The 239,961-nt window shown below is 47.8% G+C and overlaps 1 protein-coding gene, 1 long non-coding RNA gene and 1 pseudogene across 2 annotated transcripts; 2 read left to right on the top strand and 1 right to left on the bottom strand.

The window, feature by feature from the left end:
* Positions 1-3,920: 3,920 nt before the first annotated feature.
* Positions 3,921-181,364, bottom strand: NFASC (neurofascin). The gene is given in 33 exon segments (XM_038586009.1): positions 3,921-5,981; positions 9,098-9,167; positions 11,150-11,281; positions 18,225-18,377; positions 19,669-19,785; positions 23,341-23,565; positions 28,900-28,914; positions 31,331-31,504; positions 32,550-32,672; positions 33,857-34,061; positions 35,760-35,875; positions 37,704-37,926; positions 39,220-39,290; positions 40,076-40,273; positions 40,575-40,676; positions 41,879-41,923; positions 42,825-42,949; positions 44,143-44,279; positions 44,281-44,291; positions 44,782-44,948; positions 45,250-45,361; positions 46,218-46,361; positions 48,533-48,664; positions 50,185-50,369; positions 50,775-50,886; positions 57,295-57,345; positions 61,616-61,786; positions 64,856-64,978; positions 65,421-65,617; positions 66,691-66,796; positions 73,530-73,710; positions 95,552-95,657; positions 181,294-181,364. Coding segments are annotated over 31 exon segments (4,065 nt in total). The 5' UTR covers positions 73,621-73,710; positions 95,552-95,657; positions 181,294-181,364; the 3' UTR covers positions 3,921-5,749.
* Positions 29,711-35,157, top strand: LOC111094590. The gene is made up of 3 exons (XR_005385581.1): positions 29,711-29,840; positions 31,376-31,518; positions 34,965-35,157. It is a non-coding gene; the product is annotated as an uncharacterized LOC111094590 (long non-coding RNA).
* A 10,782-nt stretch (positions 181,365-192,146) lies between the features above and the next one.
* On the top strand, positions 192,147-192,853 carry LOC100685187 (annotated as a pseudogene).
* The last annotated feature ends 47,108 nt before the right edge of the window (positions 192,854-239,961 follow it).

The raw sequence follows: 239,961 nt of genomic DNA, 5'->3' as shown, positions 1-239,961 counted from the left end.
CGGGTGTGCAGGTGTGCGAGGCGGCAGGTGTGCAGGTGTGTGGGTGTGCAGGTGTGCGGGTGTGCGGGTGTGCGAGGCGCCAGGTGTGTGGGTGTGCGGGGGGGGGGGCAGGAGGGCAGGAGGGCAGAGACGTTGGGAAAAAAAATCTCCCCTGGAAGGAACATTCGCACGCTGGCGGCGGGGTGGGCGGGCGGGTGCCGGCAGGGGGGACAAGAGGTCCCGGGGCCGGCGCGGGCTGCGGTGCCCCCGGGCGGAAGGCGGCCACATTTCTGGCCTCTGATGCTCAGCCCAGGAGCAGAGTGAGGTTGGCAAAGAGCTGGGGGCTGGGCAGGGGCAACACTGACCAAGGACAACCAACCGGGGGATGGGGAGCAGAGAAAAAGAACAGGGACGGGTCATCGATCGGCATCGTTTTTGAAAAACAAAACAAAACAAAACAAAACAAAACAAAAAACAGTGTAGGGCACAAAATTCTGGATTTCTTCTCCCAGATTTTTGTGTTTATTGCTTCACTGAACTCTTTATGTGTGCTGAACTCCAGCCCAGCGAACTCCTGGGGCTGACAGAGCGTCGGCGGCCCTGCTGCCCCGCTTGGCACCCCACGACCCCACGACCGAGGGCCCCAAGTGTCATGAAACAAGAGACGCCACTCTAGAGTACAGTCGAGACTTCACAGTGACAAACACCGGTCCGCTCCTCACTCTCCTGGCCCGGGGTCTGCCTGGCACCACTGGCTTCGCCACGGGCTGCAGCAGACTGGTCTCGGCCTCAGAAAAATCCTGTGTCTTTCATTTTGGGGAGGCAGATGGGGGTGGGGAGGGAGGAGTGATAGGAGGTACAGAGGGCGAACCAGCAGGACACATGTGAAGTCACACCTCCATTTCCAAGGAGGCACCTGCAGGGGGTGGAGAGCCGGGGCCCAGGAGTCCGAAGGCCCAGGTTCAGCCCTCCCCTCACCCTGATTTACCAGCCGCGCGACCCCTGCCTGGACGTCAGTGTCCTTGTGTGTATAAAGAGTCAGGTCCGGGAGATGAGCTCTGTCCCTCCGCAGGCTGCAATTTGAAGCTGCCCAGAGCGACACCCTGGTGCTGAGCTCACTTCCCCCAGTAGCATCCCAGGACTGCTGTTTAATACTACTGAGTCGATGGAGGTGCCCTGCCCTGGGGTGTGGCTCGAGACACTGCTTGGTGGGGTCTCGTGGCTTCCCTGGGTGGTTGTCCTCTCTGATCCTTCTCTGAACCTATCTCGGGAGGGCTGTTCCCAACAGGGGAGAGAAGGAAGGATGCTGCCCGGCGTGGGCAGGGTGGGCTGGCGACAACGGCAAGGTTGGTTTGAACTCCTGTGGACTGGCCCCTGCCTGGTTTAGGGGATGGGGCTGCCAGGAGTTGGGCTCTGCCTAGGACACTGTCACCTTCTGACATGTCAAGCTTTTTGTTTCATTCATGTGACTCCTCTGATTTTTTTTGATTTTTTTTTTTTTTAAATCAGGGACCTCCTACATGCTTCTTCTAAGCCACTGTGTGAAGTTCAACCAGGATCCCCCAGGGGCTTCTTCCTAGCAGACCAGTGTGTGTGTTTGGCAGGGGCTGCAGGAGTGGTGACCAAGGTGTCATGGATGGGGAGCATGCTCTGTGCCAGCATCCAAGGAACGTGCTGCCCTCCCATGACAGCCTGAGGAGCCCCCCCAATTCAGTGTTAGGTGATGCAGCCTAATAAGACTGAGGCAAAGTGTTAAATGCTTACTCCTTCCGTCCTACGGCTGTTCCTGGGGAAGGTTCCCTCTCTTTCAGATCAGACCCTCTCTCAGACCTGCCTGCACAAATCACCCAAATGGGGTCCAATCTGGGCAGCCTGTTTGCCCTCCAACCCCAAATGGCACACTGCACCCCATGCAGCCCTTCACATCTCATCTCAAGTGGGTCAGGGCATGAATTCATCCTAAGGCAATGTCATAATCTGTACTGTGCCCCCCTGAAAGCACCCTCCGTGCTGTGTGCGCGCTCGTGTGGATATGGCCATGCGTGGGTGCTGGGTGTGGGCAGGGGAGACAGCCCCTTCACTGGAGAGCCCACACATATCCTCAACCCTTTCCTAAGGCTGCGTTCGGGGAAACTATGAAAGCAGTATCTGGCCCAGGTTGCAGATACCCCTAGCAGGGTGAGCAGCGTTGGCACTGGCTGCCTCTCGGACAGGCGGGCACTTCTCCAGACCTTGGGACTTGCCAGGAAGGAGGTGGACCAGATGCCTCCCACCTCCCAGGGCAGAGGCAATGGACAAAGGAAAGACCTGGTTTGCCCTTAAACTGAACCTCAGGGAATGATGGGTTCCGTTCACCAAAAGCCAGGCAAGGTGGGAGGCAGCTGCCCCTGGGCCCTGCGGTGCTGTCCTCAGAGACTGGCCTCCCTGCTCCTTTGGGTGGGCTCTTGCCCCTCTGTGGGGAGAGGTAGTCAAAGGAGAGACTACATCAGGGAGGCAGAGGTACCAACACACAGACAGGTTAAGCAACTTGCCCCAAGGGGCAGAGCAAAGAGGCTCAGGAAGCAGGACTGGTCCTCAGCCCCAGCTGCAGGCTCTGACCACCCCGTCTCGCTCAGCTTTGTGGACCACACATGCTCCCTGAAGCCTCTCCCTTTGCGCCTGGAGCCACTGAGGGCTTAAGCACGCAGGGTGCTCCTAATCGATGTCCACTGTATCCCGACTCTCAGCTCCAGGACTGCCAGCCCTGGGAGGGCGGGGCTGCACCTGACTATGGCTCAGACTCGGTGTTCAAGAGTATCTCCTGGCCCAAGAATGGACAAACGGGAGCACAGGAAGCCACAGCTCTTGGGGCTGAGCATGGCAAGTGGGATGTCTAGGGTCACTCCAAGATGATCCACATTCCCTCCCCCCCACAAAGAGCCAGGCAGGCAGAAGCACCAACAGTGTCACCGTCTCCTGGCACCAGGGTTGGTGTGTTTTCCGGTGGCTGCTGAAGAGCCCCAGCTGGCAGGGAGTGCGGGACAATACTGCTTTCCTGCTAAGCTGTGTTGTGTGGGCTCTGGCAGGGCTCATGGGAAACGGGCTTCCTCTTCCTAGAAGGGCTGCTCCCTAACCCTGCAATCCACACAGCTCTCTAAGCCTCTCTGCTTGGGGGGAAACTGGTTCTCTAGGCTCCGTTGGCTCTTGCTTGCCGGGAGGGCTGTGATGCGGGGGCCGGGGGTTGGGGGGTGGTGCTCAGTGTTCTCAGCACCACAGCCTCTCCACGTGGCTGCTGGCACTGCCTTTTTACACGGAGCGGGGCGGCTCAGAGCTGGCAGGACACAAACGAGGAGCACACGGGCTGAGGAATCGCTTCCCCCAAGACCCCACAGTAGCAGAAGCCCCTTCTGCGGTCCTTGGTTGGGTGGCAGGGGCATGGGTACCATGACGGCACACAGTCCTCTCACCCTCTGAGCCCGTATGTGGTGCAAGGAGTTCACTAGTGTGCATGGTGTAGCATGGGGTGAGGGTGGGGTGAGGGCCTGGGACACTGACTGCTCTGCTTAGATGTGTTTCCTGGAACGTCCGGTCCTTTAATTCAGTCTACAGGCACACTTCCCTGACCTTTCCTTGAGGGATGCTGGGCATAGGCTGCAGGAATTCCCAGCTATATCCAAGCAGGTGTCAGAGGAGAGCCAGGGTGGGGGACCCCTGAGCTCTCTCCTAGCCCCCCGTTATTCACCCTGTCCCCTTTCACCATGAGAGAGCTGCCCCTCGGGCCTGCAGGCTGCCCGCCTGGCCTGGCCTGGGCCAAAGGACAGTTACCTGCTCTCAGGTTCAAACAACGTAATTGGCTCAGCTCTGGACTATGGGTTCTTACCTGCAGACCGAGCACACGTGTCTATGGGCTTGCCTTCAATTGACCGATTATTGAGTGGTGCAAGCATTGCTAATACCTTTGCGGCTTAAACGTGTGGCAAATGATGCTTTAATCGAGTCTCTGAAGGACACAGCCCTGTTCCTGCCCAGGCTCCCCGGCAAGTAGCTCGAGGCTCCAATCAGAGGCTGGGCCTGTGGCAGGCAGTCCGTTACCAGGGGTCAGCTTCACCCTCCCGAAACCGACTCTAGCCGTAGCAACAGTTATCGGGTTGCTCTTCGGCTCAAGATCTCTCTGAGGCTAGGTACCTTTGGTTTCAAAAACGGATTAGGTGGGGAGGATGAAGCCCGCGCCTTGGCTCTCAGAGCTGCAGTCTGTGAAGGTCTCCGTCTGGGACAATGGGTTGCAGGGCACGTGTCCAGTGGCTGCTCTGGTCCTGCAGGGACACTTGAGTGGGCCGCCTCCCTTTCCTTGAGACAGACGTCGCTGGAGGCTTCGAGGCTTGCAGGCAGGGGCTGGGAACCTGGGAAGCTGCAGGGCCAGATCAGAGCTGCATAAGGCATACGGAGGGCACGGGGTCCCCAGGCCAGGCTCCACAGCGCGGTCGGTGTGGTGTTCGCACGGGCTCTCCTGATATGTGAATACCCAGAGGAGGGGACACACTGGTTTAGTCCTGGGGGGGAGGGGTGGCAGAGCCCCGATCCACACACTGTGTAAAACACAAGTATCAGCGCCTTACAGAACTGCCCAAGGAGATGCTCTCTGCTAGAGATGAAAGGGGGAGCAGCACCTTACACCCCCAAACACACCAGCAGAGCTTCTGCATTGCATGGTTCCATCTCCACGAGGGTAGCTGTGCAGATCCCTGACCAGGTCGGGGGCACCCTCTACCCTGGAGGCAGCAGGCATGGTCCTTGCTCCCACATCCTGGGTTCACCGACGGGGACGGGGAGGAAGGAAGTCCAAACCCAACTCTTTCCTTCTCTTCTGAGGTGAGCACAGCTCCCCAGGGACCAGACGGCTGGTCTCCTTCTGCTGGAGGTACACAGCCACTGCGGGTGGGACACGGCCCTTCCCCATCAGCGCCCACACCTCTTCCTCACACTCCTTCTGCAGAGCCGGCGCAGCTCTTGTCTTGGGCACTCTGGAGGAAGTGGCAGGGTGAGGGCAAGGAGCAAGAGGTAGGCCCACCTCCCGACTGAACCAGGGCGAGGCAAGGGGGCCTGCCTGCTGTCTCCCTGCCAAAAATACTGTCATTTTCCCAGGAAGGAGCCAAGCCCAGCTCAGCAACGGACAAGGCCAAGGCGAAGGGGCTGGGGGCACGGGAGGCATCTGGCGAGAAAGGCATCCTTCGGAAATACACTGGCCCAGTGGCGGTTTGAATACTAACAGCTTTTCTAGGTAGTTCCTTTACAGGTCAATCCTTTGCCTCTCTGGGGGAGAATCCACCTATTTTTTCTTTGTCCAGGGACATTTCTTCAAAAGGAAAAGAAAATGGAGATGCTGGGTCTGGGTGGGGAGGACCCACAAAGCAAATATAAAGATAACGTGAAGGGCCATGACCAACAGAAACGGGTGAGTGTGTGTGCCGAGGTCAAGGGTGGGCAGTGGGGGTGGAAGGCTCAAGGTGGCTGTGAGGCTGAGCAAAGGGCTGGGCTCTCTCCGGCTGAGCTTAGCCAGGACTCTAGCTCTCCCACATGGTGGCACCTCGGAGGGTGCAGGGGGTCATCGGGAGGGGGCTTGCGGCTGGCTGGGTGGTCACTGGTCCTCACAGCTCGGCAGACCCCCGTGTTGTACCCTGGTCCCTGAAGGCGGTGGAGGCTGTGTGGTAGGTCTGCGGTGGCTTCGTCTCCCCCTCTCCCTTCCTCCCACTTGCAAAGTAGAGGCTGCGCCCTGGGCGGCAGGAGGGCTCCGTTAGGCCAGAGAATAGATGGCGTTGACAGGCGATGTGGCCTCTGAGCTTTCATTGCCCTCTGTCTCCTCTTTGTCCTTTTTGACCGTGTACTGGCCGATGAAGGACCCATCCTCATTGAACTGCCCCTCGCCACCCTCGCCATAGTCCACCAGGCTGTCGTCGCTCTCTTGCTGCTTGATGGTACCATCGAGGGACGTCTGGCTGCCCTGCAGGGGCTTGTTGTCCTCGTCACTGGCCAGAGAGAGACAGAGAATCAAGGGCCTGGCCCAGTCCAGTGTTGCTGAAACCCAGGTGGGACAGAACGGGGCCACTAGTCTCTTGCCAAGCATGGGTGCTACCCTGCTCAGAGAGGGAAGCTCTGAGGTCACTGGTCAGCTGCCCCACCCTGCCCTACTCCCTGACCTCCCCCGTCTGCTGGATGACAGAAGGAAACCCAAGGCCTGGAGAGGATCAGCATCTTCTCCCAGGTGAGGTGGCAAGGCGGCGCAGAGCCGGGCCTACGCTTCTGGGCTCCTGCTCTGGGGTCCCCTTCATGAGGCTGGGCTGTTCTCTGGGGTGGGAGTGGACAGAGGACAGCCACCCCACAGCAAGAAGAGTCAGCAGCCTGTGAGCCGGGCAGGCGGGATGGGCCAAGGAGCTGGGATGCTAGTCTCCCGTGTGTCACTGTGGGGTTCTGTGGTGTTGGGAAAGCCTTTCCAAGGTTTCACGGGGCCTTCATCTCTCTGTCAGGAGGGGCTGAACCAGCTTTGACTCTCCGTGATCTGTGTGGCCCTGTCTCAAAAGGCTCTGTCCTTGATGAAAAGCAACAGGTCCAGGTCATGGGGAAACAAACCTCACTCCTGCCTCTCCCCTTCTCACCTTGCTGTGGTTTCTGTTGCTCTCTGATTTATCAACCAACAGATGTTTGGGGCCTCAAGTGAGCGGCGGGGGGGGGGGGGGGGGGGGAGGGGAGGGGCATACATAGGACTGTGCAGGCCAGCAGCTTGAGACAAAGCCCAGCAAGGCTCCAAGGATTGTCCTCAGAGGCCCTCAGGCCCAGCCCTTCCACCCTTCCTGTGCAAGGAGAGCTGGCAGGCTGGTGGTCAAAGCGGCATCTACCTGCTGGGATGCCTGGAGCGCCCCCGAGAAGTGAGACCCCCCAGCAGCTGGTGTCTGCTCAGGCACCACATCCCTTCCCCTGGCTGCAAGACTCTTGGTCCTTTGACTCAGAAGGGGGTCCAGGTGCTGCTGGCTGCACTTCAGAGGGGAGGGAGCCCGAAGGCAGGAGGCAGCCGGGCCAGCAGTGTGAGTCTGGGTCCCAGCAGGTGAGGCCACTGCAGTGCACACAATGTCCCCTCCCTGGCCCCCAGGCCACACTGAGTCCTTCCTGGGTGTGTGTTTGTAAGGGGGTAGGACAAGTGGCTGAGTTGCCATTATAGTGGGCAGCGCATGTTGGCTTCTGACAGTAGTGCTGGGCAGAGACAGCTGTCAGGGGAGGACCTGGAGCCAGAGGCCGAGCTGGGCGTTAGTACAAGGACAGCTATTAGCTACTCCCTCTATGCCCCAGGAACGGGCCTGTGTCCTCTGCTGGCGGAGCTACGTGAGAAGCAGCAGGTCTAGAGGGCTCCTCTGAGTCCATATGGGGAGTGGGGACTCACGTTTTGAAAACTAGCAATTTCTTCCTGGTCCTTGCCCCACTCATGGGTCTTTTCTTACATGCCTCCCTCCCAGGAGCATGAGGTTTGTGTCTGTGTGATCCTAGGGGATTCCAGGTACCTAAGCCGCATGCAGCCACTGGACACTAATGGCCCAGCCTGGGTGGGGGGCAGAGGGAAGGGCTTTAGTGTGTCAGGTTCTTACAGGGAAAGAGAATCTAGATCTGGAAAGAACAGACCTCTTCTAAGGGAAGCTTGAAAGGAACCAGAATGACTAGGGGGACCTTGGTCTTACTCCCTGTCAGCCCATCTTCCCAAGAGACCTTGGAGAAACAGGTGGAGAGACGAGGGAGAGAGACCCACCAGCGAGGTGCTTGGCTGCGGAGCTCACACTGAGGCAGGCGTGTGTGTGCGCGTGTGTGTGTGCATGTGCGTGTGCATCCGCGGTGTGTGGGCTCATGGGTGCACCTGTGTATGTATATCCAGGCTCAGTGTGGGTGGCACAGGGGAGTGGGTGGGAAGAAGGCAGATATTTTTGCCCAACAGCTTCGGTGTCTAGGGGAGGAGAGGTGCCTGAGGAAGCAGCTTCTCTCAGCACAGGAGGGCCTCACCCCTTCTCTGTTGCACGGAGGGCTTATGGGAGGGAAACCCCGTGTTCTTTGGAACTGGTGGCTAGGGAGTAGGTCTCAGGCCGAGGGGAAGATGGGCCCTGCCAGGGATGCTGGGGACAGTCAGGGGAGGGGCCTCTCTCCTCATTGCCCTTTTAGGAGATACTGGGAGTGTAAGATATATGTGGTACGTAAGCCTCCAGATGGGCTCCTGGGTGGGCAGGGGCTCTGGGCAGCATCTGCCCACCAGGCTGCTGATGAGCAGAGTCAGGGGATAAGGGATAAGGAGAAGTCAGGGGAAGACAGGGTGGTCTTGCCCCAGAGAGTAACAGGGTAGAGGTAGGAAGTAGGGCTCTAATCAGAGCATTTCCTCCCATCCGCCTTGGTCTGGGAATGAGGCTTCCGTGACCCACTGTGCATCATTCCTTAACTCAGAATACACTTGCCATCAAAATGGGAGATGACCACTTTATGACACCAGCCTGCAAAGGCCCATCCAGATCTAAGAGGGATCATGATGTTGCAGGACCACAGAGCTGGAAGTCGGGCCTTGGCTTCTCCAGCTCTGCCATAAGCTCACTGGGCAGCAGGTGTGCAGGGGAATTATAACCAGGTCACTTCCTTGTCTGGGCCTCAGTCCTCTGATTTGTGATGGGCCCCAACCAGTTGCCTCTCTAAGAACTGTTCAAGTTCATGAGGAAAAGGTCTAGAACACCTCACCCTCATGGCCACCACCATCACTCATCCCTCACTGAGTTGAGGTTTCAAGACAATACAGCTTCTCCGGGTCACTGTCTTTAGGGTGAGGGTGGGGTGTGGGCACAGAGAGGAAGGCAACAGCTCATTTCACAGCAATAGCATTGCCAGTGTCTGCTTTCAGAGGAAAGAGGTGAAACACACATCCAAGGAACTCAATAAATTTGAGCTGTGCTGTTGAATGAGAGGAACCTGTCCCTCAAATCCATGTCAGTGTGCCAGGAACGTCCTTCCTGTGGGGATGCAGCCCTGTCTAGTACACTCAGGACAAGGAGGAGCTGTCAGAGAGGCAGAGGTGACAACTGGATGCATGGTGGGATGGGGACCATGGGCCAAACGGATCACCCACCTGTAGTCAAAGGAGCCATCCTCTTCCTTGGGGTCTTCGGGGCCAAGAGGAACGTCCTTCTTTTCTCGCACTTGGCCAAGGAGAGAAGCAAAGACACAGATATGGTGATTATGCTCCTGCTCCACAGGGCCCCGACCGTGGAGTCAGTGTCACTCTCCCTTTCAAGGAGGTACCATCGAGGCCTCCCTCCTTCTTGCTTCCCACATTTAACCAGCTGTCAAGTTGACACCTCATCCCCAGTGCTTCTGCACATCTCTGTTGACAACTGAAATCTCCTCCCCCCACCTCTCCATGGGGTCACCCCTAAACACTGAATGGATGTGACCCTCTCTGGCACCTGTCTTATTCTGCTCTGTAGGATAATTGTTTATGCACACTTTGTACAAGGCCCCCAGCAGAGTGCCCTGGGCAGAGAGGACGCTCCATCTCTGGAATGGAAAAGGCTCTCATTGTCTGTGATCTCACTAGCATGTGTGACTCTCTTTTCCCACACCTCCTCTGTGGCTTGCACACACCCACCCAAGGGCCTGTCTGGTTGGGTTGTGATCTTCCTGCTATGCCGGCTGCAGTGTCTTGATGGAGAGATCACCTTTCCTTCTAGTGCCCTTAGCACCCAGCACAGAGCCTGACACACAGGAATACGTACGCACACGACTACGTATCCTTTCTGAGGTACAGGGCGGGATCATCTCCCCCATTTTAGGAGAGGGAGACTGAGACCTTCAGAGGTGAAGAACATGTCACATAACTCATTAGTAACTGAATAAAGTCTAGCGTGAAGGCAAGAGCCTGGCCTCATGGTTTGCTCATCTTTCTAGCACACTAGCACGATAAGCTGTGAGAAGAACTTTCTGGAAAGGAACACTTTCTAAATGGGCAAAGGGAGGCTAGAAGGTTATCTGATGAGTTAGGGTGGGGATGAGCTCAGTAAGGATGCTCTTCTCCCTGACTGGCTTTCTCTTTTATATGAGAAAAACAATCCCAACACAGCACAACAAAGTGAAAAAAAAATGCTCTTTGCCAATGAAGAATGATAATTTCCTGCCCTCCCTCACTTAACGCAGAGGCAGAACTCTTTAGAATCCTAGGGTCTGAGGGTATGCGGGCAGGGGAAGGGAATAAAACAGAATCTTCTCTCTGAGTTGAGTTTTTTAGGGGGACCCTGGAGGAGGCCTTGTTTAGAGGTGGGGAGAGGCAGGCATTTGGGGAGCACAGGCTGTGCTTGTCGATGGAGCTTTGGGGAGCAGGGAGCAGTTTTATTCTGCAGCCCAGCAGGGTTTTCACTCACTGGGTCATCCATTAGCCTGTCTTCTGTCATTCTAGCCACCCCATCACAGATAGATGGCTTTGTTGCCCCTCTTTGAAAAACAATCAATATTTCCAGAAGCAAGAATGCCAGAGGTCCTTGTTCTTGACCTTGGTTTGTCTGGGCTCGTGGATCTTGGGGCCCCCAGAAGAGAAATGGCTCTTTGGGACTTTAGGGAAGCCCACAGCTCTTTACCGATGGGGTCTGTATCAACGCCAGCCTCCCCTCAGCCTCTGCATGCAAGGAGCTCCTGACCCTCTGTTGGGATATCTATCATTACAGCCCGGTCACCGAGAGCCTCTCTCATGGGTGCACTTCCTCCATCCAGACCCTCCCTCCCCTCTCTGTTCTCTCTCTCATGGTGAGAGAAAATGCCTTTCTTCCTTCCTCCTTCCTTGGGACACAGGATCCTAATGAGATTCAGGCTGAAAAAAGCCCATTTACTGAGCAGATGGATGGTGAGTCAAGGGGAGGGAAGGTCATTCTTAATAGGAGCCAGGGCTCCTTCTACCCCCTCTTTGGAGCTGCCTGGACCTCGCCATCCATCCACCTCAGGGGGACTTAACTCAGATGCTTTCTGGCAGCTCTAGGACGCATGGACACTCAACAAGAGGACTATATGTCCAAGTTGGGCCAGGATTGGGCTCACTGGGAGAACAGAGCCTCTGGATCTGGCTTGAGACCTGCTGGCTCCCAGAAAGCTTTCCGGCCCATTCCCCCAAGCCTACTCCTCCGATACATCTTACCTGGGTATTTGCCACCTCGACTCCTCTTGATGAAGCAGACGATGAGCAGGATCAGCACCAGGAGGGCGATGGCACACATGAGCCCAATGAACCAGCCCTGGGTGGCGATGTCTGCCTGGTTATTGGTGTAAGCTGGTGGGGGAGGGCCAGAAGCAAACACACGAGTGATTTCCCATGGGGGAGGTGAAGAGGGAGATGAGGGGGAAGGATGGCTATGTCATGTCGCTGTTCCTCCTGGAGCCTTATGCTACCACCTAGCAGCCCTCTGGCCCAAACCACCCTGCTACAGGTACAAAGAAAAAACAATTAAAGAGCCAAGGTCAAAAGGTCAGAAAAGAGGCACTGGTAAAGGGTACAGGGAGCAGAATAAGCAGCAGAAGTGTGAACAGGTCCTTGTAGGGGAAGTTTCCTAAGGATGGGGCATGGTATTCTTGCAAACTGGATGGCTGGTCACAGCCTGGTGGGGAATTGAGGGAAGGCCAGGGATTGGTTAAGGAGGTACGATTCCCCCATGAATGCACCTGGGGTGAGCAAATGGGACTCTGCTACCCACTGGGGAACGGAGGCCGTGGTTACCCTGCAAAACCTGTTATAAGAATAACTTTGGAGGGACTGTGTGGGCAAAGAATAGCAAGTTCCCCACCAATAAGGCCCCGAAGCCAACCAGGTTTCCTGGCAGTGGGTGCTGGGCAGGGTATAGTTTCAGGATGCCCGAGACTTTTTCACGTCCCCCCAACTGGATTGTGTGCTCCCTGACAGTGGAGACGATCCCTGCGCAGGTACTCCCAGGTGGGCTGGTGGTGAGGCTGGGGCTGGGGCCACACCTTCAGCACACCCCATGCCACTTCCAGACGTAGAGGACCCCCACACACACACCGCCCTGTGATGAGTCCCTCTCTATCCCTGCCTGGAGTGCATGAAGACATCTCAACCTGGGCAGACCCCTTCACAATTCAAAGGACACATGGGTAGGCGTAGAGGACAGGCGCTCAGGTGTCATGTGATAGTGTCCTGGATGACCCAATGGCTGGAATTAGGGTTTGGGAGGGGATCTAGAGTGGGCAGGACCCACTCGCTCTTCTTTCAATGGGCTAGAGAACAACCCCCTCGTGAAACCCAGCCTGCCATGGAAACCAAGACTTGGGAGGAGAGACAGGATCCAAGCGACCAAGCAGACCCAACGTAATCTGGAGCCAGCCGAGTGAGCCGAGGGGCATCTCAGAGCACAGTCAACAGCAGGGTCCCAGAGAGCCCACAGGCCCCAAGCCAAGCCCTGGGCCTCCTCCCGGGAGGAACATAAGGAACAGAGGGGGCTCCCGTGCCCCGGGGTCTTTACCACATGCTGCTTGGTGGGGCAGGTGCCTGGGTGCAGTCCTACCCTTTGCTCTTCTTGGACAGAGAAACCGTCTTTATAGCCTCCTCTGTGCCCAGACAAGGGCACTGTACCAGGAAGGGTCTGGACAAATGGGGAAGACTGATAAGCAAGCGCTTTCATGCTCGGGCTGCCCCGGGCTGTGATTACTCGATCTGTGTCTGTGAGGGTGAAGTCCCATCCCTCCCACTCCTGTTCCCGCAGGCCGTTCCTTGTGCGGGGCCACAGACATCCTCCCAGCACCCCACGTAGGAGCAACTCGCTTCCTTCCTTCAACCCTCTAATGCTTCCCATTGCTACTGGGGAGAAACCTACATTCCTACCCTGTCCTGGCCCCACGCAGGCTGGTCTCAGACACTGAGCACTCGTCCTATCTCCCACCCTCTCTCCTCCAGCCATACTGGCCACTTGATCTCCAACCTCAGGGCCTTTACATGTGCTGCTCTTTCTTCAGATGGCTGCCTCCGAAAGCGTCATTTCCTCTTAGAAAGCCCCTTCCAGACCTTCTCAGCTAATGCCAAAGCCCTCTCTCCCAACCAGCCACTCCCTGAGGGCTCTCATTCCTCTTTTTCCTAGCACTTGTTTCCATCTGAGGCGGTACTCATCACAGTGCACACTCGGAAGCACGTCCTGTGGGCTAGTCACTGCTCTGAGTACTTCTCCCCTCATCATCCAATTCAGTCTTCACAACCCCACCAGGTAGGCTTCATTATCCCTATTTTACAGATGAGAAAACTGAGGCACAGAGAGGGTCTTGAGGTTGTGATTTGCTCATAAGCTACGTGCACTTCAGCTGGACGTTTGTTGCTGCCTGGATCCCTCCACTCCCCTCTGCCTGTCCCCCCAAACTGCTTCTCCCTATCCCACTGCCCCACGCTATCCTCTTTCTGTGTTGGCAACATCACCCACTCTGCTCGGTTGACCACTGAAACCTCACAGCCTCCACAGCTGTCCCTTTCTCTGTGGCAATGGTAGCAGCTCTCCTTTCCCAGGGGGGCTCAGTCCTAGAAGGCTCTCAAATCTTCCAGCCCTCCACCCTCTTTGCTCTCTCCTTCCTTCTGCTGTTAAACACATTGAAGCTTCCTGTATCTTAAAGCAAAAACCCTAAAAGAACCGGCCAGACTTTTCAGCCCTGGCTCAGATAAACTCCTTCATCTTCCATGGTCTCCAGTTCCCATCAATTCCTTCCTCCAAACCTGTCAGGCCAACCTCAAGACCCTCTCTACTCAGTGTTTCTTTCTTTCTTTTTTTTTAAAGATTTTATTTATTCATAGAGACAAGGCGGGGGGCGGGGGGGCGGCGGCGGCGAGGCAGAGACACAGGCAGAGGGAGAAGCAGGCTCCATGCAGGGAGCATGACGTGGGACTCGATCCCAGGTCTCCAGGATCACACCCCGGGCTGCAGGCGGCGCTAAACCACTGTGCCACAGGGGCTGCCCACTACTCAGTGTTTCAGCTGGAGTGGGTCTTTACTAAACCTGCTCCTACATCCTTGGCTCCTACCTTCCTTTACTGACTTTCCAACCGGCAATCCCTTTATTCCTCTTGCATGGTCCGTCCAGCCAGCTCTGTGGCTGTCAGCCCTGTGTCCCGGGTGACATCCTCTGAACATCTCCTTGGATGGTCTGTCTGCTTGAAATGCAACCCATGTCTTCCTGCCCTCGCTGCTCCCCGCTCTCTCCAGCAGCTTCACCATTCCTGCCATCCCTAAGGGTTATCATTTCTCCTTCCAAGGTCTCTCATGTTTGCCTCATTGCTCCAGTCTAGAGGGTCCTCTCCTCACCCTAGGTCTATCAGATCCCAAGGATACAATGACACATCGTGTTGTTATGCTCCCGGGACACCTCCCATCATTCCTTGCTCTGCACTTCCCCTCCCTGCAACTTTCCCACCATGCTCGAGAGCCTTGCCTGCCACCCTTCTTGTTCTCCACCTTTCTACACTCCACCCCCTCTTTCCTGAATCTCCCACTCCTCCAGCTCACACTAATCTCAAAAGTCCGATTTCACCCCTGTTGACTCTGAGAAATGTAACATTCAATTGCTCTGTTTTCCTGGATCCAGATTTTTAATTATACTATCAAAGGCTTGAGAACAGGAGAGTCTTTGGGCCACCTAGTGCTTAGCAGGATGCTGGTCACATAGCAAGGAGGCAGTGACTCCTTAGTAAAGATCAGTTTAATCCTAATTTAATATGGTTAATTTGGGACACTTGCTGGGGTCACAGGGACATTGGCCTGGCCATGCACCATGCCTTGAATTTGGATGGTGGTTCCCACCTTCCGCAGAGCAGTTGGCTTGTAGGTCTGCAGTGACTTGTTTGCTCCACTACCATCTTCCTGATGCTTGTTCTGATAGGCCCTGACAAGCCATCTCCCTGGGACTCCCTTTCTCTTGGGAGAGAAAGTCACAATTCCAGGGAGAGTGGCCATATGGGCAATCTGGAAAGCAGATGTAGCTCCCCATTCCTGACAGCACCTGATGACACCTCAAGTTCCAATGTTACCTTCAGTCCTTACCAAAAAAGTTCAAAGAATGTTCTGAACCCAGAAAGCTGGACCCAAAATCCAAGTGGGTTTTGTACCTATGTGTGGTGCTGGATGTTAACTAAACTTATTGTGGCCGTCACTTGGCAATATATACACATATCAAATCATACATTGTTCGCCTGAAACTAATACAATGTTACGTGTCCACGATATGTCAATAAAAACCAGAACCAAAACCAAATGGGATCTGGGATGAGGTAGGCTCAACCAGACTCCATCAAAATGATTTAATTTCTCATGAACCAAAAGCAATTTAGGACAAGATGATCTCACTCACAACGTGACCCGACACGGTGGACTCTGAGACGGAAGGTATTGTAGTGAGGCTTCAGAGCATTACATTTGGCTGCCAACATCACTCTTAATCGATCTGTTCAATGTGTTTCAAGATTCCTAATGGACACAGTAATGACAACATTCAAAGACCAGGATGCATTTACGCTCCCCAACTTCCACTGGAACAGGAACCGGAAAAGCACCTGCTCCTCTGGTCCACAAAGCCTGGCAAACTCAGGTCCAAATGCCTCTTCCTCTAGACCAGAGGCCCTATTTTGTGTGCCTTCCACACACCGCTCTCTGTAACACGGCTCAAAAATGGGCCATTCATCTGCAAGGCAGGCAGTCACTCAAAGTCTGCAGAATTTCAGAAATAGGGATAGATGAACAAATATCACAGGGGTAGACTTCCTTCAGATGTATTTGGGCTTAGCTGCTCTTCCTTAAGCACCATCTGCCGCCTCCGCATCACCACCATGACCCATCCTGGGTTTCTTCCAAACAGCTGAAAGAAGCTGACTACAGTGACGTCCCCCGTGTCCCTCCTCCCACCGTCCCAAGGGCTGGCCCACTGGCCCACCATCAGCACCTGCCTGCTGTCACCTCGCCCCTTCCCACCCACTCCAGGACAGAAGAGCTGACGAGCGCTGCCCCCCACCCCCCTGGAGTCCAGAGTTACATGTTTGCGGCCCCTTGGGTGTCTTTGGCTTCAAAAGCTTCAAAGAGGTGATTAACTTTCCATGTGGGATCTTTCTGGTAAAGGTCAGGGAGGCGGTTAGCATTCCTAGTGGTTTTCTTCCATATCCTCCCTGAACCACTGCCGCATGTTTGAGTCTGTGGACTAAAGTGATGGCCTGTGGTCACCTAAATGACCAGTGGTTGGATCCAGAGATGCTCATAAACCCTTGCTTTGAGGAGACCCTGGGACCTAGAGGATCATGTGAATTTGGCTCCGGAGTCCACCCACAGGATACACAGTGTGCATTTTCCAAGAATCCAGAAACACACAGCCTTCAGAAAGCAAAAATATTTCCCTCCCCTATGTGGTTTGCACATAGTAATTTCTAGCCAGCCAGTGACGTAGTAAGTGAGCAATGTGTACTCGGCGCTAGGGTCGCAAACCTGCTCACCCCAACCTGAATGGAGAGGAATCTGGGAAAACTCACTCGCTCTGAAAGCAATTTATCAGGAAGAGTCTCTCCAGACCAAGCACAGGAAAAGAAAGAAGAAAATTGAGCCAATGTTGAGAAGTATACTATCAATCGTCTTTTTTTTTTTTTCTTCTGTACCACATGTTTGATATGTAGCAGACTGGGACATCCCTGAGGATGGGGACTGGTGCTTCCCTCTCTGGCCCTTTCTCCCCACCCCTCACTCACAGCCCCAGGACTTAGTGCTGAGAGAAGCCTCTGGAAGCAGGTGGCACCAGCTTTTGTAGCATTCCCTAGGAGGGGGCTCTAGCCTGGAACCTTATCTGTGCTTCCGGCCTCTGTGCTGGACTCAGGTTGATAATGAAGCAAAATCAAATGCACACACGGATGAGCAACAGCTTGGGATCCCGACTGGGTCAGACGGAGTCCATCCACCTGCTCTGCTCAGTCAGCGGTCCAGTTCCCTTGCCTGGCTCCCAAGCTGGTCTGGCCACTTGGTCAGGACATCTTGCCAGAGTTGGCTGGGCTGGCCTTAACAGACAGCTGGACTCACAGACTCCCTGAGTCTTGATGGCCTAGACATGGGCAGGATAGGCAGAGGCACGGGGCGTAGGACAGGATGTCCAGACCAGGAGGGACAAGGCCAGAGGGGTGGAATGAGACATTTATACAGATGGGTGGTGACTCTCAGGATGCAGGCTGCCAGGATGAGCCTGGCCAGGCTTAGGAAGAGTAATGAATATTTCAGTCAACAGTCAGAATGTCATATAAATCATTGTGTGTGATTGTGTTGTTTCTATGCTTGTGTCTACTAACCTGCAGCTGATTAGGACACCCTGGGGACAGGGACTGGTCCTCTTCTCTCTGTAGCTCATTCCCCAACCTTCACCCTTCGCCTCAGGGCTTAGCATGGCCACCCACCTAGCCGACTGTGAAGATACACCCAAGCACATGAGCAGGTGCCCTCAAGTCTCCAAACTGCCTGCCCACCCTGACCTTCTACCTTGTACTGAGCCCCTGCCAGCCCAGTCCTTTGGTGCACTGAGGTAGCTTCTGTAGCTATAGCTGAAGTCCCTTTTGAGCCAGAACTATTCTCCTACTAGAGAGCTTCTTCTTCTTCCCCGGCACAGCGGAAGATCAACTACTTTGAAGCCGTGGAAAGTTTGGGACAAAAATGAAGCCAAGATCAAGCCCCAAACAACGCGCATCGCACGCTTTGGAATTTTTTTTTTTTTTTTTTTTTTACAGATGACAGTAACAAGGCTGTGACATATGTGATGACCCTGGGAAGATTTTTGGGTCAAGACCCTTGGATGGCCCTATCTCTTAATTCTACATGCAGGGAGCAGGGTCTGTGCATATGGGGCAGGCTGCTCGGCATCTGCCAGCCCCCGGCCCCGTGCACAGGGCCCAAGCCCTTTGGTTCCACGCACAGTCAGGGGGGCCAGGCGGCCTCCTCCATCCTCATCCTACAGCCCTAGTTCCTTTGGACACCACACACTTGCCTCGGGGTGGGAAGGGCGCTTCCCCTGCACTGCGCATGCACTCTGGCTCCTCTTGGCTTCCTGGGAGCTGTGGACTGATACATACTAAGAGCCGAGACACGCCATGCAAGGTGGGGAATGGGTGGGATGAGTCTTCTTTCCAAGGAGAAGAGACAAGCAGGAAGCCGAAGATGGAATGAAATGCCCCATGCTTGCAGGGGTGGCTGAGCCGGACCCCCTCTCACCTGTACTGGTCATAAAGGTGATGACGGTACTGCTGATGCCCTCCTTGTCCCGGGAATAAACGCGCAACGTGTATGTCATCCCGGGATAGAGGTCTGTCAGCTGTACGGGCTGGACCTGGCTCTTAACAGGGACAGTTTTTTTCGTATGGTTGCCTGGGGAACAGAAACCTCAGTCAGCCTGGGGCCAGGCGCCAGGAGCTGGAGAGGCAGTGCTTAGGTTCCCGATCACCTGTCAAAGGCAGAAGCATGGGGCAAAGGACTGGGCCATGGCACAGGGCACAAGGTGACCAGGCAGCTCCGCCAGCCCTTCCACGCGATGCTGACTCTCCTACCCAGCAGCCCTTCCGCCAAGGGCCCTCTTCTTCCTCCTCAAGCTTTCCTTCCTTCCTCTCTACCGGCTCAGCACTAAACAGCATGACCTACGTCCTTACACTGGCAGCGTGTCAGCCAGTGTTGTCATCCTGGAGGTGACAAACTTCCTGGGGGTGGGGAGCTTCCCGGTGAGGGTCAGAGAGCCAGTTAGCATCCCTCTTGGTAAACAGAGGTGAGGCAGGATTCTACTTCTTGGCTCTCACTCCGGTCTCACCTCTCATTTCTCACCACGTGGAGAAGTCACACATCAGGAGAAGCGAGTGCACTTGCATGTGAAGTGGAGGGCGAATGGTGGGTGTAGGAAGCTGAAATGGCAGGGACCACCCTCAGGATGCCGATTCTATGGATGTGACCCCCTCCAGCCACAGACAACTAAGAGCTGGCTGTGCTCTTTCCCTAGGGGCCTTCGAGCAGCTAGCCCAGGTGGACCTCTGGCTGGGTGAGCTGGTTTAATTGCCAAGGATAAAAACATGGTGGGTCTGAGTCTTTGGGGGCAGGGGCCTTCACTCAAAGAAGGCGGATATCCTGACTACACTCTACAGTGTAATAATGATGTACCCTTGATCCCAAGAGCCAATAAAGAGTGAACAGCTAGCTCAAGCCACCTGCTCTCTGAGACAAGTCACCCTGGTCTGTGCCTCAGATGCTAGGCCGCTGGCATTCCTCGTGAGCACAACGCCGTTGTACCCAAACGTCTGAACTGGCCTAGCCCGTCTAGTGGAGACACCAGAAACATGGATTCTGAGTTAAGGAAATCCAAGCAGAAGTGAGCCTGGGCTCACGTGGGGCGCCATCCGGAACCCTCCTCCTGGGCAGGAAATAGGCGAAGGGCCCCCTCACCCAGGTCCTCCCCGGCACATGCGCCCTGAGACCTCTACTGATGGCTGCAGAAGCCTCTTCCTTCCCCTGCGGCTGCTCTTCCCGCCCCGCTGCCGCCTGGGCACGTATCGATTTCATTAAGTCATCACTCAGCTGGGATACCAGGCCCCTCGGAGCCCGGGGGAGCTCACAGGATCTCTTAATGGCATCCGCGCTACCCGCTGCCGCCGCCGCCCCGCTCAGCAATGCTTACTGTCGATGTACTCAACCACAAAGGCAGTTCCGGGCCCGAGATTGTGTCTCCAGGTGATGTTGGCCCATTTACTGTTGGGGAGCACCGTGACGTTCCATATGGACTGCCTGTCGGGGGCTGGTGGGTAGGTTAGAAGAGGGGTTAGTTCTGGGAGGGAGGCAGCTCTGGAGACACACATGCGTGCACACACACACACACACACGTGCGCGGCTCGGAGGGAAGACTCAGGAGAGGCTGTGCACAGGGCCCGACAGAGCTCCAAGCTGCAGCCTTGGTGGCCAGGCCGGAAGTCGCCATCCAGGTATGAGCGGTGCGGTCAGGAGGATCTGTGTGTCAGGGAGAGCTAGAAATGGTCTGTGTGTCCACACAGGGAGGGGCAGGAATGAAAGAGTGGGTTTCGATCCATGCCACTGGAGGCTCAAACCTGGGCTCTTTCCCTTTTTAGATCGTCATGGATTGGGATGGGGCGGCGGAAGGAACCTGGAGAAAGCCCCATTGGCCAGCGTATAGCCCGACAGGGGTTGTTCCTTTCAACCACAGGTACTCTACAGAAAGGAGAATGGGATCTTTCGAAGCCCCTTGAGAGTCATGATGTGTAGGAAGGACAGGACCAAACGTGGGAAAGCCTTCCAGCCTGAGACTGGAAGAGAACAGTAACCCAGATGGGTGACTCCAGACTCCGTGACCATGTTGGTCAGCAAGATGTCGGATTATGTGGAACAGGGCCTCAGATTGTCCAAGGGGACTGGCGGGGGGTGTCTATAACCCCAGAGGTCCCAGCTCACCATCTCCTGGGCTAGCTGGGACCCCAAGAAGACAACTCCTTCTTGACACCCAGTTCTCAGAGGTTCAGACACCAGAAGAATCCAGTTCTTTTGGTTTCTCAGCACACTAAATTGTCTCTGAGGCTTGATCTCCACACAATACGGAAGACATTAATTATCTAGTGCCTACGAGCGGGGAGCTACTTTATCAAAGCCACTGCACCATCTGAAACCATAGCCTGTGGACAGGCGAGTGGCACTAATCTTCAAACATAATCATTTTTCACGAGTCCCAGCAGTCTGATTACCCCATTTCCCAGCAAAGATTTAATAGTGGAGTACTAGCGTGAAGCCTTGTATTTCAAAGACTTTACAAGTGTGGCTCCTGTATATTTTATTAGCATGTAAGGGGGCACTGTCACCAACTCACTTGTCAAAAATAAATGAATAGAGCACGTTGGTGATGCATTTATTCATTATCTATTTGACATGTGACTGAGTCTGCAGGGCTGGGGAAGTGATAAAAGATCTCCTGGTCGTCACTTCAAAGAAGCGCCTTCCCTACGACAACCTTCTCAGTTGCCCAGTTGCCCCCAGGTGAATATGATTCGTGTGAGGTGAGGGGCCAAGAAAGAGACTCCACTGACGGCACCATGGGGCATTCTCCGTGGGGAGGGCAGAAGACAGGCTGCTTTACTTATCTGCCAGGTGTTTCCATTGTACTGGTGGCTTTAAGCCACCCCAAATCCCAGCTCCTTGGAATCTCATGGCTCTTGCTAGTGGGAATGAACTAGGAGAACTCATGATTTGGGAACTTGAGCTTCTTCCTCCTCAGCTCTGGGGCCTGGAAATAGCCAGAGAATTTGGGTTTAAACAGTTTGGCCACCAATACAGTATCGACCCAAATCTGACAGTCTCAAAGGTAGTGGAGATTAGGGCACCACTAGAAAAGATGAAGTGATGGGGAAAAGCAAAAACAACTTAGAGGCGGGAGGTGGGGGAAGGCAGGCCGTGCAGAGAGACCTGGATCTGACTGCTAAAGAAGACGTGCAAAGAGTAAGACCAGGAAGGACAGCTATCAGTTACTATAAAACCAGAAAGTGTGAGAGGAAGTACGTATCGGCAGACCGAGTCCTGGAATGGGAGAATTAGAGGGTATCCTTTGAAATCTGAAAGAGACAAGTTAAGGACAAATAGAAAGTCCCATTTCACCCTGAAAAAAGTAAACTCAGGAAACATTTGGTCCCAAGACATAAGACAGGATAAAGATGAAAGATCACTAAAAAAAAAAAAAAAAAAAAAAAAAAAAAAAAAAAAAAAAAAAAAAAAAGTGGATGGCAGAGCCACTCTGCTTCATTAGGGAAAAGAGAATATTTGAAGGGTGTCCCTGGTTTTAAGGATAAGTTCAGGGGCACAGGCAGGTCTTCTGCACAGTCTTGGGCAGTTAGGAGTCACATGTGAGAGTCCACTGGGCTAGTCCTACGGGGCAGCAAGGACAATCTTTCCAGAGGACAAGTAACTCTGCTGGGGAGCAAGATCCAGTCCCTTCATCCTTTGTGTATCTCCTCTGTGACCCCACAGCATTCATGGGGACACTGAGCCCTGCTATAAGGCAAAGATGCCTCCCTGTGGCCCCAAAGAACACCCATCACCAGACTATTGGTGGCAGCTTCTAAGAGCCTGCCAGTTTTTTTCCTCCACCGACATCTTCCTAAAGTCCATATTGTTTAAATTCTAGATATTGTACCTTTAAAGCAAATCGGTGTTTCCAAGGCCTGAAGAACATAATGTCAGTTATGTATCACTTGTCCCCTTATGGCTCACAAAAGTCCACATAATGGAGTTAAAGACAATACTCACACGTGCATTAAGCCACCATCCTCATTCAGGTGCTCAGAAGTGAGGACCCAGAAGGTAAAGGGACTTGCCTAGGACACAGGGGAGCCTACAATCCCATAGCTGCTGGTAGAAGAAGGTTCTGGGTGCTTCCTGCCTGCCCTGCCAGCTGCATCATGCTGACTTTACAGATGGCCTTTGGGCTCTGCAAGCTAGAGGCCCTCAAGAGTATTTGATGCTTGGTTCTCAGACATACGGCTGGATTCCTAGGGGCAGTGCTCTCCTCATGGTAGAAATACAGAGCTTCTGTGCCTGGCTGTATGACGGAGGAACAGCACATTTTCTGGGTTTAGCAGGCCAGCCCTGGAGTCATTTCTTACCAGGGGCCCCTAGAAAGGTTGTGATTGTCCCTCCATGTGTGCATCTGGGAGTGTGGGAATGTGAGTGGAAAGAGCAACACAGCACCCTCGGGCATTACGGGGCTCCCTAGCAATGCCCTTTCCTACAAGTTCTTCTTTTAAAAAAAAAAAAAAAAAAAAAGGCCGTAAATGTGGTTTGTTGGGAGAAGGGCAAGGGAAGAGCAGGGTTCTGGGAACAGAGCTGCCCAGCAGGGCCGGCCACTCCCCACTGCTCGGCCCTCTATGTTGCAGGTCTGGGTGTGACACGGCCCGGGCCGGAAGCCCTTTCCGGCCGACTTTCCAGTGTTAGGCCCTGGTCCTTGCTCACACTCTTTCCCTTCCAGGGTACTCAGCCCTGAGCTGCTGCTCAGCATGGAGGTAGAGGCAACTCTCCCATTCAGAACGCAGAGGTGGTGCCTGGGGAGGGTGACACTCCAGTAACAAGGATCTGAGGCCAGAATGGGGGCGTGAAGAGTGGAGAGCCACCCAAGGCCTGCACCGGGCGGGGGCGAGGGGGGGTGGTGCTCTGTGCCCCAGGGTACCAGACTGAGAATCCCCATGTGCTCTCCAGGTAGAAAACAAAGGGAGGTGTTGGCCGACGGCATCCCAGACCCGCCCTCCTACGCGGGGGGGCCTCTGGCAGAGGGATGGGGCGCAGGGACAGTGGGTAGTACCGGATTCGGGCATCTTAGTCTCGGAGGTGGTGGTGGGAGGCCTCTCCATGGTGGTGGCGGCAGTGGTTGTAGTTGTGGCGACGGTGGTGGTGGCCATGGTGGTAGGTGCGACACTTGGGATGGTGGGGACTGTTGTGGCTTCGGTGGTGGCAGCGGTGGCAGTAGCGTCTGTACTGCTCACAACGCCCGTCACACTCACCGTGGTCGGGGGCAACGTGGGAGGAGCTGAGAGGGAAATGTAAAACAGCTGCGTCTGGTTGGTCTGGGGGTCCCCAGCCTGGACTCGTGGCCCCGCGTGCAAGGCAGGCAGCCCCCGGGAGGAGATGGAGCTCAGGAACCAGAAGCCTCCCCCAGCGTGACGGACCAGGTCGGACGGATCACAGTGAGAGAACACAGCCATGGGCCAGGAAGAGAATGAAGCCCCGCGTGCATTTCATTTTCTTCTCATGGTCTGTGTGGCTCGAAGCACCCAGCATGCACCCGGCTGAGAGTGAGGATGAGGATAGCAAAGGACCCACACCGAATCGCTCAGGCCCCAGAGATGGCATGGGGTCCCTGGCCAGCGCCACCCAGACACAGGCCTGTTAGCAGCACTTGGGTCCAGCCCTGGAGCTCCGGCCTTGGAGGGGGGCAGGTGGCTGGCTGTGTCCCGTAGGAGCACTGGGAAGACTCCCATTCCAGCCATTCACTCCAAAGGTGCCCCTTCTCACGGCTGCTTGAGTTCTAACACCCCCAAACCCAACGACAGAGAGAGAACAATCCCCACTCTGCGGGTCAGCCTCCCAGCGTGGTCTCACTGCCCGCCTGTCCCCAGGCTCTGGCTCTTGTCCATAGCCCTGCCTCTCCTCCCTTCTTCTCTGCCCAGTGACGGTCCTTCCTGCAATGACCCTGCTCCACCTTGCAGTAACTTGTAGTGACTCCTCTCTTCCAAGGACATTCGGGCTCCAGGTGCCACAAGTCCTTTCCTTTTACATTAGGATGTGGGATGGGTGCTATTGGGGTCACCGTATAGTCTGTGCTCAGTAGATGGAGAAATCCCAGGATGCAAGTGAGATACATTTGTGGGCTTCTTTTTTACATATATTTTCAGGGGGACTGGTTCAAATCTGTGCCTACTTTCACAATCTTATCTCCCGTCCAAAGCTATGCTTGACATCAGTCAGCCCTGGGCAGGGGGGTGGGGGGGCTGTCTACCAATATGACAATATGACATCATTTCCGTAGGCCCTCTTTCCTTCTGCAGAGGGGTCGTGGAAGCTAACTGAGGACTGCCCTACAACTCTCTAGTTCCAATATTACGAAAGCCGAGAGTATGAGAATGGTGGGGGCAAATCAGAGAGAGGCAGGGCCAACTCTCCCCCTTGCCATCTCTTGTAATCTGATCACAGTCCACTTATGGGGCACAAGGCAGGGCGTTAAGACATAAGAAGATACTTGTAACCCCTGAGGAATAGCCACATCCCAGCCCTATCTCAGAGCTCCAGAAGTTTAGGAAGATAATATCCCCACTGCCCAGAAGGGGAGCCAGGACAGGGAGGGAACCAGAGAGACAACTGCCTGAGAACTTTTCTCAGGGGAGAATGAAGAGACCCCAGACCTTTTCAACAAGAGCCTGACCAACAAAAGCCCTTTCATTCCCCTAGGTCTCTGATGGTACAAGTCCCCACAGAGAAAGAAGGGCTGTTCTGGGATCCCAGCCACTCCCCTATGTGTAAGATCAGAAGTCACACTGGGTGGCCAACTATGTCCCATGCATTCCAAAGATTCCTGGGCAGGGTCAAAGCAGACTGCTAGATTCCCTGGACTCCAGTCAACTCCGAGGTCAGGAAGGTGTGAGGAGGGGATAGCCCTTCCCTGTCAAAGTCACTGTTCAAAGATCTATTAGTTCAAGGTGGCTCCAGGCCTGGAGAGCTCAGTGCTCTATGGCTCAGCATGAGAGAATTCACCTATCCCACTCACCAAGACAGACAGATGGACAGACAGACAAAAGCACGGAGAAGCCCGAGAGCCCCACAAGCTAAAGGTCGGCTCTCTCCCAGGCCCGGCTCCTTGCAGCTCCTGTGGCCACGGACACACATGGGCTTTTCCGGCCACTCTGCGCCGCGGGGAGGAATCTGGAGAGACTATCTTGCCCATCTGGGCAGGATCTGCTCTGACTTGGTTCCCTGTATCGGTATGTATTTTCTAATAATTTCTGGCAAGTACAATGTTCACAGAGCCCTCCTTTTCTAGAACTATTTAAAAGGCATCATCAAAAAACTTTGGGGAGAAATTCCTTTTGAGTTAAGACCATCCCACTCTGCGTAGCGCAGACCTGAGCAGTGTTGTACGTTTCCCGGGCCCCCAGAATCAGTGTCATTTCCCCCCAAAAGCTATACATACTCTCACATGCCCCTTGGTTCTCATAAAGCAGAAACACACGCTACACTCCCACAGGCCCACAGTTAGGCTTGCACCTGCTTCCCTGGGCGCTCCAGTAATTAGCCCTAGAAACAGATGCTAAGAGAGGCTAGGTTGGGGCGAGATTTTTCCCCTGGTCCTGCTGTTCAGAAATAAGAATGGGAAATGACTCTGAGGATGCTTCAAGGTCTAGTCCCTCCCCTGCAAAGGTCCCTCTGCCAAGTGCGACAAGAAGGAAGCCCTTCTGATGACAGCCACCTAATTGCCTTTCTTTCAGCTCAGTGGTAACAGTCTCAGGGTATCAGTTAGAGGGGAACAAGAGGCAAGGAGTGGCTTCCCAAATGTCCTCCCCGAGGACTCCTCATTGGAGTCACCATGGAGGAGGCAGCCTCGGCTGGCTGAGGTCCCAGCTGGCAAATCAGTGTTCTCTTTGACCCACTTATTAGCTGCGTCTATTGTCCCATGGTTGGACAGGGCCAGATGGACAGGGAGACCAGGAGAGCAGAGGCAAGAAGGAAAACCTCGGGCTGAGTTGGAGGCTTATAGAGGTGAGTGGGGAAGGCAAGTTTTCACACGGAAACGGTCCAGGGCTCAGGTCCAAGGGGATTCAGAGGACTCCATCCCCTGGGGTGGAGAGAGAGAGAACAGAACGGGATAAGGGGCTTGGAGATGGAGTGGCCCATAGGCTGGCCAGGCATGTTGTTGAGCCAGGATGTCATCTCCAGTGAAAGCAGGAATTATGGGCTGGAGAACCACCACCCTTGTCAATGATGGGTGGAGACCACCAGCCTGGCAATGGAGGATGAGGTGTGTGTGTGTGGGTGTCCAGGGTGGGCCTAGAACTGGAAATACGGCACCCCTCCCCCAGGGCCACGTCAGCCTAATGGGTGACCTCATGCACATTGGAAGACACCGAATGCCACGGCTGAGGGTTTTCCACCAGAGTTTTGGGGAACACCACATTTTTTGGAGAAAACTGAGAGGGGACTCTTTCTGACCCCTCCACTTTCAGAACCTGCCATGGAGCTGCCCACCAAACATGTGCAGATCTGAGTTACAGTGGAGGACATTCCCCAGACACTCCAAGGTGGAAGGTCCATCCAAAAATGTCCACCTGGCACACGGACTACCCTGGCCAAACCACAGATGTCCAGGACAGATGGGCAGCAACCCTGAGAGGCTACAGACACGGGAGCATGAGAGGGATTATTTTCACTGGGTAAGATAGGAACAGATCAGTGTGGCAGGGGGAGGGGGACATCCAGGTTCAGGGAAGACGACAGGGAAGGGAGCCCTGGGCTGGACAACAGACCGATATAAAAAATGTCGAACCTGGGTTCCACAGCTTGGCCCCTGCAAATTGCAAAGGAGGTTCTTGGGCATTGACAGCTGAGAACAGCAAATGCCACCAGCACATCTCATTTCCAAAGATGTGCAGTGTCATGGCCTCTACTGCCGTGTCATAGGGAAGCTGAAGCCTAGGAGGCACATTTGATTGAGGCTCAGAGACCTGCACTCATTGTGCATACGTGATGGGCTTGGATGTTCTCTAAATGGGGAGCAGACAGTGGGGAGTTTGGAATGGTCACTCATGAGAGGGGCAGCCAGGCCTGGCACGGATGCTCCCTGAGCAGGGCAGGCTCCCTGCTGCCAGGTGGAGCTGCCTTGGGCCCCAGAAAGGGGGAGGCGGGCTGGGACCTGCCTGACCAATGAACATCAAGCTGATTCACTTGAGGTCTTGTGTCTCCCCTTCTATGTTCACTAAGTCTGCTTAGGCTACCCTGAGCACCTGCTAGAATAGTTCCAGAAGAGACTTTTGTGCAAAGTTGAGTCAGAAAGTTAGGGCAGCCCCCAGGGTACAAGGATGGCTTTCTCCATGGTCCCTAGGCCCAGGACACCTCTCTATTCTACCTCATATCCCAGTGGAGGTGTTTAGGCCCTGTGGGGACGCACTGGGACCCACCAGCCTGGGTGATGATGTGGAGGGGGAAGGGGTTGGGGGGGAGGGAAGGATGATAGCTGCGCACCACCCACAGATCTGGCAAAACAAACAAACTGAAGGAAGCAGGGTGTGCAACGGAAATAGAATCAACCTAAAAAGGGGGAGGGAGGAACCCAGATCATAAGCTAACCCTCGGCTTTCTCACCTGCTTCTCAGTCCTCTCCACTGCCTAGAGCTTCAGGAGGCTCTAGTGATCCCCTGCCCCCCACCTCTGCCAGGGTGAGCCTTGTTGTCAGCTTCAGAGGAAGACAGGGGGAGGAACCCCGGGATCCCCTGCCTAAGCATCTCCAGCTTGAGGATAGGCCTTCTATGGCGACACGCCCTTTGGTGCCTTTGAACCCACAACATGAGGGCTTGAGAGGAGGACTGTGGTCAGCAGGTCATTGCCTAAGCCGGGCCTGCTTGCCCACTCCTCGTGTCTGCTATCCATTCCCAGACCCTGAGAGTGGAGGCTGTTCTTAATGCTGAAGATTCTGAGAAGCCGGGTTTCTAAGGAGCGAGGGAACAATCAGCCCACGGTGCCCACTAAGAGTCCAAGTCCTGGAGCCCCTGGCCCTATCCAAGGACAAGCTCACTCATTGTCACTGACCAGAACCCACGGTAGATGGCAGAGCTGGCGCCAGGGCCCCATGCAGCATGCATGGTCAGCATGCACAGCGTGCTCACCCGTTGGTCACCCTTCCAGGAGATGGCAGCCTGACCAGAAGCCAGGAGCCAGCTGCCTGCATTCATGGTAGAGCATTCCTTTAAGGGGCACAGCTGGCCACCCAAGGGCTACGGACCCTCTCTCTGTGCTCTGAGACGTCAAAACCAGGCAAGGGCCCAGGTCAGTCAGGGGAAGTAATCACTCAGCTTCTAAGAAAGCTGCAGGTGCAGAGACTAGGTCTGGAGCCCCTGTGCATGTGGGGTGGCCACTCCTAAGCCATCCTAGGGGGCCAAGAGTAAGGGAAGGGAAGAGGGGAGGGGTTTGACCTCCTCTGATCCCATCCTCCACACACACACATCCTTCTTGACAGTCCGGCTTCCCAACCCCTGAAAGAGTGAGTCTGGAGCATGCTTTTGTCCCGAGCCTCTCCCTCCTTCTCCACCCTGGCTGGGCTGGGCTCCACCTGCATTGTCCCATGCCATGTCCATTACCTCTGCTGCTGGTACGGTACCTGCTGTTGGAGTAGCTTCAGAACACAGCGCCCAAGATGGCCAGAGAGAGGGAGAAAGGATGAGAGAGGGAAGACAAAAGAGAGCACAGGTGAAACCACAGGACAAGCAAGTAGAGGACCGTCTGGCTCAAACCTGACCCAGACAGTGTGGCCAGGTGCTGGCTACTGCCCTGAGGATGCCAACTGGTGTCCATGTTCAACTCCATGGGGGTCTGGTATGTTCCTACAGAAAACTGTCCACCAGGATCTTGGAGACCTTTCCGATTCTACTTCCACTCAAGGACTATCATCTAAGGGGTGCTAGTAGGGACAGTCTACCTAGAGTGCTCTGTTTCCAGGTCTTTCCCCAAGGGTGTGTCCTTTCCTTGGCCGGGGCTGATCTTTATGAAGAAGGCTGGGTAACCACCCACGATGCCAAGAATTGAGGGCATAAGGTGTAGGTGGCATAGGAGGACATCTACCCCAGTCAAAAGGATGGCTCCTGTATCTTTGTGGGGAGATGGTAGAGTGTTGCAGTGGATGGAGGAGGGGTGAGCATATTTCATGAATCCTCTCCCATACCATCTCAGCCCTGGAAGGCCCAGGAACTGCCACAGACTGCAGCCCTGAGGCCCCTGTCCCGAGGGTCTGCTGCCCCAGTTCTTTCCCACCAGCTGTACTTTATGAAATAAGAAACCCAACTGTGGATTGGGAGCCCTAAAAGAAATTCCTGAATTTACTGCAACCCTAAGTTGAGAAGAAAGTCTCCCTTTGTGTTCTTGTCCTCTGGGGCCCCAGAACGTATCCCAGGGTGGTCACTAAGGCTGGACAATGGGGCTTTGTTGATCTGATATTCTGTATTGGGCCGGAGATGGGGAGGGACAAGGGGCTCTCTTTATGTCTCTCCGTATAGAATTGAGTCATCAGGAAAGTGCACTATCCCCTGTCTGGCCAGGCTTTTGGTAAGAGGCATATTATTAGCCACAAAGTCCCCCCCCTCCCCCCGCCATAATAAATTGCCCAAGTGCCGGGGGTTGATGAGCAAACTAGGAGGAGAGCTTATTGCGTGGCTCAGGCCTGGCTTACAAGACCAGAGAATGACCCAGTCGGCCTTTCTCCAGCTTCTGCCTATCTCCTCTCCAGCTTGTCCCAGCACTGGTGTGCTGGCCGGATAAGGGGGGGTTGCAGATTGGGGAGGGAGGCAGGGCTGCTATGAGGCTGACCTGGGAGCCCTGGCAGCAGGCCTGGCAGCCCCAGTGAAGGAGCACCGAGGCTCTCCTGGGGTGGGGAGGCGGTGTTCGGGAGGGCCAATCTGGGCCAGGGGCAGGGCGTCGCCCCTCAGCCTTCTTGGGCAAGCACTGCACAGAGTACCCTGTCATCTCCTGTAAAAATCCCTGTCCACACTGTCTCTTCCTTTGTAGAACCGAGCCCTCCTCTGCACAGCCTCTGCTCAATGTAACGTTCCTCATGTTGAACAGCAATTAGATATTCCTGTGGATGTCTCCCCTTCTAGACTGTGTTCCTTGCTTTTGGCACAGGGTCTGGCACCTCATGTTGGGGGTACTCAGGAAATGGCTGTGGAATACACCACTGTACCTCTGGAGAGGCAGGGAGTCCCCTCCTTCTGGAGGGGGGCTGCCAATATCCGGGCTTCTGTAAACCTGACCTCCCGCCTTCGCTGCAGGTTCTGAGCACCAGCCTGGGTACAAGTGAGCCTGGAGTCCCCTCTAGTGGCCTTCACAGGCAGGTGCATTCTGGGGGATGCTCCGCGGGCGGAAGATGCCAGGAGCCAAGAGCTGAGCGCATTCGCTCTGGGGAAGCTGGCTTGGCCAGTGGCTGTTTCCCAACACCCCCTCCCCATGGCCTGACACCCCACCCAGCTCAGACTACACCTCCTGTTCAGCTCATTATCCTGGCAAATAGCCTCAATCAAGGCCTCCCTCCCTCCTTGGCCCACGTGCCTTTGGGAGAAGGGGTGTCCCAGAGCCCTCCCCAGGCAACCTTAGTAACGGTGCTGCCGCTCTCGATAGGCGAACACTTCCACAGTTCTCTGAAGTTCATCAGCAGGTTTACTTTCCATGTGCTTTCCCTCATGTCACGTCCACTGTGGACTCAGGCTTGCTTCCTTATACCTACACAATCACCACCCCCGTCCCCGCCCCAGGAGGACAGATGATAGATGTTAGGAGCCAGAGCAAGTCAAGACAAAGTGGGGATCAGGTCTGACTGCAGCCATCGAAGAAGATCTGAGTTTTCCGGATACATCACCAGCATCTACCTCTCAGCATAGGAGATGGGTTCTCTTGTATTCTATTGGGGGCTGGAGGACCTGCAGCCTTGTCTTCTCTCCATCCCAGAAGGCCGGCCAGCCAGAAGGCCAGGCCAGGGTGTTTCTCTAGGCATCTGGATTAGCCGGGATCTTTCACCCCCAAAACTGCTGCAATGCACTTACCTTCATTTGGGGGTGCTGGTGACTCCTCTGTGACTGCTTCCCCAGAGCCCACCTGCGTCCTGGCACTGAGGGTAAAGCGGTAGCGCGACACGGGGTCTGCTCTTTGCATCGTGAACTTGGTCTGATTGGGAGAGAAGTTTTCCACTATCTGCTTTCCTAATTTGGTTCCATTAACTGGGGAGAGAGAGGTAAGTGAATTCAACTTCAGTAACATTGGCCGTGGTGGGTTATATAATCTGCAGCTGGAAGGAGAAAGCCTTCCTGACTCTGTGGCAAGGGGAACAAGTGGGGCCTGATCCCCGACCCTGGGGATGGGAGATTTGGGTTCAAGGGCAGACTGCTGGGCAAGAACTTTCTGGCTCTTCAATGACAAACCAGGGGTTAAGACTTTTTCACTGATCTCATTATCTCCAGCTCACTATAAAGTTATGTGGCTGATTCTGAAAGATTTAGTTTATAATCCCCAGGCCTTTTTAACGAGGACAAAACTTTTGAGTTCCTTTCTTCCTTTCAAACAGAACTAGGGCAGAACCACTAGAGCTTTTGATCATTAATGCCTCCTTTGTAAAAGGCCTATTCAGTATAGCTCAAAGGGGAATGGTCAGGTCCAGAGGTGGATTCAGAGCAGCGTACAGGCACACAGTCGGCTATTAAAATCGTCAACAACACAACAGCTGGCCCTTTGAGCTTCCCAATGAGGTACGACATCACCTACTTTAGAGGTTTTTCAAATATAATGACCCTCCTGTCCTCCAGCGGTGACACTAAGCTCTTTTGGTGAGGTCTTCCCTGCCCACGTTCCTGACTGAGTCACTCAAGATACAGCTGCCTTACCATACGTGACACTTTGTTTACTGTCCCCGAGTATTGTGTGGATTCTCTTGTATGCAATCTCCCCATCGGATGAAGTGCACAACTTGTAGGTGTTGGAGACTCTAACTAAGATCCCTGAGGGGCCGAGGTTGAGTTCCTCATTAGATCAGAAGTTCCCTTTTTCTCCCTGGCCAACTAGAAGATTCCTGCAAAAGGAGCTGTGTCAGGCGAGCAGAGGGCTGGCTCTCACCTGCCTCACCTAACACCCCGGGGAACTTTCTCCTTGGCGCTTCCATCCCTTTGCACTGTTCTCTGCACCCATAGGCTTTCTACTTCGATTCCTTAGTGAAATGGTGAGAATGGGGTTTCTGAATCCCAGATGAAGAGAAAGAAGGATGGAACGTACAAGCCACATATTTGAGAGTGTATCCGATCAGGATCCCATTGGGGTGTTCCGGATGATCCCATTCCAGGTTGATTGTCTCCAGGTTGGGCTGCCGGACTCGGAAACGTCTGGGGGCACTGGGTACTTGGGGAAGGAGGAGAGGGCAGGGGAAGAGAAGGGGTGGGTAGAGGCAGGATGAGGAAACACAAAAAAAACAAAGCACAAGTATGAAGGCATGGACCTCTGGGCAACCCCCACGCTGGTTGGCTGCCACGTCAGAACCCAGGAGGACCATGGGGGTGAGGGGGCACAGCCCTCAGCCCCAGCCAGGACGCTGTATCCCTCCCGTTTACGACACACACGGCTCAGACTCTGTTTAAAATGGGGAAGAAGTCAGGTTTTCCTTTAGCAAAGACGGTGGATTGGGCACACGTTAGGCTGTTCCCTTGCAAAGATGCCTTCGAGCTGTTCAGGGACCCAACCACAGCTGTGTGTGCAGAGGCCGCAGTCCCCAGTCCTCAGACGAGGATTCTCAGTCCCCGAGCTGAGAATGTGGGTTCAGGGGCGAGGAGAAAGAAACCCAGGATGGGACTCAGGGACAGGGCACCAGGAGCGGGGGCGATGGGGAGAGGCTGGAGATGGAAAGCAAAATGGGGGGGGGTAGGCAGGAAAGAGAGGAATAAAGAAAGCAAGAGGGAAGAACAGAGAAGGAGGAAGAGAAGAAGAATATGGGGGAAGCCATTAAGGAAGGAGGGAGGAGAAAGAGAAGAGAAATCGGCAAATGTCGAGCTGATAAACGAGAGCTGATAAACAGGACGTAGTGAGCTTTGCAGGAATCTGCCTCCCAGGACCAGGGGGACCTGGAACCAGCAGCAGGCAGGGCCCCCCCTGCAGGGCCACCTGTCCAGACAGAAGCTTCTGGATCACAGTGCTGAGTGAACTCTGAAGGTCCTGAGTGCTGGGGAATAAGCCGGGTGCTTCTGGTGGTCAGGGAGACTGTGCTTCGACCTCCGGAGTCAGGGGGTAGCCAGGGCTCCCGCAGCACCCTTGTAGGGGGGAAGGTCAGTCCGCTAGCCCTTCTGGAATTCTGTCAGCAGGCAATAGAGGTCTTCTCCTGAGATACACAGTCCTGTCAGGGCAGGCCAGCCGGTCATGCAGCACTCGGGGGATGGCAGGAGCGGCTCAGCTTGCAGGACGTAGGTGCCTTGGGGGTCGCAGCAGAGGTCACCTTGTGCTGTCTGGCCAATGTATGCTGGGGCTGCTCGAGGCCCACCTGGACGTGCTGCCCTTGTCCTGCCCCACCCTGCAGAGTCTCAGGGCAGACCTACCTCCTTCCGGGGTGGTGAACTCCTTGGTTTCACTGCGAGGCCCATCGCCTCTCCCATTGACCACGACCATCTCCAGCTTGTAGTTACTGTAGGGGAAGAGGCGGGACACCACGCCGCGGGGGCGGTCACCAGGGAAGCTGGCTTGCTGTCTCTTCTGAGACACCCACAGGTTCTTCAGCAAGCTGCTCTCCCTCCAGTAGTAGGCCTTCAGGACAGAGGCAGGCCAGTGAGGGGGTGGTCAGGTGGAGCCGGGTTAGTAGTTAGTGCCAGCGGTAGTGACAGTTTGCCCTCTGCTTGCCACAGGCTCCGCATCCCGAATGCCCTGGGTAGTCCCGCCTGGGCTGGGGCAGTGGCCTTAGAGGCCCCATTCATTAGTCCCTAGTGAGTGTGAACTGATGTCAAACAGGACATGGGGGCTTGGGGTTCAATCATTTTCTGAGCCACACTGCCTCTCTCGGAAGTAGGCAAGTTGGCCAAAGTTACTGATGGAGCTGGTGCTTATTTCCATCATGGCACTTAATTCCAGGCCCGGGAACAAGATGCTCATGGAGTTCATGCTGGAACCACAAAGGATAAGCCCAGGGTGCAGGCACGGAGAGCTCTCTTCTGTGCTCAAAGGCCACATCCCCTTGAGTTGGATTAGTATGGTTTAGGTTGGCAGGAAGCAGGAGTTGAAAAGTAACAGGTTACCCCCACAAGTCTGAATATGAGAGTTGATTTAATCCTTTGAAGTCAAGCGGTTTCTTTTAATATTGTTTGAAGACCTTTAGAATGCGATAGACACAAGTCCAAGTCAGTGGACACCAGGCTGCCTGGTGGCAAGATCCTGGATGGGATGGCCTTGAGAAGGTGGTAGTGTTATGGATAGAGTCAAGAGGTCTGGGACATAAGGTACGGTTAGCACTAGGTACGAAGGCCCAGGTCGGGCTACCGTGTCACCATTACCTGGGCCTCCGATGGCAAAGGAAGAGGAGGAGATCCACACTTGAGAAGGGGACCCAAGGGGAGCTTTAGCTGGAATGATCTCCAGGCAAGTAGGTTAAGGGTGTGAGTCGAGTGCTGGGGAAGAGCTCATTAAGTGTACACATTCTCTTGTCTTCCTTATTAGTGTCCTACCGAATTGATGTCCTAAAAAGAGACCGATCCCTTCCATTCTGTCCCCAGTTGTCCATCAGCCAACTCTCAATGACCTGTGAGTCACAGAACCTGCAGCATCCCATGCCTACAGCCTCTGTCACTTCCCAGGCAACTTTTAAATAAAGCTATGTGTAAGGGAGAGCCTGGCATAACCTGTTTTTCTTCTTCTTTTCCCCGCCTCAGCCCACCTTTGCAAAGAGGAGAGACACGTGAGCAGAAACTGCCCATAGGCAGGGAGATCAGGAGAAGCCAAGGGCCCTGATAATCCACGTGCTGGAGAATCCGGAGTTGGCTGCGACAACAGGGAAAGTGCTTACAATGTCTTGGTGGCTCTGCCTTGTTAGTGAGGGCTTCATGAAACCAGACTGGGTGAGGCAAGCAGCCCAGCAGGGGCCATTAGGAGAGGGGTGTAGCTCAGTGCTGCCTCAACACTGCTCCTAAGATACATGTGTGTCTGCTCACACATGTATTATGAGCATGATGAGCGATATGCAGCATCAACCCAAACCCACCACCCTTCATGTGATCTTCTGCTGAGCAGAATCTCAGCATATCTGTTGCAGGACACACCTGGGTATATGTATATATATATAAAATTTTTTCCAGGTGTATTTTTGAACAGCCAACACCATCTTCTTGAATTAACTCTGGATCCAACAACTACCCCTAGGACCCCTTCCAGGTATCTCATGGCCTGCATCTGCTACGCCCTTGCCCTGGTTAGCAAGCTGGGTAGTTAGGAGGGGCTGAGAGCTGGTGTCCTCACTCGGTACTCTCTGAGCTGGCCCTGGACTGTGTCAGGGTAAACGCGGTTCCACTGGAGACTGATGGCTGTGCTGTTCAGGACTCGGATTTTAACGTCAGTGGGTGCAGCCCTGGGATCTGCAATGTTTTGGGATAGAGAACTGGTTATGCGAGCGGGGCTGGCCCCTGGACTCTAGGGTCCTCTCGGACTTATTCTCTGCTGGGGCCTCCACCTCCTCTGGACACTGGGTACTCCATGCAGGCAAGGGCTATGACTGTTCCACAAGATTGCGCTTGGGGGAGTGGGGGAAAGCCAGCGCAAAAGGGCGGCCATCGGGTGGGACGGATCTGCCTACATGTTTGGAGGGCAATTATTTGCTATCCTCCCATGCTGGGTAGCCTCCGTTTGCCCCTGCATCCCATGCACTACCTTTCTCCACCTGCTCTGTGTCCCAGCAGGCTGCCCTTCTTTGGACTGTGTCAGTGGGTCCTGCTATTCACAGGCTACCAGATGGGTTTGCTCAATAGGAAAGGTCAACAGGAGACCCCAGGGCAGGAGGAGAGGGAGGGTCCCCTGGCCCTTTGAGGCTCAGAATGTCATAGCAGGGTCCTGCTGTCGCTACCCTCTCTGGGTCGTTTCTGATACCTTGCTAGTTTCCCTCAAACCCTGTCCTCACATTAGAGGTAGCCCCCTTTGAATGACACTCATTTTCCACCAGCACCCTGCAGGAAACATCAGCCACATACTGAAGATGTCCCAACCTCCTTCAGGAGGGGATTCTGATCCTGACTACGTGGAGAGACAGACCCCTTCCCTCTGCTGGAGCTGATTTGTACCTCCTTTTTCTGCACTCTGCCCAACAGAGCACAGGCTGAGGGGGTGGGCAGGTGCCATGGAAGCTGGGGGCAGGTTCACAAAGTCCACTAGACACTGCCCATTCTGTACTCACCAGCCAGTAGTGCCTGCCAGTCCCCTGTCTGGAAGTGCCTGCACCACGAGACAAGGAGCAGGATGGACAGAGTCGGCTGGTACTACCCACTTATTACAGACTGGGTCCAATCCATAATCACCTCCAGAAACGTGATGCCTGGGGCCCACTTCTTCCCACCTGACTGTCATGCTCAACACAGACCCTACTCTTAATCCCTAGCACTGGCCCTTGCAATTCCCCCAATGGGGATGTTCCTCCTCCCTTCCTTCTGGTCACCGTATCCATCTACATGATCTTTCCTTGGATCACCTTGACCAGGAGGGGCTGCTCAGCAGCCTACTCCACTGATGTGCTTGGGAGAGGGAGACCACTGCCATCTTCAAAGCCAGGTGCATACTTCCACATATATGCCCAGAATCATGTACAAAGGCTAGCTTCCCAAAAACTTTACTTTGCATGCCCAATTCCAAAGGTTAAGAGCAACACTGGGATGCCAGCTGGTAGCTGATCTGGATCATTCCAGTCTGGGGCTCTGGAGGCCTTTTCTATTTCTCGAGGTCTCCCCTGGGGAGCCAGGCAAGAATCTGGCCTGTGGCCCTGTTTCCTGTGGAGGAATCTAATTATGGCTCTTTGGGAGGGAGAATCTTGAAGTCTTGGCCCCAGCAAGGCTTGGCAGGAAGGTAGCTTAGAAGGCCCGGCTTCTATTTTCAAGCCTGACATTTGCCATTGTGTAGTACTGGCAAGAGTTTTCCCTCCTAGGGCCTGAGTTTTCACATCCATAAAATGGGAATATTGGAGCAGGTGACGATGTTCAGTAATTCCAACTAGAGTTCAGGTGATGACATTTCTGCTCCTGACATCAGGGGCCTGTTTGTCCCAGGTCACTCTAGGGAATTTCTCTTTCCTGGAAATCGACTGTCCTCCCAAGATGTTCTTGGAAGTCCTGTGACCCACCCTGAGGTCCCTGGTCTGTGAGGCTGGCTTTGTGCAGCCCAGCTGTGTGGGTCCTTGCTGGGGCAGGGGAGGGTACTCACAGTCTTCCCCGGAGTAACCGATGACAGTGTCTGGCTCAGGGCCCTTCCCAAAGTCATTTTCGGCCTGGACTCGGATCTCATAGGGCACGTAGACAGGGGTCTGGCCCACCACGTAGCGGGAGCCCCACACTGTGGCGTTGTTCCACGTCTCTCGAGTTTCTCTCCGCCGCCACTTGACGATGTAGCGCAGGTTGGGGCCAAAGGCAGAGGTGGCGTTCATGGGCTGAGCAGGGAGAGAGGGAGGGCAGGGGTGGAACCCAGGCCCACCCACAGCCTGCACCCTCCTTCTGTGCCAGCCATTCTGCCCCGATCTGCCCAGCATTGGAAGAGCGTGCCACCCTCACACTGAGTCCCCCAACGCCCAGAGTCTTATGAATTCAGCAGCATGTAGCTCTTCTGTGACACGAGCTTCACACTCAAGAACCTAGTCACTCTGACTCCCAGAGCCACCCACATTTGCAAGTCCATAGGGAGCCAAAGCTGCATGTCCAACAGGACTCTCCTGTGATGATGCATCAGTAGGAAGAACAAAACAAGAAAATAATAGAATATTCTCTGAAGTTGGAGAGGGATGAGTTTTGGGTTAGCCAGCCACAGCATGCCCACTACCAATGAACTCAGAATTCCAGAACTGACTTGGGTTCTACCGAATCCATGTGTGACTGTCCTGTCCTTCCCAGCACCTAAGGGGTGTGTGTGACTCTGTTCTTTCTTCCCTAAGGGCCTGGTCCAGGAAGCTGTCCCATGGGAGCCCACCCTACAGAGCTGTAGACCAAGAGCTGGTCCTTGCAAGGTCCTAAAGACGAGCCCCAGTGTCTTGAACCTGGGCTCAGCCCAGCTGCCCAGGCTGCTGTGAGATCAAGCCCTCAGAAGGATGAGGATAGACACGATCCCACATGCTGTCTCTCCCTGCTTCTTACCCATGGTGACAGCACAGAAATGTTAATATTTCAGTGGCTAAATGTGCATTTCTCAGACTTGGAAGTGGTTTGGAAAAAAGTCATTTTGAGACCACATATCCCAATTTTGGTTTGGAAAATATAGTCAGTGAGCCAAGATAGAGATTTTTTTTTTTTTTTTTTTTTCCCAATCTTGGCCTGTAGGGAAGCTTTTGCATCATCTTCATTCCTGGACTAAAAGAAAGCCTGCAGGGAAAGCAGCTCGGGTCTGGTCTCCCCTCTACCCCCAGCCATCTCCAGTGGGAGGACCCCAGAACACACCCAAACTAGGTCTAGATGTTTAGGCCAAATCTTTCCTAGAGGCCCCCCTAAACCCCTCCCTCTCCGAGAGAAGACCATTTTAGTTTGCTTGTACTCTCTCTGGTTTTGCCAAACTAGCTACGTTCTTTGGTCACCTCTGCTCCCATCTCCTGTCTTAACTCTTGCTCTTAGACATGCTCTAGTTTAGTCTCTGGAGGTCCAGGAGCCTTGGGGTCTCAGGGGCATAAAGAGCAAGGGCTCCCAGGTACTCAAGGCCAAGACAGCGGGCCCATCAAGGGGGACAGAGGGACCCTTACCGTCCAAGTGATCTCCATGTTGTTCTTTCTGGTCCCTTCTCCCTTTACGTCGGCGGGATTGGACTCAGGGGCTAGAACCCAAGTGGATGCAAAGGTCAAGTCCAATTTGTGCCACCAGGGGCAGGGAGCAAGCTCTCTCCCTCCCAGCCGACCAGCCCCATCTTTCCCCAGCATCTCTCTGCGCCCTCAGTCCCACAGGCAACCAAACTTGCTCTGCTGTTTTCTCAGGTGTATGATATGCTTCCCTAAGACTTCACCCCCAAGAAATTAGACCTCCCCCAAGGAGGGCTAATTTCTTTTGAATTTTAATCCCTCACCAGACAGCATTTATCATAAGGCTTCCCATACTTTGGATGGTCCCGACAGCCAATTCAATATGGATTATCCCCTCCATGGATTATCCACTAAATCAATTTAATATCAGACTGGTTTATCCCTGGCATTTAACATTTTGGGGAAGCAGCTCCACTCTCAATGAGCGGGCATATTTTCAGAAATCTAAACATTACCCAAGCATGATAGGAAAAAGAAATCTGACATAACACCAGATTATATTTTTCTCCTGCCGATCTTTGCCATAGCACTTCCCTTTAAAGCAGATCGTCAAGAATTATTAAGGATATTAATAATAATAATCACAGTTAGCATTCACTGTGCACTTAGCTACACACCAGGCATCAGGGTAGGTACCCAACCCGCATTTTCAGACAAAAGCCTCCCCACAGCCCCGTGATGGAGGCGGTGTTGTCATTATTCCCTGTTTCACAGCTGAGAAAGTCCAACCTTGGAGAAGTTAGGTGACCCACCCACGTTCCATGGGCAGGAACTGGGGGCCATTCGGCCCTCAGGTACTCACGCGCCCCGCTGGTCCTGTAGCGCTCAGAGGGGAGGCTGGGATGGCTGCTGCCCACCTCGTTGATGGCGATGACCCGGAACTGGTAGTTGACATATGGGGACAACTGGAGGATGGCAGAGTTGACGCTGCCTGGGAACTTGGAATGGTCATGCCAGACCCCTGGCTGGAACTGGTCCTCTTCAAACTGGACGACGTAGTCTGAGTGGGCAAGGAAGACAGTGCTGGTTGGGAGCTGAGTTGACGGAGTTCTGTGAGGTTCTCCCTCGCGGTTGCCGCTAGTCTTAACGTTCTGCCTTGGGTAGACGAAGACCCAGGGACAATTCCTCCCGAGACACTGAGGGGACCCGAGGCCTCTGTGCGCTGTGTGAACAGCCCAGGGCACGCGCCAAGGGAGGCAGAAGCGGGACCAGAAACCAGGGCAAGGCCCCTGGCTGCTCCCAGAAACCAGGCCGCCATCCATCCCTCTTTCCTGGATTGGAGCACGGGGCCCCTGGCTGACCTGTGATGGGGCTGTTGTTATCATCCCCTGGGATCCAGGTCAGCCTCACACTCCTCTCAGCCAGGTCAGTGAGCTCCAAGTCCCGGGGTCGGTCTGGCCGTCCTGGCAGCAGAGGAAGAAGACACCACACGGGACTCCCGAATTAGAGCCAGCTTGCCCTGCGCTGGCCCCAGCCCTGGACTCTGGCCTGTGATGGGCCCCTGAGGGGCTGAGGTCACCACCAGTGGAAAACAGCCCTGGCCTGCCTGGAAAGGTCAGCACAGGGACTACCCCCTTCCCTCAGGGGGCTGAGGAAGAACAAAGGGGAGACTTAAAATTTCAGCACCCCAAAAGAGCATCAAAGGATGTAGGGTGTAGGGAGAACTGGGACCGACCCACCCCATTTCTTAGGGGTGGGTATTCTTAGGGTGTGAGCATTTGGAAAATGATGCCCTTTTCATGAGACCCGTGCTTGCAACCTTTAGGGAAGCTGGCAAGGAAGTGTGGGATTTGGTCTCATTTTCTGGGGATAATTACCTTCTACTCTGTGTGCCGAGGCTTTGAGGTTACAGGAGCTCAGCGGGTGTTTGGAGAGCTGAACAAGGCAGCTGGGTTAGGAGTGTGGGAGGGACAAAGGCTGAGCACCAGGCCAGGGAGGAAATAGGGACTTAATCCAGAGTTTCAGTGATGGACAGGAGGACAGAAGAGCATCAGCAAGCGTCCAAACAGGACTGGGGGCTCCTCTCTCACTGGATTTCCTTGGTGGGTGTAAGGGCCATCTTGGCCTGGGGGTAAAGCTACCTCACTACTGACTGATGGGGTATGTGTGATGTTTCCCCATCCTGGCTGCTTGAGCCAGTTATTTCTGAACTCTGGCTGGTAACTGGGAGGATTTGGAAGGTGGGTCACATGAGCCCACATTCGTGTATGTGTGCACACGTGTGAATACAGATTGTGAACGGGTGTGCAGCAGCAGAGGTGGGGAGGCTGCAAACGAGATGGGCCTACAGGTATTTGGAGCACGTGGGCTTTCCTGAGAAGTGTGCAGGGAGAGAGACAGCTGGCAGGGAGAGAACAGGTTACCACAAGGAAGGGATGGGTGAGCAGCCAAGGACTTCCGAGGAAGCTGGGAGCAGGGCTGTGGCAGGGCTGGGAGGTAAGGGGCAGGACCTTTGAAAGGAATCAGATTTGGCAGCGAGTGGAGAGTGTGACCCACTTGCCTACATGTGGTACCTCCTGTCCGGTAGCACCTTCCTCCTCGGACTCCACCCTCCCAGCTACCTAGAGAGGGCTTTGGAAGGGGTCCTGTGATTAGTACAAATTACCTTTGGGCAGGGCAGCCAAACGGTTAGTTGGAGTGGCCTGATCAGCTGCAAAGGTAAGACGGGTTATTCAGGTTAGCACATTATCCAGGATTACAGGTGTTCTAGTAGGATGGGAATAGGTGGCTGAGGTTTGAATGGCTGCCCTGGGCTGAGGTGTTCTAGGCACACCCTCACCTTTGCTTCCATGGAGACACCCCTGTGCTTCCTCCATGGCTGACAGTGTGGAGGGGACTGTGTGTTTCCCATCCCAATGCCACTATGTGCCTGGGACCACCATCCTCAGCGACTGCATTGCCGCCACAGAGGGGACAGAGTGAACCAACAGTAATGGCAATAGGATGCCCAGAGAGAGGACAGAGGTGATGAGGGGACACCAGGGGATGTTCTTCCCTGGATGGGAAAGGCTGTCTTCCCCTGGGGTTGGGACGGTTTAGTATTTACAGTCTGACTTGGACACAGGGCAAGAAAAGATGAAATCGGTTTGCTAAGTGCAGAGTGCCCTATAAAATCCCATTAAGGAAACAGGAGCAGGGTGGGAGGGGGAGGGAGGCTAGTAGAGGGTGTTGGCAGGACAGACTCAAAATTCAGTCTTGCTTCAATGATGAATTGTTTTAACTGACGTAGTGGTACGGAGGTAGCTGTAAAGTCGGTATGGATTATCACAAGAAGAATCCCTCATCTACCTTCCCCCTCTCGTTCAGGCACCCATCAGTTGAGGATTTGGGGGAGTTAATGATTCTACTCAGGAGGCAAGGTGTCCAGCACAGCTTGTTCTGAAAGGAGCAGCTTCCTAACTCTTAGATCAAAGGGCAGGAGATCACCACCCCTGACCAGCCGGCTGACCACAGGCAATGTCCTGGGACCTGTGTGGGGCTCACTGCTTCTCTGACCTTGGGAAGGGGTGGGATGGGAGGCGGTCAGAGCATGTACGAGCAGTGGCAGTTACCTAGCACGGTGAGGTAGGCCTTGGCCAGGTCCTGGTCCAGCTCAGTGCTGGCAACACATGTGTAACTGCCCTGGTCCCGCTCAGCCACACCAAAGATGGTCAGGGAGTCGTCTTCCTTCTTCATCCTGCAGGGGCACCAGGGAGTGGTTGGGAGGAGGGCGAATGGGTAGACAGTGAGCGGTGCAGGGGAGCTCTGGGCACTGCCTGCTTTCTCCCTGGAGTGGGGATGGTGAGTGAGAGGGAAGCATCACAGGCTGGGCAGGGTAGCCACAGCCCCTCGCAGGGGACATGATTTGAGAGGGCCATGGTCTTCACCACTACCTGGAGCACTTAGGTGCTTGATGGAAGGGAAAAGGAAAGTGGGTGAAGCAGAAGTGGCCCTGATCACATTCAGACTCACATTCACTGTCCTCAGATTGCCTATTATCTATTCCTTGCTGCCTTTCTTATGCTGTGCTCTTCCCCCCCAAATCAGGGCACGGTTAGGTCCACCCCCCAAAAGGCAGGCTGGCAGCCCTCCTCCTCCCCTACTTCCAGCTCTCCCTTCAGCCCACGCCAGCCTGTGCACCCAGGCTCAGGCCAGCTGTCCTGCGCTCCTCTGAACTGTCTCCTGAGGAGGGAGGTGGACACCACAGAGCAGGGTGGGCCGGGAAAGCTGGGAGTGCACAAGGCCTGTGCCTGCCTGCAGAGCACACCCTGGGAAAAGCCAGATGATTGTGGAAACAGTCGTTCCCTATGCCCAACCTCAGGGCCCTGCACAACCACCCTCCGAGATGTGGGGGGAACAACAAAGAGCCCCGTGGAGGGCTCTCCATCCCCCTCCATCACTGACTGCACATCAGAGATATCTGCCGGGACTTTTGGACACTCTCAATGCCTCCCCTCCCACCACACCACTTAAATCTGGACATAGGAGGCCAGTGAGGTCTAGTAAAAGCACCCTGAGTGCCTGTGGGCTGAGGCGCCCCACTAACACCCTGGTGGCAGGCGGCTCGGGCCAGCCCTGCCCTCTGCTGGACACCAGGGGCACTGCGAGTAGGGCTGAGGATGGGGGTGCTCCCAGCAGAAGAGGGAGGCAGCGGGAGGCAAAGGGGTGAGGGGAGAGGAGGGAATAGAGAAAAGAGTGAGAAAGAGGAGAGGGGGAGAACTGGTGGGAGAGGGGGAGGTACTGATGCTGCCACCCCCTCCGTGGCAGTTCCTGGGGGACACGATGCCACAGGTTCTCCGTCCCTGGGTTCCTCCGTGTGTCACCGAGAGCGAGGAGGAAGAAGATGGCCCAGACTCACACCAGGAAGAGAGAAGGAAGGAGCAGAGAAACCTGTTTCCTATGTAGAGAGGCTCATCATCCTTCAGCCAGGAGACCGTGAGCTTCAGGGAGGGGTCGTGCTTCACCCGACACTCCAGCTGCACCGTCGTGCCCCTTTTGGCCACCTGGTCTTCAGGCATCCGGTAGATTCCTGGTGGGGTCTGTGCAGAAGCCAAGGGAGCTTGTCATCGGCAAGGCCTCTGCCCCCCACCCCGCGTGGCCACGCAGTGAAACACGTGTGGCCTCAAGATTAGAGGGACCGCGGGAGGAGGCAGAAAGAACCTTCCAGGTGTATGAATGGTGGTGGTGGGGCTAGTAGGGGCAATTCCAAGGAGGAAACAATCCCCATGTCCTTTCTCTCTGGCTGGGGAATCTACGATGCACTTCCTGGGGGGGTAGCAGAGTGCTGGTAGGGGTCTCCAGCTTCCCTTCCTAGTCCCACGGGGACTGAACTGAGCAGAACTCTGTGTTCCCGGCCCCCAGGCCGGCCAGAAGCCCTGTGAGGACACAGAAGCCCAGCGGGAGGGCCCCACGGGGGATCTGACGTGATGTGTGGTGTGTTTTCAAAGGGAATGGCTCACGGGAACCACTTGGAGGAGATGGCTTCCTTGCCTGCCCCACCCCGCCTCTACCTACCAACCTCTCCTTTACCTTTGACCTCCAGGCGGACCTGGTTCTCAGCTTTGCCCAGGATGTTGGTGGCGACACAGGTGTAGATGCCTTGGTCCTCTTTGCGGATCATCTTGATTTCCAGACTGCCATTCTCGTAGACGTGGTAGTTACCACCATCCAGGTTACTTCCCTGCCCGTTCTTAAACCTCACAACAGAACAGCGGGACACACAGCACACTGAGAGAGCAGTGTGCAGCCCCGAGCCCCCGATGCTCTGCCTCCCACTGCTGGGCCGCCCTGGCAAGTCTCTGGCCCTTTCTAGGCCTCGGTTTTCTTCTCTGCATAGGAATGGGGCTGACGTCGATGATTGATCAGCTTTCTCCCAGCTTCCACCCTACAAGGCTCACTGGTCTCACTGAATACCCTACTTTGGGCCAGGAGGGTAACGAGTGCTATAAACCAGAGGAATCCCCACCCCCCGGGGGTGAGGCCTGGTCTGGAACTTACCATCGGAGTGTGGGGATGGGAGACCCGAAGAATGGGCAGTCCAGCCGTGTCCGGTTGTACAGGATCACCCTAATGAGCTGGTTCCGGGGTGACAGCATCCGGGGTGGCACGTCTACAATTTCCAGAGAATGGACCTTGGCTGGGGGGCTGGTGGGGGTTAGCTCCTCCAGTTCCCCTCCCCCAGGGTCTTCCATGTGCTCTGGCAGCACAGCAGCTTTCCAAGCACCCCTGTTCCTCACCCCCCACCACAACCTCCCTCCTTTTTTTTTTAAGATTTATTTATTTATTTATGATAGAGAAAGAGAGAGAGGGGGGTAGAGACACAGGAAGAGGGAGAAGAAGGCTCCATGTCGGGAGCCCAACGCGGGACTCGATCCCGGGACTCCAGGATCACGCCCTGGGCCAAAGGCAGGTGCTAAACTGCTGAGCCACCCAGGGATCCCCTGCAACCTCCCAGGGTTGGGGAGGGAGGAGGGAGCTCATCTATCTGTCCTCAACCTACCTTCCACCCAATCCAGCTTTTGCAAAGGGTCTCCCAGATTATCCACCAGGTTCCAAACCCTCACAGTTTGGGTTGGGTGGTGCCGCTACAAACAGGAACCTGCCCCTTCACAACCCCAAGGTATCTCTGAGCTGCCCCTGCCTTCTCCTGGATCTAGAAGTGACACTAGTACTCAGAGGCCACCCTGAGGCCACCGAGAACACAGAGTTGGCGTGGATACGGGGAGGGGGTGAGACAGGCCCCACCCTCTCATCTGGAGATAGGAGCCTCATATGGAATTAACAGTCTGCACACCCAGATCCGAAGTCCTCCATCCTCCCCAGAAAATCCATCTTCAGTCTCCATGCTTCCTCCACCCCACTGCTCTCCTACCCCACCCAGCCTGGCTGACCTCTGGAGAAGAAAGTGGGCCCCACGACAGGAACAAGCCCCAGGGAGGCTCCACCAGGTGGAGGGGTGCACTCACCCAGCACGCTGACGAAGGCGTTGGCCAGTAGGTAGCCATGCTCGTTGGAGGTGTTGCACTGGTACACAGCTCTGCTGCTGATCTGGGTGTCCCGGAAGATGATGGTGTCCCCGGCCACCTCACGGTTTGGGTTGGGTGGTGCCGCTACAGACAGGAAAGATGCTCCTTGTGAGAAATGGGGCAGGGTGGAGGGCACTTGGGGCTCTGGCCAGGGCTCCCTAAGATGACTGGGTGCCCTGGAAGCAGCAGCCCGGGGTGGCTCCCAGAAGACCCAGCCTCCAGCTCCACTGCTCCTTAGCTTTGTGACTTTGGGTCCATCGTCAAACCTACTGGAGTCTGTTTCTCAGTCTGTTCAGTGGGACTGTGAATCCCTGCTGGACCTATGTCACAGCTGGGCAGATGTGGTTGACAGGTGTGGAAACAGAAAGGTGTTTGAATTCCAACCATATGACCTGTCAGCATCATTCAGCTCCTCTAAGTTCCAGCCTCCTGTGTGCAGAATGGAGATGACACATCACCTCAGGTTATGAGGATAACCTGAGATTTTAATGCATGTCTCAAGTCATTGGCAGAGGCCCGGCACGCACGCACTGATTATTGTTGCTGTTAATTATTTTAATCCATTGTGCATATACATAAATGTTTTGAAAAGGACAAAGAAATGTCAACTCGATGGAGTCTACCAACTTCCCATCCTCTGAACAGAGCATTGTGCAAACATTCAGAGTTCAACCAATAAGCCAATGCCTGTTGAAACCGAATGAGTCCTTAAATTTGCCAAAGCTACCCGATTGTCCCAAGAAATATATCCTAAACGGACAGAGGACCTTTCCCCCCGCAACTCTTCAAGTATGGCTGGCTTGGGGTGCGGAGAGCAGATGCTGGGGAGTGGCTGTGGGGTCTCAGTCCCACTCACATGTCTATCTGGGGCTGGGACAAATCAATAAATTCTAGGCCTCATTTCCCTTCTCTGTCAAGTAGGGGAGATTTACTCCCATCCTTCCTCACTCCGACGAGCGTTATTAAAAGAATGATAATAAGCTATACACATAAAGTTTTCTAGAAATGTAAAGAACCCCCACTTCTTTCATCTTTCACTAGAAGGTGACTTTCCTCTCTAAAGTTTCTGGACTAAGCCAGGTGACTTGGCTTGGATCGTCGTGAACTCACCCAAGATCACCCAGACCTATGGCAGCAGTGGGCAAAGAACCAACGTGGGGTCTGGCCCCCGAGGCGCCATGCCACAGATACCATGTCTGAGCCCGGAACTGGGGAGTCAGCAAGAAGGAAGTGAAGATGAAGTCAGCATCCTTATCGCCCGTCCCCAAGTCCCCAGTCAGCAAAAAAGGCACGAAGGAGTCCACCCCAGCAACTTCAATGCCTCCTCCCTCCGGCAATTCTCAGAGACCCAACTTTCTTCTCAGCCACCCCCCCCTTGACTGACAGGTGACCTTTCCAGGGCCACCACTTAGTTGCGGGATCCCAGGCTCTGCATTTATTCAATGGTGCCGTGAAGTTTGCTGCCTCAGTCTGCCTTGTTCTCAGAGTGCTGTCAGGACGGGGAGAACAGCAGAGGGCAGGCAATGTCCGGAGCTCTGCTTGTGCCCAGGGGAAGGACACTGGCTGGGAGGGAGCTTTGTGCTCAGTAGAGGGTGCAGTGTGCTGCATTCCTACAGAGACCCGCCAGGACACGTTAGAAAGTAAATGCAACTATACACGACACGATGGGAAAACCTGACCAAGAGCCCTGGCTGGAGGGGGCCCTGGAGGCACCTACTCTAGCCATTGGGTAGGACTCAGTTTCCCCAAATCTGGGCATAGCCCTTAACTGCATCCATTCACCTTTGTTCTCGTGGGGAAGTTCTTCCTCATATCTGACCTGGCTCTCATTTTGCCCTCCACAGAGAGTGAGGCCTGGGTCACTAACGGTAGTGGGTTACTGGGCTCTGCTCTGCCTTCCAAGCCCCATCGCCACTCAGAGGCTGGCTCTCCGCAGATGCAGACCCAGTCTCCAGACCTTCAACTGGGCTGTGCGGTTGTTTAGGGCAGAATGCAAGATTCAAGAAAAACCCAAGGGAGTTTTATGCTCCCTAAATACGGGAACATAACCACAGGTTTCCTGTTCTCTCACACACAGATGAGGCAGTTTCCTTGCCTCTTGATGTCCAAAGATCTGGGATGCTCCAGAAGCAGGAGCCAAGGGGTTATTCTTGAACCTCATTCTGGTACACCTGGGGCTGGCCCACAGGGATGGGGATCTGGAGCCTCTGATAGGAGACACAGCAGAGCCAGGTGAGACCATGACTGTTACTTACATTGCAGCGGTTCCCCATTTACCATCCACTGGACAGTGGGCTTGGGGTTCCCATTGGCTCGACACACCAGTCTCCCGTCCTCACCGGGAGCCAGGATAAGGTTCTTGGGTTCGTCCAGCCAGTAGGGAGCAGCTGGAAGGCAAGCAGAGCACAGGCAGTGGAGTTAGATGGCACGGGGCAGGCAGGAGACACCAGACCGGCTCCCACTAGGAAGGCAGGAGCCCCTGAGTGCCAGCTCCAAGGCCTCACCACCTGCCCAGGGCTCCTCCTCATGGGATGACTCAGCCCTGCCTGCCTGCGGCTGACGTGGCACCACATGCTGCCCGCTCTATTTTGAGTTCACAGAACAATAGTTTTAAACTAGGGCTGCTCGTTAGAATCCTCTGAAGAGCTTTTAACAAACATGGACACTGGGGCCTATCTTAGACCTACTAAATCAGAATTCTCAGGGGAGGCTTGGACAGAGGACGCTTTTAGAACCCCATGGGTATCCACGATGTGCACTCAAGGGCTCCAGCCACGCAGGTGGTAAAGTGCACCCGGGGTCGGCCTGTGTGGATTCTGCTGCTATTGCTGTGAGATCAGACCATTTAGAAAAGGCCTCATATGCATTCTTAGGCACTGGGCTTTGGGTAGAGTAGAGCTGGCTATCCCTTCCAATTGTGAATATGTGGATATGTGGATTTTTTCCCTGAGAAGTTCCTTTGGATCAGATTCTCAAACATCTTGACACCCCCAAAACGGTTAAGAACCCCTGGTTTGGCAGCCCCAGTGGCTCAGCGGTTTAGCGCCACCTTCAGCCCAGGGCCTGATCCTGGAGACCCGGGATCGGGTCCCACATCGGGCTCCCTGCATGGAGCCTGCTTCTCCCTCTGCCTGTGTCTCTGCCTCTCTCTCTGTCTGTCTCTCTCTCATGAATAAATAAATAAAATCGTAAAAAAAAAAAAAAAAAAAAAACCCTGGTTTGAGTGTAGTACTGAAACCAAAGTCATAAAATTAACTGAGCGTGTGTTTCAAAAGTTCTTGCACTGTTGGTATTAGACCTCATCTGTCCCAATCATCCTGTCAGCCCCAGGCTGAGGAGTGACTGGTGCATCCCACCACCTGTGGCTGGGACACGTAAAGGCACGTGCTCTACTGCCTGCAACAGCTCAGATGGGCCATCTATGCTTTGGAAGGGAGTGAGGTGATTTTTTAAAAAATAATTTGTGCCATGATAACCTCCCATTTTAAAGAAAGAACCATGCACAAGTACACAGCACAGGGCTAAGACGACACACCGTGAACTGGAATGCAAAATGAAAGAAAGGCATGGTGTGAAATACGAATGGCCCATTGGGGTAAATTCACCTGCGGAGGGAGCCCCAGGCACAGCAAAAAATTGGGGGATGGTCAGGATGGATCTCCTGCCCCTCATACCCAGTGAGCATGCGCGTGCGCACATACACACACACACACACACACACACACACACACACACACGGGGGGGGGGGACGCTATCCCTGGCAGATCACTATTGCCACTAACCAGTGTGTTATTGGGTCTCCCGTACTCACCCTGACCCCCCCCCCCACATCCCCCTGCAGAGTGAAAGGTGGTTGTGGTGTGTAGGGTTGGCAAAATCATCATAATGAGAAATACACACAACGTACCCTTTACTCTCACCGAGATCGTGTGCCGGATGCTGCCCATCTTGTTGGAGGCCAGGCAGAAATACTCCCCAGAGTCTTCCTCGGAGACGTTGGTGATACGCAGAGCCTTGTTAAAGTTCTCAAACTTGGCCTTGTCAGATGGGAGGTCCCCACCTTTCTTGTACCATGCGATGTCTGGCGTGGGGCTGGGAGGGGGGCCAAGTGGGAAATGGGGACATATCACCAGCTGCGACCCTGCTTTCTTCTACAGAGCTGGAGGCACCCAGGCATCCTTGAAGTGTACTTGGGGCCCAGAAGGATGCATGCCCTCTGACAGCAGATCTTTCCTGTACAGAGGGGATGCTAGGCCACACAGCACTGAGGGACTAATATAAAGTCACCCGGGGTTCTAGCACATGCCAGACACCTACCCACCTCCTTTCCTTGTTACCCATAAAAGAGACAGCCAGAACGGGAGGGAAATGATGATGTTTTGCAGAGGCCTTGCTCGGGCCTGTTTCTGACTCTGCCCCCCAAACTGTGGCAAGGAGCGAATTCCTACTCCCCTCCTCCTGGAGAGTGACTAGAGTGGGGGTGTGGGCTGTACATACACCCCAGAGGCGATGCACTCCAGCAGAAGATCCGTGCCACGCAGCACCATCTGACTGCTCGCTGTGCCCTGGGGATACATGAAGCTGGGTGTCCTTTCTGCAACTCCTCGTGCTGAAATAGGACAGAAGATGCTCTCATGAGCCTCCTGCCCAGGGCTGACCCAGCTAGGCCAAAGCGGTCAGGCTAGAAAGAAGTGTCATCATGCCCCTTACCCTTAGAGGCACCAAGCCCCAGACCCTCCCAGCTGAACCTCCCCCCAAAGGGCCGGGGCAACATTAAGAGAGGTGTGTTAGGAAGCGCGGGGCTCCCTGGCCCCACTGGCACATGTGTGTGAGCAGCTCTAAATTTTTTTTTTTTTTTTTGAGCAGCTCTAAATTCTGAAAGGATCTAATAGGAGTCCAGCTTCCTCCCCGGTTCAGTAAACCCTTCCTTCCTGGGAAAGGAGGAGGAGGTTGCCTGAGCAGCAAGTGGTTTACCCCCTGAGCATCCTGTGTTGGGACCCTAGAGACCAATGTGGTGGCCCCCCTGGAAGGCCGTCTCAGCAGCAGTGGATGAACGAGAAGGCACATACTGGGGCCACAGGACAGATAACCTGCTCTTTGGGACCCTGGAGGCAAGGAGCTGGGATGAAGCCACCGAGACCCAGATGAACAGTCAGAGATGCAAGCAGCATTATTAATGGTTTAGCAGAGACATGGAGAGAATGAATGAGCAGAGATGACAGGAAATCACTCTGGGGCCAAGACCATTCTGCTTCCTCACTAATGACTCTAGAATGGGGCTGGGAGGAGAGTGTTAATTGGATGTGAGAGACTGGGGGAGGGGGAAGGGAGGGGGAGCGGGAAGTGGCAGCCAAGACGGAGGAGGTGATCTACAATTCAACTAGGCTGGAGCAGCCACGTCAGCAATCAGTGACAAGCATGCAGGGTTTGATGGCCAGGTGGCTCACAGAGATCCACATGGCCAGGATGGCTGTTTGGCCGTGGACGGGGTCATGCAAGTCTGGGCACACCCCCAGTACGGTGGACCCCACCTTACCTGCGCCTCACCTCTCCCGGGGAGCTTTTTGCACAGTTCTATGGAAATGGGTAAGACGGAAGGGAGAAGAGCGAGGGTTTTTCCAACCAGGAACCCCAAAGCAAAGGGAAGCCAGAGGAGGCACCCCTGCCCCAAGGCATAGGGTCATAAACAAGAAGAGTTAAAGGTAGAAGCTGAGCCTACCCATGGGTGCAGTGGGTCTTAGACTTGGTTGGAGAAGTGAGAGGAGGAAGGCAGGCAGAGCTGCCAGGAGCTGGGAGTGGTCAGAGATGCCTGGAGTGGGAACAAAGGCATCTTCTTGGCTGGGGGCTGTTTAACGGGTCCTGGCAGTGAGGACAGAGTGGCAGGGGAACTCTTGTCTCTGTGACACCAGTGACTCCTAAAGGAGCTTGTTGGACAGGCTGGTGCCTGGCTGGATCAGCAAAGCTCCTGTCTTAGAGGCACTCAGCGTCTCTCCATTAGGTATTGGGGAGTTCATGTCACAGAGTTGGTGTCTACTTTATGCTTTTGTGAGGGGAAGAAATGACGAGACGTATACACAGTGAGGTGGCTGGCACAATATGTGGCACATAGCAAGCGTTCAGTAAGTGTTTGTGGGATGAATGAATTCAAGGGAAGACGGGAACAAAAAAGAAGGCAACAGTTTACCCCATGTGTTATTTCTCTTCCTGTAAGATGTCCTCATGTGTCCCACCAGCACACACATATACAACAGCGGCTACTGAACAGGTTAATCCATTATGTGGTTAATCGGTTACCATCTAGGACTCTTGAAGCAGCCAGCTCTCAGTACCAAGGAAGCTTGACACCAAAGCAGCAGCTTCGTCCCACCCATTATCATGGAATCACCAAAACAGTCAAGATAACACAAGGTCAAGGGAACTATGAGAAGGATATTTCAGGGCAGGAGACTCTGGTGTCAGGTTGGTGACTCTTTCGAGGGCTGGGAGCCCTGGGACCATGTGAAAGAGGACCCAGCCCAGTTGGCATACTCCTTCCACACAGGAACAGAATCTGCAGAAACCAATCTGCCACCCTGTGGACATTTAATTCACACCATAGCATGCAGCACCATAAGCACACTTGACCAGCAAAGCATGAAGTACGGGAAGGAGGAGAAGCGAGCTGAGTCTCGCTGTGAGTGCCTTGACGTGCTGTAGCTGTGACCATAAAAAGGTTACAGCAGCACTTCATTTGTAGGATGTGGGCTAGCAACCATAGAATTATCCCAAAGGAAGAGAAGCTACTGGGAAACAAGCCAAAGTTCAAAAATATAGGGAAGAACATCCTAAAAGTCAGAAATAATAATCAGGGCTACCACTTGGTGAGCATTCATAATGGGCTGGGCCCATGCTAACAGCTCTCTCTAGACATCATAGTCATGCTCAATCTTTACAACAAACCTGGTATGTGTGGGGGGTACTACCTCCATTTTCAGCAGAGAGAACTGAGGCTCAAAGAAATCCATAGACTTGGCAAGGTCATCAGCCTGCTATGTCGCTATGTTTTGGATTGTGGGCCATTTGGCACCAAAGTGTGTGCTCTGATAGCTATACTATATCGCCTCGTTAAAGATGAATACCCCATCTGTCCCTCCTGACAGCCAGCTCTGGGAGTATCAAACCAAAGAAAACCAAAATTCAAGGGCAAAAGAGGCAATAGAGAAAGACTTAGCGTCTTAGTGAGCTGCTCTGGTGAGCCTCTTCCACTCAGCTAAGATTCTATCCCTCCTTGATGGCTATCAAATAAACTCAGGCCCATGCTAGAGAAAGAAGCTGGGCTGGGAATTAAGAGATTCCCAAGGCATCCAAGAATCCATTTCCATGGATTCTTAAGGCCATGGAAAGCTTGAAGAGGAGTCAGGGTGACATGTGGTATCATTAAGGGATGAGAAGCTGGACCCAGATGGGGAGGTTGTGAAGAAATGTGGTCAGCTGCAGCACGAGGTATTTATATAAAAAATTTATGAAGGATAATCCAGCTGGCGGCTTTGGGGGCCACTGCTCCCAAGGGAAGGTGGCTAATTTCTTTCCCAGGAGGTGACCCAGAAAGAATCTCCAAGACAAAGGTGATTACTCTCTAGGGCTCTATATGGTGGAGGATGACAGTCTCCTAGGGTGTGATCTTACATACCCTCCTAAGAGGTGGGGACTCAGCCTGTCCAGCCTGATGATGCTTCTCTCATTCTCCCCGATCTCCAGGGCTAGGGCTAGACCTAATAGCTGATCAAACTCCAAACCCAGATGCCAAAGCATCGGTGTATTCAGGAAGAGCTTCCAACCATGGGCCCCTCTGATCTCAAACCCAAGGACAATCTGTCCTTTCTGGCTCTCCTAAGCTGTGGCTCAAGAGTGGGATCATGGATTTCTAGGGAATCTGATTAGTAGGGAGACATCGAGAGATGACACTGCCTCAACCACCCCAGCTTTAAAAGTGATGAGAAAACGTCTTGCTTGACTCCTGCAAGAGGAAAGGTCAAGGTTGCTGAAAACCCGAGTTGCTCCCATCTGTTAAGTACTCCGGGTTAGCAGAAGAGAGTCCAACGTATCAGGTATATCTGAGAACCTCTGCCAAAAACGGCTTTTAGGGGCAGGTGAATCCCCCATTTGCTGCTTTCAAGTCTCATAATTAAGAACTCATGGGGCTGGATCTGTGGCATCTCATCCACCTCTCTGGCTCCAGGAATGGCTGAGCAAACAATCCCAGAAGACGAGAAAAACTCTCTGTCTAGCAACATTTGATACCTTCCACTGCCAGGAAGTCTCTTCCATAAGTCTGACCCAAATCCCTTATCCAATAGTTGGAACTTTTTTTTCTGATCCAGTTCTCAGCAGAGCTGATGATCTGAATAGCTTTCATTTTTCTGGCCTGCCCTAAAATTTCTCCCTCCACAGTACTTCCTTCCTATAATTGTGCTTGCTAAACAAGCAAGCTTCTCTTCAAGTTCTCTGTGTCCATCTTAACTTCACTCAACACTAAAGTATTCCCTTCAATGCCAATAGTACCAATAATGTGTTAACACATACTAATCAGATGCGCGTTATCCTGGTTAATCTTCATGACAATACTTTGGGGTGGGTCATCTACCTATTTTACAGATGAGGAGATTAAAGTTTTCACACACTAAATGACTTGCCCAAGGCCACTCAGTGGCACCTCCTGTAGCCTGCATTTAATTCCAGGCTGTCTACCTCAGAATGCCCACTCTTCTCGTCCTTGTCTCCTTGCTGGGTGAATTCTACGTGGTAAGCTACAATCTCAGACCAGCTTCCCCCTGCCACTCGGCAGGTCAGGGGACATCTGGCATATGTTTAAAGGATGCCAAACCACTGTAGAAATCACTAGAATAAAATGTAGTTATGGGGTGGCCCTACCGCTATGAGACATGCCGTATTTCAAGGCCAAGCAGACAGATCACTGGGCGTTTTTCACTGTGTTACGCCTCTATGTCCAGCCCTTCACTTAGGAAGGACCTTCTCTTCCTTCCTTTCCACTTTCTCTTTCTTTCTAGAAGCATTCACCTTGGTGTGCTTTGTTCAGCATATGTCTCACTTTGACTTTATATCCTTTCCAGCTGGCTTCATGCTTAGGTCAGCTTCATTCATCCTACCCTGGATTGAGAACGGGTCGATCTCCACGTTAGTTCTTGCAAAGTTTGCTTGGTTTCACAGCCCTGGATGTTTCTTAGAACTCCCACTCCTTCACTTATAGTCACATCTATAACTGGTCACAAAGTTTAAGTGGCTGGAATCACTCAGACTTATCCCATTGATAAAACAATTCTACATGCATGTTCCCCTGAATGGTTTATCTGATACAAAGTGAGGTGCTTGGATCAGATGGTCTCTAAGGGACCTTCTGGCTCTGACATGCTCTAGCTTCAAGAATACTTCCATAATAGATTACCTGAAATCCAATTTAGAGAGAGGCACATTCCACACCAATATTCTGGCCGCTCTTGACACAATGGTGGTTGGGCCCCATTATTTTGAAAACAAACAATGCCCCAAATCCAACAAAGGTCCCCTGCTTCCTTGGGCAGTAAATCTCTCTGGCAGAGTCTCAGTGTGGCTCTAGCCGCCTGATGTCAAGTTAGAGCCTTTGCCTCTTTCCGGGGCTCTCACTCTCACTCTCTTCCCATCCCCCGCTCCAGACTACGATCATTGTTTATATTAGCACATCTCAGTGCAGACACTTCCTATCTATTTGAGTCCACAATGACACCCCTGGGGACCTGCAGCCTCAGCTTCTGAGGCATAAGTGATGATGGGGGCCAGCTGCCTCACCAAAGCCAGCAAATGACGTTCCCTCTGGCTGCTCAAGGAAAACAAGACATTCTCCAGCCATGGGAGGTTGGGGGGGGCGGGGGAGTGTGTGGGGGGCGGGGGTGGCTCAGGTGTGGAAATAGCTAATTACTCTACTACTCAGCCTGAGCAACCAGTTGTGTGATGAGTTAGAAATATGCCTCATGAGGGCGGGGGGTGGGAGTGAATGGGTGACGGGCACTGGGTGTTATTCTGTATGTTAGTAAATTGAACACCAATAAAAAAAAAAAAAAAAAAAAAAAAAAAAAAAAAAAAAAAAAAAAGAAATATGCCTCATGGGGGATCCCTGGGTGGCACAGCGGTTTAGTGCCTGCCTTTGGCCCAGGGCGCGATCCTGGAGACCCGGGATCGAATCCCACGTCGGGCTCCCGGTGCATGGAGCCTGCTTCTCCCTCTGCCTATGTCTCTGCCTCTCTCTCTCTCTGTGACTATCATAAATAAATAAAGAAATATGCCTCATGGAAACTGTTCCACAACTTGCAAGTGTGTGGACTGGTGGGCACTGGATTTGCACACACTGCCAGAGCAGAGAAGCAACTCAGGCCACAGAGGCCAGGCATGGCTCATCTTCATTTATACTTACCTCAAAAGAGAACTCAGGGCTGGACTCTTATTCATATTTTCCAAAGGGATTTTAAAGAGACATGGGGCTTGTGAAGGGGTGCCCCCCGGTAACTAAGGCAAGATTACAAGGCAGGCAGTTCACATCCAGACACTTAAGAGTTAACTAAATATATCACAAAGCTTCCTTCGTGTACTCTAAACCTCCTCCTTCCTTTTCCCCCCTCACTGTGCAGACTCATCTATCCTCAGATACTCTCCATCCATCCACCACTGGGTCCTATGATTCCTGTGTTTCTACTGAACTCGCCAAGAATCTCTTTTGAAGTCTTGCCCTGGTCTGACCAACCTGTCTAGATCTCAGTGACTAGAGGCTTGCACGTGCTGGGAAACCACTATGTGAGCTACCTCAAACTCCCAAACTGGCCACTGTCCTCCGGGAGAGCAGTGTCTGGAAGGGGCCACCTCAGCACCCTGGTCTGGGCAACGGTCAGTCCTGACACCCCGAGTGAGTTAATGACACGGTATCAGTCAGGTTAGGAGAACTGGGGTTAGGACAGGCAAGGTTACTCCCAAGGTTACCACGGCGACTCACCACTGTACATGTCAGGGTGGTTTCTTAAGGACGAGTCATTATAGGGGTTGTCTGCAATAAACAAAAGAGGGTGAGCAAACAGGAGGCCACAGAGCGCTTGTGGAGGCATAAACAGGGGGCAAACAACAGAAATGCAAAGCCACGAAAACAACTGGTGTTTTTGCAAAGAAAGACACGGCATATTTGGAAAGGAAATGTGCTTGGTGAAGAATAAGCAACATAAAACAACCCAAAAAAGGGAAGAAAAGGTTAAATCCTGCAAAAGAAGGCAATAATAAAAGAAATTTCTTTTTAATGAAAGAAATTAGGCTTGACCTTTAATGGCTTGATCCTACTGTGTTTCAAACAAATGAGATAAGGATTAGTGGCATCCCGTAGTAGTCTTTTGAACAACTTCCCATCAAAATCCTCAGTTCCCAGGACTCTGGATCAGGCCAGCTCCTGGGGTAGCTAAAGAGAAAGGAATGTGAGTGATCCCTGAGGAAAAGAGCAAAGCCCTCCTTGGGCAGGAACTAAGATGCAAAGGTGGGAGGCCAGGGAGAGAAGACAGTCCAAGAAATACAGTTCATAATTTGAGAGAGAAGGACAGAGGGACTCTTGGCCGTGCCCAGCGATCATGTGCTAACCAGCAGCAAGCAGCCCTCCCCCACCTGACCAATGGGCACCATCCTGGTCTCTGAGATGCCTCCAGTGGCAGAAAGGCCTTCTTCTGAGGAGGCCAGAATTTCTCGGGAGGCAGAGAGAACCAGGCTGCGGTTCAGATTTTTGGAAGAGAAAGGGAGCCTGGGCAGGACAGAGCGTATAATGGGCTAGAAGTCCAACACTTGGATGGGAAAGGCCCTCTGAGTAAGCTGGAGATTCAGAGCTCCTAGACTGGCTTGGGTTCTTCAGGAGCAGACTGGTGGCTTTGATTCCAGTGTTAGGTAATTAAGACCCCTGGGCATTTAATCCTTGGTGAAAGACAGTTTGGAATAAGGCACTTAAGCCTGCCAAGGCTAGGCTTTTCATTCTACCGCCATCCCTGTCTGGCTACTGGGTTCAAGTTTTGACGGTCCCCAAGGGGGTGAGGGGCGGGTACAGCCGACTGGAAGCCAAGCAGACAGCCCAGCGAAGCCAGGCTTGGTCCAAACGCTCGAGGGAGGAGACGCGCTGTGCAGGAATATTTGCATATTTGAAGACAGATCAACTGTTAGAATTGATTGCAGAGGCTGTGCGCACTCTTTGCTGGGACCCGTAGTGTCTGGGTTCCCAAAAGTGCTTAACGCCCAGTAGGGAGATCTGCATTATCCAGAACTACCCCCTTAAGATGCGGTCTGTGGAAAGATGGAGCCTGTTTGAGAAGTCAGCCTGGGTTCATCTGGAGCAATGGGTGGGAACCAACCTGCAGTGGAATAAAGAGGCAGGGTGGCAGAGGGGAGGGGGGAATGAGGATGCACTCGAGGAGGGGACATTCCTCTCTCTTGGGGGAGAACAAGGGCACACAGCTAAATGGGCCCTTTGGCTTCATACTCCGGAGCTCGCGTGCCACCAGGTGAAACAGAACTGCTCTCTTTGCAGAGAAGTGATCCAAGCTTAGAAGTGATCTCACAGCTTGTGGATCCTCCAGCACATCTGAGAAATTCAGGGAGACTTTCTGACTCCTAAGAGTGTCACTTAGACGGCAGACATTAGGAGGAAGCAGGGTTAGTGCTCCTGTGCCTGGCTCAGGAGAGAATCCTTCTCCCTCACCATGGTCACCTCTTATTGTGGCAGAAGGCACCCAAAGGGGCCTGTTCTGGTGTGGACAAAGTGGGACAAGTACATCTCTGTTGGCCTGACTCCACTGTTGTCTTTGCATCCCAGAACAAATTTTAAAAATGGTTTCAGATCGCCCAGTGTTTTGTATTAGATACCTTCCCCCCGCACCCCCCCCCCCCATCCTTCCTTAAATGTAGGTAATGCAAAATCAGCCATGATGAGATTGGTTTCTTCCCCCAAGGAGCAAACTGTGATGGAAACCCGCGGTGAGGAGAGACTTTGAAGCTGTCCCAGCATGGCTGTTTTGCCTCCCATCCCCAGACCTGGTTCTGAAGGTACAAGAAAGAGCCTGTGTCCTTTCCAGGCAGGAAAGCAGAGAGAGCACAACTGTGCTATTTTAAGCAACTGTGCCCAATTCTGGGCTGGCTCAGATGCCCAGAACTTGCTCCTGGCCAAAGCTGCCCCTGGGAGAACTCCAGGAAGCAGACAGGGCTCTGTTCCCATCACCTGGGAGGGGCTGGGGGGAGGTTCTTGGCATTTGGGGGAGTTTTCAGTGGAGTAAGGGGACCCAGAAATAAAGAAGAAACAAACAGCCCTTACCTCCTCTGGTAGAGAAAAAGGCGTTTCTGGAAAGTCCAACTTCTAAATGTTGTTGATAATCTCTACTGCCTAGTTCCACAGAGGAAGGCTCTTTGCCACCTCCACCTCCCTGGCTCTAGCCTGTGTGACCTGGAGGGCCTTCGTCCAGGACTGTGGAAGGTCACCTGACTCAGTCCCCAAACAGGTGCCTGACTTGAAGCATCACACTAGGTAGGCAGAGAGGAATCCAGGTGACGACACTAAGGCTGTCTGGGGGATCAGCTCGGTGAGCATCTTGCTTGATGCTCCTGCCTCCCTCACTGCCCAACACTGCCAGCCCCGTCCAGGCCCCGCAGGCCACTCCGAGGTCCTAGGCAGACCACACTGTCCTCCCCAGCTCAGCCAGCTGGCAGGTTCCTGATGTGCACTAGACACTTCAGACAACCAACTTTCTCCTCCAGGGGTTCCTTCTGGGCCTGGGTCTGGAATAAGAAGGCCAGAAGGGGGTGGCAGAGACCAAAGCTGGGTCCACTGCCAGGAGCACATGGGGCTTACCCTGGGGTTTCTGGCTATCCCGCTGGTTAGCAAACTGCGGGCTGCCTGACCCCAACTCCAGACAGTGTGTGGGGGAGCTGCAGAGCTGCTGAGAGTGCTGGAGGCAAGTAGATAGGGTTCAAGGAGAGAGAAAATGAAAGGTGGAAAGAAGAAAGGAAGAAGGATGGAGGGAAATAGGAAGGAAGTGAGAAAGCAAAGGGAAGACAATGAAAAGAAGAGAAAAACTGTCACAGGGAGAAGAAATGAGAAGGAAATTGCTTCTTGTGGGTCTGCCTCGATGCTGGGTGGAAACAGAGTGGGGGCTGGGGTTCTCGGCACCACCAGCTTCCATCACTGGCAGGGGCTGCTGAGGAAAGAAGACCAGGCCACCAGCTGTCCTGAGGGAAAAGCCAGCTCCCTGTGCCTCTCCCCCATTCCCCCAGAGAGGCATGTGGGCTTGGGGAAGCCGGGGTTCAGGCTTTCTTCTCTAACTTGGGGCAGCTGCCAGTGTGGCCTTTGCATGGCCTCTCCCTTTGCGTGGCCTCTCCCACCACCACGGTCCCCTGTGTGGAATACAGCATTCACAGCTGAGTCAGACAGACTAAGGTCTTTGGGGCAGGGGAAGCGCTCTCTAGAAGGCCTCTTACAAATCCACGGTGCAAACTAACACAGCCACTCTGAATTCAGTGTCCTAGGCTGGCTAAGGATTTGCAGCCAGAGCTTCAAGCCAGCAGATCCCCAGCTGCGGGTCTGTGAACTGACAACTCAGTTCTCTCTTCTGCAGAGGGCCTGGTACCCATGCTATGCGGGGTCAGGAAATGCTGACTCCCTTTGGGACCAGCCAAACAGAATCAGGAAATAAAAAATGAAAACACATACAACTAGAACATAAATCTGCAGCTTGAAAATGTTGTTATTCCAAGGGGTCCGGCATCTACATATCACAGAATCAAACACAGTTCACATTGTGGGCGGGAGGGGTCCCTGCTGATTTGGACATTCTGTACTGTGGCATTTTGCTAGAAGTACAAACAACCAAATGGTGACTAGATAGAAAAGAAATCCTCCAGCTGTGTGCACGGAAGAGACGCCGGAAGACCACACTGAATGCTGCGCTTCTCCCGTGCTGGTGTGTGTCCGGAGCACCTGGTGAGCTACCGGAGGACACGGAGGCAGGACGGTGGAGGCAGGCTCGACAGGCCTGGGACAGCGGCCACGTGGGCCGGGTGGTTCAGCCTAACCCTGGAGCCTGAGAAGCACTGAGCAAGAGGAGGACCAATTCGAACTCAAGCCTTCAATATCAAGAGAGGTTGATTAAGAGCTGCTGAAGTAGCTCGGGGACAATAAGCTGGAAGGATTTCTGGGTCAGCCTTAGGGACAAGGCTTCTCTCAGCCCCAGGTTCCTGGGGCTCCTTGGGCTCAGCGGGCTTCTGCCCCTGGCTCCCAGGCCCGGGCAGGGACCCGCACTTACTGGTGAGGACCTTGAGGGTGAACGCGTTCTTCTGCTGGATGGTGTGGGTGAAGTGGAAGCGCGCGTTGCAGCTGTAGTCTGTCTGCATATCCTGAAGCATCACGTTGGAGAAATACAGGTCACCGTTGTGGCCCTGAGAGACACGCTTGTCCTGAGTGATGGGCTCCATGGCTGTAAGGAAGCAGAGGTTTGGAGAGGGGTGAGCAGTCATGGTAACAGAAGTGATCATCGTGATAGGTCAGGTGATGGAGCACCTACAGAGCCCCGGGGTGGGGTGGGGGCAGGGGTTCATTATTTGGTCTCCTCCTCTCAACTCTAAGGTAGGGCTTATTTCCATTTGACAAATAAGAAAGCAGTGAATTTAAAGTGTCCTGGGTTGCAAAAACAGTGTGGGAAGAGGAGGATTTAGATTTAGACCTGTCTACCCACCATGCCCGTACTTTTCTGGCTCCTGTTCATGTCACGAAAGCTCTGACCGGCCCTGAATGAGAGGGAGGGATCACAGCCCTTCAGATCTTTGACTCCTGATTTGGGATCATAGCTTTCCAAATCAGGAGTCAAATTCACTTGTTTTTCTTTTCTATTTTTTTTTTGGAAGATTTTATTTTTTTATTCATGAGAGATACAGAGAGAGGCAGAGACAGGCAGGAGAAGCAGGCTCCCTGTGGGGACCTTGATGTGGGACTCTATCCTGGGACCCCAGGATCACAACCTGAGTCAAAGGCAGATGCTCAACCACTGAGCCACTGAGGCGTCCCATGGATTACACTCGTTTTCCTTAAGCTCTCACTCCCACCAGGAAAGAGAAAAGCACTACCAATTATAATTGTAAGATACATACTAATCACTAATGCACACCATCAGTTTTAGGATGCTTTCTAATTTTAGGCATGTTAAAATATGAAAATGATGCTTTTCAGAATTAATGACATCACAGGAGTGGCTGAGGATAAGCACCTATGATTTTTGAAGCATCAGATGTCATTTCAAATGACCAGGTGCCCAGGTTATTTGGTTTGTAAAAGCATACTTGTCAGGTTGACTATTTGTAGCTAACTCTTTCCTATGCCCCACAACTGTTTATTAAGTCACCATTTCTTAAAGCACAGGTTAATGATGTCAACTTTCCAATGATGGGCTAGTCTTCAAATGGCTTATCAAAGATATACTGCAGGCCTACTGTGTGCCAGACACTGTGCCTAGTATTGGTGAAAGAGAGATGAGTAAGACAGTTCCTGCCCTCAAGGAGCCTGTGGCTTAGTAGAAGAGGTGGTGGGTAAAGAAATCATCACTATACACTATGGTGAGTGGGAAGCCTGGGTAAGAAGAGGATGAGCAGAGAGGAAGAGCACAGAGTTCCTGCCCTGAGTTCAGACTTGGAGGCTGCATGACATTAGGCAGAAGAGACAGGGGCCCTAAGAGGTTTCTAAGCAGCAGGAACAGTGGGTGCTAAAGGTAAGAGCACACAGCTGGGGTAGGGGGTAGGAGAGGGGCCGGGGAGGCAGAGGGAACCAGATCAGGAAGAGAAAGATGTCTGGACTTTGTCCGAGGTGATGGAGGAGCCAGTGAAGGGCCTGGAGCATATGAATGAAACTATCAGATATATGTTTTTAGAAAGATCAGGGAGGTGGTTACTGATGATTACTGCAGCCAGGGAAAAGCTGATGGTGGCCTGCACTGGGGAGATGCCAGTGATGATGGAAAAAGAAGGGTAATGAGATCTGCTCAGGAGGCAGCACAGACATAAGCTGGTGACAGGCGTGATGCAGGGGACAAGAGAGTCTGAATAGTTAGCGAACCAACCAACTCTCCAGCCTGTGGCCAGGCAGTCTTCCCCATGCATATGCACCAAAATGATGAAGAAAGAGACAATGGGTGAACACAAAGCCATACTCGCACTGCCAAACAGCTCACAACACTGCCTCCTTCAGGGATGGACGGTTGATGGATGCTAAGCAGGCAGGCAGGCAGATCTGTAGACTGATGGGTGGACAGATGGGGAGCAGGTATGGAGAAGGGGGAGGGGAAGCCAGGAAGACACAGCTGGCAATGCTCCAGGTACCTTTATAACACACCCCCACTTATTCTGATTGAACATGGGAAGAAACTGAGGTCCTGAGTGGTTAAATGAGTCTCCATCCAAAATGAAACAGGACAAGCTCTCAGTGATGATACTCTGTCCGCTGGCTGCAAACATCCTGTTTCTCCATCTCTTCTTTATCAAAGGTTTCATTCCTATAGCTCCCTCTGTCCTATGCGGGCAGCACTTAGCAAATTCACACTGATCAGAGATTGAAAGGAGGCTTGGTGTCAACCCGCCTTTTTTTTTTTTTAATAATAAATTTATTTTTTATTGGTGTTCAATTTGCCAACATACAGAATAACACCCAGTGCTCATCCCATCAAGTGCCCCCCTCAGTGCCCGTCAGCCAGTCACCCCCACCCCCCGCCCTCCTCCCCTTCCACCACCCCTAGTTCGTTTCCCAGAGTTAGGAGTCTTCCATGTTCTGTCTCCCTTTCTGATATTTCCCATTTATTTTTTCTCCTTTCCCCTTTATTCTCTTTCATTATTATTTATATTCCCCAAATGAATGAGACCATATAATGTTTGTCCTTCTCCGATTGACTTACTTCACTCAGCATAATACCCTCCAGGTCCATCCACGTTGAAGCAAATGGTGGGTATTTGTTGTTTCTAATGGCTGAGGAATATTCCATTGTATACATAGACCACATCTTCTTTATCCATTCATCTTTCAATGGACACCAAGGCTCCTTCCGCAGTTTGGCTATTGTGGACATTGCTGCTAGAAACATCGGGGTGCAGGTGTCCCGGTGTTTCATTGCATCTGTATCTTTGGGGTAAATCCCCAGCAGTGCAATTGCTGTCAACCCGCCTTTAATTGGCCTGTTGACAAACAGTTTCTCCTCTTCCTCCTCCTTTCCTTTTCTCTTGCTCTTCCTCTTCATCATCACAAATATTACTGAGCACTTACTGAGCATCTGGTTCTGTTATAAGAGCAAACTGAGGCCCCCGGAGATGTTAAGCAACTTGCTTTTGATCACTGGGTTGGGAAAGGAGCCCGAGCAGCCTCGATGTGTTCTCAGCCACGTGGCCCCTTACACCTGCTTCTCATGTGTCAAGGTCTTCCAACCTTGGGCAAACCCCTCCTATTTAACACACCCAACCGACTCCCTACGATGAAAGTAGAAACCAAACACCAGGCCCCCAAGACTTACAGCTGCTCATCCAGAAGATGACCGGGGATGGAAGTCCGGGTGGAGGGTTGCACTGGAGTGTCAAAGGAGCACCTTCTTGAACCACGACTGGGTCTAGGTTCTCCTTGGGCCACAGGGGAGACTCTGGGGAGAATCAGACAGAGGAGCATGAAATGAAGGTGATGGCTGGGGCCAGGGTAAGGAGCATGGTTCAAGGCAGGCATATAAGGAGGAAGCAGAAGGGCAAATGGGAGAACGAGGGAGAAGAGAGGGCCTAGGCGAGGTGCAGCAAGAGAGGAGAGGCATTCTGTCATAGAAGCTCTCTCTAAAAGCTCCTCTCTGTCTTCTCCTCTCGTGTCCAGAGTGCTGGTGAGGTTGAGACTCTGCTTTGGAAGCCTCCTTTCTAAGGAATCTTTCTGAGTAGTGAGAGGTGTGCTCCTGCTCAGAGGTAGAACAGCAAGTAGGACATGCAGGGTGCCAAGGCACCAATTGGCCAAGGGTGGCCCTTCTAGAATGATCCTTTATGCTCCCCACCCCACCATTCACTCGGGAGCAAGGCATACCAGTCCCACCCCATGCTACTCACTGGACACCTGCAGGCGGATCCTATTGGACAGGGCCGTGCCAAATTTGTTGCGGGCAAAGCACTGGTATTCCCCTTCATATTCTTCGGGCCGCCCACCACTACGGAAGTCGATCACCAGGGTCCCAGACTTTCTCCTCATTGACACCCGGGGGTCCTTGGCGATGTTGAAGAACCTGCTGTTTCGAGTCCAGTGGAAGCTGTGGACAGAGGGGGTGGAGAGAGCAGCAGGGGCAATGAAGAGGAAACGGGTGCTGGGCTCCAGGGAGAACCTCAGGGCCCTGGTCCCTGACCTGGTCCCGTAATCACACCTCCACACTAGTGCGTCCCCACCTTGGCTAAGTGGCAGAACGGGCTGGGAAGCCTGATAAAATGCAGAGTCCCAGGTAACAGCCAAGTGAATCTCTGGGGACAGGTTCCTGACATTAGTGCTTCGAACCAGCCAAGGCTGGGTAAGGCTGTCAGCGATAGATACCCAGGTCGCCACTCGGGGATTATGTTCTTTGCAAGAGTGGGCAGGGACTTTGATTTTTTTTTAAATCCAGAGTCAGCAGATGCTTCCACCCCAGGACATCCCAACCTCCGATTACGAATGCAAACCTGAATTCATATTTGACCCGAGCCAAGCACATTAGGTAGCTAACTCTGCTTCTCTTGTCTCCTTGTTTGATAACCGACTCTAAAACCAAAGCCCAATAATGGCCCTGGGCATCTGTGCCCTGCTCAGTTGGTGCAGAGTCTAAAGCAGGGCCACACATTATAGCCCAGGAGGGGCAGCTTTGAAGGGACCCGTAGCCTTCATAAAACTGATCCCAGAGGTGAAGACACTAGACTCTCCCTATGCTTCTGGGGGTGGGCATGTGCATCTGCAGCCACCCAGGATATAAGCTTAAAAGGTGACAAGGACAGTAGTGGCTGCTCAGGGTCATAGAATCATTGTCCCTGCAGAGAGATGATGGGAAGACCAAACTTCAGAAGGCCTCACCTCTCCGGGTGGCCCTGCTTCTTCCACTTTGGGTGAGAGAGGCCCTGTTTGTGCTCGGGCTCCTGCAAACCGGGCAGGGGATGTGGTGGAAGAAGGCTGCCATACACTCGAGGTCCTGCCCTCCCTGGTTTCTCCTGACAAACACCCTGCATGGGGTCCTGTCATCTCTGCTCTGAATTTTTCAGCTTCTTCAATCATCATCAGGGCCAAGGCAAGAGTGTGGTTTCACTTCCTCTTTGTGTGTGTGTGGGGGGGGGTGGGCTTGGATTGACCTGCCAGTGCACTCACCTGGGGGCAGGGTTCCCCTTTGCTTCACACTCAATCAGGATGTTATCACGGGGATCCACGATGTGGTCCTTCACTGACTGCTTGGTGATGGTTGGGGGCTGGGATACTGCAAGAGCACAGACAGGGGGTGGTCAGGGCTTTGGGGACCTGCCCGGGGTCCTGGCTTGGGGAATGGCTGAAAATAAGAGCTTCGAGAGCCACATGACAAGCAGGCAAGCAGGGGGTGGGCAGTGCCCCATTCCAGGGACCCAGCTCTTTAAACAGGACCGCAGGAAAGGGGGGTCACGCCAAGGACTGAGCATAAGAAAAATCCCTTTAAGACCTCACAGCATTCCTATGAGACACTTCTGTTTTACCCATTCTTATATCTCAACACTCAGTACAATGCTTTCTGCATGAGACTTCTTGACATATATTTGCTGAATGAATAAAGGAACATAAAGCAGCTAGCTTTCCAGAGCACAGTGGCCATGATGGTTCATGGCCAGACTGTGGTGAGGCTGGAGCTCAGAGGACTTGTCTGCTAGCTCCGCTCCTCTCACTCCTGGTGTCCAGCCCCAGTGCTCCTCATGGCGCTCCTATGCCAGCCAGCAGGGGATGGAGAGCAGCGGCTCTTTGTACCACCTACCCCTCTGCCTTTTCCAGCAATGGGATGCCTTGGGTGAGCCCCTTCCCTTCCTGTGTGGCAGGGGCTGCACCACAGGGACTCTGGTGTCAAAAAGCCCCAGCAGGCAGGGTGGAGTGATGGAGAAACACGCCCCCCCCCCCCCCCCCCAGCCAGCCCGCCCGCCCGCCGTTAACTCCTCACTTGGCCTTCTCCCCTGCTTCTTGCAGGCTTCCTACCTCCCAGAGGCTCAAGAGCAGAGAGGTGCTGGGCAGAGGGGACTTACGCTCATTCTGAATGCTTGCTGTTAGTTCCGATGGGTTAGCATTGTGAGGGGAGAGAAGAAGACATCGGTTATAGGTTATCGCATGTGACCACCTGCCGCGGGTTGCTCCAGCCCCAGCCTGCAGGGAGCACCGAGGTCGGCCTGGGCCGGGCGCAGCGCCTGAGCTCTCTGCTCCCGGCTGTAGAGCTCGGTGGGACAGACACACGGAGGCGTGGACAGGCCCAGGGAGCCCTGTGTGGAGAGCACCTCCACAGGGAGCGCAAACCATACAGCCTCTGACCAAATGTTGTCACCATGAAGTCCAAATATTGCAAGTGACAGAGCTGCTTAAAAGAGGCCGGGCTCTGAAGACACTGCCTATCCTGTCTAGATGCCATTGAGGAAAGCTGGCTTCCTGGCCCACGGCGTGTGGGGCTGAGAAGTCTGGGCAGCAGCTGATCTGAACAGGGCTCCAGGGCAAAGCCTCAAGGGCCCAGCATGGTCCACAGGCTTCATTCCTCCCTCTGTACCTTCTTCTCTGTCACACATGCAAGCACCTTCCTGCCTATCCATCAGATAATTCTAGAGATCGATGAATCACTGTCGCCCTGCCCATGGCAGAAGTACATTGCCCTATGGAAATCCTTCTTCCAAACAACTACAGGGATGAAGCGGAGTCCACCACTCTTTTCTGTGCTTTTTACGGAAGGGATAAAGAGGTAGGTAGCCCAAATCTTCCCTAGCCCTCGTCTGAGACGTGCTCATGCCTGTGTACAGGTATGTGCATGTTTGAGGTCGGGCTTCTCAAACTCTGACAAGAATATAAATCAGCTGGCGGGGGAGGGGAGGGGAGGGAAGCTGGGTCTGGTTAAAATGCACGTTCTGACTGAGCAGATCCTACATTTCGACAAGCAGCCAAGTGGTGTTGATCCTGGTGAACTGGGTACCACGCTTCAAACAGCAACACTTTCAACGGTGATATACTTCCTGGGGGAGAAGGTCCTGGTTAAAATTTGCAGAAAAGAGAACATGTGTTTCTGCCACTTTGTAAGAGGCCTTTTCTTTATGATTCTAGAATGAGGTAATACGCCCATCTTATTTCACACCAAGTGCAGATGTCAGATAAGTGTTGGTGTTGCGGGCTGATTTGTTCGGAGTGGCTGCTTTCTGGGGAAGCCGAGGCTGCTGGTGAGCCAAGGTGACCTCGACACTTTCTGACCCAGCCACAGCAAGAAGAGGGGTTTAGGGGCCCAGAGAGGGGACACCGTGGAGAAGGCAGAGTGAAGGCAGGACCCAAGTGCCACAAGAGTCACGAGAGAGAAGACAGACATTAAAGAGGAAAGCCTGACTGGGGCAGGAAGGAGTGCCCTGCTATACACACTGTCAGTAAGCGAAAGTCTTGAGAAAGATCCATGAAAGGGTTCAGAATAATTCTTTCACATGGGCCAGGGTTGTGTGGCCTGCTGGGGCATTGAAGTGAAATCTTATCTGCTTTACCATTTGCCTGGGTACAGCCATGGCAGGAAATAGAAAGAAATGACGAGTCCTGGGGAAAAGCAGAAACCTGTGGTTTTTTAACACATGCTCCCTGGAGCTCCCCATGATGGCATCTTCATCCATATAAGAGTTTCCTACCAGGGGCCCTAGAAAGGCAATTCTGGAAAGCCAGTATGGTGAGGCATGTAGGACAGGTGGGGAGAAGGGGCCATTTTCAGGTAAGTAGGGTGGACACTGGATCTACTCCTTTTGACCACCAGGCCAGCAGTTTCTTCATCTCAAGACACAGTTGATGTCTCTTCGGTCTCCACACACAGTGGAGGGCTCTGTCCTTGCCCTGGCAGAGGCTCTGCTTGGCCCACATGGCCTTCAAGCCTCTCTTTTATAAAATCAAGGGCTGGCTCAATGGAAAAAGCCCTAGGCATTATCCAGGGAATCTCAGATTCTTAGAAGGGAAGCCACTCGGTTAAGGTCACATAGGAAATTTGCTGCAGAACTGGAATGAGAAACCAGCTCTCCTGTAGTCTGATCCAAAGCTCTTTTTGCAAATCCATCCTTGGCCAGAGACGTGGGTTGGTCAGGTGGGGCCCCAGCGCTCTCTTCTCCTTGATATTCTGACAAAAGTCAGAGGCTGGATGCTGTCCCCAGGCCCGGGGCCTCTTGAGAGGTAATGACATCTGCAACCACCATATGCCACCAAGGAATTTATTACAGAGACAGAACCAACCCAGAAGACAAGCCAGCACAGGGAGAGGACAGGGAGGACCGGCTGCCTGGGGATAAGGACAACGTACATAGTCCTGTGATCCTCACCCCCCAGACCCCATGTCATGCCACCTGCCCTTCTCTCCATCTACAAAACTTATTGGTAACTGTCAAGTGGAAAATGAGTTTTTGCTCCTTTGGCTTACGAGGGGAAGGGGAAATCTCCCAACAAGCTCTGCAGGGGGTAAAGCAGAAGCCTGCTGGCCTGCAAGGTTTCTTTATCCTTGCACTTCTTCTCCTTCCCTGGCTGGTATCTACATGCCCTGGCATCAATTCCTGGAGGATGCAGTGTGTGTCAATGCGCGCGTGTGTGTGTGCACGTGCACATGTGCGCGTGTGTGATATGTGCTGAGGTCATCTTGCAGCACTATTTGGGATGACAGTAAGGAGAAAATGTTTCTCCCACCTCATTGTATCCTCTGTGAGTTCCTAGGAGAAATATGCCAAGTCCCTTGATGTGGGGAGAACGGAGGGGTGAGCTGCCAGCAGACTCACTTTTTGGCAAACCCCCTCTTGTTGATGAGGCGACCCTTTGCTTTCTTCAAAGGTCACGCTGTTCTCCTTGGGGCTGGTGAGGGGGGAGGTGGGTGCGTGTGACTCTGTTGGCAGAGCAGCAGGGGCTGGAGGCCGGTGCTTCAATGAGGGATTGTGTCGCAGCCCGGGGCTGTTCCAGGAAGCCTGCTGGGCCCAAATGCCCCAGAGTAGAAGCAATGTCGGGTCCTCACGGTACAGATACTGCCCCCCAAAGGGGCAAGCGAGCGGAAGGGCATACCTGACAGGGCCACCTCCTGTTTGAGCCCCCTCAGCCACTCCCAGGCAACACACAGAGAAAGTTCGGAGCCCTGATCTTCACTTGCCCCACATCTGGGCTATTGTGAATGATGCCACAGTAATCAGAGGCTGCAGGTATCTCCCTTGCCTTTTGTGACAACATGGATAGGCCTTGAGGACCTTAAGTCAGAGAAAGATCTGACATTTGTTCAGTATATGTAGAATCTAAAAAAAAGTCAAATTCAAAGAAACAGAGTAGAATGGTAGTTGTCAGGAGCCAAGGGTGGGAGAAGTGGAGAGATGCTGGTCAAGGGGTACAAATCTCCAGCTATAAGATGGATATGTTCCAGGGGCCGAGTGTACGTATTATGTACCTGGGAGTTGTTTCGAGAGTAGCTCTTCAAAGTTATCACTACACATGCACACAAAAGGTAATAAGGTGAGGAGATGGATGTATAAACTAACCCACGGGGCAATCATTTCATAATACATACACGTAGCAAATCATCAAGTTGTGTATCTTAAACTTACATATGTTGTATATCAATACATACTCTGGCGGGGGGAGGAGGAAAAAGAATGTGTGATCTTTCCCCAGCCCATCCCACTGGGCCTCAGCCCAGGATAAGAGGGAAGGATTGGGCTCAGGTATCTTGGGCTGGGGTGTCTGTCATGCTTGGCCCAGCAGGAGAGGAAAACCTGGCTAAACAGGAGCTCTTCCTGGGGCAACTGGGTCCCCTCTGAAGGGCTGGCTGGCCTTTTCTCACCTTGCATTCAGCTTTAGTAGACTCATTCTGGAGATGTCACCATAGCCGCTGTGCCTACAGCCACTGGGAGGTCCAGTGTGCAGGAGGCACACTTGCTCCCGGAAGGTATTGTGAGTTTCCTGCTGTGACACAGCTGGGGTACCAGGCATGGTGTTACAAAAGGATTCACATCCTCATTCAGAGAGGTGCTGGCCCTGCTATGTATGAGCTGGAGACAACGGCTCCTTAGTTTTCTAACCTATCCCCAAAGGATGAGCTGTGAGAATCCGAGAAGGGTCTTAGAAAGCACTTAGCTCTCAGCAGGGTGCATGGAAGCTACTACTCTGGTGAGATCCAAGAACTGAAAGAAGGTGGGATTACCAGAGGTAGGGGTGAGTTGTGCTGAATGCCAACCTCATGGGAGGGCAAGAGACCTGGGCTCTATTCATGAATCCAGCACCCATTCGCCGTGTGACTCAGAGCAAGGAAGATCTGTGCTTCCTTGAATACAATTCCAGAAGTGGGGACCCTCCTCATGGACACTGAGGAGACAGAGAGATGGATGTGGGGAGGTCAGGGCACTTGCAGCTCTCTGCCCCACACATGGTACTTTGGAGACATCCACTGCTGGGTCACCTGCCCACGGCTCCAGTAGAGCTCTAGAAATTCAGATTCCCAATATAGATGTCAAAGCCATCTGTTTATAAGTTCATCTTGGAGGAACCCCTCACCCACTAGCCCCAGGGATCAAAGTGGCAGGTGAATGAGTGAGGAGAAGCAGCAGAAATGAGCCTTCACCACTTCCTTGATAACTCAATCTCCTCTGCGCCCCTCTCCTCTCCAGGGACGTGGCCTTCTCTCTACCTTGAGTTAGCAGTACAGATGGTCTCCATGGGAACAGTTCCTTCCATGACACCCCCCACCCCGAATACATACACACATGCGCATGCGCGCATGCACACACACACACACACACACACACACACACACTTGGGGTTATTAGGAGGGCAGCAGGGGCCTTGCCCATTTTACTTCTGGGTCCAATTTATAGTTTCTGCTGGTCTTCTCTTACCCAGAAGTGCCCACTCCTCTGGGCAGCTATTATTGGTAGGATTGGGTGGGAGGGTACTGAAGTACGTGCAACTCTTCTCCAAGCTGTGCTAACTCCAGGCCCCAGGGCCTGGCTTTGGAGAGCTCAGTGGGCACTCCTTGGAGGCTGTATCACTCTCCCAACCCTCCCCAGACATCTGTCACCTGGACAGAGCCCAAGTCAGGGTTGGCATCATGTTGGTCCCATCTATTTCTGGAAGCAGAAAACAGGGGACAAGGTGGTATGCCCACATCAGAGCACTGGAATGCCAAGACATTCTGATGGAAGTGCCATAATTGTGGCACAGGTGGAACACATCTAAATGCGGGGCCAGGGAGCATAGCTGCCAGTCAATGGGCCACTTATGAATGTAACAATGGATATGGCTGCTAGAGACGTGGCTGTAGGATCAGCACCCTAAGCCCCTTACTTGACGATTCTGACAGCCAAATAATGCCGCCACCTTGGGAAACAGAATGCCATGGATTTTACTTTCCAACTTTGCCATGGGAGAGGTGAAAAGAGACAGAAGGAAGCAGCGCCTTCCGGTTTTCCCACGGGAGCATTATAACAGAGCTCTATTTTAATGTTTCATTTAGCCCCAGTCTTCTGCGAAATAATTCCTTTCCCAACCCTCCCTAGGCCATCTGCCCTGATTAGTCAGTCAGTCCAGCCAGGACGGCCTAAGGGTCCAGCTCGGATATTAGAAAGGCAAATAACTGTCCACTACACTTGGTCCTTGGAAGCTCCACTTTGATGGACAGGTCAAGACCACAGAAGGCCGTGGGAGTAGAGTGGAGACAAGAACTCCTGAGTGACACACAGACCTGAAAACTCTGCTCAGCAGGCTCCCGGCAGCCCAAGTATAGGCTCAGCCAGAGTCCTCAGAGATCGTGCTACACAATTAGACTCACATTCCCAAACACAAGCCTGCTTGCGTCAATTCTTTGGAGGGAAACCCAGCTCTGCATCCAGAATCCACTGCTTCTCCTCTCTCCACCTCTTCGAAAGCTGGTCTTAACTTCCCCCTGACCATCCCTTCCCTCCAGCTCCTCTGCCCCAAATCAGGAGAATCAAAGAAGGAGATGGAGCAGGACTCACGATCCATGGGAATCTCGATGGCCCCACTGAGGCTGAGGAGGCAGAGCAGGATGGCTGCATGGACCGAGGGCGGCGGCGGCTGCCTGGCCATCCTCAGCACTGGGCCCCGTTCCCCGCTCCCCGGCCTGCGGGGTCTTGCTGCCTCCAGCTGCTCCAACTGGGCCTCCTGGACAGAGCTCAGCTGTGGAAAGAAATATAATGCCGTGAGTTTTTCTTGAACTTGTGGTTTCTTCTAGCAATCCTACAGGGCCTGAAGAACTCAAGGGTTTGGTCACAGACTGGTGTTCTGAAATAGGGTTTCTTAACCTTGTACTATTGACATTTGGGACCCACAATACTTTGTTTGGGAAATGATCTCGGGTATTGCAGGATGCTTACCAGCATCCCTGGCCTCTATCCACTGGATGCCAGTAAAGCCCATTCCTGCCCCCAATCAAAAATATCTGTAGACATTGCCAACTGTCCCCTGGAGGACAAAACCATGCCCAGTTGAGAATCACTGTTGTAGAAGGAAGGGCAACTCTACATGTAGGAATCATGAAAACAAACACTGTCTCACGGGTCCAACACCTGCATGCACTGGGCAGTAAGAAATACACCAATCTCAGAGCTTCTCTGACCCCCTATGTGTTGGGTGGAGTTAGGTGAAATCTGGTTGCTCAGAGGACTTCTTTTTTAATGGATTTCTGCAGATATTTTTTTTTTTTTAAGATTGCAAACTATCTTTTTTTTTATTTTTTTTATTATTTATTTATGATAGTCACAGAGAGAGAGAGAGAGGGGCAGAGACATAGGCAGAGGGAGAAGCAGGCTCCATGTACCGGGAGCCTGACGTGGGATTCGATCCCGGGTCTCCAGGATTGCACCCTGGGCCAAAGGCAGGCACTAAACCGCTGCGCCATCCAGGGATCCCTCTGCAGATATTTTGTGCAGCAAAGATATGGCGGTCCCTGATGTTGTCCCTTTAGAGATAATGGCAATGCTGAGACTACGACCCAGAAGAAGGGGATTCCAGAGGATTGGTAGAATGAGGAATATTATGACAGCCCAATGTTCACATCTTCAAGCATAACAAGTCATTTCAGGCCCTACAAGGGGAAGGATTAAAAATGTCCAAGGGGCCTGGAATGAGTCTTTAAGAGATAAACCCCTTTCTCCTCCTCCTGAGACAGAATGGCCTAAGGAAGGTGGTGTGGGGTGAGTGAAATCGATTAATGAATTAAGAGTACACTTATCCCCATGAGCACTGAGTAATGTATAGAATTGCTGAATCACTATATCGTACACCTGAAATGAATACAACACTTGAAAACACTTTTCATTCTACTTGAAAAAGGAAGAGTGGCCCAGGGATGGTGTGAGGTATAGTGCTTTAAGAGTGCCATAGGGTCCGTCTTCAAACTGGGTGTAGTCTGCTGTTCCGCCATGGGGCCGTGTCAATGAGGATGGCAGCAGAAGGTTCTTCCAGAATTATTCTCTTACCTGTACCCCACCACCATCTCCCATCTATCCATTTCCTACTGGTGAAAGGAGCACGGCTCCAGCGCTGGCTCCTGGGAGACAAGGTTACTCCGCTTAAGACCTGGAAGATGAAGCACCTCCTCTGGGCCAGGACATGGGTCAAGCTAAAGGATTCAGATTCCGATTTCAGCAGTTTCCTTCCTGGAAGCTGGGCCCAACAGCAGCCTTCCCCACCTCCAGCCTCACGTATATTTCTGGACTCCATCCACTTACCTTCTTTCCCACTGCTTCTACCTTGGTTCTGGTCATCATTGTTTCACGAGTGACCACAACAGCTTCCTGAGTGCTCTCCTCATTTCTATTCGTTTTTTTTTTTCTTTTAAAAAGGATTTTATTTTTAAGTCATCTCTACACCCAATGTAGGGCTTGACCCCACAACCCCAAGATCAAGAATCGCACGTTCCACTGACCGAGACAGCCGGGCGCCCCTCCCCACTTCTACTCTTACCCCTCAGACTCATTCTCCACCATCACCAGACTTGCTCTTCTCTAAAGCACAGATACAAATACGCCACTCCCCAGTCAGATTCACTAGCTCACAGCTGCCAGAGAGCCAAATCTTTTGACGCGTTTCAGATGTCCTCCCCAGGGCAGCCCTCTCTGCATCTCCCCTCCCAGCACTGTCCCCCTGTGTTCTGTGTTCCAGCCAATATTGGTCACCTACCCCTTCTTGGGTCCTGCTCTGTGACTGCTGTACAGATTAGTTTCCGTCTAGAACATGCTTTGAATCTGCCTTCTCATGAGGATTTGCCAAGTATGATTCATGTGTACCCTGTCTGTACTCCTGAACACCATTTATGCCACCCTCCCATTATATAGCACCTATCACTTTTGTTTTAAAGCTTATTTATTTTGGACACAGAGAGGGAGTACATGAGCAGGGTGAGGGGCAGAAGGAGAGGGAGAGAGAATCTCAAGCAGACTCCCTGCTGAACTTGCAGCCTGACATGAGGCTCAATCTCACAACCCTGAGATCCTGACCTGAGCCGAAATCAAGAGTCAGATGCTTAACCGGCTGAGCCACCCAGGCACCCCAGCACTTGTCACTTTGTATTCATTCCAAAAGCTACATGTTCTATATCTCCTATTAAAAGAGGAAGGCTCCATAGGGCAGGTGCCTCATTTTTATTCCTAGAATTTAATATGCTGCCGAAAGCACAGCAAGCATTCAAAAATATGTGATGGGTGGATGAAAATGAGCAAATAAATAGCTGACTGAATGAAATAAACCACTTGGATCACATTTTTTTTTAAACTTTGTGTTTCCCCCAGAAAACCAGCAGGCAACTCAGGAGAACACATGCTTTGGACTTGGATGGCTGTGGAGGCTACCAATTAGCGGAGGAAAATCTCCCTCCCAATCTAGGCACTGCACTCGGGCCAGGAAATCAATCAGCTGAAAGAAGCTTAGAGGAGTAGAAATCCCCCAAGGAGGAAAATCTTCTGGCTGGACATTATCACAGGAGGTCCTTGGTTCTTTCTCCTAACCTTTTAAGATGGTCTTTACATGGACTCAGGAAGAGTCTGCTCACTCTTCTCCTTGGATTCGACATCTCCAAAAACTAGACTCAGTTTATCCAGCTGATACCTTAGTGCTGAGAGAGGTATGGGGTGAAGCTCAGCATTTCCCCATGGAGGACAGTGGGGATGGAATGGCTTCTTGGCTTCATGACTGCCATGTTTTGTTCAGGAGCTGCCAAATAGTAGGAAGTGATGGGCAAGAAAAGGATATCTTGCTCTGGGAATCTTGATGGAAATAGGAAGTCAGAAGCTATTTATTAACTAGAAAACACATAGGCAAGGGAAAAAAGCCCAATTATTTGGGGGTGCTTTCAACTCACAATTTAAAAACACAGTAGAGAAGGCATATAGAGATAATTACTTTTAGCTGTTTGACAATTCTCTCTCTTCTCTCTAGAACCCAATTTTTCCAACAAAATCTTAAAAGAGAATTGAAAGATCACTTAGCTTTATGCAATCCCCTTACTTTTCAAATGAGGAAACAAGAGCCCAGAAGGGGGACATAGTTTGCTCAAGGTCACTCAGATGATTAGTGGTAAAGCCAGGAAAAGAACCTAGATCTCCTACTCCTCACTCACCTTCCTTGTCTCTCCATATGCAGGAAAGTTACAGAGTAAAGTTGCTATTTAAAAAAAATAAATGTATAGCTTCCTTTAAAAATTATATACAATTATTTTATGACCCTATATTTCCATCTCTAGATATAGGTCCCCCCCAAATTAAAAACCAGTCATCAAACAAGTACACATGCACACATGTTCATTGGAGCATTATTCACAACAATCAGAAGGTGGAAGCAGCCTAAATGTCCATCAAGAGATGAATAAATAAGCAAAATGGTTGTATGTACATTCTGTGAAATATTATTCAGCCATAGAAGGTAATGAAGTGCTGACACATGCTATGATGTATATGAAGCCCATAAGGGTTATGAGAGAAGCAAGATACAAAAGTCACAAATAGAAGGATCTCACTTATATCAGAGATCCAAAACAGGTAAATCCATATAGACAGAACATAGATTGGTGCTTACCAGAGGCAGAGAGGAAGGCAGAATGGCTTAATGAGTAGGGGGTTTCCTTTTGGGATGATGATAATATTGGGGTGAGAAAGGGATTTCACTGGAGTGTAATAAGCAATACTTGATCAAGGTGATGGTTGCACACACTGAATGCACTGAATTGTCCACTAACATTGTTTAACTTTGTGGTATGTCAATTTTATCTCAGTAACAAAGAAATGTAAGCACTGGTGTCTACAATGTGCTTATAAGGATAAAACAGCCAAGGATGAGGAGGGCAGGTTATTCTACCTGGGGATACAGGCACCCTCAAATCTCTGAGCCCAGTCCACTCAGGAAGATAGGCACATGGCTTTCAATCCTTCCAGTACCTTCTGAAGAACTTTCCACCCATCTAAGGAAGGAGAATGTCAACTGGTGTCTTGGCATGGGAATTTTAGTGTTGTTCTCAAAGAACCCAACGTGGAGTGAGGAGGGAGAGGCCCTGCCTGAAGGTACCCCCACATCACCGAGGCTTACCGTTTCCCTATCCTGATAACCAGGTAGAAGAGGCCAAGAGCAGGGATGTCTAATTGAAAGCAGTTAAATGCACCCTTCTAACTAAATCTTACTTCTTACACTATCTTGCTGTATGGCCCAGGCACATAATATCTCAGGTTCCTCTCCCACTAGAAGTAGAGGAGTACATCATCCAGATGCAGGTGCAGGGGGTGGGTGGAGTAGTCATGACCCTTCAAGGGGAATGCCATCTAACCACAGAGCATCCTGGGGAGGAATGAGTAACATCCCATGTCCTGTAAGAAGGCATATGGGGGCTGCAGAGGAGAGGCAATGATGACTGTCTTGGAATGTGGGGGAGGGTGTGGAATTATTCTGTTTAGCTCCATGAGGGCAAAAGTAGAACCAAATGGGAGAGAGTTCTAGAGAGGCAACTGCTTCTCTGAGATGCAAGGAGGAGCAACCTAATAAATACAGCCATTCTACAACACCATCCATGATAGTAAATGCTCTACCCGCACACACGACCACTATGATGTGTTTGAAAGATCCTTTTGTATCAAATCAAACACGTAAGAGGTGGATTGTAAGAATGCGAAGGACATTAAAGGGAGGGCTATTGCAAGGGGGGCAAGTGAGGAAATGAACAAAAATAAATAAACCCGAAAGAGAAATATTGTGTGGACTGATGGTGTACTGTGAACTGGAGAAGAGGATTAATTCAATTCTTGGATATCTGAAGTCCCTCCTGCACTCCACAATCCCTGTGTGAAAAGAGAATGTGAGAGAGAGAGAGAGAGAGAGAGAGAGAGAGAGAGAACAGAGTCGCCCTCACATGAAATGTTCTGCTATGTGAAATACTGAGTTCACTGTTTCATAAAGAATCCAAATACCATTTGGTCAGGTGCTGTGATGATAATGTGCCCACACAGAAAGGAAACTGGATGCTCATCAGGATCTCTAGGCGCTATTTAAACACACGGGTCCCTGGACCCTCAAACCTCCAGGCAGGGGACAAGTCAGGCCTGCAGGTTTTTTTTAAAAAAACCAAACGTGTTTTGAATTCAAATGCCCTATGATCTTACACAGGGATGCTTCATTCACTTATGCAACCTCCCTGAACTGAAGCTTTCAAGTTTCAGTTGAACTTTAAATGTGCGAGCCTTGTGGGAGATTCAGACTCAGGATGTCTGAGACCACCCCATGGTGGGTATGTTTGTTGAGTGATGGTCAGCAGTGGGGACCACTGGGCGTGACGTGACAGCCTCCCTTGGTCAAGTTTGAAAGCATGGACTGTCTGGTCTGAAGCTGCTGCCCACTTATAAGGTGGGGATCATGGCTAAGTACTGAACCTTCAGAGCCTTGTCTTGTCATCTGAGAAATGCACACAATAACATTCCAAAGGGCTTCTGGGATGACTTAATGCACATCTCCTATATAAAGCACTTGGCAAAGTGTGGGGTGCAGCGCAAATCTCAGTAAGTGTTAGTTGCTGCCACCGAGCAGGTTCTGGCCTCAAAGGGATGAAGGAAGAAGCATCGTGGTTACATACAGGAAGTGACTAGGAATAGCGGCAAGTAGTAATAATTATCCACCCAGAATCAGTCTGCTTTCCTATTTTTTCTTTCTCTCTGGATCTCGGTTTGCTTTATTTCCCCAGACTGGGGGGCCCCTGGTGGTGGTACCACAAGCTGTCCCTGGCAGATGGAGGAGAGGCCCACGGCTCCAGCAAGCTGTCATCATCGGGAGCCCCCCACATTCCCGCAGCCCCGTTCTGGGCGGGCTGCACCAGTGGTCACAACACATCTGTGATGATGGGAGAAAAGACTGGCAGTGCTGAAACATGGCTCAGCTGGCAGCTCCGGGTCTCGGAGAGCAGAGCCCACCTGGGACTTGTGGGTGGCAGTCAGCAGGCCACTCATTCCTTTCATAGACCTGGCAGCAGGTATTGCTTTAGAGAATACATAAGCTCTAGAGGCAAGGTTTCTCTGCTCTTGTGGAGACTTCTTTCTAGTGGGGAGGACAGGAAATAAATGCTGAACAAAAATCGGGTAGCAATAACCACAATGAAGAAAACACAATCCAACCCGTACAGGGGTTTAGAGCTGTCTCATCTGTAATCGCCAGAACGCGGAGTGACCAAGATGCCCTCCGTCCTTCAGCGGGTGAAGAGATACATAGACTGTAGTTCATCCACACAATGGATCTTTATTCAGCACTAGAAAGAAATGAGCTATCAAGCCATGAAAAGGCATGGAGGAAACTTAAATGCCCATCACTAAGTGAAAGTCAGCCAGCTGAGTGACATTCTGGAAAAGGTAAGACCATAAAAAGATTAGAGATTGCCAGAGGTTGGTAGTGGGGTGGGATGGGGGGATGCATAGGTGGAACACAGAATTTTTGGGGCAGTGAAACTCTGTATGAGACTATAATGATGGACCCACGTCATTACCGTTTGTCCAAACCCACAGAATGGACACCACTAGGAGTGAGCCCTCATGTCAACCATGGACTGTGGGTGATGATGACGTGTCAGTGTTGGTTCATGGGCACCCCTCTGGTGGGGCTGGTGATAATGAGTGAGGCTGCATGTATGTTGGGGGGGGGAGGTAAGGGGTATATGGGAAATCTCTGTACCTCCCACTTAATTTTGCTATGAATCTACAAGTGTTCTAAAAAATAAAGCTTATTAATAAAAAAGAAAGGAAAAGAAACCACAATAGGTTGATGTGAGAAAGAGAAGTGAATGGTCAAGGAAGGCCTCCTCTGTGAGAAGGCGACATTTGATCAAGATCTAAATGGCAAGGAGGAACCAATTTTGTAAAGATGGGTCAGAAAAAAATCCCAGGCCAGGGGAACTGCTTGTGCAAAGACCCGGTGGCAAAAAGCAGATGGGTAGGTGCAAGAACTGAAAGAAACCAGTGTGGCCAGAGCCTGGAGGGCACATGGGGAAGACACCCAAGGGCACACGCATGGAGGGCTTATATTCGAAGCATGTCAGGAGGTTAGTACAGGGTTTTAAGTGGTAGGGTATCTGATGAAATTTGTTCACAAAGACCACTCTGGCTGCTCTGTGGGCAATAGTTGGAAGCACAGAGACCCTTTAGAAGGCTCTGCAGCCTCTGGGGACCTTTTCTAAGGTGGGAGGGCATTTGGGGAGGAGAAAAAGGTGTGGCTCAGCCCCCCACCCCCACTTCACTCTCACCAGGGCCGCTTCAGAGTCCCTGTTTTTTACACAGGGTTTTGCATAAGGTTATATTTGAAGAAAGGATTCTATTAGTAAAACAAAGAACTGAAAATCCTTGAACCTTCTAACTTTCCAAATGCCTCGCACCCAACAATAGCGCACCCAACAACAATAGTGTAGGGGCACAAGAGCCAGGCACACATACCAGGAAGAACATACCAGACTGGGGCTGCACTGCCAGACCCGGAAACTGTCTGGTTTCCCAGGACTAGCATTTTTGCCTTGAGGCCTGGGGTGCTCTCCGGGCCCAGAGGGCTTCTCCGGACAGCTTCACAACCCCCACCCGATACCACAGGTGGCTGGGAGTGGCGGAGTGTCTCCACGTGTAATGTGAGGATAATCAAACGCTGCAGAAGGCAGAAGGAAGATGTAGGAAGATATGATTCTTCATGCCACTGTTTGTGTTGCTGATGGAGCGTTTCCTGAAGCAAGTCCTAACTGTGGATTTTTAAATTGCAGATACGTTTACATTAAAAATTCCCTTTAATTTTTAAGCTAGCTGCAGGAGCGTTTTCTATCACTAGTAACTGACTGCGCTGCCAGAATCAGAAATGCCCCTGGAATGTTGGTTGAATGCATAAACTTCTCATGGCCTCCACTTTCTGTATAAAAAGTGTCCCTCCCTCCTCCTGCCTCTGCTGGACCCAGCCCCATTCTCCTGCAGAGACCTGCCCTTGACCATCAGCAATCCCCTTAGCATGCTCCTCAATTTCCAAACTCTTCTCAACTGGCTCCAGGCCTCAGCAGAGAAATACCTTCAACTTTCTCTCATAACAAAACCAAAGGAATCTTCTCTGGATCCCACAGCTTCCCTACATATACCTGAATTTTTTTCTCCCCAATATCTCTTCTCATGTGGCTTCTGCCTTTACTTACTGAGTTCTTTTTCACTCCTCCAATCAAACTCTGGAACTCTCTCTGCAGACCTCCTGTTGGCCTCTTGATGGCTGACTCCTCCAGAGTTCTCAGTCTTTATCTTGCTAGACCTCTTGGAGGCATCAGCAATCCTTAACTACTCCATCCATCCCTCCTCACATTCTTCTTCCTCTGAAACACCACTCCAGAGCTTCTCTTCTCTCTGGCCCTTCAAAGCTCCTTGGGGGCACTGATCACACTGCTGGATCCTCTCCTTCTGCCTGATGTTCTCTGTGTCTCCACTGGGGTCCTGTCCCTCTATCTCTATTCCCTGTCTGTGTTGCTGGCATCCACCCAAGTCACCCAAGCCAGACACCTGGGAATCACTCTGAAATCTCAGCTCCTCTCACACCTCACACCAAACACCAAGACTATTGGACTGTGCCCTCCTGGTGTCTCTTGCCCCCACTCCCTTCTCCATGTTCCCTCTTCCTTTGACACACATCATGTCTCATGGACAACTGCAATAACCTCCCAACTGGTCTCTGTCTAATCCATTTTTCATGTTGCTATTACAGTGATTTTTCTAAAGCCCTGTCTGATCCTGTCAGAGCTTCCCTGAAAACCCTTTCATATCACTCCAATCAGTATATATGATCAGATCCAAACTCCTGAGTATAGCAAGGCTCTGGGAGATCAGGCTCCTGCAAGGCTCTGGGACCCCACCCAAATGCTAAATGCTCCCTTGACTAAGTGACATGCCATCTTCTAACCATGCCACACCATTTACAACCCCCACACTTTATACCTGCCATCCTCTGTCCCCAGAAAGGCCTTCCCTGCTTGTCATGTGATTAATTCCTACTCAGTCCGCAACATCAGACATCCTCTCAGGCATCTTCTGCTTTGTGACTAATTCTTTGTGCCTCCCGCCCCCACCCCACTGCCTGCCCCAGCAGAGCTGGGGGTGTCCATCTCTATTCTACCTTACATCTGCCTCTCTGGGGCACTTAGCACACTGGTAAATCTATATATGTTTAAACTAAAGGATTGGAGACCTTTTCTGTAAAGGTCTAGATCATAAGTATTTTAGGCTTTGTGAGACATTCAGTCTCTGTCACAATTACTGAACTTTATTACTGCAGTGAGAGAGCCATCATGGACAGTAAGGGAGTGAATAGGCATAGCTATGGCCCAATAAAACTTTACTTACAAAAACAGGCAGTGGGCTGGAATTGACCTGATGGCTGCAGTTTTTTTTTTTTTTTTTTTTAATGATAGTCACACACAGAGAGAGAGAGAGAGAGAGAGGCAGAGACACAGGCAGAGGGAGAAGCAGGCTCCATGCACCGGGAGCCCGACGTGGGATTCGATCCCGGATCTCCAGGATCGCGCCCTGGGCCAAAGGCAGGCGCCAAACCGCTGCGCCACCCAGGGATCCCTGCAGTTTGCTTGTCACTGGCTCAACCTTTTTTCCCTCTCTGTGGAATTTTTTTTTTTTTTTTTTGAGTGAAGGAGATAGAGAGAGAGATCATGAGCCCCGATCATTCTGCGTCCCAGTGCCCGGGATGGTGCCTATTGGGGAATATTTATGGAATGGAAAATCCAAGTAAAAGGCTCAATTCTGCCACCTTTTTGTAAATTACTTATGTCCCAAGCCTTTTTAAAATTTTCAAAACTGGAAATAAATATTCCTGCTTCCAATGGTTGTTGTTGGAGAACCAAGTGGATAAAACATAGGAAAGTGAACAACACCAATTAAGCTGCTTTTATTATTCTTGTTGTGCTTCTTCCTAATGACCTCAAGTGACTCCACTCCACACAAGACTTTTCTTTGAATATTGGGTAAACCTAAGTCTAAGAGAGGGCCTGTGACCTGCCCATCATTCTGCCCATCATGTGGGCTTAGCTGCAGGCCATTGTCTGCCCTACAGCATTCTCCTGCTCTGGGAGAGAATCCCCAGGGTGAGGTTCCTCAGAGATCATCTCCTCTCCTTGTTACTCCACTCACCTTCTCCCGGATTCCAAGTGGCACAGGTGCCTCTGCACACAGTGTGAGAGAGTGTGCGTACAACAGGCGGATGGCTTATAGTATCCAAGGACCCCTGAGATGTGAGGATATTTTCTGAGTTAGAATCACCAGAAACGGATGATTGATTGGTAGTAGATAGTGAGAAAAAGGAATGGCATCAAGGTTTCTAGGTTAGAAAACTGGATTGGGAAGATGCTAATGATTGGTACCGAAAATACAGAAAGGTGAATGAATCTATTAGTGTTGGGATGCAGGGAGAGCATGAGCTTGGAACTGAGTATGTTCGGTTTGATGCCTCAGAGCCATGACAAAGCAGTTCTGCAGGTACTTGGAGGCTGCCTGTGCTTCTGAATTAATAATGCCTAGGGATATACTAACAGATTAGTGCCATGAGGCCACATGCCAGGAATTAGTTCTCAGAATAAATAATGAAATGACTAAAATAGTACTACAAAAACCAACTAAGGAATACATTCTCACACGTCACTGCCACAGGATATTGTGAGGGAACAGAAAGATAATAAAAGCCCAACGGAGCCTACATAAAACTCCACCATTCTGCATTAAATTAAAAAAAAAAAAACAGCAGGGCTTATTTTCTATAACCATCCGGAAGCAACCTGTTTAGAAATCAGAGAGGGGAGCTGAATGACAAGAGGAAACAAAGGGACCTCAAAACAAGAAAAGGGGCAGGGCCAGGTGTGTGGGAGCTGAAAGAGCTCAGAGGTGTCCCATCCTAGGCTGAAGGGTTTATGCCGACAGGCAGGTGCCTCTCTTAGTGGGAACCCAGGACTCGGAGCTAAGGTATTGCTCAGTTGATTCGTGCCCAATACAAACAAGTAACAGTTGAAAATGATTTTTACATAAATATAAATCAGTGGCTGTTGGGGGAGGCACCTGGGCAGCTCAGTCAGTTAAGTATCTGACTCTTGCTTGATATAGGCTCAGGTTATAATCTCAGCATCATCAAATAGAGCCCTGCTTCCAGGCTCTGCACTCAATGGGGAGTCTGCTTGAGATTCTTTATCTTCCTCTGCCCCTCCTTCCCCCCCTACCCTGAGCTTGCAAGTTCTCCCTCTCTCAAATAAATAAACAAACAAACAAACAAACAAACAAATAAATTCAATGGCTTGGGTTCCCACTATAATAACCACATTCTCACTCCCTGTTTTCTTTCTAGTAGAAGAGACAAAGAGCTAGTGTACGCCCTGCCTGTGGTCATCCTCTATCCTATCTGTCTGGGCAGAGAAAGTGGTCGTGGAGCCGGCCTAAGAGACAAAATCTACACTCTGTGGAAAGCACTCAAGTCCCTGTGATCTGGCTCCTGCCCCATGCAGCCTCTCTTCCGTTAGGAGCCGGTCCAGCGCTGGGGCCCATGCTGCTCCCCTAACAGGCCAAGTGTTTTCTGTACTTTCGGCCACCTTTGCTCCTGCTTTGCCTTGGCCAAAAATGCGATTTGCTTACTTCTCTCCAGTGCAGATTCCCTTCTTCACCAAACCCTGCTCTCCCCCTAAACGTAGACTACGTTTCCCTTGTATTCCCCTACATGTCATTTCTTCCTGCCCTTGGGATTCCCATGTCTGTCTCCTGCATCAAACTCTGAACTTCTTGAGCTCAGAGTCCATGTCTTGCTTCCCTCTGTAGTGACAATACAAAAAATATGTGTGGGGGGCACCTGGGTGGCTCGGTTGGTTAAGATTCTGCCTTTGGGGCAGCCCAGGTGGCTCAGCAGTTTAGCGCTGCCTTCGGCCCAGGGCGTGACTCTAGAGTCCCAGGATCGAGTCCCACATCGGGCTCCCTGCATGGAGCCTGCTTCTCCCTCTGCCTGTGTCTCTGCCTCTCTTTCTCTCTGTATCTCCCATGAATAAATAAATAAAATCTTAAAAAAAAAAAAAAAGATTCTGCCTTTGGCTCAGGTCATGATCCCAGTGTCCTCGTACTGAGCCCCATGTTGGGCTCCCTGATCAGCTGGAGTCTGCTTCTCCCTCCCCCTGCTCTTGTTCTCTCTCTCTCTCTCTCAATCTCTCTCTCTCAAATAAATAAATAAAACCTTTAAAAAATATATATATATATATGTGGGATGGGTGAACAGCTATCTGATCAGATAATTCCTATTACTGGGAGATATTTATCCCATTAGCGAATCAGTATATTGTAAATCCTTGGTTGATATCACATATGACAAAGCCATTGTTACAGTAGAAGCCTGAGTCATGAAAAGAACAACAATAACCTAATAGGAACATCTATCCAGTATCGTCTCAGCAGACACTCTCATCTCCTTTTTTCTGAAATCCTCTCCCCATCCCCTTTCTCGGAGCTTTCTGTACGCTCTCTCAGGGCTACCCTGTTTTCTCTGTCCCCCAGATAGGTCTCAGAACCTAGGGGCTCAGCTGTGTCAGGCACTAGTCCTGGAACTGCTATCCTCTCCATTCCCAGCCTGCCTGTTCCCGCATCCCGAGGGCTTCGGTGTAGCTGTCCTGGGTTCTGAAGTCCACCTGCAGCACAGGACTGCCCTGGGTGCTACAGAGGACTCTCTTCCCCATTCCTGCTCCTGCCCTCTGTTCCCCACCGCCACCTCCCTTCTATCTCTCTCATGCCAAGGAATAAACGATGCAACAGATGGTGACCTGAGCCTGCTCCGCTCCCTCTGCTCACAGGCATCTGAAGGGCAGGGGGTGGGTTTCCTAGGAAACTAGAAATGCCCCCTACTGACAATCATCAGCCTGTCCCAGAGAGACAGAGCGTCAAGCAAAGAGGAGAAAGACAGAAGGATCTCTGGAAGAAGACAAGAGTAGAAAGGGAAGCAGCAAGGAGGAGTCCTTGGCTTCCTCTTCTGGGAGCATTTGCCAAAAGATTACAGTATCTCCCCACATCCCCCTACTCACCCCCACGGAATGACCGCATGTCTCAGCATCTTTAAGAAAGTGTCTGCCCACACAATCCACACACCTCCCACTCTGAAGTGCTATCTGTAACTACAGCACACCCTCTGGGGGCACCAGGGCTTGAAAGCCTAAGAAATCACTCACCAGCCTGCTTCTAGACGCCGGCCTCTCCCCATGCCCAGGAGGAGAGAGACCCAGCTTCCTTGCCTGCGTGGGGTTGAACCAGTTGTCTCGTAGGATTTTTCCAATAGCCAAGGAAACCCAGTATATGGGATTCGACTCTCCCCTTCCCCCACCTCCCTTCTCAGGGTTGGAGGGGGGTGGTCTCCATCTGCTCAGTGGCTGTTACAGCCTTGGCTCCCTTTCATTGTCACGGGGAGAGATCTGGGAGGAGGAGTAAGGGGCTGTGTTTAACTGTTGATAGTGATCCACTTGGTGGCGGTGGCAGTGGCAGGGGCACCTAGCAGACCCAGCCTTTCCTCTTCCTGCCTCAGCTAAGTTCACGGAGACCACCGGGCTCAGCAGGAGTGGGGGGTGGGGAACAACAGTGTCAGGTGGCCCTTGCTGCCCACCTGGGGAGGGAGCTGAGGGGACACCTCGGTTTAAGATCAGGGATTTGGCTGAAAACAGCTGTCTCCTGCTCAACACCCAGAACTAATTATAGGTTGCAACCTGAACCACTTGACTATTTATTAAGTTGGGGGCAAGGGCGGGAAAGAATGGGAGAGAAGAAAGGGGGAAGAGGCTCTTTTCTCAAGGTGACCTCCATGAATATCTAGTGAGTATCCAGTTTTCACACCAGGTTCTATAGGAGCACAAAGCACTTATAGGGCACCTGGTACTCATAAGCCACCAGGCAGGCTGGGGCCCCACTAGAAGGCTGCATCCACCAAGAGAGAGCAGCCACTTCCAGGATTGGGGGCAGGGTGCTTGCCATGGCATAAGAGGTTGGGTCATCAAGCCATGGGGCTTGGACACGGAGGCCTGCCATGGCGTTCTCCTTCCTCACTGCATCGTGAGGCTCTACCACACAGCTTTGAACCAGCTATTTGTAGAAGACCTTTTAGATTGTTCTTTCTTATTTTTTCTTCATTACAACAATGCCACAATGAACATCGTGTACATATAGCTTGATGCGTGGAGTAAGTGGGGTTGCTGTATCATCTCACCTCTTTGACTCCAGGCCTGGGGGAGCCTGGCACATCTTAGCCTGGCCTGGCACGGAAGCCCAAAGTACACAGGTTGCCTGGTGCATAGCCCGGCCCTGCTGATAGTCCCATATGGGCCAGTGGTTGCCGGCCACACTGGGAAGGACTTGGCCGGTGCTATAATCCAGCTGACTTTCTGAAGTTCTTTGGGACTATGTCTCTTCTCTCCCTATCATTACTGCTTATTTGTTCATCCTCCAGGAGGCAGGACTAGGAAACACATGGAATGGGCCAGGCTCTCCAATGTCGTTAGTGGAGCTGAGGACTACTGGTCTGACCTGCAGCGCAGGGGCTGGCTTAAATAACGTTTGTGGCCATCTATGACTTTCCATGTTTCAGGCTCCACGCACTGGCCCTGCTTGTGCTTAAATGAGTTCTGACCTGTCTGCACCTGTATAAAGATTAGCAGGTAAAGCAGATGGTAAAGGAAACAGAAGTTAACATGTAGGGTGTATGGACAGCCCCCACCCCGGAGGTATCAGTATAAACCAAACTGACACCAGGCAAGGTGGTCTGCGAGGGCAGTGGGGCAACCCCCTGGGGAGGAATTCTGGCACCTCCAGGAAGGAGAAAGGAGCCCCCACCTCTCTAGAACTCAGCACTGTCTGGCTCCCGTCTTCTACCCTCGGGGAGAAAGTTTCACAGCAATTAGGCGCACATCTTTCTTCACAGCTGGAGAGAGAGGGTTGTGAGGCCCCCACCTCCTCTCCAAGGGGGTGGGGGAGACATCCAGGGTAGCAGCAGCTGTCTTCTCAGGCCTGTCATTAAAGGAAAGTGGCTCAGCAGAAGGCTGGAGAGGTCACAATCATAATCCTATGTAACAGGTCTCCAAGGGTGGGGCCCAAGATTTGGGTAGGGTAAGAAGGAGGGAACTAGGAGGAAGAAAAGATGGACATGGAAGGTAGAAGGCCAGAAAGAGAGGCTTGCATTTAGTATGAAAAGACCTAGGGCCCTTCAGAAGGTGGCAGAGAGTGACCATATGACCCAGCAATGCCATTCCTGGGTCTGTACCAAAGAGAAATGAAAATCTGCTCAGGAATGTTCACGGCAACATAACTGACAATTGCCGGAAAGTGGAGTGACTCAAATGTCCATCACCTGATGGATGGATAAATAAAACGTGGTACATTCATGTAATGCAATATCATTCAGCTATAAAAGGAATGAGGTACGGAGACATGGTACTACATGGATGTACCTTGAGAAGCCAGTTGTAGAAGACTACATGTTGTATAATCCCATTAATATTAAATGCAGAGTTGGTATATTGATAGAAGTAGCAAGTAGATCAGTGTTGTCTAGGGCTAGGAATACCAGAGTGGGAGAAAGGTAAGGAATCCCTGGTGGGTATAGGGTTTTGGGGGGTTGGAGGGTAAAGGCAATGAAAATGTTCTAAAATTAATTGTGGTGATGAATGCCCAACTCTGTGAATATGTTAGAAATCATTAAGCTGTATACTTTAAATAGTTGAATTGTATGTTATGGGAATTACATCTCAATAAAGTGATTACTTAAATAATCAATAAGAAAAAAAGAACTACATAAGGAATAGGAAGGCTTTGTTAGAAAACTGATGTTTCAAAAAGGAAAGTGAATGATAAAATTTACAAATATAGTTTCAAATGGTGAAAGGGATTTAATGGACTAGGTTTCTTTTTTAAAGATTTATTTATTTAAGGGGGGGGCACGCGAATGTCCAGCAGGCGGGAGGAGGGGTAGAAGGAGAGAATCTTCAAGCAGAGGACCCTGAGATCATGACCTGAGCTGAAACCAAGAGCTCAACTGACTGGGCCATCTAGGCACCCCACTGAACTAAGTTTCTCTCTCTCTCTCTTTTAGATTCATTTATTTATTTTTGAACTGTTTCTTAACGGAATCAAACAAACGCTTGTCAAAATTTATGAGATTTATGAAGAGAATTGTAAAATTGGTCTGTTGAAAAGTTTAAGGAAGAATTTGGTTTGGGGACTTAGAACTTTAATATACTGGATATTGATGAAAAACAAAAGATGGAGGGCTAAGTTCTTGTATGCTACCTTTGGGAAGTTACAGTTTTGTCCCTCACCCCATAGTAAATTGCAAAATGCTGTATAGAGGGCATGCTGCAGAGAGAACAGGTAGGAAATTCAATCCCTCTCAGAGGCTTCCCTAAAGGAAGACCACTGTACATCTAAGCCCTAGCCATCTTTCTTTCATATGCAGCTGCCTACCCTAGGCACTGACCAATGGGCTCCCAGGTTCCCTTAGTGGGGTGCCCCATTCGGAGTCCAGGCTACTGATCACTGAAGGACCTACCATCTGGATCCATCTCCTCACAATGTCACTCATGTTAAGCTGCTTACTCTGTCCTCTGTGCGGTTCTATGCCTGGTTTCAACAGACCAAGGTCCTGAAGCCATTTGAAAACCACAGAATGAGCTTAAGTAGAGAAAAAAGAGGGATAAGATGATAGTTTTGCTTGGAGTGCAGGAAAGAGAGAGGACTGTGAGCTTCCTGAGAGTGAGGGCAGTGGCTTCTACCTCTTTCCTGTGTCCTTCACAGGAACAAGGGTTTATTTGTTCAAAGCAGAACAGGGCTGGGCTTAAAATCAATAAAGGTGAACAGTGAACTAGCTAGGAAACCATACAGACCAGGGGAAACACATCAGACATGGATTCAGAGATGTGGCTTCAAGGGGAAGTGATATAGAATTGCTCTGGCATGTGGAAAAGGCATGGACTTGGAGCCACACATCTGGGCTTCAATGCCCCCTTGGCCATTTACCTGCTGTGTGGTCTTCAACAAGGTATTTATTCTCTCTTAGAGCCTCAGTTTTCTTGTCTCCAAAAGTGGGGTGAAGACACTTATTAAAAGGTTGTTGTGATGATTTTTAAAAAGATTTTATTTACTTGAGAGAGAGAGAATGAGAGAGAGAGAGAGAGAGAGAGAGAGAGAACATGAGTAGGGGCAGAGGCAGAGGGAGAAGCAGGCTCCCTGCCGAGCAGGAAGCCTGATGCAGGGCTTGACTCCAAGACTTCAGGATCAGGATCTGAGCTGAAGGCAGACACTTAACCGACTGAGCCACCCAGGCGCCCCTGTTGCAATGATTATTAATTAAATGATTGGTTTTAAATCAATTAATTTTAAGTTAATTAGTGTGCTAAAGTATATGTACAGCATCTGACCCAAGGCCTGGCGCAAACTTGGCATTCAAAAACCACTGGTCCTTTCTCCTATTCCCCAAGTTACAGCTGGTATACTGCAATGTTCCATGGCTTTGGACGAGCTGGGCTTTCGAATCTGCAAGTCTACTTTATAGATCTACAAAGTGCACAATGCCTGTGCAAATAACCTAACATGGGCTCTGTGGCCAAGGAGTTATTATTCCCTCTTAAAACCAACTATGGTTATTTGCACAGGCATTGTCTACTTCAGACCAGAGAGAAAGGGGGGTTCCTGCAAGATCCCAGACCAGCCAAAGCAGCTTTGGGCTCCTCCCTTTCCTGTTCTGTCAGGGTCTCCTTAACTCAAGCACCTCACACTGTTGGAGACCCCTACCCTTTGTTCATGTCAGCTTCCTCCACTGACGCCCCATGACCTACGATGTCAACTGCCTCTAGCTGGAGTCAGCCCTGGAGAGGGAGCTGTGTCAGTTCTTTGGAGGTAACTTCCATCCTGCTCTCCATATTGCTGTGGCCACTGATATTCTGAGGATAGCATAGCCCCAGCAGCATTTTTAAAATTCCTGCCGGACTGATAAAGGGGTACAGGATTAAGGGAAGGAACTAAGACAGCAGGAGGGAGTGGCAGCTGCCCCCCTCCCCCAGCCCCCTCCATTTACATCCTAGACAGACATCAGTTTGGATCCAACTGGCATCTCCGCAGGCTTCTGCAGGCTGCGGGTGTGAAAACACAGGAGCCTGGGAGAGGGGAGACGGTGCAGACAGGGAGGGCTGCCGCGTGTGTTAAAGGATGAGCCGTGTGTCTGGGAGTCTGATGCAAAGTGCTGGCAGCTATAGCGCTTACACCAAAGACTGGTTCCAGGGGTGCAGAGGAAAGCTGTGTGTCTTATGTCTTGAGAAGTGCATGTATCAGCAAGTAGAACAGCATCTGTCTTTGCTAGAGATGCAGTCCTCTTGTTAGAAATAGAAGCTGAGGCGACTTGCCGTCTCAAACTCAACAGCCCATCTTCTGCTTAAAAAGGTGGGTTTAGCAGGGTGGCAGAAAAGGCTGAGGGGTGGAAAAGAGGCTGCATCACTTCAGGAGGAAGGAGGTAGATAGCTGTTAGCGGAACAGCTTTCACTGACTTCACTGCTGCTACCGTGTCCCCACACCTAGCCTGCAGATCTCTGTGCCCCCAGGAGAAGGTGGCTAACCACAGGTGCTGCCTAAGGGCCCTGGAGTCAATCAATCAGTCTTGGGGGAAGGGGGAGAGATGCAAAACAGCTCCCAATGAAGCTTCCCCGTCCCTCTCCATCAACCCACAGTCCTGTGTCCTGAGCCCATGTCAACCAAAGTGGCCTGTTGTAATGTTTCTGGAGAGAGGAGGCCCGGCTTCTCCGCAACAGGCAGAAGGGCTTAGGAGCGTGAGTGCAATGAACCAAATGGATCCATCTGGGAAACTGAAGGCCTGGGGAACTGGGAGGTTTCTCTGCCTTGTGTCAGAGGGCAGGTGTCTGCTCCGAGTGCCTGGTGAGGACCAGGAGCTGAAGTGCTGGGCTGGGGGAGTGGAGGGAGGGTGACAGATTAGTCTGAGTGGGGAAGGTGCCTCATGCGGGGAGGGAGGAGTGTGCAGAGAGCAGATGCCTGGGGCAGCTCCAGATGGCAGCTGCCTCAGAACAAAAGGAGAGGAGTCAGAGGGAAGGAGGACCCAGAAACGGATGACTTGCCCCATGAGGCTTCCGAAATCTGATTCCCACCTGGAACCTGGCTGCAGGTGGGCTGGGAGAAAGCTACGCAGAGTTTCCAATAAGACTTGGAACCGGCCACCCCAAACCCAGCCATGCGGGTCCTGGGGCTGGACTGCTGGGATTCAGATTCAAGCACCGGCCCTTTCTGAGATGTGGAGCTTTGGGCACATGCCGGAATCTTTCCGTATCTCGGTCACCAGTAGACTGTGAGCAATAACGGGTCCTGTTTCATAGGTTTGTTGTGAGGATTAAATGGGAAAGTCACATCAAGTCCAGAGCACAGCTCCTGGTGCATACAGGGTGCATTCAAAATGTTGATTATTACAAGGATGATAGCTCCCTTCTCCCTGAACTTCTTGTTTCATCAATAGCCATAGGTGCCTGCTCACGTGTACTCTCTGCATTCTTTTTTTTTTTAAAGGTTTCTCTGTGTGTCTGAAATTCCTTTGACCCTTTGACCCCTCATGGTGTGTGGGTGCCTGAGACTGGAGGAAGCAGCGCAGTGTCATGGCAAGAAAAACAGGGCATCTCAGCTCTAGTACAGGCTCTGTTGCCAATAAATTTTGTGAATGTTGGAGAAATAATTTCTTGAGCCTCGGTTTAGTCCTCAATCAAGTGGAATGAAGACACTAGCCTTGCTCGCACCACAGAATTATCATGAAAGTCAAATGACATATTGAAATGGACACACTATAAAAATCAAGTTCTGAGCCACTACTAGGGATTGATTGCTGGTTAGATTGGAAGGGTTCGGAGGTGCGACCCAGCACAAGTTTGCTTGGCATCAGCCGGATGTGCCGTTGCGCTGTGGTGCTGCTATCATCTGAGAAGGGAAGGGTCCTCAGGTGGGGGTCTGGGGAGGCAACCCATAGTACTTGTGCCCAGGGAGGGCAGTGAGGGGCTTTGGAGGGTAAGGGATCGACAGGAGGGAGGGTACATGAAAAAGTGCCAAAAGTGGGGGCAAGGTAACACAAAGCTGACCACCCCCTGATTCTGTCCTGGACCTGGGCGGGGGGGGTCTGTTCCCATGCCATTTTACTATCTTTGCATGTCCATGAAAATAGCCTGGCAAACCACTTTTGTGATGAGAGTCCTCCAAAAACAGTAGAACAAAAGAATGGTGCCTCCCACCCTCAAGGTCAGGCTGTGTGTTCCAGTTCAATATTAGTAACAATGATTCAGAGATTCAGATGGATTTCCCAAGGGGTCCCTGAAACCTGACAGTTTTAAAAGCAAGCTGTAGCCCTAAAAGAGCCCACACAGAAACTACCTTGATGAGACAAGTATATCTGAGCTCTGTTCATAGGATAAATAATAACAACTTTCATTTACTGAACACCTGCTCCATGTCAGGCACTGTGCAGCACTCTTTATACATTTAATCTTAAATCTTGACCAGATGTCCACTAGTATCCCCATCGTATAAACCAGGATACTCAGGCCAGGAGCAGTCAAAAATACTCCTAAAGTCGCCAAGCAAGTAGAGCTGGATTTTGTCCAGATCCCGAATACATGTCATCAGCATGCTCTGCTCCCACCTTTCAACCCCCTCCCTGTACCACCCCTCACCCCACAGCCCCATCTCCAACTTCAGGGAGAACAGGAAAAAGGGGCTGGAGAGAGAAAGACCGAATGCCACGAGGCAGAGGTGCCCAAAGTCAAGAATAAGGAAACTTCTCTTTGTTCAAGCCTCTAGGCCGTTAGCTAATGATCTGTCACCAGTGACTCCTCGGTTAAAATAGCAGCCTTCATTGCCCACATTTCCTCCCCTGCCACTCCAGCCTGAGACTAAAACAGGAGAGGCAGGCAGCAGGAAATTCTAGCTGAGAATGGAACAATGCAGACCGTACACACAGAGTCGGCTTTAGGGATGCGGGCCTTGGGTTGCTTACTGGTCCATCTGCTGGGCCCCCATGCACCCCTCAGAGGAGGGGTTCTCCAGACTGCCCCCCATATGCTGAGGCTGTCATTCAGGAGGCTCTCAGGTTGTGGAGGCCACGTTATGGCAGGGAGGGGTGGTGGAGGGTGTGGGTCACAAAGCTGTTTCCCCACTTTTCAATTCAGGTGGACAGTTGGGACAATGACGAGACAAATGTTACTGACTGCATCTGCTGGAGAAAAGAAGCAAAAGTCTCCCCAGTGCCAGCCTCCTTGCAAAGGAGAGCCTGGAGGTCTGGTTCTGTGGCCTGCTCTAGGGAGAAGGGGATGTCCTTTTACAAAACTGGGGAAGCCAAAGAACCTTGGCTCATCAAAGAGAAGAGGAGAGGCAAGAATCTCCCCCCACCCCCCTGCTCAGAGTCATGTGCACCAGCCAAGCCCCACTCCCCCACTCGCCCCACTCACCGTCTCTGCCTCATTCAGCCTCCTTCTTGCGATACCAGAGGCTCTCTTCCAGCCTGCAGCAGGGAAGGAAACGCCAGTATCCCAAAGTGCACATAAGTCAATCAACCTGTCACAAAGCAAGCACAAAGAGCCCTGGGGTCACTCTAGGAAAGAAAGAGAAAAGGCTTTGTGGTCTGCAGCCTGTCCATTCACTGGGAAATTACATCTCTGTCCACACCCCTTTGGAAAGTTTTGCTTAGCATAATGATACCTTTGTTTAAAGAATTCAAGACACCGTGCAAGAAATGAGAGTGATTCTGCAAAGTGCCTAAACATGTTGGATGCTGGCGGTCTCTCTCGTCCATAAGATCATTATTAGTGCCCTGATATCATAATCTAATTGCTGATTCCCTGTTCACTTAAAGGAGTTAAGCCCTATCTCGGAGAATTTCTCCTATACCCGTGGGGGAATTTACTCATAATTACCTCATTACTTGTCTTAACTTAGGAGAACTATTATGTTTTGCTTCCCCATCTACAGAGTTCCCCACAAAGAAATCTATAGCATATTGAGAGGAGAACTAATTTTAGGGTCAGGGAACATGGATTTGAAGTTCTAGTTTGTTATGTCATTTAGGGTGTATCGCTTCCCTGCATGTGTCTGAGTTTCTTCATCTGTAAAATGGTTAGTATAGAGTGGGTCAGACCACTTGGCTACTAGTTAGAATTTGCAGGTTCAAGGCCAGTGCCAGTCCTTCTGGGCAACCAATTAACTTTCGTGGTGCAGATAACACAGCTCACTTAACCATTTGCTTTAACATTAAAATGTGTCTGCAGGAAATAGTAAAATCCACCTTTGTGAAGGGGAATGTGGCAACATCTGTCAAAATCTGCATGTACTCGCTCTTTGACCTGCAATCCCAGTTCTAGGAGTATGTTTGAAAGATACACTATGTGTCTATACTGTGATCTCTACTGTTAAGTACAACAAACATGGTAGGAAAAAAGTGTGTTTAATATGCTATCATTTATTTAAGAAAGGGAGAGAAATGCAAAGATAAATACGTATTTGCTTATTTTAAAAAAAAATATAATAAAAGGATAAAGCATAAAATAAAATTTAAGAGCTACTGAGTGGCAGTTATGGTCAGTTATGCATCTGACCCTTGGTTTTGGCTCAGGTTGTGATCTCAGGGTCCTAAGATTGCTGGAGACTCTTTCTCCCTTTCCCTCTGTCCCTCCACCCTGCATGCTCTCTCTCTCTCTCAAATAAATAAATAAATGTTAAAAAAATAAAATTTTAAAGACCTACAGAGAGGGAGAGGAATGAAGTGGATGGGACTGGGATAGAAGCTGGGTTTTAAATAGACCTTATTTTGTGAATTTGCTTTGGAACATGTAAATATCTGACATAATTATAAAAGCACAATTAATATTTTAAAAGAAAAAAAATATTTTAAAAGAAATGCCTAAAATTAAAATAAAATACAGCAAATGAGTTTATAGAGAAATTAAAACATAGTAATTTGAATATATATCCTTGGAAGGATATACTTAAGAATAAAAGGAACTGCCCCATTCCTGGTGCCCCTCCAACCCTAAACTGTTTTCAATAATCATATTATCAATGGTACTGTTATATTCTTACTATTATTCTGAGACTTTTGTAGTGTATTGTGGAATAAGTCAAATGAATAATAATACTGATGTTGCTAAAAAAAAAAAAAGGGGATCCCTGGGTGGCGCAGCGGTTTGGCGCCTGCCTTTGGCCCAGGGCACGACCCTGGAGACCCAGGATGGAATCCCACATCAGGCTCCCGGCGCATGGAGCCTGCTTCTCCCTCTACCTGTGTCTCTGCCTCTCTCTCCATGACTATCATAAATAAATAAATAAATAAAATCTTAAAAAAAAAAAGAAAAAGATTTTCTTCCTGAAAGGTGATACAGATGTAAAATTGACGAGATCAGGTAAAAAGTCTGTAGTCCTGATTGTTAACTGGAGTATCAGGATGAATTTCATGTTTTATCTTCCACACGCATGCATGCATGCACACACATGTATACACACACACACACACACACTCTCTTGAGCCCTGTTCACTAAGACCTAGAAACAAGGATCATCCCAGGAGAATTGAGCACCTCTGGCAATCAGTTTATGAACTCTAAATACCATTCCCCTCAAAGGAATCAGGCTTCCTTGGAGAAATGTCTGAGACAGCAATTGTACAAGATAAACCTAGAACATCTCACCAAACTAAAAGATCAAACGCATTGTCAAAAACTAGAAGAGTCATGCCAAAAGAACTCAAAAGCCAACCAGAATAAGGTTTCCTTGGTCAAACTGGACATCAACAAGGATCATAACTGCAGTAGATTGAAACATAACAAGTATGTTATGAATCCCTAAGAATATCTTTTGCAACTCCAAATAATCCATTTTAAGGATGTTAGGGAAATACTTCATAATTTTGAAAACGAGTCAGTAAAGCAAAAGAAGAAAAGGTGGGAAGGGTATAGTTGAGGCAAGACTGGCTTTGTACTAATGATTATTGCAGACAATGATTGGCACATCAGGTTTGTTACATAATCTTCTCCTTTGCAAAACATTTTCAAAATACAATTTTAAATGATAGAACAGACTGAGAAACAATAAATTATTAGAATGCTAATTCTTTTTTTTAGAATGCTAATTCTTGAAACACTTTTGAACCATAGTTATTTGATCCTAACAACAATCCAGTCTGATGACAAAGGATGCAGATATTATTATTCCCATTTCACACTGGAGGAAACAGGTGTAATAAACCCATTGAGTCAGTATTCAAACCCAAAGATTCTTATCCCAAAGGCCCACTATTCCACAGCTGCTTCTTTAATCTCCCCATTTGTATATCTGGGTTAATAAAACTTTCCTTGCCTATATGAGAGCATTGGGGGGGTCTACAATGAGATAATGTACAGGAAAACACTTGAAAAACAAATCCTTGTACTGTCATTTGAAAATTGGGGATTAGATCTGCTCTAAGAAGTTGCTGTGAGTATCAAATGAGAGCTGTGATTTGAAGAGAGATGGACAGATAAAAAGCCAGCCAGCCAGAGAACCTTAAAGATGAGAGGTTATAACTACCCCCAATGTTTTTATCATCATTGCTCATAGGACTTCAGGGTTAAGTGGGAAGGGAGACTTAGAATCCATGGTAGAGACTCTCCACCTGATCCAGGGATAAAAAGATCCAGGAAGGACACCTGATACTCTGGGTAGGAACTGTGATCAAGAAAGATATCCAATATCCCACAGGCTGCAAGAAGAGAGGCTCTCAGTCACAGATGTGTGGGGACCACTCCCAGGGTGCTGGGCACCTGAGGTACTGCCTCCATATACTAGAAGGCCAGACACCCGCTGGGTTCCTATGAACGAGGCCTGGGTTCAGGGGGCACAGTGGGCAGTGGAATGTGCCCCCAGCAATAAGGGGCAGGCAAAGCATGTCCAACTAGTGACTGGAGGGAATATGTGGGGTGGCTCACTGGCTCCCAAACTGCGATCCCTTGGTGTTCCTATCTCAATGTCTGCATGGGGAGAGTTTACAGATTTCTTCTTAGCAAATGTTTATTCTCAGATTGTCCTGCCCTTGGTCACAGAATAAACATGGGGCTGGGGGAATCTCCAACACCCTCTTGCCTTGGAATTCTAGGATTCTATATGTGTGTACTTCTGAGGACATACAAAATAAAAATTCTCCTGAGTCCTGGTTCATGTCCCACCTCCCCCTGGATATCTAATCTGTGCACAGGAAACAAAGACTTATTTTTTTTTCTGTCTCTACTTCTTTCTGGAGGTTTTTACTTAAGCTAAGCATTGAAAAAATTATTTTACTTTTTTTGAATCGGTAATCCCTTCACATGATATGAAATTCAGAAGATGCAAAAGAGTATACAATAAAAGTATATTTTAAAAGTATATACAGGGACACCTGGGTGGCTCACTGGTTGAGCATCTGCCTTTGGCTCAGGTCATGATCCTGGGGTTTTGAGATCAAGTCCCACATTGGGCTTCCTGCAGGGAGCCTGCTACTCTCTCTGCATGTGTATCTGCCTCTCTCTGTGTGTCTCTCATGAGTAAATAAATAAAATCTTCAAAAAAGGTATACACAAGTATATGAGTATATATAAATATATGTAAGTAAATTCCCCCCCAACTCCATCCCCTAGCTTCCCAGTTCCATTCAGCCCCTGCTCCTGGCCAGCCACTGTTACCAGTCTCTTGTGTATCCTTTCAGAGGGTGGCTGTGTATACATAGATACACATTTAAAAAAAAAATTATAGTATACACATTTTTCACCTACCTTGCTTTCCTCAGTTAACAAACATCTTAGATATCTATCTTAGCTCAGGTAAAACTGCTTTTAGCAGCTGCATAGTATTCCATTGGATGAACATGTCATATTTATGTGCTCAATCCTCTATTCTTAGACATTTAGAATGTTTGTAATCATTGGATGCAGAAAATTGTTGCAAGTACACATCCTTGGATATATGTGATTTCTCACACTTGCAAGACTATTTTTAGGATAAATTCTTGGATGCAGAATTTCTGGGTCAAAGGGAAGGTGGCCAAATTGCTCTCTGTGAAGGCTGTGATAATTTATACTCCCACCAGCAATATTTGAGTTTCTGTTTCCCACTTTTCCAATATGCTGTATTACTAGTGTTTTTTTTTTTCCCCTTTGACAAGCTAATTGTTTTCTTTTCTTTCTTTCTTTTCTTTCTTTTTTTTTTTTTTTGCTAATTGCCTTTTGTGGTTCACTTATAAATGAATTTGAGTATTTTCCTTTTCTTTAACTGTTCTATGCTTTGCTCATTTCTCTACTAGGTAGCTAGTTTAGCCTTATCAGTTTGAAGTAACTCTTTACTTACTAGGAAAATTAACTCTTTATAAGAGGAGCTTGAAATTTTTTCCACATCATTATTTTCATCCTGAATTTATTTGTGTACTAAATACATATATTAGAAAAGAAGAAACATCTTAAATCGATAATATGAGGTCCCACTTCAAGAAAGTAGAGAGGAGGGGCACCTGGGTGGCTTGGTTGGTTAAGTGTCTGCTTTCAGCTCAGGTCATGATCTCGGTGTCCTGGGATGCAGCTCTGGGTCAGGCTCCCTGCTCATAGGGGATCCTGCTTCTCCCTCTGCCCCCTCCTCCTGCTCTTGTTCTCTTTCTCTCTCTCTCTCAAATAAATAAATAAAATCTTAAAAGAGAAAGAAATAAAGAAACAAACAAACAAACAAACAAAGAAACAAAGAAAGAAAGCCAGCTAGCAGAGAGGACCAAATAAACCCAAACCAAGCAGAAGGAAGGAAACAAGAAGGCAGAAATCAATGAACTAGAAAGCAAAACCAATATAAAAAGATTAATGAAATGAGCTAGTTCTTTCTTTTTTTTAACATGAGCTAATTCTTTGAAAAGATCAATACAGGGGCACTTGGGTGGCACAGTGGGTTAAGCGTCTGCCTTTGGTGTGGGTCATGATCCCAGGATCCAGGGATTGAGCCTCATGTCAGGTTCTCTGCTGAGTGAGGAGCCTGCTTCTCCCTCTCCCTCTGCCTGCTGCCCCCCGCTCGTGCTCTCATTCTCTCTCTTTCTCTCTCTCTGTCAAATAAGTAAAATCTTAAGAAAAAAAAAAGAGCAATACAATTGACAAACTAGCAAAACTGAAAAAGAAAAAAAGAGATGACACAATTGCCAATATCAGGAATGAAAAAGCAGATGTCGTTAAAGATCCTCCAGACATCAAAAGGATAATAAGAAAACACTACAAACAACTCAACACATAAGTTTAAAAACTTACTCAAAATGGACCAATTCTTGTATCCAAAAATACAAACAACTGCAACTCCTAATATGCAACAGATAATTGGAATGGCTTCATAATTATTAAAGAAATCTAATTCATAATTTAAAAGCTCCCAGAAAAGGCATTTTTAGGCCTAGACTGTTTCACTGAAGAATTCTAACAAACTTTTAAAGAAGAATCAACACCAATTTTAGAAAATCTCTTCCAGGGATGCTTGGGTGGCTCAGTGGTTGAGCGTCTGCCTTTGGCTCAAGGCATAATCCCAGGACTGTGGGATTGAGTCCCACATCAGGCTTCCTGCATGAAACCTGCTTCTCCCTCCGCCTATGTCTCTGTCTCTGTCTCTCTCTCTCTCATGAATAAATAAATAAAATCTTAAAAAAAAAAAAAGAAAATCTCTTCCATACTGTAGAAGAGAACACTTCCCAATTCATTTTATGAAGCTGTGACTCTGATACCAAAATCAGACAAATACAGAAAAAAAGAAAAAGAAAAAGAAAACTAAATATCTGACAAAACATAGATAGAAAACTATACCTCTAAAAAAAAGAAGAAAACTATACCTCTGATGAATATAGATATGAAAATCTTTAAAAATATATTAGCAAATAGAATATATAAAAAGAATTGTACACTATGACGAAGTAGGTTCATTCCAAGGATGCAAGTCTGGTTTAATATTCTGAAATCATCCAGGTAATCCACCATATTAACAAGCTAAGGAAGAAAAATCACATGATCCTATCAATCAAGATAGAAAAAGCATTTAACAAAATTCAATACCCATTCATGATTAAAATAAAAAACTCTCAGAAAAAAATTGAGAGAAACTTCCTCAACCTGATTTTTAAAAATCTACAAAACATCCACAGCTAACACATTATACTTAATGGCGAAAGACTGAATGCTTTACCCTTAAATTTGGAGACAAGGCAAGGATATCCACTTTCACCAATCTTACTTGAAGCTTGAAGTCCTAGCCAGTGGAATAAAGCAAGAAAAGGAAGTCCAGGGCATACAGGACAGAAGGGAAGAAATAAAACTGTTTCTATTTGCAGATAACATGGTGGTCTATGTAGAAAATCCCAAGGAATCTACAAAAACAAAAACCTGTCTGGAATTCATAAATGGAATCATCAAGATTTCAAAATACAAGGTAAGCATTTGAAAATCAACTGTATTTCTATATATAAGCAATGAGCACATGGAAAAATTAAAAATACAATACCATTTACAATCCCTTAAAAAATGAAATACTTAGGTATAAAATGAACAAAACATGTATAGGACCTGTATGCAGAAAACTATGCTATGCCTATAAAAGAAATCAAGGATCTAAACGAACAGAGGGACACACTGCATTCATGGATTGGAAGACTCAACACAGTAAAGATGTGAATTCTCCCCAAATTGATATACTGGCTCAATGCAATCTCAGATATCAAAATCCCACCAGGCTCTTCAGATTATTCTAAAATTTATATGGAAATACAAAGGATCTAGAATAGCTAGAAAAAGAAGTAAAACACAGGAGGGAGCAGTCTACCCAAATGAAAAAAAACTCCAGTAATAAAAAATGTGTGGTACTGGCAAAGGAACAGCCACATAGACCAATGGAACAGAATAGAAAATCCAGAGGTAGACTCCCACAAATATGCTCAACTAATTTGTCAAATATGCAGAAGCAATGAGGCAATAGAGGAAAAGACAGCCTTTTCAACAAATGGTGCTGGTGCAACTGGAAATCCATGGTGAAAAAAATAAATTAATCTCAGCCGAAGTCCTTATACAAAATGGACCCAAAATGGATGGTGGACTTAAATGTAAAATGTAACTTAGAAAACTTGTGGAAGTAAAACAGGAGAAAATCTTTGAGATCCAGGGGTAGGCAAACAGTTCTTAGGTTTGATGCCAAAAGCACCATCCATAAAGAAAAAAACTGATAAAGTGGATTTCATCAAAATTAAAAACTCTGTTCTGCAAAAGAGGATGAAGAGTGGGAGAAATTACACATATGACAAAGAACTAGTTTAGAATATATAAAGAATTTCCAAAACTCAGCAGCAAAGATGCAAACAATCCAATTAGAATATGGCCAGAAGACATCTCACTAAAACATAGTCAGATGGCAAATCAGCACTTGAAAAGAAGTTCAACGTCACTAGCCATTAACGGAATGAAAAGGAGAGGGGAAATAAAACAAAAAACAAAACAATGAGTTATCACTACACACCTATCAGAATGGCTAAAATAAAAAGTAACGACATCACCAAACACTGGCAAGATGTAGAAAAACTAAATCACTCATGCATTGCTAGTGGAAACATAAAAGGGTATAGCCAGGTTACAATACAGGAACAATACAATACAGCCAGGTTATGCTCTAGTTTAATTTCTTAATACAACTAAGAAATTAAACATGTAACTATAACATGACCCAGCAAATGCACTTCTGGGCATTTACCCTAGAGAAGTAAGGACTTATGTCTGCACAAAAACCTGTACAGGAATGTTTATAGCAGCTCTATAATAGCCCCCAAAAGGAAACAACCAAGTATCCTTCAATGGGTGAATGGTTGCACTGTGGTATAGTATAGTGGGATATTACAGCGGCAACAAAAAGGGAAAAATTATTGATACATGTGGTAACTTAGATCTCCAGAGATTTATGCTGACTAAAAGAAGCCAATCCCCTAAAATTAATAGATCATGATTTTATTATATAACATTCTAGAAATGATGAAATTATAGAAAGGAAGAACAGGGGATCCCTGGGTGGCGCAGCGGTTTGGCGCCTGCCTTTGGCCCAGGGCGCGATCCTGGAGACCCGGGATCGAATCCCATATCAGGCTCCCGGTGCATGGAGCCTGCTTCTCCCTCTGCCTGTGTCTCTGCCTCTCTCTCTCTCTGTGACTATCATAAGTAAATAAATAAAAAAAAAAAAAAAAAGAAAGGAAGAACAGATTAGGGTTGCCACAGATTAAGGAAGATGGGTATGGCTTTAAAATGTCAACAAGAGGGGGATCCCTGGGTGGCTCAGCGGTTTAGCGCCTGCCTTTGCCCAGGGTGTGATCCTGGAGCCCTGGGATCGAGTCCCACGTTGGGCTCCCGGCATGGAGCCTGCTTCTCCTTCCTCCTGTGTCTTTGCCTCTCTCTCTCTCATAAATAAATAAATAAATAAATAAATAAATAAATAAATAAATAAATAAATTTAAAAAAAAAAATGTCAACAAGAGGAGGGGCAGCCCCGGTGGCTCAGCGGTTTACCGCCACCTTCAGCTTGGGATGTGATCCTGGAGACCCGGGATCAAGTCCCACATCAGGCTCCCTGCATGGGGCCTGCTTCTCCCTCTGCCTGGGTCTGTGCCTCTCTCTCTCTGTGTCTCTCATGAATAAATAAATAAAATCTTTTAAAAAAATGTCAACAAGAGGAGGAGCTCCTGGGGGGCTCAGTATGTGATGCATCTGACTCTTAGGTATGGTTCAATTCATGGTCTCAAGTCATGGGATCAAGTCCCACATCAGGCTCTCCTGTCAGCCTGGAGTCTGCTTCAAATTCTCTCCCTCTCCCTTCTGCGTTCTTTCTCTCTCTCTCTCTCTCTTTCTCTCAAATAAGTAAATAAATAAAGTCTTTGAAAAAAAATGTCAACGAGAGGGATCCTTGCTGTGATGGAAATGGTTTTGATCTTGACAGTCGATTACCAATATCCTGGCTATTAGGTTGTGCTCTAGTTTGTTTGTTTTTTAATTTAAGATTTGATATTTACTAATTTATTTAGAGAGAGACAGAAAGAGGGAGGGTCAGAGGGAGAGAGAGAATCTTAATCAGGCTCCATGCTCAGTGTGCAGCCTGATGGGGGGGCTTGATCTCAAGACCTGAGATCATGACCTGAGCTGAAATCAAGAGTCAGTTGTTTAACCAGCTGAGCTATGCTTTTGCAAGCTACTACTGGGGAAGCTGGGAAAAGTATATAAAGGATCTATTTGTATTATTTACTATAACTGCCAATGAACCTATAATTGTTTCAAAATAAAAAGTTTAATTAAAAATAGTTTTCATTTGATTCTCTGTATTCTATGTAAATATAACATCTCTTCCTTTCCAATTTTTATACCTCATTTCTTTCTCTCAGCAGATTAAATTTAAGATACAAAAACAAATGCAAAACAATTTAGGAAGAAAAATCTGCTACTACATAAAGTAATACAAACTGGATGGAAATAATTTTTTTAACATATTCTCATTACGGGCTAGCATGATTACAGAATTTTGACAGTATTTCTAAAAACAAAAACACTTTGCCAGATGTATTTAAAAGCTATTTTTCCTCAAAATAAGTTGCCCAGTGCTGAGCATCATAAGTGTTCAATAATGACATTTCCAAGAAAAGAGATTAACTTTCCTTGATAACTTGCTTCACTGAGTGGATCTCACATTCCAAAGGTGCAAAAAATCCAGCTAAAATTGGACACTGTTATTTCAGTACAGCTGGACCTGTGTTCTGATGCCAAAAGAGATTCTCTAACTGTAAGGAAGATAGGCATTTGGAAAGTTCAAGATCAACGTGAACAGTCTTGCCCATAGATCTAGCAAAAGTAGACCAGTCCAAACAGAGCAGTAAACAATTTGAAGAATCAGTATCTTCAAAAGGTACCCCAGGTGATTGCTGGTGATAGGGGGAATCCAGCATCAAGTGTGCCTCTGCAGCTATGCCTGCCCCAGTCAGTGGGAGAATGACCAGGGTGGGTTAGCGGTCCCTGCATGGCCATTTGAAAGACACTGCTAAGAGAATGAAGGACAAGCCACAAACTGGGGAAAAATGTTTGAAAAGCACAAATCTGATAAAGGGCCAGTCAAAGAATATACCAAGAATTCTCAACTGATAATAAGAAAACAAATAACCCAGTCTGTGGCCATACCAGCCTGAATGTGCCTGATCTCATCCAATCTCCGGAAGCTAAGCAGGGTTGGGCCTGGTTAGTACTTGGATGGGAAAAAAAAAAACAATAAAAACAAGCAAATGATGTAAACATTTCCCAAAGAAGATACATTTTTGGCAAATAAACACACAAAGAGATACTCATCATCTTTAGTCAATAGGGAAATGCAAACTAAAACTGGAATGAGATATGATTATATACCTGTTAGAGCTCAAAAAACCAAAAAGCTTACAATACCAAGTCCTGGTGAGCATGTAAAGCAAATGGGACTCAAATACATTGCTGATGGGAATAAAAAATGGTTACGTCACTTTGGAAAATAGTTTGGCAGTTTTTTAGGAAGTTAAAGGTCCAGTTAATATATGACCTAGTAATCCTACCCTTAGGTATTTATCCAAGAGGAATGAAAATATATGTCCACACAAAAACCTATATGTGGATATTTATGGTAAGTTTATTCATAATTGCCAAAAACTAGACACAAGCCAAATGTCTGTTGACAGGTGAGTGGATAAATAAACAGGTACATAATACAATGGAACCATACTTATCAATAAAAAGAAATGATCTACTGATACATGTAGCAAGTTAAAGTCATTTCAAAAGAAGCCTTCTAAAAGAAGTCAGTCCCAAAAGGCTATATACTGTATGGTTTTGTTTATATGACATTCTAGAAAATGCAAACTTTAGGGACCCAATAAGGGTGAGGGTCAGTAGGAGAGGACTAACCAAAAAGGGGTACATGAGGATTTCTTGGAATGATGGAGAGGCTCTGTATCTTGATTAGGTGGTGGTTATATAACCATATGTGTTTGTAAAATTCATAGGGCTCTACAACTAACATAGGTGAATTTTATTCTATATAAGTAATACTTTAATAAATTTGACTTGGAAAAAAGAAATCTTATGGTACACGAAAAGACCAGTTAAAACCTAGGAGGAGATACTGGGTATGCATGCACTTGACAAAAGATTACCATCAAGAATATATACAAAGAGCTTCTACAAGCAAATAAGAGGATAACCAACAGAAATAAAGGCAGGAGACAAACTGGAATATATGTGGCTAATAAACATACTGGTGATCTGGAAAATGCAAATCAAGATTATAATGAGATGCCAATTTATACTCACTCAATCAGCAGAAATTAATAAGTCCAATCATATCAAGTGTTGAAAGAGGTTGAAGATTTCTTATACACTGCTAAGGGTACAACCACTTTTGTTTTTTTTTGTTTGTTTGTTTTGTTTTGTTTTTTTTCCACTTTTGGAAAAAGTTTTACATTCCCTCCTAAAATTGAACATTCACAAACTATGATTTAGCAATATACTCTTGGATATATACCCATGAAACACTCTTCTTGTACCTGCACAAAAATGTTTCTTGCAGCCCTATTCACCATAACAGAAACCTAGAAGAAGCCCAAAAGCTCATCAACAGAGAAATGGATAGAGTCATTGAACTGTGGCAGAGTCAAACAATGAAATATTACACAGCAGGTGAAATAAGTGAGTTAGAGTGCTATGCAATAAAACTATATAATAAGCAAATAGGGAATAAGAGAAACTAGATCCAAGATGATGATTGTTGCTACAGTTCACAACAAAACTAACAATCTGACTCTAAAATGGGCAAAGGGCCTGAGAAGACATTTCTCCAAAGATACACAAATGGCCAACAAACACATGAAAAGATGTTTGATGTCACATCGTTAGGGAAATGTAAATCAAAACTACCATGAGATATTACCTCACATCCATTAGGATAGCTATCACTAAGAAAACCAGAAAATAACAAGCATCGGTGAGGCTGCGGAAAATGGAGCCCTCCTACATTGCTGGTAGGAATGTAAAATGGGGCAGCTTCTATGGAAAACAGTACAGCAGTTCCTCAAAAAATTAAAAATAGAATTACCATATGATTCAGCAATCCCACTTCTAGGTATATACCCAACAGAATCGGAAGCAGAGTCTCCAAGAGGTATTTGTAAATCCATGTTTATCTCAGCATTATTTACAATAGCCAAAAGGTGGAACTAACCCAATTGTCTGTGGATGGATGAGTGGATAAACAAAATGTGGCATACACATCCAATGGAATATTATTCAGCCACCAAAGCTCAGAGATGTTCAGTGATCTAAGGTCACACAGATATCTACATTCTAATTCTTTCACAGTTACGTTTGCCAAAAAAAGCGGCAGCAATGAAGGAAGGTTAAGAACATTCACTCCTAGAGCAACCCTCTCTTTTAGTCCTTACAAATTCCTCTAAGGAAGGCATTGTTACCCTGGATTTACACATTAGAAACCTGAAGCCTGGTGATATAAATACCTCTTCTAGGGGTTCTCAGCTGGTGAGTAGTAGAGTGAAAACTCCAACCCACATTGGTGTCCCCATTGCCCCATGCTCTTTGATGTCAAGCTAAAATCTACCTCCTAGCCATACAACAAAATGTCAACCACTACTTTGCAAATGGCCCTGTAGAAGACACAAAGACAAGCAAACTACACAAAACTAAAGATTTCTTTAAAATGTCTCCCCATTCTCCCACTGACTGGGGCAGGCATAGCTGCAGAGGCACACTTGATGCTGGATTCCCCCTATCACCAGCAATCACCTGGGGTACCTTTTGAAGATACTGTGATTATCCCAGAAAAATTACTGTTACTCCCAAGGGAAAATAAGAGGAGTAGCTAAAATTGATTTAGATATTCAGTATGTCTCGGTTTTAAAGTATACCATGCATGAATCACAGACATATTTGTACTGATCACATGACCTTGCCAGAGAAATATTTTGCATTATGAAACATCTCTTCTCCAGAAAGGCAGTAAGCCATAGAAATTGGGCCTCCAGTCGTCCTATGACTAGGACCTACAAAGAAATGCTGCAGTGAAAGAGAACTCCTGCTTCAGATGGAAGTCTTGGGAAACTGTTAGACAGGAGGAGATAAGAGGAACAACCTACAAGAGATGAGCCATAATCAGGAATGTGGGTTGCTTTGCTTCCCAACTGACCCACAACGACACCCTCCATAGAACAAGCTTGGAACCACTTCTTTTTTAAATTTAAATTTAATTAATTACTATATAGTGTATTATTAATTTCAGAAGTAGTTTAGTGATTCATCAGTTGCATATAACATTCAGTGCACATTACATCATGTGCCCTCTTTAATGCCCATCACCCAGTGACCCCATCCCCCCACCCACTTCCCCTCCAGCAACCCTGTTTGTTTCCTATAGTTAAGAGTCTGTTATAGTTTGTCTCCCTCTCTGATTTCATCTTATTTTTCCCTCTCTTCACCTGTAACCCTCTTGCAAATGGCAAGATTTCATCTTTTTTGATGGCTGAGTAGTTCACTGTATATATAAACCACATCCTATTTATCCATTCATCTGTCAATGGACATTTGGCCTCCTTCCATAGTTTGGCTATTGTGGACATTGCTTCTATAAGGATTGGGGTGCAGGTGCCCCTTTAGATCACTATGTTTATCCTTTGGGGTAAACACCTGATAGTGCAATTGCTGGGTTGTAGGGCAGCTCTATTTTTAACTTTTTGAGGAACCACCATACTGTTTTCCAGAGTGGCTTCACCAGTTTGCATTCAGTTGGAATCACTTCTATTCCCACTTTATTTCTTCTTGTAGATGCAACCAGGTATGATCTTTTTTTAAAAAAAGACTGTGGTAAAATATACGTTAAACAAAATTTACCATTCTAACCATTTTACAGTCCTGTGGCATTAAGTATGCTCACATTGTTGTACAACCACCCCTACCAGGTCCAAACTGGAACTCCATATCCATTCAGCAATAAATCTCCATTTCCCCTCTGTCCTTAAAACTTCCAAATAAATAATTTTTAAGTACTTGTGATAAAGTATTAAATTTAGTCAAAACCTGTGGGTGGACTGGGGAATCAGCTAGTCAAATTAGCTGTGAAGTCATAGAAGAAATGACACCTCCCTGGTCCTCCAAGACTTTATCAACATGATGGGTGAATGATACTCTCAATTCCTTGTACATTGCTGGCTAAACCCACAACCCTGGTAAACTCTAGCTCTCTGCCTACTCTGTGCCTGTACATGCGTAATGAACATGGCTGAGGAAATACGCACCTCAATGCCATCTGGCCTCACTTCAGATTCAAGTTCTCTAATCTCCAATGGGCCCTTAATGGCATCTGACAATCAAATGCATCTCTCCCCCAAACCCCCGTCACCCTCCCAGATGGTAATTCATACCTTACCCTTTCTTCTTTAACCCCCACCTCTCCTTCCCTGTTCCTTTTTCTTTTAATTTTTATTATGAAGTATAATAAAACTCCATGTGCACACCAGCCAACCTCAACAGTTACTGACCCCAGGCCAACCACACCCCATCTATACACCCTACCCCATGTCTGTGCTGGATTAATTTGAAGCAAACCCTGTCATTGCACAATTTCATTTATAATACTTCAGCATCTATCTCTAAAAAAATGACCCTTACACAAAACACAATCTAAATAACATCACAACTCCAAAGTTAACAATAATTTTTTATTCAAATATATCCATTCAGTGCCCAGATTTCCAATGGTCTCACAAACGTCTAGTTTTGTTTGTTTTGTTTTTGTTTTTTCTGTTTGAATCAGAATCCAAATAATGTCCTAATAACATTAGTTCTTATATATATTACATCTCTTTTAATCTATCTGTTCCATCTCTCTTTTTTCCCTTACACTTTATTTTTTTTTAGACTTTATTTTTTAAAGAAAAAATGCTTCCCCATCCTTTTGTTTTTGGCTGATGGTCATGTTTATTCTTTGATAGAAAATAGAAGCAATGAAGGGAATTTCCACAGGTGCTATCCCCCAGGGATCACCTCCCTGCTTCTGTGCTCGTAAGTTCCACCCTCTTTCCCACTCCTAGGATGAACTACCTGGGCTCAGGACCCCATTGCCTCTCACCTACTTGGTGACAATGCTCTAGCAATTCTTCTCTTCCTCCTGCCTCATCGAATTTTCCTTGTCCACTGGATCTTCCCCACCAGCTTAGAAACATGCTATGATTTCTCCCAACTGAAAGAGCCTTCCCTTAGCTCCACCCTCCTCTCTGGCAACTGCCCTGGTTCTCTAGCATTTATGAGAAAAATCCTTACAAGTCCTGCTCACATTTAGGTCCTCCAATTTCTCTTCTCCAAACTTCTTTTAAACCCATTCCAATCAAGATTTTCCCTCCCTCTCCAACTCAACCCAAGCTGGTCTTATCAAGGTCACCTCCACAATATAAGCCTAATGGCAAATAAATTTCTAGTTCTCATCTTTCTTGATCGAACTCAAGTAACCACTCCATCTTCCTGGAAATACTTCCTTCCCTTGGCACCTGTAATACCACAATCTCTACAGTCCCCTCCTTACTACTGCCTTATCATCAGTCTCCTATGGTGGTTTCTCCTCTTTTTCCCAACTTCTGTCAGTGGGCTATGTCCTAGGATCTCTTCTCTAACACTCTCTGCCTTGGTGACTTCATGTGGTCTCACAGCCTTAAATATCATCCATATGCTGGGAATTCTCAATTTTACATCTCTAGCCCAGAACCCTTCCACTGAACTTTGGACCCTTCTGCCTACCTGGCATCTCTCCCTGTATCTTCTTTCACTTTTCCCACCAACATGCCATTTGAGTTCATGGTAATTCCTTCCAAGTGCTCATGACAAACCCTCAGAGTCCTCTGTGACTCCTCTCCCTCCCTCTCACCTCACACCTGAGCCATCAGCAAATCCTACTGCCTCTTGCCTTGAAAGGAATCTGTTCTGTCCTCACTTCCACTCCAGCTATTCCCCTGGTCCACACCACCATTCTTGCCTGCTATCTTCTTTTTCTACCTCAGGTCTTTGTTCCATTGTCTCTTTCTCAGGTATGAACCATCTAGTCACACTGTCTGAAATTGCAGACCACGTTGCCCCGATACTCCCTATCCCCTCTATACCTGCTTTATTTTGTAACTCATTCGCACTTACTACCTCCTAATGTACACTTATTTTATTTTCCTTGCTTATTACCTGTCTTTCCCCATTAAAATGTAAGCCCTTGAAATGCAAGGATTTCATCTATTTCCTGCTACATCTGTGACTTCCTAGAACAGTGCCCAGCCCACAGAAGTGGCTCAAAAAATATTTGTTTAATAAATGAGTACATTTATACATGCAGCTATAATAAAAAGGGTTTCTTCCATGCAGGCTTCCTGGATTTATTTGACCTTCCCAGCCCTTCAAGTATGAAATACAGCAGTTAATATTATGTATTACTGCCATGTTCTTAGTCTTTTTTTCTCCTACTAAGCTCTGAGTTTCTCTGAACCTGAGACCGGGTGTCCCACTTATCCTTTCTCCCCATCAGTGCTGGCACAGTATTGATCGTGAATTAGCTGTTCCTACTACTCAGGCTCTCAGGCTCGAGTGAACTCAGTATTTATTTCGGCTACATTAATCTCTTATATTTTAATGAACTTTCTGTCTTCATATATAATCTAGTTATTAAATGCTTTAAAATGTTCAGAGCCCCTCAATATATTCACTGCAATTGATCATCATAACCACTCAGTATGGCAGGTATTATCATTATCATTCCCTTCCTATGGGTAAGAAAACTAAACTCAAATGATTTTTAAAAACCCTTTATCTGAGGACAAATAGGATCACCTATCCAAGGTCATGCAACTTGGAGTAGTAAACCTAGGAATTGAACTGGGTCTCATGATTTCAGATCATGTGGTCTTGCGTGTCCACCATGCTTCCTTAGTTTAAAACTAATGGGAAAATAGTGGTCCTGGTAGCAGAATAAAGGAATGGAAGAGAACTTGCTCAAGGTGACATGTAAGTCGGTCATGGGATAAAAGCAAGAACCTCTTCTCGTTCAGTAAACTGAAGCCCTTCTTCTTGATTGCCTGCTGTCAGCAGTCACGGTCTCCAGAAGAGGTGTTGGGGAGGAAGGGCAAGGAGACAGAAGGATCCTTTTCTGCCAAGGCCAGAAAAATATACCACATGTTAGACAGTGTTCTAGAGCATCAGCTGGAAGGCACAGGCATTCCTTAGAGGTGGGAACTGGCAAATGTGTCACCCACTGCTGGTGCCATGGGCCTTGGCTGTGCAGGGGAGTGTGAACTGTGAGTAAAGCTGGTATTCAGATGAGGGGGAAGTGGGAGAGATGGCCTGAGTGTTGCCCAGCTACCTGCCTCAGCCTCAAGAGCACCTCCTTCTCTTCTGCTGGGTTATAAGTAACAACCTAAAATAAACCCTGGGCAGATAGAACCCATTTAATTAAGAGGAGCATGATCTGGGACATTACTATCTTCATTGGCTCCTACTTTTGCCCATGTGATGAGCACTTGTTGATTTTGCAGCTGGCCAGGAAATAGCAAGAAGAAGCAAACTGTCATATTTCAGTCCTGATGCCAATGTGGAGTCAGGAATGCTGGTGCTTTTTTAATTTTTAAAAAAATTTTAATTTTTACAGTTTGGCAACCTTGATAATTGCGCTGCTTGCTATGTCTCCCATCAGCCTGGAGGCTCCCTGGGGCAGGTCTGTTTCCTTCCTTCAGTCTGGACTTCATGAAGACAGGAGCTGTGCCTCCCCCATCACACTTGCGGCTCTCCAAAGTCATGGACTGTGCCTCTCCTATTAGACTGGAAGTTCCTGAAGGTTAAAGGTCATACTTCGCAATAGCTTTGGAAACCTCTGAGTTCCAGGGTTCCTATCTCCTCTTTTAACCTCTCCCACACCAAGGACAGGGGTCTGCTTTCAATCTTTCCCTGCAGTGGCTGAGTTGGCCAATATGACCTCCTAGAAATCAGCGAGCCACTTGAGACCTGCTGGGTCTCCTGAGAAGAGCTTCTCTGAGCTGGTGCCAATGCCAAGTCTCACACATCTGGACTGTGGAGCACGCAGGCTGTGCTTGCTCTCTCTGCTCCCTCTTGCCTTCTGGCCACACAAGCACTGCCCCACCATGAACCGACAGAACAGAGGGAGGCTAGGTCTCACTCAGCCCAGCAGCACAAGGGAAGGAAACAACCCTAGTTTAATCATGTTGTGCTTTACCCTCACAATTCACCACTTTATGCTTCCTCTCACACTTTATGGTAAGAAAAATAAAAAGATTCTTTTTGAGGGAGTCCTCTATTTCTTTAGATACGAGTTATCTATATGATGTATAGTGTCTCCTTTTATACTCTGTCTCCTAAGAAACTTATACTGTACCTTCCCACTCCTAAGGGGGAGAGGGGGAAATCTGTGCTCAAAAGGAATTTATATCTCTTCTGATATCATTAGTTTTATTATTTTATTCCAAATGTAATCATCTTGCCTTACTGAAGCCACTTTAAGATCATTCAAATCCTAAATACTACAGACATGCACTAAAAATTATCATATTTCGTCTTCTTAATGACCTGAGAAAACAAAATCATGGAGGAGTTCAAAAAATAGGCTTTGAAATTAGAGACCCAGACATACATTCCAGCTCTTATTAGTTTACCAATGAGTTTCTAACTGTGTAGCCTTGGGCCAATTATTCAACCTGTCTGAGCTCTGGTTTGTTTCCTCATCTGTAAATTGAGGACAGTATTTCTCTTCAATCCATTCACGGTGGATCTAAATTCTTTACCCTAGTTTACAAGGCATTCCCCTGGCTGGCCTGTGTCTACTCCTTAGGCCTGCTGTATAGTGCACATCACAGCCCCAGCATGCACATACGGGCTTCTCCCTCTGCCTAAAGCTTGTTCCACCTCAACTTCCATCTGTTACCTTCTTTCTTGATGGGCCCTCATCATTTCTTAGCTTAAACGACACTCTTCCGAGAGTCTTCTTTGATCTGCTATTCTGGAGCAAGCTAAATCCCAGTCTGCTGGCAGTGCTTTCTTTGCACATACAAATGAATCACCCAGTGATGTTGTTAAAATGCAGCATATCTGGGGCTATATTCTACTAACAAGCTCCAGGTGACCCGATGCAGCTGGGAAGAGCACCCTTAAGAGTGGCAAGGCCCCCATACACACCTATAATTACTTGTTTAATGCTAGCCATCTTTTCTGCTAGCCTAAATTCCCTCCCCAGCCCCTAGGATCGTGTCTGGATAAAAAGTACTCAAGACATGTTTGACAATTACAATTACACTTAGTGATATCTATAATGTTACTAGCCTAGTTACTGTTCAGAGCAAAAGAAATTCAATACGTAGTGTCAGCCATTTATAATAATATTCTATACTGATTACAGTATGTCTTTTGCTTCTTTTCCACCTCCAAATCATTCCTAGAATGGTCCTAGACACAAAACCAAGGCCTGCAAATTGTTGAAGGGATGCCTAAAGGAGAAAAAAGGAAAGAGACCCTGGTCTATGGCCCTTTACGAGTGTCCAACATACGTAGAATGGCACAATTAATACATTGCCAGCCTTTCATATAAACCCAAACCTTCCTTTCTACCAATTCGTACTTGTGGTTAGGAGTATGGAGTTTAAACACAAACAACAGAGACCAAAGAGTTACTGAGAAATCCTCAGAGCAAACAAACAAGTGACAGCCCAGGAAGGAGGGTATTGTTTTAAAAATTATTTCCTTAGTCCTCAAAGAACTAGAACAAAGCAGGATTGTGCTGGCTGCCTCCTCTGCAAGAATTCACATTCTGGGCCTGACTAAATGCCAGTCTAAATGCTACTCAGAATACAATTATTAAAGTCATGGAGCACCAGCCGGGCGGGAGGGGGGCTGCAATGCTCCCCCTCCTACCAATTTTGCAGCAATCTTAGGCAATGGGCCTCAGTTCTCTGCATTCAGTTTTCTGATTACACCACTGCAGTTCCCCCACCCCCATTTTCTTCCTTTTGACCTACTCCTTGCTGTCTCCTTCAAGCCAGAGAGTGGGCAGAGCTGTGTGCAGTTCAGAAGCTTCTACACAACAAAATCTCAAGGGAGCTAGTGGGTCAGGCCATTTCCAGGCAACTCATCCTATTTGCAGAACCAATTCCCTTCATTCTCAACCTCCCATGGATCAGGGAGTAAAGCAGAAACCCAGGGTAGGCTCTTCAAGGCTCTGAACCTCCAAGTTGGTGGGGTTAGTTATGGGGTTAGAAGGGTCACTTACATAAAGGAGGTTGGAAACATCAACCCTCAAATTCAAATGTGGGGTCTTAAGTATTTAAAAAATGAGTAAGTCTAGGAGTGCTGGTTTGAAAATAGAGCTATGAAGAAAATGTAAGGAAATTGGATTAAAATAAAAATAATAAATATTTACTGAGAAAGAGGCTTGGGGGTCAGTAAAAGAAATAAATAAGATAAATAAATAAATAAATAAATAAATAAATAAATAAATAAGATATGAGACTGTCCCTTATGCCACTTACAATCTTGTTATGGGGGGATAAGATATATAGGAAGTCGTGGATAACAATGTGCCATTTAAGAAATGCCTCAAGGCTACAATATCAGAAGTATAACCAGGAAGTACACATCTAAAAGCCAAATGAATAGAGCAAGTGTTTCAGTTCATAGTCAGTGCATTTTGGGAGACCACATCTTAAACCCACTGCTGTCAGCTGGCATTCTGGCTCAGCCACGCCAGCCATATTCAGTGTCACCAGCAAAAATCACAATGAATAAATAAAGGCAGCAGGAGTGCATGTGATATCAGGCAGCACCCAAAGAGCAGAGCCCAGTGACACAGGAGTTGCTGTATTCTGGTCCCTGATATACAATAGCAAGCTCATGGAGCATGCAGACAAGGAAGAGATTGAGAAAGGTTTATGGGGAGAGAGAGGGGCTGACAGGAGGTAAGATGGGGGCTGCCAGGCAAGGTGTTAATCTTGCTTAGTCTAGGTCTTGGAAGCTTGAGGAAGCTTGAGAAGATTAAGTCAGGAGGGCAGGGCATAGGTCATTTGATAATGGGTTGTATCTTGAGCAACAGTTCAAGGTTGGTCTCCAGAGGAGGAAGGATGCCAATATGAATGGAGAGGAAAGTTCACATAGGAGACTAGTGGGAGAGGATCTGGAATATGGAAAGAATATGGAAAGCTCAGAATGCTGGGCTAGAGGTTTTTCGTTTTATTTTTTAATTATGCAGGTCACACAAAATACTTTCCTGCAGTAAGAGTCTCAAGTAATACAGATGATGTTAAGGAACTCCTCACCCAAGTCCCCTCTACAAAGGCAACACTGGCATTGGCTAGGTATCTATCTTTTTATCAGATTTCAGACTTCATGTAACAGTCAATGGGGACTCATAGGAACTATCTGAGCCAGAAACTGTCCAAATCAGAAAGAGTCAGCAGAGCAGAGGTCAGCAGGTGACTTCTGAGGAAGAGTGTGGTACAAGGCAGAGGTGGAGGAGAGTGAATGGGGTAGGAAGAAAAAGGGAGTGATCACACCAGCTAGAAGGCGACACTGAGGTTGACAGATGGAAATAGATTCTGAGGGAGACTGACCAGAGACATACAGAAGAATTGGCAGGAGAATATTTTAAAGAGGGAGGAGACCAGGAGTATAGAGGATAAACACAGCACAAATGCAATGAAGGTGATGGGAATCCAGGGTTTTGAAAGTCAAGGGTAGCACCAACCAAGATGGTGAGGGAACTAGCTGCAGTATCAGTTTAGAACTGAGCAGAACCTAGATGGTTGGTTCAGGATCCCAAGCAGAAAAGTCCTCCAAAGTAACAGAGCCCAATGAAAAGTGGTAGGCAGAAGAATCTACTCAGATTTTAAAATCTGACCTCTTAGCTGCCTCAGTGGTGAGATAACTATTCATGATACATAGCAGTCCTCAATAAATGTTGAATGTTTGCAAACCTAAGTCACAAGAACCAAACACATGGGAAAGGAAGACACCACAGATTTCCTTCCCACAGCCATGCCCTCCTTCCCTAGTTTATGGGGCCCCAGTTTTTTTTTTTGTTTTTTTTTTTTTGTTTTTTTCTGGTGGTACCATACCCAGGGAAGGTGGATCTTCTTCCAGCTCCAAAGGATGAGCCATGATTTGGTTAAAGCTACAGCATGGTGATACCATTCCCCTTTGCTAGTAGTTGGCTTGGGGATGGACAAATGGCAAACTTGGCTGATGAGGCATAACAGGCAGTTAGCTGGGGAAATTTCTGATGAAGATTTTTATCTCCATCAAAGATACAGCAGAGGCCTGGCATTTTATTCCGACCAAGAACTTGACTATTTTAGGACCTGATGCTTGGAATTATGGAGCTGTCTCAAAACCATGAAGTGACAAATGTAGGAACTGAGAGCTGACAAAGTAAAGATACCAAAGTGGAAAGATTTAAAAAAAAAAAAAAAAAAAACAGAACAGGTCCTTTACAACCAAAGTCTTGCCCCACCAACATTTCAGACTGTTTATTAGGTGGTTCCATGTCCTTTTATTTAAGCCTCTGTTACCTGGGCATTGTGCTCACAATCACCTGAAAGTAGGCAAATGGTAATGGTAAAATAATCTGTAGGTCTTTCCAAGACCCGTAATGTTTAGTTGGGCAACAAAGTTCTTGCTGTGTCTTGGATTTAATGAACGAGAGAAAGGAAAGAGGGAGGATCTGGACAGAGCAGGGGAAAAGCCTAAACTACTAGAGCAACTCAGGAAATCGTAAACTCAATTCAGCTCACATCAGTGCAGTGCACTATGATGCAACCTAATTCAGTTTAACGAACATTAATTGTGTGTCTTCTAAAAGCCTTTGGGGAATAAAAAGACAAACAACACATGGCTCACTACATTCCAGGAATCTCTTTTCTCCTTTCTGTGAGCAATTATAGATGAAGTCCCAGGCCCCAATGCTAGATCACTTCTTGGTCTTCTTCAAAGGTCCTATTTTCTTTCCCTGCACTGGAAACATGCCTATTTCCCAGGGTCTCACTCTCAGTCATGTTGTCTTCTTAGTCTCCACACCCACCCTGAAGAAGCTTATCTCCACCAATAGTTGCAATCACCTGATGCTACTCAATAACCATTTCTGATGTCTTTCCTTTGCTCCTGCAATTAGATCTGTGTTTCTAGTTATTTACTGATCTTCTCCACTGGGATCTCCCACAGGTACCTTAAAACGACATAATTAAACCAGACCTATGATCTTCTCTATCAAACCTCCTTCTTTTTCTCATAGAGGCATTATCAGTGAAGGACATCATCATCCAGTAGGTTGATGAACCAGCTAGGCTTGAGAACCAGAATTCTCTCTCTCCAACCTCCCATACCCAATTCCTATCAATTTTAGCTCCTACGTATCTAATTATTCTGTCCCTTCCTATTCATGCTTCCTGCTGTGCTTTAGTTCAAGTCTCAACCAGATCACTAGAACACATAATTATTTTCCTGCTGCCTAACCATATTTGTGTTTGAGTTTCTGCAAAGTGTGTGGCAGAGTTCTGCTTTGCTGTACCCACAGAAGCTATGGACTCCCTTAAGGACCTCAGGGCATTTGGGTCAAAAGGCTAAGTGGATGTGCTGTAGCCCACCCAGCTCAGTGATAGACAGTAACCATAGTCTCTACTTTTCATTCTGGGTTCCAGGTTGACTTGGGGACCCTGCTTTCAGTCTTGTTCCACCTGCGTAGGTTAGGTGAGTGAACAACAGCTGATTACAGCAGAATGTCAAACTGCAGGACTCTGAGCTACTACATCTGCTTCTGGTGCTTGGGATTGAATATAAAATTCCAAGGCTGCCTGTGGCATAAAGGCATGACATGTAATCAGGTTAGGGAAGGGTTTTGGGTTGACTAGAAAGAGGAAAGTACCTAAGCTGGAGAAGCAGATGATCCATGGAGAAGGCTGGGGATTCAACAAGTGTCACTGAAGGGCATAGGCAGCCTAGACAGACCTGGATGGCAGGAATCCTGGATTCTAGTCCTTACCAAGTCATTTCCCTCTCTGGGATTTTGTTTCCCTTCTTCACAAAGCAGAGGTGTTGCAAAACAAGGCTCTGCATCCTAGCCCAGGCTCCCCAAGTGTAAGTGATTCTGGATCCTTCTTCCACCAAAAGTGAAATATATGGGCAAGTGGTGAAAGGCTGGAACATATAACTGTTTATCAGTTACATGTGTAACCCAGGGAATGTATATCCTAGATCCACATGTCATGCAACTACACATTTACTTCATATGGTGTAACGCAGTCCAACAGAAATATAACAGCACAAGCCACATACATAATTTTTAATTTTCTAAGTTGTATTAAAAAACTAAAAACCACTCTAACAGAAACAGGTAACATTAATTTTAATATACTTTATTAACTCAATATCCAAAATATTATTTCAACATGTACTGAATATATAAAAATGTTAAATAAGATGTCTTATAGTAGACAGTTATGAACTCTCCAAAATCCACTGCGTATGTAGTTTACATTTACAGCGCATTCAGATCAGGCCAGCCACATTCCAGGTGCTCAATGGCCTCATGCATCTAATTGCTACCATCTTGAATAGCATAGCCCCACATCAATCAGCTAACAGAGGCACATGCCAGCCATGTGAGTCTATCTTAGATCATCCTCCCCATTTGGGCCACCAGGTGACTGTAGACACATGAGTGACTCCAGGCATGACCATCAGAAGAACATCTCAACTGAGTCCTGCTGAAATTGCTGACCCACAGAATTGTGAATGAATGGTATGGTTGTTGTTTTAAGTCTGGGGGTCACCTGTTATGCGGCAGTAGGTAACAGACACAATTGTAGGCAGTGCTGCTACTTCTACTGAAGAACTAAGTCTTAAGAGTTCAAGAATAGAAGGGGTTAACTCTTCAAGAGGGTAAAGAAAGATGAATGTAGCCTAGCAAAAGCAACCTCTCTGGGTGTAGTAGGTGGCAGAGAACTCACTTTTTTCAAAACATTCAATTTTTACCAACCCTGAGCTGCCTTCTTATGCTCATATATTGCTTACTATGGGGCTCACTGACGAACTCAAATTAAAACACCCAGCATGACATGCCTATACCAATACAAGGCACACGCTGGTGCTCAGTATTAACAGAGAGGCACCCAGAATCTTTGTCCCTGGGCTGGGTTAGGCACAGGGTTCCACGGAGGCCAGGAATGGAGAAGAAAGTGGTTTCCCTGTGGACTAGGTTAGTCTGACTAGAGATCTGGCTGCAGCAGACTAAGTGGCAGCTGTTACTGCTTACCTGGGCATCTTCCTCTTCATTTCCATCTTCCTTGGGAAAATCAATAATGCTTCTTGGGCTACCCCTGCCCCACTCCCCCAACCTCCACCCCACTCTACACCCCATACTTTTGTTGCCATGCCAATACTGAAAGAAAATCTCTCTTGCCACCTGTCCATTGTGGTGTGCAGGTATGTGGTCAGGTGCCTTTCAGCCACATCTGTCCCCAGGGCCTTTGGCTTTTTCTTCTAATCCTGGACCCTACTGTAGTGACCAGCTGTGAGAGCTACCCACTTCATGTGGGCATTACCAGCAGTGGCTAGAGGAGTTCCTATTTCCTGTACCTCTTGCTTCCACTCCTTAGGCTTCCTATAGGCACTGGGGCTTGAGAAAATGCAAGGCAACTGAGGGAGCCCAGCCACATGCCACCCAGAGAGGCAGGGGAATGGATGCCCAGTGGGATGAGCTCTTCACCATTGGTAAAGGGTAGCCTTCCCTCTCCTGATTGACTGTCCTAAGGAGCAATCAGTGTTATAATTCTGAAAGTCTGAGCCACTGGTTGGGCTTGATACCAAGAGATGACCAGAGCAGTAAAGTATTCTCACATCCTCGCCCTCTTTCCCTATATCTCTCACCTTTTCCTTCACTTTTGTTCTCTGAGATTGTGCTCCCTAAGCTGTAGCACAAAAGCCCTTACCTTAGGCTCTGTGTTCTAGGGGCTCCAGGCCCAGATGCTAAGTTATTAAGGATCCTGTCTGGGAGGAGATCTTTACATTCTACCCTCAAATATGACTCAAGGCACTTTATGTCCAACTGCCTCAATGGAGACCTGAATTTCTTTGGCTCTCAGCTGAGGTAATACCTTCTCTGCCCATCCCACTATCGTTGCTCAAGAAAGCCTTGCCCTCTACCATGGTACCAGCCCACTGGGCAACCACCAGGAAATGCATCCACTGTCACTCCCCCTAAAATCACTTCTTGGAAAAGGGTCCCCACTTTTGAAAGATACAGACACCATTTCTCTCAAGTACTTTTTACTTAAGATACTTGAAACACTTCACTTCTCCCCCACTCCTGGTATTACTTCATGCCTTGTTTAGGAGCAAGAGCTTAAGTTTCACATGCTCTTTATTTGTTATAGACCATGACGGGTTGTTGGCCCAAGGCCTGCCCTGTATTGCTGCCTACATTTTCCTGCCGTGAGCAGCTTGGTTTCCTCCAGCATACTGGAGGCTCTGAGATGGCACATGCTGGGTCTGGCTGCTGGGCTGCTCCTAGCACAAGTACCTGAACACTCAGCAAACGCTACCTGAAAGAATGGATATTAGAAGAGATGGATGATACCAAGGAAGCATCGTACGGCCTTCATCTCAGGGGATTTAAGGCCCTGAATAACTCTTCCCAGAGGTCTAATACCTGGCAAGTCAGCCACATCTGCTGGTGTGCTCTGCCTCACCTTAAGCAGATGTAGGGAGACAGCTCTCAGAGACTGGGGAGGCCCATAAAGACTGCTGGTCTCATTTGAAGACTCTGTTACGGCCTCAAGCAAATAAACAACCTCTCATTTTTACACATAGAGCAGCAGGAAAGGGGAGTCAGCTCCCAGAGGGGAATTGCCCTTTTAAAGTAGCAAGCAGCAAGATGCTGAGATTAGGTGGGGTCTGGTCCATTAGCAGCAAGCATTGATGTTAATGGATTCTACAAATTTGTCCTCTAAAGACCTGATGACGGCTCCTAGCAGCCGGACAGATATCACCAACTACCACTCAGGACATTCACGTTTCCTGATTGTTCCTGGGGTCTGGGAACTCTTAGAAGCCTCCATTCCAACTAGAGGGAAGGACACAAGGATAAAACACACTTGGGGGTTAGGGGGAGGAGTCTGAACTACCTCCTTCCAAGAAGATGGCCTGAAGGAAGGGAAACAAGAAGTCCTGTATCTGACAACCCATTTACCAATGTGTAGAGACATGTCAGTAAAAGTGAACTGTCAGCCAGAGCACTCTCTATACAGAAAGGCAGTATCATCTGCTGATACAAAATCAATAAAAAGGATGCTATTCTTAGCCAACAAGGATTCCGTGGATTAACTAGCACATCTGCTTCACTTTTTCCCTCTGTTAATTTGGTTAATGGGCATGAGGACTAGACCAAAAGAGTAATTTATGATGACATCAATAATAGGCATCTTGTTGCTTTTCAAAAAATTTTAGGTGACCTAGCCACTCTGTTAAGTGAAGGGTGGGAAGGGTGAAAAAGTGATATTGACTCATTTTAAGGAATTCCACACTTGCTTGCTATTGCTTCATTGGTTGAATAATTTTGCAAATCAGCCAGAAAGAGAATGCTAGGTAGTCTCGATTTTCCTTAAACTTAAAAGTACAGTCATTTTGGTTTTGAAGTTTCACAATATTCTCTTGAATCCGCTGAAAAGATATTTGGGACTTTGCAGTCTTGGGCTGGAATCAAGTTGACAAGTCTAGAGCCTGTTCTTCCTTCTTCTTCACTCCACAGTGCTCTGTTAATTCCAGAAGTCACTGCTCTAGATGCCCCCACATGAGGGTGATCCCAAGGAAGACTCTGCTTCAACCCTCAGGCTGGCGCCCATTCAGAAGCAGAAGACACCAGACTTACCAACTGCCCTCTCTATTCCCAGGGTACCACAAGGCTTCCTGGAGGTGGTGCGGCTCCAGAGACTGCTGGGTGGTGGCAAAAGCCAAGCCAAGTAGTTGGCTATTTCTTGCAAAATGCCCAGTCCGAGAACCCTGCCTGACAGCATTCTAGGCTGTTTTTTTGTCCCATTCATTCATTAATGCTGTAAGTATTTCTTACTCTCCCCTATATTTGAGGTCCTCCCACCCAGCCCCTGGCATGCTGCCTTCCTGGAAGGACAGTCATATTCCACCCAGAGAATGGAAGGTGCAGTGTGATGGGATTCATCCCATTCATTCCAGACTTCATTCTGCAATGCAGTGGGAGCATTCTGGGACTAGTGAGATTTGATGGACAGGAATGGAAACACATAAATGCCCAAAGACAAATATGAGTGGAGACTGGTGACAGCACAGTCAAAGCAGAGTCAAGGAGGAGAAGAGAGAAAACCTGGAAGACTATCTATATAGCTGCTGGTAGTAAACTGGGAAGAACAGGGTCACTCTATCACAAGGCCTAAGGGCAACCGAATCACCTCCCAAAATGGGCAACCAGAGGGGTAAGAGCCAGGGACTCTTCAGACTCTGTTATCCACAAATTTGTTTCTGGCAGATTCTTAAGCTTCTGGAATCAAAAGCAAAGCAGTTTCCCCAGAAAATTAAACCCAGGGGCTCCTGGGTGGTTCAGTCAGTTAAGTGTCTCATTCTGAGTTTCAGCTCAGGTCATGATCTTGGGTTGTGAGATCAAGTGGCATGCTCCGTGAGATTCTCTCTCCCTCTTCCTTTGCCCCTCCCTGTGCTCAAGAGCTCTCTCTCTCTAATAAATAAATAAACCTTAAAGAAAAGGGGGGTGGGCACCTAGGTGGCTCAGTCAGTTAAGTGTCTGCTTTTGGCTCAGGTCATGATCTCTGGGTCCTGGGATCAAGCCCCGCATTATGCTTTTTTTGCTCAGTGGGGAGTCTGCTTCCCCTTTTCCCTCTGTGTGCTTACTCTTCTCTCTGTCTCTCTGCCTCAGTCTCTGTTTCTCTCTCTCTTTTGCACTTGCTCTCTCTCAAGTAAATAAATAAAATATTTTAAAAAGAAAGAAAGAAAATTAAACACTGAATTGCTATTTGACCCAGCAATTCCACTTCTGGGCATATACCCAAAAGAACTGAAGGTAGGGACTCAAATAGATATTTACACACTCATGTTCACAGCAGTATTATTCACAATAACCAAAATGTGGAGATTGCCCAAGTGCCCATCAACAGATGAATGGATAAGCAAAGTGTAGTATATTCCTACAACAGAATATTATTGTTTAAAAAGGAAAGAGATTCTGATCCGTGGTGCAACGTGGATGAAACTGGAAGGCCTTATCATGCTCAGTGAAATAAGTTAGTTATCAAAGGACCAGTACTGCCTGAGTCCACTTAGATGAGGTGTCTGGAGTGGTTACTTCCAGAGATAGGAAGTAGCATGGGGGTCACGGGGGTTTGGGGGCAGTGGCTACCAGCACAGAGCTTCAGCTGGGGAAGATGAGAGAGTTCTGGAGATGGATGGTCTTGATGGCTGCACCACAGTGTCAATGTGCTTCATGCTACAGAATTAACCGCACGCTGAAAAATGGCGAGAAAGGTAAATTTTAGGTCACAGATATGTTATCATGATAAAAAGAGCAAATTAAAAAGAGCTTTTTCTCTAGTGAGATGAAAATCATGGTTTGGTCATACTAAAGGGGATAACAGGCCAGATTATTTGAAATTAAGAAGGTTTTGCAAAATCCCCCAAACCGGTGGTCCTGTTAACTAGTCTCTAACCAAGAAGCATGAGTTTGGGGCATATAGGATGCCTGGATTCTCCTGCCAGTGTTGTCACTAAACTAGTTATAGACCATTTAGCAAGGGAGGCACTTCCCCCTGTACCTCAGTTTACCAGTATGTACAATAAGGGGGTTGGCTTTAATCACCAAAACCCCTTCCAGTTAGGCCAACGGTTCTCAAAATATGGTCCTGGGGCAGCAGCATAACCTAGGAATATATTAAAAATGCAAATTACAAAGCCTTCCTAGACTTCCTAAATCAGAAAGTATGCATGAGCCCAGAAGTCTGGGTTTCAACGAGCTGAGATAGGGCTGAGAACCACTGAGACAGGACTTTTTATGTTTTTATAACTAATAACAATCAGGGCAAGCCACACTGTCAAGAAAATAAAAAGCACAAACACCCAAACATAAAACAAATGCATTAGGAAATGAACAGGAATGAAGAGGACAGTCACTTTTTTAAAACATGAGGCGGAAACATAAAGCAGCAAATTCATTTTCTTAAAATCAGAACTAATGTATCCAAATGAGTGCTGTCCTTAAAATTGCAAGAGTCTACCACCTGTGTTCTCAGGCTGCATTTCTTGCTCAAAACGTTCTTAAAATTTTACTTGGAACTGACTTCTGAGTCGGTCGGTTTAAAGCAGAACAAAATCAGCCTCATTTGTTTGGAACTAAAAGCATCTTCATTCAGTTTGATCGTATCCTTATTGTCATGACACATATATACGACATGACTTACTGCCCCCATTAGGAAATCAACTTCTCTCTAAAAGGAAGAAGACTGTTTGTCACTGAGAATATTGAAAGAATGTGCCCAAGCTCAAAGGCAAATTCCAAAGCAGAACTCAAATGTGTTTCGGATAACGGCAGAACTGTATATTCGACATCCTGGAGTGCCCATCTGGAAAAGGGGCGACACATTATCCAAGCCCAGACCCGAGAGCTGCAGGTGGAGCAAGAGACCACCAGGTCAGAACTGGTCCAACAGAGGGAGAGGAACCAGCATGGCCACTTCACAGGTGAAGCAACTAAGGCCAGAGGGGCCCAAAGATTTGTCTCAGGCTGTCAAACAAACAGGTGGACTCACAAATGAGCTTTCCTAAAGAATCCTGAGTAGGCTTGCTGCCTTTCAACCTGGGAGTGGGGGCTGGACAAGAATGGAAGGCCCCACCCACCAGGCTGTGATGTCAAATCAGAAGAGGAGGCTCCAGGCCAGCCGCTTTCTTCATAGAACAAAAGACTCTTTTTGAATTTACTGAATATTTTGGCACCAGCCCTGGTCAGTTCTTTCTCCTTCGGTGGGTTGAAAAATTTTCTAGCTTCCCACAGAGTCCAGTGAGAGCAAAGAAGGTGGAAGATTCTTCCTTCATCGGGCCATGCAGACACTCTGGTCTTTGAGAAGGAGGCTCCTGGTGGTCTCTGCCCCCAGGAGGACAAGGCAAATGTGGAGATGGAGGGTTTTATTCCCTGCGCTACTGGCCACCGGGCTAAGGACTTCCTCCTTGAACCTCACAGTGTTATTCTCAAGTGTTCACTTAGGGAGAGGAAGGTGGGGAGAGATAATAAAAGTAGAATATTATTTTGAATATATATCAAGCTTTTTCTTAGTCCCATGCTCAAGTCGCCTTCTTCCCTTATGGATTCCTTCCCAATACCATATTAGTTGAAATCCCCCCATTTTATCTTTTTGAGTATGTTTTCTCCTTTATATGTCATTCTCTGTCCTCAGACCAATGCCCAATGGCTGGTACAGAAATTCCCTTTATCTTCTATAACATCCAGCACAGTGTTGAGCAGGCACAGTGTAGGCACTGAGCTGTCACATGGTGATGATGACAACGCTATGTTATCACGTATGTCTACTAGGGGCGGGGCTTCGGATGAGTGCTCTACTGATACATGTATTATCTCAGAGAGTCCTCATCACAGTGCTGTGTGCAAGGTGGTTTTAACTCTACTTTTTAGGGATTCCTGGGTGGCTCAACAGTTTAATGCCTGCCTTCGGCCCAGAGTGTGATCCTGAAGTCCTGGGATCAAGTCCCACATCAGGCTCCCTGCATGGAGCCTGCTTCTCCCTCTGCCTGTGTCTCTGCCTCTCTCTCTCTCTCTCTCTCACTGTGTTTGTGTGTGTGTGTCTCATGAATAAATAAATAAAATCTTTAAAAAAAATAACTCTACTTTTTAGATGAGGAAATCGAGACTCAGAAAGGTTAAGTAGCTGCTCAAGGTCAGGGAGAGGGGTTTGGGTGCAAATCTCAGTCTCCCAGGCTCCAAAACCAGAGCCCTTAATACTCAGACTCACTCCCAAACTCAAGATCCCAAATGGAGGTGTTAGAACAGGCCTTCAGTTTATCCTCTAGGTCAGGCCCCATTCCCTGCCCCAGCCCCTTCTGCTGGCCTCTGGATGATCCCACCCTCCAGGGCGGGGAGGGGGCAGGAGGAAGGGACCTCAAAATCCCGAGGTGATTTCTGGAACCACCACCACAGAAGCATTAGGGCAGGTGGAAAGGAAGCCAGCCGACAGAGAAGGGTAGGGCCCCGCCAGGCATGGGGCCCTCCCTTCCATTTCAGGGCTACTCACTACACACACTTCATCCCCAGGGCTGAAAGTCCCCCAGGCACAGCGGTTAAGTGTGTGCCTCCTGCCACCCCCAGCAGGGTGAGGATGCCACATCACAGCCATGGGTCCAAGGACAACTGCCAAACCAGCAGAGAGCGGCATACTTTTAATCTCCCAAAGCAGACCTTAATACTGCTGAGAGAAGTGCAGGAACTGAGGTGCACAGCATTGTGGCACCTATCTCACTGCTCACTTGGGCCCCCATTCCAAACAGGAGGTGGCAGAAAGAGCAATGAGCTGGTCTGGGTCCCAGCTCCGCAGTAACTCTGGGCACCTCCTCCCTATAACAGAGAGGTCACTGTGTGGTTTGTAAAGGGCCTCCCAGTGGCCCGGGTCTACAGCTCAGTGACCAGAGGCCAACTTGCCAATCGCATGCTGCTGGCACCTGCCAGGCTGCAGACAGTGGAGAGCTGATTCAGGAGATAGAGCTTTGTCCTGGCCCACTTCCTGGAAACTTGACCCTGCTACCCCCTCAACCATAGGCAGGCTCTGACAGTCTTCCAAGGAAAACGCTGACCTCTGGCCTGGTTGATTCCCAGTTAGACAAAGGACTGCAAGCTGGTGAGCTGGGGACCATCCTCCGAGGGCTGGGTCATCTTCCACCTGCCAGCTGACTCCTGCACACATTCCACGCCCCAGCTGCACAGGCCATGGCAGGTGGGCCGGTGCCCCCCCTGGGGGGGCCGTCATGCCAACAAGACCACAGTGAGACATAAGTGATGGGGAGTGGGCCAGAGAGCAGAGTTTATGGGTCACCGCTCCAAAGCAGTCCCAGCCCTGCACGGCTGTCACTCAAATGCAGGTTTCCAGAGCAGGGAATGCTCTCAACTTAACTGCTTCACCTTGCTGTATCTAAGTTCAGACTCCACTTTAGCCAAGTAGGTATGCTGGGACCTAATGGCCCATGGGGGCTTGCTCCATATGGCCCCTTACATTACAAACCAGACCTTGATAGCAAGTCATCCAATGGCTTTCTGTCTTGTCAAAAGACCTTCCCCTTTCTTTCTACTTGCTGTTCAAGATCTGCTCTCCAGAAAGTTCTGAGGCTACCTCCAACGCACCCTACCTCAAAAGTTTTATGTACCAGATTTCCAATAACTACATATGGGTCCTCCAAACTTGACTAATACACAGACCCATCTTCCAAAGGTAACACAAATCCCCAAACTGCCATGATCATATCTAAGAATCTCCCCAAGTCTGTATACCCTTGTGTGACAGATACCGTCTTAGGAAACCAAAACCTAATTTTAAGAAAAATGTCCTTCAGTCACAAATTAGAATTGCAAGTGAGAAGTTTTATCTTTACAACTGGTGGACTAATATTGAAGCATTGTGAACCATGAGCTACACAGTTTGTCACTCACTCATCCAATATTTATTGAGCACCTCCCAGGTGCCAGGTGATCCTCTTAGCAATGGGACTCGGTGGTAAGCAAGGCATTGTCCCAGCACTGGAGGAGCTGACTGTCCAATGGGGAGGCAGATGATCAAACAATAGACTAGTAAATAGTACAAGTGCCATGGAGAAAAATAAAGCAGGCAGAGTGGCTAAGAGAGAGGTTTGGGAAGCCAGGAAGGGCTGCTTGCCACAGGGTGGTCAGGAAATGATACCAAAACAGAGGTCTGAATAAATATGGTGAAATAGTGAGGGAGCTGGGAGGTGATGGAGAAAACAGCCCCAAGCCAAGGGAACAGCAAGGAAGGGCCCACTGTACCATCTGAAGAACCCAAATGGAAGAGCCCAGGCCCTGGCATGGCAGGAGTGGAGGGAGCTTGGGGAAAGAGTAGCAATGCTGAGCCTAGAGGTACACCACGGATGTGTCTGACTTCATGGGAAGTGTGAAGTGATGGGCTTTTTCTATCCTGTCTCTGTCCATCACCCCGGGTCCTTGATGTACCTCTGGCTGTCTGCATCAGACTGGGCGCTCATGGATGGCAGGGGCTGTGTCCCTCCCCTCACACCAGGGGTGCCCTGGTGGCACAAACTATGTTCCCCCTACCTTTTAACACCCTTCCTGCAGCTTCCAGGATGGAGCCCCACTCACAGTAAAGCTTCACTGGGTAGCGCCTCCAATCCAGAAATGCACTCCTGGGTCTGGGGAGCAATTAGCACTGCCGGCCTCCAAAATTAGGAGAAAAGAGGAGAGAACTATGCATCCAACACTGATGGGACAGGTCCTCCATGTGTCACCTAAAGCCCAGTGACTCTGCACTGGTGGTGTGCCCCATCTCACATACACAGGCACCCCAGGGTGGGCCACCTGGGGTCCTCCAGGCCCAGGCACCACTTAGGCCAGGCTGGTCTTCTGTCCCTCACAGTGTGGCTCCACAGTGAGGAAAGTACAGACACCAGCCTTCACATCACTGCAACAAACAGCTTCATGCCTTCAACTCCCTGCTGTCTCAGGGGAGCCCCAGTTGCCCGTATCCATAGCAACCATCATCTCTGAGTTGTAGTCCCAGGAGAGCAGGCAGCCTGCCCGGACTCTGGCTTGTTCTGAAAGGCCACATGCATTTTGTCTAGCCAGTTTGGGACGCCCTCCGTTTCTGAAAGAGGTGTCCTCATCCACTTTCATGTTTCCTCTCTCTGTCAGCAAGGTCCAAATGGAGGCAATGCATTGATTTGAAGGCAGGATTTTCTCTAGGGTTCTATATGAAGCTAATCCTGTATGCAACCCTGCTTTTAAATTATCTGGGAGCCCAGACTGGGAAACAAGAGAATGACATAGTTGGAAAGAACCTTGAGCTGTTTCTTCTTCCTGCTTCTGATCCAGATGGCACCCCACACCTCATCTCCTGGTAGAAAAACCTCTTTATTTTTTTTTTAATTAAAAATTTAAAAATTAGAATGATATTATAATAAACTTTCATTTTCTTTCGGTTTCTTAAAGGAGAGTCATGCCGTTGGGACTCTCATTTCAACGTTTCACATCCTTTTGGGGAAAGGGGGAGTGAGCCTTCTAAATTTACCTTAACCCTACAAGTTATGACTTACACACAGCAAGGGATGAGGGGATGCCCACGGTGCGTGGAAAGAGGTTCATGGGGATCCCTGGGTGGCGCAGCGGTTTGGCGCCTGCCTTTGGCCCAGGGCGCGATCCTGGAGACCCGGGATCGAATCCCACATCGGGCTCCCGGTGCATGGAGCCTGTTCCTCCCTCTGCCTGTGTCTCTGCCGCGCGCGCTCTCTCTCTGTGACTATCATAAATAAATAAAAAATTTAAAAAAAAAAAAAAAAAAAAAAAAGAGGTTCATGGGTTGTCTTTTAAAGAAATGACTTGCTGCCCCCTGCTAGACACATTAGCCGAGACAATTGTAGAAAATATGTTCAAATGCACAAAGCAGGCTTCCATGCAGAAACTGGGCCCACGGAGCCGGCCTCACCCCAGAAGGACAAGGATGGCACCACCAGCTGTTCCTGCAACTGCCACAGAAACCCCAAACCACCTGATCCTGGAAAGAATCAGCCTGGATCAGAAATTGCTCCTTCCTTGTCCTTAAAACTATCTCTTTTTAGTCTCTCCAGCTTGAAAGACACCAAATCTTCTTTTATTTTTTTATTTTAAAGATTTTATTTATTTATTTGACAGAGAGAGTAAGAGCGAGAGAGCATACACAAGCAGGGGCAGCGGTAGAGGAAGATGGAGAAGCAAGCTCCCCGCTGAGCAGGGAGCCTGGTGCAGGACTCGATCCCAGGACCCTGGGATCATGACCTGAGCCACCTAGCGCCTCCCAAATCTTCTTTTAAATAAAACCCAAACAGTCCATCCCTTCCTGCAGCCTCAGAAAAGTGCTCTTTCTCAAGTTCCAGTCTTTACTCCTCTCCTCCTCCCAAAAGAAGTGCCTTATCTTTTAAATAAAAATCAGTCCCATGGTCCTCAATAAAGTCCCAAGGAAAAAATGTGCCATTTGGCTGCCCTCAATTCTATGAGAAAGCACATCTGCCTGGGTTTTACAGAAGTACATTCCTGCAGCCTGAGAGAAGGTCCCAGTCTCCTGGGCCCTCTCCTGACCCTTGGTCCTCCCCATCTGTCACTCATTCTGCACAGACAGGGCAGCAGGAAGCCCCACTTTCCTTGTTTATAAAATGGACATAATTCTTGCAGATTGTTTGGGGCAGAGTAGGGGTTATAAAGGAGACAACGTACATAAAGTACTCTGGCTGTCTCTGGCACACACAAATGTTAGTTGTTATTTAGCTATTATTTTTGTGGACCACAAGTTTTTGAGAGCAGATACCAATGTGTCATAGTTGGATCTGTCTACTACATTGCTCAGTCCTGGCCCACTGTGGATATTCATAACAAAATAAAAGTGAAAATGTTTGTTAAATAAATCTAGTGGAATAGGCTATAGGCTTTTTTCCCACCAGTCCTTGTTCTACCTCAAGACTGCTTTGGCTTAGTGTTGTTCTCCTAAGGGGACAGTTATCCTCACATAACCTTCTCTCTTGCCACTCAGAAGAATTCCAATAAAATCAAACAGTAGGAAGAAAATGCTCTAAGAAAGGGAAGCCTCTCTGCATACCACCCTGCCAGGTCCTGCCAGGCCTCTCAAAAGATTTGCCCTCCTTCCCCTGCCTCCTGGATGGTGTTCAGTAACCAGCTGAATAATGAACCATCAGAGGGGATTCCAACCGGTGGCAATTAACACTCTTCCAGCTGGGAAGAGATTTAGCTCCACGATTTCCAGATCTGCTTATTCCCCTCCTCTCTTCTAGAAAACACCAACTGCTGCCATATCACTTGGGAGGACCCCATGGATCAAAAAGAAGAACCTGACTGATGAAACAAGACAGACCAACAGTCCATAATTATTGAAGCTGGGTGAGGAGTACGTGGGGATTCATGATACTATTCTCTACTTTTGTATATTCAGAAAAACAAAGCAAAGCCTTAATTAATAATTCCATATTTTACCAAAACTAGGGCAACGAAGCCCAAAGGATTATTCTTTTCAAATCATAGGGGGGGAACTCCAGGCTTGGATTTCCATTGTAAAAGAAAAGGTCCAGAAAATTTCTCTGGCTCATTTGCATCTGAAAGACCAGGGAGGTATTTAGGTAGTGTATAGAATGTTGGCCTCCATGAGCTTGGGCAAGTGACTTAACTTCCCTGAACCTCTCCTCAGCTTCATTACCTTTAAAACTCAGGATGGGTCCCTATCTCACTGGACAGCCCTATAAAAGGATGTGAAGTTAGTAGTACGTGAATATACAGAATAGCACAGGTTCCTGATAGCACATAATAGATAATTGATAAAATTTAGTTTTTCTTTCCTTGATGAACCAAAGATGGTCTGTTATATTCTGATATTAAGAAGCTTAATGGAATCAAACTCCAAAAGTCAGCTGGTGGCCAAGAGTAGCTAAAACACACCAAAAAAGAAGCTTCTAGAGAAAGGAACTCAAAACTCCTAAGTCCCAATACTTATCAAAGACTGAAGTATTGGAAGCATACCACTTGCCACAGGCACCAACTTGGAGAAGACAGGGTGCCAGGCTAGAGGAGCAGGAATGCACATCACTCTGGGCCTTGGACAGCAGTAAATTTAAGCAGGAACTGCTGGTAGGAGGGGCTGCTGAGCATTTAAATACCATAATGGCTCAAACAGATATTTGTATACAAATGTTCATAATAGCAGCATTATTCACAACAGCCAAAAGGCAGAAACAACTCAGATGTCCACTGGCAGATGAATGGATAAACAAAATGTGGTATACCTATACAATCAAATGTTAATTCAGCTTTAAAAAGGAATGGAATTCTGATATTTGCTACAACAGGGATGAATTTGGAAGACATTATGCTAAGTGATATAAGTCACATACAAACACTGCATGATTCTGCTCATATGAAATACCGAGAATAATGGAATTCATAGAGACAGAAAGTAGAATGAAGGTTGCCAGGTGCCAGGGGAAGAGGGAATGGGGAGTTAATGTTTAATGGGTATGGAATTTCAGTTTGGGAAGATAAAAAGTTCTGGAGATGGATGGTGGTAATGGTTGCACCTAATGTAAATGTGTCTGGTACCATGAACAGTATAATTTAAAATGGTTAAAATTTTATGTTGTGTATTGCAAGAGCCAAGGGCAGGCTGCCTCAAGGTGTACCATACTGGCATGCAGTTTATAAAAAGATTATTAAGCTAAAAAAAAATCAAGACCCAAAAGACTCAGGAAAAAACTTTGACCTCTGCCTTCTACACATACCAACTGCCTAAAAAGTTTTAGATAGAGGACCTGCTCCAAAAAGGGAGCTATCACCACAAATAACTACATTATGCTATAAACTAGGGAGAGTAGGCTGAGAGGTACCTAGTAGAGCCTGACTGACCAAAGTCATCTAGGTCCCACCAAAGTCCTCTAGGTCCCACCGTTTCTGAGTGGTCCGACAACATTTGTTTACCAAATGCTGACACTTTTTCATTCTTCTGTGAATTGCATTCCTTTTCTTTGAAGTCACAGATGCTACCCCTTCTCCCTAATTCAGGATGACATATATACCTCATTTTGTCTGAATGTCTTTGGATTGTCATGTCTGTGTAGATTCCCGGTATGTATGAAATTAAGCTCGAATTTTCTCTTGTTACTCTATTTCACGTCAACTTAATTGACTTAATTCTCAATGTAGCTAGAGGAATCTTGAAAGATATAGAAAAATTTCTTCCTCCCCAACAGTATATTTTACCACAATGAAATAATAATATGATGATAAAACAAAAGAAAAAAAATACCATAATGACAGCATCTTGATTTTAGTTTGTATTCCTTTTCCCCAAGAAATGAAAGCACCTTTAAAATATCCTTCAAATTAAAAAAAAAAATCCTTCAAATATGCCCACTTGTGGAGATAGGTCAACAGGATCCCAGAAAGGTTATGCAAATTGCAGGAAATCTTTAGCACTGTGTCCTTCTCTGTCCAGATTGACACCCAGGATCATTGCCACCATGTAAGAATCAGTGCTTACATGTGCTGCCTTTCCATCCTGCCCAAGAAGACGAGAAGCTGCAGACCTGAGCACAAAGAGAAGACTGTGGCACGGTCAGCTCTAGTCACAAGATGGCCAATAAGCCAAGCTCCCTGCTGCTTGTCCTCCAACACATCCCTGCCAGGCAGGATACACACCCCACAGGCTGGACCTAAAGTCTGCTTCCTCTCCTTCCATGCCCCTCAATTCATTCAAAAGAACCCCTGAATTCTAGGATAGGAGCTTTCATACTCACCTCAATGCAAAGAATGGCAGCAGTAGTGGTAACAAAGCCAGCAGCAGGAGAGAAGCCAGCTCAGTTGCCTGTCCACCTCCACATTATGCAGGCTCTGTCACCTGGAACCTCACAGCCATTTCTCATGGTTGAGAGTCATTCCTCACATCTTGCTTTTCCCCAAACCTCCTCTCCCTACCATTTCCCTAGACCTAGTGCCAAAGCAAAGGGAAGGGAGGAATCTTTCTCCTGCCACAGACTCAAGGAATACCATGTCCACACACCAGGTGAGAGTAGGCTGAAGGGCTCGGGAAGAACAGAGGGGGTGCAGAGATGCCGGCAGGGGCCATGCCCGTGCAGGAATCTCAAATAATTTATTCTCCCCTGAAGCTTATCAAACTCTAGCAGTGACACAAAGACCATACTGCACACACATAGATATCTAGAATGTGCAAATCAATCTACAGTGACCAAAAGTTGCTCTGTGCTTGCCTGGGGCCAGGGGCTGGGGGGAGAATGCCTGCAGATAGAATGAGGGCATTTTCAGGGGTGATGAAATATTCTATAACTTGATTGGAGTGGTGATTACATATGTCAAATCTCATCTGACTACACTTTTAAAATGAGTACATTTTATTGAATGTAAATTATACTCCAATACAGTTTATTTTAAAAGTGAAAAGATAAAAACACTATGAGCACTAGAGACTCGTGTGCTTTAGTAGTAATTTAGAAGGCAGATCTTAAAGGCTTAAGAAGGAAGACAATACATTCCAAATGACTGTATATTTACCAGACGATTCTTGGCTGAATCTAAAGGGCCTGCAGAGCCCTCCTCCCTCCACCTCTCCCACAACCTCAGAATTTCAGAGTTAGGCAAACAAAGACTCCATCAGACCTCTCCTCAAGCCGCTGGAAGTTGAGTTCCAAATGCTCTTCAGAACTAGTTAATCACATCCTGTCTTGGTTGGGGATTTGGGGGGGGGGGGAATAGGGTGGCTGGTACCTACCATTGGCTCTTGGTGTGTGCTTAGGCCCATTACCATGTCACTCCCATACAAAGAGCCCCCAGCAGGGGAGCTGAGGGGCACTGGAGAGAGAGAAAGCCCTGAGAACAGCTCAAGCCTGGTGATGGGGAGCAGTTACTCCTACGGATTGTACAGGTTTCTGGCTCTAAGGCCTCTGGTCCATCTGCAAACATTTTGCAGAATGTTCCTTCACAGACTGTTTTTAGGGAGAAGCAGCACTTTACTTATTTATTTTTAAAATATCTATTTATTTGGTGGGGGGGAGAGAGAGAGAGAACACAGAAGCAGGGAGAGTGGCAGGGGAGAGGGAAAAGCAGGCTACCCGCTGAGCAGGGAGCCCAATGCAGGGCTCAATCCCAGGACCCTGAGATCATGACCTGAGCTGAAATCAAGAGCGGACTGACTGAGCTGCCCAGGCACTCTGGGAGGAGAAGCATTTTCACTTTCTAATACTGTATTATTCAGGCACTTCCAGATTCCTCATTCTGTTTCTTATTCCCTTTCTTCCAGTTAAATATAGTCTCTTCTCTGACATGTTGAGCAGTATGGCTGACTGCTGGCCCACCCTGGAGGCTGACAGGCAGTGGCCCAAGGTGGAGGTCTCCTCTCTCACCTTCAGAGATTCACCACCAGGGAATGTAGGGTTAGGAGGAAGGAACATGAATAGGACACTTGGATTTGTTCAGAGTCAGAAATCCAGCTTCCAGAGGTGTCTGCAGACCCAAAACAGAACCACTTTCAAATTCTGACTTTCCCACTTAATCACTGTGTGACCTTAGGCAAGTCACTTAACCTGTTTCCCCTTCTACAGATAGAATGGGGACTGTGGTATTTGACTCATCAAGTTATGGAAAGAACTGAATCAAAAGGATAGGGCAGTGACTGGGGACAGCCAGAAAGCATTATGTCTCCATTGTCCTCTCAACCCCCTCATTCTGACCCTGCTTAGTCTGGAGCCAAGTGGAAAGTTACCTGTCCTTTTAAAAAATGATCATCAATGTGGGGCTATCACAGGGCCCAGCTTTAAGCTTCCTATACCAGAAGGAGAATATGTGACATTCATACAGAAATGAAAATGTGGATCCTTCGGTACTTCTAAATGTCAACAGATGTTTGCTTTAGGCATGCATAGTGTCCTTGGATCCCTGAGAAGTATAAACTGGACGATGTTCAGCCCAGGGACAAGGCAGGGCTGGTCAAAGGAGAAGGGTGCTGGTAGAGAAAGGGAGGGACCTGGGGCAGAGGCAGTCAGGACAGAAAGCCAGAAACGTGGGGAGAAGGAAATGGATGCAGGATGGTGGGTTGGAGGTGCAGCAGCTGGAATGTGGAGAGCCTGTCACAGGGCAGAAAGGGGCAGAAGAGAGCCCTGATTCAACTCTAGGCCCTCAAACGGTGGGTAACACTGAGCTATGAGGAAGACTCGCCAGGTCAGACACATGGGATAAACCAGAAGTGGACTCTTACCTCTATAGACCCAAAATAAATGGGGCTGCAGGCAGCTCATGGAGCAGAAGTCCTGGACCTTGAGCATCTGGCCTCACACTGGCTCCTGCAGCTAAAGGGAGCAGCAGCAGGATGCAGCCAGGAGACCTCTGGACTATTTAACCTGAGCCAAGGAGAAAAGCAGAGGATAGAGCTTCTGGCACTTGGTGAGGCCACCTGCCCAACACAGAACTGGGCCCCAGTGGGAGACAGAGTGGGGTGGCGTGGGAGAGAGACTGAAGTGGCTGTGTGGCGGCCCTGGACAGAGGGGTCTTCCTCCTTTCTCCTGGGCTAAGTGACGTTGTGGATTAGTTCATCTATCTTCATGAAGTCCCAAGAGACAGGTGCTGTTAATGTCATACTTGACAGCTGAGGGAACCAGGGGGTCAGCCAGCTAGGGGTAGAACTTGGCCAGAAACCCAGGCAGCCTACACCCATTCCTCACTGCAGCAATCAAGGGAGAAGAGAGAGCATTCTCCCACCCTGCATATTCTACTCTGAGGTTGCTGCCATGGTATAGATCAGGGGACCGAGGGCATGAAATGGGGAGGGTAGCCCTGGGGCTGCCTGGCTAGAGGAGTCAGCATCCTCCCCAAATGGCTCACCAATCCCACCTCAGCATGGACAGCCCCCAGCAGTGGTCCCTAAGCTCACATGAACTACAGATGCTTGCATCATATGGGAGGGGGTGGTTCCAGGAATGGAGCCCCAGCAAAGCCAGGGATCTCTTTCTGGGCACGTCTGACTGGAAGGCTCAAATGAAAAACCTATTAACCCCCAGGCTGCTCCAGAGCTCCCTGGGGCGGCTTCCCTCTCCTGGCTTCCTCTCTCTATTGGGCCCTCAGCAGACACTCCCCTCCCCATGCCAGCCTTTTTTTCTAGACCCCAAATCTCAGTTGGATCCGTGGCATGCTCAGAGGCTGCTGTGCAACTGATGCATGGTCCTGCATCTCTCACGGACAGCTTACTGACATAAGATCTCCAAGTGGCCATTAATCCAGAGTCCGGCCTGTGCGAAGGCCTCCTCCTGAAGCACTAGATACTTCCCAAAGATCTCCAAGGAAGATTTCACCTGGCCCTTCTTACTGTCAAGAAGTCCTTCTTTGCATCTGACCTCAGTCCTCCTTATGGCCTACCTCCAAAACAAAGCATGCTGTTGCCTTCTACTGGGAGACAGCCCACTACAGTCTCAGGAGAGCAGGGTCTTGGGCTGGGGAGGACAACTGGCTTGGTCACGGATGGTGTGACCCTAGGCAACATGCTTATCTTCTCTGTTTCCTCCATTCTAAAAGAACAGTAGCACCTGTTACAGGAGATAACCAGACACCACGTGCTTGGAGAAGAGCCCATCCCAGGTAGACTCTCAGTGAGCAGTTGCCTGTTAGAGTTATAGTTGTGATGGCTTTCCCATCCCTGAGAAAGGCCATCTTGCCTATCCCTCCTGGTACACGCTGGGCTTGTCTTCTTGAGAGGGGAGGGCCCGTGGCACGACTCAGCCTGCCTGCCTCTATGAGGAAGGCCCTTGTCTCTGTTCTTGGACCTTCTAGGAACCTCCCACACCAACTGACAACCATAAAATAGTCAGTAGGAATCCCCGAAAATTTTGGTGGAAGATGCTGGGTCATTCCTCCAGGCTAGGTGCCTAGGCAGGCAGACTGCAGTTGGGTTAATCACACACACCCCTACTCCTGACCTCCCGCTGTTTTGCCAGCTCTGGTGCCCTCTGTTAGTAGAAGAGTACCCAGCCTGACACATAAATCATAGAAACAGTGCTCCGAGGAGCATGCAGATGCTTCTAAAAATAGTCACCACCTCTTCTGACTGTGGGAAGGAAGGGAAATGAGTGCCCACAGCATCTGTAGGAGTGGAAAGCCTGAGGAAGAGCTACCGTACTCTGCAGGGCCACCTCCTCATCCCACTGCTCTGCGACTAGGACCAGGGTGGGCCATCCAGGGGTGCAGCGTACTCAAGGAACCTGCATTGTTTGCTTTGTGCATTCAGGTAAGGGGGTAGCCTGCATAGCTCTGAGACATTGACATTGACACTGCCCTGGGGAAAAGTCTGGCTTGCCTTTGGGGAGATTGCCCCTTCTGATTTGAGCCTCCAATAACCTAGAATCAGCCCATTCTGGCTCTAATACAGCCTCAAACCTTCCTGGGTTAAGTAGGGTCATGTAATCCTCAATCCGAACAAAAAGTTCAAGTCACTGAGTCCAAGCCCTGCCTCAGGGAGCCATGTACCCACAAGGAAGGCAGGAGAGACAGTCCCTGCACCGGCCTCCTTCTCACCCCCAACTTATAAGCAAACCAGCACACGGCTTCTTAGAGCTGGCTTGAGATGGAAACGTTTCCCGGATCAGGGGAGCTCCAGGCCAGAGCCACTCGCCATGGCCAAAGGGAGTACCATTAGCTCCTGACAGAGCCAGTTGACCCAGGCCTGCCTGCACCCTGGCTTCCCTCCTGTTTTGGTTCAACTCAAAGTGAAAGAGAATCAAGACACCCTGAATCAAAACCTGCTCTGCATCCCTAGAAGCCAGCGGAGAGCAAAATGGTCTATTCTCACTTCCTCCCAACCAGCAGCTTCTGCATGCCAGGACTGAGTGGGACAGGATGAGCCGAAGAGGGCTGTTTTGGGATGGTGGGGCCCAGAGCCAAGGGCTGAGGGAGAGACAGGGAGGAGCTCGGGAGGGCTAACCCAGAGGGATAAGTCACAGAGTTAATACGGGCTTTGCAATCAGGTGCACAGCCTGAGATCCTCCTCTGCCAAATGCTCCTCAGCCTCTCTTTCCCAGACACCCTTCAGACAAAGCTCCCCTACGAGGCTCTCCTTGCCAGGACTTGGGAGCCTCGTCCCTTGCTGCGCTTCCTCCAAAATTGAAGCTAATCCCTCCTTATCACTTCTCTCCCTTCTGGCCTGCTTCCTTCATGTTTCACACCCTAATACCAAACCAGTCCTCTCACTGGCTAGGAAGCTTCCTGCAGACCTTGCACATACACACAACTCCAGCATCTTCAGGAAATGAGGCACAATCCTAACACAGGCCACTTTGGATCTTAGAAGGCCAAAGCAGAAGGACTCACCCAGAAGGAATGGGGCAGGGACAGGAGGCCGGGAGTGGGGTAGAGTTGACCACTCCACCTCTCTCCTGAACGAGTTGTGCTCCAGTTCATCCAGCGTCTTCTCAGCCTCCCTCCGTGGGGACAGATGGGGATGGAAAGCTGGGCATTTCTCAGGACCCAGGCTATTCCAATGTGCAGAAGCCTGAGCAAAATCCCAGCTAGATCTGCCCCCCTGGATGCTGGCCTCAGAGCAAACACAGCAGCCCTACTCCGGGTGGAATCAAAATAATTCCTGGTTTCCCTGTTCCTTGCCACCTCCCACTTGCCACCTCCCCAGCCCTTGGTGACATAAACAGGGCTTTATTATCTCAAGCCCACCACGTCCTCTCAAAGTGCTGTGAATGGAATCCCACACAATACACTTGTTTATTAATAACCATTCAGCCCCCCACCCCCCCACCCCAGCTTGCTCATTCGCTCACCACTGGGTCTCCCTCATGCATAATGGAAGAGTTATGTGGCCCATGACACAAGCCAGGCTGTGCTGCTCAGCCTCTGAAGGAATAGACAGAGAGAAGTACCAGGCTGGGCCAGGCTCCCCAAGGCAGGGGTGGAAGGAGGAGCAGACCCCCCACTTAAGACCAGAAGATGTAATGTTCTGTGGGTGGTATCGGCCTCCCCCATACGCATGCCCTACCCGAACCCAAGCCAGGATGGCAGCGGGTCATGTAACACTTATTCAACACCCTCCCCGCCCAATCCAAAGCCCCACAAAGGACGAGGGCTCACAGTGTCAACTACAGCTCGCTGGCCCACTTCTCCTCTAAAGCCTCAGGACAAACCTCTCTCTCTTCCACTCAATAGCCCATCACACATGTGACTGTGGCCACGAGTGTACCCTCGCCTTCTGTCTAGCATCTAAGTCCTCGCCAGACTATGTATCTCCAGTCCCGTTGCCTTGCATGCAACTACTTCCATATCCTGTACCAACCTGTTCCCCCTGCAATGGCCAAAATTCTGAGGGTCAGGCTTCCTCTTAAAGTGTACAGCCCAGCCCTCCTATATTGCTGGTAAGAGTGGACTCTGCTGACATTCCTCTGGAGGGAAATCTGAAAATGCATCTAAAAGTCTTAAAAATGGGATGCCTGGGTGGCTTGGTAATTGAGCATTTGCCTTCGGCTCTGGGCATGATCCTGGGTCCAAGGATTGAGTCTCGCATTGGGCTCCCCGTGGGGAGCCTGTGTCTCCCTCTCTGTCTCTGCCTCTCTCTGTGTGTCTCTCATAAATAAATAAATAAATAAAATCTTTAAAAAAAATAAAGTCTTAAAAATGTTTATGCCCTGGGGCACCTGAGTGGGTCAGTCGGTTAAGCATCTGACTCTTGATTTCAGCTCCGGTCATGATCTTGGGATTGTGGGATTGAACTGCTGTCAGGCTCCATGCTCAGCAGGAGTATGCTTGAGATTCTCTCTCCTTCTGCCTCTGCCCCCCCCCCCCCCCCGCTCATGCTTTCTCGCTCTCTTTAATATATAAGCAAAATATTTTAAGTTTTATCTATTTATTCATGAGACACAAACACACACACACACACACACAGAGGCAGAGACACAGGCAGAGGGAGAAGCAGGCTCCACGCAGGGAGCCCGACGTGGGATTCGATCCCCGGTCTCCAGGCTCTGGGCTGAAGGCGGCGCTAAACTGCTGAGCCACCCAGGCTGCCCTAAACAAAATCTTCTTTAAAAATGTTTATGCTGGGGCACCTGAGTAGTGATTGAGCATCTGCCTTTGGCTCAGGTCGTGATCCTGGGGTCCTGGGATTGAGTCCCTGCAGGGAACCTGCTTCTCCTTCTGCCTGTGTCTCTGTCTCTCTGTGTGTCTCTCATGAATAAATAAAAAATCTTTTTAAAAAGTTTATGCTTTGTTTCATAAATTCTACTTCTGAGGGTAGATCTTAGGTAAATAATCAAAGATAACTAAAATATGTAATTCACACAAATGTTCATCAGAATATTGTTTATAATAGTAAAAAGTTAGAAACAATCTAAAGGGCCATCACTAGGGGAAATGATAAACTATGCCACGTCCATGGTGTGACAGGAAGTAGTGTCTGAAAATAAGGATTCTGGGGCAGCCCCAGTGGCTCAGCAGTTTAGCGTCTGCCTTCAGCCCAGGGCATGATCCTGGAGACCCGGGATCGAGTCCCACGTCAGGCTCCCTGCATGGAGTCTGCTTCTCCCTCTGCCTGTGTCTCTGCCTCTCTCTCTGTGTGTCTCTTATGAATAAATAAATAAAATATTTTTTAAAAAAATGAAAATAAGGATTCTGGAGCCAGATGATGTGGGTTCAAAATCTGGCTCTGCCATTTACTGGCTGTGTACCTTGGGCAAGTTATTCAGCCTCTCTGTATCCCATTCTCTTCATTTGTATAATTAAGATAATAATAGTATTAATCTCAAGTTACAAAATTCAATGAATGATAATGCCCGACACATATGGTAAATAACAAAAAAAAAACTGGATTCTTATTACTATCATAAGCCATTAAATGTCATATAATTATTAAAATGATGAAATCATATTTTAATGATACGAAAAATTATTCAGTGAAGATAGCAAATTACAAAAAGAGTAAGAATGGCGTCTCTTTGGGTGGTAAAATTACGGATAATCCGCATTTTTTCCTTTGCACTTATATATATTTTCTAAATGTTCGTCAAAGAACATAAACTCCTTTTATTCATAAGAAAAGGTATCTGTAACAGTGTGGTATGATCCCCAGCACAGAACACACACCAGCCCTGGTTCCAGATGCTGCCCTTCCTCTGGGAAAGCTCAGCTTGCACTGCCTCTCTGACCATCACATCACGTTGCTGGCTCTTATTGAGCTCAAGTCAACATCGCAGCCCCCTGGCCCTGGCTCCCTCCTGCCCTACACCTTGCCCCCAGCCTGGCTTTCTCCCAGGGACTACTGTCGAGCCTTTTCTCTTGTTTATAATGAACACTCGCTAGTAGAGTTTCTAAGAATGTAGGAAGGATACTTGAGGAAGGCACACCAGAGTGGAGGGTGTCGGTCCTATGGTTCAGAGCCAGAATAGAAGGGTACACCCCAGGTGGGGGCAAAGGGAGCCCATTTCCCACATCAGCACGGTAAGAGAGGGGTTAGGAGAGAAACCAGATTTAACCCACATTGAAAGGAAAAAAAGGAGGTTAGATTTTTTTTTAAAGATTTTATTTATTTATTCATGAGAGTCACAGAGAGAAAGGCAGAGACAAGGCAGAGGGAGAAGCAGGCTCCCTGTGGGGAGCCTGATGCAGGACTCGATCCCACGACCCCACGACCCCAGGATCATGACCTGAGCCAAAGGCAGACGCTCATCCACTGAGCCACCCAGGTGCCCCAGATTCTATTATTATTATTTTTTAGATTTTTTAAAAAACTTATTAGAGAGGGCACAAGCAGAGTGAGAGGCATAGGAAGAAGCAGATTTCACCCTGAGTGGGGAGCCCAACGTGGGGCTCGATCCCTGGACCTGGAGATCATGACCTCAGATAAAGGCACTTAACCATCTGAGCCACCCAGGTGCCCAAGGAGGTTAGATTCTGAGAAAATCAGGCAAGCATTCAGATGGGGGCGGCGGTGTCCCCAGAGAGCAGGGCCACCCCACTGCTTTGGCGGTCTACTGTCTTCTGGAGGTTTCTTTTGAGGCAGCCATACAGGTCAATCCCCCAGAGCCAGCTGTGTCACAGCTCCCTTCTTGAGTGAGGGAGACTGCCCCAGTGCAGAACAGGGGGTTAGGAAGGATTGGTAGCCAGAGGGGAGGAATGCAATAGGGAGCAGGGAGACCTGCTGGGGCTGGCTGGCCTCAATGTGGGTCACATTCGCAGAGGACAGCCCACAGCAGTACAGGATGGCCGTGGCTGTGAAAACAGCTGGCGTGCCTGTGGGAGAGCTCCAGCTTGACCCAGGTCCTAGGCGGGGCTCCCCACCCCTGCCCCTGCAGGCTCACCCCCCTGCCACCCACTGCCCCCCCCCCAGAGGCCCGGTGTGCCAAGCCCCGCCTACCCACTCTCCCATACCAGAAGAGATAAGCAATGCAGTGATCTGGGGGACGGTTGACCTTGCCAGAGTGTGGCCAAGTGATTGCCTACAGGAAAGGAGGGGACAGCGTGGGGCTGGGTGAGCCTGAGGCCCTCAAACTGCAGTTGTTAAATGACCCTGGTTGTCCTGGCTAAAGGTCTTTTTCCTCTCTGGGTGCATAATCCTCACTTCCAGGGATGGAAAGTGAATTCTATTGTAACAGGAAACCTGCAGTATTTTGTCTGAAGGATTTAAGCAGAACTGTGGGTGGCTCCTGTCAGAGGAGCTGTAGAAAGCCAAGCACGGAGGCGGAGAGCACCTTTGAGGGCTCATCCAGCGTGGAGACCCCAGGATCACACAGGGCTGGCGGCACCATCAAGAAAGAAGCCATTCAAAGGGGACCCAGGAGGAAAATGTGAGGAGTCTCCCTGCGCCCACCAGCACCCACAGCACCTGAGTCAGCACCCACTGGAGCATATGTCTGCCTCAGCTGTGGTGCGACTGCCTCATGGGTGTGCTTGGGGTTGTGTCTACATGTGAGCATGTATTCATGAGTGTGCATGAAAGCATGTACCTGTGCATCCTTGGGAAGAGTTTCAGTTCCCAAATGTGTGGCTCAGTGAGTGTGAGCACTCTGCTTGGCTCTGTGTGTATGTGCACGTGTGTGTGTATGTGTGTGTGTATGTGTGTGTGTGTGTGTGTGGGAGAGAGAGAGAAAAAGTGTTTAGGGTATGTATATGTCTTCCTGGCTGGTTTGGTAGGCATATGCGTAGGTGTGTCCTATAATTTCCGTCTTATATGCATGACTTATGTTATTAGTGTGTCTCAGTATGTGTGGGTACCTGTCTTACGGTTATCTATAGGTGTTCTAGTCCATGGATGTGGCACTGGCTGCATGTCTCCTTCAGCTTACAGGATGGATCACTCTGTATGTACATGTGAGTGTGAATCTGTGTGTATGCATATTCAATAAGTTCTTACATACTGGTGTGTTTTGATGTGTGGGTCTCTTGGGCTCCATGCATGTGTCTGTCCTGGTTCCTATAGGTATGTTTGTAAATATGTACATCTTCCTTGATGTGTGTCCTATGTCTGTGCTTTTCTTATGTGTGGATACTATGTGTGCAGAAGCAGAGGCAGGAGAGGCTGGGGCAATCCCGTGGTCTCCCTACATTATCAGAATGCTCTCTAGTCAGGCACAACACTAAAGGACTGATCCTCATGCAAACCCTGCAGGGGCTCCCTCCTCCTGCAGAATAAAATCCATCTCCCCTGCTGACATCTAGGAAACTCCTTGTCGGCATCCAGTAATCTGACTACACTTGCTTTTTCCCAAATGCTTGGAACAGCCCACCTCTACCTCTGCTTTTCATGATTCTTTTTCTGGAGTTCCCTTATTCCATTTTTGCTCAACAAAATCTTGCTCATCCTTTACGGGCCAGTGCCAATGCCACCTCCTCCAGGAAGCCAATTCCGCCCTTTGGCTGGATAGGAACATTCTGGCTTCTGACTTCCAAAGCACATTATGTATATTCCTCACTAAGCACAGACCTCATCCTCCTTTCATTGCAAAGATGTGTGCAAGTATTTCCTCCCCTACAGTAGAATGATGAACAACACATAGTGACTTCAACCTGACTTTTGCAGTTCTTAAGGTCCCTGGTTCCATGTCTGGTACACAGAGGCCTACAGTAAATGTTCACTGAACTATATGACTTGAGTTTGGCTAACCAGCAAGCTGAAAGTAGAAAAGAGCAGTCGCTGTCCTGGACAAGTACGAAAAACAGATCTAAGACTCTCCAGCCCTAGTGTGCTGTAGGGCTAGGAGAAGCCACTTACCCTTCCTGGACTCAGGCTCTGTGTCTGAAGGAGTCTCTTCTAGGAGCAAATGCTCAAAGTCAAATAGGATGGCTCTGCTAGCTTCCTCATTCTTGTGAAGCAGTTACCTAAGAACCGATCTCTCTCAGGGTCTAGGCACAGCTCTAAAAGCCTCATCCACAATGGTGTTCATATGGCTGACTGCTGCAGGCAGGACAGATTCCAGTTATCGATTTTCCTCTAGCAACTTTACAGGCACACTCCAAATCACAAAAGGCTGAGCTTTTGTGCTTTAAAGATGCAGCTCACCAGCCAGATCTCCAGCCTCTGGAGTTGACCAAGACCCTGGCTGCTGGTGATGGGGCATGGAGCAAGCAGCACTTTCCAAGACCTGATGCCAAGAGAAAGATCACCTGAACAAAGACATGGATGATTACACTGCCTTTGAAAAATACAGTAATGTTTGACTCATAATTTGGGGGCAATCTACTCAAAAAGGTAAAAACTTTGCAAAAGAGTTGAGACTACCAAATGTTGGTGAAAGACCTGGTACAACTGGAACTCCCATAATTGTTGGTAGAAAAATAAACTGGCACAACCACTTTGTGAAACAGACAGTGTACTAAAGCTGGACATACTTATATTGTATGGCATAGCAGTATCTCTGGGTATTCACCCAAAAGAAATCAGTACTTATACATTCATGAAAAGATATGGCCAAAACAGATTATACTCAAACACATACAGAATTGCAAGAGGCCCTAACTAGCCAAAACAATCCTGAGACTCTCAAATCAGAGACTCACATTTTCTGATTTCAAAACTTACTATGAAACTATAGTAGTCAAATCAGTGTGGTACTAGCATATGGATAGACATAAAGACCAAAATAGAATAGAACCCATACATCTATGACCAATTGATTTTTGACAAGGGCACTCAATGGGGAAAGAATGGTTTCCCCTCAATGGGGAAAGAATGGTTTCTTTAATAAATGGCGCTGGGACAGCTGGATTTATACAGGCAAAAGAATGAATTTGGACCCCTACCTCACACCATGTAAAAAAATTAAGTCAAAATGGATCAATCAACAACCTAACAATAAGAGCTAAACCATAAAACTCTTAGAAGAAAATGAGAGGTAAATTTTTATGACCTTGGATTTGACAATAGATTCTTATACATGTGTCACCAAAAGCATAAGCAACAAGAGAAAAAACAGATAAATGGGACTTCATCAAAATTTAAAACTGTACATTAAAGGGCATTATCAAGACAATGGACAGACAGCCTGAAGAATGGAAGAAAATATTTGCAAATTGTATGTCTGGTAAGCATTTAATATCCAGGATATATAAAGAATTCCTAAAACCCAATAACAAAAATATAAACAACCCAATTTATAAATGGGCTAAGGACTTGAACAGACATTTCTCCAAAGAAGATACACAAATGGCCAACATGCAAATTTGGTTCCTCAAAAAGTTAAACATAAAACTACCATACGAGCCAGCAATTCTGCTCCTTGGTATACACTCAAAAGAATAGAAAACAGGAAAAAAAAAAATTAAAAAAAAAAAAAAAAAAAGAATAGAAAACAGGAATGCAAACACATGCTTATAGACAAACGTTCATCACGGCATTATTCATAATAGCCAAAAGCTGAAAACAATCCACATGTCTATGGATGGATGAGTGGCTAAACAAAAGGTGGTATATCCATTCAACAGAATATTATCCGGCCATAAAAAGCAATGATGTACTGATACATGCTCCAATATTGATGAATCTTGAAAACATTATGCTATGTGAAATAAGCCAGACACAGAGGGATAAGTTCTGTATGATTCCACTTAAAGGAGGTACCTGGTATAGTCAAATTCATAGAGATAGAAAGTAAATGAGAGGTTACCCAGGGCTGGGGAACACAGAATATGGAGTTGGGGTTTTTTTTTTGAGTTGGGTTTAATAGCTACAGAGTTCCTATTTGGGGTGATGGAAAAGTTTGGAAATAGATTGCAGTGATGATTAGATAACATTGTGAATATACTAAATACCACTTAATTATACATTTAAAATTGTTCAAATGGCAAATTATATATATAAACATAAAAAATATATAAATATATATGATACATAAAAATATAAAAAGTATATATTTTCTGTAATAAAGTTTTTTTTAAGTCACTGCAGCATCCTTCTCTACTTTGCTGTCAAATTCATCAATATCTGATTCTAAATAAATGATTACGGGGATTAATGAGACAAAGATGTGAAACAGGTTTCAGAAGTACCACTTTCCTAGAGGGGGGATATTCTTCAAATCTTGAAGTGAGTTACTGAGGTAATGAGTGAGAGAGGATCTATTCTTGGCTCTGAAATTCCACTGACCTTGTCATCCCCTTTCCGGGCTAGGGTATAGCCTATACCTATAGGCTAGGTATATGGATGTCATATCATATACAGCAGGCTCCAACATAACTCTGAAATCTTCTAAGAGCCAGACTAGCTGCTTTGAGTCTCCATCTTCCCTCCAGGCCTCTCTAGATGTCTTTGGTCCCACTCCTTTCGCTGCTGACTTGAGCTTTCTGAACAGGGAGGAAAAACACCACTACCCAGTAGGTCAAATAGACCCAAGACATTGGCCTAGGGGCTTTGCCCAAAGCTTCTCTGTCAAACTTCTTCCAAAGCTGGATACAATATTTAAACATCAAAGGGAAGCCCTAGTGGTGCAGGCTAGAGCAAGAGATAGGCTATTTTAAAAAATTTTTAAACTCGGGGTGCCTGGGTGGCTCAGTCGGTGAAGCATCTGCCTTCAGCTCAGGTCATGATCCTGGGGTCCTGGGATCAAGTCCCATGTCGGTTTCCCTGTCCAGCAAGGAGCCTGCTTCTCCCTCTGCCTCTGCCACTCCCCCCACCTTGTGCTCTCTCTGTCAAATAAATAAATAAAATATTTTTTAAAAATTAGAAATAAAAAATTTTAAAACTCAGTTCACCAAGATAGCAGTTCACCTGTACTTCTCACCAGCCTACCCTCTCATTGTCCCGGAAGATGGAGAATGGCCCCCTCCTAGCCAGACTGATGGCTGTAATAACCTGTCTTCTAACTCTTATGAAGATGGGGATGCCATTCTAAGCCTTTGGGTTCCCCCACTGACCTCTCTCCTCCGCAGGAGCTGGGCAACACTATTTTGTGTTAACCATCCCACTACAGTCTTGGGTTAGGAATTTGAACTTCATCTTCTTAAAATTCCTAAAATGTGTAACTTTCTTTGATTTTCTAGAGGTGTACATAATTCAATAACCATTCACATCCTCTTTTTTATTATATGCCCATAAAGCCGTCTGACTGATCATTTAAATGAACACACCAGAATTTATACATTTAAATGAGCGTCACCTCTTTCAAAGCTGTCCCCTCGGGAGGTTACATCCATATTCTAACAATGCACCTGCCCATGCTTAGAACATTTCTGAAGCTTCTCTTTTGGAAGTGCTTTCAAAACCTATAGCATATTCTTTTGGTGGGCCCCCATGGTGGCAAATTTCTATCCTATGAGGGTAGATTTGAGTTTTCTTCCTTAAGTTCAAAGATCGGGCCAAGAATGAAAAACATGGTGGGTGATGCAGTTGGGAATACCGTTTCATGTCAAAAGCAAAGAATGATTATCAAAGAAAGATCTCTGAAGACTGTTACTGGGGAGGATGAAACAAGGTTCCGAGTGCTGGCTCCCCTGCAGGAACAATGTGTAGCCCCCAAACGGCTCTGGAGGACAGCACATGTGTGGGTATGCAAAATCTGGCAACATCCTTAAAAGCAGTTAGAAATCACTCCATTGGCAACACTAGATTCCTTTGTTGCATCCACTCACGTCACTGTGTCTTGACCAGGGGCTAGGAACCAGAAACTTTCCAAAAGTGGCTGCCAAATGTCATAGCCTGGAATGGGCATAAGGAACAAGCTGCCCCCTATCTCAAAAGAAGGCAGAGTCTGGGGGGAAAAAAAAAAAAGAGGGAAGGGGTGTCTGGGTGGGGTAGTTGGTTAAGTGTCTGACTCTTGGTTTCAGCTCAGGTTGTGATCTCAGGGTCATGAAATGGAGCCCCATATTGGGCTGCACACTCAGCATGGAGTCTGCTTAACATTCTCTCTCCCTCACCCTCTGCCCCTTCCTACTCAAATAAAAAGAATTTTTTTTAAAAAAAAGAAGACAGAGAAAAAAAGAAGACGACAGAGTGTGGCACATGCAAAGAAGTTGGTGATGTCTGGCGGTTTCCCTATGTGTTAAACATTGAATTATCATGTGACCCGAAAACTCCATTCCTAGGTATCTACCTGAAAGAACTGAAGACAGATGCTCAAAGTGTTGTTCATAACAATACTATTCACAAGAAACAACCCAAATATCCATTCAGAGATGATGGATAAAGGAAAAGCCCAAATACTACATAATTCCATTTATATGAAATATCCAGAACAAGCAAGTTGGTAGAGACACAGCAGAAGAGATTAGTGGTTGTTAGGGGCTGGGAGGGTGGGTGAGGGAGAATGGGGAGTCACTGCTTAATTGGTAGGGAGTTTCTTTTTGGGGTGATGAAAATGCTCTGGAAGCAGGCAGTGATGATGGTGCACAATGTTGTGAATGTACTGAATGCCACTGAATTATACACTTTAAAATGATTAAAAAGGCAAACTTTATGTGTGTTTCATCACAAAAAAAGAAGGAGAAAGCAGTGAGCAGAGTTTCCACGCTAATTGGTAGCAGGAAAGTGGTATGTGGAGGGTAAGGGTGCTGGCCCTGGGTGGGAATACTCACAGGCAGCAGTGTTGAGGCCTTCACAGATAGAAGAGCAGGAGGGTAGTGTAGGGACACTGGCCCACAAACCAGTGACAATCAGCCATGTGCCCTAGCCCTCCACCACAGCAGTACTATCAAACCCATGATAAACCCTTCTCAACGAGGACTCAAGAGAGCCATTCGTGGGAAAAGATCCCCTGTGGGGAGAGGCAGCAACTGTTCCGGAGATCAAGCCAGGGGAGAACATTTCTAATACAGCTGGTTTTCCCGTCGATTCTAATCTCTGCCTACAGCATCACGACCATCTGATTAGGACATCACTGCCATCTCTTCTGGGCCATCAGGGCTGTGAGCCTCTGGGATGGGGAGGGGGCAGGAAAGGAGTGTCCTTTCCCTGGAGATAAGGCGCTTCTCTCCACCAGCAGCTGCTTGTCATGAGGGCAACCCAGGCCAAGCTCCCCTGCAGGGCACCCCCTCCTTCCCCAATTCCCCAAGAAGGCTCACAGATGCTCCCCAGGCATATCTGCATCTCTGGCTCCAGGCTTTGTCAGGGAAACTCACACCCCAGCCAGGCAGCTGAGGCTGGTCTCCAACCACCCAGCCCCTTTGGCAGCTTCCAGCTTAGGGGTATGTTTTCCTAATCTTTGTGCATGAGGATTTACAAATTCAGAGAACAGAGATGACTCTTAGCAGCAATTACAAGACTAATAACATTAAGTCTTAGATGGTTATTACAGACCCAGATCCCTTATTAGTCATGACAGCCAGTGAATCAGGGGAGCAGTGAATTGTAATACATATGAAAAATAACTTTAAAAATTCAAAGGTCTCAATCACTGAGGCTCTGTACAACTAGGTGTTGAACCTAAGAGCCCGTCTTTGGGAAAGGCTGGGAGAGAGACCCCAGAGGATGCCTGCCCAGTGTAAGAACCTGCTCCAGACTCACAAGCCTCCTTCAGACCTCTCTTTCATTCATTCACAATGAAGCACAAATATTTCCCGAGCACCTACCATGTGGCACTTTGGAGCTTATGATATGGTGGGGAGGACAGACTTGCAGGTTAGCTGCATGCTCCTGGCATCTTCTGCCCACTGAGGCCAGAAGGAAGTGAATGGTCAGCTGCTGTAGCCAACGATGGCAGAGCCAAGAATGATCCACGGGGTGGGGGGGCTGGAGTGTAGGGGACTAAGGCTGGGAAAGGCCCTGCCCAGCTGCCCTGCTGGGGTGGATCTCTGCGGGGACTGAGACACCCAGTGCAGTGACAGCGCTGAGAAGACAATGCATTCCACCTGCTAGCGGAGGAGTGAGGAGGAGCGACAGGGTGAAACAGGCTGCCAGAAGCAGCAGCGCTCTGAGCGCCTGCGGCAAGAGGCCTTGTGGCAGGGAAGCCAGGGGGATGACCGCTGGAGGGAGTCAGGCTTCTCCCTGTCACCTGCCCAGGGCCACATGGGACTGGAGGAGGAGCCGCTACAGCTGTTGAGAGTCCAGGGTCCCCACCCCAGAGCAGACACACCAGGGCGCCCCAGGCGCAGGCAAGATGCAGGCCACAAAAAACCTCCTGAGAGGCATACAAGAAAAGGAGGGGGAGGGAGAGAGGAGCTGGGGAGAACAGGCAGCTCTGAGAGGCAACTGTCAGGCCCTGACCACCAGCAGCCCACCCGTTGCCATGACGACGCCCTCCTGCGCGCCATCCAGGAATAAATTATTGATCACGGACACTGCTTTCCTGCCTCCCCGAAACCCCCAGTGCCCTCTTCCCCGCCACCAGTGCCCTCTTCCCCGCCACCGTCTCTCCCCTCCTCCACCTGTTCTGTATTTGCCTGGAAGCTGGTCTCTCTGAAACCCAACAGGGGCCCAGAAGAATCATCAGTTCCCCTCAGCCCCCAACCCCCTTTCCTCACCCCCTCTCTGCCTCCCCGGCCATTATGCACCCCTGCTGCTCTGCTCCTCCTGCTATGGCTGGAATGGGGCTCCCCATCCCAACTCATATGCCAGTCTTAACTCCCAGGACTTCAGAATGTGACTGAGTTTGGAGACAGGGCATTTTAAAGAGATAATTAAGGTAAGGGAGGTCATTAGGTTGGCCCGAATCCAAGATCACTGGTGTTCTTCTGAAGAGAGAAGATTTGGACACAGACATGGACACAGGGATAAGACAACCATCTACCAGCTAAGGAGAGAAGCTTCAGAAGAAGCCAACCCTGCTGATACTTTGATCTTGGGACTTCCAGGTTCAAGAACCGTGCAGAAATAAATTTGTTTATTTAAGCCACCCAGTCTGTGGTCCTTTGTTATGGCAGCCCTAGCAGCCTAATTAATACACCACCAGTAGGACCCTCTTAAAGCCAGCTGTTGTTTTGGGGTGCCCAAATGGATTGAACACATTATCTCAGCAGCAGGGTCAGAGAACCTTGAGGTCACTGGTGTTTACACAATGGGCTTCAGAGGCCTGGAGCCAGTGGGCAGGGCTGGGGAGAGATAGGACAGCTCAGCCAGAAACCAGCCAGCAGGCCTGGAGCTGGGAAATCAGGGGCAGGCAGTGCAGGAAACTGGTCCTGGGTTCCTCCACTCAGGATGACTAGAGCACACTCGTCCAACTTCTCAGAGTCTGATCTCTACCCTAAGAGAACTCACCACTGAACGATGGCTGGATCAGTGTGAGACATGGAATGGAAAGTGCTAGAAGCAGCCAAGGCCCCTGGCCCAAGGTGGGTGGATTTCAGAAAAGAAATTGAAAAGAAAAAGATTTGGACACAGACATGGACACAGGGATACTGGATATTATACTGATCCAGTATGTAAAAGCGAGGGGAGATCTTTAAGTCATAAGATAAGCACTGGGGAAGGATGTAGAGAAACTGGGACCTTCGTTCATCACTGGTGGGGATGTAAAATGACGCAGCTGTGAAGGAAAACAGTTTGGCAATTCCTCCACAAGTTAAACACAGAATTACTCTATGGCCTTGCAATTCTACTCCTAGGTATGCACTCAAAAGATTGGAAACAGGACTCAAGCACACACACACACAAACGCACACATCTTCATAGCAGCACTATTCACAATAGCCGAAAGATAGCCAAAAGCCCATCAGTGGATGAACAGATAAACAAATTGGAGTCTATCCATACAATGGAATATTATACGGCCATAAAAAGAAACAAAGTCCTGATACATGCTACAACATGGAGTAGTGAAAACTAAATGAAAGAAGCCAGACACAAAAGGCTCCATAGCGTATGATTTCTTTAATACAAAATGTCCAGAACAAGCAAATCCATACACACAGCAGATTAGTGGTTGCCAGGGCCAGGGGAAGGGGAAATGGGGAGTGGTGAGCCAATGCATATGGGGTATTCTAGGGGTGATGAACAAGTTTTGAGACTAGAAGGAGGTGATGGTCACACAACATTGTGAATACCAAATGTCACTGAACTATTCACTTTAAAATTGTTAATCTTATGTCATGAAAATTGCTCTTCAATTATTTTTTTTTAAGTTAAACTGTAGGTATATGGGAGATCAGTCTAGTCTCTCTGCCTTTGTGTATGTTTGACAGACATTTACACACACACACACACACACACACATATCTTTCTGCATCTCTCCTTGGCACTTTTGTGGTCATCCCCGTCAGGACCACCCTCCTTCCTGTCTACACCCTCACTGACATCCTCAACACCCAGCTTCCCCTGTGAAGCTCTGTCTGCAACAGTTCAGGGTAGCTGTCCCACCTGGACTCCCCACTGCTAACATTTTCTGTCTGTGTGTTCACTTTTTTCCCCCTTTGTTGCCCAACACTCTTGGGAGATTTTCTTGGGCATTTTAGCTGATTCTTCCAACTGGACTGTAGTCCTTGAAGGTAAAGGCTACAACTTTTCACTTTTACTACGAGGGGTGAGCCAAACAAGCATTATTATAGCCAAACAGACCAGCGCCACTCACTGGCTATGCGACCAAGGGCAAGGTACTTGAATCTCTCTGAGCATCCTGCACCTCCCAACTCAAACAGAGAACAATGATTATAGTTACTTTGTCATGTCCTTGTGAAGGTTAACAAAACAAACATACACGAAAGGCCCAACAGAAAATGGCCTTTAATAAATATTTTCCTTCTTCTTCTCTCCCCCTAAAATGTGTTCAAGGCCAATCTCAGGTACAGTTTCCATTTTAGCCACCTCACCTGATGGTCCCACCATATCTGCTATGTGGCCAGTCACTGCAACAAGCAGAGGTTCCAGGTCTCACTAGGGTGGGGCTGGGGCCCTAGGCAGCATAGGCTGGAGGGTGAGGTCGAGGCTGTGCTCAAGAGTGAGGCTTGGTTGGAACCCTATCTCTCTTCCAAGCACTCTTTGGAGCTGCCCTGGCCTCTTCCCTTCCAGTTCTTGAGTGTAACTGGGATTGATTTTCAGCTTGGAATTCAACCCCCCCACAAATGAGGTTTCACTCTGTCTCCCCCTACACAACAGAGACCCAAGCCTTGCAGTGAGAGGTCTCCTTACCATTCCTCCTCCCTATGCCTCCTTATTCCTAAAGACCTCTCTCCTTTTTCTCCATGTGTCAAAATATTATTTATTTATTTTAAAGATTTTAATCATTTATTTGAGGGAGGGAGAGAGAGAGAGCGTGTACGCACACATACAAGGCGGGGAGGGGCAGAGACAGATAAGCAGACTCCTCTTTGAGCAGGGAGCCCTACACAAGGTTGGATCCCAGGACCCAGGATCACGACCTGAGCCAAAAGCAGATGCTTAATTACTGAGCCACCCAGGTACCCCTCAAAATAGCGATCTTTTAAGGCCCACCTCAAAGCCTGCCTTTCCCACATAGCCTTCCCCAAAGACTCTCGTCAGTAACGGCCTTTCTCCTTCCTCATCCCGTTGTCGTCCATCAGCTTCCAGTCATCCTCAGTCATGTTTGAGCATGGAATGGCGTTCTTAAGTCTTTCTCGCATGTGTAAATCTTACTCCCACATTGAGATTATCAACTTGAGGAAGAGACTCAGTCTCATACACATGCTCTACCTGCCAAGGGCTCACACTGAGCTGGAGCAGTGGGAAAAGCCCACTGCTGGAGTCAGTTGGACTGAGCACATCCTAGCCCCATCCTTCATTCACTGAAGGAGCCTGAGCGGTCTTCATCCAGGCTCCCCGTCAGAGTTCCCACAGTGCTGTACAGAAGCTCAGCCAGGCCCTGCAGGTCAAAGAGCCCCACACACTACAAAGCATGAGACAATGTAACACATACCGGTAAAGCACACACTCAGTAACTGGTTGATGAGCTGGGTGAATGCGCCTTGCAACCACCCTCCAGGACTCCAGCTTCTCTGAAGGTGGTGGGTCTAAAGAACAGCTGGCAGCCCGGTGAGGTCCAGAGAGGCTTCAGTGGAAAACAGCTTCTCAAAGTCCAATGACTTATCAGGGGACTGAATGGCTCCTGCTCAGACAGGGTTGGGAGGGGACCCTGGAGGAGCAAAGATTAGGGCTTCTGACTAAACACACCATCTCCTGATGATACCTTGGCAAGAGAGAGGAGCAGAAATGCCCCTGAATCAGGCAGATTTGTGCTAAACTGGGATTGTGATCCCTTATGTCACTGAGATAAATGAATCCCTAGGGGAGGGCTGGCTGGCCTGGAAGAACACCGAAAGATAGCAAAGTGAAAGGAGACACAGACAATCGTCCTAAGGAGGAGCGACCAGAGGGTTAATCCCAGAGTGGCACACACCCACCTGTCCAGGGATCCCCTCCCTCCTCAAACAGCAACATCTGCAGGGACTCAGTCCACTGTCCCTCACTGCAGGTAATTAGGTCAGCTTAGAGGATTTCCCAGGTCAGGAGGGTGGGAGGCGGCACCCACACAGCTCCAGTGACTCAGTAAGCTCACCAGCAGAGTTGGCCCCTTCCCCCAAGACAGGCATCCATCTATTGAGAGTCAGCCAAAAACTGAAGGAGCCTGGTGTGGGGAAAATGGAAGAAGGTAAAGCTACCCACACACAAGCTCCCATGCACAGGTTCCCTGGACGGTCCCCTGCCCAAGAACAGAAAGAACAACAGAGAGCTCGTAAGGATTCTGGCTTTTGCTGGGTCTATGAAGACTCAGAAGGGCTATAGGGTGGGAGTAGGAAATGGTCAATCAGTGTGAACAATCTAGTTGCAAGATTATGCTCACGGTCAAGTCCAAGTTTGAGCGATAGCCAGGAAGCTTGCCTGGACCCTCTTAGAAGAAAGAGCAGAAAAGAAGCCAATCAGCTTTCCTGCAGTCTGTCTCTCTCTAGCCCTTCTCCCATTGCTCCGGGGAGATCTCCCTGCCAGCAGAGATCCACGAGTGTGCCTACCAGACCCTAATGGTGGGAGTAGCAGGCAGAGAGGGTATGTCCTGAGAAGCCCAGCTGAGAAACTCATTCACACCCTCACCACAGGGGATTCCCTTCCCCCATTTCACTCTCCAGGTGGGCAAACCAGGAGCATCAGAGACTTCTCTCTACTTGTCTGTGAAATATGGAGGGGCTGGCATGGGTTTGACACAATACCAGGAGGTATGGGCTGAGTGGACAGCTGGATTACAGCAAATTACTCCCCTTGACAGGAACATAATGCAAAGGAGTGGCCCAGGGTTATATACCTATGGTTCAGCTGGCTTCATCCTAAAGCACCCCAAAACGTCAGGGGAGCCAGTTACTGAGCCCTGCTATAGAGAGATGCAGAAAGGTCTCTGCGGGGGTTCTGGGAGGTCAGTCAAGTGTAAATAGAGTAAATGGGACAGAGAGAGAGAGAGAGAGAGAGAGAGAGAGAGAGAGGAAATGACCATAGTTGAAAAGGATTAACATAAAAATATAAGCTAATGTGATTATGGGGAACTAAAAGCAATCAGTTATCTACAGCAAATGTTCAGCCGAGGACAGCTTACTTCTGAGCCTGAGCCTGAGCGCATTCCAGGCTACCCACTTCTGACATGGACTCCACGTATATAAAAGCATTTGTTTTCAGCCTCAACAAAAGACAAACAAGGAAGGTTAATCTGTGTAAAAGTGAATGACATCCAATAGATTGCTCCTAAGCCAAATGTAGGTTGGAGATCATCTGGGGCTGAGGCTTTCTGTAGTACTGCTTCCCATCTGTTAAGGGGGTCATAAAAGCAGCAAGCCAGGCTGCAAGGAAAGTGATACAAAGACAGTGTCCACTGACAGAGCAGAGGACGCTTTGGCCTAGGAGAGGCCACAGGTGCATCCCCAACCCAAGTTCAAGGGCATTTCCTCCAAACCAGGCCATGTTGCTGCCCCCTCCTTCACAAACACGTAACTAAAATTATGAAGCCATGTAAGAGCTAGCTCACCAGACTAGGCTGGTGACAGTTCCCAGGGTGCCACAGCCGTGTTCCCTGGAGCCCTAGGACTGGGCCGAAAATGCATCCATTCATGGATGAATGGATCCACCTTTAGCAAAGACAACTTTTAGCTGATGGGAGAGGAAAGGAGAATGCACTGTCCATTTGGCTGCACTGGCTTCTGAGCCCCATTGGCAGGTTCCAGCCAGAACAGAGCAGGCCACCGCCCCAGCCGTCGGGGCGTCAACGTCCTCTGTGTGAACACACCTAAGACACAGGATTCAGTCCTTGGGGGATTCTCACTTCCCTTTCTATTTGGGGGCAGCTCTAATAGATCAGGTGATGTCTAATATCCCTTCCTACTCTGTGACCTGGTGATTCTAACAGTTCTTGGGTAAACTGAACAGAGAGCTGCTCTCTGACTATAGTTCTGACATCTGGACTTTCAAAGAATGTGTCTCACCCCATTTCCAAAAACACTCTGTGGGGAATAGGGCACCCCGTGTTCCCTACCCTCAGCCAAACTATTATAGTCTCCTGCTCTTCATCGTGGTTTTCAGACCCCGCACCATTCGAGAATCCCAGTGTGTCACGGCCAGAAGGAATCTCAGAGATCGTTCTTGCTAATCCTTTCCATCCTTTGTCTTGTAAGCACTCTAAGGGAATGTAACATAATTTGGTTATTTTTTCACGTTTTTAAGTTTAAAAATATGCCATCTTAGGTCAGCTTGTTACTATAATGTTTATCAAGTGTAGTTTTAATACAATCTTTATCAATGGTTATCACGTGCATAAATTCAACTTTCCCCTCATTTGGCAAATGGCACACACATATTGTCCCATTTAGTTCAGATTAAGTAGAGAAGAAATAGCACGATTTGTTTACACATTTGTAGATGTCATATTATATGTCAGCCCCAGGGACCATATTCCATTAAAATAATTTAATCAAATGCTAAGGTATAAAAATAGTCAAAAGCTGTTCTCATACTCTGAAGTTGGAAATTCTTATCCTTGGACTTTGTCAGCTTTAAATTTTCTTTCTAAAACAGAGAAGCCTTCAGAGTGATTAATGTGGACTTCTCTGTTACAGGTGTGGATGGTGTTTATTTCCAGTGAATGAAAATCCACTTTAAGTATAAAGATCACTTTTTTGAATACTAGAAACATCTTGATGTGCTATATAAAAATTCTGGTCCAATGAATACAATCTGGTAACCATGATGTTCAGGCAAATTGGCAGAATTATTATTATTATCATTGGGTTCCTCGTTAACTCTATGAAGTTCCATATGTCTCCCTTCTCCATTCATGGCTCATTATGGATAAACTAAACAATAGATGGCTAGGAAGAAAGAGTAAATTAAAACCGAGAGGCCAAAGCCAGACCTGCAGTCAGTCAGCAGTGTTTCGTACGTAACATACCACCGGATCTCCTGGAACTCCTCATACCTCATACCCCAGACAGCCCCAATCTGCTTCAGGAGGGAAAAATGGAATCAAGATATTAATAAATGGAACTGAAGTCAGATGCCGTTTTAGCCCTTGAAGAACTCCCAGAGCTTTAGAAGCACAGGCTGAGAAAGGAGTCTTGTTTAACCATTACCTCACTCGGGGCCACACTGAATTTTCTAATGAAGAAATTGAGGCCTAGGGAGAAGGTGGAGTTCACCTGATATACCAGAAAGAAGCAAAGGTTGGTGTCCAGGGGCCTAAGTGCTCTCCCCTCACTATGGACCCAGAAGCCCATTAGAGGGTATGGCAGTGTCAAGGGATCAGAAAGAATGAGGTAAGAAATAGAGCCCCAGCCCTCGGACTATGTCCTATTTGCCTGGCTACCCCATCCAGTGCCAGGCCCAGCTCTTTCCCCACAGGAGACACATGGCAAATGTTTATCAGATAAATAAATGGATGAAATTGCAGCAGGCTCAGGATTTGTGCTCCTGGTGCCCCCCCACTCCCTACCCAAGTCATGCAGTGCCAGTTCTTATCCCCCTCCATAAAGTTAGGACCATTTCTAATTTGTCAGGAAAACCATCCCTCACCACCCAGCTGCTGACAGCCCCAAGGGGATAGGTGACCAGGACATCGATAATATGTTTGGAGCACTACACTGAGAATCAGAAGACCTGGGTTTGATCCTAGCTCTGGAACCAAGTAGTATTAAGACCATTACTGTTTTCACTCAGGCCCTGTCTTCATCTTTTCGGACTGTTATACCAAAATGCCAGACTAAGTGGCTGGTAAACAAAAGAAATTTACTTCTCATGGTTCTGGGGGCTGAAAGGCCAAGATCAGGGTGCCAGCATAATCAGGTTTTGCAAGGGCCTTCTTCTGGGCTGCAGACTGCTGACTCCTCACTGTGTCTTCACTTGGTGGAAGGGGTGACCTGGCTCTCTAGGGTGTTCTCTATAATTGTAATTATCCCATGTATGAGGGCTTCATCCACATGACCTACTCACCTCCCAAAGGCCTCACCTTCTAATATCATCACCTTGGGAATATAAATTTGGGGGGGGGGGGATATAAACATTCAGGCCATAGCAGACATCTGCTTGTGAAAATGGAAGAGTTGATTCAGTGGTTCTCCAAGTGTGGTCCCTGACCCAGCAAGAGCAGCATCACCTGGAACCTTGTCAGAATGCATATTCTTAGGCCCACCCCAGACCTCCTGACTCAGAAGCTGTGTGTGTGTGTGGGGGGGGGGGGATGCCTAGCAACCTGTGTTCTGACAAGCCCTCCAGGAACTGTGATCAGGCTAAAGTCTGAGCATCACAGACTAGCCTGCCTTTCAGGTCCTCTGCAGCTCCGCAGTTTCCAGCCCAGCCTGCGTAAGGAGATGATGATGGCAACAACAAACACTTGCTGACTTTTTGCAGCACCAAACACTCCTTTGAGCACCTTACAACAAATAATTCCACACCCCACAGATCTCAGTAGGAAGGCTCAGACACAAATGGTTGAGGCCAACCAGCCCAGGAATAAGGCCATATCTTCTCACTCAGTGGCTGTGGCCCTCTGAGCCTTCTTCATAGGCCCAAATGCAAGTCTAAGAAACAGGCATCATAACTGTAACTAATGCAGTTGAATTCCTCTGCCCCCAGAGATCCTATGAGCTTTCACCTTGGAAAAGGACAGACAGACAGACCTGACAAACTGCCACCACTCCTTGTTCCTCATGTCCACTGCTCATAGGGAAAGAAGCAAAATATAAGGTGGCCTGCCTTCAAGTGGAGTTGGAGGTGCATCCAACATGGAGTCAGGAGGAGTGACTCAATCTCCTGGGTTTGCAGAATTTTCTAGAAAGAATGAGTCACAGTGGGTGGGGAGTGGCAGGAGGGAGTCAAGTCCTCTATAACCCCCGGACTTCCCAAGAGCATCAGTGAGTGAAGAGACATAAAGGAAAGGAGGCTGCTGGATTTGGGGGGAAAGGGCCAGCTGGGACACCCTCCCAGCCTATGCAGTGCAAAGCAAGTCAGCAGCCCTGTGGGAAAAAGATAATTTGGCCTGGCCCTCCTGCCTTCCTCCCGTCTCACAATGGCATCTTGGGTAAGTGGGTGGAGGGGTGTGGGGCAGCAAAGGTATTCTACAAATAGACAGCTGGTGAGAAAATTCTGGCTACCAGTTGGGAGGGTGGGTTCTGTTCCTGGCTTTGCCTTGGGGTTGATGCACAGCTTTGAGTGAGACACTTCCTGGACCTTCACTCCCCTCTGTGCAAAATGGAGGACTTGACACTAGTCCCAAAATCTCCCTAAGCTCAGACACGAGATACTAAGGGCTTCCTCATAACCAAAGAACCTATCAGCTGCTCACACCTGTGTGTTTCTTACTCCAGCAGGAGGAAGAGGGTCTCTGCCTAGAGTTACAGTGAACTTTGTGGCTGGTAAGAGGCTTTCAGCATTCACAGTAGCATGGAGCTCAATCAGATGAAATCAGATTAGGGCAGCCCTGGTGGCCCAGCGGTTTAGTGCCGTCTTTGGCCTGGGGTGTGATCCTGGAGACCTGGGATCGATCCCACATCAGGCTCCCTGCATGGGGCCTGCTTCTCCCTCTGCCTGTGTCTCTCTGCCTGTCTCTCTCTCTGTGTCTGTCATGAATAAATAAAGTCTTAAAAAAAATATTAAAAAAAAAAAAGGAACCAGATGGATCTGATTTGAAGCCCCAACTGCACAGTTTAGTAGCTGAGACCTCAGGAAAATGTCGCTCAAGTATCTGGGTTTTGCTTTCCTGTAAAACAAGGCTACTGAAAATACATCATAAGTGAAGTGTGGAGTGAGATGATATCTATCAAAAGCCCTTAGCACGTTACCTAGCACATAGTAAGCTGTGGATATCTGGTGATTGTCATTATTCTAACCTTGCTCTTCTTATTACTACTACTGCTGCTATGACAATAATCAGGGATGGGAAAGGTTATGGGCCACTCATGCCTAAATACAGCATACCTCCTGTCCTCCCACAGCTAATCAGGCTGATAACCATGGTCAATTTACACACATCTACAAGAAGAAAAGCACGGGGGCTCCTAGATCTCTCAACCCAGAACCAAGCCTCACTGGAAAAAGAGATCTCTTACTATTCAGGAAGCTTTACATCTTCCTCTCCCCCTCTTCTCTTATGCATGCATACACATACATAGAGAGCCAGCAGTCTTCCATGGAGAATTCTAGGATAGACTGGGGCAAAGGTTGAGGAGGTGCCAGCTACCCAGCTGTGCCTGAATATAGAGCTCAGAGCAGCCTACACAAAACAAATAGAAAATGAACAAGCAAGCTAGCCAGCAGCCACACAACCAGTGATGATGCAAGAAGACAATGGGTTCTTCCCAGGCCTGGCCACCAAGTCCCGTGGCTGTTGAGACCAGGACTTGAAACCCAGCCAAAGCTGAGAGGGTACAGTGATGGTCACATGGTATTCTGGACCAGAACTGCTTGAACTGGAAGAGGTCTTGTGTTGGGTGGATTGCTCTCCATCCCCCACCTAGAGATCCAGGGCTGCCTTATGCTAGATACCAGCTGAAACCTGAATCACAGGAGATGCCCAGGAGACAGCTAGACTAGGAATCCATAGGCCAAGAGTCAGGAGGTGGAGACCCAGCCTTGGTTCTGCCCTGATTCATGCCACTTCCTCATCTGGCCACTCAATTCTCTGTGCTTTGATTTTCTCACCTGGAAATGAAATATTATCTAAAAGTGATATATTAACTCAGTGTGGTCAGGGGTATGATAAGGATACAGTTAGATCAGAGGAACCAAGACAAGGGGACCAAAATGGTTTATTATGAGAAATGGACTCTCATTCCCAGTCCTGAGATGTGCATCTCACATCAATTTCTGTTTTGCTAATTGACCTTATATTGACTTCTTCACCATCTCTGAACCTCGGAAGGAAAAGTCACCCTTCCTCCCTGCCATCTTTTTTCCCTGTGGGTGTGGCCAGCGTGAAATTAGGAAATTGGATCTTGAGGATAACCAGACTGCCCATTTCTTCCTAATTTCTGCCCCCTCCCTTTTAGAGACACTCCCTAACGAGCTTGCTGGAGCGCAGAAAGAGCAAGAGCTCCATCTTTAAAGGTTCCACTGTAAATCTCCTTGAAGTCTTCAGGTTACCATAGATTGTATGCACTCTCTCTGCTAAACTGCATGAGCTCTGTGGTCTGAACCAGCCATTTGCATCTATCCTTTATTACTTTGTGTAATTAGTGACCTTCACTACACACAGGTGCCTGGTGTGCTTTGTCAACTAGAGTACCAGGTACAACTACATTACCAGAAGAGACTGCCCCTACTTCCTGCTGTAATTCTTCCTACAACTGAGCACCTTTTTGAGGTTCAAAAATATTATCTGTTGCTCACCAAAGTCATTAGCAGATAAGGTAGGGCATGAAGCTACTATAAGGAAGGGGGTTAGGAAGTATCAAGAGCTCACTTCCATGGGCCACTTCTTACCTGGTAGGCGCTATGCAAAGGGGTTCATGTGTATTATCTAATTTCATTCTAACAATTCCATGTGGGGTGAGCACCACTTAACAACCCAGTTTACAGATGAAAAGTAGGGGAGACTTAAATAATTTGCCAAAGGTCACACAACTGGTGAATGTAGAGCCAGACTTGAACCCAGGCTCTTCCTCTAGAGCTAGTTTCCCCTTCCAAGACGAGATGCATGCCCTTGGGCTTTCTACAATGGAAACTGGAAAAAACAAACCTGGGTTAGGAAGAAAGGTTTGAAGGCTGACAACTGATCTGGAGCAAACACACTCCAAGCTAGCAGAATAGCTTTAGCCACCTCTGAGTAGCCCTTGGCCTTTTGGTCTGTTCCTGACATGCCAGCATCTGGGTAGATACCAGATCACGTCACCAGCCTTTTGAGAAACAAAGCATTCTTGCTCTCAGAAACCCCAGCTGCAACTTTTTGGGGGTGCTATCTAAAAGCTCTCTCTTTATTTCTCAAGGTATAAGAACACAAACAATCTGGGAAATGTGTTCAGAGAGGGTTTCCCAATCTGTCTAAGAATGGGGCCAATGCCTTACTCAGACCCTGATCCTCTCCTCACACCAGCCTTCCAGAACCTTCCAGCTGGACTTAGCCCCACACCATTCTTAGTCTTTTGCAACATTTCCTTTGACCTCGGCTCCTCCCTCGCCTGCACATCTGAGGGCAGCCAGATGGAGAATGAAGAGGGTCAGAGGCCTAGGGGCCGGCCCTCCAGCCAAACCTATTCCAGCTCCAGAAGCCTAATAGGTTTTATGGTGATTGCTAAGATACTCAGAACAGGTTGTGCTGGAATAGCCACGTGTCCTTGGGAGTGGAGAGATGATGCACTTAGACTCCAGACGCCTGTAGTTGGATGGGGTATTGCATGGTGTTAGCGCAAGGGGTCATGGGCAGCCAGTCTTCCAAGCAACAGGGGATTCATTTGCAGACTGGGCCTAACTGGGCATCTATTTCTACCAGAGAGGCAGCATGCTGACCATGCAGAACCACAGACAGGAAGCAGAGTTCTCAGGAAGAAAACCCTAGGGATACTCAAAGAGAAAAGAGAGAGGAAAAAAGCCAAAATGGCTTAAAAAAATAAATGAGGATTTAGCAGAGGAAATACTGAGGCAACACAATGGATAAACCCTCTGTATTTAAAAGTCAACTCTGGGCAATTCATAAAGCCAAAGAAGGTTCTGGATGCAGCAATCCTGGCCCTGATACAGGAAAGTAATATCTCAGCGCAGAATTCATGGACTACATAAGAGAAAAATCAGCCAAATTAGAACACAGAAAAGGATGAATGTGGACCACATAGGAATAGACAGTTAGTCACATCTCAGTGAAGAGAGTCAGATATTTATATCCAAAGCCCACCATGGGATATTTGTAGTGCCTGTGAAGTCACTTGAGTTTCCTGTCTAGTTCTCTTTCTCAGTGTGGATTCAGTTAGTCTCAGCTAATACCCAACAAGGCCCTGAGTTAAAGAACTCTCCCAGGTAGACACAGATAAGCACCTGGACCAGGTAGATCCCTCTGGAATTGGTCAAACCATGCAAAAATCAGCCCTCTTTCCTCTTTTTTGAACAACTTAGCCAGACTGACTTCTGCCACGACGTGTCCTTATTATCTTGACAGCATTGCCAAAGCCAGAGAGGTGGGCAGGAGGACAGCAGACACTGGGACCTCCTCTCTGTGCTGAAGCTACTGGAGGAGATGGGCCCCTCCCCTGCATCGCCCTAGAAGGGGAGCACGAGCACCAGGTAATGAAAAAATCCTATTGATGCTACACCTGTGGATAGGAGAGGCTCATGGGATTGCCTCCTTTGTGTTTCCTTTTTTTTTTTTTTTACAAGAATGAAAGGAAAACCTAGATAGGCAAAAGAGATGAGAGCTGGCTCAGTCAGTGGCTCTGCAAGCAGGGAGGGGACCATGGGGACAGATGGTGATTCTTCTATAGGGAAAGGTGTCACAGCCTCTGCCTTGGAGCCTGAGGAAGCCTGAGCAGTGACCTTACAGTGCAGTTTTGGCCAAGACTCTAACATTCCCTAATGACTGGTGTTTCTGAGATACTCAGACTCTTATCTCACTCTTCAAAACAAGTGACTGCCCCAAGACAAGGAAGCTTCTCAAACCAAGGGACCACCAGCCCATGCTGGAAGCCAGGGCTGCCTGTTGGGTAATGTGCCAGGATTAGGAAACTCTGGAATCAGATACAATCCCAGCTCTGCCACTTGGAGTTGTCCTACCTTAGGCAAGTTGGTTCCCATTCGAGCCCCCATTTTCTCAGTGTAATCAGGATCATAACACCCAGTCCAAGGGTTGTGATGAATCAATGAGATGACAAAAGCCAAGCCTCTAGTATAGCCCACCACTTTAAAAATAAATTCTGGGCAGCCCCGGTGGCTCGGCGGTTTAGCGCCACCTTTGGCCCAGGGGCGGATCCTGGAGATGGGGGATCAAGTCCCACGTCAGGCTCCCTGCATGGAGCCTGCTTCTCCCTCTGCCTGTGTGTGTCTCTGCCTCTCTCTCTCTCTCTCTCTCTCTCTCTCTCTGTCTCTAATGAATAAATAAATAAAATCTTTTAAAAAATAAAAATAAATTCTTACACAATCTCTTGTCTGCATAACACAAACATTTACAGAGCCCTTTTTCCTACATTATTTTCTATTTATATAGCCCTGTTAGCTAGGCATTATTATTCTCATTTTGCAACTGAGAAAATTAAAGCTAAAGAATGTCAAATAATTTTCCCTACTCTTTTAGACCCCCTAATCCCTCTGGTTTTCAGATCCTTAATCTAGTGCCCTTTCTGCCACCCCACCCTGGAATCATCATCCATTCAATATAGACTTCCTGAAAGTTTACTAGATTCCAGGCATGGTTCTAGGCACTGGATGCCCACTCTGACTTGTTCCAAGAGTAGAACTGTCCTCCTCTAAGCCAGTCACGTTCTTTGATCCCTCATGGCTGATGGTACGTGCATGCGAGCAGTGGCCAGAGAGATAGATGGTGACACATCATGCTGTAACCAGCTGAGCCTACCACCCACAGGCTGACTGAGGATGACTGCAGGGTATGACTGATAATCTGACATAAGACATTCAGTGCCCTTGAGGCACCTTACAGGCTCTTAGGGGTAAGGAAGACACAGCCAGATAAAAAGTGTATCAGAGGGAAGAGAAAAGCCATCCAGAGAACCAGTGATTTTCAGCCTGGGCTGTACATCAGAATCATTGAGGGGCTTTTAAAACATTCTAGTGCCTTGACTCAACTCTGAGATTATGAGTTATTTGGTTGTAGAGTGGGCCCCAGCATCTGTAGATTTTTAAAATCTCCCCGGGTGAGACTAACATGTTTCCAGGTTAAGAACCCATATATAGGGCCTTACCAATCAGAGTATGGTTTGCTGCCAAGCAGTATTGACATCATGTGGAGGCTGGTAAGGAACGCAGAAACTCGGGCCCAACCCAGACTTCATCATTCTGCCTTTACGCTTTAACAAGATCCTTGGTGACTTGTGTGCACACAGAAGATGGGAAAGGGCAGGCTCCTTCCCGTGAGTCAACCAAAGAAGTCCCCCACCTAGCCCCAGCTGGGACATAGATATAGCCCACCTGATCCCCACCAGGCAGCGCATACTCCTTGAGGTGGGCATCACGTGACTGTAGGGAGCCATGCCACCAAGCTCTACTTTTCTTGTCTCCCCCAGAGCTGCATCTGGGCCTGCATCATGGGACTCCATGTACAGGAGCTGCTGGAGTCCCAACAAATCCCTTCTGTGGCTAGAAGGAAGTTTGAGAGCTAGACCCTGTCACCATTTCAGTGACCAGAAGATAAAGAAGTTTCTTCCCCTTCCACACACTCTTCTCCCCCTTCCCAAGTGCTCTTTGAGAAAGAGGCACACTCAGGACAGCACCGCCCAGCCCCAGTGAGACATCGAGTTGCCCTACCAACCATAAAGGCAGCACTGTCCTTGCAGGCATGGAGGTGGCTGGTACCAGCTATGCCTCATGAAGAAGGGAATCCTCGAGAGAAGGCCAGACAGAGACACACAGAAAATCTGGCCCCTGCCAGCATCCTGCAACCCACTCCCAGCTCTTTATCCCTGCTACCAGTTCTGTCTTTGTTTCTGTCTCTCAGTTGTATGTGTGTGTTGTTTTCACACATGCCTGCCTTTGCTCTCTCATTAGACTGAGAGCAACCATCCTTGCTCCTCCTTTGTCACTGCCCACAGTACTAAGTACAGAGACTTACGCCCAGCAGGAGCTCAATAAATATTATTTGTATTCATGTGCACACATTTTCTTGAAGTCAAACTCATAGCTCCAGGCTAACAAAGAGCTACTTACTCACTAACAGGCGTTTATTAAGGATTACCATCAGCACGTTGAGATTCTATAGGAGGAAATAAGAAACTATAAGGCACATCTTCAAAAAGCATGGCCTCTGTTTTAGGAAATCAGATTTCAATGTACCAAGCCTAAGGCCAGAGACCCAAGGAAATCAAGTTATGTTTGTGATAAAGTTAGGCACACCTACGTACACTAGCATATACCAACACAATGGAAATTTTCTACTCCAGTCTTCTGACAGGTTATTTCTTACTTATTGATTGGCATTTTTAAGTATTTTTTCCCTCTAGTACCTCTACTACTCACCCAGACTCCCCATCCTGGGCCATGTCCACTATACCAGATAAACAGGACTTAAATATGCCTAGAGCTAGAAGGGGAGATGGATCAAGACCAGAAACTTTTCTCTGCTAGATGCCCACAAACATCCAACACAACAGCATATCATCTATCTGCCACTTCACCCCAATGCCAAGTTTCTTGGGCCATACACAGTGCATTGCTTGCCCATTCAAGGCTCTAAAAAGTCTTGGATCAGGTCCCTAGGACCCCAGCCAGAATTCAAGGAGCATACTCTCTGACCTTAAAAGGAAAACCACAGGGAACCCTGGGTGGCGCAGCGGTTTGGCGCCTGCCTTTGGCCCAGGGCGCGATCCCGGAGACCCGGGATCGAGTCCCACATCGGGCTCCCGGTGCATGGAGCCTGCTTCTCCCTCTGCCTCTCTCTCTCTCTCTCTCTCTCTCTCTGTCTCTCTGTTACTATCATAAATAAAAATTTAAAAAAAAAAAAGAAAGGAAAACCACAGTACATCATGTATGGTTGTTCTCACCATGACAATAAAAAAGCCAGGGCAAAACTCATAGCCAGAAGCAGATTTCCAGTCAAATTTAGCATGGGGCTTTCCCAGCATTGTGCCAAGCTCATTCCCATTCAAAAGTCCACTTTGCTCTATGTCAAAGAGGTCTAGGTATGATAGGCCAATATACAAGAGTAAGTGGCAAACATCGAGAGTTCTGACTATAGAGCTATGCCGTCCAATACAGTGGCCACTAGTCACACATGGCTATTTAAATTAAATTAAATTAAAAATTCAATTCTCACATGAGCCCCATTTCAAGTGCTCAGAAGCCACATGTGCCTAGTGCTGCCATGTTGGACAGTACAGATATAGAACATTTCTATCATCACAGAACGCTCTATTGAACAGCACTACTATTGAACTTTGAAGTGCTTCATTTGAACTAATGAGTAGGATTACCTTAATACCCTTATAAAATACCCTAATGAGTAGGGTATTCTAGGAAATTCTGTTGCTCTCTCCATGTTTGTTAGAGAACTTTTATTTTTTTTTATTTTTGAAAGTATTTTATTTATTTATTTTAGAGAGATAGAAAGAGAGAGCTCGAGTGGGGGGAGAAACAGAAGGGGAGGAGGAGCACAAGCCCAAAACAGAGATCAATCTCAAGGCCTGGGCAAAAACCAAGAGTCAGATACTTAATGGACTGAGCCACCCAGGCACCCCCTAGAGAGGTTTTAGATACTCCAAAATGTTGAGTAGAGGGTGTTTTCTTTCTTTCTTTTTTTTTTTTTTTTTTAAGATTTTACTTACTCATTAAAGACACACAGAGAGAGAGAGAGAGAGAGGCAGAGACACAGGCAGAGGGAGAAGCAGGCTCCATGCAGGGAGCCCAATGCGGGACCCGATCCTGGGTCTCCAGGATCACACCCTGGGCCAAAGGCAGTGCCAAACTGCTAAGCCACCGGGGCTGCCCTAGGGAGTGTGTTTTCAGAATGAAAGAAAAATGTGCTGAGATTCTCATATAAATACAAAGACTCTAAGGCAAAATTTACAAGGCTACAAATTGGGTCATTTTAGCATGCATATGTGCACACACGTGTTTTCTCCTTAAAAGGGCCATTTACTAGTTCCCCCAATCCATACTTTTGCTTTCATTACAAAGACTGCAAAATCAGATGCTGTAAACTAGGCTGATGCCAGAAAGCCCACGCACTACCTAGTCCCAGCCAGAATTGTTTTCTAGATCCCTTTGAATTGCTCTAAACATTCTGTGGCTTTACCTTCTAACCTGGCATCATTGGAACGAAAAAGCTTTCAGAGTCAGGTCAGCACCCTGGACAGCAGCAAGCTCCCTGCCAGCACCCAAGAAAAAGTTTCCCCAAATACCTCTTCAGAAGTAACTACCTTTCAAACACCACCCCAGACAGGGAACGAGCTCAGTCAAGACGCTTCAAATGCTCCTGACCAACTACTCAGTCAGGGTCAAGATTCTCTGTAGTCCCACCCCAGCCATTCCCTCCAATTATATCTTCCACTGCTCCAGCCTGGCCAGTGCAATGCCTGACCACAGCTTCCCTCCTATAAACCTTTGATTACGTTCTCTTACCCCACCAGAAAGGCCCATTTCCTCACCTCTACCTATTCAAATCCTACCTATACTCAGAGCCCCAAACCAGTCCCTGCTTCTTTTCAAAACTTTCCCAAAGGACTTTAGTCTACATGAACTTCCTCTCTTCTCTGATATCCCAAAGTATTATTGGTTTAGATAGTGCTTTAGGGAACTTTAGTATAAGAATATTTACTTATTCTCAGGGATCCCTGGGTGGCTCAGCGGTTTGGCGCCTGTCTTTGGCCCAGGGCGCGATCCTGGAGTCCCGGGATCGAGTCCCACATCAGGCTCCAGGCATGGAGCCTGCTCCCTCTGCCTGTCTCTCTCTCTCTCTCTCTCTCTCTCTCTCTGTGTGTCTATCATGAATAAATAAATAAATAAATAAATAAATCATTTTTTTTAAAAAAAGAATATTTACTTATTCTCTTGCACAATTACTAGCTTTATATGCAGTTTTTAAAGTTCCCGGTAGTTTAGTATGTGGAAGAACTACCTCTGCCAGCAACTAGCCAAGGAGCCATGTGCAATATATGTAGCCCTTTTGAGTTTGTTTCTTGATCAGTAAAATAATGATCTTGGATTAGACCATCTCCAACATTCTATGAAATTGAGGATTCTTTCAAAACAAGAAGCCATCTAGAAATGTGCCATGCAAATAGTAGAGCCTTTGAAGACTGGCTGCAAGTGCAACACATATTATATATATTATATATATAATTATTATATTATATATAATTACATACATAATATGTGTTGCATATATATGCACAAGGCCTATATACCTATATAGGTAGAGATATATATATATTCCTTTGGATATATACCTACAAGGCCTCTCTCTCTCTCCCTCTCTCTCTCTCTCTCTCTCTCTCTATATATATATATATATATATATATATATATATATATATATGCCTACAAGGCCTAGCGCAGAGCTTAGGTCAGTCAGAGAACCCTGATATAGTTCCCAACATGAGTCCCAAAGCCTTCTATTCCACCCAATGTATGATAATGATCAGAAAGAGATCGAGTTCCTGTCCTCACCTACATCAGCATAGGAAAATTGCCTATGGCCTCAAAGGCATTTTGCTTCATAAAGAACATGTCACCATCAATGTTTGGAAATATACCACACAATGGGTATTTTTTTAAGATTTTATTTATTCATGAGAGACAGAGAGAGAGATTAAGATTACTTACTCATTAAAGACACACACACAGAGAGAGAGAGAGAGAGAGAGAGAGGCAGAGACACAGGCAGAGGGAGAAGCAGGCTCCATGCAGGGAGCCTGATGCGAGACTTGATCCTGGGACTCCAGGATCACGCCCTGGGCCGAAGGCAGGCGCTAAACCGCTGAGCCACCCAGGGATCCCCTGCACAATGGGTATTATAACAGTGTCCAACACCTGACAGCAGTGTTGACTTCTCATTAATTATGTATAAGTCCAGATAGGCTCTGGAAAATAACAAAATGCATAATCTTTGGTGAAAGATTTGGTGAAGCCCCAAAATAAAACTTTGGCTAGTCTCACAGGTAGAAGTTCCAAGGGGACAGAGAATTGACTTAAAATTTCAGCTCAATATCCTGGAGTCCCAGGATCGAGTCCCATGTCAGACTCCCTGCATGGAGCCTGCTCCTCCCTCTGCCTGTGTCTCTGCCTCTCTCTCTCTCTCTCTCTCTCTCTCTGTGTGTGTGTGTGTGTCTATCATGAATAAATAAAAATAATAAAAAAAATTTTTTAAATAAAAATAAAAAAATAAAACCCTACTCTCAAAGCATTCAGTTTACAGACCTACACACAAAAAGAAATAAGGATGACTTTTCCTCTTTTGCACATGGAGACATTAAGGCCCAGAAATGTTTAACAACTGTTGTGTTGCAAATAAAGATCAAGCTAGATTTAGAATCTAGTTGGAATAATTTCACTAACATAGGCAACATGCACACACAAGCACAGGCACACATACACATACACATACTCAGAGAACTCTTATTAATATAAAGAGACAAGTTATGAAACTCACTGACCCTGGAACTGGAAGATTCCACTGAATATCTGCAAAAAATGCTACTGCCAAAGCAAATTGGCCAGCATCAGTAAAGAAGGAAGGAACTCTCACCGGGAAAAGTCCTTGGAATTGCTCTGCCAGCCATTCACTCTCATCCCAGAAAATCACAAGATCAGAGAACAAAACTTAGCATCTGGTCAATCCACCCCCGTTGGCCTAAACTAGATCCAGGACAGTGAGCTCAGCACAGAAACCATCCTGTTTTAGGCCCTTCCCCAAGCTGGCCATGCTAAGTTTCCAGAAAAGGAAAGCAGGAAGACTCCAGCACAGCCAGATTAGAAGAGTAAAGACCCCAGCATTCAGGGTCCTCTCCAATTACATCTCCGTATTACATGCACCTACACCGAAGCCATACCATTTATTCATCCTGAATCAAAGATCCCCCCCCCTCCCCGCCCTGCCCCGTCGCACATCCCTGCTCTTACTCCAGGAGTTCTGATTATTAAGTCTTCAAGTGTTGCTATCTCAAGATCTCAAGTACTTCGTCTCACAAGAGGCTTTTCCAGATCACCCAAGCCCAACATAATCTCTTGCCAATTTTCTAGCACTTACTGTCTGGAATTAGCAATTGTTTGTTATATTTGAATGTATCTTTTCTTTCCTATTTAGGGAGGAGACAGGGTCTCATGAGCCTCCAGAAGTTGGTGCAATACTCCTTATGCACACAGGAGGTGATCAACAAATATTTGGTAATGATGATGACAATGATAGGACCTTCTCTGAAAGCGCATCTGCCACTGAAGGACAGAAATAGAGGCCAATGGAAACAGCCCTAAAGGGAGCCCACATGGTGGACAACAGCTCACATAGCCTTCCTCCAACTCTGGGTGCCTGGGCTTTCCTCATTCTATCTAGGACTGAATGGGAAATCCTCCCTTCCTACCCCTGAGCCGCTGATCCCAGGCTGTTTATCTCGTTAACTCTGTTTATTGTGATCCTGGTAAGAGGTTCTGAAGCCCTCCAAACCCCTCTCTAATTAAATTCATTAGAACAGATTGGGGCTTTCTTTCTGCATCTCAGAAAAATTAACAACACGATTAGCATCATAATGACAGGGAGAGGGGCTGCCAGGGAGGCCTTTCAGGAGGGGCTGGACCAGCCTGGGAGGGGATGAGTGAGGAGGAGCAGGTGAAGGAGAAGGCAGATGCTCAGGCAGCTGCTTCCCAGAGAAGGAAGCTGCAGGAGCCAGGAGGGGATGATAACAGCCCGAGGGGATGAGCCCACCGAACCCAAGCACTATAACTTTCTCAAGGCATGACATTTGGGGGAAGAAGGGCGGGACAAGAAATTAATCAATGATATAACTTCCAGAGACATGAGCTTCTGAGACAAGAGACATTGAGCAATCTTGTAGTTTTACAGGGAGAGAAACACAGTTAAGCTCTGTTAATGAGGGGGCCAGAAGTAAAACATAAGCCCCTCATGCTTTTCATGGTGGTGTCCTTTTCCTGTAGGATGTTACTGCAAGGACCTGGAGTGAGCAGGCTCAATGAAGCAGGTCACTTCTTTCTCAGAGAACCTGAACCTATCAGGTTTTTGTTGATATACCTCATGGGTTCCCTCATCTAGAATACTCCCCTCTTCTACCAATTTTACTAATTCTTCAAGGCTCAACTCCATTCTCATCTCCTCTGTGAAAAGCAGCTAGCATTTGATGAGCATTTATTATCAGCCAGGTATTCTGCTGGGGCCTTCACTGCCTTATCACATTTAATCCTTACAACATCTCTGGGAGGTTCATATTAATATCTCCAAATTACAGATGGAGAAGTTGCAGCTCCTCAGCTAGTAAACGGAAGAACCAAGGTTTGAATGTAAATCTGTCTGACCTCAAAGGCTGAGTAGTTTCTACTATGCATATCACTTCCCTTGACTCCAACAGTCATATTGAGGGATCACTCCTTCCTTTGAAGTTCTACTCTCCAGGGTCTGAAGACTTAATTACATACTGTTTTATATGATTCCTAAGAATTGTCACGTTTCTATTTATTTCCCCCATTTGAAAACAGGAACCATACTTCTGTATCCTTCAGGACATAGTAGGTACTCAAATATGCATGCTAACTACGCCTTTCTAACAGATTTTCCTGGAGAGCCTTGGACCACTGGGTAAAACATCTCAGGCTTTTATTTTTCCTTTCTTATAATATAGAGGAGAGGTGCATAGGTTTTTTTTTTTTTAAAGATTTTTAAAAATTATTTATTTATTCATGAGAAACACAGAGAGAGAGAGAGGAGAGGCAGAGACATAGGCAGAGGGAGAAGCAGGCTCCATGCAGGGAGCCTGACGCGGGACTCGATCCCGAGTCTCCAGGATCACGCCCTGGGCAGAAGGCAGGCGCCAAACCGCTGAGCCACCCAGGGATCCCCGGTGCATACACTTTGATGTCAAACAAATATAGGTTTAAATTTTAGCTCTGCAACTTACCTGTTCTACAATCTTAAATAACAACCTTTCTGAATCTGCTTCCTTATCTATAAAACCAGAATCCTATCAATACTTCTTTTTGTAAAGTTAACCTTTATGAAGATTAAATGAAATGATGCATATAAAGCACATAGTAGAGTGCCTAGAACATATCAAACAATCTATAATGATGACTATTATAGCACGACACTTCTATTTTTCTTGGTCTGCCTCAAGATCTAAGGAAAAGAGGGTGGCTCAAGAGTTCTCGAGTTGACTGGCACAATCTGACTGGTGCCGCAGGTCAGCAAAGCTTTAGAAGTGCCTACTCAAGCACCCAGCATAGCAGTTAGCTCTCAGGGCCCTTCCCTACAGTCCCAAGGACCAGGCCATATACATCCAACATCTGCCCTTGCAGCTAGGTGTGGGCTCTAGCAGACATTCTGAGTAAATGCTCAAAAGCTTGACATCAAGCTGCTCTGGCCAAAACAGGGTCTACCTAAACAGTGTGGTACAATCACTCCAGGTCCTACTGCCCACCATGACCCCTCAGTCATGCTCCTACAGTGTCAGGAACTCATCCACCCTCTCTTATAGCATTTCTTGTACTGAATTTTAATTTGTTTTCATTTTTGTCTCTCCAACTCACTCATACGCCCAACATCGAGCACATTTCCTGGGATATATTCAAAGACTCGGGACACACTAATGAAATGAACTAAAATAAGTGTGTGGGGAAGAAGGGTGCTCCTCGGATAGATAAGGCTGAGTGTGTCTATCCTTGCATTCTTACCCAGGTCAAATATGGATGTTCATGGTGACCTGTGCACAGGAGTATAACTTCAAAACCCTCCCCTGCCCACCATCAACCTCCCCTCCTCCATCTGGACTTCTCTGATGGCTCCCACCTGACTCCAACCTCCCCAGAACTCCAAGACTCTTCCCCACATATCAGAGCTTGTAATTTTCCTACTGATCTTATTTTTGAGCATGCATCTATGCATGTACTTGCTACTTTCCTGTCAGATAGTTAGCTCCGGGAGGGCAGACCTTGGGCTTCTTTTCCTTTGACTCTAACATTCTAAGTACACCCAGACCACAATTTGCCCCTAAAATACAAGGGCTTAGGAGGCAGATATGGGAGAGTTGAGTAGCCTTGATCTTGTCCCAGAGTTCCTTAGAGGTGCCCTGCCCCCATCAAGCTAAAGCAGCACCCAGTGAGGTTCAGCTGTGCAAGGAACATTTCCCTTCCCCTTGAAGCCAGGGATTTGGCAAAATCTTGCATCTCTTGGGACACCTGGGTGGCTCAGCAGTTGGGTGCCTGCCTTCAGCTCAGGTCATGATCCTGGGATCCAGGATCGGGTCCCACATCGGGCTCCCTGTGAGGAGCCTGCTTCTCCCTCTGCCTATGTCTCTGCCTCTCTCTCTCTCTCAGTCTGTATCTCTCATGAAGGAATAAATAAATCTTTAAAAAAAAAAAATCTTGCATCTTACCTCCTTCTCCTCCACCCTTTTCCTCAGTCAACTTCAGGGCCAGCTCTGACCTACCATTCTGGATAGCATCACCCAGCCCTCTTCCTGGTTCTGGAAGAGAGGGGGCTGATACCACTGGAAAGAAAGATCCACTGCTCAACATCCTTGTCCAGATGTTCTCACTCAAGCTTATCTATGGTATTTGTCTGTTTATTGTCTCTCTTTTCCATGACCCTGGAAGCTCTGAGAGACTAGACACTGTCTCGCTTTTCATCTCTACAATCCCCACACAGAGCAGAGCAGCACATTGCAGGGGTTCCTTAGTATTCACTAAATTAAAAAAAGTACGTAGTTGGCCTTAAATTCTTCCCACTTCCCTCTCCCCATGTCCTCCAGGCCAACCAGACTGAGGACTGAACTTCTCTGCTTCTTCCTTTCTGGCTTCCTAAGGATTTCTTTTTTCTAAAGACTAAGTGATGATCCTCACATCCCAGTTCTTGGATGGTCTTGGAGGACAGTGGTGCCAAGGGAAGGGAACAAGATGCAACAACGGAATGATGGGAGCCTTGGAATTCTGTCTCTCAGTCACTGCAGCAAAAGGACCCTCCTCTGTACCTCCTCCTCAGATATCCAAGCCCGAACTCTCCCCCACCCCAGACATCAGCCACCTCCTCAATGCGCCCCTGAAAGAAGCAGCCCTGGAAGCCAATCTGCTTCGGCCCATAGGGAGCTAGCTACCTCTTACTCCAGCTCTCCCGGGGGGAGCCAGCTCCTCTTTCTATGTGCCTTGGTTTATCCCTGCTTAGCCTTTATGATGCCAAACAAGGGATGTGGGGTGAGATTCATTGCACAAAACTGGCAAATATGTACATTGTTATCAGAATCCCCCACTGAAACTGAGCCCCAATCATGCATTTCAACAGCAGAACCTTAATCCAAGCAGCCCTCCAGGTGCTGCCTCCTCTTGGAACCAGGAAGTGCCTCGGGAAGCTTCCCGCCCCACCCCCTATCATGGGAGGGGGCACAGAAAGATGACAAAGCAGAAGATAGCTATCCCCCTAGATGCAAGTGCACCCCTCCCCGTCCCCCCACCTTGCCCCCGGGCCAGGCAGTATCTAAGTCCCCTTTAGGGTTGTCACACAAGAGCTGGAGTCCAAACACTTGGATTTCTAAAGTGAGGGATCCTTACAGAAATGGGACAGAACCCATCAGCAATGTACGCTAACCTTCAGTTTAAGCCCTGGGGATTTAGCTGAGGTTTCCAAGACAGGAATTGGGCTGCCATTCCCTGTTTGAGGGGAAAACACAATTTGTGGGGTTAAATGTGAACGAGTCTCTTTCCTCATTTGTGTTATTCTCATTCTTTATCTACACACATACACAACACACACACACACACACACACACACACACTTTCAGGTGAATCCAAAAGGAAAGATACTAATCCCTCAGGAGCGTGACCAAAAAGAAAAAAAGAAAAGAAAAGAAAAGAAAAAAGAAAAAAAAAGAAAACCCACCAGTTTCCTCCACATACACACACACACACAAAGAAATGCCAACTCAGTCAAGACAAAAGATTAGAATGACACCCCCCCCAATTTCCTTCAATTCTTCCTGCAGTACAATTCAATGGGATCCAATCATCCCCAAACCAGAGGGGAGAAGAAGCCTCTGCCTTCCTTCTTCTCCCTGCTGCCCACTCCCACAGCTCATACGGCCCCCATCCCCAGGGGATTCCACTTGCCACACACATTTCCCCTGGGCTTCTCCTACTTATGCCTCAAGTTTGGTGCATTCTGAACCTGCCAGGCTCTGGCCCCTTACAAACAATTCAACTCCGGCCCAACCATGTCTCAAAGGCCTGCAGTCTGCCCTTGCTGGAGATCTGATTGGGCCCCAGCAGGGCTCACCACAGTTCCAAGGGTAGATAAGAAACACCAGGCCCTCATCCCAGGCAGGCTGGAAAGGGGCACTGTCATTCATTCCTCCAGACTGAGGGAAGAGGCATCTCTGACCAACACGCACACACACACAACCCACTGCCAAGTGCCAAGGAAGGGATCAGGAGCAGAACCTGGCTCAGGGTCGGAGAGGGGCTGCCATGGGGACCAGAGTCTAAGTGATTCAGCACTCTGCCCGCTCTCAGCCCAGCCCATGGGCCACACTCATGACAGCTCCTGATGCCAAAGTGCTGACTTGGAGGCTGAGGAAGAATTCTCTCTAAAATCCAAAATTCTCCAACCCTCCAGTAGGGCTCCATATCCAGGCCTTTGCATCCCAGGACTCAGAGCAAGACCAGGAAGAGGTCCTCAGCCATTCCCTTGGACCTTGACTCCTGCCCAACCTAGTTTCCCTGTGCTTAGCATCCCCTCCCCCCAGTCCATCTAGGAAACAAACCTGAACAGCCAGGGGAAGAGGGTGGCCGAGGAGGCACATAAGAGGCCTGCTAACCCCCAGCACCTTGCATCCTCAAGCTATGAATCGGATCAAACATGCAGAAAGGGGTTATGAGTGGATTCTGCAACCAGAGTACATTGGGCCTTCAGAGCCCTAGGCCTCCACAGACAGGGAAGGAGGGCCCTGTGGCAGGTGATGGGGCTCCGTACAAGCCCTGTAGCGACACAGAGCACCAGGAAGGGCAAGTGGGAAAGGTGATGGGTGGCGGGCCAGCTAACAGCCAAGGAGGGGAAGACGGGGTTCTTGAGAGAGACTATGGTTCAGGAGGAAACCAAGAGGCAGCTGGGAAGGGCCTGGGACGGAATGTGTAAGGGGGACCTGGGGAGGACAGAGACCGAGGATGCAGAGCCGGCCACAGGGAGTGATGGGGATGTGAGGTGGAGACCAGGACAGGGGAGGCCAAGGGGAGGGGCTGATGGAAGGGATGGAGTCATTCAAAGTAGGGTGAGGAGGTAAACAGGTACAGGGGCAGGGCTGCGGAGGAGGCAGGGAGGGACAGAGGCAAGGGGAAGAGGTCGAGGATGCAGGAAGGGGGAGGGGATGCGGCCGATGAGACGGAAAGGTGTTGGGGTGGGCAGGGGGTGGGCGCCGAACGGGGTGGGCCCGGATGTCCGCAGAACAGGATGGATTCGGAGCAGGTGACGGTGCGGAGACGAGAAGGGACGGGGATGTGGGCGGAGGGGGATGGGGACAGGTCGGGATGCAGCCGGGCGGAGCGGGGCGGGAACAAGGAGGTGTCGCTAGATGGGTCTCCGTGACCCCCCGGCCGCGCCGCATCCCCCCGGCATCCGCGCTCGCCTACCTGCGAGGGCGCGGGCTCCGGCCCCGGGCGCAGTCGGTTCCGTCCGCCGCCGCCGCCGCCGCCGCCGCCGCCGCCCCCGCCGCCCCCGCAGCGCCGCTCGCAGCCCGCCGCCGCATTAGGGCAGAGACCGGCCCGTGCGCGTCCCCGGGCGGCCGGCGCGCCCCCGCCCTGCGTGCGCGCCCCCGCGCCCCTCCCTCCGCGCGCCCCCGCCCTGCGTGCGCGCCCCCGCGCCCCTCCCTCCGCGCGCCCCCGCCCTGCGTGCGCGCCCCCGCGCCCCTCCCTCCGCGCGCCGAGACGGACCCGGGCGAGGAGCCGGAGGATGCTCTCTGCTCCCGGCCGCGCAGGGGCGGTGAGAACCCTCGGGCTGTGACTGTGACTTCTCGGAGGCAGAAGTGTGTCGGGGAGCCTGCGTTCCCGGGGACCCTGGCTCCCGGGGGGCTCTCCAGGGACGTTTGTTGATTGAAGAAGTGTTGGGTCCGGAATTGGGGATGGAAGAAAGTTGCGATTCCTGCTGGCCTAGCGGGGTGGTTTAAAAAGGGGGAGATCTCGGGGATCCCTGCGTGGCGCAGCGGTTTGGCGCCTGCCTTTGGCCCAGGGCGCGATCCTGGAGACCCGGGATCGAATCCCACGTCGGGCTCCCGGTGCATGGAGCCTGCTTCTCCCTCTGCCTGGGTCTCTGCCTCTCCCTCTCTCTGTGACTATCGTAAATAAATAAAAATTAAAAAAAAAAATAAAAATAAAAAGGGGAGATCTCGTTCTGCCCTGTGTGGCCTCAGGCCCTGTCCCAGACCTGAGAGAGGGTGAAGACGTCCAAAGACTGGGAGGCCGCAGATCTGTGCTCCACCTGGTGCCAAGTCTCTCACGAGGACACCACACTCCCTCAGTGTCCTCCACTGAAGACAGACAAGTTGATTGGATGATCCCTTCACGCCCCTCCTAGCTCCACAGGGACAGTACATCGGGTCCTGCAGACACACAGAGATCTAACTATAGTTATCAGCCGAATCGGTGGAAAGGTTTGAATTGAGGAATCAAAAAACCTTACACCTGGGAGGGAGCTTCTCGTCTGACCCCTCATCCCGAACCACAGTTCCCTGCACACTTGCTTCTGAAGTCTTATCCAAGGCCACATTCCGCTGTCTTCTCTGTCTGTCACCATCTTCCCTGAACTGTAACCCGCTGCCCGCCTGTCTCCCTTCCAGCCTGTGGGTGTGCAAGAGCCCGAATGCATCTTGCCCCCCATGCCCTCCCAGCCTAGCACAGAGTAGGAGCTCCATAAATACTCGCTCCTCCGGGTAACCGACAAAATGTCCCGCTCTTCCCTTGGCTGCAGTCGGAGCTATGGGATGAAGACTATGTCATGGGAAACGGAAAGGTCCATACGGCAGGGCCTGAAAGCATAGCTGCCTGTGGGCGTCAGGGACCATGGGCAAAAGTGTCTATAGGATCCCTGTCTATATAAACAATCTGATTTCACCCAAAATCTTTTCTCAGCAGGATTCCAGCAGCCTAACCTCACACAATCCTGTGAATGAAAGAGTGCACCCTCCTAGAGGCCCTGGGATGTATCAGTCAGTCCTGGCACTTCTGGGGGTGTCTGGTCAACCTCTTTGGGGAGAGGCAGGAGGGAATGTACATGGTTGAAAAATTCTCTGAAGGGGAAAATCTGGAAACAGGGGAGCCCCATCCAGATGACACGACTGATCCCAGGGGGTCCCAAGCACTGGGGGGGGAGGGTCACTTAGAGACCTTAGAGGAAGCTGCTTCAAAGCACCAGGGCCCCTCAGGCCTAGACCCAGGGCAGGACCCCCCTCTCTTCCTTACCAGAAGTGTCCATGTAGCTGGCTCAATGGGAAAAAGAAAATAATTTTCCTTTTCTAAGCACTTATTGTATGTCAGCCACTGGGTTTCTTGAATGTACCAGTCACTTGCCTTTGACAGCTTTAGGAGGTAGATATTTTATAGACCATATTGCACAGTGGCTGTGGCATCAGCTCTAGAGGCAGACTGCTGGCGTCCAAATCCCACCTCCACCACATCAGGTCTGGGTCGACTTGGGCAATTTACTTATTTTCCTTTTATTTCTTTAAAAAATATCATTAAAGTTACACAAGCATGTAGCAGAATCAGAGTCAAATCATCCTATGAGTTTTCTTATAAAATATATTTCCCTCATGCTCCGCCCTCCCCAGAAGCCATCACTTTCAACTCTTTTGAGCTGTTTCTTTGGCTCTTTTCCTTCCTATCTCTAAATAACATGCTAAATTGCTACTTCTTGCTTCTGGTTCAAGCATTATCTCTTGATGAATAGTGAAAACCCTAGAGAAGACATTCCTTCAGCTCTACCTTCATCTCTCACATAGCCTTCCTGTCCCCTTCCCTACCTCCCAGTTTAGTCACATCACTCCATATTGGTTATACCAAAGAAAGTATTTATTATGATGACTTAAATTCCATTCACAACTGACCTTTTCATTTCCTGCAAACTTTTTTCGGTTTTTTGGGACTTAATAATTAGCATGTTTTGTTTACTTGTTTTATGTACAGTAATTATAATTCAACTCTAAATTCTCCATCAATTGTCTCTATCCCTATGTTCAGAACTGTCAGAGATTTTATCAATTTTATCTCCTTGAAGATTCTCTCTGGAGCTTTTTGACAGTTTCCAATCTCTGTTGGTTTCCCTGTGCCCAGGACACTGTTATTGACCTTGTCAAGCTCAATTTCTTCATCCATAAAATGGGGATAATTATATTACCTCATAGAGTTGTTGTGAGGATAAGCAAAATAATTCATGTAGCACAGTGTTTGTCATGTAATAAAGACTCAATAAATATTGCCTTATTTTATTTGAGAGGAGAAAACCAAAGCGCAAGTAACCTGCCCAAGTAATGGTTCAAAGCAGATGTGTCTGAAAACTCCTACATAAAATCCCTTCATTATTTTAGAATGGGCCCTAAAAGTCTTAGATTTATGATGTTAGAATCTTCCAACATGGTCAAGTTGGAGAAACACAGGATTTTCCAAGAAAGTCCTGGCTGACCAGCAGGATGAATGTGGGCAGATCACCTAACCCTTCTATGACTTTTTTTTTTTTTAAGATTCTATTTATATATTCATCAGGGACACACAGAGAGAGGCAGAGACACAGGCAGAGGGAGAAGCAGGTTCCATGCAAGGAGCCTGATAGGGGACTCGATCCTGGGACTCCAGGATCACGCCCTGGGCCAAAGGCAGGTCCTAAACTGCTGAGCCACCCAGGGATCTCCCCTCTATGACTTATTTTTCCCATTTGTAAAGTGGGGATAAAGTGAGGACCAAGGAGATAAGACACTTTGTGCCCTGCACAAATGTTAGTTACTACCCAAACTTCTCTTTCTTTCGTTCATTTTTTTTAAACATCTGAGAAAACCAAGTCCTAGAGAGAAGATCACACAGATAGAAATCATGCAATGATTTGGTGGTTCAAACTGAACTAGAGCTCATATTTCATGGCCTCAGTGTAAAGAAGTAAAGTACAGGCCTGACGGGAGTGTGAGGCCCCCAGATGCCCAGATGCAGTGGAGGCAGATGTTTCCTAGGCCTCCGTGTCCCCAGCCACTGGCCTGCCCTGAGCAGGGTACATCACCTGCTGGCGATGGATGCCCAGGATGAAGACAGGCCTGGATCTGGTGCAGGCTGTTCTGCTAGCGTGTCAGGAATAGAACCTCTCAGTGCCAACAGCAGACAGTGCTTGCTTTTTTCTTTCCAGACATTCATCTGGCCTTCCTGCTTCCTCTACTTCCCTGAGTTTGTATTTCAAGTTCTGGCTGAAACCCCAGCGGGCATGGACTCTTTTGACCCTGGACCTGAAACTGCACTCACTGTGTCCTGTCTCCTGGTGAATGGCAAGACACCAATGACATTCACATCCCCTAGCATCTCATTGCCCCCAATCGATGGCACAAGCCCTGCCTAATCCTGGGCTCAGGCGAAGAGAAAGCCTCCATGCACTGAGTCTCAGATGCAGTAGGACTCTGGGCATGCACAGGGTTGGTGGAAACTGAGGGACAGGGCCGGGCTTCAGTGTGTCTCTTATGCCCTCCAAGCCACCCTCTTGCACATGGTCCCCAGAAGGTATGGGGCAATAGGCTGTTCCATGCATTTTGGATAGAGATTTAACTTGATGCAGGCTTTAGGGAGAGTGTTTGGCAGTACCATCAGGACTCTGAATGGTCATATTACCCCATCAGTGCCACCTCTAAGAATCCAGACTGTAGAAACACTGCACAAGTCACAAAGATGTATCTGCATAGGGATGTTCACTGTAGCCCATCCAGAGGGCAATGATCTGACATGTTGTGTTGATTTGTGCAATGAAGAGGTATGGAGCCCACTCAAAAAATAAATAAATTTAAAAATAAATAAATAGATCACATATATCTTTTCAAAAGAAGAACAGCTTAATAACATGTGGGATAAAAAAAAAATAACATGTGGGATATTACCCTTTTCCAGTGGAAAATCAGTTGGTGTAAGGGGTGGGAAGAAGAGGAAAGAGAAAATGATGTCCTGGGCCAGTTTAAGGAGACTAGAACCAATCACCTGGAGGATATCAGGGAGGACCTAATTTTCATTGAAGCCTTTCACATACAAGGTCCTTTACATCTGTCATATCACTTAGTTGTCACAAAAACCCAGTAAGATCTGTGGTCATTGCGTCCAAGTGTGCTAATGAGGAAAGAGAGGCCCAGGGAAGCTATAAAATCTCAACATCACACAGATGAGATGTGCTAAAGGATTAACCTTGCCCGAAGAGAAGCCTAGCCTTGTCCTTGGCTTCCGGGAGGTCATCTCTGAACCCTAGGTATATTCCGCCTGACGAGAGTGTCTTTACCTGGGGACCTGAGGCCACACTAGGTAGTCTATGCTAACAAAGGGATTTACAGTGGGGGCTTCGGGCATGCATCAGCTCAACCTCTGGAGAGGCTGGAAAGGAAGGTTAGCTACATGGGTGGTCAGCCACGTCTATATGACTGAGCCTCGTAAAGACTCTGGACACTATGGCTTGGGCGAGCTTCCATGGTGGGCAACACTCTGTGCACACCGTCAGACATTGCTACTGGAGTGCAGTCCTGTCTCCATGTCTCCATGGGGAGAGGACAACTGGAAGCTCTGCAGATGGAGCCCTCCTGAACTCTGCTTCATGTGCCTCTTCTCCGGGCTAACCTAAATCTGTATCCTTTTGCTGTAATAAAACATAACTATGGGTACTGTGGCTTCCAGTGAGTTCTGTGTATTCTACTAGCAGATTAGAGGTCAAGAGTCATCTTGGGAACGCCCAAAATTTCAAGTAATGTCAGAAGTGAGGGTGGTCTTGGAGGCTGCTGCTAACTTTGAAGATAGCAAAGGGTAGAATTGGAATTTGCACAAAGATCTCAGAGACTCCAGAGTGTGCCCTCCTCCCAGTTCACCACACTCTTTTACACTGACCCACGTTGGACAAGTGCTGAAGAGAAGACATTCTAGCACCACGAGGAAGAGCCAGAACAGTGTGATGACCGCACCAGTGACAGCAAGGTGGTCGGACGAGAATATAGGAAAGCAAACTGAATAGCATGCTCAAAGGGAAAATAGGAGGGGTGCCTGGGTGGCTCAGTTGATTAAGCATCTGCCTTCAGCTCAGGTCATGATCCTGGGGTCCTGGGATTGAGCCCTGGGTTGGGGAGTCTGCTTTTCTCTCTCCTTCTTCCTCTGCCCCTCCTAACTAGTCGTGCTCTTGCTGGCTCTCTCTGTTTTTCTCAAATGAATAAATAAAAAAAAATCTTTAAAAAGGAAAATAGAAAGAGCAAATTTCAGAAAGTTCCTGGAATCTGTGTCCCTCACAATGTAGGAAGGCAGGAAAGCAGGTGCAGAAAAAAGCTGATGGGGGAAGCAACCAGGGAGCCCTGGTCCCTTATAGATTTTCCAAGAAGCTAGAAGCCATGATATAGACAAGACTCTCCTCTTGTCTGCCTCAGCATCTCCTCCCTGCTCCCTATAGGCCAAGAGGGAGGATCACATTTCAATTTGTATATAGAATTGAGGGAAGGAGAGACTGGCCTTGATCCTTCTCCCATTTGGCCACACCACGGTGCTGGTGGTCAGCAGCAGCAGCACACATATGGAGACCTCATGCTTCCCACAATCCCCCATTGCCCCTACATTCAGCACATTCCTAGGTACTTAGCCTTTTCTGCCCCCATCCAGCTGGAGAGTGTCTTTCCACTTGCTTTCCCACTTTCTGCTTTGGGATTAAAAAAAATAAATAAATAAACTCTGCTTTGGATTAGCCTCCTGTCCAGCACTGCTGAGGGCAGAACTGAGCTTCTGGTCACCAAGCTGTTGGCTCCCAGATGCAAAGCCTTCCCCAAGTATGTGGAATTAGTCTTCTACCCTCGGCAGGCAAAATTCTATTCCCAGTAGACTGGGCAGTAAACAAGGAGGTAGGTGGAGAGGAGAGACCTCGGAATAGCAAGTAGCCAGCCCCGAGACTAGGCACGTGTCTTAGCCCAGTCCCTGCTCCGAGATTGAAGCAATGGAGCCACCCTGATGCCTACTTTTACGCAGGGCACATTTCTCCCTTTGAAACTATCTGCAATGATCGTTTGGGGCAAATTTCATCCGCATCAATGCATTAGAGGGAGAAGGATTTTTGGAGCTGTTCTCTACTGCAGTAGAAGGCTCCCCACCTGTTTACCAGTAATAGTAGGAAAATCGGACATTTCTCTCCTACTTCCCATCAGCCAGCTGGCAAGAAGACAAGCTCAGCTTCAGACTCTTTCACTCTATATATGAAACCTTAGTTTTCCGGAGGCCTTTAAGGGCTGATTTTCCAGCAGGTTGCTTTCTGACCCAGTCTCCAAACAACTGGAATGAACACAATCCCTCCTCGGCTGGAAAATCCTGACATTCAGAAAACCCTTGTCAAAATAGCTTTATCTTAAAATGTAAAAAAAAATACGATTAAAATTTTAAAAAGGGATGCCTGGCTGGCTCAATCCGAAGAGCATGTAACTCTTGATGTTGGGGTCATGAGTTTGAGCCCCACATTGGGTGTACAGATTCGTTAATAAATAAAACTTTAAAAAATTTAAAGAGCTTTTTCTTTTGTAGTTGCCTTGCAAACCTATTTGTATGAGTAGTCTTCAGAGTGATTATACACTGCTAACCACAAAGGCATCCATGCCATTATGATCAAATGGTTAAAATATATTTAACAACTTCTTTTCCTGAATGCTCTCAATCATTTTAACTTTGTGGTATACTACTATTTTAAGACCCAGCTTAAACATAACTCCTGTGGAAAAAATTCTCTCCTGCCAGAACCAGCCTCTCCTCTGGGCAGCAGTGCACACAATAAATGCTCCTTCCCTGTGCTCATCACACCATGTTTCCTTATAGGTGTGTCTCCCCTGCTAGCCTGGAAGTTTCCTGAGAGCAGGGAATCCTATATCCACAGAGCCTAGGGCTGAAGCTCCAAAAATATTTGTTGAATGGGTGAATAAATGTACGGATAAAAGCAGAAATGGGGCAGAACTGTTGTGGGGGTGCCTGGGGGTTCCGTGGTTAGTCATCCGACTCTTGATTTTGGCTTGGGTTTGATCTCGGGATCTGGGTTTGAGCTCTGCGTCAGGCTCTGCATTCAGTGGGGGAGCCTGCTCGAGATTCTTTCACTCTGCCCCCCACCCCATGCGTGCTCTGGAGCACAGACTCTCTCTCAAATTAGTAATCTTTTTTTTTTTTTAACAGAGTTGTGAACATAGATTGTAATGTAGTTGTGAACAGTGTGTAATGATGGTAGCCAGTAGCCACATGTGGCTATTTAAATTTAAATTAACTAAAATAAAAAATTGTTCAAAATGGGTCATTCAAAGTACCTTCCTACAGGCGGTGCTGTGCTACTTGCTGGTCAAATAATTACACAGACATTTATAGTCCAAGACAGGCATGAGACCATCTAGAAGCACACTATAGGGCAGCCTGGGTAGCTCAGCGGTTTAGCGCCGCCCTCAGCCCAGGGCCTGATCCTGGGGTTTCTGGATCGAGTCCCACGTCAGGCTCCCTGCATGGAGCCTGCTTCTCCCTCTACCTGTGTCTCTGCCTTTCTCTCTCTCTCTCTCTCTCTCTCTCTCTGTCTCATGAATAAATAAATAAAATCTTTTTTTTAAATAGAAGCACACTATAAAGAATGCTTCCTTGAATAAATATGGGCTAAATGAAGTAAACAGATTATGATCAGGTTGTCAAATATATAAAAATTGAACAGACCAAAGGAAAAAAAATATATAAAGAACCTGGCCATCCTTACAGCCTGAAAACTAATGTGTTTCCCTACTTATGTTTGAAATAGACCTTATTTTTCTATAATTATTTCTTAGAGAAATACTCATAGTAGCCAGAAATAACCATGTTGGCTATGGAAACATAGCCAAAGAAAACATTTGTCTTCATGTAGCAAACATAAAATCTCACTAAGGTGGCAGCCACTGATTTTCTGGGCAAGGTAAGATTTACAATGGTCTTCCATGTTGTTTCCATAAACCATTGCAATGTCCCATCCACTGCAACATTTCAACCTCCAAACTATCTTTCAGGCTCTACCTCTGTGCACCGTAAATGTATAAATGTCCGGTGACCATGTGTCTCCGTTTTCTAACAGGAAAATGTGGTTTCTGTGTCTCTCCATCCTGTCCATCTCCTATGGGCTATAATTTTACTCTGCCAAGGGAACTATACATCTGAATGGTTAAAAGTATTCCCTTCTGTACCAGACCAGATTCAGCAGGCCAGGGAGAAACAGAGGAGGCTTCAACTGTCGTTCATAGCAAGCCAGGGGCCCTGCACTCCAGACCCTGGGTTCCTCTGTCTCTGCCCCATCCCCACCCCGCTCCTCACCCCCCAGCACAATTCCTGCTGGCTGCCAGTGCTGGGAGCCAGGAGGTAGCAGCTGAGAACCTGGCCTGTGAGCCAGGCCACCCTCAATTAATTTATCTTATTAATGCCAATTTATTAGCACAGAACCCCTGGGAGGTGAGCAGGAGGGCGTTTTAAATAAGCATCTGCATTTCCTGTCTGCAAGCTTTACACCTGAGCTCCATGCTCAGCCAGGCCCAAGATGGGTGGTCTTCTGCCTCCTACCTCCCCCTGGTGGGTGGCCCCAGGAGAGCAGATCTGACTGGGCAGGTGAGACAGTGTGTGCTTCTCAATACAAGATTTGTCACAACTTCACCAGTGTTTGTGCAGGCTTCTGGGTAGGCGCCCTCTAAGAGTTTACTTATGACAAAGAATTTGTCTAACAAATAACAATGGCTTTGTAAATACAATAGCCTTAGTAATTAAATCTTCTTCTAAAGACTTCAAATGGACTAACTTCTTCAAGTTCTTAAGTGTTAGGAGCTGGAGAAAAGGCCATCTTCCTGCTAGGGAAGTTCCTGGCTTGGAAAGAGTCTTATCATTCACTTTGTCTTTGAGGTTGGGGCCTAAAATAAGCAGTACCACACGCTTTCAGACACAAGAGTGCATTATGAATGAATGGATAAATGGCCATAATTTAACATTATTCCAAGCACCTGAGAAGTTTTCATGGGCCATGGGCTCTTTTTTGTTTCATAGAGACAAAGTACCATGACCAACCAGGTAGGTCTTATCTGCAAAGATGTGTGTTTGGTAGAAGAGAAGGCACCCCCCACTCCACTCCCTATCCCTCTGCCCCACAGTGTTTCCGCCCTCATTAACACCCTGCTTTAAAAATTCCAAGAACCAACTGGGTGCCTGGCTGCTCAGTCGGTGGAGCACGCAACTCTTGATCTCAGGGTTGTAGGTTTGAGCCTCATGTTGAGCATAAAGATTACTTAAAACTAAAATCTAAAAAAAAAAAAAAAAATCCAAGGGGCACCTGAGTAGCTGTCAGTTTAGTGTCTGACTGCTGATTTTGGCTCAGGTCATGATCTCAGCCTTCTGGGACTGAACCCTATATCAAGCTCTGCACTAGGTGGGGAGTCTGCTGAAGATTCTCTCTCTCCTTCTTTTCTTTAAGATTTTATTTATTTATTCATGATAGACATAGAGAGAGAGAGAGGCAGAGACACAGGCAGAGGGAGAAGCAGGCTCCACACGGGGAGCCTGACACGGGCCTCGATCCTGGGACTCCAGGATCATGCCCTGGCCCAAAGGCAGGCACTGAACCGCTGAGCCACCCAGGGATCCCTCTCTCCCTCTCCTTCTGTCGCTCCCTATGTTTGTGCACATACTCTGTCTCTAAATGATTAAATAAAATCTTTAAAACAAATCCAAAACAAACACCACCCCTCTCCTTGTCCAGAAAGAACCTTCTCTTAAACAGGCATGTGACCATTGTATGCATTTTTTGTGTGTTGGGGGAGAATGAGTTGGCATGAAGCAGTGATGTGCTGGTAAATTTTTAATAATTGGTTCACTAAGAAAAAAAGAGAAGCCCTGATCTGTAATATTTTCCAGTTTCTGTGATGTAAATTCTCCCACTACGGTCAATTTCAAGGTGCCAAAAAATAAAAATAAAAAATAAAAAATTTCAAGGTGCCAACATGAGGAGGTTATTGAGCAGGGAGTTGGGAAAAGATGTGCTGCAACTCACCATTATATAATATTTCCACCATATCAATACAATAGATGTAAATAACCTCAAGATCATAGAGAGCACTTTAAAATGCACCTGAAAAATTAGGAAATGATGAGTTTTGAAGTATTTCTTACTATGTGTTTAATAGAATTATTTAATTGTAAACTTACATAATTTAATTTTTCCTAATGGCTGCGTTTCACAACCAGCTTGCAAAGTTCTTAAAAATTTAGCAATGGGGCTTCCGGTCGGCGTGGCCGTGCGCACGGTGACCGGCCTCGGAGTGTCCCGCTTTCCAGGTAACGTGGCTAAAAGCTTACGGAGTAAGTGGAAAAGGAAGATGCATGCGGAAAAGAGAAAAAAGAATGCCCAAAGGAACTCAGCAGACTTAAGAGTATTCTTAAAATGGATGGTGATGTTTTAATGAAAGATGTTCAAGGGATAGCCACCGTGCTGGTACCCAAACATTGTCAAGAGCAAACTCAGTGTGTAGTACAAGGTGAAAAAGATGACATGAAAATGGAGACTGAAATGAAGAGAAACAGAAAGAGCCTTATAGAGCAGCATGGACAGTACCCCATATGGACGAACCAGAGGCAAAGGAAAAGGCTAAGGCAAAGCGAGAAAAAGGGAAGGGGAAAAGCAAAGCCAAAGCAGCAAAAGCAGCGAAGGGTTTGGCTTGGTAGACTCTTAAACCCCTGAAAAATCCTACACGGGACTGGTCTTTGATTAGAATGTATACACGGATTTCAACTTCACCAAATGAAAACTTGGTTTCCGTATTTAACTTGGCCTTGTTCTTCAATTCAAACCCAACTTAACTCCTCAAATTTCTTTTGGGAGCTTGAATAAAATATTTTTTTGATGAATGAAAGCTACACTGATATTTTAACTGGATGCTGTCCATTGTGCAGGGATTCTCAGACATCACTATTCTACCAAGTGCTATTGTGGTTGTAACTGGTCTTAGTAAAGATTTTTCAAAGAAGATATGCTGACATATTTGAGGTAATTCTGGTTTAGAGAAAACTTTTACACAATTTAAAGTATAAAGTCAGTGGATCTTTTAAGTACTACTTGTTTGGAGTTTTGATTTTGTTTAATTGAGAATAAAATATATTTTTGTCCAAAAAAAAAAAAAAAAAAGATTTAGCAATGGGCCCTTATGAACTGCCACAGGCTGGCTCTGGCCTCCACCCCAAGGCCACTCAGCCACACATTTGTGTCCTCACTGTTGCCACTTCCCAGCTTAGAGTTCCTATTTCCTGGCTCCCACAGCAACCTCAGTGAGGTCAGTATGTTAGCCTGTTTTACAGAAGAGGAAGCCAGATGTGGTAGACGGTGGTACTAACTGTGCATACCCACCTTAGTGGCTGAGCCTCCGTGAGTGTGGCAAAAATGACGAAGGCTCATGCCTGTGTCCTCTGGGAGCCAGCTCAGGCTGACGGGAGTGCCTTTCTCTGAGATGCCTGCAGGTCACAATGGCCAACAGCTCACGTAGGGTCCAAAGCCTGGCCCTTTGCACAGGAGGACTCTGCTGTGGTATGAGTTACACCCAGAGCAGCTGTGAATGAGGCCCAGTCTTAAACAAGTTTGGTTTTTTTTTTTTTAAAAAAAAAGATTTTATTTATTTATTTATTCATGAGAGACACACACAGAGAGAGGCAGAGACACAGGAGAAGCAGGCTCCATGCAGGGAGCCTGACATGGGACTTGATCCCAGGTCTCCAGGATCAGGCCCTGGGCTGACGGCGGCACTGAACCGCTGAGCCACCCGGGCTGCTCAAGGCCCAGTCTTCACCTGAAACACAGCCTGGCTTGGCAGCTTCCTCTTTGGCATGCTCCCCACATTCCCTTTCTCTGAAGGCCCTCCCTCCATGTGCCATATGCATCTGAATTCCTGTCTCAGGCTCTACTTCTAGAGAACTTGACCAAAGACATAAAGCCTCAGAGAGACTTCCCTGACTTTCTGCTTTCCCAGAGCAAAACGAACTCAGGACTTCTGATTCCCAAGAAAGTGTTCTTGCTGTCATCCCATAGCTGCTGCTTCTACTTTAAGACTCCTCAGTGACTCTAGAATGAAGCTGAAGCCCAAACACCTGAGTGAGGCATTCAAGGCCCTAGTGCTCTGCCTCCAATCTTCCCTTCTGGCCTTGCTTCCTAGGATTCTCTCTACTTCCACCCGTGACTTCAGCCCAAGCCGACTGCCTTCTGTTCCTCAAACCTGCCCTGGGTCTCTTGTCTCTGTGCTTTTGATTCTATTGTTTCTTCTTCAAGACAAATTTAAATGTAGCAAGTATCTAGTGCATTTGGGGCACTGTACACTAGATCAGTGGTCTTCAAAAATGGGGTATATCTACCCTTTATAGGCAGCAGGAGACTTTTTCAAGAAGTATGTGCACAAGAGTAATTTTAAGGGAACTGGTTTCTGGGTCCTCAAATTCTATATTTGCACTTTCTTAGAATTGTCTGAGAAGGGCTTGTATTCAAAATAGTCCACTTCTCACCTTACAAAAGAAAAGAAAATTCCCATTTTCCTATGGTGAATTGCCCTAGGATATAGAAGTGATGTTTCAAAATATCAATTTTGGGGAAGTTTCCTTTAATGATTAGTCAAGGTTTAGGGTGTTCAGGAGCAGTGAGAAACCATGATAGAAATCCATGATCAAGCAAGATTGGTCTGGGCTTTGGTGCAAGGCAAAAGGGTTTTAGCTTCGGTATGAAAGGGAATGGGGCCAGTTGGCACCAAATACCCAGCTACTGGGATTTGGGCTGGAGTTGTTCAGGGGTCAACTTTTCTCTACCTCCATGCTTTGTAACACGGGGTCATCAGTACAGTATGAAGGGTTCTAGAACATGGTATATCTCCAGGGATCATAATTCTTTCACTCAGATCTGATGGGGACAGTGATGGGATGGGGAAAGTTAGTAATTTGCTATTAAGTAATTTTATACATTTTCATGTTAAAGTCATAATGGCTAACATAGATAGTGCTTATTGGGTACCTGTCCCCAGTCTAAGAACTTATCTACTTTTTAAAGTAGGCTCCATGCCTGGTGTGAAGCCCAAAGTAGGGCTTGAACTCATGACCCTGAGATCAAGACCTGAGCTGAGATCAAGAGTTGGATGTTTAAAGGACTGAGCTGCCAGGAGCCCCAGAACTTGATATCTATTAAACACACTGAATCACTACATCAAGGCTATGAGGGAAACAAGGCTGAAAATGGAGGTAAAGTACCTTGTCCAAGGTTTCCCAGCTGTCAAACTGAAAAGCCAGATCCAAACCCATGTGCTATGGCTGGAGAGCCTGTGCCTTTAACCAAAAGTAGAGGTCTTCAAGAAAAGGGAGATTTGTTTTAAAGTAGAAAGCAAAAGTTGATAACTATTGCAGCTAAAACTTTAGGTTTTTAGCTATTGGTGAACTACTTCTTTCCTAAGGGGGGTGGGGGTGGGGTAGAGATATGGTCACTCTGCTATGACCTTAGGGTAGTAGGTACAAAGGCTTTTTCATCCTTCTGGTCTCTATTCTGCTCAGTGGGAAACAAGATGACCAAACAAATGGAGGAGGGATTGAGGATGTCTTGGGAAGGAATAAGGACACACTCTGATCCTGGGAATTTCATTTGCATATTCATGAAGTTAATTTCCCTCTGTTTTCCAGCTCATTAGGATGTTGGGGGCGGGGGATCAGGCTGGGGCACCTGCGGGAGTCACCACATGGTCTATCTCACAAGGTGGGCTATGGTCGTTCTGGGAAAACCCTCCACCAAAAAGAGTGCTATGTCTGTGCCGTGCAGGGATCAGCTGGGCAACCACAGAACGGGACATGGGGGGTGGGGGGGAGACCCCTAGAACGATGGGGAGAAGGGCAGGGATCACAGTGAAAGTGGAACCTTGGGTCAAGGCTGACTTGTTTTGGTGAAAAGGAGACGAGAGGGCTATGTTTAATGTGGAGGGGAAAAGACATTTCTCTATGTTATAGCCAATTAAAAACATGCTTATAAAAAAATAGGTGCAGAAAACTCATAAAAGTGTGAATGAATGTGTTCTCCTGCTCTACATTCTATTTTTCTTTTAATTAAGACTATTTTTAGAGTAATTTTAAGTTCAAAATTGAGGGGAAAGTACAGAGATTTCCCAATATCCCCCAGGCCTGCACACATACAGCCTCCCCTACTATCAGCATCCCCATCAGCAGGGTGCATTTGTTACAACTGATGAACCTACCCAGAATTATCACACAAAGGCTACAGTTTATATTTCAGCTCTGCTCCAGCTGTTGTACATTGTATGGATTTAAATAAACATATAGTCACATGTATCCATCATCACGGCATCCTACAAAGTGTTTTCACTGTCCTAAACATCCTCTGTGGTCCACCAATTTAGCCCACCCCTCCTCACTCCACCCCCTGGCAACCACGGATCTTTTTACCATCTCCATAGTTTTGCCTTTTCCAGAATGTTCTATAGTTGGAACCATATAGTATTTAGGCTTTTCAGATTGGCCTTCTTCACTTAGTAACACGCATTTAATTTTCCTTCATGTCTTTTCATGGCTGGATAGCTCATTTCTTTTTAGTGTGGAATAACATTCCATCGTGTGGATGCACCCCAGTTTGTCCATTCACCTACTGAAGGACAACTTGGTTGCTTCCAAGTTTTGGCAATTATGAATAAGTCTTCTATAAGCATCTGTGTAGAATTTTTCATATGGACAAACTTCAACTCCTTCAGGCAAATATCAAGAAGAACAATTGTTGGATCATATGATAAGAGTATGTTCAGTTTTTTAAGGAACTGCCAACTGTCTTGCAAAGTGGCTGCACCATTTTTCATTCCCATCAGCTGTGAATGAGAGTCTCCATTGTTCCACATCCTCCCCAGCATTTGGGGTTTAGTGATTTGGTGTCAGTGCTCTGGATTTTGGTTACTCTTATAGGTAGGTGGTGATATCTCATTGGTGAGTTAATTTGCATTTCCCCAATGACACATGATGTGGAGCATTAAATTCTATTTTTCAAACTTTCCTCAAGTTTTTTATTTGATAGCAATAAAAGCTTTCTTTTCTAAGCAAAGTAGAGACTGGGGAAGCCTATACAAAAATTTTTACTTCTGCCCAATGCTAGTGAGGACAGAACGCTGGGAAAATGTCCTTCCTGAAGCTTGCAGCACTTACAGACACTGTAGGTTATTGGTGGTTGCTCCCCAAACCTAGGGAACTGAAGCCTGGAGAAAGGAAGTAAGTTGTTGGAGGTCTCACTGTTACTACACAGCTCCCCCATGGGGTGGAGTTCAGGGTAATTGTTTATATAGGATCTTATGAAGTCATTGCTAATAAACTGTTACCTCCAAAACACATACTTAGTCCCCAGATTGGACTTGTGGTAGGGAAGTGGTCCAGAAGCCAGAAAGGGAGGGTGACAAATGGAAGTGGAATTCTCTGACTGGTGCCAATAGGAAGCTCAGATTGCTGTACTGGCTTCTACGGGCCCTGACCTTGGGGATGAAATGAAACTAGCAGCCATTGCACGTTGATCTGCAGAGGACATCCAGCTGGTCACTGAAGATTCAGGAGAAGGGACATGTTGAAGAGTGAGAATGGTACAAAAGGGCTTGGCTTTCAGGGTTGATTTCAAGTCTGATGTAGGGAGGAAGCTGGAACTGCAGTTTTGGAGATCCTCAAGACCACCTACCTGCAGGGGCACCTGGGTAGCTCAGTGGTTGAGTGTCTGGTCTGTCTACCTTTCACTCAGGTTGTGATCCAGGGGTCCCTGCAGGGAGCCTGCTTCTCCCTCTCCCTATGTCTCTGCCTCTTTCTGTCTCTCATGAATAGATAATTAAAATCTTAAAAAAAAAAAAAAAAAGACCACCTGCAGGTTCAGTGATTTAGTAGAAGGACTCACAGAACTCAGAAAAGCTGTTGTACTCATGGTTACAGTTTATCATAGTGGAAGGAAATAGATTAAAATCAGCAGAGGAGGGCAGCCCCAGTGGCTCGGCAGTTTAGTGCCACCTTCGGTCCAGGGTGTGAACCTGGCGACCCGGGATCGAGTCCCACGTTGGGCTCCCTGCATGGAGCCTGCTTCTCCCTCTGCCTGTGTCTCTGCCTCTCTCTTTCTCTCTGTGTCTCTCATGAATAAATAAATAAAATCTTTAAAAAATAAAATAAATCAGCAGAGGAGATAGCTGCATAGGGCAGGACCCAGGAGAGAGCAGGAGCAAACCTCCAGTGGTCCTCTCCTACTACAGACATGAGGACAGTACTTACTTTTCCCAGTGGCAACATGTAGAGAGTACTGCCAGCCAGGGAAGCTTACCCAAAGCCTTGCTGTCCAAGGTTCTTTTTTTTTTTTTTTTTTTTCCAAGGTTCTTTATAGGGGTCAGTCATGTAGGACGGCTGACCTTGGTGTACAGCACTTCCAAAAGGCAAGTTGATGCTGTTTGGCCAAGGCCTCCAGCATATATCACATTATGGGCATAGACTATCTGGTGTGACCCACAGCCTCTCGGTAAACAAAGACACCCTTGTCAGGTAGGCTATTCCAAGGCTTTAGAGGTATCTCCCAGGAGCTGGGCAAGGACCAAATCTTTCCTTGGGCAAGGTTAATACTTTACGGCACAGGGACCAACCCAAGTCACTAGGACTGGAGGGATCCCTAATCTCTCTTCCCTATGGACTTTTTTTTTTTTTAAGATTTTATTTATTTATTCATGAGAGAGACAGAGAGAGAGGCAGAGACACAGGCAGAGGGAGAAGCAGGCTCCATGCAGGGAGCCTGACGTGGGACTCGATCCTGAGTCTCCAGGATCACACCCTGGGCTGAAGGCGGCGCTAAACCGCTGAGCTACCGGGGCTGCCCCTCTATGGACTTTTAAATCTTGGTGCTGTGCTCTGCCTGCAGAACGAACGTTTCTAGATTCTGGTCCACACCCAGTTTCAGAGGCCAAAGCCGACCGTAGTAGGGAGAGACTTAGGTTACCTTAGATCCTTATCGGCAACTCAGCAATCAGGTAGTCTTGCTGCTGAGACCCAGTCCCTATCTGCATCCCAGGCAGGTACCTGGTGTTCTGTGCTATCTCCATCAACGAGCTCTTGCTCCGAAAGCTTCTCAGACTGAGGCTGTGCTTGATTTTTTCCTGTGCCTTTCTCTGGGACTGGGGCCCTCCTCTGAACCCCCTGTCTAGGGTTTGGACTTTGCTGTCCACCTCTTGGCCTGGACTCTACATGTCCTCACCCTGGATTTCCCATCACTGGGTTGTCCCCAGCTGGTTGGAGAATTGCTCGCTCCTGCCAGACCCTCACCTGACTCAAGCACTGACCACTGACCCAGGGTCACTGTCTAGCAATTGCAGCAGGGACTGCCCTACCTCTGTGGGTCCATGCAGTTTGATTGTCCCCTTTGGCCACCATTGTCAAAACTGGTCATACCATATCCTGGGTTATGTTGTGATGCTCTGGAAGGTTCCCTAGCCAAGCTGGGCCCAATGCTCTGCAACAGGAGAAGTTCAAAGAGCCATAGCCTGACTGACTCACATAAAAATACTAGTGCTCTTACATTTTATCTTAGTGGTCATTCAGAGGCTCTTTATGGGGAAATTCTGGCTTCACCATGGACACGAACTTCAAATCTCCAGAATTCTCCTGGTCAAAAGGACTTAAAGGTCAAAAGGATATACACAGGTATATCCCCTAGGGAGAGTAAAACTCCTTAGGCCAGATGTATTTTAGAATTCAGAACTGTTTCAATTTTAGAAAGATAATTTGATGTAGATACTGTATATTATGTAATAACCTCAGTGATGTCTGGGGCAGCACTCTGTAAATCAGACACATTAATACTTCTGCAGTGAAATGTATGAATAGTCACACTAAGCAAGATGAATAAGGCTGTAATTCATTGCCTTATGATAATTCAGGCCAGGTTTTGCTACCAAATGATTTCAGGTTAAATTAGGGTTACTACCATATAAATTATGAAAAAGGTTCATTTCATAAAACTTTCTGAGCAGATTTAACCTTTTCCATGTATTCTTTACAAAGTTCATAAGCAACCTGAGAACAGGAATGGTGTTTTATCTTAATGCCTACCCCAATTCCTGGCACACACTAGACACTAAATAAATGTTAAATGAATACGTGAAATGTCCTTTCTTCTCCCAGATTATTTCCTCATGGGTAACACAAGGGTTAGTAGAGCTCTTCCTGGAATGAGTCACAACCAATTCTTGGTCGGTCATCCTGGCCGAATCTGTGCAAGGTTCCCAACTTTTCCATGAAGACCCAATGATTTGCAAAAGATTTTATTCCTCTCCTTGTCTGAAAAGCTAGCAGGAGCCAAGAGCAGGAAACTGAGAGAAACTGAGAGGGTCAGCTGGGGAAGCGGCAGCGTGGGTAGGGGAGAACATTGGGTGGGAGTTGTGGGACCCAGGCTCCTGCGCACAAGCTTCTTATTCCTTGTGCGTCTGACTGTTGCTACATCTGTGCACATGTACCTGTTGGCTATCTATATATCTTTTGGAAAACTGTCTGGAAGATCCTATGCTCATTTTTAAATCAAATTGTTTGTTTTTTTGCCATTGAGTTGTACGAGTTCTTTATGTATTTTTGGATATTAATCCTTATCAGATATGTGATTTGCAAATATTTTCTTTAAGTTATCTTTTCATTTTGTTGATGATTTCCTTTGCTGGACAAAATCTTTTTAGTTTGATATAGAAATCTGTACTTTATTTATTTATTTATTTATTTATTTATTTATTTATTTTAAAGATTTTATTTATTCATGACAGACACAGAGAGAGAGAGGCAGAGACACAGGCAGAGGGAGAAGCAGGCTCCATGCAGGGATCCCAATGTAGGACTTGATCCTGGGACTCCAGGATCACGCCCTGGGCAGAAGGCAGGCGCTTAACCACTGAGTCACCCAGGGATCCCAGAAGTCTGTACTTTAAAAAAAAGCTCCTTGGGGCACCATGTTCTCTTCTCTCTCTCTCTCTCAAATAAATAAATAAAATCTTTTTTAAAAAGCTCCTTATACAACAATAATACCATAATAAGAGGGAAAGAGGGAGAAGGGATGAAATAGAGCTATATAGGAGCAACATTTCTTTATCTCACTGGAATTAAGCTAGCATAAATCCGAAGCTGATTCTTTTTTTTTATTATTTTTTTATTGGAGTTTGATTTGCCAACATATAGTATAACACCCAGTGCTCATCCCGTCAAGTGCCCTCCTCAGTGCCCATCACCCAGTCACCCCATCCCCCCACCCACTTCCCCTTCCACCACCCCTTGTTCGTTTCCCAGAGTTAGGAGTCTCTCATCTTCTGTCACCCTCTCTCATATTTCCCACTCATTTTCGCTCCTTTCCCCTTTATTCCCTTTCACTATTTTTTATATTCCCCAAATGAATGAAACCATACAATGTTTGTCCTTCTCCTATTGACTTACTTCACTCAGCATAATACCCTCCAGTTCCATTCACGTCGAAACAAATGGTGGGTATTTGTCGTTTCTAATGGCTGAGGAATATTCCATTGTATACATAGACCACATCTTCTTTATCCATTCATCTTTCGATGGACACCGAGGCTCCTTCCACAGTTTGGCTATTGTGGACATTGCTGCTATACACATTGGGGTGCAGGTGTCCTGGTGTTCAACTGCATCTGTATTTTTGGGGTAAATCCGCAGCAGTGCAATTGCTGGGTTGTAGAGCAGTTGTATTTTTAACTCTTTGAGAAACCTCCACACAGTTTTCCAGAGTGGCTGTAACAGTTCACATTCGTACCACAGTGCAAGAGGGTTCTCCTTTCCCCGCATCCTCTCCAACATTTGTGGTTTCCTGCCTTGTTAATTTTCACCATTCTCACTGGTGTGAGGTGGGATCTCATTGTGGTTTTGATCTGTATTTCCCTGATGGCAAGTGATGCGGAGCATTTTCTCATGTGTTTGTTGGCCATGTCTATGTCTGAAGCTGATTCTGATTAGTTAAGATGTATGTGGTAAGGCCTAGAGCAACCATTAAAATAATAGCTTAAAAAAGTGAAAAAATCACTAAAAGATTAAAACATTACATTCCCTTAGTGCAAAAGAGAACAGAAACATTAAACATGAGTAGATTGGACAATCCAAATAAAGTGGAGATAGTCAGAATGGGTTAAAAACACACAAAATCCAACCCCCCCCCCCACACACACAAACACAATCCAACTACAGGAGACCCATTTCATATCAAAAGATACAAACACTCTGAAGGTGGCAGGATGGAAACAGATACATCATGCAAACAGCAACCACAAGAAACCTAGAATGGCCAGAGTGATAGCAGACAAAACAGATGTTAAAATAAAATATATTGGGGGATCCCTGGGTGGCGCAGTGGTTTGGCGCCTGCCTTTGGCCCAGGGCGTGATCCTGGAGTCCGGGATCAAGTCCCACATCGGGTTCCTGGCATGGAGCCTGTTTCTCCCTCTGCCTGTGTCTCTCCCTCTCTCTCTCTATGTCTATCATGAATAAATAAATAAAATCTTTAAAAAATAAAATAAAATAAAATAAAATAAGTTACCAGATATAAAGTAGGATATTTCATAACGACAAAAGGGTCAATCCATCAGGAAGATATAGCAATTATAAACATATACGCACCTAATGACAGAGCACCAAATACATAAAGCAAAATCTGACAGAAACAGACAATTCAACAATAATAGTTCAAGACCTCCATACCTCACTTTCCAAAATTGACTAGAATACAGAAAACTTTAACAAACTGTAAACCGACTAGATCTAACATACACCTGTGGAACACTCTAGCCAACAATGGCATATACTTTCTTCTCAAGTGCACACAGAGCATTCTCCAGGATAGACCATATGCTAGGCCATAAAACAAGTTTCAATTGCACTCTTGGGCATTTATGTTAGAGAAACAATAGCATGCTCTCACAAAAACCTGTATGTGAACATTCACAGAAACTTTATTTGTAATAACAAAAAGAAGAAAGAAAGAAAGAAGAAAGAAAGAAAGAAAGAAAGAAAGAAAGAAGAAAGGAAGGAAGGAAGGAAGGAAGGAAGGAAGGAAGGAAGGAAGGAAGGAAGGAAGAAAAAACAGCCCAGATGCCTTCACCAGGTGAATGATTAAACAAACTGTATTTTTATCATAATTATTCAAATTATTGTTTTATTATTGAAAAATTATTTGGAAATCTCACCACCCAGAAACAACTCCTGTTACATGCTAGTGACACCCCACTAACATCCCAGATGCGCACACATCCCAAGTGCAAATAGGTGTATGCCCCCCACCCCTGGCTATGATTCTCAAAAGGAAGCTGTCTCTCCCAGGGGGCCACATCACAGTTTGCTGGGGCAAGAGGCTGGGGGAGGCTGTGTGGTTTGAAAGACTCCCCAGGTGACCACCCTCTTTAGGAAGGCACCTCACCTTCACCCCACTACAAAGAGAATCCCTGGACACAACACAAATGGCTCATTGCACATGTACTACTTTGTACACTCCCTTTTTACATTATGCATCACTATACCTAATAGTTGCAGAGTATACATTTTTTTTGTTGTAGCAGAATTTAAAAATGAATTCCTTTTTTTTAAATTTTTTTATTTATTTATTTATTTATTTATTTATTTATTTATTTATTTTTTATGATAAGCACACAGTGAGAGAGACAGGCAGAGACACAGGCAGAGGAAGAAGCAGGCTCCGTGCACCGGGAGCCTGATGTGGGATTCGATCCTGGGTCTTCAGGATCACGCCCTGGGCCAAAGGCAGGAGCTAAACCGCTGCGCCACTCAGGGATCCCAAAAATGAATTCCATATTGACATTATTTAATACTCTCCATTAAAGATTTCTAATTTGGTAGCAAACATCTTTGTATATATAATTAGCACCTTGCATTAAACTCCTACTGGTGGAGTTTCTGGCTTGAATATTAAAAACTATTGAAACATAATGACAAAGTACTTTTCAGGAAGATTGCACAGATGTATACTTCCGTCAGAGTTCACTCAACAAACATTGCACCCGGCATTATTTGGTTGTAAGCATATCCTCATGCATTTGGATCTCTTTAGAGTGAGTAAATCCCAAAGGTCTTTGGTACAACGCTGCCTTTAAAAAAAAAAAGCCACTGCCTTTAAGCCTCTGACCTCAAGTGACAGTGCTGATGATATTCATTACCTCCTAGGTGACAGCACCTGTCCGGCGCCTGCCACGCCCTTTCTCCTTCCCACCTAGCAAGGCTGTTTGCTTCTCTTTGCTGCCGCCTTGTGTTGGCACAGGGGAGGCGTGAGCTCTCACACGACAACCCGGATTTCAGGGGCCAGAAGGTCAGATCCTGATGATAGTCCATGGTAACTGGATCAGCATCACAGACAGTGAGGCCTCTACGTGTTTCGTTGCAAAGGAAGCCCTGGGACAGAGCCCAGGGGAGGCCCTGGCGTGATGGCAGAAGAGCTCAGAGAGCTGAATTCGAGACCTGGACCTGCCCCTGATTTGCTAATATGCAAGCTCATTCTTTCTTTGCCTTGTTTCTTCTCTGAAATGAGGGGTTGACCTAAGCCAGCGTTTTGCAAACTGCTGGTGATAACCCAGTGATGAGCTGTGAATTCTTACTTATTAAGTTGCAGCAAACTTGTTTTGTTTTTGTTTTTAATGGAAAAGGCAGAATTGGGAATCGTGGAAATGTCAGCAGTTGTTACGTTGTAAAACACTTCTTACTGAGGGCCTTTATCAATATGGTGTGAGGACCATTGCCTTCGGGGATCCTAGGGTTCTCCCAAGCTGGAGCTTTGAGTTCTACTTGGGACTATTGGTGGCCAGACTGTTGGTGAGGCTACCTGACCCCATCATTGGAGAAGTGTTGGTGCTGTGCTGGCCTCTGCTCAGCCGCTCTGAGATGACAGGAGGCCCCGCTCTGACGCAGGTGACTGGTGAGTTTCTCATGGGGCCCCAAAGCAAAAACAACAACAAACCACATCTCTTAAGTCAGAATTCTCTTAGAGCAGCTCTTCTCAAGGGATGCCCTGTATGGGGCTGACAATGCAGGTGCCTATGCCACTGACCTGGAGGGGGCACTGGGTGGAGCTCCAGTGCCAGGTAGACCCGGCTGCTCTGCTTATCAATACCCCGAGAGAACTGCAGAGGGCAGTGGGAAACCACGAATCCGGGATGGAGCGGGCGCAGCAGGGCTGGAGACCGTGGGTGCTCTGGCCCGGCTCCCCCTTGGGCTCCAGGAGGCTGGAGTGGGAGGGGGAGATTGCTCAACTGGCCGGGTAGCCTCTGATCCTGCCACTTTGCTGGTGGGTCCTGCGGGGAGAAAGCTCCCAGAGGCCGCAGAGGGCAGGAGCTGCCACGAGGGGACAGCAGAACACTGACGTTGCAGATGTGGGGTCTGCTTTCCAGACTGGGGACCGAGGTCGCCGGGAAGAGAGCCCTTGCTTGCTCCCTCCCAGAGGCCTCAGACTTGCAAGATAGATGCCCACCGGGGGTGTGCCGGGGTGTGCCAGGGCTGGATCGGACAGGCTCACAAGAGCCCATGGTTAAATTCTCAAAACGTTTCCAAGCCTGCTGTGTTTTGTTGTTGTTGTTGTTGTTTTGAACTATTAGCTCGTGTAGGATAAGCATGCTAGCATTAATCCTTTCATGATCTAATTTTTTTTATGAATTTATTTTTTATTGGTGTTCAATTTGCCAACATATAGAATAACACCCAGTGCTCATCCCCCAAGCCTGCTGTTAAACACAGCCATCTTTCAAAACTTAGAATGAAATAAGTTACATTCAAAATAAAAGTAAAAAAAATAAAATAATAAAAGAAATAAAAGTAATAAACACTAAAACCGCATCACTTTCTAACTGTGATAATGCCATCTATTACACATATTCTTCAGGCTACTTGCGTGTATCCTGCAAGGTAACGCTCTACAACGCGGTGACATCACATTGCTAGTCTGCAAGGCCACAGCGGGAGCTTCACATCACGAAATCAGCAAACGCTGTGAATCAAGGAAGAATCTCCTCCTCTCAGAAGGCCAGTTGTTGCACATTTACCAGCCCATCCCTGCCCACCCCTCACCCCACCCTATCCAGACCCTCCCACCACAGGCTGTACAAGATGCAGTGCAAGACCTGGCTTTGACCTTTCTCGCGCTGGGAAGACTTGATGACCTTACCGGGACAGGCAGATGTGGAGAGCTTACAACAGAGACTGGAATTTAAAAGGAGGAAGCTGGAGCAGGGCAGCCCACTTCCTGATCGCCTCCCCACCCCCACTCTGGCCTGCGGGGAGCAGGTGAGGAAGAGGAGCACATCTAGCCGGAATAAAGGATACATGCGAGAGAACTGTCTAGCAAGAATGTGAAGGGCTGCCATGTGAGTGACAGTTCCAACTTGATCCATCTAGATCCAGGAAATAAAACTAGAGCCAAGAAATACAGATTTGACTTAATATGAAGAAGAGTGTCAACCGGAGCCATTCAAAGATGTAATGAGATGGCTCAATCGTGCTTCTTCCTCCCTAGGGAACAGGATGCATACAGAGAATTTAAGAACTCTACAAGCAGTTGGCTAAGCCTTGCTACTCCATGTGAGGTCCACAGACCAGCATCACAGCATCTCCTGTGGCCATGTTAGAAATGCAGGCTCTCAGGCCCCACCCAGACTTACTAAATCAGAACCTGCATCTTTTTTTAAAAAGATTTTATTTATTTATTCATGAGAAAGACACACACACACACACACACACACACACAGAGGGAGAAGCAGGCTCCATGCAGGGAGCCTCATGTGGGATTCAATCCTGGGTCTCCAGGATCACAGCCTGGGCTGAAGGCAGCGCTAAACCGCTGAGCCACCGGGGCTGCCCAGAACCCACATCTTAACAAGATCCCCATGTGATTCATAAGCACATGATAGTTTCAGAAGCATTAAACATTTTAGAATGTCCAGAGATCGAGTCTTGCGTCAGACTCCCTGCGTGGAGCCTGCTTCTCCTCCTGCCTCTGTCTCTGCTCTCTCTGTCTCTCTCATGAATAAATAAACAAGATCTTATAAAACAAACAAACATTTTAGAATGTCTTTGAAGGGGTTGCTCATTAATTGTCATTTAAATGGCACATTATATAGAAATAATTTGGTAATCTATAATTTGGGAAAGTAATTACTAAATTATAATAAACCATATGATAGAATAACTATGCACATAATAAAAAGAATGAGATGACTTTCATATGCTGGTAAGGATGAGATCCAAGCTATATGAGAAAAGCAAAGCCATTCCTTTTTTTTTTTTTTGCAAAGCCATTCCTAACATCAAAATTTGCTCTGGGTCATCAATCAAATATTTAAAAATAAAATGAGGGGACCTGACTGGCTCAGTTGGTAGAGTGTGTGACTCTTGATCTCGGGGTTTTGGGCTCGAGCCCCATGTTGAGTGTAGAGATTACTTAAAAATAAAATCTTTAAATAAAAAAAATATAACTACATAAATAAATATAAAATGGAAACTCTACAAGTGCCAGAAGAAAATATGGGAAGCAAATTTTTCTAATTTTGAAGTGTATAATATCTAAGCATGCCCCAAACTTAGAAGCCATTAAAGAAAGTACTGATAAGCTCAGACACATAAACACCATGTTTCTATGACAAAAAAAAAAAACACTGTAAAAAAAGGTAAAAAGACAAATGACAGATGGGGAAATATTTGCAACATCATAAACAAGAGATTACCTTAATAAATAAAGCATTCTTATAAATCAATAAGAAAAAAAAAGAAGAATTTAATAGGAAAAAATGGAGAAAGGTTTTAAACATTACGTAGCAAAAGAAATGCAAATAAGATGCCTTTTAAACATGTAAAAGTATGTTTAACTTAATTCACACAGAATGCAAATTAGCACTATGATGAGATACCATGCTTTAGGTTGGCAAAGATCTAGTAAGTTTAATATTGCTGTGAGAAGGAAACAGATACTCTCATGCAATGGCACCTCTGTGGTGGACTATGAGTATTATCTGTCAAGTTTAAAATGTACATATTCCTTGACCTAGCTGTTCCTTTAGATAAACATGTATAAAGTTATATATATTCAGGAATATTATTTAAATATTTGTTACAATAGCAAAAAAAAAAAAGGAAAATAACTGTGCATTAATATAGATCTGGTTAAACTACTTTGTCTTATGCGTGCAATGGAATGCTATGAAGCCATCAAAAGTAATAAAGCAAGATCTGTAGGATCTGAAATAGAATTTCCACATAGATCACAGCTGTCTTTACTTCTCCCCCAACTTGTCAGCACCTGGTCCTGAGCGGCTGGAGGAAAGGTCCCTTCCTATGCTGCAAGGACTGTGGACCTTTCCTGCTGTGGAAATAGCAAACCAGCAGAGGGGCCGCCTGCAGCTGGCCTCAGCCCTGGGGGGTCAGACCCTGCAGCTTCTCTCTTCATCGCCGTCATGGTCCTGGGCTCCATCCTCCCAGCTCTCTGGAAAATGTGCAAATGCAGTCAGGTTTTTATGACTGCACTTCAACTCCACCCCTGCCTTGACCACTGATAGGTGTGTCCTGGAGCTTACATTTTCTTTGGTGAGTTTCACAAGCTTGGGAAACCGTCACCAAATATCTATGAAACGCCTATTATGTGTCGGGCACTGTGGTGGGCATCCCGAATTCGAAAGTAGATGAACAATACACAAGTTCTGCTCTCAAGGAGCTTACAGTCTTTGGGGGAAAATAGTCATATGAGCAAAATGAACATAATGTTGTTAGCACAGTGATAGGGAGATATCTGCCCAGGGTGCTACAAGGACACACAGGAAGGTGGTTACCCTGGTCGCAGGTGGGGAGTGGAACGAGGGACAGTTTCCTGGTGGAAAAGCTTCTATGGCTTAGCCTTACTGATACATAGGAGTCTGGGGTGCCCAGCCCAGCTTTTACAGCTAATCCTGTTCTTATCCTTGATACCCTCTATCACCCTGTCTCCCTTTCTTCCCCAGCAGAGGAGCTGCCCCAAGTAGGGGAAAGGAAACCAGTGTTGTCAATGGGTCACATGGAGGGAGGTGAGATGGTGGTGGTAGGTGAGTGGTGTAGAGTCTAAGACACTGCTTGGAGAAATAGAGCCTTGGAATGCATGCTTGGAAGGGGTTGCAAGTAGCCTCTGGGTGATTAGATCTTGCCTCATCAAGGGTCCTTCTGGGATTTATCCTACTGCCTTCCAGGGAACACTCTCCTCTCCTCTCAAGAGCAGGCTCTGCCCCTGTGGATGCTCCTAGGCTGCTCCCAGGGAGCAGGTGCATTCTAGGCCTAAGCTGACTATTCCCCTGCCCCTCTCTCTCACTCCTTTGCCCACCACACCTCACAACACCCCTCAGAGTCCAGAGCATGATATACCTTCAGTCCCAGGATGCTCAGAAGTACCACCACACTGAAGGCATTAGTTGGCCAGCCATAGGAGGAACCCACATGTATTGAGCTCTTGGCTACCCCATTTGAAGTCTTTGAAGTCTTTGCATCTCCTGACATGTGGGCTATGTGCTGGGGATGTTGAGAGCTGACTTTATCGGGGGTCTTTTGGAGGTTAGAGTCAGTCATCTAGGTAGTCACCCCTGGACTCAGCTCTGGAGGAAATCTGGAAGCCAGTGGGGGGTGGGAGTAAGAACCCTCTGCTCTGCCCTCTTAAAGGCTCAACCTCAGGGCAACCAGCTGAGGAGTGCTTTAGACTCCTCTGAATAGGGACCATTCGTCTCGAGGCCTGGCCTAGCAGAGCTAGGAAGGGGCTTCTTGCGTAAACGCCTTCAAAGGCTGATGGATTGTCAATGCTCAAAGCCCAAGGTGGCAGCTGCCATCTGACCTTCCTTCAAATTTAGATCCTAGGGCTGCTGCAGTGAAGGGCAAGCTTCCAGAACACTCAGAGAGGCCAAGAGGCTCCTCGCAACTGCCCGAATCCTCCACTCCCTATCCAGGACCCCTCCCCAGATAGAAGTCTTCTTGTGCAAAAAGCTTCCATCTGAAGCATTGGAAATCCTACAAGCCAACTGCATCAGCTACGTGTCATAAATATGTATGTTCCTGCTGACGTGCGTCAGAGTGTATGTGTGCATGCAGGGTAGGGTCTGCTGACAGACGCAGAGTGGGCAGATTTCAGGTCAGTGAAGGGAGCAACGTCCCAACCCTGAGGACTGCCCGGGGCTCCAACATGTGTTGAACTTGGGCCTCTAGACTGGACCACGCAGAGACGGGGTGGCCACCACCAGGGATTCTGCAAGGGGAGTTTTCACCAGAGCAGGAGAAATCTACAATTCCCCCCTCGACTGCCCCAGGCCCACCCCAGGCCCAGCTTCCAGGATTCCGTAGACTATAAATGGTCACTGTGGTTTAGCGAATTACACATGAAGGCCCAGGATTCCAGCCCTGGATGCCACCTTTCACAGAGGCCTTCTGGTCCTCTACCACCCCAGAGGGCCGGCCCAACCCTTTCTCACCCCACTGAGGAGGAGAATGAGGCCTAGAATGGTGATGTGACTCGTGCATAAGCCACACGGTGCGACTCCAGTTCAAGTTCTTGGCTCCAAGACCATGGCTCTTTTCTCTGTGATGCGACTACCTGCCCAATCAACCCCTTAGGGCACAGACTTTGGCCATGTCGCCATCCTGTCTACAGGGGACATGCTGCTCATCCTGGCCACCTGGGGCACGGGGTGCTTTGAAGATGGGCTGGGGGCACTGTGAGTCATGTGCACAGTGGTCAGTAGGTACCCCATAGGCAGTGCCCAAACACGGCCCAGATAGAAGGCCAGGAGCAATCCTCTCCTCTCTCCCCAGAGTAGGATATTCCAGGGGAGAACGAAGGGGTGACTTGGGGTACTTTAGAGTCTCATCTACTCCTTCAAAGCCCCTACCCCCCATAAGCAAAATTCAGTGGTGTGCTAGAGCCACTGGCATGAGCTCATGAGAGCCCACTGTTTGCACCTCTTCTTAGGTCTGCCTTCTGCGACATCCTGCTGGTAGCACGAAACTGACCGTGGTGGGCATATTCACTCTGAGGACATCGCATCACAACGCATCAGGGCAGCCCACCCCCAGCCTGTTGTTAGCCCCTGACCGGCACACCACTGCATCCAAGAATTAAGTCCAACAAAGCTTTAAGAGGAATTCCTGATGATCAACCTTAATTACCTTCTTTGAAGAAATCTGAACCTACTAGCACACTGTTACCTATTCTCATAGCACCTTGCACTTTTTGTCCAAAATTCATATATATGTGTTAAAATGAAGTTTATTATTTTTTTAAAGATTTTATTTATTTATTCATGAGAGACACACACAGAGAGAGAGAGAGAGAGAGAGAGAGAGAGGCAGAGACACAGGCAGAGGGAAAAGCAGGCTCCACACAGGGAGCCTGATGTGGGACTCAATCCCGGGACTCCAGGATCACCCACCTTGGGCCAAAGGCAGGCGCTAAACTGCTGAGCCACCCAGGGATCCCCAAAATGAAGTTTATTTTTAAAGTAAAATACATATTTTTAATTACATGCCTATAAACATTTACACGATTTTTAAAAAAAACATTAAAAAATCCATCTCCTGACTAGTCTGCAGGCTCCATGAAGGCAGACACTGTGTCTGCTTTGCTCACTGGAGTAACCCCAACATCCAGCCTTAGGTGTTCAAGAAATCCTGTTGAAATAATGAATGAGCACCCAAGTCCTGCCCTGCCATGGCCACCATCCATTGAGCAGCCCCTACTTTAGAACCAAAAGGCCCTGGTGTAAACGGATCCCACTCCTTTGTCTTTTGGCTTTGAACAGTTTGCTGCACCTCGGGGGCTTTCCACATGCCATGCTGTTGACCTGCAAAATGGAGCGAGAAGTTGTCCTGCCTTCCCCATAGGGCTGTTGTAAGGAGTAAGGAGGAGCATGCATGTGAGGTGCCTCAGTGTGTGGTGCATCGTAGGTGCTCAGCAAACCGGGACTGACCAGGAATGGACCTTACATCCTCTCCCATCTATCCCCATGCTGACCCTCTGATGTGGCCGGGGCTGTCTCCTCCGTGTAACCTGTCCTCACTTTGCCCTCCCCTGCCCCCACCTGGCACAGTCTATCTCCACTTCTCCATGGATCCAGTTCTGACATCCTTCAGGGTCTCACCTTTTCTTTGGTGACTTCTCTGATAATTTTAGTCCTTATGTCTGCCTCTGAAGTCTTTTTTGAAATATTTTATTTGGATTCAATTTGCCAACATATAGTATAACACCCAGTGCTCATCTTTGAAAAGTCTTAATAATATTTTTGAGGTTGCTGTCCAGTCCCTGCTTCATGATGCACTGTCTTGTTCTCCTTACATACAGTCCAGGAGCCTTGAAGGCAGGGATGAGGCTCCTGGTTTCTGAACAGCTCACCCAGCCTCAAGCCCAGAGCTGGGCACTCGCAGGCAGTGCAGACACCTGTGGAAGAAAGCAAATGGAGGTGCTGGGTTCTCCCAAGAGCCCTCTGTAGGGGACCCCTCCCTGGCCAGGCACTGGGCCAGGGCAGGGGTACGAGCTCAAAGAGGCCAGGGAGGCAGAAGCAAGTGTGATGCCACATACCAAGGCTGTGCAAAGGTACGCACTAGATTTTAGAAGCACGAGGAGGTTGATAACTGAGTCTGTATTGGGGGAAAGAGGTGGGAAGTGGGTGGAAGGGAAAGGGGAAGGCAGAAGAAAGGGAGGGAGGAATTCTTCATGCCAGTCAAGAAAGAAAGTTTCATGGAGAAAAAAGGGGCATTTTGTCCCCTTTGCTCTCTTCCAGGCTCAAGGGGGAAAAAGATGCTTTGACCCCCAGTGGATGGGTTAGCAAAATTCGCTTCCTATATGGCTGCAGCCCAGGCTGGGACAGGCTGGTGGGAGACTCCTTAGACCCTGGCTCCTGTAGTCTTCCCCTCTCCCCGCTGGAAAATGTCCTGGAAAGATGCCCACAGGACACCCTGATCTGCCCGGCATCGGAAGGGGTGAGCCCTGGCTGGAAAGCTGGGTGCCCAGGCTGGCAGCCCAGCGGTCTTGCTCTCCTGGAGTGGCCTCCCTGCATCCCGGCACTCTCCGCCCTCTCCAAGTAACTGGCTGGAGGCCCCAACAGACTGGGTGCTGGCATGCGACAGCTCCCCCGCGGCCCCACCTTTTCCCTTCGAGCCAAGAGGTGACCCTGGAGACCAAATCCTGCGGGGGTGGTTGGGGGGCAGCTGGGGGGAGGCTGGTCTCTGAAGGCAGGAAGCATGTGTTGTAACGGGAAGCTCTCAGGGTTTAGAGCCCATAGTCCTGGTTTCAAATCCTTGCTCTTCCATTTGCCAGCCATGTGACCTCAGGACGGTCACTTCCCTCTCTAAACCCAGGGTTTTCATCAGTAAACGGCTGTATGGTTACACCTCTCCAAGGAGTTGTGAAGTTAGCAGACATGCTCTCGGGGCGCCTGGGGGGCTCAGTGGTTGAGCGTCTGCCTTCAGCTCAGGGTGTGATCCCAGCGTCCTGGGATCGAGTCCCGCATCAGGGTCCCCACAGGGAGCCTGCTTCTCCCTCTGCTTGCGTCTCTACCTCTCTCTGTGTCTCTCATGAATAAATAAAATCTTTTAAAAAACAAACAAACACCCCCCCCCCCCAGAGATGCTCTGCGTGAAGATGCCTGGCTCAAGCCCTGTGCTCCATATAGACGGCAGCAAATGTTTGTTTATTCAGGTCCAGCATGGGCACTGCTCACTGCCTGTGGCCCCACTGCCCATCCTTCAAGCTCTGCCGACTTTGTGAAGCCAGGTTGCTGGGGTCTAGCCCTGGACGTCTGTCAGAGCAGGAGAGACGCCGGAAGTCTAGGCTGCCAGATGCAACATTGCCTTGAGGCACGGGGTACTCCTTGGCCTCTGGCAGGCCCTGCCAACTTGTAGCATCCAGAAAGCTTTGTGAATGTTTGCCTAGGAAGCTGCCAGGCCTGCCAGCTGGAGCCAACAGGGACACCCTGGGTGTGCCGAGGGGCCCAGGGCTTCCTGGCCTGCAGTGTCTGGCCCTGGCACAGTTACAAGCCTGAGAGTAAGAGTGGTTGGCAGGGGAGGTGTGAGGGAGTTAGGGGGCCTCAGAGGACCTGGAGGAGCTCACCCCACCTCCATACTCCCAGAAGGTAAGCAAGACAGCCAACAGGAGGACCTGGAGTCCCCGCCCTCTCTGGCCCTCACCAGGGCTCCTTCTGGAAGGCCTGACATGTATACAGTTGTCACAGGATGCCTGCTTCTACTGCCCCCAACCCAGGATGTGGGCATCAATCGGGCCAGGATATTTTCATTCCAAATATGGAAAACCTACAGATTGGCCATCTGGTCCGGCCCCTTACCAGATGAGGAGTTGCCAATGAGGAAGGGGAACACCAGAGGGGCTGGTGACCTGCGCAGGTGTGTAAGCTGACTGGTTGCAGAGCTGCGGCCGTCAGGGTGGCAGCCCGCTGCCTCCTACCCGAGGAGTTCAGTCTCAGGAAGCTGGCCATCCCCCGGAGCAGCCCTCACTCAGGCCCTACCACATTGCAGGTGTGAAGTGGAGCCGGACACCTTGACACTGTCCAACCAGGAGTGTGTCTCCCCTAGGTGCTCCTCGGTGCGAGTTGGAAGGTGCAAAGACAGTGGGTGGCGGGGTGGGGTGTCTACCTGGGTAGCCCAAACACCTAGAACAGTGTCTCAGTACATAGGAGGTGTTCAATGAACATTTAATAAACAAATGGGGCGCTGTGATGGCTAAGCTCCCTGAAGGAAACAGGAGATAAGCTCAACACTCAAACTAGGAGAAATTGAGGAGGGGTGAGTAGAGGGGGTATTTACAAACATATAGCAGGCTGTGGGGAGACCGCAAGACATGACGTGGTCCCCCAGCGGGGCTCGGACACCCCCTAGCCTGGAGGGGGCAAAAGGGGACAACCTGAAGGTTGTTAGCAGAACCTGGAAGGAGGGACTGGTGTGGGGGTGCTGTCTGGAGAGAGCTGTGACTTTGGTTGAGGCAGGCCCACAGGGAGCAGCTGGGACCAATTTCCCTTCTTTGTGCTTCCCTTGCCTCCTGCCCCTCTGCTGGGGCTCCCATTAGCCAAGCACCACTGGAAGCTTCATGGGGCAGAAATCTCAGTAAAGAAAGGCAGAGGGGCCACTGGAAGGAGGCCTATGCTGAATGAAGGGGCTCACCCCACTCCAGCTAACCCAGAACTGAACCCTCCTTGGGGACACTGGCCAGGTCTTTTTCTTTCCCAAGGTGGCCTTCCTTCCTCCTGTGCCCCCAGTGGGAGACCCAGTTTCTTCTGGTAATTGAGGAGACAGGCCGTCTCAGCTGCTCCTTCTTCCCAGAGGGGTTCAGGAAGGCTGGCCCCCTGTTTTCACTCTGGGTATCTACAAGCCTCTGCTCCGCCTTCTAGAACCAGCCTACCCTTAAGTCAGGATTTCACAAGCTGAGCACTGTTGACATTTGGGACTAGATCGTTCTTGTCGTGGGGCTGCTTTGTAGGATGCCTAGCAGCTTCTATGGCCTCGACCCACCAGATGCCAGTAGCAGTGCCAGACACCCACTCCGCCCCTGGCCTCCAGTTGTGACATCCAAAAATGCCACCAGATGTTGCTAGATGCCTCCTCGGAAGGCAAAATCCGCCCCTGTTGAGAACCAGCGCCTTCAACGGACTCTTCCTGGGGGCAGACACCTGGGCCCGACCCTGCCTTTTATACTGAAAACTAAAACACTGTTTCCTTCCTTCCTGAGTACTCCTCATAGCTCTCAGTGTTAAATGCAGCCAGTTACACAATTAGCACGCACAAACACAGCCATTTGCAAGAAGCAGCAGGCAGTAATTTTTGGAAAAGAGATGCACAAGAATATATACATATACAATGGGAAGCTGTTTAAATACAGATAGGATGTGTTTATTTATCCTTACCTTGTTTCAAAATGGATTTAAGGCAGCTTAAAGTAAATTAAAACAAGTGAAGGGAAATGAGACAAGGGAACATAAGAGTGTGCATTTTAGATGGAGGTTCGTAACCAAATGTAGAAAATGAAGTATTGTGTGCTGGCTAGAGATGAGCCATAAATTTAGCTCCATGCTCTTGGTAGCCAACTTAAAAAGGGAAGCAGGACTAGTTGTAGTATTGGGGGGAGCTTTTCATCACTCAGACCCTCAGAGCTTAGCCACCCCTGAGGTCCGGTTTCCCACGGTGACCTGTCTCTGGGCCCCAGCACCTGCCCCAGGCAGCATGTGGTTGGGATTAGCAGCCTCACTGGGGCAGATGATGCAGCGGGTTGGGGTTCTGGCACAACTCCCTTGGGGGTGCTGGCTGAGATGCCCCTGCCATGCCCAGAATTGTTCCAGGAGCTGGAGGGATGAGCAGAGAGTGTTGTCTTTCTGACGGCTTCCAGGAATGGAATGGAATGGAGCACTGTGCTTGGATTTTTTCTCCTTTCTTCCAGATTTTATGATGTCTCTTTAGCATACAATTGTCTCACTTTGGGACTGGGGACGTGATACCCATTCTGCAGATAAGAATAATAACTCATGTTTATTGAGCACTTAAGATGGACCAGCCCCCCCCCCCCCTTTAAGTGCTTTCCCCACATTATCTCACACTTGATCTCTGCAATAACCCAACAAGGCAGGCTCAGATGAGAAAACAGGTTTACAGATAGGAAGTTGAGGCTTATCAAATGTGAAGCAACTAGTCCAACACCCCATAGCTAGTAAATAATAGAGCAGGACCTGAAATCAGTCTTGCCTGCCTCTAGGGGGCCAGCTGGCAGTCAGAAAAGGAAAGGAGTCATACCCTGAGCTGAGAGACCAAGAAGAACAAAAGTCCTGATGCGGAGTCCCAGTATTTCCTCCACTTTGGGGAGTCTCTGCCTCTCTGCTCAGCAGGAAGACTGAGCTTGTTTTCCAAGATGAGGATTGATTGACTTTGTCTTTATTTAAAAATGAGATATTTTGGGGTACCTGGGTGGCTCAGTGGTTGAGTGTCTGCCTTTCGCTCAGGTCATGATCCTGGGGTCCCAGCAGGGAGCTTGCTTCTCTCCCTCTGCCTATGTCTCTGACTTTCCCTCTGTGTCTCTCGTGAATAAATAAATAAAATCTTTTTAAAAATTCAAATGAGGTATTTTGTTCATTGTGGAATTCTGCATTAATTTTGATTTTTTTAACTATTGCATTAAAATATTATTCATCTTGATTACTGAGTTTTTGGTGCCCCCTGAAATCCTGCAGGCCAGAAGTGAGTGCCTTGTTCACCTCCCCCTAGTCCCAGCTTCCAGAGGGCCTGACACTCACTCCACTCCTGGCTCTCTGCCTGGCCCACTGCTCAGCCCGTTTCCTTATCATGTGAGAGGGAATAGCCTTCTCTCCTTGGCCTGACAATCAGGGCTGATACCAGAACCAAGGGGGGAGGAGGCTGGGAAAGCAAATCCCATGGAGCTATGTTCACCAATGATTATACCAAGTGCTCCCAGACTTCACAGTCTCCACCTTGCCACACCAGCCGGGATTAATATCCTGTTTACAGGGTGGGGGACTGAGATTCAAAGTCAGAGTGTCAAAAACAAAAAACAAAACAAAACAAAAAAAACAAAGTCAGAGTGTCTCACCCGGGGTCACACAATTGGCGTAGGCTCTTGGTCCAAGGCTTTCCCTACCACCCCACCCTGCCTCAGGCCCTGGGCTCCTCGGCTCCTGTTGGAGAACATGGGCCAGGGGGCTCCTGTCCCCGACAGTCCCTCTCCAGGAGCCTGAAAGATGTCTCTGTGTTGCCTTAGCAGGCTGTGAAAGCCAAGCCAATCCGGTCTGTAGGAAAAGCAAATGGACTCTACGGAGAAAGCATAAGATGTTGTCTGAGTTAATAAGATAACAATTTAATATGCTTCTCTCTCCTACCCCCAGCCTCTGTCTTCAACAAGCTAGCAAGTATTAACAGTTTGCCTTTAAGTAATTTAGAGAAGGCATTTGAAATTCCCATCTGCCCTGCTCCCCGACCAGCAATGTTTCTTGTCACTGGCTAACAGCATTTAAAATATTTACAGCCCTTCCTTTGCCCTGGGGGTGTATCAGAATAAATCATTGTTACCACCAATAAATCAAAAATTAATCTCCAGAAAGCTTGATACCTGTCCTATCCCTCAAATAACAAGTAGCAGAATCTATCCAAGCGACTTGGCATCAACTGAATCCGTGTTTCCCTTGCATCACCTCTGGGGAGGAGGTGAATTATAGGCAAAGGGAGCGAGGGCTCCACCCTGCCCCGGTGGAGATGCTGCAGGACCCATGCCCGCAGAGCCCTCCTGCCAACAAACCCCGGCTCTGTAGCCCTTGATTTCATTCCCAATCCTCCCAGACACCAAAGTCCTCTTTCATCCTGGGAAGGTTCTTCCTCCTTTGGCATTTTTCCTTCATTATTTTTGTTTCTCTATTTAGATGTCTCTCCTCTCATCTTCTCAGTCCCTCTCTTCTCTCTCTTTAAAAAAAATTTTTTTTTAAAATTTCTTTTAGAGAGAGAGAATTCAAGCATGGGCATGAGCATGGGAAGGGGAAGGGAGAGTCTCAAGCAGATCCCCTCTGAGCTGGAGCCTCTCAGGGTTCGACTGTGGGGTGAGGGGGACTTGATCCTATCACCCTGAGATCGTGACTTGAGCCAAAATCAAGAATCCAATGCTTAACAGACTGAGCCACCAAGGCACCTCTCGCTTCTTTCTTATCCAACTCTTTGCTTAAACTCGATTGATCCTTTTCTCTTTCCTTTCCTCTCCCTTCCTTTGAGAGAGTTCCCTCCCTCTTCTTGCTTCCACTTTTCTCTCTTGCCTTGAAATTCAGGGCAGAAGAGTTAGACATCTGACGTGTATATTACGTGCCAAGTACTGTGCTAGGCAATTCGCATATCTCAGGTAAGCCCCAAACAGCCCCACAACACTATCGCCTCATGGAAACTGAGGCTCAGAGAAGTTAAATAACTGATAAGCTACTTGTATAAGCTGGTGAGTGGTAGACCCCACAGCCCTTGCTCTTAACCACTGGACAGTCTCAGAAGACTGATCAAGAATTTGGAAGTTATATTGAGTGCTATTTAGATCTACTGAGAATTTTTAATCAAGAAAGTAACATTGTAAAATTTTTAGATCTCTACAGGTTTGTTTGTTTGTTTTTTTTTTTAAAGCTTTATTTATTTATTTCTGAGAGAGAGAGAATGAGTGAGCAGGAGCTGGAGAGGCAGAGGGAGAGAGAACCTCAAACAGACTCCACGCTGAACTGGGGCTCGATCTTGTGACGCTGAGATCATGACCTGATCTGAGAGCAAGAGTTGGATGCTTAACCAACTGCACTACACAGGCACCCTTAAATCTCTGTTTTAGAAATACTTATCTTTGAGAAAATAGTAAGAAAATGTTCTTCATCAGTTAATCCTGGATGGGAGGTGGGTAATACAGATATTTATGGTTATTATGAATTCCCAATGTCCTTTTCTGAATGTAAGAAGTATTTTATAAATTTATTTACTTATTTTCGAATAAATAAAATTGCTATTACTTAAATAGTAAACTCTGTACCCAATGTGGGGCTTGAGCCCATGACCCCAAGATCAAGAGTCACATGCTCTTCTGACTGAGCCAGCCAGGTGCCCCTCATAGTTTTTGTTTTTGTTTTTTTAAGATTTTATTTATTTGTTCATGGGAGACAGAGAGAGAGAGAGAGAGAGAGAGAGAGAGGAACATACACAGGCAGAGGCAGAGGGAGAAGCAGGCTCCATGCAGGGAGCTTGATGTGGGACTTGATCCTGGGTCTCCAGGATTACACCCTGGGCTGAAGGCGGCACTAAACCACTGAGCCACCTGGGCTGCCCCACAATTTTTTTTTAAGTTGGAAAAAATACATTCTTGGGGCTGTGTGGAAAATGAAGGGTCCTGAGTTTCTGGATGTGAATTAGGGAATGATACAGAAATATGGAAGAGATCAAATAGCTTGAACAGAAGCCATAGCAGCAGTGATGAAGGGAACTAGATGCATTGAACAGATATTAAAGAAGTAGGCTGAGCATGAGAAATGAGGCTAACACCCAGGTTTCTCCGGCTGGACAGCAGTGAGTTGAGTCCCTAGAGGGAAGTGGGAAGTGGTGGCGGTCAACAAAGAGAGCTCAGCGGCAGTTGTCCATCTGGGTTTGGAGCTACACTAGAGAGTAGCCTTGGGGTGACATTGGAGAGGATGAGCCTACTTCAGAAGGGAGTATAGTATGAACACCAAGAGTGGACCCTTGAGAAACCAAAAAGATGGGCAGAGAAAAGTACCTGCGGTCGGAGACATAGAAAGATCCCCAGAAATTTAGGTTCTCATGGAAGCCAAAGGAGGGATGAGTTTCAGGAAGGAATTTGGAGGAACAGGAACTATGTGTGTAATCTACATGCCACTTGTGCCCCCTTAGTGAACATCCAACTTTCCTTTTCCCATCTTCTGGTGCTGGAACCTCTGTCCAACAGCTTCATGGAGAGCCTCAGCCTCCCTCAACTACATGAAGGAAGATATAAAACAAAGTTACGCAGCCCCCTCCCTCAGCAGCACCCGCCATGCAGGGGTTGGACGGAGGTTCTGGGCAGGGGGTAAGAATACAGGAGAAGCATGTACTGGGCTTTCCTCTGTTGTGCTCTACTCTTCCCCTTTACATGACCAGATCCTCAATAAATGTGGAATTAATTTGTTTTTTTTGTTTTTTGTTTTTTTTTTTTTGCTTTTCCTCTGCTTTTTTCCCACTCTCGACTTCTACTACTGGAATAGACTTTCTACATGCCTCCAGCTAATGAGGTTCTTCCTCAACTTGTTATTATCTCTGTAACTACCTGAATTTAGAGAATTTCTATTTGTCATGACTATAAGATAACATGCTCATTGTAGTGAATTTGGAGAAGCCAGAAAATTACAGAGAAAATGAAATTCACCCATAACTCCACCACCCAAAGACAACCACCATTTTTAACACCTTGGTGTACTTTATTCCATTTTCCCCCTACATGTATGTATATTTTAGAAAGCTTTCATAAGTGCACCATTATCAGAATGTATTATGTAGGATTGGTTATACTGCAGCAATAAAATTATTCAAAATTTGCCATGGAGTGACACATTATAAGTTTATTTGTTGCTTATTACACTATCTTGGCTGATTATCCAAGATGGCAGGGCAGCTCTGCCTCCACAAGTCATTCAAAGACCAAAACTCCTCCCGTTATGTGGGTCCACTATCTCCTCAGGGCCTCATTAGATCTCTATCCAGTTCTCAAAGAGGGAAAACGCATGTGAAGGAGACACACCCACTCTTCAAAAGCCTCGGCTCAAAGGGGACACACCCTTCTGCTCACAGTCCATTGGTGATAACTTTGTCACGTGTCCCCCACCTGACACCAAGGAAGGCTGGGAAAGGTAGTACAGCCATACCCTAGGCAACCACCCCATTTCTGTTAGAGACAATGGATTTTGGTGAACAGCTAGGGACTTAGGCAATGTATCCTATGATGCTTACATCCTGTGATATTTCCCACAGTTTCCTTAAGCTTCTCCCAAATGACCTGTTTGCTGTAAATGTCTTGCTCTTCCACACCTCACACAGCTTAAACATGCATTCACGCTCCTTTGCAGGTGCAATCACAGAGCTTGGAGCTCCTTTACTTGCCCTAATCTCCCTAAACTGCCTTGGGTGTTACTCCTCTGTACTCACAAGTCAAACTGTGGTGATAGATGACTCAGCTGGACCCCCCAGCTAGACCATGAGCTAAATCAGTACTTGTGGTTGAGTTCCTTTTTTTTTTTTTTTTAATTTTTATTTATTTATGATAGTCACACAGAGAGAGAGAGAGAGAGAGAGGCAGAGACACAGGCAGAGGGAGAAGCAGGCTCCATGCACCGGGAGCCCGAAGTGGGATTTGATCCCAGGTCTCCAGGATCGCGCCCTGGGCCAAAGGCAGGCGCCAAACAGCTGCGCCACCCAGGGATCCCTTGTGGTTGAGTTTTATCACATATACTCATATAACTCAGTATGTATTTGCTAAGCTAGATAGGCAACAAGTAGGAGAAAAAGAATGTTGGTGCTGATCAGGAAAAATAAGCCCCAAGAGCCCACTTGCTGGAGCCCATCAGGAAAGAGTGGTGTGGTGCAGAAAAACAGGGCTGGGCTGGAGGAAGTAGTGCCGCTCAGAGTGGAAGCCAGTTAAAGGGCAGTCTTTTTTTTTTTCTTTTTTTAAAGGATTTTTGTTGTTTACAGCACCCAGTCTGTGGAATTTTTTTTTTTTTAAGATTTCATTTATTTATTTATGAGACAGAGAGAGAGAGAGAGAGAGAGAGGCAGAGACACAGGCAGAGGGAGAAGCAGGCTCCATGCAGGGAGCCTGACGTGGGACTCGACCCCGGGTCTCCAGGATCACGCACTGGGCCGAAGGTGGCACTAAACCGCTGAGCCACCCGGGCTGAAAAGGACAGTCTCAATAAGAACCCTCCGCAGGTAAACTCCCTGTCAATCATTTTTTTAGGTAATGTGTTGTGATGATTATTTGGATAGTAACCCAAAGACAATAGAGGAAACAAGCAGCAGGGCTCTGAAACACCAGGAGAAAGTAGTCAAAGGGCTTCCCAGTCCCCACCACCATCCAGACATGGCTCTCCAGCTCTGCCCTTGCAAACCAGAGGTGGTACATTTGTATGCTCTTGGTTCCCAAGATGTTAGTACCTGGCCGTACCTCAGGGTTCATGACTCTGCCAGGGATTTCTCAGTGCAGTGATGGGAGTGTGCTAAAGAGGTGACCAGTTTGGGAAGATAGAGTAAAGGAAGACTGTTGTTTGGAAGTGCTTGTCTGTGAAAAGAGGGAAGGATACAGAGTACTACTACATAGTAGTTTGAAGTGGTTATTGCCCTATTTTTGTTTAGCTGGTTTTTGTAGTTATTGGAGAGACTTATGCATGTTTATTTTTTTAAATATTTTATTTATTTATTTGAGGGAGGGACTGCTGGGGGCCGGGCAGAGGGAGAGGGAGAAGCAGGTTCCCAGCTGAGCAGGGACTTCCATGCAGGGCTCGATCTCATGACCCTGGGATCATGACCTGAGCAGAAGGCTTAGCCGACTGAGACATTTTAAGCCTGTTTATATGTTAAAAGGAAGGAGCCATCAGAGATTGAAATTATAGGAGAGATAAACTAGACTCCATCAAAGTATAAAATTTGTGCTCTTTGAAAGACACTGTTAAGAAAATGAAAAGACAAATATATATATGGATATATATAATATTTTCATATAAAGATATACTTATGTATCTAGGAGTTAGAAGAGTGTTACAGTCAATAGTAAGAGAACAAAAAAAATGGGCAAAAAATTTGAATGGACATTTCACAAAAGAAGATACAGATAGGGGCAGCCCGGGTGGCTCAGCGGTTTGGCACTGCCTTCAGTCCAAGGCATGATCCTGGAGACCCGGGATCGAGTCCCACATCGGGCTCCCTGCATGGAGCCTGCTTCTCCCTCTGCCTGTGTCTCTGCCTCTCTCTCTGTGTGTCTCTCATGAGTAAATAAAAAAATAAAATAAAATAAATTTAAAAATAAAAATTTAAAAAATGAAGATACAGATAGCCGACAAGCACTACTTGAAAGATGCTCAACATCTTTAGTCATCAGAGGAGTGAAAATTAAAACCACAACAAGGCACCACTACACACCCACTAAAATGACAAAAATTAAAAAGGCTGACAACACCAAGTATTCGTAAGGATATAAAGCCAGTAGACCTTTCACATATGCCCAGCAGGAGTATAGAATTGTATAGCCACTTTGGGAAACAATTTGGCAGTTTCTTACAAGGTAAACATACACTTAACATGCAATTCAAAATTCCACTTCCAGGTGTTTCCCCAAGAGATGTGGAAACATGTCCAAACAAAGCTTGTATACATATGTTTGTAACAATTTTATTCGTAATAGCCCTACACTGGAAACACCCCAAATGTTCATTAGCAGGCACATGGATAAATAATAGCAGTATTTCTATCTACACAGTAAAATACTACTCATCAATACAACAGGTGAACTTCTGATTTGCACCAAACCGTGATGAATCCCAGAAGCATTATCCTGAGCAGAAGAAGTCAGAACAAGTGTATACTGTATGATTCCATTTATATGAAATCCTATTACAGCCCAAATTAATCCACAGTGACAGAAAGCAAATCTGCCACAACTCAGCAGTGGTAGCTGGGGAGGGAGGTGGATTTGAGGGTGAATTGACTGCAGGAAGCAGCTTTTGAGGGTGATGGAAATGTTCTATACCTTGATTGTGGTACTAATGCTTACATAGTGTACTCATTTGTCAAAACTCATCCATTCATTAAAATGGTTGCATTTTTAAAAAAATGGTTGCATTTTGCTGTGTGTAAATTATACTTGAGTAAAGCTGATAAAACAATTTTTTTTTCACATGGAAGAGAGAGACTAACTGGAGACCAAGTCCTCAGCATAAAATGGGATCAAAACAATAGAGGGAAAAAAATAACAATAGAGGGAAGAGCTAATCTTGAACAAAACAAGACAGACTTTTTCTTCTAAGCTATACCTGAAAGAAAGAAAGTGACATGCAGAACAGAGAGATTTGAGGTTGGAGGGAGTGAGAAGTCTCTTAGTGCCACAGTGGAACATAACCTTGTAACTTCAACAGCCCCAAAGCTTTCTTTATCTCCCACAAGGAAGACTATGATGGCCGGTGTTATTTATTTAAGAGAGAGAGACAGTGAGCAGGAGGAGGACGAGAGAGAGAGAGAGAGAGAATCACAAGCAGATCCAACACAGGGCTTGATCTCATGACTCTGACTTCATGACCTGAGCTGAAATCAAGACTCGGACACATAACCTGCTGAGCCACCCAGGCGCCCCAGGTATATTTTATAGTCGTAAAGGTTGGCCAGGTGGGTTTCAAGGATGATCCATAGGAATACATAGTGAACCCAGGAGGTCAGGCTGTGAGTCTGGGTTTACACCTTGGCCCATATTATCTTTGCATAAAGCCATTTCACAGTTGCAGGGGAAACATCAGGTCCTATAAGCCATCCAGGAGTGTTCAAGATCTCAGGAAGCCTCTGACCAAACATTATCATGCAGCTGGAACTGCAGGCTTTTGTTGACATTTTTTGCCTTGGGTTTTAGGGAAAAAGAGACAGCCCAGTGAAGTCTTACACATGTTATTTGGAAGTATTGTGACAGCCAAGAAATTGGGCTAGTGTCAAAAGAAACCACAGTGGCTGTTTCCTTTTATTATTTTTTAAAAAGCAATTTTGATGTTTCAAGCCCTGTGAGGAAAAAAGTTTACTAAATATACCTCTGTGGGGGTGTGTGTTGACTCAACCATTTATCTTGTCTTTGATCCCAGAGGATATATTCTGCTGCCCCAGGCATTCTCGCCCTCTGCCTTCACACAAGCCTCTTCCATCTTGGGTGCCACTCCCTAGGCTCCTAAAACCTGTGGGATAAGCACCAAAGGTTGAAGCACTTTCTGGAGAAGGTAGGGCCAGCTCCTCACCTTGCCATATTTGTCTTATGATAATTTATGGCTTATGTAACAAAAAGCCCAGGGATGGGCCGGCTGTGGCTATGGTTGGATTCAGAGCTCACACCTGTCACAGGGGCGTGCTTTGGATCATCTCTGTTTGCCTTCCTTTATGTTGGCTTTGGTCTTGGCTCCATTTGTAGAAATCTAGCAGTACCTCCTATTCCTCTCAGGCTGTTATTCCTCTAACAAAATTCCAAGAACTGACTTTTGTTGGTTCTTTTTAGTTGGATTTGGGTCATTGGGTCATGGCCACCGAGGAAATGCAATATGCTAGCTTGCTTAGGACCTCAACCCAAAACACATGCACTGGGAGGAGTGGCAGGAAGGTTCCCCCAAAGCAATGTGGCAGGAGAATTAGTCCACGAAAGAAAATGAGTAACAGGAGGCCCAACCAACCCATGTCAACCACACATAGGAGCATTATGCAGGTTCTTCAAGGCTGACTATCTGACTCAGGCTACGTAGAAGAGGAAGCAAAGAGAAGTGCGTTTCCTAATTCTGACAGGGCTTGAAAATGCATGGCAGGGGCAGATGTGAGAGCTGTCGGCACTTACAGATATGGAAACTCCAGTTCAACTTGCCCAGGTTAGAGCTGCAGCCCCACCACTTACCATTTATGTAATCTTGAGCAAGCCTGCTTCATCACCTGTAAAATGGAGATAATAGTACATATCTTACTGATGCTAGGTTAAAAGGATGAAAGGATATTGTTCAGGTAAAGGCAACACTTGGAGGGTTGGTCCTCCTCTCTCAAATCCATTGTCAGTCCTCCTTTACTCAGCTTGAGACCCAGGATATTCATCATCCTGGGCTCCTTTGTCCTCTGGCTTCAAATTGTGTTTGACCGTGGGGTTGGAGTGTTTCTTACCTGCTGCCCCTTCTCTGAGCTTCTGTCACATCTCTGGCAGTGGGTGTGACCCTCCATGGACTGCAGTTTCCTCCACATGTCCCCTCTTCCATGACTCCACCTCTCATTTTTTCTTTTGGTGACGTTATGTGTTTCCATTGCCTCTTCAGCCCTGGATAGGGATGGCTTTCCACTATTGCTATGTCTTGAATTCCTTAGCATCCCTCATCTGGTCCCTTAACCCTGCTCATATCTCTTTCTTACCTCTCCATACCGCTGAGCATAGATGCTGTTTTCTGCTCAGACCCTGACTAATACAATAGTTGGTAATAGGAATGGTTCCAGGAAACAATGTTCAAAGTGAAATTCTGGGACTAGGTTTCTCATTTATTTAATGAAGGCATAAATGGCCTTATTGCTGGGGGAAATGAGGCACTGGTAATCCGTGGCATGAAGTATCATTGAGATTATTCAAATTATCACTGATAGTGATGTAGGATGGAGACCCAGTGGAAGACAAGTTTTTAAGTGATCAAGTGACCACAGCACTTGATTGCTATGGCAACTGTAGTAATTACAAGAACTGCTGACAACATTTAACTGCTAGAGAGTGTGTGAGGGTGAGTGTGTGTGTGTGTGTGTGTGTGTGTGTGAGAGAGAGAGAGAGAGAGAGAGAGAAACAGAGAGGAGCTTTGAGCTTTGAACTTAAAACTCAAGACATGAATGTAGAACCAGAAATTTTCTATGGAGATCTTAAAAGAATTCCTTATTGCATACTGCCTCTGAAAAGACATAGCTGTGCATTAAGCCTAAAGTCTAGTCGTGTGGGTTGAAGGTTTGCAAGGCCTATGAGATATACAACCTTACCAAGTTTCTATGCTAATATTAGGGTACTGATTGTGAAGGAGTTGGATGCTAAGGTTGGGATAAGGACATTTGGAGTGATGTAAATGAAACTGAGATTGATTAACCCCTAGGCCCCCTGTATCTCCCTTGCTAGAGAAAACGGTCCCTTGCATAAAGACTTGCTACAGTGTCACACAGGGCAGTTGCCTCACAAGAGGTGTACTTATTGTCCCTTAGACCTAGCCCTACCTTATCTTATTGGCTGAAGGCTCATAATGGGAGTTACATCTCACCATAGCCCAAAGAAAAATGTCAAAGCTCTTCTCCAGGAGGAGACATTTATACAGCAAAGGAATTGCAATATCTTTTCATTTACAGTGTCAAAAATCTCAGGAACCTGTATATGCAAATAGACTCCAAGAGTATTAGGCCAAGGAAGATGAAATATAATTGGGTTGGATCAAATTGGTCAATATGGATGAATTCACCTGGGATTCAAGATGTGACATGGTAGCTCAAGCATCGGAAGTGGCTCTAATTGTTTGCTTGGACGAGTAATTAAATTCTGGGTTTAATAGTGTCTTATATCTAATGAGGCTGAGAATGTGAGAACTTTCTAGCATTTTAGAAGAAATCCAAAGCTTAGGGTGATGGGAAATTGAAATATATCTATTATATGTGTAACCTATTTAATCCCTTTTCTAAAGGCTCAGAGGATACTCCCCTCACAAAAGCATTAAAAATTTCATTAGTAAGAACACCTGCATCCTTGAGAAGCTCTGTGTGGCTTTTCTCTATAGGTCAGAGATGTCGGTGGATGATGCTGCCATTAAATTGAGATCTCTAATACTAACTGTAAAAATTGGAATCTCCAGTGACAGACTGTCAGAGACAAGGTGGGCTCAATTACTCTAATAAGCCATAGGATAGAAGGATAATCAGATTGCTCCATGTGGGTTTATGGTGGTGGCTAATTATTATAGGGTTGAAAGGAAAAAAGTAGATGTATAACTTACTATGATATTGCTTACTCCATGTTAGCCATGATCCAATATAAATATAATGTAATTTTAAATTTGCTAGTAGCCATGTATTTAAAAAGTAAAAAGAAACCATGATAGGGCACTGGGTGGCTCAGTGGTTGAGCATCTGCCTTTGGCTCAGGTCATGATCCTGGGGTCCTGGGATTGAGTCCTGCATGGGGCTCCTGGCAGGGAACCTGCTTCTTCTTCTGCCTATGTCTCTGTGTCTCTGTGTCTTTCATGAATAAATAAATAAAATCTTAAACAAAAAGAAACCATGATAACAATTTTAAATATTTGATTTAACTCATATCCAAAGTGTTATCACTTTAACATGTTATCAATATAAAGCATTACTGATGTTATTTTTACACTTTTTTGGTACTGTCTTTGAAATCCAGAGTGTATTTCTCATGTCTGTATAGCTCAATCAGGACTTAGCCACATTTCAAGTGCTTAATAACCACATGTGACTAGCAGCTACCACATTAGATAGCATAGATCTCTATAATTGAGAAAATTATTGTTGTGGCAGGTAGATACCTGATTCGAGCAGCCATAGTGATATTTTTTACTTTCTACCAAGTTTGCTGAAATAAGGTAATGCTCGAACTCAGAACCCTTTAACTGAGGAAGAGGCCAGATCTCTTTACAGAAGAAGCCTGAAATGTGACCATGAGTGTATCCTGCGCATTTCTTCAAGGCTTCCTGAGAAATTCCTAAGGGGCCATTTGCTGGGACCACTGAACAAAAGAGAAAAAAAGACACACAGCCCTTGGATAATAGCTCTGAAATGATGCTAATTTCTGAGGACCCCAAAACCACCATGGTCCACTAGACAGAGTGAGGACTTATGGAGGTCTGGTGATGAGCAAAATCTGGGCTTGAGCCATCTTACAATGGCTCCAAGAGACCCATGTAATAGACATAAATGGCAACTGGAAGAATCCCCACATTGGTTTCCTGATCTATGGAATGAGAACCAGTAGGTGAGCAAAGCCAGGAGGAAGCCTCTGAAAAGCCAACAGCACCCATCCTAATGGCTTCCAGAAGACTGAACCAAAAGCAATACCACATTCTCAGGGGTACAGCAGTGATTAGAGTTACCATCCAAGTTGTGAAAGATGGAGAGATGATGCTTTTAATCAAATCTCTGCTTAATACCTATTTGTTCAGGGAAAATACCATATAGGTTGTAGACAATGACTACGGATTGTTCTATACTCGACTGGGTAGTTGTTACTGATTGCAGCTGTTATTCTGGATGTAGTATCTATAGAGCAATGGCACCCGCTATGTAGCTGGTGACTTGACAGATTACTTTTTTCTCTATCTTAATTAGTAAGGACAATCAGCAGCAGGCTGCTTTCACCTGGCTGGCACAGTTGGTATACACTCATGGTCTTCAGGATTATGTCAACTCTCCTGCTTTCGTATAAGCCAAAGGAGCTTTGATACCTCACAGTATTTCATACTGGTCCATTATATTGATGACATTATGTCAGTTGAACCTGGTGAGCAGGCTGCAGCAAGAAGCTTGAAGCCTCTATAAGATACAGGCATGACAGAGGATAGGAAGAAAAACCTCAGAGAATTTAGAAACCTGACACACTGATGAAATGCCTAAGGATCCAGCGGTCTAAAATATCTTGGAGTAGCCCTTCCAAAATTAAAGTCAAATCTCTCCACTTTGTGCTATACACCACAAAGAAAAAGGCCCAGTGTTTGGTGGGTCTTTTTGGAGTTTAAAAAACATCATTTGGAAGTTTTAAGCTGACCCATTTGCTTAGCAACTCATTAGGCTGCCATTTTAGGATGAGTCTCAGAGCAACAGAGAACTGTGTATAAGCCTAGGCTGAATTACAAATGGCTCTGCCACTTAGGCCTTCTGACCCAGAAACTCAATGACACTTGAAGTACCTGAACTCTTAACCAAAGGATACCAAGCAATGATGTGACCTGAGCTGTTCATTATGAATTGAGTGTTATCCACCAAATCATAAAGTCAGGCATCTGCGGCATCATTCCATGATTTTATGGAGGTGGTGGAGACTTGTGTAGGCACAGGTAAATGGAGACTCACATGGCATCTACTCCTCCCGTTTTACCATCTCTTCCTCAACCTGCATAAATGGTCTCATGGGAACATCCCCCTGTTAACAAAAGAAGGAAAAACTGTAGGCCTGGTTTATAGATAAGTCTGTTTGTACGCTGGCACCAGCCAGAAGTGGATGTCTGATGCATTACGAGGATGGTTCTGAAAGACTGTGATAAAGAAAATTCTCTCAGAAACTTGGACAAAATGTCTAATTTCCTTGGAAGGAAAATGGGCTGAAGTACAAATCTATAGTCTCACGGACAGTGGCTGACACTTTGGTTTGATTAGTCAGGGACTTGGAAAGACTAAGAGTGAAAAACTGATATGACAAAGAGAGCTGAGGAAGAAAGAGGTGGATGAAACTCTTGGATTGAATGAAGACTGTGAAGATATTTATGACCCAAGGGAACGATCACCAGAGACCACTTACTGCAGAGAAAGCTTCCAAAAGTAAGGTAGACAAAATGACCCACCTTGTGGCTGTAGTCAACTTCCTTCCCAGGCACCTTGCTGCTCATTCCATGGGCCCATGTATAGAATGGCCATAGTGGCAAAACTGATCACAACAGGGATTTCCCCTCACTACAATTACCTTGCAGACCAGGACTGTGAGTGCCTATCTTGCCATCAGCACAGGACAACACCAAGTCCTGGAAAGGTTCTAATCCTTTGGGAACCAACCAATCACTAATTTTATTGAATTCCTTCCACCTTGAAGGGGGCAATGATTTGACTTTATGGGGATAGATACATCCTCTATACAGATTTACCTTCTTTGCCTGAAACTCATCTGCCAATACTATCATTAGGGGACCCACAAAATCTCTTATTCATGGTCTTGGTATTTTATACAACATTGCCTCTGACAAAGGGACTCATATTAATACAAAAATTGTGCAGTGTTGGCTCATGCCTATGCCTACCATGTACCTCATCAACTGGAGGCAACAGGTCTAATAAAAGAGTGGCATGGCCAAGAGAGGCCCACTTATGATTCTAGCTGGGGAACAACATCTTGAGAGATTGAGGTCTTATCTGATAAGATTCCATATGTGCAAGGAGCCTGGGTGGCTCAGTTGATTAAGCATCTGCTTTCAGCTCGGTCATGATCTTGGCGTCCTGAGATTGAGCACCACATCAGGCTCTCTGCTCAGCAGGGAGCCTGCTTCTCCTTCTCCCTCTGTGCTCTCTTTCTCCCTTTGTGCTCTTTCTCTCTCATCCTTGTACTCTCTCTCAAGTAAATAAATAAATAAATAAATAAATAAATAAATAAATAAATAAATAAAATTTTACATATAAATATAAAAAAAGATATCACATATACTTTAAACCTGTGACCAAATGATGGTGCCTTTTCTCTCAAAACCAAAATATGAAAGTCCAAAATTCAAATGAAAGAGGCAGAAAAGATACTTCTCATGATTACATCGAAAAATACATTTATAAAATTTTTTCTTGATGTGCACATTCTCTTGGCAGATTCTTAGGCCCTAGTTCCCAAGGGAGGAACACTTCCACAAGGGAAGATACACAGCCATGGTTCCATTACATTGGAAGCTGACACTCACTGCCACCCCCCTACCGTGGTCATATGGGGCTTCTCTTGTCACTGAACCAACAGGCAGAGGAGTTTCCATAACTAGCTAAGGTGTTTGGTTTCAATTACCAAGAAGAAATTGGGCTGTTGCTATCCCCCAAGATTACTGTTTTTCTCAGAGCTTCATAAGGGATGGCTCTAGAGAGCCACCCACCAGGACCTTGCCAGTAGCAGAGAGGAACCTCCAGCTGGCTACAAGGAGCACAGGCTGGAGAACCCTGGTCGGGTTCCATTTTTCATCTTTCTACATCCCTACTGAGTGAGAAGACAGGGTTTGTAGAGTTCAATCCAACTCAACAAACATTTATTGGAGAGCTTTTGGAGGTAACAATGCAGCGTAACTGACTGAGCAGAGCCTTCATGAACATTCATGAAACGAATTGTTCTGGTAAATTGAGCTTTCTAAGTAACTAAGTCTTATTCTGAAAACTACTGTTCAATATCTTTCTGAAATGTCTGCTTCTACTTTCTCCCCACTGTAAGTGCAGCCTCGTGAGCATGGTTGATGCTTTCTTTGATGAACAGGGATTTTAAGGGCCCTCAAGGTGATTTTTTCCAGAAGACCAAGTCTCAAGGTGATAATATAGATAAAGAAAGGGAAGGTGATGGGGGCTGAATGAACTGCACAGGACAGAAGCTACTTTATCAAAAGATAACTTCTTGATATCAGCTTGATTTGCCATCATTTGCCTTCTGGAAGAGTCCTGTAGGAATTCTGGTTAGTAGAGTTTCTGGGAGGATTACCATTGAGGATTTACCATTGTACAGACCATAGCTGGTAAGCTGTGATGCTCATGTTTGTATGGCATGCCACATTTTCATGCCTCTTTCATATTTATGCTCACATTTGAGCCTTACGTTGGCCCTTGGCGATGGCAAGGGCATGTTTTGTTATTTTCACTGAACAGTTGGAATAACTGAAATGCAGAGAGGCTGGTAGCAGACTAGGACACAAACCTCTTCAAGTGTTCTCTGTTTATTTAGTTTCTGTTCCAGGGTATTTTCTTAGGGTAGATAATGGGAAGAAGATGACATTTTCATGGATCTTGAGGAAAAGAAAAGAATAAGAAAACTCAATGCAGGGGTCATATTGTAATGAAAAAGCTCAGTGGACTGGGAAGAGTAGACAGACTGGTGAGGGTTATCCCTCCAATGTCCTGTGTGTGGGACGAAAAGTGGCAGGTCCCCAGCACATGGGCAGAGCCCAGGCAGCACTCCTTGGAGGAGGCCAAGAGCCATTCTCCTCCAGTGGTGGCAATCTCGCCATTGCCCTGACACTCTCTGCCAGATCTCTGGCATCTGCCATGGGGACAAAATCAGGAGAGGCCCCCACCTTGGAAGAAAGGTCCTACCAAAGGGGATGCGCCTTTTGCTCCCTGCTTCTTCCCCAAAGGGAAGGGCACTGCCCTCCTGGGCTGACAAAATGGCTTTTCACAGAAGCGCACCCAGGGATACAGAGCAAGGAGCAGGCAGTCAGGAGCCTGGGTTAAAAGTCCTGGCCATACAGCCATGGGCAAATCAAGAGAGTTCTCACCTGCATGCTAATTTCCCCTGCAGACACGCAAGAGGGGAGAATTATCCAGACCCCTCTGAATTCCAAGACAATTCTGAAAGTGAATGAGACAGTATGGAAAGAAAGACACCCCATACTTTTTTAGAAACAGGAGCACTAATGACAATTAAGTCACTCTTAGTGACCTGGGACACAGCCTGTCTGCAAATTTCTTTCTTTTTTTTTTTTTTAAGATTTTATTTATTTATTCATAGAGACACAGAGAGAGAGAGAGAGAGGCAGAGACACAGGCAGAGGGAGAAGCAGGCTCCATGCAGGGAACCCGATGTGGGACTCGATCCCGGGTCTCCAGGATCACACCTCGGGCTGCAGGCAGCGCTAAACCGCTGCACCACCAGGGCTGCCCTGTCTGCAAATTTCTGAGGTTGCATCCTCATGTCCCTAGAGTTCTGCCCCTGTGTGCAATTGGCTGTGTGTTGTTACCTTGTGCATGTCTGCCTCTACCTGGTATCGAGGATGGGTGCACGTTAATGTCCGTGACCCGAATGAACACAAGGAGTCATTTTTTCTTCTCACATCCCTTTTTACAACTATAAAATGGAGAGAGGGTGGTAGAGGTAGGGTGGTCCCTCTTTTAGATGATTTCTAAAGCCCTTTACAGTTTAACAGTCAATGGATTGAAAACTGTCTTCCAAAAGAGAAACTTACATGTTGTGGGCCATGTCTGTGAAAAGCCAAGGACCAGGTGGGCGTAGGGGAGTGAGGAAGACATTTAAGAGGAGGAAAATGTGTGGAGGAGAGAAAGGATTTGAACTTCCAAGCAAGTTGAACTTCTCCCTTGTGAGAAAGGGTCAGGCCAGAACGAAGAATGCACTGTCTACTGCAGAAAAGTAGCAAGACTGAGGGAAACTCCTGAGAAGGGGCTGGGAACCTGCAAGCCTCAGCACTGGATTTCAGGCTACTGTGCATCACACTGGTGCTCATCTCCCTGCAAACAGGAGGACACATTATGTGCTTGTGCATATGCTCTAGTGGAGTTTCCTGTACTGGGAGAGACTGGCTGCTTCCTCTTTCTGAATTCAGTGAGACCAAGATGCAGAATTATTGATCACTTCTGAAGATAGTGAACACAGAGCATCACAACCTAGGCAGTCCAGGGCCAGATGCTGAGTTAACATGGCTGGAGACACTAAAGGTGAGTGGGGTAGAAATGCTAATCAGAGTCTATAAGTACAAGTGGCTGAAACAGGCTCAAAGACAAGTGCCTGGTCACCCTGCAGGAAGTCTTGGGGTGACTCCTTACAAGCACACCCTTTATGGGCACTTGTCCTAATGACCTGGCCCTTCACCCAGGGTCTGTCAGGCCTAAGGGGTTTTGCTGTTAGGTTGATTTCCTCTGAGGAAGACGGTGGAAGGTAAAGGAGGTGTACATTTCTGAAGATGAAACCACCAAACAGCCCTGCATACCACCCCCTCTTGGCTCTGAAGTTTTAATAGAAAGCCCAGACAGGGTAAAGACCTTGGCAGGCACAGAGGGTATCAGTGGTGAGCCCCTCTAATTCCCTGGAAGAACTAGGCTAGCTTTTCTTAAAGAGTGAGACAATAAACTTTCCTATCAGAATAACTTGGCTTGCTAATTTACAAGGGCATATTCCTGGACTCTAGACACTGAATCTGAATCTTTGGGGGAACTGGCATCACTTTTTTAGCAAGCTACTCAGAATAATTCCTATGCCCTGTAGTGTTAAAAACCATATGTGCACTTTGAAGGCAATGACCCCCCTCTACACCTAGCAAATTGTAGGCACTCAGCAAAAATGTGTTGAAAGACTGAATGCATAACTGAATGTATGTTGGGGGAAAAGGCTCATTTTCCATGAGCCAGAAAGTGGCAGAGGTGACTGAAATGAGAGCCAGGGTTTATTGGGCTTGGAAATGAGTTCAAAGGCTTCCAATGGGGTCACGTTCTCCTGTAGTGATATATAGCACTTTGTAGTTTGCAAAGTTTTCATCACTCTTCCCTTTTGAGTCCTGATGAAAAAACCTTAAGCTAGACATTACACTTGTTAACTAACTTTAAACATGAAAAAAATTGAGATTCATAGATTTATTCATCATTTTCCCAATATCAGGCAGCTAATAAGTAACAGAGACATGACGGGTCCTTTGACAAAGAGCTCTAGGCCAGCCTATCATACAGTGTCTTGGCTACTACCATCCTCACCGAGTACAGGATGAGAACATTGGACTTGAACACCACCACCAAGGGCTGCAGGTTAACACACTGGTGAAGGTGAAGGCAGTGCGGGACAAAGGGGAGAGCATGGCTGACAATCAATGAGCACCTACTGTATGCCACAGCCATCCACCTCCTATGTGTTACATCATGTAATGCTCACAACCACGCTGCAAAGATTTTGTTGCTCCATTTTTTTAGCTGAGGCCTAAATGAAGCTGAGGAAGGAAGGTAAGTCACTTGCCTGTGACATTGGCCACAAAGCCAGGAATTGGCAAGGCCAAGTTTTGAACTCAAGTGTCTAACCAAATTTAAAAACCCATTTACTATGCCTATTCTTTGTCACCTTTTTTCTCCTTCCTGCCTACCATTGGATCGAGGATTTTTAAATTTGTTTTTCTATTTTTCTTTGACTGGTTAGGCAGTTAATGCATTCTAATTTTTTACTTTTAGAAATCACACTTAATTTTTAATGTACTTTTATATTGAATTTTATATCTTTAACATTTTAATATGTGTACTTAACAAAGTCTAACATGATTTATCTCTACATTTCTCCTGAGCTGTACAAGGTCTTTACAATGTTATACATCTGATTTCTCCTCCCATTTTTCAAGCTACTGCTACCTATCAAGTTGAGATACATGAAACTGTCAATATTTAACTATTAGCCTATAAAAATGATAATTCATGCAACAATGTTTTCAGTAAAACTGTGTTTTTGTTACATCTTATATTTAAACTCCCCCAAATTAGATATTTAAAATATTTGCCACTTTACCAACATATAAACCAATTTCCTTACTCACTATTAGTTTTTTTAATATAGAATTTATTTATTTAATCACAAAACACAAAACACAAAATAGTGGGAATTAGCCCAATAAATACCATACCAGACAGAACTAAACAAATCTGTGCTAAAGCAGCACATCTTGTCTTCTTACTTTTCTTTATATACTTGCTTTGGTTTGAGGCCTCTTCATCCAAGCTAAAAAAAATCTCTGTGACATATGGTCAGAAAATTATATAAGAGCATCTCTGCCTCTTTCCCACAGTTTGAACAGTATTTGATGCTCATAGTTTGTCTGGATTTGACCTTGGCTAAGACATTTTTACTTCTCAGAATCTGTTTTCACTTAAGTAAAATTAAGGGTTGGGACTGAATCTAAGGGTCTCAGCCTGAGGTTTCCATTAGAGTCATACATGCAACAGAGTTGTTTCAATATTACTATTGGTTGTTGAGACCCACTTCTTTATGTTCAGTTTCATTAAAAGTTTTTTTTTTCCCCATATAGGTCTATGAGTAGAAAACTCAGTCTCTAAAGGTCTAAAAGCATTTTTATTTCACATTCCTTCTTGTATGACAATTGAACTGGGTATAGAAGTCTAGGTTGACAAGTTCCTTATCCTAAGCATCTTGTTTTTCCCTCTCTCCCTCTTTTCATGATTCTTGTTAAATGCATGTTCAATCTCCTGTTTACCTCTTAGACTGGTTTTCATATCTTTATCTCTCTGAACTGCATTCTAGGTAATCACCTCAGATCCAGCTTTTTAACAATTTACTAATTCTCTTTTTGGCCTTAAAAAGGCTACTATTCAAGCTTTAGTTGACTTGTTAAGTTTTGCCTATTATACTTTTATTTCTAGACTTCCGTATGTTCTTTTGACAAATACATTTTTTGTTATATGGTCTTATGCATATCCTCTTGATGTTTATTCCATCTTTAATACTTTTTAATGTTAAGGGTACTTATTAAAGTTTCTTTCTAATTGTTTTATTATACCCAGATATTAAGGTTCAAATTCTTTGACTTGAGGTGTCTGCTAACTATCCCTTAGATAGTTTTTCTTTTGTGATTGTGATATTTGACTGTGAGCATCTCTTCAGCAGGGATCACTTCCCATGGGATTCCCAGGGGCCCCTGGTCTGGTGTCCCTTCTCACAAGGCATCACAAGGGCTTCAGTTTCTGGCTGGTTTTCATGTTAATATCTCACATGAGGGTCCCTATATTGTGTGACTACTGGGAGCTTAGAACACAAACCTGTCAGGCACTTGGGTGGCTCAGTGTTTGAGTGTCTGCCTTCAGCTCAGGTTGTGATCTGGGGTCCCAGGATCAAGTCCTGCATCAGGCTCTCCACTTCTCTCTTTGCCTGTGTCTATGCCTCTCTCTTTGTGTCTTTCATGAATAAATAAATAGAATCTAAAAAAACAAAAAAACCTTTCAAAGTGGTTTAGGATGCCAATTTCTTAAGAATAACTCTTTGTACACCCATAGCCAGAGTGGACATCAAGCTTTCCTCATCAATTTCCAAGACGCTTGGAGAAGTTTCCTTATCCCACTTCATGGATTGACCAACTCTTCATAATTCCTACCAACATGACAGCTCACTTCTACTACATGGGACCTGTAGCTTAGGCTCCTCTCTCCAGACAGATATCAGAATACCAGCCCTCAGCTGATTTTATAATTCCATGAGCCATTATGATTTGGCAGCTGTTAACCACCCTGACTTTGGGTTTCCTCTTTGTTAATCCAGTATTAGGGATTTCTCTCCCTTAACTCTGAACTCAGCTATGTTTTAAATTTTTCTTTCAAGTTTTATATTTTAAAGTTTTATATAAAAATTACAATGCACAGCTCTTTCTTCAGTATGGGAAGAGGCTCACTTAATTCATGTTCTGTTTTGTTTGGTGGCTGTTCAGAAGGAATAAAGACCCAATTCTCTTAGAAGTCAGATGATAAAATGAAGACTTCTCTCATTGGAAGGAAAGAATCTGAGTGAGCAAATTAGAATGAGCCAAGGGAAGACACTGGCAAGAGTATCTCTTTTAAAAAGAAGTTCAGAGCAACTTGGTGGTGGTGGGGGGGGGGGGAGTTGAAAATGAAGCCAAATTCTGAAACTTGGAGCTCTGAACAAAGAGGCAGAGGTGCTGAGGAGATAATTACCATTGGTGATCTAAGCAGAAACTGTGTGCAAGCCGTATCAGGTCTGTGAAAAGGCCTGAGGCTGCCTGGAGGTGGGAAAAAAGACAAACAAGCAAATGCTCAGAGAAAGGGAATTCATAACAGTTTTGTTAATGATAAAGTATTCAATTTGTACCGGGGAGGTTTTGTTTCTTTTAACTCTTCTCTAACTGGGGTGTTTCATAGCTTCTAAAACAGTTGCCATGCCACTAGCTAATTAAATACATGTTTTAAAATGGAAAACAAGAGAATGTATCCAGTGTTATGTTCTTTTGTCTCTCAGCCCTGCCCAAAGTGGTCAAACCACTGATCCAGTGCTCAACTTTATCAGGCAACACAGATCACATGGGTGTCAGTCTCTATGACTCTGTGGGAATCAAAGAGCATCTACTTGCCTTTAAAGACACTCCGCCTCCTTGAATGGTAGGGATACCACAGATATCACAATGGAGTCAGTAATAGTGGAGTCCATTTAGCATAAACAAGGGGAAAGGAAGCAGATTTCTGTCTGCTTAATGCTAAGAGGGAAGTGAGCTCTTTCAACAGATGCTGGAAGAGTTCAGGAGAGGGATGAACCCCAACCCTGCCCTCCCACCCTGCCCACCTGCCCAGCCATGATCTGTGGCAGTAAATGAGGTCTCTAAGGGAGCTAATGACCATGAATTCTATTCTTACCCTGTTTGCATGACTCCAATCACCACAGCATAAGCAGCCTGATGATGGGAGCTAAATAAGTACTAAGGACACAAATATCCCCAAGGAGAAGGGGTTTGGAGAAGAGGAGCATAGGGAGAGAAGGGCCTCATTCACTGGTTTAAAGCAGGCTAGAAAGGAGAATATGTTTTGAGGGGATGAAAAGAAGAATGGCAGAAGCTTTTGAAGCCTCCTCTGCAAGGGGTGGGGGTTCAGACTCTGCCAAAGCAGTGGGGAAGGCTCACTTCTCTTATATGCTGGGGTACCATGGATTGAGCACTAATGTGGTACCTGGACATCAGGGATGCCAAAGTCCAGAGGATTCCAGGACTCTGTCCTGGTCCTAATAATGACGATGCTGCTAGCACACACTTCTGCAGCGCTCACTATTTGCCTAGCACCCTTCTAAACTCTGTATATAACTCACTTAATCCTCATGACAGCCTTACAAGTTAGGCCAACTGAGGCACTTCCCCAAGGTCCCACAGTAAGTGGAGGAGCTGGATTTAAACCTTGGCAGATGGACTCAGGTGCCCTCATTCTCACACAGGAGCCTCAGCTGCATTTATATATGGAGATACATATCAGGATGTAATGATAATAATATCAACACTAACAGTAGTAACA

Source organism: Canis lupus, chromosome 38, assembly GCF_011100685.1.
Source record: "Canis lupus familiaris isolate Mischka breed German Shepherd chromosome 38, alternate assembly UU_Cfam_GSD_1.0, whole genome shotgun sequence".
Taxonomy (NCBI): Eukaryota; Metazoa; Chordata; class Mammalia; order Carnivora; family Canidae; genus Canis; species Canis lupus.
The sequence above is the reverse complement of the archived record's forward strand: the minus strand, read 5'-3'. Positions and strand labels throughout refer to the sequence as shown.